Genomic DNA, 243,793 nt, shown 5'->3' on the forward strand with positions numbered 1-243,793 from the left:
TACATTTTCTCTGTCTGTCTTTCTGTCCTTTTCTCTGTGTTTCTGTCATTTTTTTTTTCCTTTCTCTCGGTCTCTCCACTCACTTTGGAGCCCTGTGCCATATTCACAGTCCCCAGGAGAAATATACCATTTGGTGTAGAAATACATATGTATGGCTAAGAAGTCACAATTGGTCCAGCACTCCAGTAGCTTGAGACTTTTAATGCTAATTACCAGATATGTGAGTGATTAACCTTCAGATGATTAGCCTAAGCTACCTTAGGACAGTAACCAGTTGAGAAATGCTGTGCCATAAACACCTAATTGAGCCTGGCCAACAACCTAGAATTAAAACAGGTGATGATAAAATGTTGCTGTTCTAAGCACCTTCATTTGAGAGCAGTTGGTTAAGCAGTGATAGACAACCAGAAAAATATTTTTACATATTTGAATCATACACCTGTAATAATATTATAATTAATATATGCGTACGAAAAAATGTGATTCTATGTTACATTTTGTAACTACCTGTAACCCAGAAAGAGTAGTCAGCATAGGATGGTGGGTAAGAGCTTGCACTCTGAATCCAGATAACCTCTATCATCTTTGCAAAACCATTACAGAATCACTTATGGTTAAGCAAATTACTTATCAGGTCTATGCCTCACATTCTCCTTCAGTGAAATGGAGATGAGGCAATGGCACTACCTACTTAATAGCATTGCTGAGGCTAAAAGAGTTGCTGTAAGTAATTGCTGTATATAGTAATATTCAATTTGCTACAACTATTATTATTATTAAGTGGATGAGTACATTTCCGCAATGAATTTGGACTTAACATAGGCTAATACATTTTTTAAATTTTATGTTTCAAATATAAATGATTAAAATAACAGCACTTTCTATTTCAATAATGTACTAATCGAGCACTGAAGCAAGAGAAAGCTATAAAAGGCATCCAAATAGGAAAAGAATTGAAGGTATCTCTCTTTCCTGATGATATGATTCTATACCTAGAAAATCCTAAAGACTGCCTAAAGCCTGCCAGAACTGAAAAATGACTTCAGTAAGGTTTCAAGATGCAAAATCAATGTACAAAAATCAATACCATTTCTATACACCAATAAGAATTCAGGGTGAGAATCAAATCAAGAACAAAATCACATTTACACCAGTCACACAAACAAAATACACTTAAAAATACATCTAACCAAGGAGACAAAAGATTTCTACAAGAACTACAAAGCACTGCTGAAATAAATCATAGATGACTCAAACAAATGGTAGAACATTTTATGCTCAAGGTTGGAAGAATCAGTATCATTAAAATAACCATCCTAACCAAAGCCATCTATACATTAAATACTATTCCTATTAAAATGCCAATGTCATTATTCACAGAATTAGAAAAAAATATTCAAAAATTTCCATAAAACCAAAAGTTAGTCCAAATAGCTGAAGCATGCCTGAGCAAAGAGAACAAAGCCAGAGGCATCACATTACCCAACTTCAAACTATGTTATAAGGCTGCAGATACCAAAACAGCATGGTTCTGTTACAAAAACAGACACATAAATCAATGAAACAGAATACAGAGCCCAGAAATACAGCAACAGACCTATAGTCATCCATCACTAAGTCAACAAAAATAAGCAAAGGAGAAAAGGACTCCCTATTCAATAAATGATGGTGGGATAGCTTGCTAGCCATAAGAAAAAGAACGAAACTGGACCTCTACTTTTCACCATGCAAAAATTAACCCATGATGGATTAAATGTTTAAATATAAGACCTAAAGCTATAAAAATAATTGAAGAAAATCTAGGAAATACCATTCTAGACATCAGCCTTGGGAAAGAATTTATAACTAACTCCTCAATAGCAATTGCAGCAAAACTCAAAATTCACAAGTGAGATGTAAACTGAAGAGCTTCTGCACAGCAGACTATCAAGAGAATAAACAAACAACCTATTGAATGGAAGAATATATTAGCAAACTACACATCTGTTAAAGGTCTAATATCCAGAATCTATAAGAAACTTGAATAATTCAACAAGCAAAAATCAAGTAACCCCATGAAAAACTGGGCAAAAGATGTGAACAGGTACTTCTCAAAAGACGACATACATACAAGGAACCAACAAACATATGACAAAAATGCTCAACATCACTAATCATCATAGAAATACAAATCAAAATCACAATGAGACCATCTCACACTAGTCATAACAGCTATTATTAAAAAGTAAAAAAAAAAAAAACAAAACCATATGCTGATGAGGATCCAGAGAAAAGGAAATGCTTATACACTGTTGGTGGAATGCAAATTAGTTGAACTACTGTGGAAAGCAGTTTAGAGATTTCTCAAAAAAAAAGGCAAAACAGAAGCACCATTCCACATAATAAACAAATTCACCTATTCTAAATAAAATGGAAATACAAATAGATTAATTTATTAACTCATTATTAACAAAATTAAATGTAAACCATCTGGCTCACTCACTAAAAATCTATACTGTTTTAGTAAAATTGCATTGAATATATAGAAAGGTTAAAGGAAAAAACGAACCTGCTTACTATAGAGCAGAGATCAGAATAGGTTCTATAAAGCCTCAGATGGTAAATATTTTTGGAATTTGCAAACCCTTTGGACTCCTGTGCCTACTCAACTCTTCCATTGTAGTACAAAAGCAGCCATAGTCAATAAGGTAAACTCTGTAAAAGTAAACAAAATCAACAAACTGTTAGCTAGACTAAGTAAGAAAAAGTGAGAACAGACCCACTAAATAAAATCAGAAGTGAAAGAGGAGACATAAAAACTGAGATTACAGAAACACAAATTATTACAGAATATTATGAACAACTATATACCAACAATTTGGAAAACCTAGATGATATTAATAAATTCCTGGACACATACAACCGACCAAAATAGACCCATGAAGAAATAAAAAACCTGAACAAACTAATAACAAGTAACAAGATTGAAGCGGTAAGAAAAAGTCTCCCATAAAAGAAAAGCCCAGTGTCTGATGGCTTCCAATGAAATATTATTTAGAAAAACATAGCTGGGTAATAACTGGAAATGGTAGAGTAGAAAATATAAAAGCTCTATACTTCTATCAAGTATTTAAAATAATTAATTCTCCAAAAAATAAAAGAGGAGAAAACATAACCACCATTCAGTAAGCCCTTATGCTAAAAACCGCACAAAGGCTTCAACTCCTGTCTTTTATATACCTGCGAATATAAAATGTTAATTTATATTGTCAGGGTAAAAGTCAAGAGAACTCTGTTTTAGGGCCTTGTGAATTTCCTTGTGAGTAAATTGGGAAGGAGGCCATCTGGGGAGGTATGTGGCCTTCTATCTTTGCAGCTATCTGTTTAGGAAAAAAATGGGAGCCAATTTTACATGCTTCATTTCCCAAGATTAACTTTTCTCTTTGACATAGTGAGTTTAATGACTCAAGATTTTTACTTTCTTTTCACACTAGCAAACAAAATTCAGGAACACATGAAAAGCTTAAATGCCATAAACAAATGAACTTTATTCCAGGAATGCAAAGTTATGTTAACATCTGAAAAAGCCAACTAATATATCATATCATTAGAATAAAGGAAAAAACTGCATAATCATTTCGATAACTGCAGAAAAACTTACTTAATGAAATTCAATATTCTTCATCATAAGAACACTTAAACTAGAAGTAAAGGGGAACATTCTAAAACTGATCAATAGTATCTATAAAAAAACACACAGCTAACATCACACTAAATTGACTCTTCTCACTTTCACTCAATATTGCAGTAGAACTTTCAGCCAACAAATAGGAAAGAAAATGAAATAAAAGGAATCCACATTAGAAAGAAAGAAGTTAAACTATCTCTATTGGCATATATCATGATCTTATAATAGAAAATTTTTACAAATCCACTAAAAAATATTCGAGTAAACTAATAAAACAAGATTTGGGGATACAAGGTAAATAAACAAACAAACAAAAAATCTACACAATTGCAATGGAAATTTAAACTAAAATAAAGATTACACAGTCACCACTATAATACCATGAAAAAATATAATTCTTAGCAATAAGTTTATCAAAAAATTGTACAACTCTTACTGTGACATTATTACCAGCGGTGGTTACTGCAGCAAGTATTTATGGTTCTGCAGCAACCTGAATTATTGCCTCCTCAGAAGAATGAATTTGACTGAGGGGCATAAGGCAGAAAAAGAGACCAGGACAAGTTTCAGAACAGAAGTGAAAATTTATTAAAAAGTTTTATAGCAGGAAAGAAAGGAAAGTACACTTGGGATAGATACAAGTAGCCATTTTGAAGGTAAAGTGTGGTGTTTGACCTTTGACTTAGGGTTTTATATGTTGGCATACTTTCCGGGTCCTGCTTCCCTTTTCCTTGATTCTTTCCTTAGAATGACCTGCTGGCATGTGTGATGGCCTGCTAGCACTTAGGAGATGAGCATGCACAGTATATTTACTGGAGTCATATGCATGCTCCCCTGAGGCATTCTTCCCTTTTCTGGTGCCCCCGGAATGTCGTACTCCACCATTTGGCCTCTTAATGTGTGTGTGTGAACCCACTGTCCCAACTGCTGAGATCTTATCAGGAAGCTGCTGATTACCACATTTGATTTTTTCTATCTATAAGAAATCTGCCTTTCCCTGGCTGGCTGCAACCAATTATTGTTTTAGACAGTGTGACAACTGCCTGGCCATTAACTGATGGTCACCTGACTTTCCTGGTAGGGTGTGGGAGCCCTCTTCTGCCCTGTTTGTGTCTGACTAGCTAGCCACTGTAACAAAATCTACAAAACACTGTGGAAATAAGAACATCTAAATAAATAGAAAGGCATCTCATTTTCATTTATTGAAAGACCTAAAATTGTGATAATGACCATACTCTACTCCCCAAACTGATATACCAAATCAATGCAATCCGTATCAAAATCCCAGATTGCTTCTTTGTATAAACAGACAAACTGATCCTGAAATTTATGTACATATTCAAGAGACATACTAATAGCCAAAAGAAGCTAGGTATAGTGAAACACACCTGTAATTCCAGCTACTCAAGAAGCTGTGTTGGGAGGATTGCTTGAGCCCAGAAATTTGAATCTAGCCTGGGCAATATAGTAAGACTTCTATCTCTTAAAAAAAAAAAAAAACAAGAAGAAAAAAATTTAAAAAAAAACTGAAACAATTTAAAATAAAAAAAAGCTGGAAAACTTACATTTCCTGCCTTTAAAGACAAATACAAATATATGATAATCAAGAAAGTGTGATACAGGCCTACAGATAGACATGTAGATCAATGGAATGATTTTAGAACACAGAAATATACCCATGCATTTAAAGTTTTTGACAAAAGTTTCAAAACGATTTAATAGGGGAAAGAATAGATTATTCAACAAATATAAGTGGGAAAAATGATTATCTGTATACAAAATAATTAAGTTGGGACCCTGTACCTCAAATCACTTACAAAAGCTAATTCATAGGTGATCAAAAACTTAAATGTAAGCACTAGAACTATAAAACTCTAATAATAAATAACAGGTACTAATTTTTGTAACTTGGAAATGGTTTGTGAGATATAAAATCAAAAATAAAAGCAACCAAATTAAAATTGATTAGCTGGACTTCATTAAAATCAATACTTTTGTGCTTCAATGAACACCATTAAGAAAGTAAAAGGACAGCCCAAAGAATAAAAAAATACAAGGAAATCATATATGTGATAAGGTTCTTATATCAAAAATATATTAAAAACACAAGTCCATAAGAAGACAAATAATTCAATCAAAATTAGGCAAAACATTCTCAACATGATTTCATATCAAGGAAAGGTAAAGCATAATGAGATATCACTTCATTCACACTGGCTATAATCAAACGAAATGTAATCCCAAGTGTTGGCAATGTTGGGAAGAAATTAAAATTCTTATACATTGCTGGTGAGAATGGAAACGGAAGCAACCACTGTGAAAAACAATCTGGAAATTCCTATGGTAATTTAGAAATTGTATGGTAACAGACAATTCCTATGGTAATTTAGAAATTATATGGTAACTGCTACTTTGAATTGTAGCAGTTATACTTTCACTTGATTGATTTATCTGCAGATGTAAGTATGAGAAAGACAGAAAGAAACAGCAATTTGAAAAGAAACATTGCATTGCACCAGGAGGACTATGAAATCAATGTCAAATATTCTCCTGATACAACTCAGTTGTTACTTTAGCTCTGGGAGTTGTGGAAAGTTGCTGCTGTGGCCCACAGAATACAGCCATTGGATGAATATAAAGACAATCCTGGATGAACTTGTTTGGAGAGGCCACAAGATGACTGTGTTGACATCTTCGGCTTCCATTATTATAGACCCTAGTAAATCATCTGCTATTAAATTTGAAGTTTATCCAACATCTCTAATTAAAAATAATTTTGAGGGTCTTGTTGTGAAACTGATCAATAGATGGATATACGATCTTCCAAAAGATGCATTTTGGTCATATTTTTCACAAGCACAAGAACTCTTTTGGGAATCTACAGACTGTGTTAATAATCTCTGTAAAGATGTAGTTTTGAACAAGAATATTACGACAAAACTACAAGAGTCAAAGTTTGATATCGTTCTTGCAGATGCCCTTGGTGCCTGTGGTGAACTGCTAGCTGAGCATGTTAAAGGCATGTTAAATACATGTCCTTTGTTGACAGTCTCCTGGCTACACACGTGAGAAGTATAGTGGAGGACTTCTATTCCCCACTTCCCACATACCTGTTGTTCTGTCTGAATTAAGTGATAAAATGACATTCGTGGAGAGGATTAAAAATCTAATACATGTGCTTTATTTTGACTTTTGGTTTCAAATGTTTGATACAAGAAGTGGGAGAAGTTTTACAGTGAAGTTCTAGGTAAGTCATGTTTCTAATCAATGGTTAATAAGTTCTAACTTTCCTTTTGCCTTTGAAGGTGAGCGTATATAAATATAATGTAAGAGGATAGTGTTGTTTAAATGAAATGATGAATGGCAAATGTAAGATGATCTATCAATCTCACAAATATTATAGAAATGTTGATATTATAGGCTCAGTTAGAACCCTTTGGTCATCACTCCTATAGGACACTACAGGAATTAAAAAAAAAAACTACAAAGTAAAGCACTTATGATTTCTTTAAGCAACTATATACGTATTTTACTATACTTTTTTCATCTTTAAAAAAGGCAATACATATATCAATAAACAACTTGATGAAGGCAGACATTTAGATGAGGAGCTACACATATTTCTAGCATAACTATCAATGCAGCTTTGAGAAAGTTGTTTCTCTTTGTGTACCTCAGTTTTCTTATTTAGGTATTAAAATATTTTTCTCTATAAACAGAAGGATTCCTTCACAGTTGAGAGGTATACTGGCTCTATTTCAGAAACAGAAACCTAAAATTTTAGGTTTCTAGTGTTTGTACATCATTCACTAACAACTTAGAAATTATTTGCTTTGTGAGTTAAAATCTTGTTGAAAGTGAACATTCAAGCTTTTAATCTATACTTTATTAAACTACATCTCTTTATTAGGGAAAATATGGGCCAAGTTAAGGGGGAGCACATATCTCTGTTTCAATAAATTCTGAAAATATACTAGCTATCATTTTTAATGTATGTATTTTAAAGCTAATATTGTTAAAATCTTAACGTGAACTAGAAGCAGTAGTATATTCAAGGATTTCAGCCATACTCTCAGAAAACTCACAGTTCACTTGGTGAACCAAGGATCAAGGGACTGACTTGATAAATTGTGGAAACGAGATTGTGCACTTCGTAGAAAGCTGTTTTTATGAGTATAGTAAGATGAATTCATCCTGGAGCTCAAAGAGCTGTTTAAATGTATATCGGTTACTACTGCAGTTTCAGAGAGGAAACAAATGCATATTTAAGTCCATAGTGGCTTATTTTAATAACTATTTGAGATTGTGAATATACTAATGTTACATTAAATATGTAATTTCCGAAGATGGCCAAATAGGAACTGCTCGGGTCTACAGCTCCCAGCGTGAGCGACGCAGAAGACGGGTGATTTCTGCATTTCCATCTGAGGTACCGGGTTCATCTCACTAGGGAGTGCCAGACAGTGGGCACAGGTCAGTGGGTGCGCGTACCGTGCGTGAGCCAAAGCAGGGCGAGGCATTGCCTCACTTGGGAAGCGCAAGGGGTCAGGGAGTTCCCTTTCCGAGTCAAAGAAAGGGGTGAGGGACGCACCTGGAAAATCGGGTCACTCCCACCCGAATACTGCGCTTTTCCGACCGGCTTAAAAAACGGCGCACCACGAGACTATATCCCGCACATGGCTTGGAGGGTCCTACGCCCACAGAGTCTCGCTGATTGCTAGCACAGCAGTCTGAGATCAAACTGCAAGGCGGCAACGAGGCTGGGGGAGGGGCGCCCGCCATTGCCCAGGCTTGCTTAGGTAAACAAAGCAGCCTGGAAGCTCGAACTGGGTGGAGCCCACCACAGCTCAAGGAGGCCTGCCTGCCTCTGTAGGCTCCACCTCTGGGGGCAGGGCACAGACAAAAAGACAGCAGTAACCTCTGCAGACTTAAATGTCCCTGTCTGACAGCTTTGAAGAGAGCAGTGGTTCTCCCAGCACACAGCTGGAGATCTGAGAATGGGCAGACTGCCTCCTCAAGTGGGTCCCTGGCCCCTGACCCCCAAGCAGCCTAACTGGGAGGCACCCCCCAGCAGGGGCACACTGACACCTCACACAGTAGGGTATTCCAACAGACCTGCAGCTGAGGGTCCTGTCTGTTAGAAGGAAAACTAACAAACAGAAAGGACATCTACACCAAAAACCCATCTGTACATCACCATCATCAAAGACCAAAAGTAGATAAAACCACAAAGATGGGGAAAAAACAGAACAGAAAAACTGGAAACTCTAAAAAGCAGAGCGCCTCTCCTCCTCCAAAGGAACATAGTTCCTCAGCAGCAAAGGAACAAACCTGGATGGAGAATGACTTTGACGAGCTGAAAGAAGAAGGCTTCAGATGATCAAATTACTCTGAGGTATGGGAGGACATTCAAACCAAAGGCAAAGAAGTTGAAAACTTTGAAAAAAATTTAGAAGAATGTATAACTAGAATAACCAACACAGAGAAGTGCTTAAAGGAGCTGATGGAGCTGAAAATCAAGGCTCGAGAACTACGTGAAGAACGCAGAAGCCTCAGGAGCCGATGTGATCAACTGGAAGAAAGGGAAGATGAAATAAATGAAATGAAGCGAGAAGGGAAGTTTAGAGAAAAAAGAATAAAAAGAAATGAGCAAAGCCTCCAAGAAATATGGGACTATGTGAAAAGACCAAATCTACGTCTGATTGGTGTACCTGAAAGTGATGAGGAGAATGGAACCAAGTTGGAAAACACTCTGCAGGGTATTATCCAGGAGAACTTCCCCAATCTAGCAAGGCAGGCCAATGTTCAGATTCAGGAAATACAGAGAACGGCACAAAGATACTCCTCGAGAAGAGCAACTCCAAGACACATAATTGTCAGATTCACCAAAGTTGAAATGAAGGAAAAAATGTTAAGGGCAGACAGAGAGAAGGGTCGGCTTACCCTCAAAGGGAAGCCCATCAGACTAACAGTGGTTCTCTCGGCAGAAACCCTACAAGCCAGGAGAGAGTGGGGGCCAATACTCAACATTCTTAAAGAAAAGAATTTTCAACCCAGAATTTCATATCCAGCCAAACTAAATTTCATAAGTGAAGGAGAAATAAAATACTTTACAGACAAGCAAATGCTGAAACATTTTGTCACCACCAGGCCTGCCCTAAAAGAGCTCCTGAAGGAAACGCTAAACATGGAAAGGAACAACCGGTACCAGCCGCTGCAAAATCATGCCAAAATGTAAAGACCATCGAGACTAGGAAGAAACTGCATCAACTAACGAGCAAAATCACCAGCTAACATCATAATGACAGGATCAAATTCACACATAACAATATTAACTTTAAATGTAAATGGACTAAATGCTCCAATTAAAAGACACAGACTGGCAAATTGGATAAAAAGTCAAGACCCATCAGTGTGTTATATTCAGGAAACCCATCTCACGTGCAGAGACACACATAGGCTCAAAATAAAAGGATGGAGGAAGATCTACCAAGCAAATGGAAAACAAAAAAAGGCAGGGGTTGCAATCCTAGTCTCTGATAAAACAGATTTTAAGCCAACAAAGATCAAAAGAGACAAAGAAGGCCATTACATAATGGTAAAGGGATCAATTCAACAAGAAGAGCTAACTATCCTAAATATATATGCACCCAATACAGGAGCACCCAGATTCATAAAGCAAGTCCTAAGTGACCTACAAAGAGACTTAGACTCCCACACATTAATAATGGGAGACTTTAACACCCCACTGTCAACATTAGACAGATCAATGAGACAGAAAGTCAACAAGGATACCCAGGAATTGAACTCAGCTCTGCACCAAGCAGACCTAATAGACATCTACAAAACTCTCCACCCCAAATCAACAGAATATACATTTTTTTCAGCACCACACCACACCTATTCCAAAATTGACCACATAGTTGGAAGTAAAGCTCTCCTCAGCAAATGTAAAAGAACAGAAATTATAACAAACTATCTCTCAGACCACAGTTCAATCAAACTAGAACTCAGGATTAAGAATCTCACTCAAAACCACTCAACTACATGGAAACTGAACAACCTGCTCCTGAATGACTACTGGGTACATAACAAAATGAAGGCAGAAATAAAGATGTTCTTTGAAACCAATGAGAACAAAGACACAACATACCAGAATCTCTGGGACGCATTCAAAGCAGTGTGTAGAGGGAAATTTATAGCACTAAATGCCCACAAGAGAAAGCAGGAAAGATCCAAAATTGACACCCAAACATCACAATTAAAAGAACTAGAAAAGCAAGAGCAAACACATTCAAAAGCTAGCAGAAGGCAAGAAATAACTAAAATCAGAGCAGAACTGAAGGAAATAGAGACACAAAAAACCCTTCAAAAAATTAATGAATCCAGGAGCTGGTTTTTTGAAAGGATCAACAAAATTGATAGACCGCTAGCAAGACTAATAAAGAAGAAAAGAGAGAAGAATCAAATAGACGCAATAAAAAATGATAAAGGGGATATCACCACCGATCCCACAGAAATACAAACTACCATCAGAGAATACTACAAACACCTCTACGCAAATAAACTAGAAAATCTAGAAGAAATGGATAAATTCCTCGACACATACACTCTCCCAAGACTAAACCAGGAAGAAGTTGAATCTCTGAATAGACCAATAACAGGATCTGAAATTGTGGCAATAATCAAGAGCTTACCAACAAAAAAGAGTCCAGGACCAGATGGATTCACAGCCGAATTCTATCAGAGGTACAAGGAGGAACTGGTACCATTCCTTCTGAAACTATTCCAATCAATAGAAAAAGAGGGAATCCTCCCTAACTCATTTTATGAGGCCAGCATCATTCTGATACCAAAGCCAGGCAGAGACACAACCAAAAAAGAGAATTTTAGACCAATATCCTTGATGAACATTGATGCAAAAATCCTCAATAAAATACTGGCAAACCAAATCCAGCAGCACATCAAAAAGCTTATCCACCATGATCAAGTGGGCTCCATCCCTCGGATGCAAGGCTGGTTCAATATACGCAAATCAATAAATGTAATCCAGCATATAAACAGAGCCAAAGACAAAAACCACATGATTATCTTAATCGATGCAGAAAAAGCCTTTGACAAAATTCAACAACCCTTCATGCTAAAAACTCTCAATAAATTAGGTATTGATGGGACGTATTTCAAAATAATAAGAGCTATCTATGACAAACCCACAGCCAATATCATACTGAATGGGCAAAAACTGGAAGCATTCCCTTTGAAAACTGGCACAAGACAGGGATGCCCTCTCTCACCACTCTTATTCAACATAGTGTTGGAAGTTCTGGCCAGGGCAATTAGGCAGGAGAAGGAAATAAAGGGTATCCAATTAGGAAAAGAGGAAGTCAAATTGTCCCTGTTTGCAGATGACATGATTGTATATCTAGAAAACCCCATTGTCTCAGCCCAAAATCTCCTTAAGCTGATAAGCAACTTTAGCAAAGTCTCAGGATACAAAATCAATGTACCAAAATCACAAGCATTCTTATACACCAACAACAGACAAACAGAGAGCCAAATCATGAGTGAACTCCCATTCACAATTGCTTCAAAGAGAATTAAATACCTAGGAATCCAACTTACAAGGGATATGAAGGACCTCTTCAAGGAGAACTACAAACCACTGCTCAAGGAAATAAAAGAGGATACAAACAAATGGAAGAACATTCCCTGCTCATGGGTAGGAAGAATCGATATCGTGAAAATGGCCATACTGCCCAACGTAATTTACAGATGCAATGCCATCCCCATCAAGCTACCAATGACTTTCTTCACAGAATTGGAAAAAACTACTTTAAAGTTCATATGGAACCAAAAAAGAGCCCGCATCACCAAGTCAATCCTAAGCCAAAAGAACAAAGCTGGAGGCATCACGTTACCTGACTTCAAACTATACTACAAGGCTACAGTAACCAAAACAGCATGGTACTGGTACCAAAACAGAGATATAGATCAATGGAACACAACAGAGCCCTCAGAAATAATGCTGCATATCTACAACTATCTGATCTTTGACAAACCTGAGAAAAACAAGCAATGGGGAAAGGATTCCCTATTTAATAAATGGTGCTGGGAAAACTGGCTAGCCATATGTAGAAAGCTGAAACTGGATCCCTTCCTTACACCTTATACAAAAATCAATTCAAGATGGATTAAAGACTTAAACATTAGACCTAAAACCATAAAAACCCTAGAAGAAAATCTAGGCATTACCATTCAGGACATAGGCATGGGCAAGGACTTCATGTCTAAAACACCAAAAGCAATGGCAACAAAAGCCAAAATTGACAAATGGGATCTAATTAAACTAAAGAGCTTCTGCACAGCAAAGGAAACTACCGTCAGAGTGAACAGGCAACCTACAAAATGGGAGAAAATTTTCGCAACCTACTCAACTGACAAAGGGCTAATATCCAGAATCTACAATGAACTCAAACAAATTTACAAGAAAAAAACAAACAACCCCATCAAAAAGTGGGCAAAGGACATGAACAGACACTTCTCAAAAGAAGACATTTATGCAGCCAAAAAAGACATGAAAAAATGCTCATCATCACTGGCTATCAGAGAAATGCAAATCAAAACCACAATGAGATACCATCTCACACCAGTTAGAATGGCAATCATTAAAAAGTCAGGAAACAACAGGTGCTGGAGAGGATGTGGAGAAATAGGAACACTTTTACACTGTTGGTGGGACTGTAAACTAGTTCAACCATTGTGGAAGTCAGTGTGGCGATTCCTCAGGGATCTAGAACTAGAAATACCATTTGACCCAGCCATCCCATTACTGGGTATATACCCAAAGGACTAAAAATCATGCTGCTATAAAGACACATGCACACGTATGTTTATTGTGACATTATTCACAATAACAAAGACTTGGAACCAACCCAAATGTCCAACAATGATAGACTGGATTAAGAAAATGTGGCACATATACACCATGGAATACTATGCAGCCATAAAAAATGATGAGTTCATGTCCTTTGTAGGGACATGGATGAAATTGGAAATCATCATTCTCAGTAAACTATCGCAAGAACAAAAAACCAAACACTGCATATTCTCACTCATAGGTGGGAATTGAACAATGAGATCACATGGACACAGGAAGGGGAATATCACACTCTGGGGACTGTGGTGGGGTAGGGGCAGGGGGGAGGGATAGCATTGGGAGATATACCTAATGCTAGATGACGAGTTAGTGGGTGCAGTGCACCAGCATGGCACATGTATACATATGTAACTAACCTGCACAATGTGCACGTGCACCCTAAAACTTAAAGTATAATAAAAAAAAGAAAAAGAAAAAATATATGTAATTTCCTCTTAATTATCTGAACCTTTTGCTTTCCTTATATATAAGTAATATGCAATATATAAAATTGTTATGCTTATATATAAAAATATATGTATACATTTATTTTATTAATGTACATTATTTGAGACAATGGGGAAAGCTGAAGTGTGGCTCATTCAAACGTACTGGGATTTTGAATTTCTTCACCCACCCTTACCAAATGTCGATTTTGTGGGGGAACTCCACTGTAAACCAGCCAAAACCCTGCCTAAGGTAAATGTATTCATGTTTGATTTATTTGCTTTGCATTTCAGAAGGAATGGCCAGATATGTTTTCATTCAGAGTGTTTGACTCACAATGAGAGAAATACGGGAGGTCAAAGAAAGTGACCTACCATTAGAAACTCATATGTTGCTATATCATCACAGCTGTGTAAACTTTAGTGTCATTAAATATCAAAGAGGGATACTAAAGAGACTCTGAAAACAGGGTTGATTCAATGAAAGCCTTCATTGTGCAATGTAAAAAAAAAAAATAAGTCATTCCTTCAAGGAATATTTATGAATTGATCAGCACAAACCACGGATAAGTGCTGGATTTTCAGAGAAGAAATGTAGGCACTTTCTGCTCCCTCATGCCTTACGTTGTACTTTGAAAGATAGACTATAAGCAAGTAAAAAGGAAAAGTCTAAAAGTGTTATAAGGTCGCAATGCTAAGGAAACATGTAGAAGAGATCTCAAAGTCATTGATAAAGTGAGTCCTCAATAATGTGCAGGAGTAGATGAAAAGATGAGGGGGAGAGGAAAACACAAAAAGAAAAGCAGGTAGTGAAGTAAAGGCAGTGCCTAAGGTTTCAAATTAGTATGCAGGAAAAAGCTGAGTAAAGTAGCAGATGATGCTAGAGAGGTAAGTTGAAGCAATATAACTATAAGGAGATCTAAGTGTCTATTAAGGGCAAAGGGGAGCTACTGCACAGAGTTCAGAAATGGAGAGATATTATCAGATTCCCTTTCTTTAAAAAGCTCTCAATGTTGTCAATGGATTCCATCGCAAAAAGGCCAGATTGTGAAAAGTGTCGATCATTTAGAAGATTTTGCATGAGTTTATGCAACAGATAATAATGGAAAAGTGGACTAGAATGTTGATAGAGATAATTATGCCTACTTCTATAATAATGGCAATTACCTCCTATTGTGTCGTGTTGGAAATATACTTAACATAGATAAAACACTTAAAATGTCTCTCATACATAGTCAGTGATTCAAATAGTAGTAATATTGTAATGATTTTTTATTTTTGTTATTACTATTAATAGTATCCATTAGTTAACATATGCCAGCCACTCGAGACATAATTTTTCTATTAATAGGAACAGTTTTCCGACACATCAAGGTTCTCCAGCAAAGTCCTAGAGAACAGATCCCCTGTGGATTTGTTTAAATATAGATGTTTGGGCAGTCAGATGAACAAGATGAAATGCTAACGGTGTAAGGGTTAAGGCTTTTCAAGGTACACTATTCCTCAACGACATAAATGTGTGCCACCAGAATATTCGAAGCCAAAGCCAATGTTTACTTGCTTTCACTCTAGCATTTAAAACATTAGTCAGTGAGATCACAGAGGTTTATATCTTAGAGCATAAAAGGGTCAGCCTACCCTTTTAATGTTTTCTGCCTTATACCAAGCCTATAGGACACCTCAGTAAAAATCTCTGGGAAACTTGGGACTCATCATCACAGCTGCCTGACAGAGAAGCACCAAAAAAAAATGAACAGTGCATGTATAATAAGATCCAAATAATGTCTACCACTTGCATCTGAAAACTACACTGAGATTTACAAAAGAATTCTGTCAGGATATAGGATGATCTTCCTTACGAAGAAACAAAAGAACCTCATATATTTTACTTTAATGTTATTCTTTTGAGACATAAGTAGAAAGCAAGCATTCCTCAGTACTTTATTATATAAGCCTTAAGAGATCTTTTTGTCTACCTTCTTATAAGCAGCAACAGAAAACTGAAATCTTACTTGAGTTAAAACTCAATGTTTATGTTGAATGAAAATTGCATAGGCTCTATGTGGTAATTTCCCAAAGGACAAAGGCAGAGGTAAGACCAGTGAAAATTCTATGCACTCTAACCTTATTCTCAAAAAATTTTCCCATTCACATTAGAGGAAAGTGATGGTGCCATTAGAAGGGGGAAGAGAGTAGGTGGAGAAGGAAGACAAGGGCAAGAATGACACATAGTGATAAATACTAATACTAGCTGTTGTTATTCATTTGCAGAAGGTAGGTTCGAATCCAGGTCAATAGTTGTGCATGCAGCCTGTCCTCTACTTCTTTCTTACATAAAATAATTTTTGTCACAAATTTTCTTGCTTTTCCATTATGTATTAGATTCTCAGATAATGATTGCATATTTTTAAAGAATCAGACACTTGGGGAAAAGTATTAAGTATTATAAAAATGCATATAGACATTGGCTTCATAATATACTCATATGAAACTATACAGAGAACACCTAAATCACGATGGTCAGATTCAATATTTGTGGCAGACATTCATAAAATAAACACTGGAGACAATTCAAATATTTTACATTGAGAAATGATTTAAAATGTATACAATGTGTGTACCATGCCATTACAATTGTTTTATCAAAAAATGTTAAATTACACTGCCAGCCATAGTACAGGTATTGTTGAATACTACGCAACAAAATGATGAACAGAAAAATATCACAATTTTTGTGTCGGAAGAAAAGATATATGCAATGAGATAAAAAATTTTTATGTAAACATAATATATGTACATTGAGTTATATAAATAGAATAAAACCATAATGAAAGCACACAGATTTTATAAATGAAATTTATTTTTTCCTAAATTTTCATAATTTCACCAAATTTCTTACATTGATTTTATATTATTCTGATAAAGATGTCACAGAATGAGATCAGTGATGAATCTATTAACAGCCATTTCATTACTTCAATATTGGGTGGATGAAGAAGACTCTAAGCAGTGAGCTTGTGAGACCAAACATTGAACATGTCATATTAAATGTGGCTACAGATAACTTCAATTACACAGAGTACTCAGGTGTCCCATGAATCACCTGGAATAATAATGTAATGACTCCTATTAAAACTGATGTCATAAGGTTAAAATTATGTTGTTGAAAAATACCTGTCAATATATGATCTGCATGGACAAAGTCAGATTTTTACTTTTGTAAACAATAGTTTTAAAAAGAATGTTTACCCCAATGATTAGGATCTGAAAGTATGTTTGCATTGGAAAGGGAACACCATTATTTTACAGATAGAGAAAAAAATGCATTTTTTAAAAAAGGAACAGCAGCAAAATGATAAGCACATAATTTTGACATAATATTCACAAAACTTTTGACTTTACGTTTCTTTCTTAAGATTTTTTTAAAAAAAAAAACTTATAGTTTAGGTTCGGGGTAAAAGTGCAGGCTTCTAATATAGGTGATCTCCTGTCACAGGAGTTTGTTGTGCAGACTATTTCATCACCCAGGTACAAAGCCTAGGACCCAATAGTTATTTTTTCTGATCCTATTCTTCTCCCCAACCCTCCACCCTCAAGTAGACCCCAGTGTCTGTTGTCTCTTTGCATCCATGTGTTCTCATCAGTTAGCTCCCCCTCATAAGTGAGTACATGCAGCATTTGGTTTTCTGTTCCTGTGTTAGTTTGCTAAGGATGATGGTCTCCAGTTCCATCCATGTTCCTGCAAAGGACATGATCTCATTCTTTTTTATGGCTGCATAGCATTCCATGGTGTCTATGTACCACATATTCTTTATCCAGTCTACCATTGATGGGCATTTAGGTTGATTCCATGTCTTTGCTATTGTGAACAGTGCTGCAATGAACATAAATGTACATGTGTCTTTATGGTAGAATGATATATATTCCTTTGGGCATATATCCAGTAATAGGATTGCTGGGTCAAATGGTAGTTCTGCTTTTAGCTTTTTGAGTAATCACCACACCTCTTTCCACAATGGTTGAACTAATTTACACTCCCACCAACAGTGTATAAGTGTTCCCTTTGCTCTGCAACCTCACCAGTATCTGCTATTTTTTGACTAATTATAGCCATTCTAACTAGTGTGAAATAGTATCTCACTGTGGTTTTGATTTGCATTTATTTAATGATCAGTGGTATCTCACTGTGGTTTCAGTTTGCATTTCCCTAATGACCAGTGATATTGACCTTTTTGTTCATATGCTTGTTGGCTGCTTGTATATCTTCCTTTGTAACGTGTCTATAGTGAAGAACCAAGATGGCCAAATAGGAACAGCTCTGGTCTGCAGCTCCCAGCATGATCAATGCAGAAGATGGGTGATTTCTGCATTTTCAACTGAGGTACCTGGTTCATCCTACTGGGACTGGTTGGGCAATGGGTGCAGCCCACAGAAGGCAAGCTGAAGCAGGGCGGGGCATCGCCTCACCCCGGAAGTGCAAGGGGTTGGGGGATTTCCCTTTCCTAGCCAGGGGAAGCCATGACAGACTCTACCAGGAAAATTGGGACACTCCCACCTTTTCCAATGGTCTCAGCAAACAGCACACCAGGAGATTATATCCTGTGCCTGGCTCAGCAGGTCCCATGCCCACAGAGCCTTGCTCACTGCTAGCACAGCAGTCTGAGATAGAACTGCAAGGTGGCCGACTGGCTGTGGGAGGGGCATTCGCCATTGCTGAGGCTTGAGTAGGTAAACAAAGCAGCCAGGAAGCTCGAACTGGGTGGAGGCCACTGCAGCTCAAGGAGGCCTGCCTACCTCCGTAGACTCCACCTCTGGTGGCAGGTCATAGCTGAACAAAAGGCAGCAGAAACTTCTGCAGGAGCTCTTGTAGGGCAGGCCTGGTGGTGACAAAAATCTCTCAGTATTTCCTTTTCTGTAAAGGATTTTATTTCTCCTTCGCTTAGGAAACTTAGTTTGTCTGGATATGAAATTCTGGGTTGAAAATTTTTTTAAGAATGTTGAATATTGGCCCCCACTCTCTTCTGGCTTGTAGGGTTTCTGCAGAGAGATCTACTGTTAGTCTGATTGGCTTCCCTTTGTGGGTAACCCAACGTTTCTCTCTGGCTGCCCTTAACATTTCTTTCATTCACTTCAACCTTGGTGAATCTGACAATTATGTGTCTTGGGGTTGCTCTTCTCCAGGAATATCTTTGTGGCAATCTCTGTATTTCCTGAATTTGAATGTTGGCCTGCCTTGCTAGGTTGGGAAAGTTCTCCTGGATAATATCCTGAAGAGTGTTTCCCAACTTGGTTCCATTCTCTCCATCACTTTCAGGTACACCAATCACACATAGATTTGGTCTTTTCACATAGTCCTATATTTCTTGGATGCTTTGTTCTTTTCTTTTCACTCTTTTTGCTCTAATCTTGTCTTCTTGCTTTATTTCATTGAGTTGATCTTCAATCTCTGATATCCTTTCTTCTGCTTGATTGGTTCAGCTATTGATACTTGCGTATGCTTCATGAAGTTCTCGTGCTGTGTTTTTCAGCTCTATCAGGTCATTTATGCTCTTCTCTAAACTGTTTATTCTAGTTAGCAATTCATCTAACCTTTTTTCAAGGTTCTTAGCTTCCTTGCATTGGGTTAGAACATGCTCCTTTAGCTCAGAGGAGTTTGTTATTACCCACCTTCTGAAGCCTACTTCTGTCAATTCATCAAACTCATTCTCCGTCCCATTTTGTTCCCTTGCTGGTGAGGAGTTGTGATCCTTTGAAGGAGAGGAGGCATTCTGGTTTTTGGATTTTCAGCCTTTTTGCACTTGTTTCTCCCCATCTTTGTGGATTTATCTACCTTTGGCCTTTGAAGTCAGTGACTTTCTGATGGGGTCTCTGAGTGGACATCCTTTTTGTTGATGTTGATACTATTCCTTTCTGTTTGTTAGTTTTCCCTCTAACATTCAGGGCCCTCTGCTGCAGGTCTGCTGGAGTTTGCTGGAGGTCCACTCCAGAACCTGTTTGCCTGGCTATCACTAGCGGAGGCTACAGAACAGCAAAAATTGCTGCCTGTTCCTTCCTCTGGAAGCTTCGTCCCAGAGGAGCACCCACCAGATGCCAGCCAGAGCTCTCCTGTATGAGGTGTCTGTCGGCCTCTACTGGGAGGTGTCTCCCAGTCAGGATACACGGGGGTCAGTGACCCACTTGAGGAGGCAGGCTGTCCCTTATCAGAGCTTGAACGCTGTGCTGGGAGATCCACTGCTGTCTTCAGAGCTGCCAGGTAGGAACATTTAAGTCTGCTGAAGCTGTGCCCACAACCACCCCTTCCCCCAGCTGCTCTGTCCCAGGAGGTGGGGGTTTTATCTATAAGTCCCTGACTGGCGCTGCTGCCTTTTTTTCAGAGATGTTCTGCCCAGAGAGGAGGGAATCTAGAGAGTGAGTCTGGCCACAGTGGCCTTGCTGAGCTGTGGTGGGCTCTTAGTTTTTAACCAAAAAGTTTAAAGGTAAAAAATGATAAATTATTAAAATATTTTTAAAAGCTTATAGAATAAGGGTATAAAGAAAAAATATTTTTGTATGGCTGAAAAATATGTTTGTTTTTAAGCTAAGTGCTATTATAAAAGAGTCAAAAAGTAAAAGAAATTTAAAGTTTATAAATTAAAAGGGTTACAGTAAGCTAAAGTTAATTTTTCATTGAAGAGGGAAAATTGTTTACAAATTTAGTGTAGCCTAAGTGCATGGTGTTTATAAAGTCTACGGTAGTGTATAATAATGTCCTATGCCTTCACATTCATTCACCACTCACTCACTGACTCACCCAGAGCAACTTCTAGCCCTGAAAACTCCATTCATGATAAGAATTTTAACAGGTATACCATTTTTTAATTTTTTAGATTGTATTTGTACAGTAACTTTTCTATGTATAGTTATGTTTAAATACACAAATGCTTCCCACTGTGTTATAGTTCCCTGTAGTATTCAGTATAGTAATATGCTGTACAGGTTGTAAGTTAGGAGCAATAGATTATGCCATTCAGCCTAGGTGTGTAGTAGGCTACACCATGTAGATTTATGTAAGTACACTGTATGATGTTCACACAACAAAATCATGTAACAATGCAGTTCATGTATCCCTGTTGTTAAGCAATGCATGACTGTATATAATATTCTCAAGTACATTAACATTTTCCAAGATAGGCCATTGCTAGGCCGTATCTCTCAATAAAAGTACTGAAATCATACGAAGTGTGTCCTTTGAACATAATGGAATTGTGTTAGAACTCTTGAGTCTGTATGACTGTGTCTTTTAGAGATTTGTTCATTTCATCTAAGTTATTATAATTTGTTGACATACCAGTGCTCCTAATATACAATTATAATTCTTTTATTTCTGTATGATTGGTAATAATGTCTTTACTATTTATATCTGACTTTATTATTAAAATGTGAATCATCTCCTTTATGGGAGTTCAGTCTAGTTAAAAGATTAGTCATTTATCTGACATTTTGAAAAAGTGCAATTTTGGTTTTGCTGATTTGCTTGTTTTTTACACACTATTTTGGTTATCTCAGCAGTGATTAATTGAAATATTCAGTAGAAACCATACTTTAAGTACCATACAACCATTCTGTTTTTCACTTTTGGTACAGAATTACTTGCATTCTCTTGTTTATTGTAGCATTATTCACAATAGCCAAAATATAGAATCAACCTACATGTCCATTGGTGGAAGAATAAAGAAATACACACATTGGAATATGATACAGCTTTAAAAAAGAAGGGAATCGTGTCATTTGTGACGACATAGATGAATCTGGAGGATATTATGTTAAGTGAAATAAGCCAAACACAGAGTGCTGATTACTACGTGATCTCACTTATATGTGGAATCTAAGAAAGCTGAACTAATAGAAGCAGAGAGTAAAATGGTGGTTGATAGAGGCTGGAGTGTGGTAGAAATAAGAAGATATTGATTAAAAGGTACAAAGTTTCAATTACATAGAAGAAATAAGTTCTGGAGGCCTATTTACAGCATGGAGACTACAGTTAATAATAATGTATTGAGTATTTTTAAATTGTTAAAAGTAGATATTGCTGAGTAGATATTAAATGTTCTTTTAAAAAATAGTAAGTATTGAGGTAATGAATATATTAATTAGCTTGATTTAATAATTTCACAATGTATACATATATCAAAGCATCAAATTGTACACTGTAACTATATACAATTTTTATTAGCCAATTATACTTTAATAAAATTGGGGGAAATTAATTAGTTTTTAAAAACAGTAAGTGGAGAGTTAAATTTTACCAGGATCATAGTAAAAAGCAAGTGTCACAGAGTGGTGGAGCAAGAGAACAAGCAGGTGAGGGGTATATGCAAGGCAGTGAGTACAGTGATTGTAAAATTTAAGCTGACTACATCTACACCAAAGAGGTACTGATTAATGTGTTAGGGACAATTAAGAGAGAACTTCTGATTACATTTCACAGGTCTCTGTCTTTCACTCCACCTTGAGTTATATAATAAAAATTACATTAGGACAAATTATAGAATCATAGTTATAAAAAGTAAGAGCAACAAATATTTATTGATTGTGCTCCTAAACTGGAATCCATTCCACAAATACAGTAGAAGCTGATACAGATGTGTCAGAAAACTCTTAAATATAACATGTATCAGAAACTAAATTCAGGTAAAAAGAGAGATTCTCCATATCAACCATGTCTTTAGTCTATGTTTGATTGTGTACCCTGTGTAAAGGTGAAAAACAGACTTTATATCAACCAACATAAGATACATGGAAGTGCCATGGTAGAGTCCACGCAGAATTACAGAAATTGAGCAGTAATACCTTCATGAAGGAAATATTGTTCATTCTTTTCTACCCAAAGCCATTTCTTCTTTTTTATTTCACATATATTTATTTGTTTGCTTTTATTACTCTTTATTTTTATTTAATAAATCTTTATAGAACAACTGCCATAAACAATATTATAGTTTCCTGTGAACTGTGAAGGATATAAAAATGAACCAGTTACTGTTCCCACCCTCATGGAGTTTACAGTCTAGTTGTTGAAATCACATCTATCTGCACATCTGAAATACACAGGTAGATATTCTAAGTACAGAGAGTTTTACAAGTAGTAAGGAGCCATGTGAAAAGAATATGGCCGTTTCTTAAAAATCTAAACATGTACTTACCGTATGACCCAGCATACTCTAGGCCATAAATCTCAGAAAAATAAAACTTATGTCCACACAAAAGCTTACACACAAATCTTCATAGCAGCTTTATTTGTAATAGCCAAAACCTGAGAACAATCCAAATGCCCTTCAGTGGGTATACAGTTAACAAACTGAGATACAGCCCTATCATGTAATACTACTCAGTAATAAAAAAAGAATTAACTACTGACACACGCAACAACTTGGACAGATCTCAAGAAAATTATACTGAGCGAAAAAGCCAACCTGAAAAAGTTACATATTGTATAATATATTTATATACCATTCTTGAAACAATAAAAATTATAAAGATGGAGAGCAGATTAGTGGTTGCCAGGGATTAGAGACTAGACACAGGCCTAGGGAGGGAGCTGGATGGCTGTCGGTAGCGTGATGTAGCCTTGTGAACAAACTATCTGTATCTTGGTAATCACATGAATCTACATATGTAATTAAATTACATAGAACTAATTACACACACACCTACACACACATATATAATTGATTGCATCCTAATAAAGTTAATGGATTGTCTCAATGTCAACTTCTTCATTGTAATATTATACTACACCTAAGCAAGATCTTACTATTGAGGTAAACTGAGTAAAGGGTACACAGAATCTCTGTGAATTATATCTTACAGTTATATCTTAACCGTATCTGAATCAATGATCATCTGAAAATAAAAAAATTAATGGTAAGGAAGTTCAGAAAAAACGTATAGTACATCCACTTGAGGAAGTAAAAAAAGGCTTCAGGGAAGAGGCAACATTTGAACTACACCATAGATCTTGATATAATCCAGCCACTCGGTGGTTAATAAGGTTTATCATTTTTTTAAATTGAAGTCAAAAGTTAGAATGAACCCTCACATTGACAGACCACTTTGATAAATATGTTTCGGAATTATTCCAGTAAAACTTTTTGTAGAATCAGAAATTTTTTTAACTAGCACATTTTGTTGGTCTAATTATCTTGTCATTTCAAAAAAAAAGGTATTCAGCCTATTATAATCAAATACCATATTTTTTAAAACAAGAGTGTAGTTTCATTATAGCAACAGTTATTATTACTATGGTTTCTTGAACACCTACTAATGTTCCAAGAACTGTGCTAAGCACTTTTTAAACATTCACAGTTTTATTTCCACAACAATCATTTGAGCAAATATCATCTTTATCTTATGGGTGAGATTATAGGCTTAGATAAATAGTAACCGGCTTAATTCACTCAGTGTAAAATCTGGGATTACTTTTAAAAATCAATGTGTAAATAATAATAAAGCTATGTTTTCTGCATAATGTAAAAATAAAAGAGTCATTCAACAACATTTATTGAAGGACTGTTATATACAGAGTACTTTACTAGTGCTGTAGGAAGAAAGATCGAAGATATAGAAGAGGAACTGCCTGCCCTCTTGAAAAAAGTAATAAATATTATCGTCACATCTTAACTTTCTCCAACGAAACAGTTAACAAAGAAAGACATGCAGATAAAACCCTTTGGAAATTATTTTTCAAAAGAAGTTACCATTTTAGAAATGTATTACCTATTTCTCTATGTACATAAAGTTTGAACTATCGCTCATATTTTCACTTTGACCCAAACTTCTATTTCTCAAATCCTTTGTAGAAGGAAATATCAAAAGTATTTCTCTTAGGAATAAGATGTCATTGCAAAATTAAGCTTTTAAAATTTCTTCTTAATTTAAATTGCTCCAGGTGCTTTTGCAGAGGGAGTTCCTCAAATCATGCATCATAAATTTTATTTTAGTTTGGAATCAAATCTCCAGAAATTTGAAAAATACGAATAATGATGTAAATCAACATGAATTAATTTTTAAACGCCATTTGCAAAGAAAAACTGTATTCTTTTGGTTTCACAAGACTCTAATTTCAGGTACAGTTCTCATTATTACTTACAGATCTAGACATCCTTCTTGATGTCAGGCTTCCCCATAGCTTCCTACAGCTTGTGGGTGCCACCTAGAGGCCCAACTACAGAATACACTGAAACAAGGGGAATCCATTTTTAACAGAACACTGAGAGTAGTTTTAAAGGTACTTATATCCTTGCTTAAAATTCAAGGTTTTCCTCAATTTTGTTTTTTCCCAGAGCATTTTGCTAAATGAAACAAAAATAGCTTATGCAAAATATTTAGCACTATCAATTCATGTCAGTTTTCATATTTTTGCCAAGTGCCTAAATGTCATCAGTTCATACTCCAGTGTTATTCAGATCAATAAACTTAAATTTTTCGTGGCAATACTGGTTTTCAGGGTAATTATTGTACAATATAGAACTTATATGAGTAGCTATATGCAATGAGGACAGACTTGGTGAAATCTCACCATCAACATGCCGTACGTGATGGTACCAGTCCTAACTTCATTACGGTCTGGATTACTTGAAAGCTGTGTCTCTAACAGCTCAGTAATAATTTACCAAAACTAAAAATCATGAAGGTGGCCAATATCATGCTTTTACTCTCAGTTTTGTTATCCAGGCAGTTAGCCATTCAGTGTCACACTAGATGCAGCAGTGAGGCAGCTTCCAGGATATTTTCTCTATGGTATCTTTCCATCTCAGCGAAGAGGAGTCTAACAGGACCATTAACCATGCATGAACTGTAAACACAGCAGCAGGGGAAGAAAAATATCTACAGTCATCTCAAAATAGAGGTCTGAGCCCCAGTTCAGTTGCATCACTAGACTGTACACTAACACCTGGATCTCATTCCCTTCAAGGATTTGCTGTTTGGGAAAGTCTTAGATGAATAAAACCTTTCCAGTCAATTGTTTGAACTCTTTGTTCCCTCCCATTCCACAACGCAATTATTTTAGTACATAAGCATGCTGATTGTTATTAAATTAATTTTCATCCTAGCCTCAAATTTTAAAAAAATTTACAATAAATTGACTAGTAACATTTTTCCCATCTTCCCCTTCTTTGTGGATTATCATATCATAATGTCAAGCAAATGGGTGATTTATATTTTATTGTTATATGTTGACATCCTCAGTAACAATGTTAAATAAATATTTGCTTTAATTTGCTTAGAACAAGTACATTGCATGAAGTTTGTATAATTATTATAGGTCACAAAAAAACAGAATCTTCTTCACATTTATCATAGTAGTTGTTTGGAAATGAAAATAAAGATATATCTTGGCTTCTCTCTGGATTTCCTTAACTTAGTTCCCATACTTCCTAAATGATGAAGTGATTGGTATTCTGCTGTCTTTGCTTGACCTTTCATAATGAATATGATCATTTCTAATATTCCACTAAGAAAAAGAAAAACACCTAATACTTTTCTGTGCCAATAAAATGTAGGGGATTTTTTTCTTCTTATATTTTCTTTCACTCCTTGCTCTGCACCTTGAAAATGGATATTTGCTGAAATGAGAGGAGCTGAGGAACTGAAGAAAAGGAGGGCTTCAAATTGTATATATGCATTACAAATGTATGTCAACAAGTCAAAATTCTGACGACAAAACTTCTAGAGAACAAATGAATACAGGCTGTAATGTAATATTGTATTATCTATTTCTCTATGTACATAAAGTTTCAACTATTGCTCACAGATGACAGAGTTGATCTGGCAGAAGCAGGATGCTTATGTGTGGAACAGAGCTGGAAAGAAAATACATGCATCAAGCAAACAGTTTATTGAGATCAGTCAAATCTAGCTGTTTTGCAAGTCGTCTTCTCCAATTCTGTATCTCTAAAAATGGCCTCTACACCCAAAAAACAAACAAAAAAATGTTATCTGTTCCATTAGGCTTTTCTCTCTTAGATACCAGTTTTTGAAGTAATCCAGTCCCGCAAGGCCGTAACTCTAGTATAAACACCAGGCTTGTTGGGTTTCGCACATTCATCTCCCCAGCTCACTATTCCAGCAAGGTACCAGATATCTCTAGCATCTGAACTAACCAGTGGTCCTCCAGAGTCACCCTAAAGGAGAAGACAGAAATTAGTAATTCATAATTCAGTTCATTACAGAGGAATTGGCTATTTTTCTAACTTAAGAATGTAATGAAAGGGGTAATTTTCAAAAGTATTCCGTGTGTTCGCATGCATAAGTGATTTTCTCCATCTATGTCAGTTATCCACCTAAAAGAGGACCTCCAATACCTTGAAAACTGATGAGATTGAAACCTTGAAACCTTGAAATACCTTGAAACCTTCAAAACAATGAGATTGAAGGCTCCATCTCTTTGAAGAACTGTACTCTTAACTTATGTGACACATCTGACAAAATAACTCCCTAGTTATTTTGTCTATACTCTTTATTAGTGTAACATAACCCCCCAAAAAAGGGAGTGAAGAGTCTATTACTGATTTTAAAAAAACAAACAAACAAAAAAAAAACAGACATTAGAGTCAGACACCAGGGTTTCTATCTCAAGTTTGGCCTTTCCATGCTGGCTAAGACCTTTAATTTATTTATCTGTAAATGCTCCTAATAATACCTACCTGTGTTGAGTGCTATGAAGATGACGTAAGATAGTGAATGTAAAGTGCTTAGTCTAGCAAAAGGCAGAACTTAGGAAATGCATATATAAAATCACAAATTCTAATTATTTATATCCTGCAAACTCCAGAGTTTTGATTCTTTAGATGGCTTGTAATAATGAGGTACTGGCTGATTATTCCTCAAGATCCTGGCGCTTCTAATTATTGACCACCCATTAAGTATTCATACTCACTCTATGAAGTTCTTAATTGATTAAAATATTATCTCACTAATTCATGTAATTCTTATTTACAAAAAACATAGAACTAGGTTAATTTTTTCTGGGTTATTAAGAAAATTGAAACTCAGAAACATTAAGTAATTTGCCTGAGATCACGTGCTAATCAGTGGCAGACCCCGAATTTGAATCCAGAGCGATCTAATTCAGAAGCCCATGCTTTTTTCCCTACATTATGCTAACTTCCTTCTGAATTTTCTTTTGTCCATTTAAAAAATTAACTAATATAATAGTAAATTTGAAATAATACATTTGTGATTTTAAATCAACTAACCAATAAGCATTTACTGATACCCTCGTATGTAGGAGGAGATATAAAAAGAGTATTATAAACACATGGATATTGTCCTCTAGAAACCTGCAATCTGCTTATAGAAATAAGATATACCATATGAAGCTATTCAAAAATAAATAATTTTGATAATAAAATCCCAAGTCTATATACAGGCAGAGAAAATCAGGATAGAGAAATAGAAGATACAAGAGAAAACAAAGCTTTAATCAGCATAAGAGACAGGAATAAATGAGTCCGAGAATAAATAATTATTTTAAAGAGATAGCAGTATACAAATAGTAAATAATATAAATAATAGTATATAAATAGCAGTAAATAGCATTACAAGCTGAAAAGTAAGGTGATGTCCAGCAAGTATCAAATAGAAAAAAAATATAGAGTCTATTCTACCAGCACTAATTAGCTCACATTTGATTAGTGAATGGTAGAGTTATGTCAGTAGAAGATGGAAATTATGATGGTTTATATATGCTTTTTTATAGGCAAGGGAGCCAGAATAATGGGAGTAGAATTATAAACTTCAGAAGAAAAGGAAAACCCTTTCAACTCAGCTATTACACAGGCAGACACATTTGGGGCACTGTTTTAAGAAAATGCCTGAGTTCCTGTACCCAAAACTCCCTCCCCAGAGAGATGTATCCTAGCTTTATATCAGTTTTAGGTTGCATTTCCTCTTCTGCTCAGGACTACACTTCCCTGTGTATATTGCCTTAGCACCAGCAAACCTGTGTTTCCACATTATTTTTCTTTGCATTTTTAACATGCCCTGAGTAAGCCACCAGACTTTGGGCGTTTTGCCTGCCTACACTGTGCAAGCTATTTTTAAAGGTACCAATTATTATATTTGTTAATTCTTCAGTTATAAAGTTGCATAGCTTTTGAGGGACCATCTGTCTCTATCTCTATTTGTCTCATTAATCCTGTTATTTTTAGTGAATGGTTTAGTGAGAAACAGAACAGGAAGTGTATTCAGGAATGTGCATATCACAACAGAAACTTCTAAAATTGGAAGAAGCCAAACAGGAAGCCGTGGAAGTATTAAGTCACAAAGAAATGAGGGAATAGATTAGGGTGTTAACAGAAATAATAGGGGCATAAGAAATAAACATAAAAGATATGGTAAAGTGGGAAAATAGTCTAGGACTTAACTGAATACATGTGGAGGAAACATAAGAGCAAAAAAAACTCTAATAGTGAACCCTAATAATATGAGTGAGAAACTTAAAAACCCAAGCAACATTTCATGGTGCCTGTTGAGTTTCAAATGGCACATATACAAATTTTCATTTCCTATTAAGAACTTAAAATATATAAATAGAAATCACTTTGAAGTAGGTAGAAATGTAAGACTAAATATGGGCAAGAGTTGAATTCTGGAGACACAGGTTTGGCACTCATTAAGGTGATAGCTGAGTTCAAAGAAAAGATGGCTTCTTTGAGTGAGAATATAGACAGCAGATAAAAATTTTATCTAAGGTCTGAATCTTGAGGATAGCCAGATTGAGAGAGAGAGAAAGATTAATCAAAGGATAGAGCCAGAAATGAGTAGATGGAGGAGGAGGAAAGAAATCAGCAAATTTCAGAATTATGAAATTCAAACAAGGGATATGTTTTAAGAAAGGCAAGGTCACCAAATACCACTGAGATGAGAAACAGTAGGAGATTCAAGGAAAAATTTTTACATATGAGGTTATTAGTGGTTTTTGTGATATTAAAATATAAAGAGAAAGGCAAGTGGGAAAAACTGTGGATGCTAGACATGAACATTTTTTAAATGGAGGCTGGGCAAGATGGCTTACACCTGTAATCCCAGCACCTTGGGAAGCTGAGGCAGGTGGATCTCCTGAGGTCAGGAGCTTGGGACCAGCCTGGAAGCTAGGAACGAATTTTTCACCAACATGGTGAAACCTTGTCTCTACTAAAAATATAAAAATTAGCCTGGTGTGGTGGCGATTGCCTGTAATCTCAGCTACTCAGGAGGCTGAGGCGAGAGAATAGCTTAAACCCAGAAGGTGGAGGTTGCAGTGAGCCGAGATCACACAACTGCACTCCAGCCTGGGTGACAAGCATGAAACTCCATCCCTCCCCCCCAAAAAAATGGGTGCCATGTCTTCCCAGAGATAAGAAAGTAGAATATTGTAATCATAGGGCAAATTTGGCTTCTCTTCTGTAGCTCACAAAGTTTGTAAAGCGTATACCTCTAATATCACCATCAAAATAGTATTTTTGAATGGGGACATTTTCAGATGAAAGTATATAACATCTGGGATTAACTTCAAAATAGATTTGATATTTTGGTAGGGAAAGGGGATGAGGGGATTTTATCAGGGTATGTACGGATAACGTAAGGTTGGCCATGAGTTGTAAATTTTTGAACTAGGTGATGAGTACATGAAAGTTCATTATTTTATCCTCCCTATTTTTGCATACCATTGAAATTTTTATAATAAAAATTATAAAATAAAAGATTAAGAGGACATACATCTGTTTCTCTGAAATTTTTAGGAAGGACATTACTATAGAGACTATATAAACCGAGATAGTTGAATAAAGAAAATAATGGATGATCATAAATGTAAAAGTGCACGATGTTTTCAACAGTTTCAGGAAAGTTGGAGGCAAGTAGGATGATGATGATTAGGACAAAAGAAGGTCTAGCATAATATCTAAACCATCAATGATTCCATGACCATCAAGAAGACAAATAAAATACAGGTTATTCTCATTATTCATGGTAGTCGTGTTCTGTGAAGTCACCACAAATGCTGAATTAATGACTGTTGAGTCCTTGTTCTTAGGAGAAATACAGGGTTGGTTTTCCAGGAGACTCTGGTCACATTTTTGTCAACTGTTCAATACATAAACAGATTTCGTGTGTGTTTCTGTTTAAAGACGTTCTATTTAATATACATTGCTGATTCATTAACATTAAACTCACAGTAAACAACCACTAAAACTTATAACTAAACAAAGCTTACCAAATATACATATTTTCTCCATATGGCATATCACAACCTTCTTGCACTATACTTTGGCACTACACTTGGGGACTATGTTAAACAGCAAAATCGCCAGCAAAGATAATAAAAATGTGAAAAGTGTAGCACTGTGTAGACCAAGAAAAGACACTTGTTTACAGAATGAGAACTGAAACAAAAAGGCACAGTATCACATTTTTCAACCTCAGGTAAGAATATGCTCATTGAGTAATAAGATATTTTGCCACTCTGTGCATGCTTGTGAATGATCACAAAAGTGCCTTGAGTATTGATTTGGGGGTTACAAATAAATTTTAGTGAGTAGGTGAATTTGCAAATATGGAATCTGCAAATAACAAGGATCAAGTATATTTTCAAGTCATCTTTTAAGTTGAATTCATTTCAGGAGATTGAATTACAGAATCAATTTCAATTGTTAGGAAGGAATTTTTAGTAGAGTGTGGTAATGGGACCAATCTACTTTGTTCCGTGTGTTCCTCCAGGAGCAATTAGGAAACACAGAAAAAGAAACACAATGAAGTGAGTCTAAACTTGGGCATTTGCCAGAGTATAAACAAAGGTCAACTGAATAAAAGAATTTAATGTAGCAAACTGAACATTGCTAAAACGACTAACCCAAAGGTAAAAGTTGGGAAAGAACTATAGTGATGCCAACAGGGAATTAAATGAGGTGGAGCAAATGAAGGCAATACAGATACAGTGTTCATGCGAAAGCATGAAAGGAATAACATTAAAAATTGTAAAAAAAATCTTAGAAATTAATGGTACCATTTTATGAATACAGATTAGAAAGCACACAGAGTAACATGGAATTCTGAAGAGAACTATAGGGCTTAGAAAGCACATTAAACAAAAATTCTGTCAAATCACAAAATGAAAATTATGAAAGCATTTAGTGACACACAGAAGGAACCAGTTATTGGCCCCCTCCATGATTTTGTGAGTGATGCACATGAAGACATAGAGGTCAAAATTTTTGTATCCACCAAAGGCACAAAATTGGTGGCAATAGTCAAACACTGGAAAACAAAACCCGGCTTCAAAAATATGTTAACGCTCCAGACCAATATGGGACAGACTTACTTATTCTTTTTTCCCCAGCTAAATATGGCTAAAACAAACAAAAAAATACCTGGGCATTACAAATAAAACAAACATAAAAAGACTCTGAAAATTAGAGAGAATAAGACAGGTGGGCTCAGAAATGCAGGACAAAAGGAATGATACAAGAGTGAGCTCTCTCAATTTTTTTTTTTTTGCTTCATATATCATGGACTTGGAAGAAGCCAGCAACCTGGCAACCTGCCAACAAGTGCAAGTTTTTTAAAAGGCTCCAAGAAAATCCTGCTCTCCCTAGTAAAATAATCAATAAGAGGACAACTTGGGAAAACAGCAAATCCAGGAAGACAATAAATCCCAACTGAAAAGACTTCCACGCTTACCAGGCTGTAACAAGGCCCAATTCCCTACTAGATTGGTGTCAGAATATGCTGAATAGGCACCAGGTGCAGTGGCTCACGCTCGTAATCCCAGCACGTTGGAAGGCTGAAGCAGGTGGATGACCTGAAATCAGGAGTTTCAGACCAGCCTAGCAAACATGGCAAAACGCCGTCTCTACTAAAAATACAAAAATTAGTCAGGTGTCGTAGCACATGCCTTTAATCTCAGCTACTCAGGAGGCTGAGGCAGGAGAATTGCTGGAACCTAGGAGGCAGAGGTTGCAGTGAGCCGAGATGGCACCACTGCACTCCAGCCTGGGCAACAAGCGAGACTCCACCTCAAAAAAAAAAAAAAAAAAAAAAAAAAGAATATGCTGAGTGGGAAGCATGAACTACCACCCAGTAATGAGGAATAACTCTCCCCATCTACTAGAACCATGTCTGAGGAGATGTAGTGGGAAGTCAAGTCTTTCACCACTGCGAAGCAGTAATGAAATCACTACCCCATGATGTCAGTGGAGGCCAAAAGGGGAGCAGTAACAAAGTACCTTCAGCCAGAGTGTTATCAGAGGAGGCCTAACCTCCATGCAGTAGTAATGAGCATTAGTCCCTCACCTGAGCATCAAAGGAAGCTGAGTGGGAAATGAGGCAATTTCTTCATACATCCCCATCCCTCTGCATCACAATGTCTGCTGAGTCATGGTTAAATAGAAAATTTAAATAAGATCTAGAGTTTTAAATAATAATAATTTAATTTTTTCAAATTATTATTTCATTATTTAATAAATACTAAAACAAAATGGCCGACCAGACGCAGACAAGAAGACCTTCTCCCAGTGAGGGACCAGACCATCAAGAAGACTGGCACACTCTGAACAAATTTTCAGAAAGAAGGCATTGAGAGTTGATGGAAGGAGAATGCAGACCCCAGGCTGAAAGGGAAGGAAGCTGGTAACCCTGCACAGGGTTGCCAAGCACCAGAACTTGTTCCTGGCCTGGAGAGGCTCCTGGGGAAGGAGTAAGTTAAATGGTCATGGAGTGGCCAACTCACACCACAGACCTCCAGAATCTTAGCTGCAGGAGACGCCTCATCCCCCATGGACAGTTAAGGTGGCAGGGATAATGGCCTGGAGAGTTGAAAGAGACAGAATTCTAGCCTGTACAGAGTCCACAGGGTTTGGCATGAGAATGGCTACAGCAGAGCATGGCATGGGTGCCCATCCCCCAAATATCATACATCTCTAGGTGGCTTTCGCCTTTGTCGATGGACAGACCTGGACATCACAGGGCTCTCTTGCTTGTGGGATGGGAACAATCTGATCCAAGCACTCGCTTGTCTGCTGGCCTATGCCAAATTCCCTGCCTGGCTACACAAACTTGCAGCACTGCCTCAGCTGCCCAGCCAAGGCATTTTTTGACAGCCACAGCCATTGCTATTTTGGTGGCAGACCCTGCCTAACAGCTGGAGAGCTCCTGAAGGCAGGTCCCTGTCAGTGAGCACCCACCAGCATGCACTCACTGGCAGCCTCTACCTGCTGCTTTGCTGTCATGCCTTTGCCTGCAGCCTCCAGCCACTGACTCACTGGTGTATGCATGCACACTGACCCCATCACCGCCCCACCACCAGCACGCATGCCTGTGCAGGACTTGCCACTACCCCACCACCAGCATGTATGTGAGCACAAGGACCCTCACTGACCCACTGCCACCCCGCCAAAGTGCCTTTGCCAGCACAGTTTTGTTGCCAGTGGACCAGGAACACCTCATTCCTTCCAACCTAGGAGGTACTTAACCTCTAGGGGCTAGAGAAAACAGCCTCACACCTGGTCCCAATTTCCCAAGGTTACAGCCTGGTACAGCATGCAGCCCAGGAGTGCTGAGCTAACCCTTGGAACTCTGAAATCATCCAAAAACGAATGAAATTAACTAAGCACAACTAATACCACAATCAAACCACAAAAGGCATCAAAGAATATAAAAGTAAAAAGCTCCATACAAAGGACAACAACTTCACACACACAAATGAGAAAGAACCAATGCAAGAACTCTGGTAACTCTAAAAGCAAGAGTGTCTTCTTACCTCCAAATGACTGAACTAGCTCCCCAGCAATGGTTCATAACCAGACTGAAATGACAGACATGGAATTCAGAATACGGATGTCAATGAAGATCATCAAGATTCAGGAGAAATTTGAAACACAGTCTAAGGAACTTATGGCATCAATAAAATAACACAAGAGCTGAAAGATGAAATTGCCATTTTAAGAAAGAATCAGGGTCGGGCGCGGTGGCTCACGCCTGTACTCCCAGCACTTTGGGAGGCCGAAGGTGGGTAGATCACGAGATCAGGAGATCGAAACCATCCTGGCTAACACGGTGAAACCCCGTCTCTATTAAAAATACAAAAAAATTAGCTGGGCATGGTGGCGGGCTCCTGTAATCCCAGCTACTCAGGAGGCTGAGGCAGGAGAATGGCATTAACCCGGGAGGCGGAGCTTGCAGTGAGCCGATATCTTGCCACTGCACTCCAGCCTGGGCAACCGAGTGAGACTCTGAGAGAAAAGAAGAGAAGAGAAGAGAGAAAAGAAAAAAGAAAAGAAAAGAAGAGAAACTGATCTCCTAGAGCTGAAAAACTCACTACAAGAATTTCATAATACAATGGGTAGTATTAACAGCAGAACAGATCAAACTGAAAACAATTTTAGAACTTGAAGGCCAGTTCTTCAAATCAACTCAGTCAGATAAAGAAAAAGATATTCTTTAATGAACAAAATCTCCAAGAAATATGGAATTATATAAATATACCAAATCTACAATTCACCGGCATCCCCGAGGAAAGAGAGAGAGCAAGCAACTTGGAAAACTCATTTATGAATATTGTTCCTGAAAATTTCCCCAACCTTGCTGCAGAGGTCAACATACAAATTCAAGAAATTCAGAGAACCCCAGAGATATAATATACAAGACACCCATCCTCCAGACGCCTTGTCGTCAGATTCTCCAAGGTCAACATGAAAGAAAAAATCTTAAAAGCAGTAGAGCGAAGGGACAGGTCACATACAAAGGGGGTGATATCAGGATAACAGCAGAACCTTCAGCAGGAACCTTATAAGCCAAAAGAGATTGGGGACCTATACTCAGCCAGCATTCTTTTTTTTTTTTTTTTTTTTTTTTGAGACAGAGTCTCACCCTTGTCACCCAGGCTGGAGCGCAATGATATGATCTCAGCTCACTGTAACCTCTGCCTCTCAGGTGAAAGCAATTCTCCTGCCTCAGCCTCCCGAATAGCTGGGATTACAGGCACCCATTAGCATGCCCGGCTAATTTTTGTATTTTTAGTAGAGATGGGGTTTCACCACGTTGGCCAGGCTGGTATATTCCGCATTCTTACAGAAAAAAATTCCAATCAAGAATTTCATATCCAGCCAAACTAAGCTTCATAAGCGAAGGAGAAACGGAATCTTTTTCAGACAAGCAAATGTTAAGGGAATTTATTGCCACCAGACTTGCCTTGCAAAAAGTCCTTAAGAGAGTGCTAAACATGGCAACAAAAGACCATTACCTGGCTAGGCATGGTTTCTCACGCCTGTAATCCCAGCACTTTGGAAGGCCGAGGTGGGCAGATCACCTGAGGCCAGGAGTTCAAGACCAGCCTGGCCAACATAGCGAAATCCCATCTCTACTAAAAATACAAAATTAGCCAGGTGTAATGGCATGCATTTGTAATCCCAGGTACTCAGGAGGCTAAGGCAGAAGAATCGCTTGAACCCAGGAGGTAGAGGATGTAGTGAGCTCAGATCGCGCTTTTGCACTCCAGCCTGAGCAACAAGAGCAAAACGCGGTCAAAAAAAAAAAAAAAAAAAATCCTGACACCACAGAAAAGACAATTACATAGTCCACTGACACTATATGCAACTATACAATCAAGCCTATGGAATAACCAGCTAGCAACATGATGGCAGGATCAAATCTTCACATATCAATATTATAACTTGAATATAAACAGGCTTAATGCCCCACATACAAGGGACAGAGTAGCCCATTGGATAAAGAAGCAAGACCCAACTGTATGCTATCATCAGGAGACCCATCTCAAATGCAATGACACTCATAGTCTCAAAGTAAAGGCATAAGGAAAGATCTACCAAGCAAATGAAAAACAAAAAAGAACAGGGGTTGCTACTCTTATTTCAGACAAAACAGACTTTAAAACAACAATAATTAAAAAGGACAAAAAAATGGTGTAACAAAGTGATAAAGTGTTCAATTCAACAAGAAGATTAACTATCTAAATGTATATGCATCCAACACTGGAGCATCCAGACTCAGAAAATAAGTTCTTAGAGCCTACAAAAAAGACTTAGATAAATACGAAATTATAGTGGAGATTTCAACACCCCTCTAAAGGTGTTATAAAGGCAGAAAACTAACAAAGATATTCCAAACCTAAACTCAACACTTGACCAAATGAACCTAAGAGATATCTATAGAACACTCCACCTAACAACAAGAAAATATACATTCTTTTCATCTGCATATGTATGGCACATACTCTAAGATCAACCATGCACTTGGCCATAAAGCAATTCTAAACAAATTTTTAAAAATCATACCAATCACACTCTCAGACCACAGTGCAATAAAAATAGAAATCAATACCAAGATCTCTCAAAATCATACAATTACATGAAAATTAAACAGCCTACTCCTGAATGTCTTTTGAGTAAAGAATGAAATTAAGACAGAAAGCAAGAAATTCTTTGAAATTAATGAAAATAAAGATACAACATGCCGGAATTTCTGGGACACAGGTAAAGCAGTATTAACAGGAAAGTTTATGAGGCAAAATGCCAACATCGAAAAGATACAAATATCTTAAATTAACAATGTAGCATCACACCTCGAGGAACTAGAAAAACAAGAGTAAGTGAACCCCTAAACTAGCACAAGACAAAAAATAACCAAAATTAGAGCTGAACTGAATGAAATAGAGACACAAAAATCCATATAAAAGATCAATGAAACCAAACAACTTGTTCTTTGAAAGAATAAATAAGACTGATACATTGCTAGCAAGACTAACAAAGAAAAAAAAGAAAGAACTTTCAAATAAGCACCATCAGAAATGCCAAAGGGAAGAGAAATATTTTTTACAAAAAATTTCAAAGATGATTGTAAACACCTCTATGCACACAAACTAGAAAATCTAGAAGGAATGGATAAATTCTTGGAAACACAAACTCCCAATATTGAACCAGGAAGAAATTGAATACCTGAGAAGATAAATAATGAGTTCCAAAATTGAACCAGTAATTTTAAAAAAACAGCCAACAAGGAAGGCCCTGGAACAGAGAGATTCACAGCCAAATTCTACCAGATATATAAAGAAGAGCTGGTACCAATTATATTGAAAATACTCCCAAAATTCTAGAAAAAGAGAAGCCTCCCTAACACATTTTATGAAGGCAGTGTTTTTCTGATACCAAAACCTGGAAGAGACACAACAAAAAGAGAAAACTTCAGGACAATATCCTTGATGAACATTGATGCAAAAATCCTCAACAAAATACTTGCAAACCAAATCCAGCAGCACATCAAAAAGCTTATCCACCACAGTAATGTAGTCTTATTTTCTAGGATGCAAGGCTGGTTCAACATATGAAAATAAATAAATATGGCTGGGCACGGTGGCTCATGCCTGTAATCCCAGCACTTTGGGAGGCCGAGATGTGTGGATCACCTGAGGTCAAGTGTTCAAGACCAGCCTGATCAACATGGCAAAACCCCATCTCTACTAAAAATACAAAAATTAGCCAGGCATGGTGGTTGGCACCTGTAATCCCAGCTACTCAGGAGGCTAAGGCAGGAGAATCACTAGAACCTGGGGGACAGAGGTTGCAGTGAGCTGAGATCGCACCACTGCACTCCAGCCTGGGTGACAAAGCGAGACTCTGTCTCAAAAAGAAAAAAAAGAAAAAAACCTTGAACTAACTAGGCATCAGAGGAACATACTTCAAAATAATAAAAGCCTTCTACGACAACCCCATAACCAACATCATAATGAATGGGCAAAAGCTAGAAGCATTCCCCTGTGAACCAGAAAAGACAAGGATGTGCACTCTCACCACTGTTATTCAACATAGTACTGGAAGTTTTGACCAAAGCAATTAGGCAAGAGAAAGACATAAAAGGCATCCAAATAGAAGAGAGGAAGTCAAACTATCTCTCTTCACAAATGATATGATTCTACACCCAGAAAACTCCACAGTCTCTGCCCAAAGGCTCCTAGAACTGATAAACAACTTCAGTAAAGTTTCTGAATACAAAATCAATGTACTAAAATGAGGAGCACTTCTATACAACAATAACATCTTAGCCGAGAGCCAAATCAAGAGTGCAATCTCATTCACAATTGCCACAAGAAGAATAAAATACATAGACATATGGCTAACTAGGAAGGTGAAGGACCTCTACAATGAGAATTAAAAACACTGCTGAAAGAAATCATAGTTGAAGGCCAGGTACAGTGGCTGATGCCCATAATCCCAGCACTTTAGGAGGCAGAGGCAGGAGGATTGCTTGAGCTCAGGAGTTCAAGACCAGCATGAGCAACATGGCAAGACTCCATCTCTACCAAAAATCTGAAAAATTAGCCATGTGTGGTGGTGAATGCCTATAGTCCCCGCTACTCAGGAGACTGAAGTGGGAGGATTGCTTGAGCCCAGGAGTTCAAGGCTGCAGTGAACTATAGTTGTGGCACTGCACTCCAGCCTGGTCAACAGGGTAAGACCTTGTCTCAAGAAAAAAAAGAAAGAAACCATAGTTGACACAAACAAATGGTAAAACAGTTTGTGTTCATGAATAGAAAGAATCAGTATTGTTAAAATGGCCATACTGCTCAAAGAAATTTACAGATTAAATGTTATTCCTATAAAACTACCAATGTCATTTTTCACAGAATTAGTAAAAACTGTTGTAATATTTATATGGAACCAAAAAAGAGCCTTAATAGCCAAAGCAATCCTAAACAAAAAAACAAAGCTGGTGGCATCACACTACCAGACTTCAAACTATACCACGAAGCTATAGTAACCAGAAGATCATGGTGCTAGTACAAAAAAAATAGACACATAGATCAATGGAACCAAATAGAGAAGCCAGAAGTAAAGCTGCATGTCTACAACCATCTCATCTTTGACAAAGCTGACCATAACAAGAAATGGGGAAAGGACTCCCTACTCAATAAATGGTGCTGGGGATAACTGGCTAGCCATATGCAAAAAATTAAAACTGAACCCCTTTCTTTCACCATATACAAAAATCAACTTGAGGTGGTTGAAATACTTAAGTGTAAAACCTAAAACTATAAAAACTCTAGAAGAAAACCTAGGAACTACCATTCTGGACATCAGCCTTAGCAAAGCTTTTATAACAAAGACCCTAAAAGCAATTGCAACTAAAACAAAAATTGACAACTGGGATCTAATTAAACTAAAGAGCTTCTGCACAGCAAAATAAACTATTAACAGAGTAAACAGATGACCTACAGAATAGGAAAAAATATTTGCAAACTATGCATCTGACAAAGGTCTAATATCCAGAATCTTTAAGAAATCTTGAACAAATCAACAAGCAAAAAACAAACAACTCCCTTTTAAAATGGGGGAAAAAAATATAGATACAGTTTGAATATTTGTCCCCTCTCAAATCTCATGTTGAAGTTTAATCTCCATTGCTGGAGGTGAGGCTGGTGGGAGTTGTTTGGGTAACGGATCCCTGACGGCATAGTGCTGTCTTTGCAATAGCGAGTGAACTGTCACGATATCTGGTTGTTTAAAAGTGTGTGGCACCTCCTCCCACTCTCTCTCTCTCGCTCCTGCTTTCACCACATGATGTTCCTGCTCCCCTTTCACCTCCCACCATGATTATAAGCTTCCTGATGGCTCCCTAGGAGCCAAGTTAATGCCAGCATCAGGCTTACTATAAAGTCTGAAAAGCCATGAGCCAATTAAACATCTTTTCTAATAAATTACCCGGCCTCAGATATTTCTTAATAGCAATGCAAGAACAGCCTAACACAGAAAATTGGTAACTATGAGTGTGGCATTGCTATAAAGATATTGGAAAATGTGAAAGCGACTTGGCAACTGGGTAACAGGTAAAGGATGGAAGAATTTTGAAGGCTCAGAAGACAGATATGATCAAGTCTGAAATTTCTTAGAAACTGGTTAAATGGTTGTGACCAAAATGCTGATAGTTACATCGACAGTGAAATCCAGATTGATGAGGTGGAAGGGAATTGCTTTATCTCAGATGAGACTTTGGACTTCAGACTTTTTTTTTTCCCAGAGATGAAGTCTTTCTGTGTCACCCAAGCTGGACTGCAGTGGTGCGATCACAGCTCAACGCAGCCTCAACCTCCCACGCTCAATCAATCTTCCCACCTCAGCCTCCCAAACAGCTGGAACTATAGGCATATGCCACAAAGCCCAGCTAATTTTTTTTTTTTTTTTGTGGAGATGCAGTTTTGCCACGTTACCCAGGCTGGTCTCAAACTCCTGGGCTCAAGAAATCCACCCACCTTGGCCTTCCAAAATGCTGGGATTATAGGTGTGAACCACTGCATCTGGCCAACTTTGAATTTTTTAGTTAAAGCCGGAATGAGTTAAGACTTTCGGGGACTGTTAGGAAGGCATAATTATATTTTGCAATGTGAGAAGACATGAGATTTGGGAGAGGCCAGGAGCAGAATGATATAATTTGGATATTTATCCCTGCCCAAATCTCATGTTGCTTTGTCACCCCCAATGCTGAAGGTAGGACCTGGTGGGAGGTGTTCAGGTCATGGGAGCCAATCACTCACGGCTTGTAGTTATCTTTGCAATAGTGAGTGAGCTCTCGTGAGATCGGATTGTTTAAAAGTGTATGGCACCTCTCCTACCACTCTATCCCTCTTGCTCCTGCTTTCACCATGTGATGTACCTGCTCCCTCCCATTTCACACTTCACCTTCTGCCATGATTGTAAGCTTCCTCCCTAGAAACCGAGCAGATGCCAGCACCATGCTGCCCATAAAGCCTGCAGAATCATAAGCCAATTAAACCTTTTCTCTTTATACATTACCTAATATTGGCTTTTTGTTTACTTGGTTTTGTTAGTTTGTTTGTTTTTGGAGACAGGGTTTTGCTCTGTCACCCACGCTGGAGTGCAGTGGGTGCAGTGCAGCCTCGACCTCCTGGGTTCAAGCAATCCTCCTGCCTCATAATTTCCAAGTAGCTGGGACTACAGGCACACACCACCACATTGGCTAATGTTTGTATTTCTAGCAGAGACAGGATTTCCCCATGTTGCCCAAGCTGGTCTTGAACTTCTGAGCTCTAGTGATCCACCTCCCTTGGCCTCCCAAAGTGCTGAGATTACCTGCATGAGCCACCATGCCCGACCCAGGTATTTTTTTATAGCAGTGTAAGAACAGCCTAATACAGACAGGAACAGACACTTCTCAAATGAAGACACACAAGCAGCCAACAAACATATGGACAAATGCTCAACATCACTAATCAGGGAAATGGGAAATTAAAAACCACAATAAGATACCATCTCAAACCAGTCAGAATGGCTATTACTAAAAAGTCAAAAAAACAACAGATGTTGTTGAGGTTGTGGAGAAAAGAGAATGCTTATACACTGCTCGTGGGAATGTAAATTAGGTCAGCCACTGTGGGAAGCAGCTTGGAGATTTCTCAAAGAAATTAAGACAGAACTACAATTTGACCCAGCAATCCCATTACCGGGTATATTATACACAAAGGAATACAAATTGTTCTGCCATAAAGACACATGTATGCATATGTCCATGGCAGCAATTGTCACAATAGTCATGGAATCAACCTAAAATGTCCATCAACAGTGGACTGGATACAGAAAATGTGGTAAATATACCCCATGGAATGCTATGGAGCCAGAAAGCAAAATGAAACCATGGTTTTTGCAGCAATATGGATGCAGCCACAGGCCATTATACTAAGCAAATGAATGCAGGAACAGAAAACCAAATACCTCATGTTCTCACTTATAAGTGGAAGCTAAATATTGAGTACATATGGACACAAAGAGAGGAACAGTACATACTGGGGCTTACTTGAGGGTTGAGGGTGGGAGGAGGATGAGAACCAAAAACTACCTATTGGTTATTATGCTTACTACCTGCATGATGAAATAATTTGTACACCAAACCCCAGCAACACACAATTTACCCATGTTACAATCCTGCAGATGTAACCTCTGAACCTAAAATAAAAGTTGGAAGAAGCAAAGTAATTAATTAAATAAAATAATATAAATTTAAATGCATGATATAACAACAACAACAAAACAGAATAAATAATAATTAGATGCTCAGCATATATCTGAATATCAGTCATCATACAATGAAATATAAAAATTTTTACTTGAATGAGAAACGGCAATCAACAGATACCAACACTGAGATAACACAAATGTTGAAATTATTTGACAAAGATTTTAAAGCAGCCATCATAAATACATCTCAATGAGCAATTACCATCATGTTTAAAACAAAGGAAAAGAAATAGGAAGTGTCAACAAAGAAATAGTAAATATAAAAAGAAGAAACAAAGAAAAACCCTGGAACTAAAAAATATGATAAGCAAAATTCAAAACTCACTGGATGGGCTTAACATAAGAATAGAGAAGACAGAGCAAAGAATCAGTAAACTTGAAGATACATTGAAATTACCCAATCTCAAAAACAGAGAGAAACTAGGGTGCAAAAAAAATAAACAAAAGCTTAGGAAACTCTGGGACTATAATAAAAGAGTAAACATTGCTGTGGTTAGAGTTCCAGAAGGAAAGAAGAAAGAAGGTGGGACTGAAAGAGTATTTTAAGAAATAATGACCGAAAATTTCTCAAACTTGACAAAGGATATAAATCTACATATTCAAAAAGCTGAGCAAACCTCAAACAGGATAAGCCCAAAGAAATCCATGCCAAGATACATAATCAAACTTCTGAAAACTAAAGACAAACTCTTGAACACAGCAAGAAATGACACCTCATCTATTGGAAAAAAATAATTCTAATAGCAGCAAATTCCTTGCAGAAATCACAGAGGCAATGATTTAAATGCTGAAAGAAAAGAACTGTCAGTGCTAAATTATGCTCCAGTAATGAAGAAGAAATAGACTTTTAGAGACAAAGAAAATCTAAGAGAATTTTTCACCAGCATACCTATACTAAAAGAGTGGCTAAAAGAAGTTCCTAAAACAGAAATGACTGTTTTTAAAAAAGGAATCAGGAAAGAGGAAAGAAGAAATCCATAGGTAAATAGTCTTTCCTTTTCCTCTTATGTTTTCTAAATTACATTTGACAGTTGAAGCAAAACATTGTCTTCTGTCGTTCTCAAAATATAAAGCAAATATTTAATATTTATATTTATTAATATTTAATGTTTATATTTGTTAATGTTTAATATTAAAGAGGGAAAAGCAAAGGGATTTAAGGGGAAGTTTTTTATTCTATACTCCACCAAAACTAGTAAAATTTCAATACACATAGACAGTGATGTTATGTATGTATATATAAATAAATATATATTTATATATACATATATATAACTTAAAGGAACCACTAAAATTTTTCTACAAAAAAAAGCCAAAAATACCAATAGATGATCCAAAATTAAATTCTGTTTAAAAAGCTACTGTTACTCTATTTATATAACATTCTGAAAATTGAAAAATTATAGAGATGGAGAATAAATTAGTGATTGCCAGATGTTAGGGATAGTAGGAGGAGGGAAAAAGGTAGGTCTTTGTGGTGATAGAATAGTTCATCTTAACTGTAGTGGTTACACAAATCCACAGATGTGACAAAATGCCATAGAATTAGACACATACTTTGTACGACTGTCAATTTCCCAGATCTTATATTGAACTATAGTTATGTGAGATGTAATCATTGGAGAAAACTGGGTGAGATGTTGTGACTCCTCTGTACTATCTTTGCAACTTCCTGTAGATATATAATTATTTCAAAGAAAAGTAAACAAAAAATTACACAACATACTAATGGGCAAAACTGTTTACCTGGCATGCATCTGTTTTTCCTTCTAAGGAGCCAGCACATAACATTCTAGGAGTTATGGCGTCATTGTAAGCTTGAGGTTCATTGCAAGTTGTAGTGTCTATGAGAGTCACCTGTGCTTGTCGAAGATGATTTTGACTGTCACCTAAAAGAAAAAAAGTCTTTGTATTTGTAGACATACATATATTTTATAAACTTGAAGAAAATGTTTCATGATTAGGAATAAGATGGTGATACAGGCCAGGCACGGTGACTAACGCCAGTAATCCCAGCACTTTGAGAGGCCGAGATTGGAGGATCGCTTGAGGCCAGGAGTTCAAGACCAGCTTGGCCAACATGGTGAAATCCTGTCTCTACTAAAAATACAAAAATTAGCCGGGGGTGGTGGCATGCACCTGTAATCCCAGCTATTCAGGAGGCTGATGCAGGTAAATCTCTTGAACCCGGGAGGCAGAGGTTGCAGTGAGCCAAGATCGAGCCACTGAACTCCAGCCTGGGGGACAGAAAGAAGCCTCATCTTAAAAAAAAAAAAAAAAAAGTGGGGGATACTGGGTGCGGTGGCTTACACCTGTAATCCCAGCACTTTCGGAGGCCGAGGAGGGCAGATCACCTGAGGCCAAGAGTTTGAGACCCGCCTGGCCAACATGGTGAAACCCTGTCTCTACTAAAAATGGAAAAATTAGGCGGGCGCCTGTAGTCCCAATCACTGGGGAGGCTGAGGCAGGAGAATCGCTTGAACCTGTGAGGCAGAGGTTGCAGTGAGCCAAGATCGCACCATTGCACTTCAGCCTGGAGACTCTGTCTCAAAAAAAAAAAAAAAAAAAAAAGGTAGTGATACAGAATCTTAGACTACATATGTTTAGAACAATAATATTTGGGAAGATAATTTGTTCCTAACTACTTTGAGCAAAAAGTTGGGTGCCTAGGAAAGAACCACAAGTTATCTAAATAATGTCCACTCCATTGTTAAGATTACAAGGAAATTTCAGTAGGGGAGAATGGTGGCTTTATGATTCTCCAATCTTCAGAATTGGGTATATTATTGATTGCTAATCTCTAAACTGGTTAATTGTCTAAAGAAAGTTCATGGCTAGGAGACATATTTGCTTTTTCAGACATCTTAGCAGTACTATGACTGTAGTATATAGTAGTAGCAATTTACTCGATATTAACTTAGGCAGGAAGGAATTTTTGTGCCTTCCAAGTTATTTACTTCACTTTTAGGGCCTGACTTGGTCCAGGTCACATGACCACACAACTAACATATTTTGGCATAATGGCATTTCATTGTTTAAATGCCATAAAATACCAATTTAACTTTTACTTGAGTTCCTCTTCCGATGCTCACCATCATTTTTCAGTGCTCCAAATCCTGTCACAAACATCACATCACCTGGTTGAAACTCATAGGATGCATCAGGGAGACAAACTCTATGTACTGCATTTGTGTAGGGAACAGGGCTAGAAAGCTCTGCAAGAGAAATATCATAGTCATGTGATGGGTGTTTGTATTTCTCATGGACAATTATTCTCCGGAGACCCCGTTTCATTTTCGAAGGTTTTATTGTTACTCCAAAGGAAGCAGTCCATCTGGCAGGGTTCTTATATCTGGGGAGAAAAAAATGAAGAATAAATTTCTTTTTACCATGCTACCAGTCGAATAATTTATATTAAATAATTTAGTCTACAGGTGTAGATTTTTTTTTTCTTTTTATAGTTTGGATGTATAGAACTCTTTCCAATTTGAGAATAAGGCTCAGGGTTCTGACCAGGTGAAAAAGCCACCATTTCCTATAATATACATGCCGCTCCATATGCCAAGTCATCCACTCCAAATGCTAGGGCTTTTTGATTTTTCTGTATATTAATGACTCCAAGAGACCTATGGAAAGTACCCTGTACAGAATAAGAGAAATTAATATATTCTATGTGTCTCATGTACCCCACCCAGAAATATACACATTTCTCTGAAAACCAAAAAGTCCACATAATAATTTAACAAAGTATTATTATTTTATATACTATAGACATTTTGACAATAGATTGAAGGGTCCTCCATTTCTTGCAATATAATTAGTCAATCTATTCATTTATACAACTTGCTACTTCCAAATTCTTCATATCTTCATTACATAATTCTTCGTATTTAATTCTTTTTCTTACCATGTGAAATTTCCCCCTTAGGATCAAACCTACAACCTATCCAGACTCCATCTCTGATTAAGGTACTCAGCAGAGATAGAGCACTCCTGTTTGACAGCAAATTCAAATCCAAAAATGACTTTAAAATTCCTGCTTTCTTTGAGAAACTATTGTGTGTTTATCAAAAGATTATTTATTTACATATACTTTGACTCCATTTCCATTTCCAGACTTTAAAATCTCTTACTAATGTTTACAAATGATCCAGTCGTTTGTGATATACACATTACTTTTAATTTATGCTAAACTCATATCTCCCAAAATTCATGAGGTATTTTCTTGCCAAAACCCAGTGCACTTTGTTCACTCCCAATCATTCTCAAGCTTCAAGACTTACGTTGTAAAACAGTGAGCAGCACTCACAAGCCATGTGGCATTAATTAAGGTTGCTCCACAGCGATGGCTCCCATCCCACTGCAGGCTAGCCTGCCAGGGCCATTCACCCTCTTCTACTTCTGTCCCACCAACGATCCTGAGACTCTGACCTAGAGTTTTACTTCTTCGTGTTCCACAGCCTGCAAAAGAGAGAGGGTGGGTGCATTGGTGGGTGCATTAATTAGCAGTTGTTTTGCACATCAAATTGTGTTACTATGTCCCATATTTCTTCTACTTTGTGCTCCAAAAGTATCAAATGTTTTCTCATGCTCTTACCTTTCTGTAAACTGTAATGTTTTATTTAGCTGACTCCTGTTCATTTTGTAAAATCTGTATCAGTTGTTACCTCTCTAGGATGCTTTCTCTAACTCCCCTGTCTCCAATCTGGATTAGTTATTACTTTCTTGGTGCTTCCAAAATAATAATAGTAACAAATACACTCTGTGTGTGTGCTTATGTGTATAACAAACACACTCTGTATGTGTGCTTATGTGTATGTATACATACTGACATTGTTTATGACAGGGTTCTTCAACCTTGGCACCACTAACATGTTGAACCATTTAATTCTTTGTTGTAGGGGGCTGCCCTGTGCATCACAAGATCTTGGCCTATATACTGTAGATCCACTATAGATGCCAGTAGCCCTCCCCCTATATTCATGACAAAAATGCCACAGTGGGGCATGATAGCTTGGCCAACAATATTTCCCTTGGTTGAGAAGTGTTGTTTAAGAATGATGTGTTCATGAATTAGTCTCATGCACCTAGTCCCATTAAAGTATAAGGTGCTTCAGGTAGAGATATTATATCTTATCCATTTGGAATGCCTGTTGTCTAACACAGTGCTAGCACATGGTAGGTTCCCAATAAATATTGGTGGTGAGAATATATGCTATTTAGGTAATGAGATTATCTTTTGGTTTTGTGTTTAGTTGATTTTAGAAATTAACCAACTATATGAGCTGGTGAGTAGCACATATTTTTCCACCTTTTAAGAGAAATGTAATGTGCAACAACCCCATAACTATTGAATGTATACTGTAAATCATGGTGGCATACTTGGCTATAGGAGAAGAAAAGTGCTAGGCCTAGACTCAGCACTTTTATAATATAGGTGAAGATATTATCTATGTGTCTTCAGTAATTTTATTAAAATATACCCCATAATTTCCTGCACTTTCTGTGACTCTTCCACGACCCAATAATTTCCTGCACTTTCGTATTAATCCATAGGATTAATAACATCAAGAAGATTTTATCTAGGATATAGTGACAATGAGTTTCTGCCTCTAGCTGAAAAACACAATGTATAGATTTGTTTTATCTTATAGATATCTACAAACAGAACATTGATAAGTAAACATTTCTTGCCTCTTCTTTAACAGCTGTACAACTCAATTCCACTACACATCTGCCACAGGCACCCATACATCCACTCCAAAGTTATCTCAATTTTGCTATCCTTTACTAATAAAATGTATCTCCGAGATATGATAAAGCACCATGAACTGTACACAAATTAATCAAACTTTATGTGTTCTGTCCCTATGATATCAACACAAAGTAAACCTAAATGACTTATAGTGTTAGCTTTTTACCTTCAGGTAATGCTATTTTAATAAATATTAAACTTACAATGGTTTAGATAGCTGTCTGTTTCTGTCTTGTTGATTTCTGAAACACACAGAAATGGCAAATAGGGTCAGCACATCAGAATTACACTATGCCTCCGAGTATTTCAAATACTAAAAGGCTGCTTAATTTTATTATAAAACAGTATCTCTAGATTATAAAGAAGGCAACATAGCTTGTCATAGACATAGGATGATCATCACATTGCAGAGAATGTGAACGGTGTGTTAAACTTTAATGTGGGTAAGAGTCACATAGGAAGCATATTTATAATGAAACTCCTGTTTGCCTTCCCAGTAACTCTAATTCGGTAGCTTGTAATGACGCCCAAGAATTTGGATTTTATACCAGTAAATAAGATGCAGAGAGTCCACAGCCCCTCCATGGGAAATACTACTCTAAACCACAGTATTAATTCCCCAAATGTAATAATACCTTTATTAACCATTATTTCAGATTGTATCATTGAGCTCATAAGCCTAGTCCCATTTGTATAACACACCTGAGTAGCATCTCCATAAATCTGTACTCACTCACAGTTAAAAACAATGTTACCCCTTTTGAAGTCAAATTTCAAAAGACAGTCTGCACTCAAATTGTCATTTAGCTCCAGCCAATGACTTCTTAGCTTGCTGACTTCTCACTAGTCAGTCTCAAACCCTATGCAAACACTAACCCAGCTAATAGATACATAAAACTCTAAGCTCAAACTTTCTGACTCAGCAGAGTTCTAAAGACCAAAACTATTCTTTGTACATGGAAGGATGGATGCTCTAAATGCAAAAATATTAGTGTTAATTTTTTTCTTTAGTATTTAATAGTATGAATGAAGTGGAAATCTATATTCTAGAAGGCCTTCTTTCTGACTTTATTTATTCTGGCTACTTGTGGGGAAAATGGCAAAAATAAGGAAGAATTTACAATTTAGTCTCAGTTAATATTAAAAGGACCACCTCTGATCTCTTTGTTTCAAATAACCTGTTCTCTATCTCAAGCTCTTCCTAGGAAAATGTCAAGCTTTGAGTATTGATAGCACTGACAAGGCTGGCTTCATGTGTGACTTATACATCTGCACTGGGTCTCACACTCACAATGGCCTTGTGCTTGGTACAATGCTCTGCTATTGCTCACTTGACATTCTTAATAATTTTATCTTGTAACTTGTGTTTTGAAAATGAAGTTCAATAGGATAATAGATCATAGTGTTGGCAGACAAGATATGTGCAATAAGTGTGTCCATAGTTTCTTTCCACTCCATTGGCATATATCATTCACAATTCCCTATGAAATCAGAATTCTAGTGGACCCACAATCCACAGGGGTTCAGCAAGACTCAAAGCAAGTACAAGGTAAGTGTGCTATCCCTTCCATTAAGTAAGCAGAGGTGGACTGACATGCCTTGGAGGCCATGTTTTCTGTTTGAACCAAAACTTGCTTAGAACCCATAGAAAAGACAATAGCATTCTAATAAACACAAATGAACAACAGATCCTGCCATATCCTTTCTTGCTTCTGTTACTTCTGTGTATTAGCCAACAACTTTTGCTGAAAACTACAACGTAGAAAGAGAAAGATAGGGAAATCCAGATCTCCTTTTCCTTCTAGTCCTTCCTCACTCCTCAATAAGCTGAAGGTAGAGAGTGTTGGTAGAATTTTCTCATATTAACCAGGAAAATAAAAAGAGCCATTAGCCTTTTGTACTATTTCCATTGAGGCAAAAATGAAAAACATGTATGTATAAGCTACGAAATACAGTTGCATAATTTCCATGATTTGAAATACAAGTTAAATGTACTTATATATGCATTTATATCGACATTGCATGATATAAACAATTAAACTCATATTAGTAATCTACAAATTTAATTTTTTTCTCTTAGAATGACAATAATCAGCAAATGAAAACACCATGGAAAGTCGAGAGCGAGACCAGGGAAGAAAGAAAAGTGTTATATCTTTGTACTTTTAACAGCACTTTTTTCTTGCTTTTTGAAAACAGGTCTAGCATTTTCATTTTGTGCTAAGGTGCATAAATTATGTATCTGTCCCTGACTACTGAAGCCTCCTTCCTAAGCAAGCGGGTTGGCTGGCCATCAATTTAGGCATCTACTTAGATCTATCAGATATTATATTAGCAGTTTGTATTCACTCTCTCTACTTGTCCCCTATTCTCTAGTTTCCAGTGCTACCATATCCACTACTGTATCCACTAGCCACATGTGGCCAATGAGCTCTTGCAGTGTGGCTAGTCTAAACTGAAACGTACTATCAGTATAAAATGTACACTAGATTCCAGAGCCTTACTACAAAAAAAAGTGAAATATTTGATGAATAATTTTTACATTGACTATTTGTTTAAATGATAATACTTTGGACATATTGGGTTGAATATACAAATTATTGAGAATTAATTTTACATGTTTATTTTTATTTTTAATGTAACTTCTAGAAAATGTAACATTATACTTGTGCCCACATAGTATTTCTATAGACCTTCATTGTTCTGTAACATATGACCCAGCCCTTAGCCAGATCTTAATTTCCACTGAGGATCTCATATTTCTTATTTTCTAAATGTGAGGACCTATCATCACTTGTTTTGTCCCATGTGGCCCTACAAACAATAACAACAAGAACAACAAAAATCTACCTAAATTTTTCATTTATAGTTGTAAATATACCAAAAATAAGTTTATTATAAATGTTTCACTGGTGAAAAGTTTAAGGGAAGAAAGTATAGCAAGGTATATTAATGACATTTGAAAACAAATGTGTAAATGGCATGAACCTTTCCATATACCACACCCTCAGAACATACAATGAAAGCAACAAGAAAAAGAAGAAAATACAAAGCCATTTTCTTCACTTATAATTGGATTCTATAGCCAAAGTATAAAGTGTAATATAAAGAAAACTGCTAAGGAGTTAATAAAAAGCTTGCATGGGAGGCCTAAGTTTAGGGTAGTTTTAAAAATTAAAATACTTCATTAGGACAAATTTAGTTCCAAAGAAATGTACTGTTGGTGGCAAGACCCCAGAATTAAAGGACATCAAAAAAAATGTTTTAATAAGTGCCAAGATCAAACCTAACATGAAGCTGTTCTATGAAAGAAAAATAAGAGAAATTAACTTACTTTTAATTTTAACTGACTGAGGATCTACTTTAGGGGGTCCTACAGCATCTTGCAGCTTTTCATGTAAAACAAGTTGAACAATTTTATCTACAGTTTCAGGATCCTCAGTAGAGTGAAATCTACAAATCAACAGCATATGAGCCAACACTCCATGCTTCTGTTGACTGTGGGCCAAAAAAGAAGAAAATGAAAGAAAGAAAAGAAAAGAAGAAAGAAAGGCAGCAAGGGAGGGAGGGAGGGAGGGAGGGAAGGAGGAAGTGAAGAAAGGAGGGAGGAAAGAAAGAAAAGAGAAAAAGAAGGAAGGAAGGAAGGAGAAGGGAAAGGAAAAAGGAAGTGAAGAGAAGGGAATGGAGGGGAGGAGGAGAGAGAGGGAGAGAGAGAGAAAGAAAAGAGAAAAGAAAAGAAAGAAGGGTAATATCACAATCTGCTTTTTTCTTTATCACGTACATGAAATGCACACACAAAATACATCCATAAATGTTTCCTTCTATATTGCTACTGTTTACTATGTGAAGAACCACAAATTCAGCCTCTCATATAGTGAGTTAGTCTGTTCATGGTCTCCCTTACCATCAGAAGGTCTAGTTAAGTATATGGCTATTAATATAAAAAGACACCTTGTCAAAAACCATTCAAAATTATCAAATACAATGTGACTTAAATATGAAATCAACTGTGGTTTTGAATTTCAGGTTTTATTCTTGTGACTCAAGTCTACTTACCTCCCCTAAACAATCTTCAGGCTATCCTAAACAACTCCTAATCCTGAAGATATAAGACCACTTTACCAAATTGTACTGACTTCATGTGACTGTATTTTCAACACAGAGCATTAATTAGTCTTAATACTATTTGTATGAATTACTACCTTGGAATCATCCTGCCAGCTACTTTACCCACTCCTTTTCATAGTCACTTCTGAATCTAACTCTTCACTATATATTGCATCAACCACTACTCTCATAAACTGGAAGTGGGAATACAAATTAGAGTTTTATTTTTGGATGGCAGTGTTATCTATTATAAGTTTGAATGTCTGTCTTCTCTGGCACAGCATTTCCACTTCTAGAAATTAAACATTCAAATGCACTCATACATCTGTGCAAGGACATACCTATAAACATGTTAATTGTAACACTATTTTCAAGACATGAAAATAAGTAACAACCCAAGTATCCTAGCTGACAAAGCCAGTGGATTCTTTTCAATATTTATATTACTCAGTCAGGAATATTTGTCAATGCCCACCACACTCTCTTTGAAACCTCTTATCTTTTGCATCAGTGGTGCTTCTGTCATGATTTTTCTATTTTCCTGCTCTTTCCCTATATCTAAGATTCCTATATTCCTTCCATCACCTTAAATATTGTTCCTCAAGTTTTCTTCATCATCCTTTTCATTCCCTTTTATTATTCTTTTTCTGAGAAATTTACACCCATGCTTCCAAATTTTTGAGTTGATCATGAGCAAATTTCTATCTTCTGCTCAGTTCCATTTCCCTCTACTGAGTCACCCTCATTTTTCAGGTTCATATGGTCCCTTAGTATGTAAATTCAACATCTCCAAAATTGACTTCATCTTTCCAATAAACTTGCTCTTCTCACTATTGCAGTAACAGAAGACAGAATAATGAGTAGCAGTAGCAAGATTACTGGAATAAAGAGGTGAGCAAATTGGAAAGTTATTGGGAAAATAGAATTAGTAGAACTTAGTTATTCATAATGTATGAGGGGACCAGGAAAGGAAGGAGTGTTAGATGACTTCCAGGTTTCTCATTTATGTGATTGGATTCTTCCTGAGTTAGGGAATTTTCTGTGGAACTTCCACATGGGGATGTGTATATAGTTATAGAAATCAGAAAAATAGTTCAGACTAGAGATAGAAACTTGTATTTCAATAGCATATGAGACCATGTGGGTGAATGAGGTCCCTTTGAGAAAGTGAAATTTAAAGATAAGAAAAGTAGTTGCAGATCCAAGAAAGGGCACTATCTCAAACACCAGAGAGTACAGAATTTTTAGAAGACAGTGATCAAAGTAATGCCTTAGAGATATCAGCTAAGTAATAGAATGGGAGGAAACTTTTAAAGTTTTGTCATTGGACTAATATTGGAAATAGTTCTTATTCTGTTTTTTAATACAAATAATTTGTATTATGTCAATATCTTATTGAAAATTCTTATAATATTTTCCTTAACATTATGTACTAAACCCATTTATCAATGGTTAGTTGACAGATGAGATCTTCTCAGCTACATATTTTGAGAATGGAGGGACGGAATAGAAGAAGATAAAGAAGATTGACTAATAAGAGGAAGAAGAGCTAAAGACAAACCTGATCTACTATATTGTCTTACATGGGGCACTACTTGCCATTAAACCAAGGATGTGTGTTAGGTCTATCTGTATTTAGTACTATCTGTACTTGGTAAGTTTCCCAGAAAACAATTTTATAACATAGGCACCAATTATACCTCTGTCCCCAGCAATCATCTTGCAAATGCTTACTTTGGGATTTAAGGAATGAATAAGGGACTTTGTAACCCATGACTTACACAGGACAAGTGTCAAATGTTTGTTGGATTGAATTATATCTTTAACACTTGAAAACATATTTATTGCTGAGCAGATTAACAGCTTCAACTTTAAATTCAGAAGTCAGCAATTCAGATTTACATACCTGAACTTGATAACCTGAGACTTGACAAATTCTTCCCTTAACGGAGATTTATGAAATGCATTTTTCACCTGTTTGAAAAATATTCAAAATATATCAGCAAGAACAACTTTCTGAAATTCCACAAATTAATTCAAATCTTTTTAGAAAATTAAAAAACAAAACAGAGCAAAAAACATTGACATTTCGCAGTGAGTGGAACTGAGGAAACTTGAGGAATCTATTGTGGTTTTCTCAGTGATTTCAACTGAACTCTGTCTTAGGAATGATAGGAGTAGGGAACTGCAGTGGGGCCAGAAGTGACATCTGCTGTACTAATGCTCAGAAAGAGATCAAAGAAAATGAACATGCTGTTTCTTCAAAGTTAAGAGTGAGAAATTTTACTCTGAAGTAAGGACTTTTACTGCCCGTAGACAAAGGAAATGAAATAATTCTGCCACATAATACTTGGAGTATAGAAATGAGTGCATGACCATGTCAAATGCTTCCCAAACCTAGTGACAAAGTTGTCAGGTATCCTGGCATAATGTACACGAAGTTCAGCACTCCAAGTGCTCTTAGAAAGGCCCAGGTGAACTGGGATACTTAGCCTAACACACCTATGAGTTTTACTCTACTAAAGTGAAAGAATCTATTTTTGTAGAGACATTAGTTATTATTCTAAATAAGAATTCTAGGCAACTTAATTTTTTAATTAGGAGTTTATGTAAGGAAACACTCAAAGGTGTCTTGTTTCCAGTATGTGGATATTTAGTAAACACTTACTACATGCTGGTGATTAACAGAAGCAATGAGCCTTTTAATTCTTTCTTACATTTTATTAATTCCAAATTTTTTTACCTAATGACACTTCTTGCAATTATGAGACAAAGCTGAATAGCACAAGTCCTCTGAATAGGATGGCAGTATTCACAAGAAAATTTTTATTTAAGGGTTAATTTTTGTCAAGTAACTTCAAAACTATTATTAATTTTGAAGGCATTAAAGAGCCTTATGTATATTCCTTTAGACTTAAATCTGTCTGGATTTTATTTACTTAAATAAAATTTATTTGAATGAATGGCACAAAGAACAAGGGAAATAGTGGCATCTCTTCTTGACCTTTTTAATTCAATTTCATTTCCTTCATTTTGCATATGTATTTAGCCTTAGAGAAGAGCCTGGTCAAATATTTCCCTGATTTGGTGTTTGCAAGTGCAAATGTAACCAGGATTCAACCACTGTCTCAGCAAGGTGGCCAAATCCCCAGGCTTCTGTCTACTGGGCGGTTTCCAGGGTCTCACTTCCATTCTTATTCAGGTTATTGGAACTGGAAGACAATTTGGAAATTATCTAATCTAATACCTTAATTTTCATTTACAGAACTTTGTCCAGAATGATAAACTAATATTCCAAGTGATGTATCATTAGCTAGTAGATACCACTGAAGCTACATGTGCCTCCCAGCTCCTAGTTCAGTGTTCTTTCCATCACATTATACAATGAATTACCTCCCAGGTTGCCAGGAAAAGTTAAATTATTCTTTAATTAATCTGATAATGATAAGAAGTTACCACTTAGGCCCTTGTTCTTTTGGCCCATGCTGCTAATTTTTCCAGTTTCTTAAGTATTTAATTGATCCCTCAAGATGAATGTTGACGCGTTAAGGGTAGAGTTGCTTATCTGTGGATTTACATACCAAAAGCTAGTTGAAGGTTAAATATTTTTAAAAACTGGGTAGAGTTGCATATCTGTGGATTTACTACAGATTTATATACCAAAAGCTGGTTGAAGGTTAGATATTTTTAAAAACTAACAGACTATTTAGGTATGTGCCTAAATAGTTTCAATCTTGGCAATCTTCTGCTCGGGGTCTCTTTTTTAGGAAGTCTGGGATACAACAAATATATTTTAAGCCACACTCACATTTCCAGAATCTCTGGACTCTACTGATCACTAGCTAAGGAAAGGTGAGTAAGAAGGACCTGACTGAATGGCTAAAGTTTCTTTGGTTCAACCCTGCGAGTCATATTGTGCTAAGTGATGTATTGTCCATTTTGTTTTATATTCCTTGGGTTAGGGCCTCTTTTCATTTTGCAAATACACAGGGATCCATTAGTTGAATGGATCTTTTAAAAGCTAGGATGCTAAAAATATGGTAAAAAGTGAAAGCAAATGCACTAGAAGTGGATGACAAGTTGCTTACCATTGATTCAAGTCTCTGGCTCATTTCTGTAAAATTGTTAGAAGCCTCTCTGCCAAACTCAGCATATAGTTTGTCAGTTGTAAATGACAATGTGCTATAGTAATTGTAGGTCTTCTTTTGATCTACAAGGAAAGAAGCAAAACACTATCATAATTTTTATCAGATGTGTGTAAAGCATCATTATATCCCCACTTGGTGGTTGCTGGAAGACTGAAACAGGAAGGAATGCTCTTAGCACAGGCCATCATCATCATCCTGCCCCAGGCCTCATAGTTATCTCAGGATAAAAAACAACAACATTTATCATCATGTGATTTAGAGAATAAAAGCTGTAAGAAATGCCTGGTGTTCCTGGAGTACTGTACAGTAGCTCATTGGAACAGTGGGCTGATTATTCATGTGTTACTCATTCCTAAGTAAGCCACAAGAGACAGCAAGTCATGCCATCTGAGCATACAAACAGGGATGGATTCAGAAGCCTCCCAAGAGTCACTGCATTTTTATATTCCAAACATAGATTTTCTTTTCCCTTCCATCAACTATACATCAATTCTGGCCACAAGAACTCTAATTTGAGAAAATTTATTTTGGCTGAAAAGGAAGATGAGGTTAGGAATTAAAATGCAAGGGATTCAGTAAATGGAAGTTTAGGGAGCTAAAGTTGCCACCTGGCATAACCTTCCAGGAACACTATTTAGTTTCACCTGGGTCCCTTGTCACTGCATGTATGTTTTTCCCACCAACCACAGGGGTTGGCTTGTCTGCTCCTTAGCCACTGTCTCTACATTCTGCATTCAATTTAAGCAACCCACATTTTTGACCTGCTGAAAAGTTAATGTCATATAACTTTTCCTCTACCCTCCAGTGCATAAAGCAAGCACACAGCCCTCAGAAAATTAATGTATTCATTCAACAAATATTAATGCCAACCACTTTTCAGCAAGAGACACTGTGTCAACCATTAGAAATACACTGGTGATCAAGACAGTTGTATATAGTTACTATAGGAAAGCAGACTGTGGCTCATCCAGTCACAGTCTCTCTCCTCCTTTCTCTTCCTCCCTATTCTTTCCCTCTTCACTTAAACCACAGAAGAAAAGGAAACTAACACTGGACACCAGTGTCCCTAGTACATTCACATATCTCATTTAATTTACAATAACTCCATGAAAAGGCAATGTTATCCACATTTAATAGATTACAGTCTTGGAAATGTAAATAACTTGCCCAAGTCCAGCAGGACATAGCCAAGACTAATTTCCAAAGTACCCACTTACTTCACATGCTGCTTCTTAGAGTAGGAAAAAAAGCCACTTATTAAAGCTAGAGGACAAGTCTTTTGTTGTATAAAAGTTATGCAAAAAACTACTGGTGTATTTCAAATAAAACACCCTGGCCATCCAGAGGATTTGATGGGACAGAGAGGGAAACAGCCATCAGACTCTGACAAGGGCTTGGGTGCGGTTGGTGATGAATAAAAGAGATGAATGGCAGGCAGGAGACACTGAAAGTTGAGTCACCAGAGTACAAGAGACCTAAGGGAAGGACTTGGGAGGTTTTACTCTTCCTCCATCCTTCCTCACCTCCCTTTCTCTGAATGGCCAGGGTGACATGAAATTCAGGCAGGTACCTGGAAATATACATAACTTCAAGTAAGATTTTAAATTTATTGAAATACTGGGAAATAACTCATAACTATCTCTGTAAACTACTGTTCTACTACATTTGTATTTTTTAACATCTGCCTCATGGTTAACTATAACTCTCTGTGGAGTTGTATCCATTCTTCTAGAATCCTGCTTCAAATTTTAATGTGAAAGTGAACTGCCTAGGGAGCCTGTTAAAATGCAGATTCTGGTACATGAGGTCTAAAGTTAGACTCAAGATTTTGCATTTCTAACAAGCTAGCAAGTGATGTTGATGCTTCTGGTAGCTAATCACACATTAAATAGCAAGATTCTAGACAGAATGCTAACAGACCCTTCTACACCCTTAAATGTAGTTTTTTGGCTTATTAGATTGAATGATTTAAAATTGCCATTAGTACAGGTCAAAAATAGTCAAATATTGGCAATTTCATATGGTTTAACAAAGTTAACAATTTATTATCTGTGCTCAGTATTTTACTTTACCCTGTAGACTTAAGCATGCCACTGTTAAAACATATTACCAGCTGCCATAAATATATGGTATGAGTAGTTACTAAAATATGTTGGGAATATTAACAGAAAAGTTAAAAATAAGGATAAACATGAGTTTGTTGGTAAATTTCTAGCAGTTTTGTGATTCTATAATCTGCAATGACGTTGCTTATAACAGATTCATCTTCTGACATCCAAATCACACAGGGGCAGAAATGCACCCCCAAAGGCCCCAGACACGAACCATACACAGAATTCTACATTGTCCTTGGCTTTATGAAATGAGAACCAAAATGATATTTTTCCAAATCTGATTACCTTTGTCTGTATCTGTCTATTTCTGTGACGGATTTTTTTGGTTTGGTTTGGTTTGGTTTGGTTATTTTGGCATGTCAGCTTCTAAATATTCGTCTGCCAAAACCACTCGGTTAGTTTACATCCCAAAACAGAAAGCAGGTCACAAATAGAAGGCAGTAACACACATCACAACAATCACTGTTTATTCAGGTGTACTGTGTGGGCAGTAGAAGCTGTGTGTTCAGTATTACTCAGTTGATCATCCAAACAACAGGATTCAGGAACAGGTTACTGAAAAAATTCTTGCCAAGTTTTCACTGTATGCATATGAGTAAGATTTATGAATCTTATAAAACTTGGCTTGGGAAGAGGCAAATGAGAAGTAGAAAGGGACATTTTCTCTCACTGAGGTGATTAGCCCCTAGTGTTACTAGGAATTCCTTGTGAAGTCAGACAAGCCGAAGTATGGCCCAAGAAAATATTGTAGGCATGATTCATTTGATATTATCATTCAGTATTTAATAAATATTTATAAAGCACATAACATGTGCCAAGATTCTGATAAATTCTAGACACACAAAAGTGTGTAAAACAGTCCTAGGAATCCATGGGGACGAATAATGATGCTTACAACAAAGTAGGACTCAATATTCTCAGCAGAACTGTAGAACTATAAAGTTATTCCAGCAATTCATTTTTATTTAAAGTATTCTTCAGTCCCAGCACAGTGGCTTATGCCTGTAATCCCAACACTTTGGGAGGCCAAGGCAGGCAGATCTTTTGAGGTCAGAAGTTCGAGACCAGCCTGACGAACATGGTGAAACCCTGTCTCTGCTAAAAATAGAAAAAATTAGCCGGGTGTGGTGGCGCATGCCTGTAATCTCATCTACTCAGGAGGCTGAGGCACAAAGATCACTTGAACCCAGGAGGCAGGGGTTGCAGTGAGCCGAGATCGAGCCACTGCACTCCAGCCTGGGAACAGACCAAGACTCCGTCTCAAAAAGCAAAAAAAAAGTAAAGTGTGCTACAGAAAAATCTGTTATTAATATGCAGATACTCCAAATTTAAAGACCTGCCTGTATGCAAATTCTACCAAAAAAAAATGTTTGTTTTAAATATTTTTTTAAACTATCCAGAAATGATCCACCTTGCTTTGGAAATTGAGATTACACTTGCGTGGATAGTAGAGGAAGATAACCAGGTTACAGAGTACTCTTTCTCGTTACTGGAAAGCAACTTCAACAAGGTCCCAATTAAATTAGAATCAAGTTATTAGCTTCTATGGTTACGGTGCCTTGAACATCCAAGTATAATCTAGTAACAGAAGAAGATATTAAACTAACAGGTCATGGTTGAGTCAAGTAATTAAAACCCTAGGCAGAGTAGGAGGAAACTTCAGAAGGGCTGTTACATCCCAGAAGAACAGTTCTGAAGTACCCTGGAGACCTTTCTAATAACATAGCAACTAACAGTTCATCTAGCAATGAGGTACCTGATAACCGCAGGGTGAACATCTTTATAATTAGCTTTCTTGGCATACCCTATCCTCTTTAATCACCTACAATATATCCTAAGATGAGATTTTAATAACAGAAATAGGCACTTACTCAACAATACATCACTATGACTATTTTTGTAACTTACTGGTACAGAATAGAGCCTACTTCTTTATGACTCCAGATTGTGTCATTGATTTATTGGGATGTCAGGACTTCAACGAGTTGGATTTTTTTTTTTTTTCTTTTTGAGACCGAGTCTCTCTCTCTTGCCCAGGCTGGAGTGCAGTGGTGTGATCTCGGCTCACTGAAACCTCCGCCTCCTGGGTTCAAGTGATTCTCCTGCCTCAGCCTCCCCAGGAACTGGGACTACAGGTGTACACCATCACACCTGGCTTTTTTTTTTTTTTTTTTTTTTTTTAGTAGACACGGGGTTTCACCATGTTGGCCAGCCTAGTCTCAAACTCCTGACCTCAAGTGATCCACCCGCCTCAGCCTCCCAAAGTGCTGAGATTACAGGCATGAGCCACTGCACCCAGTCAGAATTATTTTAAATCAAGATGCTTGCCCTGTGACCTCAAACAACTCAAGACATTGGTTCTAGCTATCCTGTAGTTTTCCCTTGATTAATACTCACTTATTGCTTATTAAGGAAGATGCAAATAAGCATGCTGTTCCCAGCAGAAAGCATCACTACATCAAAGATAGAAAACAGAATCCTCCTTGACTTATGAGGACTAAATAAGAGACAAAGTAGGTAAAGATCCCTTGTACAGGCTATGCAAATGAATCGTGGTAATGAATGAATAAGCCTGAGGCAAATCAAAACAGCAAGGTATGAGGAAATATTTGGGGTAAATCACATGATGCCAAGGCAGCTTATACTTACTATATCTCACATAATGAACAGTGAGTCCAATGCACACTGCCAGGACAATCAGGGATATGAAGATGACGAGGCCGATAACCCAGGGTTCCCAACAAACTCTTTTCCTAGCCCTCACCACATCTGGCCTAAGGAAGAAAGTAAATAGGTAGATTATGTCAGAGCATGCAACACATCCACTCATTAGACAAAACAGATATTTCGGGGGAATAAAGGACATTCAGCTGGAGGGTCGTGTACTGTCTGGGTTTAGAGCACACCCTGGTTCCAGGCTACTGAGGCCAATCATGACTCTGACTCCTGTTGCTAGGCAAGTAGTTTGACTTTTCTGTGCTTGGGTTTCCTCATCCATAAAAGGAAGATGATAATGATAGTACCTATTTCATATGATTGTTGTGAGGATTAAATGAGGTACCATATATAAAGTGCCTGTAACAATGCCTGACATGTAGAAAGTGCAATATTAAATGTTAGCTATCACTTGTTGAGCCAGCCATGTACTTGATATAGAGTTAGACACTGCAGGAGCTACAAAAATATTTTAAGCCTTTTCTCTAGCACTCTAGAATCTTAAATAGCCTTTGAAATGTGTTACAGCTTGAAGCATACCAGGTTTCAGATAGAGTTGCTAATTCTATTCTTCTAATTTTCTGATCTATTTCCAAACCAAACTTTGAGGATACATGGAAGAAACAACCAGAGGCCCCTTCCTAAAGAACCTGAGGTTTTGAGCTAATATTTACCTTTAAGCTTTAATGATGCTACAGAAGGCTGGGCACCGTGGCTCACGCCTGTAATCCCAGCACTTTGGGAGGCCGAGGCGGGTGGATCATGAGGTCAGGAGATCAAGACCATCCTGGCTAACATGGAGAAACCCCGTCTCTACTAAAAATAGAAAAAAATTAGCCGGGCATGGTGGCAGGCGCCTGTAGTCCCAGCTACTCTGGAGGCTGAGGCAGGAGAATGGCGTGAACCTGGGAGGCGGAGCTTGCAGTGAGCTAAGATCGGGCCACTGCACTCCAGCCTGGGCGACAGAGCGAGACTCCGTCTTAAAAAAAAAAAAAAAAAAAGCTACAGGAAATTCTTTTTGCATGAGATTCCCTCAACTTCTATTTGTTCTGCCTTCAAAAATACATGTTACTGAAAAACATTGATCCACATGATTTTTGTTTGATTGGTAAAGTTGCTGTCCCATTGGGTTATAATATTTGGTAAGCAAACTCTAAAGCCAGAAATGTGAAATAATAAGTCACAGATGACTAAGGAGTTTGAATATGATACTCTTATTTTAGATTTCTTGAGGTATTTACGCCAGTGTGTGCTATGCTTTTTTCTTTTTTCCAGAGTGCTAACTGTCTGCTACATGAGGACTTGAGGAAAACATGGTATTCTCCTGGAGGAGTACTGGGTGTTGAATCAGAATAAGGAGAATTCTAAGTGCAGCCCTTTCATTAACAGATCAGCGACGGAAAAATCATTTAAACTCTGAGCTCAATTTCCCCATGTATCAGTAAGGGGCGGGATAACCATTCCGTCTAAAGCACTTTGGGACCTAAAATTAGATCATGAACGTGTAAACAGCAAAGCATTTCACAATAAATGCCTTTTGTTTACAGAAAACAAGAACGCTCTGTTTCCTGATGATATGGGATCAGGAAGTGATGATATTATCATGTTGGCCCCTGTCACACCATCATTACATCCTGGCTCTGGCTGGACACAAAATAAAGAGCATTGGCATAGAAGTCAATGGTGTTATCATCGCTGTATAATCCTGTCCCTGGGAAAGGGACTGAGATGTAGTGGAAGGCTCCAGGGGCTCTGCTTGTTCTCCTGCCTTGTTCCTGTGATTTTTCCACGGGGCCGTAACCAGGGAAGCTTTTATCTTACTCTCCTCAACCTTTCCCATCTCCAGTTTTCCCTTGAGTAGAATTCCAAACACCTGTTCCTAGAATGGCAATTACTTCAATATAAAAAGTCTTCTTCACAATGAGATTATGTTTTATGTGCAACTGTGCCTAAGAAACCCCCAAAACTGACTCTTCTTCCTTCATCCCTGAATGCTTGCTATTAATCTGTTACAGAAGAAAGGAGATGGGTATAACAGACGTAAGCAAAACTTTGGGGGGAATACAGGGAGAGAAGGGTTTCTCAACTAATATCAAAACATGTCAGATGAACAAAATGAATGTGTGCTTGTAGAAAACATGAAATTATCAAAAGTATATGATTGTTATATAGAATTGTGAAATATTAGACACGTTCTATTTGTTCTACAGTAAGTTTTAATCAAGACAAAAATGTAAGCAATGCAGCCATTCTATTGATGAAGTAGGTTTCATGTATTAACATTAAAAAGGTTAATGATAAGTTTCAATTTTAAAAAGTTATAGAATAATATGCATTTCATGTTTCGGTTTTCATAAATAATGAAACTATATATGTGTGTGCATAACAAAATATATAGAAGACACAACCAATATTTATTAGTAAGAAGCCGAATAACAAATAAGTGAGAAATTTTAATTTTAATTTATGGTTTTGTTTGTTTTATGGTGGATTTTTTAAGAACAACATTATGGCGTTTGAATTAAAAAAAAGAGAGCAAGAGACATAGGACATTCTTAAAATATGAAAAAAAAACTAAGGAAGATTATATATGTATTTTCATGGAATTTACATCACTGCAGTGTCCAAGGTACCACTGTGATTCTTCTTCTGACCCCCACCTTCCCACATTACTCACAACTATTTTAGTGACATGCTCTCCTGGGTGGCTAGAAGCAGACAAAAGGGATAACATGGGACAAAGGAAAAAGAGAATCCAGTCAAAAATACTTTGAATAAACAATTAAGAGATTATATTTCTGAGCCCTGCCACCAACTCATTTATTATATAGTCTTGTATGCAGAGATTCAATTATCTGTCTTAATTTCTCCATATGAAAAACAAGGATAATAAGTCCAGACCCCTCCTAACCTAATGAGCTAGGTAGAGATAAAAATGATAAGGCGGTTTGGTGCTTTGAGCTCCCAAGTGGAAAAATCATTGTACAAATAACGAGGATGATAATTATCATCATCATTATTTTAATTATTAGTAATAGTGGTAATGACCACATTACTAAGATGTTTGTCACTTGAAACATTATTTGTTCTTTTCCCAGTATGTATAGCATTGTTTTTCAAACTGATTCACCCTATTTTTTTAGCTTTTTTGAGATATAATTGATCCTATTTCTTAGTTACTTTTTTATTTTCTCAGTAAGTGATTCAATACTGAATTCCTCCAAATTAGATGTGAAAAATGTATGCTCAAAGAAAGTAGTAAAGTGAATGAATAAATTTATTTTACATATCAACAGATGTTTATATAATTAACCTCCTCCTGAACATACATAAACACTTGTCCAGTCATTATTTTCATCTATCAAAACTTATGTGCACCTATTCATGTAAAATCACCTTCAGATAGACTGATTGAATTCTAACAGCTTTAGTAATATCAAATTTCTTTCTTTATATGATTTTCTTTTCAATCTGGAGACATGTATAATTAGTGACAAGTCAAGTGAATATAACAGTTAAAGTATGCTTATGTTTTTTTAGCCCCAAATTGCCAGAAAATAAGCAATATGTTTAGAGCTGCATTATTATTATCGCTTATTAATGTGTAATTTTTAGAATAGTGCTAAAAAAGAAAAGCAGCAGCAACAGCAAAAAGACAAGGGGAAAATGTACTAGTGCAAATAAAGCTAATGGCAAGCACTGGAAAATGACAAGTCAAGGCTCAGTGTTTCAAAGAAAAATTTACCAGAAGAAGCCTCTTCACAGCAATACCACCAATCAATAGTTGGTCTTTTAAAAAAAGAAAAATTATACTTTAAGTTTTGGGGTACATGGGCAGAATGTGCAGGTGTGTTACATAGGTATACACGTGCCATTGTGGTTTGCTGCACCCATCAACCCGTCATCTACATTAGGTATTTCTCCTAATGCTATCCCTCCCCTAGCCCCCCACCCACTGACAGGCCCCAGTGTATGATGTTCTGCTCCCTGTGTCCATGTATTCTCATTGTTTAACTCCCACTTATGAGTGAAAACATGCAGTATTTGGTTTTCTGTTCCTGTGTTAGTTTGCTGAGAATGATGGTTTCCAGCTTCATCCGTGTCCCTGCAAAGAACATGAACTCATCCTCTTTTATGGCTGCATAGTATTCCATGGTGCATATGTGCCACGTTTTCTTTATCCAGTCTATCATTGAAGAAGAAATGATATACGTATAACAGACATCATTGATGGGCATTTGGGTTGGTTCCAAGTCTTTGCTATTGTGAACAGTGCCGCAATAAACATATGTGTGCATGTGTCTTTATAGTAGCATGATTTATAATCCTTTTGGTATATACCCAGTAATGGGATGTCTGGGTCAAATAGTATTTCTGGTTCTAGATCCTTGAGGCATCACCACACTGTCTTCCACAATGGTTGAACTAATTTACACTCCCACCAACAGTGTAAAAGTGTTCCTATTTCTCCACATCCTCTCCAGCATCTGTTGTTTCCTGACTTTTTAATGATCGCCATTCTAACTGGCATGAGATGGTACTCATTGTGGTTTTGATTTGCATTTCTCTGATGACCAGTGATGATGAGCTTTTTTTCATATGTTTGTTGGCTGCATAAATGTCTTCTTTTGAGTAGTGTCTGTTCATATCCTTTGCCTACTTTTTTATGGGGTTGTTTTCTTCTTGTAAATTTAAGTTCTTTGTAGATTCTGCATATTAGCCCTTTGTCAGATAAACAGATTGCAAAAATTTTCTCCCATTCTCTAGGTTGCCTGTTCACTCTGATGATAGTTTCTTTTGTTGTGCAGAGGCTCTTTAGTTTAATTAGATCCCATTTGTCAATTTTGGCTTTTGTTGCCATTGCTTTTGGTGTTTTAGTCATGAAGTCTTTGCCCATGCCTATGTCCTGAATGGTATTGCCTAGGGTTTCTTCTAGAGTTTTTATGGTTTTAGGTCTTACATTTAAGTTTAATCCATCTTGAGTTAATTTTTGTGTAAGGTGTAAGGAATAGGTCCACTTTCAGTTTTCTGCATATGACTAGCCAATTTTCTCAACGCCATTGATTAAATAGGGAATCCTTTCCTCATTGTTTGTTTTTGTCAGGTTTGTCAAAGATCAGATGGTTGCAGATGTGTGGCATTATTTCTGAGGCCTCTGTTCTGTTCCATTGGTCTATATATTTGTTTTGGCATATGTTATGTATTTGACAGTAGCTTAGCTCATAGGATTGTGCCTGCTTATCCTATCAACAAAAGTATTTGAGATGTGTTTTACTTTGTGAAAAGCCCAAACCAGCAAGCATTGGTGACATCATTAATCCTTCTCACACTTTCTAGAACAAGACTATAAAAATATCCACAGTAGAAATAAAACAGAATATTATATATATGTGCATGGATTATATATTTTCATTGCTGTTTTTTTAAAAAAAGAAGAAATACAGGCAAATTACTCCACATAAAATTACGAATAACATATTTCTGTCCTATCCACTGGAAGATAAAACACATCTATAAGTATCTGATAGCATCAGCCAGGCCCTTGGGCTGAATTACAATGTTTGCATTCCCTACCATAATAATTACGGCTACTTCTCATAGAGAAGTTACAAAACCCAGAGTTTAACTATTTCTATTTAGCCAACCATAAAACTTACGTGACAGTATCTTTCCCTTACCTTTAAAAGGAGGTTGTGAAGATTGCATATGATATCAATAGACTTTGTTAGATAGGTGTACTACATAAATATTAGGGCAACTCAACAGTAAGGAATGTCTCTGACCTCCACTGTGATTATCATCAAGGTTTTATTAAGTTCCCAACTAAATATGGTACAGCACAGGTGACTACAAACTGATATTTAAGTTGACACTTGGCCTGATCTCTAGAAATTTGCAACTACATACAGATAGGTGGGTTGCAAAAAAATTAAAGATATTATTAAGTAATTAGTTATGGGTTTATAGACTTAAACTAAGCTACTGAAGTTTGAATTCTACTAATATATTTGCTTTCTTTTCCTCAAACTCTTTTTAGTTCAAGATAATAAACTGGCATTACCTAAGCAACTTTATACACAACAATATGCCACAGCAAAGTTAACGAGGGATGCCATTGCAGCCAATCATAGGGAATTTTACACACTTCAAAGCGTGGAAGAAAAATAAGAATTAACAAGCAGTGTGCTGATATCACTGCAAGTGTATCAGAAGAAAAATGATTGAGAAACCTGAGCTAGAGACACTCTTGTGGCTGCTAATATATAGCTTGAGACTTTCAGAAACTTTTTAAAATTTTAGCTGTCTTCCTACCAAATCTTCTTGACATTGTCTAGATGACTCCAAGAAAGTTTGCATGATAGAATGGAAGTAGATCTAAACCGGAAAACCAGTAACCTATGTCTTAGTGTTAGTTCAAACAGATGAGAAATCTGAGAGCATACTCCACATCATACGAGTTCCAGCATCCCCTGAGCCCCAACTTGTGTGATATTGAGAGCTCTCCTTTTCTTCACATGTTAAAAAATCAGCGGAAATTTAAATTGATCTAAATGGTCTTCAATTTTCATCCAAGCTAATGTTCCATGCCTCACATAACACAAAAATGTTACATATCCTAATTAAAATTCAGCATTTGTTAAACAATCAGACTTCAGGCAATTTTTCAAATGCCTCATTTTTCTGTTGACTACAATGTCAGATAATTTGAAATAATTTGCAGTCAAACTAAGAGACTACAAGTTATTTGAAACAATCTAAATACCATACCTGAGAAAGCCAGACTTTGAAAATCATACTTTACTACTTGTATTGAGAAGTTGGTTAAGGGGTACAAATGTATAGATAGAAGGAATAAGTTCTACCATTCAGTACAGTAGGGAAATTTTAGTTAACAATATCTTGTTGTGCATTTCAAAATAGCTAGAAGAGAACTGTAATATTTCCAACACAAGATGGTCATAGACATCCCAGTTACCTTGATTTGATCATTACACATTGCATACAAGCATCAAAATATCACAGATACCCCCAAAATATGTATAACTACTATACACCAACTTTTTAAAATCTCTAGACCCTGATTAAAATGTGCCTGAATGTGACAGTTGGGCCACATGCTGACACCCTGTTGTGTCCTCTGGCTTGCTGTTTCCTTAGAAAGCACTCTAAACCATACACCAAGAATTCTTTAGACAGTCTAGAAATTTCTACATGTAATAAAATTCTATCTGAATTAATTCAGCAATGAGGAGAAATTGAAAAATGTATAGACCCTCTCAATGTTTAAATAATTCTTCCAAAATGAAAAGTGAGTTTTCTTGATTAAAGAATTTTCTGCCCCAGTTATCGACCTGAAATATATGTAAGAATTCAGTTTTAATTTTTGGATGGTACATAAAATTAATGAAATTTTTTATTATATACTCACCTTGACAATTACGTTCTAATATATTGGCATTTAATAATAACATAGTGAAATAAGCTCAGGTTCATATTAGAATAAAGTAGGATTTCTGTGCAAATTAATACCATAAAAATTATAAGGAATGCATTATTTTACCCAAAAGAACAAATACTTTTAGTTACCAATGTCCATGCGTTTAATTCATATCTATATACTGATGACTACCAAATCTATAACTGCAGCTCAGCTCACTTGCCTACACTTCAAAACTATATATCCACCAGCCTATGTTCATCACAATGGGCTATACCTCTTACCATTCAAACTTAATACAGCTATACTAGAAACTCCTAGACGCCTATCCCAAATATTTATTCTTTTTTTTCTAATAACAGAAACCTTGATCTTTGGTTAGGCACACAGCCACCAGAAAAATCAAATAGTGCCCCTTGTCCATAAGAGTCAGCATATGAATACTTTCTTTCCAATGGAGTCTCTATTTTGTCGGCTGGAATCCTAATGTGCATTTCATAGTTAGAATACATATGTGCTAGTTGAAGCATGGATTGCCACAGTAGACCAGGATTTGGAAGACACATAATCAAGCTGGTAGGACAGCACAATAGTAGGAGACTAGATTCCTAATTATTTTGTGAACCTCCCTATTAGCTCTTACCTGCCTATCTCCAGAATTGTTTCACATTAAACGGAATAAAATTCCATTTTATGTAATCCCCTGTTACTCTGGGTTTCCTGTCACTCATAGCTAAATCTGATACTATTATAATATGCAAAACAGATTGTTGCAATCAAGGGAAATTGCCACTTTCACATAATGATCTTTGGGAAAAGAGGACATGAAGACATGTATTTACTAATTCTCTTGCAAATTCTGTATATGTGAAAGATGGTAAACTATTTTAACTTAATTTTCTCTAGCAGCATAATTTTGAGATACAATTAATAATTATAATATTAATATATCAGAAGACCAAGGTTCTAGTCAAGAGCCTCTTTGTAACAAGCTCTATGACTTTAAGCAAATGACTTCCATTTTCTTGTTTAGTGGATAAAGACTTGGGCTTAGGCATCAAACAGCTTGGGATTAGTCCTAACTGCCTGTTACTAGTTAGGTGGCTCTAGGAAAGTTACTCACCCTCTCTAAATCTACATTTCCCCACCCACAAATGGAGATAATGATAGGACCTAACTCAGAAGATTCTTCTGAAGATTAAATAAAGTAACACAAGGCAGATGGCACCATGCCAGGCACACAGTAAATACACCACAAAAGTTGGCCATTGTCATTATTTCCTCTTTCATAATGAAAAATTAGCTTTAAGGTGGGTTGAAAAATCCACTCAGATGCCTCACATATGCCTAAGGGAAAAAAAGACAGGAAGGTAGAGGAAGCTTCTAGCCTCTATCCCACTCCACCCACAGCAATTCTGCTCCAAACATCAAGGATCTGCATTAAGCTTCCAGTGCAAAAAGGGATTCAACTAGTAAAGAAAACTTTAAAAAGCGTTCATCTTCGGACCCATCCAATTCAGAGATTTGAGTCAGGCAGCTGCCAGTTATCCTACAGTTTAGTACAAGAATTCAGGACCCTGTTTTTAAAAGGCCAAATATAGCTTTATTGTTGAATCAAATAATGTATCCCCAAATGCCTAATAATGACTTGAATGTACTATATAATTAAAAGATTGGTTTGAAATATTTTTAAAGTGTTCATTTATTATCTTTGGTATTTTCTGAATTAGGAAAGTTGAAACACTAAGATAAAGTAATTTTTTGAAAGCCAAGGTAAGTTATCTGTGTTTCACCAAAGAAGCACTTCTGATCCCAGAATCATGACCTGGCAGAAGCCAGGACTAGAAAGCACAGGGCTGATGTGAGAACAGGTGTGCTCAGATTCCAGCTCTACCAGTCACTTAGCAGAGATTTGGAAGTCTCAGTCTTCCTAATTTTTGGTTTCCCTAGCTGTAAAGTCATGGTAATATTAAAATTATCTGATTCTCAGGGTTGTAAAGTACCAAATGAGAAAACATATGTTGAAATTACATATGTAGCATATTTACATCAAATAATATTTTTATTGTTATGATATGTACCCTCCCTAAATTTTACTAACTGCGACCTGACAAAATTTAATGTAAAGTAACTAATTTTAAATGGGCCATATATTTTCATACAAGCTTAAATGGTAATAGTAATAAAAATAACAATAAGATGTCTTGGGTCATGTAGTCACCGGTGTTAATTTAACTCTTCTGTTTGACTGTATTGACATCAGTATACAGGTGAAGTGGGAGGACAGACTATATCTCTGTCTTGACTGACTCACCCATTCCTGTGGCCACATGCAAATTATCTCATCTTTGAGCATTTTGTTCCCTTCCTTTAGAGAATGCATACAGCAATGCTTCCTATCCGCTGGCCTTAGAGGTCTACTTCAAAGGTCATCCATAACAATGTTTCTTGAAAATGTAAAATTTTCACCTTTTAAGACAGTAAGTCAGTTAAATCAAAGTAGTAAAAGAACCACTTAGGCAGACAAAGGAGACATTGTGAGGGTGGTATAGCATTGTAATTAAGAGCATAGGCTTTGAAGTCAGATAGACCCTGGTTAACCATCAGTTCTGCCTTTTATTATTACCCCTGGGCAAAAAAAAATTACCTGTCTGAGCCTCATTTTTCTCATCTGTAAAATGAGTATGATAATATAACCATAGGTTGATATAAAGTTTAAATGCATATGATGTTTTAAGACAGTAGTTGGCAGATAGTACATGTGAAACTAAAGATAGCAATTATTATTTTGTCCTGCACTGACTCACAGTTCAACTTTAAACAAAGTGCTAAATCCCTCTGTGTCTGCTTTTGCAGTTTCAGAACAGAGATATCATCTGACATCTTCAGATAAAAGGTTGCAAAACAGAATTTAAATATGCCTGTATAGTACTTTGGATCCCCCTAAGATTAGTTCTATCATCTTAGAATTACATTTCTAAAAATTGCCCTACCACACAGGCCATGTGTGTACATGGGAGAAGAAGGTTGGGCTTACAGGTTCTGGCATGACTCAGTGTTTCTGCAGCCCATTTTTCTTTCTCAACCTCTTAAAACCTTCCTTCTCTCTAATCCAGTCATTTTAAACCTATTAAAACCTGAAAATGTGAAAGTATTCTTCACAGTTCTTAGCTATTATCTTCGATGAGAGCAGATCCAAAGGAGCGCACTTGAAGAACTTCTCTGTGCAGTTTCTCTAAACTCTAACCCTGATAGAGCCATAAAACAAGCCAGAGAACCCATTTTACCTCCTACCCTTCCAGAAGACCTGCTTCACGACTGTTCAATCTACCTCTTTCACAAGCACTAAAACCATCAGGCATGCTTATAAATCTCAGTGCTAATACGGAAACACACGACACTGCTATTTTTCATGTTTCTCTGGATTGTTTCTATTTATTTTCTCTTTAAGTTGAAGCAATGACATATTTTTGGAGGAAAGCAAACAACAATGACAGAACAACAAAGATTCTTTTAGCAGACAGCTACTGCAGACCAGTGAATTAGTTCCATGAAATATTGCTCTAAGATAAACATGATTTTCACAATATAGCAAATGTAATCCTTTTTAGAAAACAGAGATGATGTAGTTAAAGTGCTATACTCTGATCACCTTTGAAACAGTGCAGAAAAGATAGATCACTGTTTATTTAGTTTAAATACAAAGTCGGTTGTATAAGGGCAGGCAGTGCATTTTTTTAAATGTTTTTAAAACTTATAAATGAAAGTAAAATTACACCTCCACACTTCTTTCCTCAGCATAAATGTGCATGATTTCATATTAGTCTTTACATCTTCTGGTTTTTTAAATCTATGCACTAACATTTTCTCCATGTGTGGATATGTGTGCGTTTATTTTCTATTTCTCTGTTGCCATCTATTTTCTCTGTAAACTTCTCAAAGATTCTACTTATAGCTTCCTACACATGGTAGACAATATGTTACAGGGAAAAAAGTATATTTTAAAATCAGAAAGATCAGAATTAGATTCTAGATTCGACACTTACTAACCGCCTAGACAATCTGAGCCACAGGTGCTTCATCTTTTAAAAGGAATGAAAGCAATAACCACTTATCAAAACATTACCAAAATTTAATGAAATTGCATTTTATAAAATACACAATATATAGTAGGTGCTCAACAGAGAGTTTTCTTCCACACAGGACTTAGTATGCAATGAGAACTCACTAAAAGTTTTTATATGGATCAGGGCTGATTCTAGTTGAAGGAGAAGTGTGAGCACATGCTAAATACTTATAACACAACCATATAGCAACTCTGGGCCTAAGCCTAAAAGGAGTGTCTCTTCAGTATCCATACTGACTAATGTCACAGGGTAACACTGCTACATTAATTTTATACCAAGGTTTTTCCTGTAAACAAATAGATTTTTATGATCCAAATAAAGTCATCCTCCTTATCAGACACGAACTAAGCAAAAAATGTCTATGTTCTCCCCCCTCAGTTTCCCCTCCTTTCTGAAATTATCCTCTCTTTCTTAATCATCACCATGTTGCATAAATGAGTACTCTTCTCCCTTGAAGGGAAGGGTGACTGGGAAAGAGCACCTCCCATTAAGATGTAATTACACCAATTTAAATAAAACAGAACTACTTTTAACAACTGGCCTATTTCATTTATGGTTTAATTTCTTTCAGGCTTACACGTTTCTTTTTCTTTTTCTATGTCTTTACACCATTAGTGCTTGTCAAACTTTAGGGTAAATAAGAATTACATTGTGTAAATGTTTTAAATATGATTTCCATGTCTCAACCAGAGATTCATTAGAATTTCTGGGATGAGAGCTGGAGATTCCTATTTTTAATAAGCACTGTAATGCAGGGGTCTACGGACCACACTTTTAGAGACAGTGCTTACCCTATTAAGTAAAAATTAAAGTTGTCCATTTTGTCTCATTTGAATATTACTCATTTCACCTTCAGCCATCTCAATATGTGTGGATGTCGATGCCTATAAATTCAGTCTGCTTATTTTCACTTCTTCTCAGTGGTTGCTGATAAATACAGTTAGTATACACCCCTATGACCAATAAGTATATTTAATGGACACATTCTTCTCTTCCCAAATCTGTTCTCTATAAACTTATGCCTGATAGAGTTTTCTTTAACTTTCTGTTGTGTGTTTATAAAATTCATGTGTTGATCTCTTCATGCTCAAAGAATAGTCCAAAATAAGAGTTTGGAGAAAATGGCAGTACAAGAAGAATAATGTTTACCCAGTTTAAATTTTTTCCTACCCTTAAATTCTAAAAAAAAACAAAAAAAAACTGATTCTTATTCAGGTAGAGTCAGGGAGAAGGCTATCCGAAATCTGACTGAAAAGGAAGGAGCATGCTGTTTAATAAAATTCCCCACCTGTTTCTTGTATTCTTTCTGAGTTAAAACCAATGACCTTAAGAAGAAATTGTGTACTTATATCCTAGGATTTCAATTATCCCTCTTCCTCGATAACACTCCTGTTGGCACATTTACGACAGCACATGTGAATAATAAACTTAATCCTTTTTTGCTCTAGTACATGCTCTTAACATTTTATCTCATCTAGACCCACTCAAACATAGATGTGCTTCATCTTTCATACAATCTTCAGATCAGGAAGACGTTTTTGTTTGTTAGATGGTTGGTTTTGGTTTTTGGTTTTTTCCGTGAGAGATTACTTGCATCTATTCTGCAGCAGGATTTTTAAAAATAGTCACATCTTTTGCTTCAAATTAGAGACTACACTCAGAAAAATTCACTCCAGTATTCCCACATTATACCTCCTCTACACATTTATGACCAAATTCCAAATCTCTGACATATACCATAGATAAGGCTTGGAATCTGTTTAGTATGTTAAGTTTATTGGAAGCTTTCTTGAAGCACTGTTTTCTATAGTAAAGTCAATGAGAAAAAGAGAATAGGATACAAAACCATCATTGGTTGTAAAGAAATACTTGCAAAAGGCAGGGAGCCTTGATAAGCCCAACAAAATGTTTAGTATCCGTAGCTTTTAGTTGCTTCATGGATATGTACAGAAGAGTATTAAACTTCTAATAACAAGTATGTAGAACTTTCAACTGATGACAGAACCTGTTTTTCCATGTTAAATGAAGACCACAGATTTCATTCAAAGTTTAACATTTTCAAACTGTTCTCAAAGTAAAAACTAATAAAAAATGATATGCCAATATGAGAATCAGAGAAAATAAATTTTAATCAGGAGATAAAATTATTTTCAAAGACAAAACTAGTACCCCAAAACCTTGTTACTGATTAGTTTCTAACTTTGAAAGAAAACCTCAAAATGATCATGACTTATCTTTGGAGAAGTTGACTATGGCCAGGCATATCAGTGGATTTATTTTTTAAATCAGGCTATAATAATTTAGTCATATTATTTTCTTCAGTTGTTTCTGATTCTTTCAAAACATCTAGAATTTTTAAATTTTTAACTACTTACAGAAATAAACATATTTTTTCTGCATTATTTCAGACTTTTTTTCATGTACACCTTCTAAAATAAAAGTGTTTCTCAATAAGACAAACAAAGCCCAAGCTAAAAATATGTTATATCTTTCTTGAAACATATGGCCAAACTAACTAAAAGACAGCTGTCAAACACCATGTACCTTTACATTGTGTAGAAACCTTCTCAAAGTAAACAGAAAAACACATGGGATACAACAAAAGAGAACAGGAAACACTAATACAGAAAGAATAGAAATCTTTTTCTTGACATAATTTTATGTAAAATCTCAAAAATATGTTTCTATATTTAAAAAAATAATAAACTGTAGATCTACACATTCCTTGGTGTGGCTCATACTGTTTTAAACTAAAAGTTACCTTAAGACTTCTAGAAAGAAAAAGGGAACTCACCGATACATCATTGCCAACCAGCAATGAAGAGTCCTGTGAAGGTCGAGGTCTACATCCAAGTGTGTGAATCCAGCTCTATCAATGACTTTGTGGGCTGAATTGAAGTGAGGAAATAAGTCACTGATGATCTCAACAGAACCAGTCTGACGAGTCTTGGCTGGTGTAGTGGGGACTATATGTGACTAGCAGGACAAGGACAAATTTTACAGGGAGCAAGAGCAAAAAATAAATTTATAATTTATTGTTTTAAGATAATTTCTTTTAAGTATTAGTGTAAACCAGATTTTTTAGAAAAGTCAGATGTATAAATTTGGAAAGAAATTTTAAAACTATCTTGCTTGACCTTCTCTTGTTTCCAGAGAAGAAACTGAGGTTTAATTAAGTTAAATGACTTGGTCAAAAACCAAATAGTTATTAAATTGCCAAGCCAGGACTGACATTCATATTTTTTAAACTAGCCTGACACAATTTGCATTCGATTATGTACATAATAAAAATTTTGCTTTGGTTTTAACTATGTTAGCCATTGAAAATACACTAGAGATTAGAAAAGCATTACTATTTTTAAATTATGTGGCATCATTCTTCCAGAAAAATCAGTTAGTTTGCAAATGTCAACCCATACTTAAGATATTATATTTCTTTCATTATAGTGGAGACAGGCATATCAACTCACACTGAATCACTACTGTCTTATTTCTAGGATGAAAATTACATTTTTTTGAATGTGTGCTCACATACTATGCAAATATCTGTGTATTTGTGTTAGGTATAATCTCTAAATTGCTTTCCCTAATCCTTACAAAACAGAGTAGGTGTTTCTCCTCTGTGCTTTCATGGTATCATAATACTTACCTCATTATACTAGAAATTTTATTAATTGTATCTCAACTCCACAAGGTTGTGAATTCTTAACAGACTGAAACCCTCTTCCTAGCATATTCAGGCTCTCAAAAATATGCATAAAAAGAATGAGTAGAGGGCAGGTTGCAAGGAAAGGAGGAGAAAAAGAGGGGGTATAACCCATCCTAAAAAGCACCTTAAAAAATATTGTTTAATTTCATTACATATCCATTTAGCCAACAGCTCACCTAAACAGATGCAGGAGTTGGAATTTATGCAATGTGTGGGATCAGACGGCCAAGAATTGGAATCATTCACTAGCAGTAACCCAAGAAACCTCTGTGCTGAGGCATACTGTGCTAGGGGCTAGCAACATATATCCTTTTTATTCTGGTCACTAGATCACTTACCCTGATGAATAGCATGGATATTTATTTACTTAAAGTCATTCAATATATAGTATTGGGTTTCTGTATACTCATTTAAAAATTACACTTTAGCCAAAAATAAAGAGGCAATGATAACAGTAAAAACTTCTGGGTTATGAGATTAAGCTGTTCTTATACAGCCTTTAACAAAGTGAAATCTCTGCCAATGAAATGTTAATATGGTTTAATAATACTATGTTCTATTTTATACTCACATTTTATGAAAATATTGATAATACTTTTGTTTTCAAAGGAAAACAGATTCCCTCTCAGTGTAACTTTGGGCCAAGACTTGCCAGACTTATTTTAACAAAATCTCAAGACATTTGTTTCTTTCACAAAATCAAGATTTCAAATTCAAATAAATTCTTTATATAGGCCTATGGACCTGTATACTTAGGGTAATATATAACCTAGAATTGTAGATACAGAAAATGAGAGGGCTGTCATGAATTTTTTTAAAACTCTGTGAGTGTAAGCTACAATTTGTAGAAAATTAAGAGATTATGCATATGTAAATAAAGGACAAGTGAATGTCAGACTAAAGATATTAAAAATATGTCTTCCTTGCTACATTAATGGCCTTTGTTCAGTCTGCTCAATGGGCATTGCAGTGTATATTATCAAATTTTATGATATATCTTACACTTTAGTAGAAATTTGAATGGCAAGGAAAGAAGAAGGAATGAAACATTAGAGTCATAATTTTGTCTTCCAAAAGTTCGAAAAAGCAAAAGTTTGTCTTTCATTCAAATTTTTGTTGCTGTTTTTTCTAAAACCATAAATTTTATTCTGCAATACTTTTGTCCTAAACTACAGTGTGAAGAAAATGTTTTCAAAGAGTTACTCTTCTTTTTGTGTGTTGGTCTGTGTTCCCTGTGCCATTCTGTGCAATGTCAGGAACAGTCAGGAGAAATATATTTGTGGACTTGAGTCTGTTAGGAATCCACAGTAGATATCTTACATTGCATAATAAGTAAAATAGCAATGTGACCACAGACATTTTTATCACCAAAAACTTATTCCACAGTCCTTTTTATACTTAGCAATGTCAAAGCAGTGAGGCATCTTATGGCTTTAAACTAGAAAAGTATAGTTCCCAGGTGGCTAGTCATAGATGATTTTTATCATTATTTGAATATCTCCTAGCTTGAACAAATGTCTTTTATACCTGATAATACATAAATGCCTATTTATAATAATAATCTGATTAATTTATGGAAGCCCTTAAACTTATACTTTAGCTATATTTCCATAATGCTAAGGCAATCCTTTTATTGGTCAGTTTATTGGGATGTACATTACAGACTGGCCAATATTGTTAAACTAGTGAATTAACTAGGTGTCCAGGTAAACACAGCTATTGTCATTTGTGAATCCATTCCCTTCTATCATGTGTTGTTTTGAAGGTACCCATGCACTTTATTTTGTTTACTCTGAGAAAACAAAGAGGATCAATATAATTAATTAGCATTTAGAGACAAGCTGTCACTACTCTGTCACTGATTCTCCTTTTCCTTGTGCTACATTCTTACCCAAAATATTACCTCTCTTCCCTATTCTTCTATAAGATGTTCTACAACTGATATAAGTGTCTTCATAATGCTGGAGATAATTTTTCTGGGCATTGATGTGAGGATCTGTTAAGCTTTTCAATATATAATGGTACATAGAATAAAAACCAGAGATAAGATTTTTAGAATTAACTGACAGTAATAATGTTAAAATAATCCTATTATTGTTCAATTTATTGGAATATACAGTTTAGCCTGGTTAATGCTATTAAACTAATGAATGAAGATAACATTTTGGGGGCCATTTTAAGTCTCTCTCTTTTTTTTTTTTTTCTTTTTTTGCAAGTAGTCTTTGAAAAACACCTCAAAGATTAATCAATTTCATGTTAGGAGATCAACTTTCAGTCATCTGAACCAACTTTTCCTAGCACACGAACCAAATTTATTTACCTATACTCCATTTCTTTACAAATAGACACCGCCCCTAAAATATAAAATATACTGATAAAATAAGGTTCAAATTCAAGAAAAAACTGAAGTGGAATACATTGTACATATTGTATAAGAGACTTGCTCTGACAGAGCTGCAAATTTGGCTTTGAACTTGCCAATAGCAAGAATAACAAGGGAAACTTAGGGAGTTTCACAATTCTCATTATTTAAAAGAAAGAAACAAATCAAGAGAGAATTTTTCCTGCCACTAAGTTGATGGAGAAATTTCTGATATGGAGATGACACTGAGCAACGCGTTGAATAATATCAGCAATATTTTTACCAACAAATAGAAGAGAATTTTATAAACTTTCTTATGATAATTCAAAGAAGCCTGAGAATAAAATTTTGAAGTTAAAGTTGGTGACAGATTTTTAAAGGAGATTTATTTTTGTGGTCAGGTGCATATACTTCCAGTAGTCTAGCTTGATTCAAAGGCAGAATTCAAAGTACTTAGACAAAGGGTACAATGTTTCTTAGATGAACTTTCTTAAATATTACTTCTCTTAGAAGACCTTTTTAGAAACGGAATAGGAGAAAGTATGAGTTTATATTCCTGACAAGGGCCTGAAGAATTTCTATTATATGTTGCTGATGGAAGGAAGATTGACTCACTTTATTATAAGAAAGAAGCAATTGACAGACTCTCTACTTTATCAAAACTGAGAAGCCAGATGAAATTTTACATTTAAATAAAATGTCCCATGAAATTATAATTTTCGATTAGTGCATTTTGATTTCTCCATAGATGTGCTGTGGTTTATAGTGTTATGTTTCATTGTTTGGTTACTCATGTAATGTGTCTCAACAAGAGCATAGATACAAAAGAGTTATATTTTTTATTCTAATCAAGGCTTCCAATCATGATTGTCAAGTCTTATTCTCGTGTCCTTTAATGAATATCCTAGCAAATCTTCTAACTGTCTTTTTTTTTTTTGAGATGTAGTCTCGCTCTGTCCCCCAGGCTGGAGTGCAATGGCTTGATCTCTGCTCACTGCAAGCTCCGCCTCCTGTGTTCACGCCATTCTCCTGCCTCAGCCTCCAGAGTAGCTGGAACTACAGGTGCCCGCCATCACGCCCGGCTAATTTTTTGTATTTTTAGTAGAGACGAGGTTTCACCGTGTTAGCCAGTATGGTCTTGATCTCCTGACCTCGTGATCAGCCCTCCTCGGCCTCCCAAAGTGCAAATCTTCTAACTTTCTACCAGTTTCAGTTATTTGAAGTTTATTTTTGTCCAATTTAAAACTTGGATTGTGAAACTAACATAAATATGATTACCTTTCTTTCCCCTCAACACAAACTGTGAGGCTGATTGCTTGGAGTAGAGAAGTTGGAAGGAGATCTGACTCTGAGACAACCATCCTCACTCCCCGCTGCTGAACTCCTCTAGTTTTGGGGTCAGAGAGAGAAGACAAAGGTGGTAGAGATCTTACATAATCAGTTACATGTCTGCGTGAGAAAGTGTCCTAGGTTTTTCTCTAGTTCAATCCAGTTTTGTCTATTGCTAACAGATGGTGGTGTTGAGAAATCTGTGCTGGTGGTGTGCTTGGTTTTCTGTAGACACTCTTCGTCTTTGCTTTGCCCCCTCACTCACTGAGGAATCCCTCAGAGAAAAGCCTGGACCCTGACAGCAGACCATGCCCCTAACTGCTTCCCCAGCTGGAGTGTCTCCTCACTACCAGCTATTCTGCTCCCTTCCTTACCACCATGCTGTTTTGCATTGAGCCACAGTAACCTCTGAGACCATCTTCTAAATGTTCCAAGGGCCACAAAAGACCAGGATGGGGATAAAGGAGGGAATTTAACCCCTCTGAAGAACAAACTCTGAACCACAGTTCCTTCTAACTCTGTTACCATAAGCTACTCCAGCAATTTCCTCTCCTTCAGAAATGTTAAGACTAGCAGCTGTTTTGGATTCAGGGGTGATTCCTAAACTTCAGGTAGCAAATACACAACTCCGCGGAGACATTCGCCCCCGCTCCGCCATAGTAGCTCCAGAGGGACTGGTGTGTTTAGTAAATTACCATCCAGCCAGCTGAGAAATGAATTGCCAATCTTCCTTCCCACAAACTCGCACACAATCTCTAAACATTCTCTGATGGACTCCCATTAATTGGCTTCAGCAAGAAAAAAATAATAATCCTTCTGTTCCCCTTGAGAAGAGGAGTAACCTTTCCCTGTGAGCACTGTCTGCTGACTTGCACTGTTCTCTCTCCAGTTTTCTCTTTATGCGTATCCAGAGCTAGGTGCTAGTTGCTGGTAGGAGAGCATTTTTTTCGCCTCGTAACATACCCTTTAGTAGGTGGGGACAGTGTCTGGCCTCAATATTTGGCATCTATTAGGAGCTTCTCATAGAAAGGGGGTTACTTAGCTCTTCTTATTTTCAATTATGGGCAACAAAAAAAGTCCCACTCAACATCTTATAATCTTATTTACAAATGTATCTTAAGCTTCCTTTCAGCATAATGTCTCATCATTTTGATTGAGTCATTAAATGTATCTATTATTAATCCAAAATTATTTGACTACTTCTACCTCATCTTCGAATACTAGATCTTACTTCACGCCACGATGGGCCTTCTGTTTACTCTTGAACCCATGAATTCAGTTCTGCCTCCTGGCCTTTATTCTGCTGTTCCCACTTTCTAGAATTCATTTCCTGTTGATTTTCCCAGCATTCACTCTCATTTCATTCATATCTCTGCTCAAATATCATCTCCTCAAAAGAGTGTAAATCTCCCCATCTATAACAGCTTGCCCATTATTATTCCTTATTAGTCTCTATCCCTTTAGCCTGCTTTCTTTTTCTTCAAAGTAGGTATTAATGCTTAATATGTTTATGTATATTTGTTCCTCTTGTTTATTGTCAGTTTACTTCATTCAGATGAAAGTCCCTTAAAACTGAGAACTTCAGCTTGTCCTCCTTGGCTCTATCCCCAGAATCTAGAATTTAGGCTCTCAAAAATACTTGTTTGAACGAATGAATTATTTATTAAGCATTTCTTTGTATGCAATCCTTTTATGTCACAGTGGGAGACTACTGATGTCATTGGATAGCAGGTCCCACACTCACATAAAAATGATAATAGGTGACACTCTATGGAGTGTTTGCCTATGCCATACCTTTTTTCAAGCACTTCACATATATTTATTGATTTAATGCCCACAACATCTTACAAACATTATTGTTATCAGCATTTTAAAAATAAGAGAACTGAGATACAAGGGCTTTTTTAACTTAACCTAAGTCTCATACTAGTAGGTGGCTAAGCTGAGATTTGAACCCAGTCAATCTAGTTCTAGTTCATAGGCTGGACTGTTTACTGCCATATTCTAATATTTCATCTCTAACTTCTAGACTGGTGGTCTTCAAGTCTTAAAGTATTTTTGATAAGTCACTCAACTTAAAACTTAAAAAGCCACCATTTTTTAATCTGTAAGACTAACCAGAGAAAGAATGTATGTAAATTATCTAAATTGTCTGGGAAGAGACATTCACTGTTCAACATCTAATCAGAGATACAAAGTCTTACTTGCACTTGCTTGTTTGCTTTTTTTGGGGGGGTGGGGGTGCAGAGTCTTGCTCTGTCACCCAGGCTGGAGTGCAGTGGCGCAGTACAGTGGCACGATCTCAGCTTACTGTAACCTCCACCTCCTGAGTTCAAGCAATTCTCCTGCCTCAGCCTCCCAAGTAATTGGGATTACTGGTGCATGCCAACACACCCAATTTTTTGTATTTTTAGTAGAGTTGGATTTTCACCATGTTGGCCAGGCTGGTCTCGAACTCCTGACCTCAAGTGATCCACCTGCCTCGGCCTCCCAAAGAGCTAAGATTACAGCATTAAGCCACTGCACTCAGCCTTACTTGCTTTCTTTTTCAAATTCATTTACCTATAGTTTTATGTAACACCTCATTCTTAAAAAGAGAGATGGAAGTGAATCTTTAAAAATATTAATGATTTAATGGATGATAGCAAAAAAAGATATTTTTCTAATACTAGAAGTGTCCAAATTAAATGAAGTTAATTGAACTGCAGAACCTTGGCATAGTTATTTAAATATGACCATATTTGACACATATGTTGCCCTGTTTGGAAGTCATCAAATGATTTTGGTTACAATAAAGAGAAAAGCAGGCTGGGCACGGTGGCTCACACCTGTAATCCCAGCGCTTTGGGAGGCCGAGGTGGGTGGATCACGACGTCAGGAGATCGAGACCATCCTGGCTAACACGGTGAAACCCCGTCTCTACTAAAAATACAAAAAAATTAGCCGGGCGCAGTGGCAGGCACCTGTAGTCCCAGCTACTGGGGAGGCTGAGGCAGGAGAATGGCATGAACCCAGGAGGCGGAGCTTGCAGTGAGCTGAGATAGTGCCACTGCAGTCCGGCCTGGGCGAAAGAGTGAGACTCCATCTCAAAATAAATAAATAAATAAATAAATAAAGAGAAAAGCTAACTTAGATTGTATTCCCTCCTAAGAAGGAAACTTTGTTCTTATTCATCTTTAATTCTTCATACCATCTAGCACAATGCCTAGAACAGCAGAGGCACTACAAAGTAGCTGCAGAATTACCAGAAATGTTACTTTAAAATATGTTGTTCTGCCTGTTTAAAACCAGACCTAAATGAACACCTTTTGGGTTTCCTCTAAGATCACAAACAAAACTATTTTAATCTCTGGAAGCCACAATTTCCTGTTCAACACCTAGCTTACTACAGTCATATGTTTTCCTGCCTATTCGTGACTCTTATTTTGTTTGGGCCTAATAAGGTTATAATGAATTACACAAGAAATAATAAGACCTGCCCTATGTGTGGAATATCTGGAAGTATGAGACACAAATTATTAAAAGTAGAACTCTTGAACAGGCTGTTAGAATGGACATGTTGTTTGCTTATCATCTAAAAAGACTTAAGGGAGAATATCCCATATTAAGAATAACTTTATTTAATGTTTCATGCCTAAAAAGAACAAAAGAAATGGCTGAAGTTGGAAAAGAAAAAAATCCGGACAAAAACAATCCTTTGCTTAAATAACTTGACGTGCAGGAAAAACACATCCATGGGAGGGCATGGAAAAGGTCAGCACAGGCCTTTCTTCATCTGTTTTCCCATTCTCTATTCCTCAGCCCTGATGAACTGTGTGTCCTCTATCCCCACCTTAGAGGACTTCAATAATGGTTGGGTGTGTCTCTTTCTTTTTTTTATTTATTTTTATTTTTTTATTATACTTTAAGTACTAGGGTACATGCACACAACACGCAGGTTTGTTACATATGTATACATGTGCCATGTTGGTGTGCTGCACCCATTAACTCGTCATTTACATTAGGTAGATCTCCTAATGCTATCCCTCCTCCCTACCCCTACCCCATAACAGGCCCTGGTGTGTGATGTTCCCCACCCTGGGTCCATGTGTTCTCATTACTCAATTCCCACCTATCAGTGAGAACATGCGGTGTTTGGTTTTCTGTCCTTGTGATAGTTTGCTCAGAATGATGGTTTCCAGCTTCATCCATGTCCCTACAAAGGACATAAACTCATCCTTTTTTATGGCTGCATAGTATTCCATGCTGTATATGTGCCACATTTTCTTAATCCAGTCTATCATTGATGGACATTTGGGTTGGTTCCAAGTCTTTGCTATTGTGAATAGTGCCACAATAAACATACATGTGCATGTGTCCTTAGAGCAGCATGATTTATATTCCTTTACGTATATGCCCAGTAATGGGATGGCTGGGTCAAATGGTATTTCTAGTTCTAGATCCCTGAGGAATCGCCACATTGTCTTCCACAATGACTGAACTAGTTTACACTCCCACCAATAGTGTAAAAGCATTCCTATTTCTCCACATCCTCTCCAGCACCTGTTGTTTCCTGACTTTTTAATGATCGCCATTCTAACTGGTGTGAGATGGTATCTCATTGTGGTTTTGATTTGCATTTCTCTGATGGCCAGTGATGATGAGCACTTTTTCATGTGTCTGTTGGCTGCATAAATGTCTTCTGTTGAGAATTGTCTGTTCATATCCTTTGCCCATTTTTTGATGGAGTTGTTTGATTTTTTCTTGTAAATTTGTTTAAGTTCTTTGTAGATTCTGGATATTAGCCCTTTGTCAGATGTGTAGATTGCAAAAATTTCCTCCCATTCTGTAGGTTACCTGTTCACTCTGATAGTAGTTTCTTTTGCTGTGCAGAAGCCCTTTAGTTTAATTAGATCCCATTTGTCAATTTTGGCTTTTGTTGCCATTGCTTTTGGTGTTTTAGTCATGAAGTCCTTGCCAATTCCTATGACAAGTGGAACAGAGCAGAGCCCTCAGAAATAATACCACACATCTACAACCATCTGATCTTTGACAAACCTGACAAAAACAAGAAATGGGGAAAGGATTTCCTATTTAATAAATGGTGCTGGGAAAACTGGCTAGCCAAATATAGAAAGCTGAAACTGGATCCCTTCCTTATACTTTATACAAAAATTAATTCAAGATGGATTGAAGACTTAAATGTTAGACCTAAAACCATAAAAACCCTAGAAGAAAACCTAGGCAATACCATTCAGGGTGTGTCTCTTTCTGGATTACTCAATGGGAAATGAGTCTATTTATTTATTTATTTGTTTGTTTGTTTATTTATTTATTTTCAGGCCAGGTTATGAGACTGGCTAATTTTTTTTTGTACTCCTTTTTTAGGGATGCAGTCTTGCTATGTTGCCCAGGCTGATCTCGAATTCCCGGGCTCAAGCGATCCACCTGCCTCAGCCTCCCAAAGTGCTGCAATTATAGCCATGAGCCACCGCGCCAGGCAGGAAATGAGTATCATGTCACATTTATCTTTCAGAACAAATGCCAACATCACTACCACTACCCATTTCTTTTATTGAGAAACAAGAAAGAAAAAAATGAACCCAAACTTTCTGAATACTGAACAGTATCTTTTTTAATGATTAAGTAATCAAAAATAATCAGTTGAATCTAAAAATAAAATAAAATTTGAATCAATTTAATTCTTAAATTTTTTGAAGTATCATTGTGTTTCAGTATAATACACAGTTTGTAGATTAGAAGGGAAAATGATTAATTTATTTCTTCAGGTAGGAAGGCATAGGAGAGGCAGGTAGGGATGTTCCACATGTGATATGACAACAAAGGGCTGGCCCAGGCGTGGTGGCTCACACCTGTAATCTCAGCACTTTGGGAGGCCCAGGCAGGCGAATCACCTGAGGTCAGGAGTTCGAGACCAGCCTTGCCAACATGGTAAAACCCCTGTCTCTATTAATAATACAAAAATTAGCTTGGTGTGGTGGCATGTGCCTGTAATCTCAGCTACTTAGGAGACTGAGGCAGGAGAATAGCTTGAGCCTGGGAGGCAGAGGTTGCAGTGAGCAGAGATCGCACCATTGCACTCCAGCCTGGGTTACAGAGTGAGACTCCATCTCAAAAAAAAAAAAAAAGAAAAAAAGAAAAAATAGAAAAGAAAACAAAAGAAAAAAGAAAACAAAGGACTAAGGGAAGAGAGAAAAGGAAGCAATGACTCCGCCTGGCAGAACACTTCCTTTCTGTGAAGAAAACATAGTTATTTTCTAAACTGCGCTCCCGAGTAATCAAACTCTTCATGCTTGTCCCCTCTAGATACATCACTGTAAGCTCCCATACTGAATGCTGCTTTTGACAGTCCCTTTAGTTCTAAGAAAACATCCTTCGTGGTTGAGCAAGAGTAAGTTTTCATTCAAATATAGAAAATTACCAACACTTACTTTTCCTTCCTATTGTTATACTGCATCTCATTCCTGGAAGACTTCCCTCATCTGCTCAGGAGACTGCTTTGTGCTTTATAGGATGCAGTACTTCATCCAATGTAGCACTTATTTGCCCATTTTATAATTGCCTAAATATTTTTTGTGTTCCTGATGTCTTTAGTCTTCTTAAACACTGAGATTTTATCCTTTTTAACCACAGTATCCCCAAGGACTAGCTAAGTGCCAGAAACATGGTTGATACTCAATAAAGATTTAGTAAATGAATGAGTACCTTGATATTTGTGACTTACAGGTCCAAGATCCTCTTGCAGGGTACTGGGCCAGGCCTGGCCAGGACTGGAAAGTGAGTATTAATCCTAAGATAGGGCATACGAGCTGAGGAGGTCTAAAATGGAAAAAACAAGAGGACTGAATTCAAAGCAAAGTCCTCAAAGAGAATGAAGTTTAAAAGTCAAGGAAATATGGTCAAAGATCAAAAGGGGAGTCTTAAAAGGGAAGAAAACTATAATCTATGACTCTTAAATTGGGGACCTTGTGTTCACAGGGGTATTTGTCAGGGTGCCTCAGAGGACAAGAAGCCAAAAGACCAACATGGACCATCTTCCAACAGTGTCAAGTTTATTCAATGGTGAGTAATTTGAAATATTTTATTTCTATTAAACATTGGTAGATAGAGTAAAAAAAAAAATACAGACTTTAAAACTAAAAATGAGATTTCAAAATAACTATGCTTTTAGTGAGTCACTTTGTTTCATATACACAAGCTCCTAGAGTTTTGTGCTTTTCTCCTGATGTTGGGGTACTGCGGTCCAAATTTTTGAGATGCATATGTAGGATAAGAAACTGAGAAAAACCAAATTTTCAAAAAAATACTTGGGGTATAATTTAAGAGAGATCTTGGGCAATTGACAGGAAAAATATTGGGCTATCCTTAGCTAAACTTTACTGATTTGCTTTAAGGTATATTCTATGGACAAGAGAAAATGTTAAGCAGATCTTAACTTCTTTTTTAACTAAAATCAACTTTTTTTTTCTTATTACAAACAGTGCATAAAACAAGGTTTTCCAGAAGTTGATAATTGTTGAATCTGGGTGATGGATACTTGAGGTTTCATTTTATTACTATCTTCATTTTTGGATTTATTTGAAATTTTCCATACTAAAATGTTAAAGAGACAAAAAACAATGTATGCTTATTTACAGAAGAATATTATATACATGTGAGTGAAAGGAAGAAAATTAAAAAGAAATGTAAGTCATTGTCCAGATACTATCATATGACAATATTAATTTTCTAGAATATCCATAGAGAGAGATTAGATAGAGATTTTTTTAACTGTGTCCAAATCCCCAAATGCATTCCACTCTATTATCCATGAAATGGCAGTACTCTGATTTTAGAAATTGCCTTTAACTCAATGTGTGAGCCTGACTGATCTAAAGATAATCACATTCTTTCCGCCAGCTATCAGTTTAGAAATCAGCAGTTCTAGCCAATGATAAATGAAGAGATAGTGGCTACAGACTTCTAAAAATTTCCTCTTTGGTCTTTGCAGAAAGCAATAACAAGCCATTCTCTCTTTCTTCAGCATATGAATGAGAAAGCAAGTAGTAATATCCAATTGCACCTGGAATCTATCTTACAATTATTTGGGGAACTAGCTGTGAGATAAAGCAGATATTTTGGATTACAGAGCAGAGAGACAGAAAGAACATTGTTTTTTAATAATATTGTTGGGTCACTGAATCAGTCTACCCTGAAACCTATTTTACCTCTGCACTAGAACAATTAGATTAATAAATGTAATTATGATAATTATAAAAATAAATATATTTATTTAATTCATTTTGAATTAGATGTTCTTTTGCTTGCTGCCCAAACTATCCTTCAGCATATAGTTTACCCTTTTTGTGCACTTAATGATGATATATTATAAACATCTTTGTCAAATTCAATTCTACAGCTTCATTTTGAATGTGTAGTATTCCATTGTGTACCTGTACCTTTCCAACATCTCCAACATTTATTGTGCAATCTTGTGCTGTCAAATGACTGAATTTTTTTAGTGCCAAGTCTACTAAGGACACAGTCCCAATATTCATAGTCTTCCTGAAGGCAGAACTTCCCCTCCATTAAATGATCACTATAAATAATATAGAACTATATGTTCAAAATATTTTATTGGCAGGGCATGGTGGCTTATGCCTGTAATCCCAGCACTTTGGGAGGCCTAGGCGGGCGGATCACCCGAGGTTGGGAGTTCGAGACCAGCCTGACCAACATAGAGAAACCTCGTCTCTACTAAAAATACAAAATTAACCGGGCATGGTGGCTCACACCTGTAATCCCAGCTACTCAGGGGGCTGAGGCAGAAGAATCACTTAAATCTGGGAGGCGGAAGTTGCGGTGAGCCGAGATTGCGCCATTGCACTCCAGCCTGGGCAACAAGAACAAAACTCTGTCTCAAAAAAAAAAGAAAAGAAAAAGAAAACACAATCATTTTCTCTAAGTCTGGGATCTGAACACAAGATAACACTTCATTTTTGTGAACCCACGGAAAGTTTTACATAATATTGTCTTCCTTTCCACTCCTAATTCAGGAAAAGTTTACTACAAACTAATACCAGAGCAATTTTGCCAGCTCATGGAGGATGCTCACTGAGTTCCAGGCAAAGGTAGGGCTCAGTGGCAAGAAATGTTTTTATTGTTTTCCTGGCATTCTCAAGTATCACTCGGATGAATCAGAAAGTAACACAATAGCACAAAGAAACTCTGGCTATTAGAGGGAAAGACAGGTTTTTAAAACGACTCATTTAGGGATTTTTAAGCGTAATATGTCACGTTAACCAATTAACCTTTAGCTGAAGTTAACCTTTAGCTGAATTAACCTTTAGCTGAATCTTCTCAAAAAGGATACAGCTGAAATCTTCTCAAAAAGGATACAGTATTACTAGATTAAGATTAGGGTTATCTAAGGAGAATAGGTAACAATTTTCTTTTTTTCTTCTTTCTTTTTTTTTTTTTTTTTTTGTTGTTGTTGTTGAGATGGAGTTTCGCTCTTGTCACCCAGGCTGGAGTGCAATGGCGCAATCTCAGCTTATGGTAACCCCTGCCTCCCAGGTTCAAGTGATTCTCCTGCCTCAGCTGCCCGAATAGATGGGATTACAGGCACCTGCCACCATGCCCAGTAATTTTTTTGTATTTTTAGTAGAGACGGGGTTTCACCATGTTGGTCAGGCTTGTCTCAAACTCCTGACCTCAGGTGATCCACCCCTTCAGCCACCAAAGTTCTGGGATTACAGGTTGAGCCACTACACCCAGCCAGATAATAATTTTCTTTTTTATTTTTTTTTAATTTGAGACGGAGTCTCACTCTGTCATCCAGGCTGGAGTGCAGTGGTGCGATCTTGGCTCACTGCAACCTCCGCCTCCCAGGTTCAAGCGATTCTCCTGCCTCAGCCTCCCAAGTAGCTGGGATTACAGGCATGTCCTTCCACGCCTGGCTAATTTTTTGGATTTTTAGTAAGACGGGGCTTCACAGTGTTAGCCAGGATGGTCTCAATCTCCTGACCTCGTGATCCGTCCGCCTCGGCCTCCCAAAGTGCTGGGATTACAGGCGTGAGCCACCGCACCTGGCCAATAATTTTCTTTTTAACTATAACATTTCTATCTGTTATTAAGCAGCCCAAATATGGGCAGAGAAAATGTGAAAAATGTTAGTAGTTCATATGCATATAGTCACTTAAGTAAATAGCTATATAAAATACCATATTATGACAAAAAGAACCATGATTATGTCATAAATATCACAAGTATCAGTGTTCTACCAAACCTAACTGTATCTGTATTAGTTCCCTGCTTGTTTGCCTCTTCTTAAGGTGAATGCTTTGTCAAAATTGTGAATACTCATATTATTTTGGATTTCATGCATGGGCCAGCCAATTTACGTTCTATTATAATCCTTTGTATTAATGACATAATTCTGCTGAATTGGTAAAAGTCCTAATGCAGATTATTTTATGAATAGAAAATTAAAAGAAAAATTATTGGCATAAAGCAGAACCACAGTGGACGCTCACTACAATCTACTCTTCAATTTTACCTAGCACATACTCAAAGACATGCTTACATTCCAAAAATGCCCCTGCCAGTCACAATCTACATGCCATCAAAAACACCACCACCTCTCCAATGGAAAATCATGTCTACTAGACCTTCTCAGGTAGTGTCTGGAGGTCAGTGCTCAAGTCCAAGCTTTCTGTGAGATGTACAATCTCCTTCAGTGTAATTGAGTCAGGCTTTTAATGCCAAGTTCCAAAATACTGCAATCTTCAGTTAGATGATGAATCTCACTGTTCTGTCTATCAGGGTCCCAAGAAAAAATAGAAAACACAACTAAAAAGAAAAATTTTTATTTCTATGTTTAAGTTTTTATTTAAACCTTGAGCAAACAGCTGAGAACAACACTAATGTACTTTCTGCTCTCGTGAAACTTACATTCTGTGAGAGGAAGGGAGAATTCAAACTAATCATTTAATAGTAAAAATTAATCAAGAATTTAAGCAAGCTACAAAAGCTTATACTTGGAGGCCTGATTTGGTCAGGGAGGGGAAAATTCACTTGTCTAGGTAGAGAGTAGATTTCAAGAAGGAAATTAAGTGTGGACGTAGGGTAATTCTGATTTATAATTCAAGAGCTCGGGGTTTTGTAGTAGCTGAGCTATTGCCCCTCGGCCAGCGGTTACTAAAGGAGGGAGAGTCCCATGAAGCCATTTGGCCTGAAATGAGCAGTGACCTTCAGCTGAGGGACACAGGAACGGAGGCTTAAGATAAGTACCCTTATCCTAGCTCCTAGCCTCCCACCTCCTTCTTTTTTTTTTTTTGGAGATAGAGTCTCGCTCTGTCGCCCAGGCTGGAGTGCAGTGGCGCGATCTCGGCTCACTGCAAGCTCTGCCTCCCGGGTTCACACCATTCTAGTTCCTCAGCCTCCCTAGTAGCTGGGACTACAGGCGCCCACCACCACGCCTGGCTAATTTTTTTTTTTTTTTTTTTGTATTTTTAGTAGAGACGGGGTTTCACCATGTTAGCCAGAATGGTCTCGATCTCCTCACCTCGTGATCCGCCCGCCTTGGCCTCCCAAAGTGCTGGGATTACAGGCTTGAGCCACCGCGCCCGCCCCACCTCCTTCTTATCTACTGCTGTGCCTCCGCATTGGCTGAACCCAACTGGAAGCCAGAGGAGGTAAGAATCCTTTAAGGTTGTTCATGCAGGTCAGCCTCCCAGGATAGCATTGCAGGTAGAGGAAGGTGGAGCGTGGAGAAGGATTCAGAGGGGCAAATAAAGGTGCACCACAGACAGAATTACCTTAATAAAATATCTCATTTAGGGGAAAGAAAGGGGCTTGAGAATAATCACTTATTAGGAGCAGGCAGTATAAAATGTTCTTGACTTGCTCCCTCGGAAAAAGAGGAAATGTCTTTGCTGTTTTGTTTTGTTTTGTTTTGTTTGTTTTGTTTTGTTTTGTTTTGTTTTGTTTTGTTGAGACAAGGTCTCACTCTACTGCCAAGGCTGAAGTGCAGTAGCACAACCTCAGGTCACTGCACCCTCAACCTCCTAGAATCAAGCGATCCTCCAGCCTCAGCCCCCAAGTAGCTAGGACTACAGGTGTGTGCCACTACACCCAGCTAATTTTTGTATTTTTTGTAGGGGTGGGGTTTCCCCATGCTCACCAGTCTGGTCTCAAACCACTGGACTCAAGCTATCCACCCGCTTTGACCTCTCAAAGTGCTAGGATTACAGGCATGAGCCAACACACCCGGCTCAGAAATGTCCTTTAAAAGCCATTCAGCACCTTGAGTTCTTCTCCCTGGAAAGATTTCCCTTGCCTTGTATCTTTCTGGGCTGCTTCTCAGAGGGATATTGGAGAGATTCTTCTTAAGTAGCTCTATTACCTTTGCAAGTCCAAGTCATTCTTTATAGGTGTGGATACTTAGGCCTGAGGAATGCATTACAAGTTGAGTAATCGCTGTTCCTAGGGCTAGGCTTCCCTTTCCTGGAAAATTTAATTAATTTAAAACTTCTGCTTGCTTCAAGTCAATTTGAATTTGAAACTCTATTTGCTAATTACTAAAACAAAAAATCTTATGGAGTCATGCCCATTTAAGCTTCTGGTTTGCTAAAGAAAAAGGCCATCTCTGCATCATTCCTGGCAGCTCTGCCTTTCCCTGAAACTCTATTTAATGGCCTTTGTTTAGACACGGATAAGAAACAGTAGCTGAAGTATTGAATGAGGATGATGGAGGTTTTCCTTCTAAAGTTTGCCCTTTAAGCTGAGTTCCAGGGAAATGTGATTTATAATAGGATATGGTATTCCTTTAGTCCAACTAGACAGGAGCTGCCAGAGATGCTTAAAAAGTGTTGCCAACTCTTTGGCTTCTCCTAGATGTCCACATTTTGTTTGCCAAGATCTCACTATTTCCTAACTGCTACAATGACTTTAAAGTGTGATAAATAACTAAAACAACTGTGTTATCTCCTAACTTCCATGGATTTCAAATCTTCCTCTAGAAATAAAATGCTTTGCTTTACAAATATTATACGCTTGTCCTATTTTTCCATATCTACTTTCTGGTGGGCCTGCTTAGATGGAAATTAGTACCTCTCTTGAAAGACAGAAATTAGTATCTCTTAAATCTTATTAAAATGATCTTAGGCCAGGAGTGGTGGCTCACGCCTGTTAATCCCAGCACTTTGGGAGACTGAGGCGGGCAGATCACCAGAGGTCAGGAGTTAGAGATCAGCCTGGCTAACATGTGAAACCCCATCTCTACTAAATATACAAAATTAGCTGGGCATGGTGGCGCACGCCTGTAATCCCAACTACTCGGGAGGCTGAGGCAGGCAAATCACTTGAACCCAGGAGACGGAGGTTGCAGTGAGCCAGAATCGAGCCACCGCACTCCAGCCTGGGAAACAAAGTGAGATTCGGTCTCAAAAAAAAAAAAAAAAATTCTTAAATTACATTTCTAAAATTCTAAAGAAGTAACACACCTGAACACCCTACTACATTGCTACTATGGTCACAGGGGTTTTGGCCCCAGTATGAGAAATTATTAACTCAATATTTTTTGTATGGCTACCATATATCTCACACTCTCAGAGCTGCTGGAGAATAATTAATTGTACAATCAAGGCCTCTGCTCAATGGAGCTTTTATTTTAGCTGAGTGGATCAATAGTTTGAGAACTGAGAAACAAGAAGTGATGGTTTATAGCTACTCTTCACAGCATGTCAAGGACAGTCACCCTCACAGTCAGAGATTAAAGGATCCTCACTTTCCCCAGTCATGTCAGCTTAGCTGCTTTCATATTTTAGATTCAGTAGCTTATAAATCTCTCAATTTCTAGATTTGTCAGTATTCCTTGGTTGAAATTATGGCAGACTTGCCTGGGTAAGGAGTTCAAATTTTTCTAAAAATTCAGATATTTATAACACAAATAAAATAGTTTTGCTTTTTAGCCTTCTTTCTCCTGGAACGTTATAGTTGTTCCTCCATTATTGGGTCAATTAATTCTCAAAGTGACCTTTGCAGCCTGAAATCAATCGGGATGAGCCCGATGTATCTCAACATTCTCCAACCCTGGGCTAAGTTCCTGGCCCAAGAGTGGCCATCTTCAAGTACTTGGAAATGATCACTGTCCCTTCTCCTACATTATCCCACTTCCTCACACACACACACTCTTACTTACATGTGTTGAAATTTTTAATTCCACCTTGATTTCAGTCCCTAATGTCATATCTACTGGTATTCACTAGGTGCTATCTTCATGCAAGTGAGATTGCAGGCAAACTACTCTGACAGGCCAGTGCTCCCAAGACAGATATTCAGATAAGTATTGTCACAGTGGTACTACTCTGAGGGTAGAGGTTGTGGTAATGGTAATAGAAAGGGTAGGGGAAACTGATTTAAAATATGTTTTAGAGAAAGAATCAAGACAAGAGTTTTGCAACCAACTGAAAGGTAGAAAATATCTTTCCGCATAGGTGTTGCTGTTTTTTTAAACATGTGTTTAGTTTTCTGCTTATCAAGAGTAAGGGAGACCTCTTAATTCAGTTTGAGATACACCAAGTTTGAGAGCTAATTCTATATTTAGCATTAGTGCACACTTTCCTATAGGCAATGAACAAAGTGGAACTGGACCTCAGGAAAAGTGCAAGATACGAGTTTTTAATTATATTCATAGAGTTTAGAGTGGAAGAGGTGAAATTATGATTACATATGAAGAGCATGTGAAAAAAGGTAAGATGCAGATCTAGGATGGAACTTAAATTTCTGTAGTAAACAGGGAAAATAAAAGAATACAGTGGTTTCTATCTTTTGCTGCAAGTAAGAATCACTTGAGGCACTTCTAAAAATTCCAATTCCCAGATTGTACCACATACCAATGAAATTGGTATGTCTAAGGTTGGGAGCCAGGCATCAGTAATTTTTAAAAATCCCCAGATGATTTCAATGTGCAGCAATGAACTAATGAAGAAGACTGTGTATGAGTTGCTGATGTAGTTAAAAAAAAAAAAAACCTAACAAAGTATGGTATGGAAGCCAGAAGAAAAGATTATAAAGGAGGGTTTGGGGCATTATCAAAGGCCTTTAAAATGTGCATTTTCTTTTATTCCACTTCTAAGAATTTAATCTAATGAAATGAAATTTAAAACTTGCCTATAAGAATATTCATTCTAACATTGTTTTGAATAGTCCTACCTAAAATGTCCGAAAATGCAATAGAACATCATCCCCTCATAAAAAATAATATGGATAAATAGATTTATGATTATGGAAAGATCACCATGTGTTGTTAAGAGGAAACTAGATCATAAACCAATTGAGAACAGTCTGATTTATTCATATAATTGTATGATATACAATATATACACATACTATATTTTTAAACATCTAGAAGTATGTACACACAATAAAATGTTAACATTCCATAGAGGTTGAGTGGATGTCTGATTTTGTTCACATTCTTCTTATTCATCTGTATTTTTAAATTATAATAAAGTAACACACATAATTTTTAAAGGGAGAGAATGGTCAAGCGCTGGATTACCTCCCTGTATTATTTTATTGATGTGCTAGATTTTAAACCTTTGAGGGAAAGCAGTGGCCCTCTTTTTTGTTGACCACTGTGTCCCTAACACCTGGCTCAATAGTTGTTACATACTAAGCATTTCGTATCACCATTAGTGAATAAATGAATCAAATTCCTAATGGGCCTCTCTGCTTCCCGTCTTATTCTCATCCAGTACATTATCCCACCTCTTGCTAGCATGTTCATTTTGAAATACCAGTTTCATCATGTCACTGTCTTGCTAAAAATCTTTCAATTACCATTTACCATTTCAGGATAAATCCTGGATTTTTAGCATAATATCTAATATCTTGTCTGCCTATCTCTTCAGCCACATCCCTGGTAATGGTATACTTTGTACTCTGATCTGTTTTCTGTTTTATCAGGATATCCACATAAATGTTCTTCTTTGATTCAGAAAAGCCATTCTCTTTCTTGGTCTGACTGAACTATCCAGCTATCAGCACTTAACTCATCTTTCACCTTCTCTAGGAAGCTGTTCTCTTTTAGTCTAAATTAGGTGTCCTTCCTAATCTGAACTTTCCTTAGCCATAACACATATTATGTTGCATTGTATTATATATTATATTGTATTATATTTTATTAGAGTTTTTAATACTGTTTTATTTTATTTTTATTATTAATTTTTATTATTAATTATTATTAATTATTGTTAATGATTTATTGTTAATTTATTATTAATAATTATTAATGTTTTTTGAGGGAGAAAAATGGGTTTATTCGGGAGTTGACAACCAGAGGAGATGGTGGACTCATGTCACAAAGATCATCTCAAGTTTCTCAGGCTAGCTAGACAGTTTTTATGGGAAGCACAGGAGTTGACTACGTGTGCGGTAGTATGTCTGGTCTTGACGACTGTCTTGAGCAGTGGGCCAATTAGTGGTCTAGCTGGTGTCTGCTTGATTACCACAAGAATACAGATGAACTACACACAGATGAAATACATTCTTCCTGGGGTCAAACGTTCCACAACCTGGATTTCACGCTTAGTTTTTCAAGGCCTGTTCTTGGAGTTCTTGTTCTTTTTTTTTTTTTTTTATACTTTAAGTTCTAGGGTACATTTGCACAACGTGTAGGTTGTTACATATGTATACAAGTGCCATGTTGGTGTGCTGCACCTGTTAATTCGTCGTTTACATTAGGTATCTCTCCTAATGCTATCCCTCCCTGCTTCCCCAACCCCATGACAGGCCCCAATGTGTGATGCTCCCTGCCCTGTGTCCAAGTGTTCTCATTGTTCAATTCCCACCTATGAGTGAGAACATGAGGTGTTTGGTTTTCTCTCCTTGCGATATTTTGCTCAGAATGATGGTTTCCAGCTTCATCCATGTACCTACAAAGGACATGAACTCATCCTTATTTATGGCTGCATAGTATTCCATGGTGTATATGTGCCACATTTTCTTAATCCAGTCTATCACTGATGGACATTTGGGTTGGTTCCAAGTCTTTGCTATTGTGAATAGTGCCATAATAAACAAACTTGTGCATGTGTCCTTATAGCAGCATGATTTATATTCCTTTACGTATATGCCCAGTAATGGGATGGCTGGGTCAAATGGTATTTCTAGTTCTAGATCCCTGAGGAATCACCACACTGTCTTCCACAATGACTGAACTAGTTTACACTTCCACCAATAGTGTAAAAGCGTTCCTATTTCTCCACATCCTCTCCAGCACCTATTGTTTCTTGACTTTTTAATGATCGCCGTTCTAACTGGTGTGAGATGGTATCTCATTGTGGTTTTGATTTCCATTTCTCTGATGGCCAGTGACGATGAGCACTTTTTCATGTGTCTGTTGGCTGCATAAATGTCTTCTTTTGAGAATTGTCTGTTCATATCCTTTGCCCATTTTTTGATGGAGTTGTTTGATTTTTTCTTGTAAATTTGTTTAAGTTCTTTGTAGATTCTGGATATTAGCCCTTTGTCAGATGGGTAGATTGCAAAAATTTTCTCCCATTCTGTAGGTTGCCTGTTCACTCTGATGGTAGTTTCTTTTGCTGTGCAGAAGCCCTTTAGTTTAATTAGATCCCATTTGTCAATTTTGGCTTTTGTTGCCCTTGCTTTGGTGCTTTAATCATGAAGTCATTGCCCATGCCTATGTCCTGAATGGTATTGCCTAGGTTTTCTTCTAGGGTTTTTATGGTTTTAGGTCTAACATTTAAGTCTTTAATCCATCTTGAATTAATTTTTGTATAAAGTGTAAGGAAGGGATCCAGTTTCAGCTTTCTACATATGGCTAGCCAGTTTTCCCAGCACCATTTATTAAATAGGGAATCCTTTCCCCATTTCTTGTTTTTGTCAGGTTTGTCAAAGATCAGATGGTTGTAGATGTGTGGTATTATTTCCGGGGGCTCTATTCTGTTCCATTGGTCTATATCTCTGTTTTGGTACCAGTACCATGCTGTTTTGGTTACTGTAGCCTTGTAGTATAGTTTGAAGTCAGGTAGTATGATGCCTCCAGCTTTGTTCTTTTGGCTTAGGATTGACTTGGCAATGTGGGCTCTTTTTTGGTTCCACATGAACTTTAAAGTAGGTTTTTCCAATTCTGTGAAGAAAGTCATTGGTAGCTTGATGGGGATGGCATTGAATCTATAAATTACCTTGGGCAGTATGGCCATTTTCAAAATATTGATTCTTCCTATCCATGAGCATGGAATTTTCTTCCATTTGTTTGTGTCCTCTTTTATTTTGTTGAACAGTGGTTTGTAGTTCTCCTTGAAGAGGTCCTTCACATCCCTTGTAAGTTGGATTCCTTGGTATTTTATTGTCTTTGAAGCAATTGTGAATGGGAGTTCACTCATGACTTGCCTCTCTGTTTGTCTATTATTGGTGTATAGGAATCCTTGTGATTTTTGCACATTGAATTTGTAACCCGAGAATTTGCTGAAGTTGCTTATCGCTTAAAGATATTTTGGGCTGAGATGATGGGGTTTTCTAAATATATGATCATGTCATCTGCAAACAGGGACAATTTGAATTCCTCTTTTCCTAATTGAATACTCTTTGTTTCTTTCTCTTGCCTGATTGCCCTGGCCAGAACTTCCAGTGATATGTTTAATAGGAGTGGTGAGGGAGGCATCCCTGTCTTGTGCTGATTTTCAAAGGGAATGCTTCCAGTTTTTGCTCATTCAGTATGATAGTGGCTGTGGATTTGTCATAAATAGCTCTTATTATTTTGAGATACTTGTCATCAATACCTAGTTTATTGAGAGTTTTTAGCATGAAGGGCTGTTGAATTTTGTCAAAGGCCTTTTCTGCATCTATTGAGATAATCATGTGGTTTTTGTCTTTGGTTCTGTTTATATGATGGATTACATTTATTGATTTGCTTATGTTGAACCAGCCTTGCATCCCAGGGATGAAGCCAACTTGATCATGGTGGATAAGCTTTTTGATGTGCTGCTGGATTGGGTTTGCCAGTATTTTATTGAGGATTTTTGCATCGATGTTCATCAGGGATATTGGTCTAAAATTCTCTTTTTTTGTTGTGTCTCTGCCAGGCTTTGGTATCAGGATGATGTTGGCCTCATAAAATGAATTAGGGAGGATTCCCTCTTTTTCTATTGATTGGGAAAGTTTCAGAAGGAATAGTACCATCTCCTCTTTGTACCTCTGGTAGAATTTGGCTGTGAATCCATGTGGTCCTGGATTTTTCTTGGTTGGTAAGCTATTAATTATTGCCTCAATTTCAGAGCCTTTTATTGGTGTATTCAGGGATTCAACTTGTTACTGGTTTAGTCTTGGGAGGGCATATGTGTCCAGGAATTTATACATTTCTTCCAGATTTTCTAGTTTATTTGCATAGAGGTGTCTATAGTATTCTCTGATGGTAGTTTGTATTTCTGTGGGATTGGTGGTGATATCCTCTTTCTCATTTTTTATTGCATCTATTTGATTCTTCTCCCTTTTCTTCTTTATTAATCTTACTAGCAGTCTATCAATTTTGTTGATCTTTTCAAAAAACCAGCTCCTGGATTCATTGATTTTTTGAAGGGTTTTTTTGTGTCTCTAGCTCCTTCAGTTCTGCTCTGATCTTAGTTATTTCTTGCCTTCTGCTAACTTTTGAATATGTTTGCTCTTGCTTTTCTAGTTGTTTTAACTGTGATGTTAGGGTGTCAATTTTGGATCTTTCCTGCTTTCTCTTATGGGCATTTAGTGCTATAAATTTCCCTCTACACACTGCTTTAAATGTGTCCCAGAGATTCTGGTATGTTGTGTCTTTGTTCTCACTGGTTTCAAAGAACATCTTTATTTCTGCCTTCATTTCGTTATGTACCCAGTAGTCATTCAGGAGCAGGTTGTTCAGTTTCCATGCAGTTGAGTGGTTTTGAGTGAGTTTCTTAATCCTGAGTTCTAGTTTGATTGAACTGTGGTCTGAGAGACAGTTTGTTATAATTTCTGTTCTTTTACATTTGCTAAGGAGTGCTTTACTTCCAACTATGTGATCAGTTTTGGAATAAGTGGGATGTGGTGCTGAGAAGAATGTATATTCTGTTGATTTGGGGTGGAGAATTCTGTAGATGTCTATTAGGTCTGCTTGGTGCAGAGCTGAGTTCAATTCCTGGATATCCTTGTTAACTTTCTATCTCGATCTGTCTAATGTTGACAGTGGAGTGTTAAAGTCTCCCTTTATTATTGTGTGGGAGTCTAAGTCTCTTTGTAGGTCTCTAAGGACTTGCTTTGTGAATCTGGGTGCTTCTATATTGGGTGCATATATATTTAGGATAGTTAGCTCTTCTTGTTGAATTGATCCCTTTACCAATATGTAATGGCCTTCTTTGTCTCTTTTGATCTTTGTTGGTTTAAAGTCTGTTTTATCAGAGACTAGGATTGCAACCCCTGCTTTTTTGCAACCCCTGTTTTCTATTTGCTTGGTAGATCTTCGTCCATTCCTTTATTTTGAGCCTATGTGTGTCTCTGCATGTGAGATGGGTCTCCTAAATACAGCACACTGTTGGGTCTTGACTCTTTATCCAATTTGCCAGTCTGTGTCTTTTCATTGGAGCATTTAGCCCATTTACATTTAAGGTTAATATTGTTATGTGTGAATTGGATCCTGTCATGATGTTAGCTGGTTATTTTGCTTGTTAGTTGATGCAGTTTCTTCCTAGCCTCAATGGTCTTTACAATTTGGCATGTTTTTGCAGTGACTGGTACCAGTTGTTCCTTTCCATGTTTAGTGCTTCCTGCAGGAGCTCTTGTAAGGCAGGCCTGGTGGTGACAAAATCTGTCAGCATTTGTTTGGCGCATGAGATTGTGCCATTCCACTTACGAAGCTTAGTTTGGCTGGATATGAAATTCTAGGCTGAAAATTCTTTTCTTTAAGAGTGTTGAATATTGGCCTCCACTCTCTTCTGGCTTATAGAGATTCTGCTGAGAGATCCGCTGTTAGTCTGATGGGCTTCCCTTTGTGGGTAACCCAATCTTTCTCTCTGGCTGCCCTTAACATTTTTTCCTTCATTTCTATTTTGGTGAATCTGACAATTATGTGTCTTGGAGTTGCTCTTCTTGAGGAGTATCTTTGTGGCATTCTCTGTATTTCCTGAATTTGAATGTTGGCTTGCCTTGCTAGGTTGGGGAAATTCTCCTGGATAATATCCTGCAGAGTGTTTTCCAACTTGGTTCTATTCTCCCCGTCACTTTCAGGTACACCATTCAGACGTAGATTTGGTCTTTTCACATAGTCCCATATTTCTTGGAGGCTTTGTTCATTTCTTTTTACTCTTTTTTCTCTAAACTTCTCTTCTCGCTGCATTTCATTCATTTGATCTTCAATCACTGATACCCCTTCTTCCAGTTGATCGAATCAGCTACTGAAGCTTGTGCATGCATCACATACTTCTCGTGCCATGGTTTTCAGCTCCATCAGGTCCTTTAAGGACTTCTCTACACTGTTTATTCTAGTTAGCCATTTGTCTAGTCTTTTTTCAAGGTTTTTAGCTTCTTTGCAATGGGTTCAAACATCCTCCTTTAGCTTGGAGAAGTTTGTTATTACCAATTGTCTGAAGCCGTCTTCTTTCAACTCGTCAAAGTCATTGTCCATCCAGTTTTATTCTATTGCTGGTGAGGAGCTGCATTCCTTTGGAGGAGAAGAGGTGCTCTGATTTTTAGAATTTTCAGCTTTTCTGCTCTGGTTTCTCCCCATCTTTGTGGCTTTATCTACCTTTGGTCTTTGATGATGGTGACCTACAGATGGGGTTTTGGTGTGGATGTCCTTTCTGTTTGTTAGTTTTCCTTCTAACAGTCAGGACCCTCAGCTGCAGGTCTGTTGGAATTTGCTGGAGGTCCATTCCAGACCCTGTTTGCCTGGGTATCCCAGCAGAGGCTGCAGAACAGCAAATATTGCAGAATGGCAAATGTTGCTGCCTGATCCTTCCTCTGGAAGCTTCATCTCAGAGGGATACCTGGCTGTATGAGGTGTCAGCCAGCCCATACTGGGAGTTGTCTCCCAGTTAGGCTACTTGGAGGTCGGGGACCCATTTGAGGAGGCAGTCTGTCCATTCTCAGATCTCAAACTCCATGCTGGGAGAAGCACTACTCTCTTCAAAACTGTCATATAGGGACATTTAAGTCTGCAGAAGTTTCTGCTGCCTTTTGTTCAGCTATGCCCTGCCCGCAGAGGTAGAGTATACAGAGGCAGGCAGGCCTCCTTGAGCTGTGGTAGGCTCCACCCAGTTCGAGCTTCCCGGCCACTTTGTTTACCTACTCAAGCTTCAGCAATGGCAGACACCCCTCCCCCAGCCTTGCTGCCACCTTGCAGTTTGATCTCAGACTGCTGTGCTAGCAGTGAGCAAGGGACCCTCCAAGCCAGGTGCAGGATATAATCTCCTGGTGTGCTGTTTGCCAAGGCCATTGGAAAAGCACAGTATTAGGGTGGGAGTGTCCTGATTTTCCAGGTACTGTCTGTCATGGCTTCTCTTTGCTAGGAAAGGGAATTCCCTGACCCCTTGCACTTCCTGGGTGAGGCGATGCCCCGCCCTGTACCCTGGGCTGCACCCACTGTCTGACAAGCCCCAGTGAGATGAACCTGGTACCTCAGTTGAAAATGCAGAAATCACCCGTCTTCTGGGTGCTGCAGACTGGAGCTGTTCCTATTCGGCCATCTTGGAACCTCCTGTATTAATGATTAATTAATGAATTATTAATTATTAATTATTATTTGTCCATGGCGACGTTTCAGAAAATATTGAAAAGAAGTCTGAAGAGAATAGAGTTAGCCAATCTGCCAATATCCCAAAATATTTATTTTGTGCCCACAAATGTATATGTTTCAATGCACATCCTCCTCCCTATGTGCATTTGTATACCCTCTGCCCCCAATGTATTTCCCATAATGAAGGCAGAGTGACTTTTTAAAACTATAGACTAATCATGCCATTCCCCTCTTTAAAGTTATTTTAAAATTCCTTATTGGCTTGAGAAAAAGATCTAATATCCTTATTATAACCTATAAGGCCAGGAAAGATCCGGTTCCTACCTACCTTTCCACACTTACGGCATACCACTTCCACACCACTCCCTCCACACTAGCACACTGAAGTTCCCACCTCTATGCATACCAACATTTTTACTACTACAAAGGGAACTTTCTGTGTGTTCTCCATTATACTGCATTGTCAGTTTTTAATTATACATCTGTAAAAACTTTGCTGTCTTTATCAGTAGCAGGCATTTTGCCCAAAGTGTAATATACTTAAAGACTTAAAACAATCAATCAAATGATAGAAATTTTCACTTTTCATCATTTCGAGAGACTAAAGAAAAAGAACTAAACAAAATGCCTACTTGGATGTAGGCAATAGCTATAAGAATAGGTACAATGATATAAACACTACTTAATAAAAACTCAAAAACATGCACAGAGTTAATATTTGATTTGCTGTGGATATTTAAGAACTGAAGGACACTTATGATTGCACAAAATGTAAAAGCAAATCAACAGAGTTAAACATAGTTAAACTTACTATGCCAAGTACCTTCAGTTAAAAAATACATATTTCAATAAGTCCATTCTACTAATAACTTAAAAATAATATTTTTAAAAGCAGGCTGGGTGTGGCGGCTCATGCCTGTAATCCCAGCACTTTGGGAGGCTGAGGCGGGTGGATCACCTGAGGTCAGGAGTTCGAGACCAGCCTGGCCAACATGGTCTCGAACCCCATCTCTACTAAAAAAAAAACAAAACAAAACATTAGCCAGGCATGGTGGTGTGTGCCTGTAGTCCCAGCTACTTGGGAGCCTAGATAGGAGAATCGCTTGAATCCAGGAGGTAAAGGTTGCAGTGAGCCGAGATCGCACCGTCGCATTCCAGCCTGGATGACAAGAGTGAAACTGCATCTCAAAAAAAAGAAGCAAAAAAACTTTGCCTCTCAGGACTGTTATTTTGCCTGAAGAAAATAATATTTCCTCTAAATCTGAATATTTAGACAATAATAAAAATTAAAAGATAAAATATTATCAAGCTATAAATAAATAACATAAAATCTAAATGAGGCCAGGTGCAGTGGCTCACACCTGTAATCCCAGAACTTTGGGAGGCCAAGGCAGGTGGATCACGAGGTCAAGAGATTGAGACCATCCTGGCCAACATGGTGAAACCCCGTCCCTACTAAAAATACAAAAATTAGTTGGGCATGGTTGTGCATGCCTGTAATCCCAGCTACTCGGGAGGCTGAGGTAAGATAATCACTTGAACCAGGGAGGCGGAGGTTGCAGTGAGCCGAGATTGTGCCATTGCACTCCAGCCTGGGCGACAAGAGTGAAACTCTGTCTCAAAAAAAAAAAAAAAATCTAAATGAACGATTCACCCATCTCTGTTCCATAATCAAGACCAATAAGGTTAAAAGTCAATTGTTTTAATACTGTCTCTCAACTATACCCTCTAAGTTTACCTTTATTTTTTCTCCATCATCATTTAATGAAGGGTTACATCTTCAAACTGTGTTAAAGATACCTGTGATATATGCATGCTTATCTTGACTGTATGATGTATATGTGTATGTTTTGGATGAAAATGGACAGAGCAGGAAAAAATGAAGACTGAGGTAAGTTTGTAAGGAATACATGCAAATACGACGGGGAAATCTAGTTAATTTTTCGTTTGCTTTTTCAGATAATTTTATGTACAAGTATTTGACCATATGACTAAGTACAAAACACACATATTAGTGAAGGAAAGATAGAAGACAGACTTCTAATTTTAAAATGGTGAGCATTTAATATAATCCTTCCTCTTACACTAAATTCATAAAAATTAAGGAAAATTTATTTTTTAAATAAATAAAAATATCTGTGGTGAAAACGACAGAAATAATAATTAGTCTTTGAAAAATATGAGCAGAAAAGAAAGAGGTCACAGCCCATGATTCCTTCAGAAAAGTTCTAACCCAGGAGGTGAGACCAACAAGATAAATGCTCCATGCCTGGAAGGAATGAAATCCAGGAGCAGGAGGGGTACCCAAAAGCCATTGGCAGGATGATTAGTTGGAGCCCCACAAAGGGAGAACCCAGACAGGTCAGCCCCTGAGTATCTCTCTCCTCTCCCTCCTATAAGACAAATAGCAATATCTATCTCCACAAAGGAAAGATGAATACAGTTCTTATTGCAGAGAAATAGGGCAGTGTATTAGAGAACTGGTGACACCAAAAGGAATGAGATGCTCTCATACCAAGAGACCAGTCACCAAATTACCTACCCACTCGTAACTCTCTTCAATAGATTTAGACAGAATGTAGGGAAAAAATATTTCAGGAGGTAATAGCCTAAAATTTTCCAGAACTTTATAAAGACATGAAACTACATAATGGGTCAGTGAAAGCCATGCAAAATTAAAAAGACAGGTACAAGATGGTGAAATCTTAGAATACTAAGTATAAAAAGGAAATTTCTGACACTGCTAGAGAGAAAAGAAAGATTCCTTACAGGAAAATAAGAACAAGATTAACAACAGATTTTTCATCAGCATACTACTTGCAATTAAACACTTGAGCAAAATATTGAGTTGGAAAAAAAGTGTATATATATATATACACACAGTATATATATATATACACGGTATATATATATATACACGGTATATATATATATACACACACGGTATATATATATATATACACACGGTATATATATATATATATATATACACACGGTATATATATATATATACACACACACACACGGTATATATATATATATATACATATGTATATATTTGGACCTATAATTCTAACCCTAGTCAAATTATCAACTAAACAAAGCCACTTTCAGAGATAACAATAACTGAGAATTTGATGGTCTTATTTCCCAGTTCTATATGAGTTTAGTTTAATATTAAATATTTAATTACACTTTAGCCATATTTCAGATACAATATATGGCTAATCTTATTCCTGGGTCTTCTGTCAATGGCCTACTATGTATGAATATAGTCATTATTTTCTCTGTTACTGAAGAGATTCTTTTGAAGCCGCACTCATTAATGCAGCTGCACAGGTTAATATGCTTATTTTAAACCTATGTCCTTTGCGTCTCCTCTACCCTACAAAGAATAATCTCCTAGATTTTAGATTTACTTGAAGCCTGATGTCCCTGGCCTAATGCCCATCTCAGAAACCCATCTTTCCAAACAACACTGCAAGTCTGACAGTCTGACTCTGACTGAGTCACGGCCTCTCCCAATCTGGCTCATTCAAATACTACTTAAACCTTGGGTAGAGCAGATTAAAATTTTTAGTAGCACACAAGATTATATGTTATTTTAGAATTTTAGTCTACAATGTGCCAATAAAAAAATCATAAAGAATAAAAGAGTCATCTTAGCCCACAATTTACTAGCTGTGTGACCTAGGGCATGTTTTACTAAACATGCCTCAACCTATTTTTATTACACAGGGAGAATACCTTTTTCCCCCAGGGTTATTGTGCAAAACAAATGACATTATATATATAAGAGGCCAAACAATGCTGTCAATAAATATGAATGTTCTCTTCTTCCTCCTTCTTAATGACAGGGCAATTTCTGCAGGTAAAGAAAAATGAATTCATTTAATCTTAAAAAATAGTTTGAGAAATAAAAATAAAAATGCATGTTTCCAGTGCATGAATAAAGAAAAGTTAAAAATGAGTTGACTGTATAAGGTGATATTTTAATTTACTTATGTTGCCATCTGTAATGCCTATTTAAAATCAACTTACCTAATATTTCTTAAGTATATAAAATATTTAGACCCTCTCAATGTAATCATATCATACAATTACACAATATATTTGTGTAACTAAAGTATATAACCAGAAAACTTATTTGTTAATTTATAATGAGAAATATTGTCAATCTGGCCAAATAGACCATACTTCTCAGGTTGACCAGCAAACTTTTTCTTAATGGGAAAATTAAATTATCAGAATATTTCTTAGCATAAATTCAGCACCATAGACATTAGTTATGTAATTCCAAGGTACCCGATACATCTTCTTGCACAATAGATATCTACAAGCTAGGTTACTCAAAAACAAGGTAGCCTGATCTCTCACCTCTTCTCCAGCATAGTGTTCATTTCTTACAGCTGGTGTTAGACTTCAAGACTCTACCTCTGGCTGAATTGTTCTTCAAATTTGTTTTGCCTTCAAGCAGGGTTACTGTTTCATTTTATTGCTCTGACAGTCACCTTTAAGATGACTTTGGATGTGGGCTTATTTAACAGGTTAGCCCTCAGAAGTTGTTTTCTTTTAATCAAATGGATTATCTGGTGCAGAATGAACTTTAAATTTTGAAGCAGGAGAAGTTTCCAATGAGAATATGGCATGTGGTTTTCCCGCATTCTGATGTGGTAATTGAGTGGGCCCTTTTACTCTTGTACTCAAGTAGCTTTCCATTATTCTTGAAGACACTCCTGAATATAAGGGAATAGTCCCACCAGAGCCCTGACCTTAATGTAAATTTGATTTATTAGCCAGGCTGAACCTCCACAGAGTTAGAGATAGTTTATCTTAAATCTGAATTCAGGCTACTTGCTACTGAAAATTACTATTTTGTTCTTGGAAGTTGTGTTTATAATTTTTGTTTAACCATTTGCTTCCAGGAGATAGGAGATGAGATTATGCCATGCATACAGTAGCAACTTTTCTTTACCTCATCCTGAAGGCAAGATTGAATGCAAAGTGCATTGGATTTGACGCAGTGGCATATGGACTATAATGTAACATTTCTCTTCCACATAAAGTGTTATTTGAGACTAAATGGGCAAACCACAGTGATGGCTTTGAGTAGTCTGTGGAGCCCAACGCCAATATTGGGGAGGATGTGGGTTTTTCTCCTGATATAAATGGGATTTTCATTCATATGCACTCTGTAAATGTGCGTGTGCATGTGTGTGTGTGTATGTCTGTATGTCTGTCTGTGTCAGCTCATGCTACATGGAGGTCTGCCGGTTGCTATGCAAGGAATCTAAAAGATAGTTGGACTGTGAGTTCTAGGAGTAGCAAGTAACTACTTCCGGTAGCAGTTGTTAGTCAATGGTCATAGATTAGTGTTTCATAGTTCTATGGAGGCCCACAGAAATATTTGGTTTGGCCACAGCACTTTCTTTAAAAAAAAAAATATATATAGAATTAGTTGCCAGTATTGAAAAATAAGAATATTTCCCTTAAAAAATATAAATTGCAGAGTTCTTTTGCAAAATCGTAACTGGAAAAACTAAGCCCTGTTTCCATATATCAACAATCAGTTGGCTTTGAATAGCAGCTTCTTCCTTTAAATGCAGTATGTGGTCGTCAGTTCATTCATACTGGCTGTTTTTTTTTTTTTTTTTTTTTTTTTTGAGACGGATTCTCGCTCTGTCGCCTAGGCTGGAGTGCAGTGGCGTGATCTCAGCTCACTGCAAGCTCCGCCTCCCGGGTCCACGCCATTCTCCTGCCTCAGCCTCCAGAGTAGCTGGGACTACAGGTGCCTGCCACCATGCCCGGCTAATTTTTTTGTATTTTTAGTAGAGACGGGGTTTCACCATGTTAGCCAGGATGGTCTCGATCTCCTGACTTCGTGATCCGCCCATCTCGGCCTCCCAAAACGCTGGGGTTACAGTCGTGAGCCACTGCGCCTGGCCACTGGCTGTTATTTCTTAACATTAAAGCCAAATGGCATGGCCACATTTCTTAAACTATGCAGCCTTCACGCTTCCATTACCAGCCAGACTTCTGTTGACATTTGAGTTTGCAAACCCTATGACTCCCAAGCCTGGCCAAGGTCCTAGCCGGGCCTCAACTGTATTACGAAGAATTACAAGAACAGTTTCCCCTCCTGTGAGCTGGAGAGACAATGCCAGTTGCAATTAGAGGCAGAGTATCAGTCTGATAAACATCAGCAGCAATAAAGGTAGCATCCTGTCAGTCAGCAGGGTGGGAAGGCTGCAAGGAAGGACCCAGCTGCAGCAAGGCTCCTGAACAAAAAGCCAAGCAGTACTCTAGGAAACGCTCCAAACAATGTTGTAGAAAAATACATGCTAACATCTGGTAAGCAAACAGACAGAGTCTTTTTTCATAATTATATACATATAAAAATGAAGCATAACCTCATTATGTAGTGACAGGTGTGGGATATGATGCGGTTTCTCTTCAAATAATCTGATCAATCTTTTATTCTTTAATTCATAGTACCCCCGCCGTTTTTCCGTTTTTCCGTTTTTCTCCTTTAATGCCCAGGCACGCTGCAGTACCAGGCATTATCAGTACCACCTCGCATTCCTTTCCTTATTTAAAAAAAAAAAAAAAGACTAACTTTCTAGCTCATTGCAGACAACCCTTCCCCTTCCTCTCCACTTCCTTTTTTTTTTTTTTTTTTTTTTAGACGGAGTCTCCCTCTGTCCCCTAGGCTGGAGTGCAGTGGTCCAATCTTGGCTCTCTGCAAGCTCCGCCTCCTGGGTTCACGTCATTCTCCTGCCTCTGCCTCCCTAGTAGCTGGGACTACAGGCGCCTGACTAATTTTTTTGTATTTTTAGTAGAGACGAGGTTTCACCGTGTTAGCCAGGATGGTCTCAGTCTCCTGACCTCGTGTTCTGCCCGCCTCGGCCTCCCAAAGTGCTGGGATTACAGGCGTGAGCCACCGCGCCCCGCCTTCCTCTCCACTTTCTTGTACGTGCCCACCCTATCTAAAAAAAATCAAATGCTTAGCCAACCGAGATTAGTTTAAATTGTACGACCCGACCCTGGCCAATAAAAAAAGCGTACGGGGCAGGACTTGCGACAGAAATAAAGGTTCTCCTGCCCCTTTGTTCAGGTGTGCTCTCATGGCAACTGGCCAAGGAGGCACCCCTGTGCGCAGAAGTAAAATTGCTTTGCTAAGAATCCTTTGTTCGAGTGTTCAATTTCCTTAGGATTTTGAACGTTATTCCTAACACAGGCTACTGGGGCTGGTGACATACGTGTTGCACAAGTTCTGAAAGGGTCATCTCATGGTCATTTGTTTACATTTATCTACAACCACTTTCTCACTTGTTTTGCCTCAGCCTTACCCTGCATATGAAGTTTGGCTTAAATTAGAGCAAAAATCAAACAATTTTCCTGTGGAAGTAGTAAATAGGGAAAAAATAAAAATAAAAACAATGGTGCTTTTTGTTTGTATGTTTGTTTGTTTTTGGTTTTTTGGGTTTTTTTGAGACAGCGTCTATCTCTGTTGCCCAGACTGGAGTGCAGTGGCGCAAGTTCGGCTCAGTGCAACCTCCACTTCCCAGGTTCAAGTGATTCTTGTGCCTCAGCCTCCCTAGTAGCTGGGTTACAGGCATGCACCATCATGCCCGGCTAATTTTTGTATTTTCAGTAGAGACTGGGTTTCACCATGTTGCCCAGGCTGATCTCAAACTCCTGGCCTTAAGGGATCTGCCCACCTCAACCTCCAAAGTACTGGGATTACAGGCATGAGCCACTGCGCCTGGCCGATGGTGTGGCTGTTTGATTGTTTTGAGACGGAGTCTCACTCTGTCACCCAGCCTGGAGTGCAGTGGTGCAATCTTGGCTCACTGCAGCCTCCACCTCCTAGGTTCAAGTGATTCTCCTGCCTCAGCCTCCCTGGCAGCTGGAATTACAGGCACCTGCCACCATGCCTGGCTAGCATTTTTGTATTTTTAGTGGAGATGGGGTTTCACCATGTTGGCCAGGCTGGTCTTGAACTCCTGACCTCAGGTGATCCACCCGGCTCAGCCTCCCAAAGTGCTAGGATTACGGGCGTGAGTCACCGCACCTGGTCAATGGTGTGTTTTTTAAAGATTATAAAGTATCCCTGATTGAAATATGGGTTACACCTTTTCATAAAGAGCACATTTTTAACCTTACTTTCTTTTGTGGCCATCCATATGAATATTTTGAAACTCTATTAAATAGAATCATACAGAATGAAATTCTGTATATTACAGAATTGTCAGTATATAAGTTTATGCTACTGTATTTACATTTGAAAGGATATGCTGCACCATAGTTGGAGACTGGGAATTTTGACAGAAGTTGAAATACTATGATTGGATATAATATGGAAGTGGGGTGAGTATCTTTGGTGTGAAAGGAACTTCACTAACACAAGTGGCTGAGCCCCAGCTGTACATCATTATCTACAGAGGTGTGGTGTTTCAGTTTTTCTAGAGAGTCATTTCTGAACCCAAGCTGTGCAATGTCATGGAGACTACAAAGACTGCCATAGAACTAGGGAAGGATATCAAGGTTTCCATGTTGGGTTATTTTGAAAAAGCCCATATATTTATGTGACTGATTTTTAATTCATTTTATAATTATGAAACATGCCTATAAACGATGTCTACCGATTACAAATTTTGCATGCTCAGCCAGACACAGTGACTCATGCCTGTAATCCCAGCACTTTGGGAGGCCGAGGTGGGTGGGTCATCTGAGGTCAGGATCACCTGAAGTCATGTACCGGAGCCAGGCTTGGTAGCATGTGCCTATAATCCCAGCTACTCAGAAGGCTGAGGCAGGAGGATCTGGGCTCACTGCAACCTCCACCTTACTTGAGCTCAGGAGGTAGCGGTTACAGTAAGCCCAGATTGCACCACTGCACTCCAGCCTGAGGGACAGAGAGAGACTTCATCTCAAAAAAAAAAAAAAAAAGTATGTCCTACATAATATGTTGTAAATGAAAGAAAAGCAAGTGAAGTGAATGAGGAGAAACAAGAGTCTTTATAGGTAGATACCGAGACATTAATTAGCTGCGGAGTAGGGCATGTACCTGTTCAACTTTACAATATACTACCAAATTGCAGCAATGTATGAGAGTTCCTGTGTTCCTCCATGGTTATTTCTCTCATTATATCTCAAGTGCCTAGCATAATGCTTAATACATGGTAGAGCATAATGATATTTGACAGATGAATGAATGAACGACAGTCAGGGTTTATTTACCATTGGGACTATCCAAAATACAAGCCCAGCATCAACTCCTACTAGAGGCATATAGGGGCAGACCCAGGATTATGCAAGGGTCTGCTCAGAGAAGCAAAGTAGAGCACACTGCAAGGGAGGAATAGTGACAAGGAAACGATCAAACTCCAGGTGAGAAAAGTGTGACAGGATAGGTGGGACATGGCAGCAAGGCAATCTGAGCATAGGCAATATGCAGAGATCCAGGCCGTGAATTCTTAGCTGGTGAGAACCCTAACTATGAAGGGAAGACCCCAGGTTCTGAAGGCAGGTAACAGCAAGGCAGAGACCTAGTGTTAGAGAAACAATTGGCTTTTATGAAAGGAAAGAGACTTAGAGGTGTAAAGTATTTTAAGGAGGACTGGGGCACTGAGTGGTAACTAAAGAAAATCCCAAAGTTAACATCAGATTGGATCTGTCAGACTTCATCTATGCCTTTAAATTTCAGTCCTAGACCCCCAATCGCTAATGAATGTTGTGAACCCCAAAAATCTAAGACAGGTCTCAGTCAATTTAGTAAGTTTGCCAGTGTTGAGGACTTGCTCCCGTGACACAGTCTCAGGAGGTCCTGATGACATGTGCCCAAGGTGGTCAGAGCAGTTTGGTTTTATACATTTCAGGGAGACATGAGACATCAATCAACATAGGTAAGATGAACATTGTTTCATTCTGGAAAGGCAGGACAACTGGAAGCTTGGAGGGGACTTCCAGGTCATACATAGATAAGAGACAAATGGTTGCATTCTTCTGAGTTTCTAATTAGCCTCTCCAAAGGAGACAATCAGATTTGCAATTATCTCAGTGAGCAAGGGGTGACTTTGAATAGAATGGGAGGCAAGTTTGCCCTAAGCAGTTCCCAGCTTGACTTTTCCCTTTAGTTTAGTAACCTTGGGGGGGCAGGATATTTTTCTTTCACATTTCTCCCCTTTTCTTTTTTAAAATCTTTGGAGAAAACATGTTAAAAGAAAATGAGTCTCTGATCTCAGATTTCCTCTAATTTCTCATGTGTACAATGGGTTATTCCTAGGCAGATAGGTCCTGAGTTATTAGGAAAGCTCATTTTTTAGAAGTTGTGAAGCTTCATATCCTTTAAAGATAAAATAGGGGGAGGAAGGGAGAAAAACAACAATAAGCAAAAGAACAATCCTGGAAAATTGATATAGGCCACATTACTCTGAAATCCTTACATTGGAGGCAGGTAGGAAAGTGGCTTATGTATGTAAATAGGTTGCTGTTATTTTCTTCTGAAATTTGAGTTGTCTAGCTTCAGTTCACAGGGCTTTACGAAAGCACAGCTTAGTTTTCAGTGACTCCAAATTAGGAAAAATGGGGGAAAAAAAGAAGAAAAAAATGAGAACATTATTTTGAAGACTTGTAGCCAAGAAAAATTAGAATTTGGTCCAAACTGTAGAAAATAATAAAAATTGAAAAACATTAGGCAAGACCTAGAATCTAACAACAGGTATAGTATAGGTTTTGAAACACAGTTATTCTCTCTCCAGTTTTTAATTTTTACTTAAGACAAATCATGATAGGATTCATTTGCTTTATGATACTTGGCCAAATTATTTGTATACAGCTCAGCAAGAATAATTATTTTTTTACATAGGCTTTTAAATTGGCTTTGATAAAAGTTTGAACTAACTTTGGGAAGAACTTAGTTTATAGTTTAGCTTTGAAAGAAAGATGATAACAGTCCTTTCCCAAAACAAACCTTACTGCCTGTGGACTAGACCGACAAAAGCCACAAGATTAGAAGTCACAGTAATCTTACTAAATTCAAGATGTTGGCAGGGCTTGGTGGCTCCTGCTTATAATCCCAGCACTTTGGGAGGCTGAAGCGGGCAAATCATATGAGCCCAGGAGTTGGAGTCCAGCCTGGCTAACATGGCGAAACCCCGTCTATACAAAAAATACAAAAATTATCTGGGAACGGCGGCACATGCCTGTAATCCCAGCTACTTGGGAGGCTGAGGCATGAGAATCACTTGAACCCAAGAGGCAGAGGTTGCAGTGAGCTGAGATCATGCCACTGCACTACAGCCTGGGTGACAGAGTGAGACTCAGTCTCAAAAAAAGTAAATAAAGGCAGGGCATGGTGGTTCATGACTGTAATCCCAGCACTTTGGGAGACTGAGGTGGGCGGATCACGAAGTAAGGATATTGAGATCACCCTGGCTAACAAGGTGAAACCCCATCTCTACTAAAACTACAAAAAATTAGCTGCGTGTGGTGGCATGCGCCTGTAGTCCCAGCTACTCCGGACTGAGGCAGGAGGCTCAGGCTGAGGCAGGAGAATCACTTGAACTTGGGAGGTGGAGGTTGCAGTGAGCTGAGATCGTGCCACTGCACTCCAGCCTCGGTGACAGAGCAAGACTGTCTCAAAAAAACACAAATAAATAAATAAATAAAATAAAATGATGTAACTTATTACACCAATATCAATCTCTTATTTATTTAAAGATTACACAGGGAAAGATCATTTTCTTGGGCTGGTTTTATAGTTTTGTAACCCCTATGCCAAATTTTGACACCTTATAGCATTTGACAGGGATAAGTATGAAATTGCTTGATTAATAAATACAAAACAAAAATGTATGCTGGCAATTCTTAAGACATTTCTAATATTACTTTACCAATAATTTTAAAGCTAGATTATTTATTAAAGATTTTACTTAAGTTACATAAACTTGAATAAGCATTTGACTAGTCTTTTCTTTTTTCCAATAAAGTATTTGATTCAAGCATTTTTGTTTTCTTAAGCCAATTAATTAGAGCTCTTTTATCTATTTTGAGTAGTGAAACATTCTGTACATAACATATAAATACATAGACATATTAGGCATGCTGATAAATTACATCTTACAGATTTATAAAAACCTTTTCTTCCCTATCTTAGACTTTCAGATTTTTGATAATCTGTTTCACAACCCTAGGCAGTTGTCAGGTAAACACGCTTAAATTTGCAAATTAAAGGAAACGACTCAGGTGAAATGCAAATAGCAAAATTTACATCACAAGGTACTGAGAGAAAAAGTCTGGTGATGCTAGAGGGAGATTAAAGATAGATGCCAAATCAAACATAAAATTACAGAAATCTATCGTAAGATTGGATAAGGAGACCAGTTTTATTTAGATAGGAACTACCTATCTTTTAACTGGATCCCTGAGCTGTGGGCAGAGCCCACACTGATTCCAGGGTCTCCAGAATGGGAGAATTATAATAAAGTTAGACCACATGATACTTTTTTAAGTTTTTTTAAGTGCACTTAGAAAAATTTTTTTTAAGCAAAGACATTTCTAAGTGTCTAAAACACACTCTTCCTTAAAAACCCAAGAGCAAACTCTGTTGCAATAACTATGTTAGCCAAAAACAAAAACAAAAAACCAGGTAACACAATACAAAAGTGTCAGGCCTCTGAGCCCAAGCTAAGCCATCATATCCCCTGTGACCTGCACATACACATCCAGATGGCTGGTTCCTGCCTTAACTGATGACATTCCACCGCAAAAGAAGTGAAAATGGCCTGTTCCTGCCTTAACTGATGACATTACCTTGTGAAATTCCTTCTCCTGGCTCATCCTAGCTCAAAAGCTCCCCCACTGAGCACTTTGTGACCCCCACCCCTGCCCGCCAGAGAACAACCTCCCTTTTTCCTTTACCTACCCAAATCTTATAAAACGGCCCCACCCCTATCTCCCTTCGTTGACTCTTTTCGGACTCAGCCCGCCTGCACCCAGGTGAAATAAACAGCCTTGTTGCTCACACAAAGCCTGTTTGGTGGTCTCTTCACACGGACGTGAGTGAAAAAAAGTAAGCAGTTTAAGAGCTGAGAGGACCTTGTCTGTTTGCATTCTTGGGGTTCCATAAGGAAAAACAGGTTTCTCCTCCGAAGGGAGTCTGGTGCCTTCTCTGTTTTCTTTAAGGAACCCCAGGCTATTACGAACTATTTTAGGTTCCCCATGCAGCAGAGGGTGCAAGAGAAAGGAGAGAGAGCAGAAACAAACAAGTGAAGAAAACAGAATTCAGTCAACTGAGAAGAAAAATCTTTTGCTCGAAAAAGAGACAAGGTCCTAGGAGAAAAGCAAAACAAAAGCATGAGGGTCTTTTAAATACAAACACACACATATGCACACATACACACACACAACTTGGATGTTAGCTTTTAATTAAGCTGACTAGCCATTGAGCCCCTTTAAAAAATATGTTTTTAAATATCATTACCATATTTCAGCTAGGACAAATTGCTGCTATTTCAGAAGTAATAGCCATTGCTCTTTCAGTTTGGCCTGATTAGCAAAAAGGCCACCTTGCTATGTAAATAAAGCCTATTAGTAGTCAAAATCAAAGCCTTTCCTCCTTTTTTTCCTTTTGCTGGTATATTTCTCTGCTACCACACCACCGTTTTTGTTGTTGTTGTTGTTGTTGTCATCGTCGTTTTTCTGGGAATTTAGCCACTTCAGAGGCCTTGTTCCATAATTTGGAACTTCCTTTGGATTTGATCTAGTTGGATAGAGTTGATCAAACCCAATGAGAAAAAGACTGAAACAACAACAAAAACCAGAAACAAAAAACAACAACAAAACAAAAGTTAAGCAAAACAAACAATTGCACAACTTACATGATTACCAAGCACTCTAATGGTAAGGAGAAATTAAGAACAGGCGGTTGGAAATCTTAACTTTAACCAAGACAAACCCCACTTCATTTTTCATGTGCATCCGTGTGAAGAGACCACCAAACAGGCTTTGTGTGAGCAACATGGCTGTTTATTTCACCCGGGTGCAGGCGGGCTGAGTCTGAAAAGAGAGTCAGCGAAGGGAAATAAGGGTCGGACTGTTTTATAGGATTTGGGTAGATAAAGGAAAATTACAGTAAAAGGGGGGTTGTTCTCTGGCGGGTAGAGTGGGGGGTCACAAGGTGCTCAGTAGGGGAGCTTTTGAGCCAGGATAAGGAATTTCACAAGACAATGTCATCAGTTAAGGCAGAAACAGGCCATTTTCACTTCTTTTGTGGTGGAATGTCATCAGTTAAGACAGGAACCGGCCACCGGGATGTGTATGTGCAAGTCACAGGGGATACGATGGCTTAGCTTGGGCTCAGAGGCCTGACATCATTTACTTGCCTAGGGATGGATTTCAGGCTGAAGGCTGCTCTCTACCATCCTAGAAGTAGGGGGCAGTGGAGGGGATCTCATCTGGCTGGGTGCGGTGGCTCACACCGGTAACCCCAGCATTTTGGGAGGCCAGGGCAGGCAGATCACTTGAGGTTAGTAGTTCAAGACCAGCCTAACCAACATGTTGAAACCCTGTCTCTACTAAAAATAAAAAATTAGCTGGGCATGGTGGTGAACGCCTATAGTCCCAGCTACTCAGGAGGCTGAGGTAGGAGAATCACTTGAACCCAGGAGGCAGAGATTGCAGTGAGCTGAGATCGTGCCACTGCACTCCAGCCTGGGTGACAGAGCAAGACTCTGTCTCAAAACAAACAAACAAACAACAACAAAAACTTATCTTCCCTGTTGGAAGTGAGCTCAAACTCCATAAAGGAGTTATCTGCCTTCCATCATTATGGAAGCAGGGAAAACTTGCCTTCCTTGTGTTGGAAGCAAGTAAAATTCAAAAAAAGGAGTTACGTACCAAAATAAACTGTAGATCTCAACCAAATTTTGGAAGATCAGGGATTCTCTGGAGAGGGTGCTTCCAGACCTCAGCAAATTATCCTATTGGTTTGAGCCATAAAGATAGCTCAAGCTGATACCAAACACCAAAAGGAGATTTGTCAAAGGTCAGGGGCACCTCTACTTAGAATCCCTCTGTGGTTACCAAAACATGAACCCCCAAATTATGAGACAGGTCTCAGTTAATTCAGAAAGCTTATTTTGCCATGGTTGAGGATGTGAGCCCATGACAGCCTCAGGAAGTTCTGATGACACGTCCCAAGGCAGTCAGAGCAGTTTGGATTTATACATTTCAGGGAGACATGAGACATCAATCAACATATGTAAGATGAACATCATTTCGGTCTGGAAAGGCAGGACAACTGGAAGCTTGGAGGGGGCTTCCAGGTCATAAGTAGATAAGAGACAAATGGTTGCATTCTTTTGAGTTTGTGATCAGCCTCTCCAAAGGAGGCAATCAGATATGCGGTTATCTCAGTGAGAAGAGGGGTGACTGAATAGAGTGGGAGGCAGGTTTCCCTAAGAGGTTCCCAACCTTAACTTTTCCCTTTAGCTTAGTGATTTGGGGGACCCAAGATATTTTCCCTTCACAATGTCAATGATTTTCTGGCATAGTTCAGGGAGTAACCCAAAGGGTATTTGAGACAGTTCCCAAACAATTTAGAAGTTTATTTTGCCAAGGTCAAAAACATACCCGTGACACAACCTTAGGAGTCCTGAGAATATGTGCCCAAGGTGGTCAGCTACAGCTTGGTTTTATACATTTTAAGGAGACATAAAACATCAATCAATACATGTAAGATGTATATTGGTTTGGTCTGGAAAGGTGGGACAACTCAAGTTGGTTGGGAGGGCTTGTGGGGAGTGGGATTTCAGGTCATAGGTGGATTCACAGTTGAAGAGTTTATCTAAAGGCGTGGAATCAATAGAAGGGAGTGTCTGGGTTAAGAAAAGCGGTTGTTGTGGAGATCAAGGCTTTTATTATGCAGATAAAGCCTCCAGATGGGAGGCTTCAGAGAGAATACACTGTAAATATTTCTCATCAGACTTAAAAAGGTGCCAAATTCTTAGTTAATTCTCTCCTGGATCAGGAAAAAGACTTGGAAAAGGAAGGGAATTCTTTACAGAATATGGATTTTCCCCACAACAGACACCATTGCAGGGCCATTTCAAAATATGTCAAAGAAATATATCTTGGGGTAAAATATTTCAGTTTTCTTCAGGGCCTGCTGTCTGCTATGTTGGTCTCTTATTGCTACAGTGTCTCCCTTTGTTGTCTTAAGGACTCTGTTTTTTTTTGTTTTTTTTTTTTGAGACAGAGTCTCCCTCTGTCACCCAGGCTGGAGTGCAGTGGCACGATCTTGGCTCACTGCAACCTCCGCCTCCTGGGTTCAAGCAATTCTCTGCCTCAGCCTCCCGAGTAGCTGGGATTACAGGTGCCCACGACCATGCCCGGCTAATTTTTGTATTTTTAGTAGAGATGGGGTTTCACCATCTTGGCCAGGCAGGTCTTGAACTCCTGACCTCGTGATCCACCCACCTCAGCCTCCCAAAGTGCTGAGGCGGGTGCTGGGATTACAGGTGTGAGCCACCGCACCCAGCCAAGGTCTCTGTTTTAATGTTAATGCTGGTCAGTAGTGACTGAATTCCAACAGGACGAGGGTATAATGAGGCATGTCTGACCACTCATTCCCGTCATGGCTTGAACTAGTGTTTCAGGTTAACTTTGGAATACCCTTGGCCAAGATGAGGGTTCCATTCAGTTCACTGGAGGCCTTAGAATTTTATTTTTCATTTACAAGCATTTATAGTGTCAGCCTGTAAATAGAGTTCTTTCTGTTCATAACTCATTTTCCTTGACCACCTCCTCCCTACTGACCATCATTTGTATTTCATTCCTTTCTCTGTCTGGTGTTTCCTGCTCTATTAGTCAGTCATTTACCCCTGGTGCCCATAATTTAATACCAAATAATGGCTTCCCAATTTTAGTTCAGTCTACTTATTGAATGATTCCAAGTTAATCTGTTAGGATTAACTATTATCCTCCTCACATACATACATATATATTTATATACACATATATATATACATAATGTCTCACTCTGTTACCCAAGCTGGAGTGCAATGGCACAATCTTGGCTCACTGCAACCTCCACCTCCCAAATTCAAGTGATTCTCCTGCCTCAGCCTCCCAAGTAGCTGGGATTACAGGCACATGCTACCACACCCAGCTAATTTTTGTATTTTCAGTAGAGACAGGGTTTCACCATGTTGGTCAGGATGGTCTTGAACTCCTGACCTCAGGTGATCTACCCGCCTCAGCCTCCAAAGTGCTGGGATTACAGGTGTGACCCACTGCACCCAGCCTTCCTCACATACTTTATTGTCTCTTGTGTATTTCTATACTATTGCTTATAGTACTCACTTCAGGAAAGACCTTATTCCAACACAATGATAGGAAGGGTAAAACCAATGATTAAGACAATAATTACTGCATCAAGTTTAAGTTCTGAGATACAAAATATCTATAGTAGTAGTTTGACATTCATAATCCCAGCAATGCTTAGGACTGTGTATTCCAAAGAAGCAGCCACACAGTGTAGAGAAGTCTATACACAACATGGCACATTATGATGATGGAACAATGAAAATGATAACATTGTCCTTACTCTTCCATCTTTGTCCAATGTTTCCTATTGTAAAGATATAACAACACTGTTCCTTTGTGATGCCATAGTCTCCCTACACATGGAAGAGATATGGTTAAGTTTTATTCAGTAATTTATTCACTAATTTGATGGTTAAAAATATCAAAGTATGGGCCAGGTGTGATGGCTCATGCCTGCAATCCCAGCACTTTGGGAGACCGAGGTGGGCAGATCACCTGAAGTTGCGAGTTTGAGACCAGCCTGGCCAACACAGTGAAACCCCATCTCTACTAAAAATACAAAACTTAGCTGGGCATGGTGGCACGTGCCTGTAATCTCAGCTATTCTGGAGGCTGAGGCATGAGAATTTCTTGAACCTGGGAGGCAGAGGTTGCAGTGAGCCTAGGTTGAGCCACTGCACTCCAGCCTAGGTGACAGAGCAAGACACTCTCTAAAAAAGAAAAAGAATTTCAAAGTATGTGCAATGAAGAACCATATTTAATAGACACATAAATATTAATTAATTAATTAAGAAATAAATCTACTTATCTCTGAAAATACTGCTGATTGATCTGAGGGACTTGAACTTCAGCTATAATCAGATATATATATTTAATTAATCCATTGTAGAATTGTAAACTGTAAGCTCTTTCATGAATTTCCCATAATCAGTAGTTTCATGGAATATTGACAAATGAAATATTCTCTACCTTCACTCCTTTTCTGGCACTCATAGGGAATGAATAAAATATTAGACACCAATACAATGTAACAAATCTCAAATATTAAGTGCATAGAATGTACAATTAAACTGAGGATTTCTGATAAGCCTAATTCTACAAAATCTGAGTGCCCACTACTATAGCAGTAGGTACTACTTCAAAATTCAGGCCACACAGCCTCTCTTAAGTCTGCAAAATGTGTAACTTGTGTCCTGCCATAAAGTCAACAAGTATCTTTTTATCATGCTAGATCCCCATTCTTTTCACAGTGAATTTTCAACAAGATCATCTATTTAAAGGACAGCAAAGAATCTGACACATAGTAAGCTATTGGTTCATTCATTTATTCATGCAATACTTATTCCTAGAAGTATTTCCTAATTTGGGGAAAAGATTCAATAAGATCATCTATTTAAAGGACAGCAAAGAATCTGACACATAGTAAGCTATTGGTTCATTTATTTATTCATGCAATACCCATTCCTAGAAGTATTTCCTAATGTGGGGCATAACTCTATGGCTTTGTGCCTTAACACAATCTAACTGATGTACATATTCTAAAAACTCACATGCAAGTCTGTGTATATACAGATCCATCTATCCTTTCTATTCACAGAAAGAGAATATTTGTTCTTATTAGTTAGGGCTAGAATGTTTTGTAACTGCATATCTTTATTCCTGGGCCATCTTGGAAATTACTTGACATGGGGAAAAGAAGAAAGATGAAGAGGAAGAGGTAAGAAGGAGGGAGTAGAAGGCAGGAATAGAAAACATTAATCCAATGAAATTTTGAAATGATTATTTCCTGTTTTTACTTTTTATACAGTCTGGAGTTTGTTTGGTATTTATACAGTCTGGAGTTTTGTTTGGTGTTAACTAATTAATACACAATCTCATTCTCTCTGATTTTCTTTTTTATCTTCTCGAATTTTTCCAATTACCATGTATTACTTTAGAGAGTATGCAAAAAATATAGCAGGAAAGCTGAAATAAGAATAAACAAGATAACTTTAAGACTATTAGTTACCACCACCGTTCGCTTGTGCCCTTACATAGACTTGGCATATGATCCTGGAAGTGTCATCTCCTGTAGCAAACTGCTGACCTTGGCAGGTGAAGGATGTTCTGTCACTTCAGGGAAAGGCATTATGAAGGAATAATAACAGGCAAAATTAAATGAAGACAGTGTCAACCAATACGTAGGTGGAGCTAGAAAACCAGCCCAAGAGAGTTTCAATCTACTAAAAAAGGAATGGGATGACTGGGAATAATTAAAATCAATGGCAAGATGTCCTTTCCTCTCAAATTGACTGCAGCAAGAGCCAGGCAAGGGCTAAATAATTCTTTTTAAAAGGAAAGAAATAAGTAACCCGAGCATTACTCATATGAAAACTCTCACACACCTGTCCTCTTGCTATTTATTAATTTTATTCTTACTCAAATCTCAAAATAATTTGATATCTCCTTTTTGCCACTGGAAAGGGATGAGCATTAGTAATTTATACCTATAGATCTAAGCTCTGATGAAGGGCTACATTTTTTAAAATAGTAAAAACAATAATTTATGCCTTGCCTTTTTTCTGAGAAGTAGGACAGCAATATTTTAAATGGAATAATTGCCATATGGTCCTGAAACATTCACATGTATATATACAACCTCTCATTAGACATAACAAATACTGGATGATATGTAGAAACTAATCTTGACCAAAAAACAACAACAAAAAACCCTGATTTATGGCATATGCCTTTACAGAAAATTTACCTAGTGTGGTAAGTATGCAGCTAGAGATGGCCTTAGAAAAAATACTGTAGGTTGGCCAGGCATGGTGGCTCACGCCTGTAATCCCAGCACTTTGGGAGGCTGAGGCAGGTGGATCACAAGGTCAAGAGATGAGACCATCCTGGCCAACATGGTGAAACCCCGTCTCTACTAAAAATACAAAAAAAATTAGCTGGGCTTGGTGGCATGTGCCTATAGTCACAGCTGCTTGGGAGGCTGAGGCAGGAGAATAGCTTGAACCCAGGAGGTAGGAGTTGCAGTGAGCCAAGATCATGCCACTGCACTCCAGCCTGGTGACAGTGCGAGAGTTTGTCAGAAAGAGAGAGAGGAAAGGAAAGAAAGGAAGGAAGGAAGGAAGGAAGGAAGGAAGGGAGAGAGAGAGAGAGAAAGAAAGAAAGAAAGAAAGAAAGAAAGAAAGAAAGAAAGAAAGAAAGAAAGAAAGAAAGAAAGAAAGAAGGGAGGGAGGGAGGGAGGGAGGGAAGGAAGGAAGGAGAAGGAAGGAAGGAAGGAAACTGTAAGTACATACTTTTTTTTTCTTACATGTACTGGTTTATTATAAAGGATATTGCAAAGGATCCAGATGAAGAGAACCATAGGGGAAGGTATGAAGGAAGGGGCCCGGAGCTTCCATGCCCTCCCTGGGTGCACCACCCTCCAGGAAGTGCCACATGTTCAGCTATCCGGAAGCTCACTGAACCCTGTCCTCTTGGGTTTTTATGAAAGCTTCATGACATCAGCATTCCTTCCCTCAGGTTATAGGATGGAACCCTCTCCTGTGAGAGTCTTAAGCATCACAATTAGAAAAGTGGGGAAACATTAGAGTGAAAGTAAGGCAGGAGAAGGTCAGAGGCTTGCTCCTGAGGCCTAACATACCCAACATTATAAAAAAAAAAGAAAATACTGTAACAAGGGATATAGGAGTTATAAGCCAGGAACTGTGGACTAAAACCAGTGTATATCATAACACCACAGGCCACTCCCTGGTTTTCCACCATGGTGCCTTTACTTCAAAAATATATATATTATGCACAATCATTAACAATTAATCAAATCCTTCATATTGTTTGAATGTCTTCCAGGATGAGGCCACTCAGGGTTGCAAGTTTCCTCTCAATCTTGTCAGGTCTCGAAAGCAGGAGTGGCCTCAGTAAATACGCAGCTTCACCCTTTAAGGCATCTGGGATAATTAAGCTAAGAGACAATGTCATCTCTTGCTCTGAGACTCTTTTGAGTTGTTATGTAATACTGAATTTTTCTCAATTAATAACTCATTTATTCATTTATTTACTCTCAGCTACTATTTCTCCTTCTCTCCATTAATACCTAAACCTTTTCACCTTTGGAAGAGAAATTAGAACCACCACAGTGCCGGTCTACGTTGCAAGTAGTAATACAAGTCTAGCAATTAGCTCCTCCTCAGTCCACGCCAATTCAGACCGGGTAAGGTTACATAGGTGCAGAACTAGTGAGCTATTTTTACCACCAGGCAATATAGCTGCATTCACTGATAGCCCAAATTTTTCTAGATAGCATGAAGACACAACCCACTCCCATCATGCCTTTGGGAATTTTGATATAAGGTTTCAAAACACAGTTACAGGTTTTTGCTTAGAAATCATCCCTGCTAATCCAGCAGTTGTAATTGCAGTCCTGGTCCTAGGACGACTGCATCAGCCAGGGGAGAAAAAAATAAATTTCTTTTAGGTGATTTGGGGAAGAAAGAAAAACTTACATTTGTTATACCAGTGTACTCCTCCCTTGGCAAGAATGGCATAGTCATACCAGCATCCTCCCAACTCCCTGTTCCCCAGATCAACCAGAAAAACAAAGAAAAAAAATCTAGCAGAAACACTCTAGTCCTGCTCATGTTGAGTGTGAGCAGACAGGAAGGCATGTGAGCCAGTCCTTCGTGCTTTTATCTCCCCGTTTTACACAATCAATGTTTCAATTGCCTGCTCTACTCCTCTATCAAACTATTACTCTAGGTGGATATCTCTTTGTCCATTGTTGGACTATTGTTATGGGCTGTACAGTGTGTTCCTTGGTCTGAAAAACTGATGGTTAGCCATCTATATCCATGTAATATCTTCTGTTCCGGTTTTTTATGGCACTCAGAGAATTTTCATCTTCTTCTGGGCAAGCAACATCCACTCCATAGCCAGTGTCTATTCCTGTCAAGACCCATTTGTAGCCTCCAGGGCTACCAGCATTTGTCGCACTTGCCAGCTATGTTCAGGGCCTTCCCACCAGAGAATCTGTCCCAAAGCCGTCAGCAGTCTCTGACTTTCTTATTGAGAAACACAACAGTTCTTTCTGGCATTTTGTGCCTGAGAAGGTGCAAAAAAAAACATCTCTACATTCAGCCCATCTCTGCCCTGTTACAATACTCCCATATCCACTCATTTCAAAGGCCCAGGTGGCCACTTCAAGGGAGTACATGGGGATATCTGCTTGTCAATTCCAGTCACTTTCTGAACCTGGAAGGGAGTTCTTCTGATGGGCATTGACTTGTTCTTCTTTAATGCACCCCTCAAATCTCCATAGAACAGTGCTCCTATGTGCATCCATTTAATAGGCCAAATTTCCATGGCCCTCTTGCCTGAGTGTATGGCCAGGCCATGGGTCACACTGCCCACGGGTCAGTAAACACCCAAACTCAGGGGCTTTTACCATTGATCAATTCTTCCATCACTGTTAGAAAAACAGTGTGCAATTCAGCCCACCAAGCAGATCTGTTTTTACCTTCTTTTATCAAAGTAGCTGCCTTCCAAATACAATGGTGTCCATTTACCTTGGAATTACCGGCCACAAACTAAGTAGCTCTTTCTCATCAGTTGAGAGCCATTTATCAGGCACTTCATTTCATCAAGACTTCTCTTAGAACAAATATCTAATTTATTTGTTTTACCAAAATATATTCCAGATTATCTTAGGTTAAATATAAATATAAAAACGAGCACCAGAAACAACTGGAAGAAACCATAATTGAATATTCATCTCATCTCTAGGCGGAGAAAGAATTTCTAAGCATGAAAAGCAAAAGAAGAAACAAAATGAAAAGACAGATAGATGTGACTGTTCTTGGCCTTTCCCTTTTTCCTACATTTGTTTTACTAGCTAGGTAATCCTGGATGAGATACTTGCCTTTTCTGTTCCTTTGTGTCCTCTTCTATACAGCTGAGAAATAAACTCAATCATGATGAGATTATGGAATATCAACTGCATGAACTATTAGGCAGACATTTAAAAACACATTAAAGAAGTATAGAAATAAAAAATCCTTTCTGTGATCTAAATAGATTTAGAAGTTTGTTTTGCCAAGGTTAAGGACATGCCAGGAAGAAATGAACATGGAATAACATAAGCAGTCTGTGGTCTGTGCCTTTCTCCAAGGATGAATTTGCAGGCTTCAATATTTAAAGAGGAAAAGCCAGCTGGAGGGGAAAAAGGGAGAGTATGGTAATCCACAAGCTGCAGAGGAAAATGAACAAGTAGGGGAATTGTCACTTAAGTATTGATCTTGGGCTCAGTAAATAGGCACTTTACATAAAATAAGATGAACATGGAGTAGCAGTCAGTGGAGATGTTTAACTTTTATCTGTAGCTATCTGCTTAGGAACAAAAGGAAAGGCAGTTTCTTGTATGACTCATCTTTCAGCTTAATTTTTTTCTTTTTTGGCATAGTGAATTAAGGTCCCAAGTTTTTCTTTTTCATTCACACTAAAATCAATATTTCCATGGTCTTTCTCAATTCTAATGTTATGTGTTGTTTCAAAATAACTGAGTTTATATATATACAGGAAATTCCTATCTTTTATTTTCATTTTGAGAAATATTTGATCGAAGTGAAATTAATAGAGAAAAAACTTTGTTGATGACTAGTTATCTTACAAGAACATAAGAAAGTAGCTACCAGATTATAATTATTGCTGCAGTTCTTAAAGGGAAAAATGCTTTAATGGTCTCTCCTAAGTTACTGCATTATGGTCTTTATGAGGAAAAACTTCAAGGCATGCCGTGTACACCTAAGGCAACAACCCTCAAAAATCCCTTTGAGTTATGAAGTGCCAAGCCAACTGCATCATGTTGGTGGAATCTTAGAATTTGGCCCCTTGGTGTCATTGTTGTAGGAGTTATTAAGAAATTATTTTAGGCAGATAGAGAGGAAAAGGGGTCCTTGGGAAGTTTTCGTTTTTAAAGCAGCTCTTAGAGCCAGGCCGGCAACCTTTGATATGAAAATGCCATCCTTTAGAAACTGGGTCCATCCAAACATGGCTATTCCCACTGCCATCTTGACCTTGCCCCACACTTCCTGGCAACATGGCCGCCCCCACATATCCCCACGTGTGTAGAACATCATGGTGCCCTGCATTTGCATATTAAAAGGCTAGGGTGGGAGGGCAGGCTTTTTCCTGGGCTACATGAATGACATGCTTTGTCAAACCAATCCCCTGAGCCCTATACAAATCAGACACTGCCTCCTCCAGCCTCTGTATATATACCTGGCTGGTATACCTGCCAGATGGGGTTCCCTCTCTCGGCTTTGGAGCCCCCCTCCCTCTGTCTCTGTACAGGAGAGCCTCTTCCTTCTGCCTTCTCTTTTCTTTCTTGCCTATTAAACTTTCCGCTCCTTAAAACCACTCCACGTGTGTCAGTGTCGTTTTATCTAAACCAGCATGAGGACCAAGAACCTGGTGTTCCTCCACTCATCGGCGCTGTATCATCATCATGACAACGTTCAAACATTTTAACAATGTGCATATTAATGACTGGTCACCTGCATAATTCCCCTAGAAATCTGCCTACTAATCTCACCACTCACAGAAGCAGTTGTGAAACTGTTGATGTGTGTAGTTATTTCTAAAAAGCCCCAAGACAGATATTAATTATAGTATAAGGGTGGGTGGATGCATATAATTTGGGATTTTAAACTCAGAGATACTTATCTAAAAACTCCATGACAACGAAACTTTGTCAGTGATGCTTTCACACATGCAAGGAAGATTCAACTACCTGGAGAATGGAGGGTGTAGTCACCTCAAAAATAAGCTGGGTTATGCTTTGATTGCAAAGGCCTGGGGCAAATGCTAAAAAAAAAATTGTTCCTCTTCGGCTTTCTTTTCTTTGTTTTTAGTATTGTAAATGCTGAGCAGTCTCATTCACAGTAGTCAGAAAATTTGATCTTTGGCATTGAAATTGAAATAGCAGTTTCTCATCTTCAGGAAGCAAAGAATCTCATTTATCCAAGGGAGAGGCAGTCACTTTTCTGTGGACTGGTAAATCCCTTCCAAGTTTACCTGGGAAAGACCTCTTGGAAGTTGTACTTTTGTACTTTTGTAGCTAAAATTGTCAGTTTGAAAATATGATGTGACTTAGAAATCTTTTCCCCTGCTATTACAGTAGTGTCATTGACTCGTTTCTAAGAAACTATCATGAAACTCTTATCTGAGGAGCCATTACTTTTTATTACTAAGTTGGGCAGGTTTTAAAACTAGCGACATGGAGCGACAATGTCTGAAATGTAAGTCAGTCATCTTTATTGTTCCAAATAAGGGTTTAAAGTGTATAACTATTATAATATGTGATCTAACAAAATGGAAGGAGGGAAAGACAGAGAGAGAGAGAGAGAAAAGCTTTGTGGACCAAATTGTGAGCATTAAGCTAGATATAATAGAGCTGCTGATCAGATCTAGCTCTTCATATGAGATTTCCACAGGCATAAATACTAATTGGGATGGAGTCATCTACTAAATAATGAGTTCATGCTAAAGGAGTCATCCAGACCATCCTTCTTACAGACTTTAAAGACTGACAATTTCTAAAGTCCCTCAAATATGTTTTAATATTCATCTCTCGGCCGGGCACGGTGGTTCATGCCTGTAATCCCAGCACTTAGGGAGGCCGAGGCGGGTGGATCACCTGAGGTCAGGAGTTCGAGACCAGCCTGGCCAACATGGTAAAACCCCGTCTCTACTAAAAACACAAAAATTAACCAGGCATGGTGGTGGGTGCCTGTAATTCCAGCTACTTGGGAGGCTGAGGCAGGAGCATCACTTGAATCCTGGAGGCAGAGGTTGCAGTGAGCCGGGATCATGCCATTCCATTCCAGCCTGGGCAACAAGACTGAAACTTGGTCTCAAAAAACAAAACAAAACAAATATTCATCTCTCCTCCTTGCTCTGCAAATTGCAGCTCTCTGAGGTTCTTCTCTACTTTGCAGACTAAATTAGCCACTTCCTTCTCTTTGTCTGCAGAATACCTTATAGATTCCTCTATTGTAATCATAGCTAATACATATAATGCTTATTCTATGCCTCTATGCCAGCCATTGTTCTAGGTTCTTTTTTTTTTTTTTTTTGAGATGGAGCTCGCTCTACTGCCCAGGCTAGAGTGCAGTGGCACAGTCCCGACTCACTGCAACCTCTGCCTCCTGTGTTCAAACTATTCTCCTGCCTTAGCCTCTCGAGGAGCGGGGATTACAGGCATGTGCCACCACCCCCAGCTAGTTTTTGTATTTTTAGTAGAGATGGGGTTTCGCCATGTTGGCCTGACTGGTCTGGAACTCCTGACCTCAGGAGATCCACCCACCTTGGCCTCCTAAAGTGCTGGGATTACAGTCGTGAGCCACTGTGCCCGGCCCCTTCTAGGTTGTTTACGTAGATTAACTCATTTAAACTTCAAGTAATTCAGAGGAAGTTTCTGTTACTATCCTCATTGAGGCACACAGATTTTACATAACTTTTCAAAGGTTACCCATCCAGGCCAGGCACAGTAGCTCACTCCTGTAATCCCAATACTTTGGGAAGCCAAGATGGGAGGATTGCTTGAGCCCAGGAGTTCAAGACCAGCCTGGGCAACATAGTGATACCTACAAAAAATTTAAAAATTAGCCAGGCGTGGTGGTGCACACCTGTGGTCCCAGCTACTTGGAAGGCTGGGGTAGAGGATTACTTTAGCCCAGGAGGTCAAGGCTGCAGTGACCTGTGATTCTGCCACTGCATTCCAGCCTGGACAACAGAGTGAGACATTGTCTCATAAAGAATAAAGTATGGCCGGGCGCTGTGGCTCACACCTGTAATCTCAGCACTTTGGGAGGCTGAGGCAGGCAGATCACGAGGCCAGGAGTTCCAGACCAGCCTGGCCAACATGGTGAAACCCTGTTTCTACTAAAGATACAAAAAATTAGGTGGGTATGGTGGCACGGGGCCAAGTAGCTTCCCAGCTACTTGGGAAGCTGAGGCAGGAGAATCACTTGAACCTGGGAGGTGGAGTTTGCAGTGAGCTGAGATCACGCCATTGCACTCCAGCAATGGAGTCTCAGAAAAAGAAAAAAAAAGAATAAAGTGTGGCCGGGTGTGGTAGTTCATGTAATCCTAGCACTTTGGGAGGCTAAAGCAGGTAGATTGCTTGAGCCCAAGAATTCAAGACTAGCCTGGGCAACGTGGTGAAATCATCTCTCTACAAAAAAATATAAAAAAAAATGTGTCCGCCATGGTGGTGCATGCCTGTAGTCCCAGTTACTCAGGAGGCTGACGCGGGGAGGATCGCTTGAGCCCGGGAAGCACAGACACCGTCAAATTTAGCTGTAGGGGGTTGTATAACAACTTTAATGACACTAATTTTTTTTTTTTTTTTTTTTTTTTTTTTTTTTGATACGGAGTCTCACTCTGTCGCCCAGGCTGGAGGGCAGTGGCGCGATCTCGGCTCACTGCGAGCTCCGCCTCCCGGGTTCACGCCATTCTCCTGCCTCAGCCTCCCGAGTAGCTGGGACTACAGGCGCCTGCCACCACGACCGGCTAATTTTTTGTACTTTTTAGTAGAGACGGGGTTTCACAGTGTTAGCCAGAATGGTCTCGATCTCCTGACCTCGTGATCTGCCCACCTCATCCTCCCAAAGTGCTGGGATTACAAGCGTGAGCCACCTCGCCTGGCTGACAATAATGTTAATAGGTTCTGATAACCCACTACCATCAAACCAGCTGTGTTCATGTTCTTAACCACTATGTGGTTAACTACTATGCTGTTACATTGAATTGTGAACCTTTGCATGTCTAGGTCCTTCTTAGGAACCAACTGTTCACTCCTTGAGGGTAGGAGTTCTAACTTACTCATCTTCATATCTTGAGTATAGTGCAGGAACTTAATAATTTTTGTTGAAATGAGTTACAAATCCTTTAAAGACTAGGATCTTTTTTTTTTAACTTTTACAGTGATACCGTGTACTTTGAATGCTCTGCACACTAGAAATAATAGATAAACAATAGATAAAGGAATGAATTTACCTCCTTATGAATAGGGTAAATCTTACCAAAGGGAAACTTAACAAATGCTGAAAAATATAAAATATAAAAGTGGGGGCTGGGCGCAGTGGCTCACAACTGTAATCCCAGCACTTTGGGAAGCCAAGGCGGGCGGATCACCTAAAGTCAGGAGTTCGAGACCAGCCTGACCACATGGTGAAACCCGGTCTCTACTAAAAATACAAAATTAGCCGGGTGTGGTGGCTCATGCCTGTAATCCCAACTCCTTGGGAGGCTGGGGCAGGAGAATCACTTGAACCCGGGAGGCAGAGGTTGCTGTGAGCCGAGATCGCACCATTGCACTCCAGCCTGGGCAACACGAGAGAAACTCCGTTTCAAAAAAAAAGTGGGAAACTATTAAAGGTTAAAAATGTGAGCAAATCTGACTCCCCTTCAAAAGTTTAACACCTCTTTCTTCTTTACACATTCTCCAATAATTCAGTTCTCTTAAAACAAGATTTCCATCATCTTATACACTGACTAAATTTTTCCTTTTGAGTTCTTAACTACCTATGTCTTAGATCAGAAATTCTGAGCCTTTTTTTTCCTCTTGGCACAGAGACTATTCCTCTAGTAGGACAAGCTGCAGGTGATACATAATTGTCATCCATAGGACTTACTAAAACTTTACCTTTTCCCTCCGTGACATTTTTTCATGTCACTCACTCCTTCCTAATATTCTCTCCTAGGTGAGCATCACTGACTCCCATTCCCAGGCTTAGGAATCACTATCTAATACTCCTTAACTTTTCTTTGTTTCTGGGTTTTATTCTGTGTGGAAGACATAGTTATCCATTTCCACTTTTCCATCTATTTCTTCACTAATGATCCTATATAGGATACACTCTGGTTTCTAACAATTCTTTTTTATATAATCCCCATTCTTTTCTGACATTCCAACAGATAAAATTCAGACTTACAAATATTATTTATTAATAATATAGATTTATTTAATCTACCTAACATAATTTATTCTGCATCATATTTTTGAGTATGACAGTTACTGTATTTGCCATGCTAAGACTTGCTAGCTGCTATAAACAACCATCCCAAAATCACAATGACTTCACAAAACAAAATCACAGTCCAAAGTTGGTGAGACAGCTCTTTTCAGCAATTCTTTTCCAAGTGTTAACCAGAGAAGTTCCACTATTTCAGGATACTTTACTGAGAGACAGGGAGAGATTTGTTAAAGGATATAAAATTACAGCTAGATAGGAGGAATAACTTATAATAATCTATACTACTGTAGGATGACAGGAGTTAACAATAATATATAGTTTCAAATAGCTAGAAGGAAGATATTGAACATTCCCAACACAGAGAAATGATAAACATTTGAGCTGATAGATATGCGAATCTCCCTGATCTGATTATTACACATTATATGTATGGAAACATCACTGTGTGCATGAATATGTACAATAGTCATAAGACAGTAGAGTGAGTACATGAATGATTGTGAAGAACATTTAAAGAGCCAAGTTTGGAAGTGACACCAATGAGTTTCACTCACATTCTATTTCTCAGTCATATGATTGCAATCTAACTCCAAGAGAGGCTTTGAACTATAGCAGTTTCCATCTGCCCAAACAGTAGAAATAAGATTGGTGAGCATCTAGGCTGTCTCTGCCACAGTCCTCCTTTCTGGTCATGCATCATCCCTTTTATTTATCGTCCCACACATGAAACATATTCGCCCCATCACTGACCCAAAACTCTTAATCACTGACTGCATCAGCCCAAAATTTAGGCTCTTCAGTTGATATTCAGTCCTTTCCATCTAGATGTGATGCCCCAGGCTCCAGAGACCTATGAACTAAAAAGACAATAAATACATATCTAATTACAACGGTGGAGAAGGGTTACAATTACCACAATAAACGCTTCCATTTAGAAGGGGAGAAAGAAACACAGCAACTGGTTTGGGGCAATTTTAAAATCCCATTGGGCAGACATTGCCTTGGGGACAGGAGAAATTCTTCATTAGGCACTGTTTATGTCTTCTGGAGAGAGTTCTTTAATGCAATGTCCTCACCCTCTGGAAGGTATCCCCCTGTCTATTATTCTCCTTGACCGCATCTGCAGTGGGAACTGGGGCACATGACCTCTTTGGCAGCTATATGAATGTGAAAGCCTACTGCCTACTGCCTGCCACCTGCTTGAAGGTTTAGGACATGCAGGTTGTGTTAAATTCTGATATCCCACGTGTTTTTTTATTGCAATTTCGTGACTCCATTGGCAAAATCATTTATTCAAAATTTTATATTCTTCTATCTGTTTGTTTCCAATCAAATCCACGTGCCAGTAACTATACCAATAGTTTATTCCTAGAAATGATTGTCTAGTCTGATCTGTGTTGCTTCTTTGCCACTGTGGTTCCTCTTTTTACTTAATGGCAGGTATTTTCAGTCTATTTGGAGCAAACACTGTGTAAGGCATACCCTAATCTGATCTTTGCTGTGAGTCCCTTTATCCAACTATTAGTATCAAGTTGTACTGGACTTCTTTCATTCAAAGCCTTTTGTAAGTCCATTTCTTACTATTTAGGGTTTCAAAGTTAGGACTATTCAACTTGAAAAGCTCTGAATTTCTGTTCTCTCTCTACTTTCATTTCTGTTCATCAATTGGTCAGTCTTCTTCTGGGAACATCTCTTTTTTTACTACACTTTTCCAAATAAGCCAACAGTCCCAACAAACTCTGCCAATATTTGATTTTGCAAACTCTTCCTCTAAAATGACAAGCCCAGTAGGTACATTTTCTGCCTTGTAAGAAGGTAATAAATTTACCAAAAATTTTAACACCATATAACATAGATCTCTGGTATCTCCCTCCTCACTATCCAGCTAACAGCTGTCAATGTCACGTATTTTAAGTTTTTGTTATGACAGCACCTCAATTTTGTTACTAGTTTCTGCATTAATTGGAGTAAAGATCGTTAGCTGCTATAAGAATAAACTCCAAATTGTAAGGGCTTAAGGCAACCAAAATTTGTCTCAGGTTTGTGATAAGGATCAGGTTGCTCTCTGGGGGACTCTACACCAAGTGATGATGCTGAGAATTAAAAGAGAAGTTGTGAAATGTAAGCTTTCTGTGTACTTAGAAAATTAACCCATCTCTGCCACACTGTGATAGGGAAGAAAGAGACCCAGGCATAGAATCGGAGTGACTGTGTATGATTCCTGGCTCTTAGTTCTTACTAAACGTTAATCTTAGCCAAGTAAATTACTGTCTCTTAGTCTTTGCTTACTGATATATAAACAGTATTCGTAAAACCTGTCTTGATAGGGTTATAGAGCTATGCAATTCAGTTTCATATTTTATTAGTCAAGTATATTAATGCAAGTAACAGAAGCCAATTCTAATTTAAGCAGAATTTATTAAAAAGATTTTATATATCTAAGATAATTGTCAAGAAGAATAAAGAAACAAGTTTTGAAAAAGGGAAGATCAACAATGAGCACTATGCACCAGCCAGATCCACAAGTAAAACCATAGATCCAGGGTCATAAGGGGACTGCTCCCACCATGGCTGAACACTGGATGCCACCACATGTACAGCCATCACCTCAGGCACCAGCCACCGTATGCCACCACTAGTTTCATTTCCACTACTGCCCTGGAACAGGTTGTTGCTATCTACACTGCTGTGCTGCCACTATCAGAATAGATTCTCCACCATTGCTACTCTTTTGCATCACCAGCTCCCAGTGAAAGTTCAACTGGGTACAGCTGATCAGGTGAGCCTAAGTCATGTTACTGTGCTGTAGTTGAAAAGAAAGATGGGATATAGAGCACATGGCCTTTGGAGCTTCTATTAAAGATACATATTGCAGAGAATTCCTCAAATATAGGAGGTGGGAAACAGCAACAAAAGACTGAAGTTTACTTTAGGCACTTATTGACCTATGTCTGGCAATTTCTGGGTTTAAGGGATAGAAGTCAGTGAAATAGTTTCTGCCTCTGAAAAGCTGCGTATGGAGGTAAGGTACAGTGATGCGCACGCCTAGTACCAGCTATTTAGGAGTCTGAGGCAAAAAGATCACTTGGGCCCAGGAGTTCAAGTCTAGGCTGGGCAACATAGCAAGACTCTGTATCTAAAAAATAAATAAATTAAATTAAATTAAATTAATAAAAATAAAGCTGTATATTAAAGCATTTTATAAATTAGAAAGATCTCAGAAATTTAAGAAACTATATCTTCTTGGCCTTTTGGCTAAGACCAAGTGTAGACATTAATAATATTGCTATTTTAATAATTTTTTTTTTTTTGGTGGGGGGATGGAGTCTCGCTCTGTTGCCCAGGCTGGAGTGCGGTGGCGCGATCTCGGCTCACTGCAAGCTCCGCCTCCCAGGTTCACGCCATTCTCTTTCCTCAGCCTCCCGAGTAGCTGGGACTACAGGCGCCCGCCATCACGCCCGGCTAATTTTTTTTTGTATTTTTAGTAGAGACAGGGTTTCACCTTATTAGCCAGGATGGTCTCGATCTCCAGACCTCGTGATCCGCCCACCTCAGCCTCCCAAAGTGCTGGGATTACAGGCGTAAGCCACAGCGCTCGGCCTATTTTAATAATTTTTATATCAATAATATAATCCTAAAAGATTCCTGAGATATGTTATTTTTATTCAGATTTATGTCAAGGTGTCCATCTAATTTCAACATTACTTTGCTATTCAAAAATGTAAGAACCTACATATTTTACCTTCTTATAGAGAATAATAAGAGAAATGTCCTTCTCCCTGAGCTAAATCAGTTATTAACACTCAGTGAATTGAGTGATTGATCTTTTGAAAGTGAGTACTATAGATTACTTTTAGTTGCCTTACTTATAAAATTGTGGCAATGACCTAGGGAGTCTGTGACTTAGCCTGATCCAAAGGGATGGATCAAAATCAAAGGTGGAACCAAGTCTCACAAATCCTACTTCTTTTGGGAACAAACGTGAGGAACCGGTGACAATAATCAGCAACCATCAGACAAATTCCAAAAATAAAAATAAAAATAAGCAGGACCTTATAATTCTGACACAATCAAATCCCAAGGGATTTGCTTATTCAACTGTCTTTGAATTACAAAATAATTATTTTGGAACTGCAAAATTATTTTGAAATGTGATATATTTAAAAATTCACGGCCAGGCACAGTGGCTCAAGCTGTAATCCCAGCACTTTGGGAGGCCAGGGCGGGCGGATCATTTGAGGTCAGGAGTTTGAGACCAGCCTGACCAACATGGTGAAACCCCATCTCTACTAAAAATACAAAAAAATTAGCCAGTCGTGGTGCCTCATGCCTGTAGTTCCAGCTACTGGGGAGGCTGAAGCAGGCGAATTGCTTGAACCCAGGAGGAGGAGATTGCAGTGAGCCGACGTGGCACCACTGCACTCCAGCCTGGGCAACAGAGCAAGAATCCGTCTCAAAAACAAAAACAAACAATAAAATAAAATTCACATGAAACAACCGGAAAAAAGAAATATTATGATTAAAATGAAGAGAAAAGCAGCAGGAGCATTCATTTACAGAGTGAATACAAACCATTTTGCTCTAATAACCAGTTTCCTTAGATAATCTTTCTGAATTTATTCCTTTTCAATTTACTTAGTCAAAGAAATAAGTAACCTAACTTTTTTCACTGGTTAGAAGGTGAAAGAAACAGACGACAGCTGAATTACAGTCATCACTGCGTGATTTCATAAGCTGTTACTTTCCCAAGTGGTAAAATCTATCCTTCCTTACCATAAAAAAAAGTACACATTTCTCCCTTTGAACTTTTTGAAGCACTTTATTCAGCAGCAAAAGACATTCTTTAGATCCCCTGAGATACAAATGTGATATTTTTTCCAAGATGAACATGCACTACACCATCAATTAATCAGTGATGTTAAAACACACTGAATACAATTAACTGTTTTACATGCCAGCATAATACCCTCTTAATAGTCACATTAAACATTAAGAGAATACTATTTCAGCCATTTCCTCTAATACGTTGTGCTATATACTCCTTTGCCTTCTTTTTCTTTTGTGATTATTCAAAGGAGGCAAGACAATAAGAGTATGAAGCACAGGGTAAGTACAAGACAATTTTGCAAGGCACTGAACTCCTATAATAATCTTCATTCACGATCATTAATATAGTAGTTTAAAAAAGATAAAATGATAGCTTCAATCTAAATAAGTTCTAAGGATAACACATCAAGATCCATAGATGCAATTTAATCCTCACATTATACATTATACTGATTAACAAGGTAATTGCAAAATAAATTCCATGGTGGAAAAATATCAAAATATCAACAATATGTATCATGTGGAAAGGTGAGGTTTTTGATGATCATAGTACATTCTTTTTTCTTTTGAAATATATTTTCTACATTTATGTATACTAATACTAATAGATATGTCAATTCGAACTTTGTAGCTTATCTCATTATTATAATTTACCTAAACAAAACTAGAATTAAAATATAACTACTGTGGTATTTATCTTCCTCTAAGCTTAGAAAAGATATAATAGCAGGAGATCATCGAAAGTGTGAGAATTCAGTGTGCACAGGCTTAGACGGCGTTGACTTCCATATGCTCCCTTAAAGTTCCCTATTCCTCATATTTCAGATTCTACTACATATAGTTATTTTTAGACTATCAAGTCACAAAATTGAATTAATCACACCCTTCATTTCATTGCACATTTTCAGCGTCTGTGCAATACCCCTTTTTAAATTTTACCTTTCTACTTTTTACTACCTTTTTCCCATGCATCCACCATTCTCACCTCACCCCACCCTTACATATTTAATTTATACCCTACCAGTATATCATTGCTATATTCATTTAGATATATGTGTATCTTTAAAGATGAATTTGGTGTTTCTGGGCGTATGCATGTAATATCCTTGAAAGTTATTCTTTTATAAATCTCATATTGTTTATTCCCCAATTTGTCATGATATTTTAAGAGCCATCCAGATAAATATTAATCTAGAACATTATTTCTGAGTGCTGAATATAACTTTATTATGTGTCTATCCCTTATTTTATTTCCCATTCCTCTGTCAATGGACATCTAGACTTTCTCCATTCTTACTACCACAAACATTGCTGTGAAAAATATTCCTAGGGACATGTGCAAGAGACCTAGAAGTGTAATTGCTACATCATCGAGAAAATATAAAGATAGTTAATTTACCAAGTACTTTCAGGTTGCTCCCTGGAATGGTTGCAACAGCTTGCTTTCCCTTAAGTTGAATGGGAGGTTTCTTATTTCCCAACATCCTCACCACTGCATGATATTCTCAGACTTTCCAATTGTTTTAATTTGCAGTTCTCTGATTACAGAGTAAGGGTAAGTCACTCTTCATTTGCTTGTGAACCATTTGGGATTCCCAGTTTATTTGTGTATTTTCTGTTTCAATAATAGAATGCAAACTTCATAGGTGCTGTTGTTTATTTGCATCTCCATTCCTTTCCTGATTAGTTTTAACATAAATTTGTCTAGTCAATCTTTTAAAAGAAAAGCCACTTTTGGGTTTTTATAGTTCATAGTTATATGTTTAGAATACGTTGAATGAATGATGAATAAGTAAAAAAGGAATGTCATTTGCTGTGTAACAAACAACTGCACAACTCAATGACTTATAACAACAAACTTTTTATCCTCACTCACCAAGTGCCCACCTACCTGTGGGTAGTTGTGTCTCTGAAGAGGCATATTGGGCGTGGCTCCAGCCTGTAATTTGATTGAGGTCTGCAATGAGAGGAAACTATTGTTTAGATTTTTTAAAACTTAGATTTATAGTTTACGTGTTCCAAATTCCTTTTCTTTAAAATATAGGAAAAAAAATGATACCGAATATTTATGACCCAGTAAGCCTAGGAAAACATCTTGCAAGCTGAGTTGTCATGAAAATATCTTGAGTAAGATTATATTTGATTATTCTCTCTGCTTTAGTACAACTTAATATATTTTACTTATATTTTCTGACTTTCATTGTAAAGATGTTAAGCCTCTCCAATATGGCAAATTATTTTACTACAGAGACTGTCTTAACATAACATCTGCCCAAGGTTTATTTAAAAAAAAAAAAGAGCATGTTTCAGAAAATTGCATGAAGTCATCAAACATGTCTTATGTCTTATAGCAGAGTTGCTATTCAGTCAGTATACATGACCATACAAGTTGTTAAAATATTGAAACAATCCTATATACATGGTAAATAGAAGCCACTTTGAGCCCCTGCCCCATGCCTCTGCCCCAGCCCACCAGAGGTGTACTCATAATCCGGACATGAAGGGCACAGCATCCAGGAAGCTGCTCTAGCAGTTTGGCTGGTGTCTGTTCTGATTGGTCAGTGCCCTATGTTGTACTAATTGTTATATATTTTAAATATCACGTCTGAAGATAGGAAATAGCGCATATTCTCATGTACAATTTGTAAATAAACTCATGGGATTTTGTCGGGGGTGGGGGTTGGGCTTTGTTCCTCCAACAAATACGCGCATATACATACGACATGCATGACACCTATGTATACGCTCCAAAATCTCTTGGATAAAGAAAGCAATACAGTGTGTCTCTCTTCCTGAAGCTTTTTATATTAAAGATGCCTCTGGCAGTTTTTTTATCTAAACACGTTACAAAGCTTCACTTGTTCCACACTTTTCACATCTCTTGGTTAACTTCTGGATTGATTCCTTGTCTTACTTGAGCACATCCTCCCAAAGTGTTTTCAAACAGAATTTTTGTCAGCCTTCTGAGGCCTTGTGTACCTTACAATAACTTATTTCAGCCTTACATTGAATTAATTGGATATAGCATCCTAGCTTCAAATTTCTCTTATTTCAACAATTTCTCTGTCCTCTTTCTTTCAAATACACTCAGCCCTATGTATCTTCAGGTTCTGCATTTACAGATTCAAACAACCTGGGACCGAAAATATTCAAGAAAAAACCAAATTAACAATTAAAAAAATACAAATAAAAACCAAAACAGCATAACAACTGTTTACATAGCATTCCTATTGTATTAGGTATCGTATGTAATATAGAGATAATTGAATGTATACAGGAGGATGTATGTAGATTATGAGCAAACAGGCCATTTTATATAAGGGAATTGAGCATTCCTGGATTTTACTATGAAGGCAGTGGGTCCTTGAACCAATCCTTGAAGATACTGAAAAAAGACTGTACTAATATCACTCTTTCGTCCTGCAAAATTCTGTCACTGTATCTTACCTTTTCTCTCAGTTTTTTAGCACTGCTTTGTCCTTCCTGAGTCCTTCTAGAAGAGTTGATTGACCTGATCTTTCAGCTCACTAATTTGTATTTCAAGTGTGTTCACTCTGAAAAGCAGTATCTAAAAAACATCTATAAGGTTTATCTAATACCATACTTACTGAGTTATTTCAGTTATTAGGTTTTTCATACTGAATATCTCCAGTTGGTCCTTCATAACTGATTTTTCTGATTCATGTTTCTAATTTCCTCCTTTGGGTCTCTAAAAATATTTATAGTCCTTTTTAAAAAATTATTACACTTTTGAACATTTTTTTCTATCTGATCCATTCATTTGGCTTCCTCTTTTATTTTTTTTTTTTTAGCTTCCTCTTTTAAAGATATCTGTTTGCCTACCTTCTTTTCATAGTACATACATTCTTCACATTTTGTGATTTTGTTATTTTTTTCCTGTGAATATACAGTCCCTTATGGTCTTGGATAATATTCAGATGATTTAATAACAAGGACAGCATGGACACCAACTAATCCTAACAGAATGCTGAACATATTAGAACAGATAGATGCTCACTGTTAACTACCTGATATAGGCTCAATGACTGTCGTCCTAACTTGAGACTATCAGCTAATCATACTAATTAAGTGTACTATTATACCCTGATTAGTATCCTCAGATTACAAAGTTATTGTACCAAAAATCTCCTCCTAAAGACCCAATTCTGATGTCGATTTGATCTAAACTGGTTGACAACATAATTTCTAAATCTTTTCCCTGCAATGATTAAAGTATAATCCAACAGCTTCTTAAGATTTAAAGATAAGATTTTTAAGATCATAAAAGGTTTAACATAAGAAAGACTGTACTAATATCACTCTTTCGTCCTGCAAAATTCTGTCACTATGTCTTAACTTTTCTCTCAGGTTTTTAGCACTGTTTGTCACTTCCTAAGTCCTTCTAGGTAAGGACTAAGATAAAATAATTCCAAGAAAAGACCTCATGCTAGGAGTAGTCTGTTTACCATCCAGCAAGACTATTCTTTTTATTTCCAAATTAGATAACCTGCTACAATCATGAATTATTTTACATAGTTTATTTATATTAAAGTTTAATAAAACAGTGGTAAAGTTTATCTGGTACTTTAATACTATTCTCTTTTTTTTTTTTCCAAGTCAAAGCTGTTTTATTATCATTCACATTATTTCATAGAAAAAGGAATGTAGCAAACGTCAGAGTCAGGGTTGTACATAAAAAATCCAAGTTTGTAGAGGTCGCGTTATTTACATCTGGGAGCAGGGCTGTCCCAGCATCAGGCACAGCAGTTGCACTTGTCCGACGCCCCTTTGCAGATGCAGCCCTGGGCACACTTGGCACAGCCCACAGGACAGCAGGAGCAGCAGCTTTTCTTGCAGGAGGTGCATTTGCACTCTTTGCACTTGCAGGAGCCGGCGCAGGTGCAGGAGTCACCGGCGGCACAGAAGCAGTTGGGATCCATGGCGAGCTGAAGAGGCGGCTGGAGTCGGGACAGGTTGTACACGGGCTCGCTGGGACTTGGAGGAGGCGTGGTCAATACTGTTGTCTTTTTAAACTTTTGTTCAACATTTCAGTATCAGACTATTTCTTCTTTGGCACTTGCTTTCAATTCGCCTATCTTGCCACTAGATGGAGAGCGATGCCACTAGGTGGAGGGTGATGCCTACCACTAGATGGTACTTAAATTTACCTTCTTGCATTCAACAGCCTAAAAGATAGCTGTTTAAGTTTAATGTGTATATACAGGGTCTTGTCTTAATATGGTGAAAAATTAATGTTCCAGTTTCAAAAGCGAACTTATAACATCTTTTTTCCTCTAGGTCATTGAAACAAGAATTCTCTCTCTCTCTCTCTCTGTCTTTCTCTTTCTATCTTTAAATTGTTTTTACAGACGGGGTCTCCTTCTGTCACTCAGGCTATAGTGCAGTGGCATGATCATAGCTCACTGTAGCCTTGAACTCCTCGGTTCCCACCTCAGCCTCCCCAGTAGCTGGGATTACAGACTTAAGCCATCATGCTGACGAGCCTTCTTTAATACCTATGCTAAAACTCCATGTACTTATTTGGGAAGAAAAGGGAAGATGGTTAGCCCCATGAATAGTGACAATAATAATAATAAAGTTATCACCATTTCAGGATGGTGCTGTACATGCCACCTGCTGGAGAAAAAAGATGTGGGAGGTGTTACACTGACAGCCTGAGGGTTCCCCAGGAATTCATTTAGCCTCATTAATTCAGGGAAGGGTAGTTATTCCACCAGCAAATTCCAGCAAGCGAAATGGCAGCTTTGGACATTTGGGCCTCTCTAGTTTCTTTGAGCTATACAGTGCTTCCTTATAGAATTTATTTCCTTCCATGGATCTTACTGTGAGTAGCCAGATATCTAAATCCTGGGCTCATGCACAAGTAACCCCCAGACCTCATAAAATTATACTGCTGTATATTCGTACACTTACATTTCAAGTCTAGCATTTGCATCTAAATTCATTTGGCTGCATCATAATCAAGTCACATAATCTTGCTTTCATTTTAAGTCTTACAGGCTTCAACTAAGTTTAATTTTGAAAACAAGGCAGGGTGCGATGGCTTACGCCTGTAATCCCGGCACTTTGGGAGGCCAAGGCGGGTGGATCACTTGAGGTCAGTAGTTTGAGACCAGCTTGGCCAACATGGAGAAACCCCGTCTCTACTAAAAACATGAAAAATTAGCCAGGCGCGGTGGCTCACACCTGTAATCCCAGCACTCTGGGAGTCTGAGGGGGGCAGATCACTTGAGGTCAGGAGTTCGAGAATAGCCTGGCCAACATGGTGAAACCCTGTCTCTAATTTAAAGAAAATACAAAAATTAGCCAGGCATGGTGATGCATGCCTGTAATCCCAGCTCCTTGGGAAGCCGAGGCAGGAGAATCGCTTCAACCGGGGAGGCGGATGTTGCAGTGAGCCGAGATCAGGCCACTGCGCTCCAGCCTGGGAGACAGATCGAGACTCCATCTCAAAAAAAAAAAAAAAAAAAAATTGAAAACTGTAAAAGGAACATTTTTTTTTACTATATACTTGAAAGATCAAAAAAGAAGTGTCTATCTACCAATACAGAGCTACAGTAAGAGGTCACTAGACATTAAGTTATTTATTTCACTGGTAATAATTTTACATGGTTGAACGATCATGTTAAGTTTCTCACCATTCGAGATGCGAGATGATTCATAAATACATTGCTGGGAAATACTGGGGAAACAGATCGTCTAAAGACTTAATTGCGGCCGTGCGCGAGGGCTAACCCCTATAATCCCAGCAATTTGGGAGGCCGAGGCCAGAGAATCACCTGAGGTCGGGAGTTTGAGACCAGCCTGGCCAATAGGACAAAAACCCCATCTCTACTAAAAATACAAAAATTAGCCTAGTGTGGTGGCGTATGCCTCAAATCCCAGCTACTCTGGAGGCTGAGGCACGAGAATCTCTTGAACTCGGGAGGCGGAGGTTGCTGGTGAGCAGAGATTGGCCACTGCACTCCAGCCTGGGTGATAGAGTGAGACTCCATCTCAAAAAAAAAAAAAAAATCTAATCGTAATTCACTTGTGGTGAGAATTAAAATCTTCAAACTAACTAGCCAAAGAAATTCATAGTTTTTAAATAATATGTCACTTTCCTTTTCAAAAGCATTGACAAATGTATTAATCATGACTGACAATATGGAACAAGGATTGCTGGAAGGAGTATAAACTGGCATAACTTTTCAAGAGAGCAATTTTGCAATCATTATCAAAAATTTGAAAAGTATTCATATTGTTTAGGGAATTTATTTTATTTATTTATTACAGAGAAAATTACGTAACAACCAAAAAATTTAAAACTCAAGGGATGGTTAAACAAATCCTAATACATAGTTCTATTTCCATTACAATCAACATCGAATAAGCTTTCCGTGCCTTAGAGGTTAGAAGGTAAAAACTACGTTTCCCAGATATCTTCGCAGGGAGGGCTGCGGAAGGGTTTGGGTTCCGCCAATCAGATGCACCGTGTGCAGCGGCAGGGCGGCTGCGGTCCTTTTGGATGCTGCCAAGCCAGGCCGAGACTGCTTTGTTCTGCCAATGGCAGCCTCGGGCTTCTAGCTCTTCCACCTGACACTGCTGCCTTTGGATCGCAGGACTACCCATGCCATTTCTGGAGAATGGAAGTTGTTCCTAAACGCTCACACAGCGCCTGCCCCTACAATTCCAAACAGTTTGTAAGCCATCTAATGGTTTGCAGCCAGTGATAAATTCCTTTCTGCCTATTTATTCTGGAAGAGCAGTCTGCAACTGAACCATATCAAATACAGTATCGATATGGTAGAATATGGCATATCAATTTAAAAATCAAGGTTGTTAACTAGTATTTAATGGCACAGGGGTAAATTCTGTAACTTTTTTATGGACACAATTTATTTTCCACTGATTTATAACTAGATCACTACTCATGCCAAAAACTATTTTCGTAACGGGCCTGTGTAGTCTTTCAGAGCGAACAATTAAACACATGTGAGGAGTTTCGCTTCGTTGTAGGGAAAATTAAAAATGATTTTTAAACAAAATACCAAAAGGATTTCCCTCCTTGACTCGGCCGCGATTCTGTGGCTGTACTACCCAATTTATCTCAAAAGGTTTAATTTTTAGGCTTAATCCGTGTATCAACCAAAGTAGCCTGTGTTAGAAATTCAAGCAAATTTGGCTCAAACTTATTTTACAAAATAGTGGAATTCCTGCACTCCTCTGGTTTCAGTAGTGCAACCAGTTCTTGGGAAAGAGAAGGAAGGTGAGAGGGTGGCTTAGATATTTTTTCCTAACAATTGAGTGATTTTTTGCTTGCTGTCCCCATTTTTCTTTTACAAAAGGGGAAGGGAACACTGCCTCTTACCCCTCTGATGCGAATTAGACCACTTCCCTTAGCAGGTGGAAGCAGCACAGTCAATTTTGGTTTTAAATGATTTTTTTCTGCCTGCATTTCACAAGTCTACTGAGTCATTACATTATCCTTTGAAAACACTTTGTAATCAGAGAACACATCAACATGTTCTGCATATGTTTGGGATAAAGAATATGCAATGTAGAAAAAAGGTAAGGTTAGTCATTCAGAGGAAGGACTATAAAACATTTTCTGAAAATGCCCTTTTTTGTATTTTTTCTTAACATTTTAGAATATAATTTTAGAAAGGAGCATGCTTTGGACAGACTAGAATTTAGAGCTCATTGTGTGACTTACCTTTGTTGTCCTATTAAATCTTCCCAGGATGCCACTACACCCACTTCAGACCCATGAGCCTCAAAGTGTCTAGGAGGCGGTTTGATATGCAGACTAAAGTGAGATTTAAGATCACATAGCTCTTGGTTCAAGTTTGAGTTCCTTTATTACTTTAGTTAACCTAAGTGTCTTTTTTTCTTTCTTATTATGTTGACACTTCAGAGAATAAATTTCATTTTTAAAGATGTTTTATAATGGCATCTTTTAAAATGAGATTATAGGCCAGGCGCAGTGGCTCACGCCTGTAATCCCAGCACTCTGGGAGGTCAAGGTGGGCTGATCACCTGAGTTTAGGAGTTCAAGGCCAACCTGGCCAACATGGTGAAACCCCATCTCTACTAAAAAATATTTTAAAAATTAGCGTGGTGTGGTGGTGCACACCTGTAGTCCCAGGGAGTGCTGAGGCAGGAGAGTCGCTTGAACCTGGGAAGTGAAGGTTGCAGTGAGCCAAGATTATGCCACTGCACTCCAGCCTGGGCAACAGAGCGAGACTCCATCTCAAAAAAATGTATAAATAAATAAATAGGGATTATAATAGCAATTTACTTATAGGGCTATTATAGATTAAATGAGCTAATGCATGCATTTAAATTTTAGCATGGAAGGGTCTAAAGCCCTAAGTGTATGTAAATAGTGAAGAAATTGACCCAAACTGAACTTTTTATCTTCCCTCCGATACTGAGTATTCTGTATTCCTTATCTGTGATTATGATGAGGACACCTTTTAGATCAGCAGTCCCCAGCCTTTTTGGCACCAGGGACCAGTTTAATGGAAAACAATTTTTCCATGGACAAGAGAGACGAATGGTTTCCGGATGAAACTATTCCACCTCAGATCATCAAGCATTAGTTAGATTCTCATCAGGAGCTTACAACGTAGCTCCTTCACATGCACGATTTGCAATGGGGTTCACAATCCTATGAGAATCTAATGCCACCACTAATCCAACAGGAGGTGGTGCTCAGGTGGTAATGCTCACTTGCTTGCCTGCTGGTCACCTCCTACTATGCAACCCAATTCCTAAAGACCATGGACCAGAATATCTGCGTCATGGGGGTTGGGAACCCCTGTTTTAGATGCTTTTTTTTTTTTTTTTTGAGACAGAGTCTCACTCTGTCGTCCAGGCAGGAGTGCAGTGGCACGATCTCAGCTCACTGCAACCTCCACGTCCAAGGTTCAAGGAGTTCCCTGCCTCAGCCTCCCTAGTAGCTGGGATTATAGGCTCCCATCACCATGCCCAGATAATTTTTGTATTTTTAGTAGAGACGTGGTTTCACTGTATTGTTCAGGCTGGTCTTGAACTCCGGACCTCGTGATCCACCTGCCTCGGCCTCCCAAAGTGCTGGGATTACAGGCGTGAGCCACTGCACCTGGCCTTAGATGCTTCTTGAGAACATTTGTTATTTACTTCTCTGAGCTGGGTATAATTTTGATTCTTTTAAATTAAGCCATGAGAAGAAAATGTCAGAATAGCAATAATATTACCTACTACTCAGGGATTTAATAATATTTAGAAAATGTAAACTAAAATGGTTGTTACTAACAGCAATTTCCGCCTCAGAAGACATAATACAAGCAGTCAGAACACTTCTCTCTTTTGAAGCAATCATCTAGTCATATTCCAAGACCTGACCACTTATTGTGGGCAAAACTTTGTGTCTTCTTTCTTCTCTCTAAAAAATAGAGCCACAGTAAAACTACTGCCAATAATGATAACAATGTTATTATATTAATTTATATGTTATGTTATTATTATTGTAGCTACTTTTTTGTACTTACTGCTATAGCCAGATAACACCCATGCTTTACCTGCTAAATCTGCACAGTGACTCTCTGAGGTAGATATTTTGATTCCCATGTACTGTCACAGAGGAGGACACAGAGTACAAAGAGGTTAACTTGATTAATACAATCAACTGAATAGCTCCTAATTGGCAGAGTCTGGATTCGAACAGAGAGCCCCGATTCTGGAGTTCTTAAAGAGATATAGATAAAATCTTGAAGAGTTCAGCTGCCCATCAACCTAATCTAATCACTAAGTGTTTTATTAATTTCAAACAGGTGAATGGAGTCCCTTGAATTGCTTATCACTTGTTTGTTGTTGTCTTTTTTTTTTTTTTAAGATGGAATCTCCATCTGTTACCCAGGCTGGAGTGCAGTGGTGCGATCTCGGCTCACTGCAAACTATGCCTCCTGGGTTCAAGCCATTCTCCTGCCTTACCCTACTGAGTAGCTGGGATTATAGGTGTCTGCCACCATGCCTGACTAATTTTTGTATTTTTAGTAGAGACAGGGTTACACCAGGTTGGCCAGGCTGGTCTCGAACTCCTGACCTCAGATAATCCATTCTCCTTGGCTTCCCAAAGTGCTGGGATTACACGCGTGAGCCACTGAACCCGGCCATTGTTGTTGTCTTTTTTTTTTTTTTTTTTTTTGAGATGGAGTTTCTCTCTTGTTGCCCAGGCTGGAGTGCAGTGGTGCCATCTTCGCTCACTGCAACCTCCACCTCCTGGGTTCAAGCGATTCTCCTGTCTCACCTGGGACTACAGGCACGCACCACCATGTCTGGCTAATTTTGTATTTTTTAGTAAAGATGGGGTTTCTCCATGTTGGTCAGGCTGGTCTCAAACTCCCAACTTCAGGTGATCCGCCTGCCTCAGCCTCCCAAAGTGCTGGGATTGCAGGTGTGAGCCACCGTGTTCGGCCCTGTTGTTGTCTCTTGAGGCAAGGTCTCACCTCTGTCACGCAGGCTGGAGTGCAGTGGCACGATCACAGCTCACTCCATCCTCCCACCTCAGCCTTCCAAGTAGCTGGGACTACAGTCATGCAACACCACACCTGGCTAATTTTTTAAATTTTTGTGGAGACAGAGTCATGCAGTGTTGCCTAGGCTGGTCACAAATTCCAATCAATCCTCTTGCATCGTCCTTCCAAAGTGCTGGCATAATAGGCATGAGCCACAGCTCTCCCAGACACTTGTTAAAATGGCAGATTGCCAGGCCCCACGAAGAGCCTCAAATCTGATATCTGGGATTAAGACTAGAAATCTGCACTTTTGACAAATTTTCCTTGTGAATCATATACACTGTATAGTTTGAGAACTTCTGATCAAAAGGATGAATTTCAAACTCCCTATTTGTACATTAAAAACAATGCCTTGGGCAGTGCCTGCTTTGTAATAGATGTTCAACAAATACATGTGGGAAAAAACCCAAGGAGCCAGGAAGAGAAGAAATCAAGGATGACTAATCAGGCTACTTAATTTTTGGATAAAATTAAGTCTTAAGATGAAGGAAAGGAGGATAGACTAGATCCTCTACAGACATTTTGCACATATTAATTTCAAACTTCAGTCAGCTTTCTGCCATATTTTTCTTTCTCCAAAAGGCTAGGAAGCCCTTGAAAAACAAATACAATGATTAACTAAGTGTACATTTAACCACTCAATTTCTAAATGCCTTTCATTCTTTTCTTCTTTTTATTACAACTTTCTCTGCTTGCACTGGCATGCAAACTGGTTATGCTGGTCAAATGAGTCAATTCAGAGGAAAGCGTTAATTTAGATGAGAGCGTGTTTGTGTTGAAATCTTCCAGAGGCACACATAGTCACACGTGCACAAAAAATGTGGCTTCATATCTGTGTTCCAGTCAGTCTAAACAATTTTTTAAATATTCCTGGAAATTTGTCCTGGAAGCTGCTTTAGAAAGTTTGGCACAATTAAGTCCAGACTTACCCAAGTAAGAAGTTCCCTTTCGATTTTTCAACCACTTCCTTTCCCTTATCCCCACCACTGGTTAAAAAGAAAAAAGAAAAAACAGTGATATACTTCTACCACATTCCACTATTTAGAATAATAGAAAATTAGAGCTAAAACTACTAAGAGCCATGCTTAAAATTTTTATAGCATTTAATGCTTGTAAAGGTAGTTTCATTTCACATGCACAGCTCATTTGATCTTCACAATAACTCTGTGGTTGACATTTCATAGATGAAGAAATCGAAGCCATGTGACGTGCCCAAAGTCAAGGAAAGTTCAAGTTCCATATCGTTTTTCTTTTTTTCCTCTCTTTCCTTTTTTTTTCTTTTTTAATTCTTTTTAGACAGGGTCTCATTCTGTTGCCTAGGCTGAAGTGCAATGATATGATCCTGGCTTATATCAGCCTCCACCTCCTGGACTCAGGGAATCCTCCCGTTTCAGTCTCCCAAGTAGCTGGGACTACAGGCATGTGGCACCATGCCCAGACAATTTTGTGGGGGGTGTTTTTTGTAGAGATGGGGTGCAGAGGTCTGTCCTGCAGACCCTGACCCAACGACAGATGAATAACGTGCACTGACACAGATATTCTGCTTTGCCAGTCTGGCTGAGCATCCAGGCCACTTACAGACACCAAGAAGAGTGCTGTAAATAGTTGGAACCTCCAGCCTAGACAGCCAGCAAGACTCACATTCATTCAGTAAAGATTAATTGACAAAGGCTTGAGTCAACACCACTAGAGGGTAATTGACATTGCAGACCTCCCGAGTAGAAAGCAATTAAGCACCCTAAGATTAGTCTTAGGACCACATGAGTAAACAAGCTAGTTAGATAAACTCTCCCACATTCCTTTGTATCTACTTTAACCTATTTAACTAAAGGTAAAGGGACTAGGCTGCCTTCAGCTAGATCTATTACTGAAGTTATGCAAACTCTCAGGCCTTCCAAGAGGGTTTGTGGCTATGATAACTAAAATTTTTCCCACCAGCCTGACTGAACCCCCACAATGGGGTTTCCCCATTTTGCCCAGGCTGGTCTCAGAACACCTGGGCTCAAGTGATCCACCCCACTGAGCCTCCCAAAGTGCTGGGATTACAGGCATGAGCCACTGCACCTGGCCATGAGTCCAATTTCTTACTGGACAAAGGAGAAAATATAGGAAGAGAGAGAATAATTTATATAGAGTTGATTGAATGCTGGTCACTGGTAGAATCCAGAGCTGTTGATATCTTCTGTTTATTCTTTTTTTTCTTCTCTTTACTAAATACTTCTTTGATAATTTTGATGTGACAGGCATTCTGCTGGGGCTCCATAGTAACTTAAAATGTATCCATAATTATAATTGTTGTAATGGAGACAAGTACAAATGCAGTGGGAATGTAACTAATAAATGCAGGTTACTCACTCAATGCTTGCAGAGCCCAATTAACAAAATTGAGGTCTGGTATAAACAAAGTGATTTATTTCCCAAGCTAGTTTAGGGGAAGAAGCACAGGAGTCTTGACTTTAAATATACTATTTTGTTTCTGGAGCAAAAGCAGGCACTTATTTTCTTTTTCCTTTTTTTTTTTTCATTTTCTTTTTCTTTTTATTTTTTCATTTTACTTTAAGTTCTGGGATACATGTACAGAACGTGCAGGTTTGCTACATAGGTATATGTGTGCCATGGTGGTTTGCTGCACCTACGGACCCATCCTCTAAGTTCCTTCCCCTCATCCCCAACTTCCCAACAGGCCATGGTGTGTGTTGTTCCCCTCCCTGTGTCCATGTGTTTTCATTCTTCAACTCCTACTTATGAGTGAGAACCTAAAGCAGGCACTTTTAAAAGGCAGGAGAGGAAGTGAGCAAGGTGAGGGGTCTGCATGTTAGCTTGGTCCCTTACCTACCAGGAGGTCAAGCTGGTGACTTCTGGCATTTTTGTGGGCAGGACTATGATAAAAACTCCCTAGCTGGGAGAGAGTAGCGGACATGTTTTTCAGTTGTTATCTCTTGAGGTAACCCTCTGGTGGATGAGAGTTCCATAGCAGGCATGCTTTGGTCTATAAATCGACTGTTAACTCTCAAAGAGAGTTCCGTCTTAGAGTGCATAGATGAACTTACCCTGTAGGGAGTGTCTGGTGAAGGGGATGGTAAAAGGCTATATTGTCATTACTAAAAGACTAAGTAGAAAGTGAAGAACAGGGGTGTATCTGTCCATTTTCACACTGCTATAAAGAACTACCTGAGACTGGGTAACTTATTTAAAAAAAAGGTTTAACTGATTCACAGTTCTGCATGGCTGGGGAAGACTGAGGAAACTTACAATCATGGTGGAAGGTGAAAGAGAAGTAAGCACCTTCTTCACAAGGTAGCAGGAGAGAGAGCATGAAGGGGGAACTGCCACACACTTTTAAACCATCAGATCTGGTGAGAACTCAGTCACTATCATGAGAACAGAATGGGGGAAACTGCCCCTATGATCCAATCACCTCCCACCAGGTCCCTCCCTTGACATGCGGGGATTACAATTCAAGATGAGCGTTGGGTTGGGATGCAAAGCCAAACCACATCATTCCACCCCAGCCCCGCCCAAAGCTCATATCCTTCTCACATTTCAAAACACAATCATGCCTTTCCAACAGTACCCCAAAGTCTTAACTCGTTCTAGCATTAACCCAAAAGTCCAGGTCCAAAATCTCAACTGAGACAAGGCAAGTCTGTTCTGCTTATGAGCCTGTAAAATCAAAAGCAAGTTAATAATTTCCAACGTATGATGGGGTTACAGGTATTGGGTAAATGGTCCCATTTCAAATGGGAAAAATTGGCCAAAACAAAGGGGCTACAGGCCCCAATGCAAATCAGAAACTCAATAGGGCAGTCATTAAACGTTAGAGCTCTAAAATAATCTCTTTTGACTCCATGCCTCACGTCCAGGGCATGCTGATGCAAGGGGTGGGCTCCCAAGACCTTAGGCAGCTCTGCCCTTGTGGCTCTGGGCAGGGTACAGCCACTGCAGCTGCTTTCATTGGGTGGCATTAAGTCCTGACATTGAGTGCCTGCAGTTTTTCTAGGCACACAGTGCAAGCTGTCAGTGAATCTTCCATCTGGGAATCTGGAGGACAGTAGTCCTCTTCTCACAGCTGCATGAGGTGGTGCCCCAGTGGAGACTCTGTGTGGGGGCTCCACCCCACAGTTCTCCTCTGCATTGCCCTAGTATGAGCTCTGCATGAGGGCTCTGCCCCTGCAGCTGACTTCTCCCTGGACATCCAGGCATTTCCATACATCCTCTGAAATCTAGTTGGAGGTTCCCAAAGCTCAACTCTTGTCTTCTGCACACCTGCAGGCTTAACACCATGTGGAAGCCATCAAGGCTTGGGGATTGCACCCTCTGAAGCAATGGACTAAGCTGTACCTTGTCCTCCATTGGCCATGGCTGGCACTGGAGCAGCTGGGACACAGGGCACCGTGTCCTAAAGCTGTACAAAGCAGGGGTGCCCTGGGCCTGGCCCACGAAACCATTTTTTCCTCCTTGGCCTCTGAGTCTGTGATGGGAGGGCCTGCTATGAAGAACTTTGAAACACCCTGGAGAGGTTTTCCCCATTGTCTTGGCTATTAACATTTGGTTTCTCTTTACTTTTGCAGATTTCTGCAGCTGACTTGAATTTCTCCCCAAAAAACAGGTTTTCCTTTTCCACCACATGGTCAGGCTGCAACTTTTCCAAACCTTTACACTCTACTTCTCTTTTAAACCTAAGTTCCAATTTCAGATCATCTCTTTGTGAATGCATATGACTGCAGGCTTTTAGAAAAAGCCAGATCCCACTTTGAATGCTTTGCTTCTTAGAAATTTATAGGCTGAGCATGCTGGCTCATGCCAGTAATCCCAGCACTTTTGGAAGCTGAGGCAGGCAGATCACGAGGTCAGGAGATTGAGACCATCCTGGCCAACATGGTGAAACCCCGTCTCTACTAAAAAAATGCAAAAAAGTAGCTGGGTGTGGTGGTGGGTGCCTGTAGTCTCAGCTACTTGGGAGGCTGAGGCAGGAGAATGGTGTGAACCTGGGAGGCGGAGCTTGCAGTGAGCCGAGATCATGCCACTGCACTCCAGCCTGGGTGACAGAGCGAGACTCTGTCTCAAAAAAAAAGGAAATTTATTCTTCCAGATAACCTAAATCATCTCTCTCAAGTTCAAAGTTCCACAGATCTCCAGGGCAGGGGCAAAATGCTGCCAGTCTCTGGAGTAAAGCATATCAAGAGTGACCTTTACTCCAGTTCCCAATAAGTTCCTTATCTCCGTCTGAGACCATCTCAGCCTGAACTTCATTGTCCATATCAATATCAGCATTTTGGTCAAAATCACTCGGCAAGACTCTAAGAAGTTCCAAACTTGTTCCCATGTCTTTCTGTCTTCTTCTGAGCACACCAGACTGTTCCAACCTCTGCCCATTATCCAGTTCCAAAGTCACTTCCGCATTTTCAAGTATCTTTATAGCAGTGCCTCAAACTCCAGTACCAATTCTCTGTATTAGTCCATTGTTAAACTGCTATAAAGAACTACTCGAGACTGGCTCATTTATTTAAAAAAGGTTTAATTGCTTCACAGTTCCACATGACTGAGGAGGCCTCAGGAAACTTATAATCATGGTAAAGGGCAAAGGAGAGGCAAGCACCTTCTCACAAGGTGACAGGAGAGAATGAAGGGGGAACTGCCACACACCTTTAAACTGTCAGATCTTTTGAGAACTCACTTCTCACTTTTGAGAACTCAGATCTTTTGAGAACACCATAAGGGAAACTGCCCCCATGATCCTATTGCCCCATGACCAGGTCCCTTCCTTGACACATGGGGAAGGATTACAATTTCAGATGACATTTGGGTGGGGACACAGAGCCAAACCATATCAAGGGGAAAAGGAAAAAGAGAAGAGAAAATAATAATAGTTATTCATTCCCTTTTTCTTAAGAAAAATGGGGATACTCGGTTACAGGAACAAAACAGAGACAACTAATTCTGTTAGGGAGAGGTTGTCAAGGAAAAATTTCTTGGTGAGATGCAGAATTAGCTGAAACCTGTAAGAAAAAAATCATGTTTTTCAGGCAGTGAGTACCCAGAGAACAGTCTAGAAAGGAGCATATAACTAACTCATGGATTTATTCCCATTGTATGTCTCTATAGTGTTGTATACTATTCCTGTTGTAACACTTGCCACCAAGAGATGTAAATTAGCCATTGTCTGTACCTTAGCTCCCTTTCCCCTTCACCCTCACTTCCCCACTGTACTGCAAGTGCTGGAGATGTGAGGTGAGGAGAAGGCTAATTCCCAGATCCCTAGCATGAGTAGGTTAGTGGACAGTGTGGGTAGTGGTGGATCAAGGGGGTACTGTTGAGCTTTTTAAAATTGAGATAATCATGAGACATCTAAGAAAAGATGTCAAGGAAACAACTGACATCAGGTGAGAAGTCTGACTGAAGTAATCATTCTTGTATAGATGATGATTAAGTCACAAGAGTTGTTGAGCTTGCCAAAGGAAAGCTCTTTACCTTTCAGCTGCCTCAAAACAATCTTGTTTACAATGAGAGACAGTTAAATCCAAGCACACATTACAGTATAATCTACAGAGAAAGGTAGCTGCATTTAGATTGTGGTTTTCTCAAAAAGGAGAGTTGAGATATTTATCCTAATGTTCATTATCTACGAATAGAGTCAGGGCAAAGTTCTCTATTTTGATCTATGAGCTATAGAGCAATTGAACATTTTTCACCCAGTATTATACTACGCTTATTATTTTGCATATTTTGGTATTTCATTTTTCCTTCATGTCCATCTTTTTGTTTGCAAATAACAAAAAGAAATTCGAGTTATATTAGAGGAAAAGGAAAACTACTGTGAGGGTAAATGTATCTGTCCAAATCGAAGGGTAGAATGCAACCAGGTCTCAAGAACTGCTGCTGAAATCTAGAATGCTTTAAGACAAATGAGATGTGTTTCCCCATTTCTGGCTTCCCTTTGCATATTTTTATGCTTCTATACTGGAAGATAAATCTTATTTACTACTAAGTCCACATAATGGTCAAAAAGTGACTGCCTGTAACTTCAAATTTTCATGAGTTATAGTTTCAGCCACACAAACAGGATGATTTCCAGTCTCATTCCCTTTCCAAATTCTGGGAGAAGTGACTTTGAACCTATTCCCATCCCTATTTACTCTCATCAGCTGTGGCCAGGATATCCTATAAAATCATACATATATAGCTATGAGTGCTGTGTATCTGACGGGCAGTTAAGCATAATGGTGTGCTGAAGCTTGCCTGTAATGACTTATAAGAGCCAGTTGTTAAATTTTTAAAATTTTTGTAGACTGGTTGTTAAACATAGGGATTATTAAAAAATAAATTATACGAAGTTAATAATATTAAGTATAGTTAAGTAAACTATATTAAATACAAAAGTAATAAATATTCAAAATTCACCACTTCCTGATTCTTTCAATTATAACTTAATATTATTTGTTCTTGAGGTTATTTACATTTACAATTATTGTATCTGTATGGTGAAAATACTATAAAATTTTGTTACTTCTCATTTCTTCCTGTGTTCAATGATGAGATGTCACATAGGTAGTTTGAAATTGGTCATGGTAGGAGTAATTACACCACATAAATTGATAAACATTACAAATAAGTTTTGTTTTGTTTTGTTTTTCTGGAGAGCTGGTTGTTAAACATTTACCAGTTCACTACTGGTAAAAGGAGTCATTGTCAGAAAACACCTTTTACCCCACTACAATATCTACTACTTCTACTATACTAGAAGATAACTTCCTTCAAAGTAACAATAACACATTTGCTTGCAATGTAATTGTTTCTTCCACAGTATTTGGCATTCTAATTAAGTTATAAGAAAGCTGATACATGGCTTGGCTACCATGATTAGAATTTAATTATTCATGACACTTCTAAAAAGCCCTGTTATCAGAACGTTTATGTCCCCTGCCTCCAAAATCCGTTTGTTGAAATTCTAAACCCCAAGGTGTTGGTATTAAGAGGTTGGGCCTTTGGATGGTGATTGGATCGTGACAGAAGAGCCCTCATAAATGGGATTAGTGCCCTTATAAAAGCGGCCCCAATGAGCTTGTTTTCCCCTTCCAAAATATGAAGACACAATCTATAATACTTTGTTATAGCAGCCCCCCAGAAATAAAACATACCCACATACAAATGTTGTTTTTGTTTCTTTTTCCTGTTTCAAACAGTATCTTACTCTGTTAGCCAGGCTGGAATGCAATGGTGCAATCATTGCTCACTGCAACCTCAAACTCCTGGGCTCAACCACACCCAAGCAACTTTTTGTAGAGACAGGGCCTCATGTTTACATTCTACAAGCATTTTTTTTTTCCAGAGATAGGATCTGACTCTGTCTTCCAGGCTGACATGCAGTGGCAGTGTCATACCTCACTGCAGCATTGAGCAACCTGGCTCAAGCAATCCTCCCACCTCAGCCTCCCAAGTAATTGGAACTACAGGCATGAGCCAACCACACAATCACACTCAGCTAAGTTTTTAAATTTTTGTCGAGACAGGGCCTCACTATGCTGCCCAGGCTGGACTCTGACTCACGTGAGCACAGTGATGACTCTGAGTTCTGTCTCTTGTTCACAGGGAATTTCCTTATGGGAAAACTGCGAGGGAAGCATGTAGCTTTTTAATTTTTGTAGCTATCTTATTTAGGAATAGAATGGGAGGCAGGTGTGCCCATTGCAGTTCCCAGCTTGACTTCCCTTTGGCTTAGTGATTTTTGGGTCCTGAGATTTATTTTCCTTTGACAAGAGTAAAGTGAGTTTTCTCAGGTTGATAATAATGATGATCAATTGCTGAAGTACTTAGCACTAACATGCATACACACAACAGGTTAGTGATAAGTACTTCACATATGACTTGATGAAGAAAAAACTATTGGATTAGCTATCCTAGTTAAAGAAAACAAAATGAGGTTCAAAGAAGTAAATAATTTGCTCTGGGTAGCAGAGCGAGGATTCAAGCCACATCCCTAACTCTGGAGCCAGGGCTCTTCACCTCTATGTTACGCTTCTCCACGTTCACATAGCTTCTAAGCAGTAAATGTTTGCTAAAATGCTAATCTTAAATCTTATTTATGCCCAAGCCCATACTCCTAAGCAATGAGAAAATGTATAACAGATTATATTTTCAAGTGTGTTTTGACCCAGTCCAATGTTTTCAGATCTGAATTGATTCTTCAGAGTTTCTTTTCTTCTTAGCAACAGGTCCTGAGGACTACAGTTTACTTGCCTCTTCTCTTTGGAGTAGTCATCCTGGAAATCACCTCTGAGAAGTCTTAGAATCACTGTCCCACCAGCTCTAATCTTCTTTTCTCATCCTGAAGTTATGCTAAACACATTATTTATTAAATGGTGGTGGTGGTGGTGATCATCTTTTTTTTTCCTTTGGTGCCTGTTTTGGTAATCTCTGTGGTATAAGGAGACAAACGTCACATACACAAGATATTGCAAAAGTTGTAGAAATCTAAATGTTCTTTCTACTTTGCAGTTTTCAACCTTCTTTCTTAGGTTATATCTTGAGGCCTCACTAGATTCTTTATCATCAAAGTGGTATCACAAAAACTTTGTCCAAGAAGAGGGTCAGAGGGAAATTGGGTGGAAATGTGCTTCTGAATGTCTACAGAGACATTAAGTGAGAGTACATAGGATTTGGACCCCACTTCCTGTTTGGAATTTTGGAAGCAGAGTGCCTAGAGCCAATGTGAAGGCCACAGTAGAGTTAAAATGGTTAAGTAGCATGTTTAAGCAGGGGGAGCCTAGGAGATTGTCTCTTGGTTTCCCAAGATGTGAAGAGAACTAGAAATGCCCATGTAACTCTGGAGGTGTGTGCAAGTTAACCATGGACTGAGTGAGTTTTTCTCCAAGGAGTCACCACTGCAAAGGCCAGTGCTAGGGTCAAATGGAGTATGCACATAAGTGAGTCTTGAAAAATCCACAGTACCAGCAAGAGCTGAAGTGAAGAATCTGGTCAGCCTGAGGAGATGGTGGGTTGTGATCCTTATAAGAAATTGCCATACATTGGCTGGGCCAAAAGAACAGAGCATGAGTTACAGTAGTCTCATACACTTCAAAACAGAAACAGAAACTGAAGCCTAACTACCAAGAGAAATAAGATGCACTCTTATTATGCCTTCAAGTTCCAGGAGAGAAGGAGAATATTTGGGTCAGTCACTCTTCTTAGCTTGGGTAATGTTCTCTGATTGTCTGCTTTGTATGAATCAGGATCCTATCAGAAAACAGCATGAATGCCAATTAGGGGGAGTTTAATAAAGGGACTTTTTACAAAAGTGCGGGCAGAGTGTTAAGAAACTATACAAGATAGTGCCTTACTACCCCAATTAGTCAGCTTGGGCTTCCATAACAAAATACCACAGACTGGATGGCTTAAACAACAGAAGTTAATTTTCTTACAGTTTTAGAGACTGGACAGTCCAAGATCAAGGTTCGTTCTAACAGGGTACAATATCCGGTGAGGGCTCCCTTCCTGGCTTACAGACAGGTGCTTTGTCCTCACATGGCCTTTCCTTGGTGCCTGAATGAGAAGAGAAAGCAAGCTCTCTGGTGTCTCTTTTAATAAGTACATTAACCCAACTGGATCAGGACCACACCCTTATGAACTCATTTAAGTTTAATAACCTCCTTAAAGTCTTATTTTCGAATATAGTCATATTGGGGAATAGGGCTTCAACATATGAATTTGGGGGTGGATGGAGTTCATTCCATAGCACTACCCTGGGCCTGGATGGGCAAGTGGAAGGCAGAGTTACCAGAGCCCAGATAGAATAGATGTATAGATAGGGTTGAAAAGGAATTGAGGTCATGGGTAGAGAGACAGAGCTAACCTATGTTAACCCTACATAGAGAGATCCATGAAAATAAATAGTTCAAAACCCTTACTTTCTTCCTATCTTCAAATGCCTGAACTCAACCAAAACTGAGAGAAGATAAACGATTATTGTGCAGTCCCTATGAATGAGATTCTTAAGGAATAGAGCAAGGTGGAAAATTGATCAGGGTGGCCAGAGATATCCAGCACACCCTGTACCAAGATGCCACCAAGAAGCCGGCGTGATGGCTCACAACTGTAATCCCACCACCTTGGGAGGCCGAGGTAGGCGGATCACTTGAGGCCAGGAGTTTGAGACCAGCCTGGTCAACATAGTGAAACCCCATCTCTACTAAAACAACAAAAAATTAGCCAGGCATGGTGCCGCACACCTGTAATCTCAGCTACTTGGGAGGATGAGGCAGAAGAATGCTTGAACCCAGGAGGAGGAGGTTGCAGTGAGCCAATATCGCGCCACTGCACTCCAGCCTAGACAACAGAGCGAGACCCTGTCTCAACAACAACAAAAAGACTAAATGTTTACTCAGAAGAAACTTAGTTCCTAATAAAGTAAAGATAACAAGTCAGGCACTGTGGCTCATGCCTGTAATTCCAGCACTTTGGGAGGCTGAGGTGGGCAGATCACTTGAGGTCAGGAGTTCGAGACCAGCCTGGCCAACATGGCAAAAACCTGTCTATACTAAAAATACAAAAATTAGCCAGGCATGGTGGTGCTTGCCTATAGTCCTAGCTACTCGGGAGGCTGAGGAAGGAGAATCGCTTGAACCCAGGAAACAGAGGTTGCAGTGAGCCAAGATCGCACCACTGCACTCCAGCCTGGGCCACATAGGGCATACTCTGTCTCAAAAGAAAAAAAATAACAATAATCCCTTATAAGACTGTGATAAGAATTAAGTGAGGTAAAATATAGGCAGCACACAGAGCAGATTGGGCACACTCAGTACTCAGAAAATGTCAGCTACCGATATTACTCAAAAGTAAGCAGAACAACTTCAGAATTCCAGAATTCTATAAATATCTCAGGAATAATTAACCATGTTTTCCAAAAAAGGGCTTTGTAAAATGTTATCTTTTTTTGGAAGTACTTATATTTTGATAGTCTATTTCCTGTTATGAAACTCAATAAACCAATATAATTGCTATTAAAGGATTCAAGGCTGCATTCTGTGGTACATGTAAAAGCTAAATGAAAATTTAACATTGACATCCTAGTGTGGAAGAAAAGGCTTAGGTACCTGGTCTTAAATCTGAAGATTAATACCTTTCCAAATTTAAGAATACCCAGTGATATTTAAATATTCCTTTTATTTATTTTTCAATTAAAAATATAATTGCTGTTATTGTAATTAAATCACAAGCTGTTTCAGAATGTTAAATAAGATAATATATGTCAAAAAGAAGTTATAAGTAAATGTATTGGTAAAATATTAGTTATTTTAAAACTACAACATATGCTAAATTTCACAGGCAGGAACTTGGCACAACACAAATGACTCTGCTGCATTACACTGTTAAAGAAAACCACAGTTGAATAGTAGCTAGAGCAGAAAAAACAAATTTTATTTAGTAAATATTGCAATGTAGGAAAATAAACCTCAGTATGGAATTGGGCTCAATTCTGAATACAGCATGAACAAGGGGAGATTTATAGCAAATGAACAGGGTTGGGGGTCAGTGGATTGAAAATTACTAAGAGGAAACATTAGGGGTGTCATTGTCCATTTTGTGCTGCTGTAACAGAATACCTGAGACTGGGTTATTTATTTATTTATTTATTTATTTATTTATTTATTTATTTATTTATTTTGAGACAGAGTCTTGCTCTGTATGCCCAGGCTGGAGTGCAATGGCGCAATCTCGGCTCACTGAAATCTCCGCTCCCAGGTTCAAGCGATTCTCCCGTCTCAGCCTCCTGAGTAGCTGGGATTACAGGCATGCACCACCACGCTTGGCTGATTTTGTATTTTTAGTAGAGACGGGGCTTCTCCATGTTGATAAGGCTGGTCTTGAACTCCTGATCTCAAGTGATCCACCCACCTTGGCCTCCCAAAGTGCTGGGATTACAGGTGTGAGCCACCATGCCTGGCCCAAGAGACTGGGTAATTTATAATGAACAGAAATTTATTGGTTCATAGTTCAGAAAGCTGAGAAGTTCAATGTCAAGGTGCTGACATCTGGTAAGAGCCTTCTTGCAGCATCATTCCATGGTGGAAGGCAAAAAGGCCAACAGAGGGTTGAAGTCTCCTTTTTATAATATCAGTCCCATTTATGAGGGTGGAGCCTTTATTGCCTAATCACCTCTTAAGGGTCTCACTTCTTAATACTGTTACAATGGCAATTAAATTTCAACATGATTTTGGAGGGGACAAACATCCAAATCATAGCAAGGGGTAAGAGGAGATTCTTGCTAAACTGATTTGATAGTATTCTTTCTAAAGGCAGGTTAGGGTGATCAGATATCATCTGGGGGAAGGTAGAGAATAATGAATTTGATCAGATTTTGAAGGTGACCAGATACCAAAAGCAAGGGACTCTTACTAAAGTGACTTAGCAGGAGTCTAGCTAAAACTGAACAAATAAAGACATGGAAGCCTAAGGTCAAGGTCTAGTTGACAAAAGGTATCAGAGGAGCCTGACTAAGTTTGGTCAAGGAGAGAGTCTTTGTATTCATCCACGTAACCACCACAACAATCAAGATATAGAGCATTTCCATCTCCCTAGAAGGTTTCTCATGCTCCTTTGCCATTAAACTTCCCCAACATTCTTGCACCTGGGAACCACAAATGTGATTTATTTCTTAATGACTAGTGTCATCTCAACCGTATTGTGTCCAGCATCTTTCACTCAGCATATATGTGAGATTCATCCATGTTGTCATGTGTAGTTTTTGTTTTATTGCTGAGCAGTATTTTGACCGATAAATATGACACAATTTGTTTTTGTTAGGAGGGGAAATATTGGGCCCTATGATAAGTACTTGTTTAGATTCATAATAAATAATTACTACTGTTTTCCAAAGTGGTTGTACTATTTTATATTCCTACTAGCAAAGTATAAATGCTCTAATTGCTTCAGATCCTTGCCAACATTTGCTATTTTCATTTTTTATTATGTATGTATTTATTTATTGACACAGGGTCTTACTCTGTCACCCAGGATGGAGTGCAGTGGTGTAATCAGGGCTCACTGCAGCCCTCTCCTCCCCAGGCTCAAGAGTTCTTCCCACTTCAGCCTCTCAAATAGCTGGGACTACAGGCATGTGCTACCATGCCCTGCTAATTTTTAAAATTTTTTGTAGAGATGTCTCACTATGTTGCCCAGGCTGGTCTCAAACTCCAAGCCCAAACAATCTTCCCGCCTCAGCCTCCCAAAGTGCTAGGATTACAGGTGTGAGCCACCATGCCTGTGTGACACTTGCTATTCCCAATCTTATTAATTTTAGCCATTCCAGTGGGATTGAAGTGATATTTCATGATGACAATGATGTGATAATTGCTTGTTCAACACATCTTCTATGATGAAGTCTTTTGTCTATTTTTTCAAATTGGGATATTTGTCTTTTTATTGAGTAGCAAGTCCTCTCTCTGTATATATCCTATGAGTCTTTTGTTGGACAAATGTTTTGTAACAATTTTCTCCTAGTCTGTAATGTACCTTATTCACTTACTTATTCATTTAGCATCTTTTAAAGACCATAACATTTTAATTTTTTGAGCTGCAATTGTATTAATTTTTAAAAATGTTAGGACTCATGATTATTTTATCTGAGAAATCTTTTCCTACTCCAAGGTGGTAAAAATTTTCTCCCATGTTTTCTTCTAGAAGTTTTAAAACAACTTTTATATTTAGACCTATCATCCATTTTGAATTAATTTTTGTGTATTATGTAAGGTAGGGGTCATGGTCATTTATTTCCATATGTATATCTAATTGCCTCAACGCTATTTGTCGAAAAGGCTATCCTTCTACACATTTCAATTATGTTGGTACCTTTGTCAAATTCAATTGACCATAATATTTGTGGCTCTACTTTTGGACACTGTGTTCTGATCTGTTGATGTATTTGTCTTACTTTACATAAATACCACACTGTCTTGATACCATAAGTTTGTAGTAAGTCCTGAAATCAGGTAATGCTAGTCCTCCAAAATTGTTGTTGTTTTCCAAAATTGTTTTCGATATCCTATATCCATTACATTTCCTTGTAAATTTCAATTTACAAGAAACTCAATATTGTGAATTTCTGTTAAAAAGCACTGAGGTTTTGATTGGGATTGTTTCAAATCTATAGATGAAATTAGGTAGAATTGACATCAATATTGCCCAATGCTCTTGACACTTTTTATTGCTAAATTCCACTCATCTCAATTCACAATTCGTTATCATCAGTACAAAAGGAACTGCCTTCAGAAGCATTATATTTCTTTTTACTACATATTGAAATAATTTTTTGGTAATTATTGAGGTTTTTTAAAAAAAATTTTATTGCATTAAGAACCTTGAACATGAAATCTACCCTCAACAAAATGTTAAGTGCAAAATACAGTATCATTAACAGTAGGCACAATATTGTACAGCAGCTCTCTATAACTTATTTGTCTTGCAGAAATAAAACTTTATACCTGTTGAACAGCAACTCCCCATTTCCCTTTCCCCCTAGTCCCTGGCAACAACCATCTTACTGTTTCCGTGAGTGTGAATATTTTAGATACTTCATAGAAGTGGAATCATGCAGTACAGTATTTGTCCTTCTCCGACTGATTTATTTCACTTAGCAGAACATCCTCCAGGGTCATTCATGTTGTTACATGCGGCAAGATTTCCTTTCTTTTTTTATTTTTTTTTTTCTATTTGAGACACAGTCTCTCCTCTGCGGCCTAGGCTGGAGTGCAGTGGTGCGATCTCGGGTCACTACAACCTCTGCCTCCCAGGCTCAACCGATTCTCCTGTCAGCCTCCTGAGTAGCTGGGATTACAGGTGCGAGCTACCATGCCAGGCTAACTTTTGTATTTTTAGTAGAGATGGGGTTTCGCCATGTATGCCAAGCTGATCTCGAACTCCTGGCCTCTAGTGATCGGCTTGCCTTGGCCTCCCAAAGTGCCGAGATTACAGGCATAAGCCACTGTGACTGGCCGATTTTCTTCTTTTTTAAGACTGAATAGTATTCAATTGAATGTACAAACCATATGTTTTTTAACCCATTCATCTTTCAACAGATGTATAAATTGTTTCAAAAGATACCAGGTTTTGGCAAGGATATGGAGAAATTGGAATACTTATACACCATAGCAGGAATGTAAAACGGTGCAGCGACTATAAAAAAAAAAAAAAAAGAGTATGGAAGTTCCTCAAATATAGAACTACCATATGATCCAGCAATTCTATTTCTGTGTATATATCCAAAACAATTGAAATCAGGCTCTCAAAAGAGATATCTGTACTCCCATGTTCATTGTTATATTTTTACAATAATATTGTGATGATCCCTGAGGTCTGAAGAGGATTTTTGGCTGTAAGTTTTTAGTTCAGCATCTTCACCCAGAAAATTATTTCCACCCATAGCTAGGCCAAAAATCTGAGTCACTCAATACTACATTTTCTGGTTAAGTTCACCAACAATAATTGTTAGAACAATCCATCTTTCCTGAACTACAGAAACAATAAAAATAACAATAGCTCCAGCTTATTGATCACTTAACTGCCTTTAAAAAAATCATTTGAAACATTATAGCAATCCTTTGGAAATTATTTCTAAATTCCCATTTATTAAGACACTAAAGATTAGAAGTTAATTTCTCTAAGGTCTCATGCTATTGAGAGACAGAGCTGGAATTTGTACCCACGTCATTATGACTGCAAAGCTTACTCTCTTAATCACTACACAATAGCTTCAGACCAATGTTCAACATACCTAGAGTTCATCCTTTATAACCTCAACAACTTTTCCTATTTACTAACATGACTGAATTAAAAACCGCATTTTTTTACAGCTGTGCTCTTAGTTTAACATAAACTTACTTCATTTTATTTTTTGAGACAGGGTCCAGCTCTGTTGCCCAGGCTGGAGTGCAGAGGCGTAATCATGTCTCACTGTAGCCTCAACCTCGCCGGCTCAAGCAATCCTCCCACTTTGGCCCCCAGAGAAGTTGGGACTACAGGTGTGCACCACCATGCCCAGCTATTTTTTATTTTATTTTCTATAGAGATGTGGTTTCGCCAGGTTGCCCAAGCTGGTCTTAAAACTCCTGAGCCCAAGTGATCCACCTGCCTTGGCCTCCCAAAGGGCTGGAATTACAGGCATGTGCCACTGCAGCTGGCCCCATAAACTTATTTTAATAACAAAGATGCAAATATGGAATTCTATTTACATTAAAAATTACTCCTTAGTTCTAGTAGGACAAATGTAGAATCAGGGAAAATGGCATTTTGATATCTTCTAAATTACTTGGCTGTTTTCTTATGCTCTTCTTTACAAAAAATTATTAAAGGAAACTCAAATATGCAAAAAAGTAGAGAAGAGAGTATAATATTTACTAATGTATGTGTAAATCAAAAGGTATCTGAGGCAGGTCTCAATCAATTTAGAAAGTTTATTTTGCCAAGGTTAAGAAAGAGCCCATGACAGCCTCAAGCTGTCCTGATGACATGTGCCCAAGGTGGTCGTGCACAGCTTCATTTTATACATTTTAGGGATACATGAGATATCAATCATTAGCTTGACTTCTTCCTTTGGCTTAGTGATTTTGGGGAGATTTTCCTTTCACATATGTATCGCCCAGCTTCAACAATTGTTAACTCATGGGTAGACTTGTTTAATCTATTCTCCCACCCATTTCCCTACACCTGCCACCAGTTTGATAAATCCCAGATGCCATATAATTTCATTTGCAAATATTTATTACTATTATTATTATTATTTTGAGACAGAGTCTAGCTCTGTTGTCCTGGCTGGGGTGAAAGTGGCACAATCTCAGCTCACTGCAACCTCCGCCTCCCGGGTTCAAGCAATTCTGCCTTAGCCTCCCGAGTAGCTGGGACTACAGGCGCACGCCATCACGCCTGGCTAATTTTTGTATTTTTAGCAGAGACGGGGTTTCACCATATTGGTCAGGCTGGTCTCAAACTCCTGACCTCAGGTGATCCGCCCGCCTGGGCCTCCCGAAGTGCTGGGATTACAGGTATGAGCCACCGCATCTGGCCTGCAAATATTTTCATATGAATCATGAAATTATAAGAAATTCTTTAAAAAACAAAACTTATTAAAACTAAAAATACAAATAGCAATTCCTCAGGATCATCAGATATTATTTAATGTGTGTGTGTGTGTTTGTGGCGTGTGCGTGTTCGTATATTCAAATTAGTGTTCAATTAAGGTCCTAGAAATGGGGCCACTCCTGGTGGCTTCACACCTGTAATCCCACACTTTGGGAGGCCGAGGTGGGAGGATTGCTGGAGCCCAGGAGTTAGACACTAGCCTGGGCAAGATGGCTAGGTGTTAGCCATCTTGTGGAGATGGTATATCGCCACAAAAAATGCAAAAAATTTGTCGGATGTGGTGGAGCATGCCTGTAGTTCCAGCTACCTGGGAGGTTAAGGTGGGAGGATCACTTGAGCCCAAGGTTGCAGTGAGCCATGATCACACCACTGCACTCCAGCCTGTGTCACAGTGAGACCACGTCTCAAAAAAAAAAGAGGTACCACATTCTAGACTTCTAGACTACTTGTCTTTCCCTGAATATGCAATTAGTTTGCCAGTTTGTCTTCATATCACGAAGTTACTTAGTTACCTTTTTTCAGATTTTTATTTCCCTTATAACTCAGTTATAGTTCAAGGAAGCAAAACTAGATTGTTTCCGTTGGACAATGAATCTTAAGCAAGTTTCTCTTGCAGATTTTACCACACTATGTAGTTATGTATCTACTGGTCATTTATTCTGTAGTTTCGATTCCTCGATGGTCTGCTTAAATCAATTTTGTGCCCCAGGGCCTTGATAACATGTTTAAATTAGTTATTAATTACAAAGACCTATTATGATACAATTCTTTCCCCAATTAAAAACAAAACTAGGCCGGGCGTGGTAGCTCACGCCTGTAATCCCAGCACTTCATCCTGGCCAACATGGTGAAACCCCGTCTCTACTAAAAATAAAAAAATTAACTGGGCGTGGTGGCGGGCGCCTGTAGTCCCAGCTACTCAGGAGGCAGAGCCCGGAGAATCGCTTGAACCTGGGAGGCGGAGGTTGCGGTGAGCCGAGATCGCACTGCTGCGCTCCAGCCTAGCGACAGAGCGAGACTCCGTCTCAAAACAAACAAAAACTAGCAGGCTTTTGTGACTACAAACAAGCTGGTTGCATGCTGCACGGCCTTTGGGTAAGAGTGGAACTCCAGCTAAGAAAGTACATCTGGTAAACATAAGGGATTCACCCAGACTTGTCCTAAATAAGACTCCGACTACCCGAACTGAATCAGGAGTCCTTTAGAGCGACTCTAGCTAAGAAGGCCTGTTAGGCCCTGCACTAAGAGTTTCAGGTGGGAAAATTGCGCCATCCAGTTATAGGCCGTACGGCGGGAACTCCATGAACAACCTGGGTAACCTAATCTCTGAATAAGACTCCTTCCAGGTACCAGTGGGCTGAGGGCGGCAGGGCGACGCGCTGACGTCACGTCACGTTCCTTTGCACGTCCCGCCTCCCCGCCCCTCTCCGCACTGTGACGTTCCCAGAGAGGAACGAAGCGTAAACAGCGCAGGGCATTTCGGGAGCGGGATTGTTTCGCGCAGGAAGCAGGCTCCATTTTAGCGCCGCCCGCCGTCGCCATCTGTTTCCCTTCCCTCCCCCATACCTCGCCCGAGTCTGAGCCCTAACGAGAAGGCTGGGCCTAGGCCGCTGGATGCTGGAGTGAAAGGAAGGGAGAAAGGGAAAAAGCGGGAAGAGTCGAGAAGGCTGAGTGTTAAGAGGCCGAGTGCGACGCGCGTATCCGGGCAGACGGACTGACGGACGGGCCCGTGCTTCTGCCGCGGCTGCGGCGCCCGCGCGAGTCGCGTCTAAGCGGCGGCGGCGGTGGCAGCGGCGGAAACCGAAGGGGAGCAATGGCGGCCGACAGTCGGGAGGAGAAAGGTTAGTGCGGAGAAAGATGACGGGCGGAGGCGAGGCTGGGGCCCGGGAGTCGGGTGATGTAGCAGTGGTCGTCGTTGGGGGTGGGGGGTGGGGGTTGGGGAGGTTAGCTGGCCTCGCGAGGAGCCGGTGGCCCCCACCGAGACACTTGGACTCTGGCGAGACCAGGCCTGCCCTTTCGTCCTCGGTCTCCATATGGCCTAGCACTTCATCTCAGTAGGGTTTTTCTTTGATCCGGATTTCACGCTTGACTTTCTGTTTAGCTGTCTTGTGCTGAGAGGGGGCCTTTCTGAGTTGCAAGCTCCTAGATTTATTTCCTGGTAGGATCATGCGGATGTAATGCGTATTTTCAGGACAACCATTTCTGTTAGGCTAAAATTTGAAAACCCCTAAAGCCGCGATCAACACTGGTAGTGTGGTAAGTGAGCATGTTTAGGAAGTGGCACTGGCAGGTTATTAATCTTGAGAAATATCTGCAAATGACTTCTGGCTGTTCCTGTTAAATAGGCAAAGTGAATTACCCGTTTTGTTCCTCGAATACTTATTTTGGAAAAACATAGTACTTGGAAAAACGAATACTTAGTTTGGAAAGATAACTGTGTGACTTAGGCTGGCAAAGAAATCCTGGGTGCTATTATGCTAGAAAAACCGTGTGTAGCTCCCAGAGGGTACAGTCAGAAACAAATGGATGCAAGTTACAGAGAGTTGGAGGGATAAATTTCAGTGAAATGTAGAGAGAACTGACGTTGCTGTAATAGAAAGATAGTAATACTAAGTTCCCAAGCCCTAGAGATATTAATGTAGGTCCTAGATCAGTATCTGTCTGGAGAGTGGTCTAGATTAAATGCTGCTTTAAGATCTTTTTCAACCCTAAGATTAACATAATAGTCTTGGAAAGATTATAGTTAAAAATATGACACGGTCGCTGCTCTGTGTCTCACACATCTCTTCTGTGTGCCTAATTGATTTGGGGGGTTTTTGTCGGGGGTTGTTAAGGGGGCTCTAGAGTCAAGTTACATTAGGCGTGTGATCCTTTTTTCTTAATTTTTCTGGTTTCTGCATCAGGAGAGTCTTCATGCTTCAGTGAACTGCCCTAGGTTAGGGACGAGCTTGGAAAGTGGAGTGGGTGGGAATACTTTTAAGATACTGCCCTTATCCTAAAGTAGTTCTTTGATTAGGTTATAGCAGTTTAATGTTCCATCCTTAAACTAAATGCTAAAAAATCTCCCTGGGCTTTTTTTTTTTTTTTTTTTTTTTGAGAAATCCAGAAGTAATGGGAACATAGGATTGCATGGTGTTAGTGAGTAAAGGAAACTGCTTTTAATTAGTTAACTCAGTTATTAAAATACATGATCTTAATTAATAAGTATTCAGCAAACATCTGATTGTCTTTGTAATTTATTAACTGTGGATATGGGAGTCTGTAGTGGTTGTGGTGGTTGAAATGAACCAAACACAAAAATGAGTAAAATTCAGTACTTCTCAAGAATTCGTTGTCTAAGATGAAAATATTTACAAGTCATTAATAGAGTAGACGCAGTAATGCACATTGAGGAAAAGTAGATGATTTTAAAAGTTTTGCTTTAGAAATGATTTAGTGATGATAATGCAGTCCAAATACATAAACTGTGTAGCTATTATTGGGAAGTAGTGATGTCACCTGTTGTCTATACATAGGATACATTTCCTCACTTTTGAAAAGGTTCTTTGCCTCACATTTGATTAGTTTTTTTAATTTTCATAACAACTTTATTTAAAAACGATATAAGTGCTTTATCTTTATAGTTTAGAACAAAGATTGTTTCTGGACTACACGGAGAACTAGCACTTACCTACTGGAATTGTTTATTTCGTTTTGGGAGAGTTCTAGGTAACCTACAGGTTGTATCATTTACTTGATGATCATCATCACACACTTAGCTTTATAGTTAGAATCAATACTTAGGTCTTCCTCTCTTAAGGAAAAGTGGGACTCTTAAGCGCTTTATTGTCTTACATGAAACAGGAAATTATAAGGATAAACCCTCTAAAAATCTCAGTCATGTCACAAACGTTAAGTTCTTTCTCAAATGATTCCATAAATGGTTTAAGATCTTGATAGCAAGTGAGTCTATAAGTTGCAGAAACTGGCAATTATATTAATCACAACAGTAAAGACTTGTTCATAGAGTTCTTGATGGGGTTTTGCACTTATCTGGGTAATAAAGACATGAATTTCTATAATCTATAACAATGCCTCAATAATACTCATACCTAGAAGCTGCAGCCCATATAACTGGACAGATTGCTAGCTCCCTGTGATTCCTGTGGTGATAATTTGCCCAAGAAACTGGATTTGAAAGGTGTTGCAATGTTGGTGTTAACTAATATTAAATGCCATTTTTCTATATAAGGAGGAAATATGCATCTTTTCTATTATTGCAGACACCTTGTATAAATTGTATTAATCTTTTACTAAGTTCTCTACAAAGAACAGTTACAAAAGTTTAATCTATCCAAAATGTGTATGAGTAATGTGTAATGAGTTACTGCGTTAAAAATAACGTGTTTTCTAGATTACCAGACTAGAAGCTCCCTGAGTGCCCGGAGTACATCTGTCTTGTTCACTGGGTTCTTTGTATACAGTAATTGTGTTTCAGTACCTTGAATATTTACCAGGTTGGACTTCATTGACTGACTGGTTATATGACATGTGCAGTATGATAACGAAAGCTAGGAGTTTCTCAGTTTAAGTTATACAACAGTTCTCCCCTGACCCCCAACCTCTACCAGCCTTATTCCTGGTAAATACGTTCTAAGACCCACAGTGGATACCTGAAACAATGGATATTACTATATCCTATATATACTATGTTTTTTTCTATATGTATATACCTATGATGAAGTTTAATTTATAAGTCAGGGACTGTAAGAGATCAACCACAACAATAATAAAGTAGAACAGTCGTTACAGTATGCCATCATCACTACTCTTGTGCTTTGGGGCTATTATTAAGTAAAATAAGAGTTACTTTGAACACTGACACTGCCATATGTGGACAGTTGATCTACTACCCGAGACAGTTACTAAATGACTAATGGCAGGTAACATATGCAATGCAAATATTTGTTGACCAAAGGGATGATTCACTTCCCAGGCAGGACAGAGTGGGACAGTGCGTAATTTCATCACACTACTTAGCGCACAATTTAAAACTTATGAATTATTTCTGGAATTCTCCATTTTTATATCTTTGGACAGTGATTGACTCAGTTGACTGGGGGTAACAAACCCTCAAAAGCAAAACCTTGGATAAGTGAGGGACTACTGTATATATACACACAGTTGTTTTCAGACGGCTTCTGTCGCCTAGGCTGGAGTGCAGTGGAGCAGTCACGGCTCACTGCAGCCTCAACCTCCCAAGGGCTCAAGTGATCCTCCCATCTCAGCCTCCCTAGTAGCTGGGACTACAGGTGTGTGCCACAATGCCCAGCTAATTTTTTATTTTTAGTAGAGACGAGGTCTTCCTCTGTTGCCCAGGATTGTCTTGAACTCCCGGGCTTAAGCAGTCTGCCCGCCTTAGCCTCCCAAAGTGCAGGAATTACAGGTGTGAGCCACCGTGCCCAGCCGTTATACAGACGGTTACATGCAGGTGTGTATATAAATATATATATATGCACACACACACACACAGTCACGTGCACACACACAGTCGTGTCATTTAACAATGAAGATGGGCATTGTTAGGCGGTTTTGTTGTGTTGACATAGTGTGTTTACACAAACTTAGGTGGTATAACCTACTACATATCTAGGCTGTATGGTATATTCTATTGTCCCTAGGCAACAGATCTGTTGGGCGTGCTACTGTAGGCAGTAGTAACACAATGGGAAATATTTGTGTATCTGAACATCAAAATGATGACTGTGCCACAGCATTTGTATATACTATGTGTATATACTATGGCCCTCACTATAGTAATTTCTTAGGATAAAATTGCCTGTCTTGGTTCACTTTAGTTTGGGCTCTGTAAAGCATAGAGTACATAATTGATACTCCAATATATTTATTTTACCTATAGTATAAGTAAGGTAGAAAATTTAAAATGCTATCTTTGCACTTAAATTGTATGTTTTTATAAGACAGTGGTTTTGGATGGGAAATCCAAGTTTTTAAACTTCATTTGGAGGAATGACAATTTTCAATGACAAAAACTGAGAAACTGGTCTAAATGTACAATGTACATTACAAGACAATAGAAGGGGGGAGGTTCTAGTAATCTTGCTCCATTGCCAAGTCCCACTAAAATTATATTAAATGAATTAAAATATAATTTATTTTGGTACCTTGTGTTAGAAAACAAAATGTGTAGTATATTTAATATTTAACTTTCCTTAAATACTAAATCTTAGTCTGATGCTAGAACCTCACGTTAATAAATAGCACTGTCTTCTGACCCAGAATCTTCTGCAGTAAAAAATGACTGTCCCAGATAAAGGTTAATTTTCTCCCCTGATATCCCTAGAGTTAAAGTTTGTGACCTTCCTGGCCAAGAATGTAAAGATTATGGTAAATTTTAAGTTCCCATGTTTACCTAAAACAAAAATCCCCCAGCCAGGCAACAAACAGCTAGCTTTGTTATTTCTAACATCTTGTCAGTTTTTGAACAGGCCTTAAAAATAATGATTTTTGTTGTTGTTGTTGGCAGGGAGACAGGGTCTTACTCTGCTGCCCAGGCTGAAGTGCAGTTGCGATCAGGGCTCACTGCAGCCGCGACCTCCCAGACTCTAGTGATTCTCCCACTTCAGCTTCCTAAGTAGCTGAGACTACAGGTGTGGTGCACACCACTAATTTTTGTATTTTTTGTAGAGATGGGGTTTCATCATGTTGCCCAAGCAGATTTCAAGCTCCTGAGCTCAGGCTATATGCCTGCTTTGGCCTCCCGAAATGCTGGGATTACAAGTGTGAACCACCATGCCCGACCTGTTACTCTTTTTATATCCTTGTTTACTTCCTGTATCCTGGGAATCTGTACCTTTACCTCAAAACTCATTTTGCTATTAGTTTGTGTATAATATTAATAGAAAACATTCACACGTGATTATACTTTCACGGAGGAATCTAGCAGCCAACTGTGGAATCTAGTAGCCAGCTGTTTCATTTTTAATTGAGGCAGCACTGAAGAGTCATGCAATTCCAAATAAAAATCTGGGTTTCAGAGTCCTCTTGAAAATGTGGAAGATCTGACAACACAGTGCTTGCAACTGTCAAGGAAGTTAATCTTCTGGAGTTGAGTAGGATTGTCCCCTTTAGCTTTCCTCCTCTTTCCCAAAGTATTATATACGGTATACTAAAACTAGTTTGATGTTCCTGTGCCTTAGTGTATTAAACTGAGCCTTGGGTTTTTTTCAAGTTTAAGATCAGTGTTATGCAGGGGTTGCAGATGTGTGTGCATGCCAGAATCTGGCAGATAAAGATAAAGTACTTGCTTAATACGTTAGGTATCATGAGTTTTTTTGTTTGTTTGTTTGTTTGTTTTTTTAAGAGCCAGCATGCTCTTTGTTCAGGTAGTAATACTGAATGATTCACCAGATACAAACTGGTTCACCAGATACAAACCCAGATTGTCTCATGCAAAACTTTGACATATGTTACCTTCTCTGTGTCTTAACAGAAGACTAGACTGCTCCAGCTGGTTGTTTTCAGGTGAGAATCTGGGCCCCTAATAATCAAATAGTATTTTTTTAAGTGGGTTTTCATATTAAATCCTTAGAATTTTTTAAAACAGCATTCAAGAGCTGAGTTTATCCTATAGACTGCTAGTGTAAAACTTTTAGATAGATTTGAATTTTAGCTCTAAATGTAAATACTGCTTAATGTAGGATTGTTTCATTAAGCTTATTTCTTGAACTGGCACATTATAAAAAAATCCATCTTTTTGTGACATCCTAATTTTGGAACAAAATTTTATAGATTTTAACCTGAGGTCAGGAGTTCGAGACCAGCGTGGCCAACATGGCAAAACCACTTCTCTACTAAAAATATAAAAATTTAGCTCGACATGGTGGCAGGTGCCTGTAATCCCAGCTACTTGGGAGGCTGAGGCAGGGAGAATTGCTTGAACCTCAGAGGCGGAGGTTGCAGTGAGTTGAGATCATGTCACTGCACTCCAGCCTCGGCAACAGTGAGACTGTCCCAAAAAAAAAAATTTTTTTTTTCTTTTTAAAGATTTTAAGTGATTTTTTAAGGCCAGGCACGGTGGCTCATGCCTATAATCCCAAGACTTTGGGAGGCCAAGGCAGGTGGATCACCTGAGGTCAGGAGTTCGAGAACAGCCTGGACAACATGGTGAAACCCTGTCTCTACTAAAAATAACAAAAATTAGCTGGGCATGGTGTGGCGGGTGCCTGTAATCCTAGCTACTCGGGAGGCTGAGGCAGGAGAATCACTTGAACCTGGGAAGTGGAGGTTGCAGTGATCCCAGATTGTGCCACTGCACTCCAGCCTGGGTGACAGAGAGAGACTCTGTCTCCAAAAAAACAAACAAATTTAAAAAAAGTGATTTTTAATGTCTATAGTTCTCTATATAGACATCTAAAAAAGGCTTTCAAAGTGAAGTGCTTTATGTCATAGAAATTAGGATTTTTGTAGTGCATGAATTGTATGCTTATAGGCCTTTTCTTAACCTGGCATTTCTAATCTTTGTTTACTGTTATTATTCTTGGGTTGGGATACTACTGTCAAACTATTATGAAGTAATTGAAAGTATACATATCTCTATTTATATAGAATATCAATAATGTTAAATTTCAGGACAAAGGAAATGGTTAAAAATGTTTGTTCAGTTAGGTTAAAGTCTACCTAGAACTAGTGGGTATTACTTTATATCTAAAAGAGATAATTATTTCTTTTCAAAAAGGATATGTCAGTGATGATTATAGTCTTTAACAGCAGTAGCTTGTGAGAGTATTAAAATGTTTCTTCTTTTATAATTCATTCTACGTTAAAAACAATGAATTAAAATGTATGCAAAGTGTACTTTTTCAAGTCAGTGAAGAATATGGCCAGAAGAAGCAGTTTACATTAGCTTTATAACTTAATACTATAAGCTTTAACATTGACCTATTTAAATGAATTTTTGTTATTAAAAATGCACCTCACGTATATAATTAAAATATTTACCCTTAAATAAAACTATAGTAATTTTGGAAACATCTGTCATGTGTTATGTATGACACTTCTGTCAACAGTGATTGGAGTATGTGTCCCCTCTCTTTGAACCTAGGTAAGCTTTTGTGATGAATAAATACTGTGATAGTGTTGCTGGATTTCTACCTGTTCCTGTCTCTGTTGGGACACGAGAGTCCTAAACTACCACGTAAAAGATGTGCCTACTCGGTGGTTGCCATAGTAACGAGTAATCACACACAGAGAAATGTTGGAGAAGCTCCAGCTTTGAATCTTCCCAGCCTAGACATCAGCGAGACTTGTCAATGAACAAGCCTTCAGATGATTTCAGCCCCAGCCCCAGCCCCATTTGGCTGCAGCCACATGGGAGACCCCGGTTGAGCCCTGGAACCGTGAGCCATAATGAAAGGTGTTACCGTTTTAAGTCAAGTTTTAGGGTGATCATCTTATACAGTAGTAGATAATCAGAACATGTATGTTATATACCATACCTGTTTTGTTGAAGAAGGAATTTTGTTTTGTGTTCTGGACCAGATTTTATATATATCACATAGCCCAGTCATTAGCAAGAGGGTTGGGGCAGGCAGATTTTATTAAAGTCCAATAGTTATAAGGAAGGAGAGTTTTCTTACAGGTTGAAAAACTCATAGAAGATTGAAATGTCCTGCTTTTCCTTTCCCCAAAACTGACCTTTTTTAAGTGCCTCTTATCAGAGGTGAAGAATCTTGAACTCAGAAAGACTGGGAATTTCCTGATACCTAAATGCAAGCTATAACCTGCATTTCCTTAACCTCCAAGACTTTTCCCCTTGTATATTATATTCCAGTGTATATATAAGGAGTTTCAGTGATGGAGAAAAGTACTTAAAATTTGGTCATTTGTATTATATCAGGGGTTGGCAAAACTCTTTGTAAAGGGCCAAATAGGCTTTGTGGGCTGTAAGTGTTCTCTGACATATTCTTTGCTTTTTTTTTTTTCTTGTTAATAAGTGCCTTAAAAACGTAAAAACCATTCTTGCAGGCCATTCTAAATAGGCAATGGGCCACATTTATCCTGTAGATTTTAGTTTGCCAGTTTGTGGTAAAACCACACAGTTTATTGATGTTATGGACTATAATACGGATAAAAGTGTGTACATCATTTAAGTGAGGGTGTTATAGTTGATTTTGAATATTTCAGTAGATTTTAAATGTTGTAATGTTAAAGATATAGAGCTTTCTGGTGCACTAATTTGAAATTTATGTTCTAGTATATATGCCCTTTTAATATTTTGCATTTGTGTTCTTTATACTTTGGTTAAAGTTGCTTTTATTGTTCCCCATCTGATTTAACTGTCGATTTGTAAAGCCGGAACTTCATACTAATATCCATTTGTTACTAGACAAGTCTATTTGGTCAACTCGAACATTTGAGCTTCTATTTCTTTATCTGCAAAGTAATGAATGATTAAGCATGCCCTATTTTATATGATTTGTATATATGATATATTTTAAAAATGATAAAATTTTAAAAGCGACAAAGTATTTTTAAAAAGTAGTAAGCATTGGTTAATATTTGTTGTCTTGAAAAAGGTTGTAGGTGCTTTCTAAAACTGCAACCAATGTCTGAATTTGAATTAGTTAAAACTTTAAAACAGTAATACCCCTTTTTATAGGAAAACCAGGCTTTAAGTGTCTTTGAAACTTAAATTTATTTAAATTAACACTCTGCAAAATTATTTCATTCTGTATTAAATTTAGCATGTCTAAAGTATATAATATAAATGTTCAGGGTTCGGGGATGATATTTCTGAATAAGATCTAGTGATTTTATGAAAAGATTTGTATAGCATTATTTGCCTATTTCATTGTGATAGTCTTAAATTTTTTCTTTTTGTCTTCTACAAATGTATTTGATTCTGTGAAGACCTGTTGGATCTACTTTTTTACTGATTAGTGAGCTTTGACCCAGTACTTACTAAACATCTGTAAAACATGGATTTACTTCTATCAAACTATTTTTTTATTTATAATTTAGAGTCCAAAAATGGTGTTTGCCACCATTCAGATCTTGAAGGAATTTTTTCTTAGCAAAACATGAATCTAGATGATGAGAGAAGCTTTTTTGTTTGGCATATCTTGATTTTAAATAAGATTTTTTAAAAGTAAACAAAAATAAAAACCCATATAGCCTGTTTTCATTTTAGAAAAATGATAGAAAGTACATATCAGCATTGGTACCACCCAAAATGATCAATTTTGCTATTCCAGACATAGTAATTTTCAGATATCTTTAGACTGTGTCTGTTTCCAAATGTAAAGGAAAATGTTATCTTTTCCATTTCCTATGTAACCCTATCGTTTGTATTAACTATTCTCTTCAGTCACTGATTTCTTTCCCACTTGGGGAAAATTTGAATCCCATTTAACCTGTTTATAGCCCCCAGGTTAATTAATAGACCTTTCTGTAATTCAAGTGGGCTTTGTTTTTTTCCTGAAGCCACAAATATAATTGTTCTATCTCATCAGTTTTCATGGCTTTATACTTCCTCTTTGGCACACCTCAAATTTGGAAAGATGTTTTTGATATCGGAATAGTTAATGTTTAAACATTTACTATTAGCATTAGTACATTTTAAAATTTAAAATGTTATTTGTGTGTATTTCTAAGGTTTATCTTGTTGGACAAGGTAGAAGTGGGGACAAAACTGAGTTTTATGCTTTCATGTTCATTGAATAAAGTCATAGTTCCCTTCTCTGAACAAGTTTTATGCTTTTACAGTCCACACCAGCAGGCTCTAAATTTTTTTTTTATTATATAGCACATTGATAATTTTTTCATTTAACTTGCAGTTTGACATAATTTCAGATAAGCTTAATAGCTACAAGTGCAGTGTGAAGAATTTTCTTTTACTCTCCAACCACATTCTGCAGATGTTAGCATTTTGTCACATTTGTCTCATTCTGTGTGTCTGTGTGTGTGGGGGTGTACGTGCATGTGTGCACACTTTTTTCCTGAACCATTTGTAAGTTGTAGACATAATATATTTTTGTCCCTAAATACTTAAATATGTGTTATAAGGACTTTGACTTAACCACAGTACAGTCAAAATTAGAAAAATAACATTGCTACTTACTCTGATTTACAAACTTTATTCAGATTTCACCAGTTTTTCCAATTATGTCCAATATTGTGGGCTGTGTTCAGTTATCATGCCTCTCTAGGTCTGCTTTGATATGAAATAGTTCTTACTCTTTGTTTCATGACAGTGACATATTTGGATGCCCTTTAATTTGGGTTTGTCTGATTTTTTTTCCTCATGTAGGTTCAGCTTTTCCATTTTGCATAGAACATTACAAAAGCATTGTTCTATTCTCAGAGCATTGTTACAGGAGGTCCATGATGTTGATTTGTCTCATTACTGGTGATGTTAACTTTGATTATCTGGTTAATTTGGCCTGTGAAACATTTCTCCACTGTAAAGTTGTTTTCCCTTTGTAATTGTGGAGAGTGCACATTTTTGGTAAATGTGTATTTATAAGTTGTACATACGTATTTCTATACTAATTTATTGTACACATTTTAAAGCCCTCAGAAATATTAGAAATTAAAGAATGAGGTAAAAATAGAGACATTCTTGCATTTTCTTTTTATGCTTCAGTATATCTTTTCATGCCTTCTGAGATGTATACTCCTGGCTTTGTAGACCAGATAGCCCAGACTTCTGTTTGTGCGTGTGTGTGTGTATTTTGAGACACTCACTCTTATCGCCCAGGCTGGAATGCAGTGGCACGATCTTGGCTTACTGCAACCTCTGCTTCCCAGGTTCAAGTGATTCTTGTGCCTCAGCCTTCTGAGTAGCTGGGGTTAAAGGCCTGTGCCACCATGCCCTGCTAATTTTTGTATTTTTAGCAGAGCAGGGTTTTGCTATGTTGGCCAGGCTGGTCTCAAACTCCTGGCGTCACGTGATTGGCCTGCCTCAGCCTCCCAAAGTGCTGGGATTGCAGGCATGAGCCACCACGACTGGCCAATTCTTTACCCTGTATTAGTTTTATAGAAATTAATCTTGTGTCTTGATTCTGAAATAAAAGTAAAGCTTTATATGTAAAAGTAAAAGCTCCTAGGCACTTGTGGCCTCACACTTAGTAAGTACTCAAAAATACATGTTTAATGATAGTGATTTTTCCCTATTAATTTTTAATTTTATTTGCAGATGGAGAACTTAATGTTCTGGATGATATTTTAACTGAAGTACCAGAACAAGATGATGAACTGTATAATCCAGAGAGTGAACAAGATAAAAATGAGAAAAAGGGTATGTAAGAGTTCTATTATTTTTGTTGAAATAACAGTATAAATAGAGGAGATTCAATTTCTTAAAAAAAATGACTGTGCTTTTTTGTGCTTGTTCCTTGAGGCAGTTAACACTAAATGTACATAATAAACTGGTATCCATATGAATAGGGATAATCTGTTTTTTTCTAATATATGAAACTTCTCAAATATATGGTTTTATTCCCATAGTTGAAAGCTATGTTTTCTTTTAGATTAACTCTGGAGAAGAAATCTTTCAGAAGACTTTTAAAGAAATGAGGCCTTTCCCCCCTTCCTGATGTATATATTATTGTCAATCTTTGGTGAAATAAATGGAGTACTACAAATACTTCTTTTTTTTTTTTTTACATTGTATTTTAAAGGATCAAAAAGAAAAAGTGATCGAATGGAATCTGCTGATACCAAACGACAAAAGCCTTCTGTCCATTCAAGACAACTGGTTTCTAAGCCACTGAGCTCATCTGTTAGCAATAACAAAAGAATAGTTAGTACAAAAGGAAAGTCAGTCACAGAGTATAAAAATGAGGAATATCAAAGATCTGAAAGAAACAAGCGTCTAGATGCTGATCGGAAAATTCGTCTATCAAGTAGTGCCTCCAGAGAACCTTATAAGAATCAACCTGAAAAAACCTGTGTCCGGAAAAGGGATCCTGAAAGGAGGGCCAAATCTCCTACGCCAGATGGTTCTGAGGTAGTAAATATTATTGCAGATATAAAACAGAAAGCCATTCTTTTTGAGGCTTTAGAACTGTTTATTCACCCTGATCTTGTCTTTTATATGACTGCTGATTCCCTTTTTCTTTAAACATCAGAGAATTGGGCTTGAAGTGGATAGACGTGCAAGCAGATCCAGCCAGTCTTCTAAGGAAGAAGTGAACTCTGAAGAATATGGCTCTGACCATGAGACTGGCAGCAGTGGTTCTTCTGATGAGCAAGGCAACAACACTGAGAATGAGGAGGAAGGAGTGGAAGAAGATGTGGAGGAAGATGAAGAAGTAGAAGAAGATGCAGAAGAAGATGAAGAGGTGGATGAAGATGGAGAGGAGGAGGAGGAAGAGGAGGAGGAGGAAGAGGAGGAGGAGGAGGAGGAAGAAGAAGAATATGAACAGGATGAGAGAGACCAGAAAGAGGAGGGAAATGATTATGACACTCGAAGTGAGGCCAGTGACTCTGGTTCTGAATCTGTTTCCTTCACAGATGGGTCTGTCAGATCTGGTTCAGGCACAGATGGATCAGGTACTACTTTTTATATGTAAAAGTTTGTCTTAAAAAAAGCTTGATAGGTTTCAGTCTTGAAAATGTTTAAGTTATAAAATTGTTGAGAAGATGGGGGATATTAATAGGATTGTCTTGTGATCCTTTATATGCTTTTGAATGTTATTATAAATACATTTGAATAATCATGGATAAGATTTACATATTTTAGGAAAGGCATTTCCTAGCTACAGATTGGTTGTGTTGTAAATGAACACAAGTCCATTTGATTCTGTATAAGGAAATGTATTTCAGATTTCTGTAAATTCTTAGGTTTTCATACCAGTCAGCAGTTTATTTAAACACTGATGTACTTGAAGTAAATTCATAGGAAACCTGTCCACTGGGTATTACAGTATTTCCTTGGTAAAATACCCCTAGATTTCCATCGTTATGGCTTCAGAATCAAAACAGATTATTTCTTTTTTATCTCTGGGAGCACAGACTTTTCTTCTAATTTTGTGTCTGTCAGTTGACTGGCTGAGACAGGGTCGACAAGAGGGCTGGGGTGTTAAGGTATAAGATGGAGATGAAGACTATAAATAAAATTCTTGTGGAAAAATCAGGTAAGAGCCATCTTCAGTCATTTCTTCAATGCTATATATATCCTGCCTCTCTATACCTATGAGACAAAAATGTATGACTATTACGTAGTTGGAGGCACTAGGCTTAGGGGAACTTTTCTTGGGGGAGGGTACAGCAAGGAGAGGTCAGGGTACTTACAGAGCACTGTATGATGATTATAATCTCATGACTGTCTTATGTAAAGGTGCTACCAGATTGCTACATAAGCAAAATGTACTAAACATAAGAAAATTCCTATTTTTTTGAAATACATTTACAGTTTATTATAGAATTTGATCATTTATAATAGTACATAGTTTTTTATATATAGTATATATAGTATAGAAAAGTACTTCACTTGCCATCACTAGAAGATAACTGGCCATCTGCTCTACCTATACTATATACAGATAGTATATATCTATACTATATATATTATATTATATATTTATACTATATGGATAGTATATATCTGTACTACATACAGTATAGGTAGAGCAGATGGCCAGTTATTTTCTAGTGATTGGCAACTGAAGTGCTTTCAACCTTTTGTTCACTAGAATTCTAGGTTTGGGAGTTAAGATAGGCTTTTCAAGGGAGGTAGAGTTAAACGGAATAGATGAGTAGTTGGATTTGTTGTAAAAACATATGAAATCTTTATGCTTCCATCATGCCTTTTACAAACTGATAGGATATATTTTTTATAATTTAAGATAAGAAATATTTCATTAGCAGTATGTGTTGAATGTTCATTTATTGTGGATAATGTGTGAAACCACTCCCGTGGGTAGGGAACGTTTTGTTGTAGGAATCTTCTTTTTGGTATCTCTGTTATTTCTTAGACTTTAATGTTTGTATTGTTTACATTAAACAAAGGGAACTTACTTAAATGGGTAGGACCAGAAATTGCATTTGTAACAGGCTCCTAGATGATACCATAGTAAGGTAACTTGATTGATACACTTTGTTTTTGTGGAGAAGACATTTCAAATTAAATGGTAACTGTAGTTTTAGAATAAATCTTGATATCAAAACTCTGTTACTAGACTAGGTTTATTCTAAAAGAGATAACTGAAAGTTTTATTTTCCTTATTAAAGGAAAATCCCTTATGTGGAACATGCTTTAGGTACTATATTAATATGCAGGAAATTTTTTTTTTTATACAATAGTTTATGAAAGAGTAACGGGGTGATTTTGGAACTTCTTGATTAAGAGACGTCAGTTTTTAAATAAAAGTGATCACAGTTGAGTTTCTCTGTCATGAATTTTCTAGATGCCAGTTCATTTTACCTTATTCTCAGAATTTTTGGTAACTTTATAAAAGCAACAGGCTGATTGATAACAGTTTATTTATTAGATGATTTTCATTGTTCTTTTGACCTGAGAGTAATAGTTGGGGGAGAGGGCCATAAACTTAAGAGCATTGGGAGTAATTCATACAAAAATGATGAAAATTCCTTGGAGATTTCTCATGCTAATGCTAGGTTTAGCATTATATAAAAACAATTGAGTAGGATCTTTTGCTTCTGTTATTTTCCCTGCATTATCTCAGATCTTTTTAGTAACTTTTTAATTATTGTTTTTGTCTTTATATAAAGAGGGTCTTGCTGTGTTGCCCAGGCTGGTCTCGAACTCCTGAGGTCAAGTGATCCGCCTGTCTTGACCTCCCAAAGTGCTGGGATTACAGGCACGAGCAACAGCACCAGGCCCTTTTTAGTACTTTGGACCATGAAATAATTCTTTTTTAACAGCAACAAGAGATAAATTACACTCAGTCAGATGCATTCATAATGCTTAGACTACTGAAAGAAATATCCATGGGGGAAAAATTAGAAGAAACATGTCAGAACTTTTGAAAGAAATAATGAAAAAAGCCCCCAAAACTAGTTAAACCTGTTACCACCTTTCAAAAATAGTTATAAAACATCCTTTCTACTTGCTCAAGCCAGAGGACTTGCCTTTGAGTCTAGGTTCTGCCATCCAGGAACTGTGGGACCCTAGTCTAGTTGCCTAACTGCCTGTCTAATCCAAGGTTTCTTCATCTGTAATGAGAATATCTTGTGAACTTGTTATGAGAATTAAAGGAGATAAGTAGTTAAAGCTTTTTAAATAGCTGTCATTATATAGTAGGTTATTGTATGCATGATCACTGATTATTCTTTTTTAGCTTTCCATTGTTTATATAAAAATAAGTATATGCATTTTTTTCTTCGTATTCCCTTATCTCTAAGCTGAAAAGTAAAAGGAGCTTATCATGGTAAAACTAAGATAAAAATAAACAGATAGGAGAGCTGAATTCCATTTCAAGTCCTCATGTATATGCTTACAAAGTTCCAAATTAAGCTTGGGACTGGTTCTTACATGGCAGGTAATCCAAACCTTTTCTATTTACTGAAGATTTTCAGCTCTCTTACAGAAATACACAGGCTACCATTAAAATTGTAGGGATAAATTTTAAATTGAATTTGAAAATAAGAGCAGTAATCCAGGGAGGAAATGGCTAAGGAGAATGAAATAGAAGACACAAAAACAAGCAATGGCAACCAGAAGGGAATCACTAATTATGGTATATATATTTTTCCAGTTGTAAAGCTTTGGGTTCAGGGGTTCATCAGATCTCTTAAGATAGAATCAGAATTGTAATTGTGATGAAGAATGGTAGTGGAGTTTAAAAAAATAAGGACTTAAGACAGTGTTACCTGGTGCGTAGAAAGGACACAGTTTTGAAAGAAATTGTTTTTGCTTTGCAAATTTCCCCCCCGCTTGGAAAACTGTATTCAAGGCCACCTATATATGGCAATTAAGGCCCTGACTTTGTAGTTATTTTGTGTGTTTTTATTTGATTGAAACTGATGAGAGAAACAAGATGCCCTTACTTTTTAAACAGTATTTTTAAAATAAAACATTCTGAGGAAATTGAGGGATCAGGAGAGAGGAGCACAGACTAATACAAGGGCTATGCAAAAACTAGACATGTAATGATACATTCTTGTTTGATTACTTCTCTTCGTTTCTGTATTGTGATTTAAAAAAAAACTCTTGTTCTTTTTAGATGAGAAAAAGAAGGAAAGGAAGAGAGCTAGAGGCATATCTCCAATTGTTTTTGATAGAAGTGGAAGCTCTGCATCAGAGTCATATGCAGGTATTCTCATTTTGTGATCGTATCTGACTTGATTCTAATGTAATCTGCTTTAGAAAGCGTGTGGAGGCTGTAGTTTAGTGTGAACTTGTTGATGTCCATTAGTACTGATTTTTGGCATGTTCAGTGTAATAATTCTAGAGAAAACTAAGCTTTTTCTTATTATTTTAATCCTGTTCTGTTACTGCTTAAGTGGAATTTTTACTTTTTTTTTCTTGGAAGATGATGATTCAGTGACTAGTTTTCTGAGTGGGAAACTGTTCAAATATACATACTTTTAAAAAAATCCAAACAACCCAAAAAGCAAAACACTCGTACACATTGAGAAGTTTTTTTTGTGTGTGTGGGTGCGCCAGGAAGAATAATTTGTCTTGAATGAGAATTTTATGTGACAAGACTGTAGAAATTTTGTCTTATCTCTATTAAAGCTCAATCTGAACAAATGTACTTTGGCTAAATACAGGTTCAGAAAAGAAGCATGAGAAATTATCATCTTCCGTTCGTGCTGTCCGAAAAGGTATCATTTAAATTTGAAATTGTTTTCATTGCATGCTGCATAGTCATTATTTTGCCTTATTGGTTCTCCATTAATAGCTGCTTTTAATGTAGTAATGTTCCGATATATTACATGAAGCAAAAAATAATATCTTACATAGAATGCTCTGTGTGTGCTTCTTACTGCATATATTTTAGAATAATACCAAACATTTCAGGATATTTTGGGATGGGTGTGTGTGTGTGTATGTGTTATATATAGATGTGTGTGTATATATATGTATGTATATAATGGTCTGTTATTCTTGAATCTGAGTAAGAAAATCTATAAAACTTAGTAACCATTTTCATACTTAAATATGGATTTGATATATCGGAACATCACTAGGTTAGGTTTACTTTCTTGCAATATGCTGATTGTCTTTTCTTAGCTTTGCTTTATTACATGTGGCTTAGCCTTCCAGGTTGAATGGGTGATTGTTGCGTTTTAAAAGTTTAGCTGGGTTGTGGAGGGCTAATTTCAGTTAGTACAGTTTTGACCCCTTTGTGTGATAATGGCCTGTGGTTAATCGATTTGGGTTTCTTTTTTTTTTTCAGATCAAACCAGTAAACTCAAATATGTGCTTCAAGATGCAAGATTTTTCCTCATAAAGAGTAACAACCATGAGAATGTGTCTCTTGCCAAAGCTAAGGTATTAGCATCAGTTCTGTTGAAACTATCCTAATATCACAATTTTTAAATGGGAAAATAGACTTGTATTATATCAAGTAGCATAGGTATTATGATTTTCATTACGGCTTTAAAGATCTACATTCCAATGGCCACTTAGGATCTGGTTGTAGTCAGTCAGCCTACTTGTAATTTGAGTTTTCTTTTTTTTTTTTAAGATGATTTTAGGGGTCAGAATATTAAATGTTGAAGGCTATACAGTTTAACTTTTTGCTGTAAAAGATCCTGTTTCTGTTGATTTTTGTTTCTGTACTTCCTCAGTGGCTCATTTATTGTGCTAACACTTCTAAAAGTACCTGTAGTTAACCAATTTTTGTTTTATGTTGATGCTTGATTTACACTTTGAGGTTCTTTTGAAATCATTCTTTTATGGAGAGTTTTATTTTTTAGAATTAAGATCATTGGGATTTAGAAGAAAAAGAATTAGCTTAAAGATCCACTCCAGACTTTGCAAAAAAGATATGCATAGTTGCTGTAGGATGTTGTAAGATAATAATTTTCTTTTTATGTTTGGCTACAAAAATACATTTTTGTGTTACACTAGCTGTTACAATGTTTTGCTATTCTTGGTTTAAACTGAGTAACTGTACAGTTTCAACTGATTTTCAGAAACTTTAAAGTTAGACATTTCTCTAATGATATTTCTGTCAATATTCTATATTTCTAACTTAAGGACTACCCCTAAAACTTTACAAACAGAAGGAAACAGTACACCAAATAGCCTTATTCTATTCTCTAGCTTAAGTGGATTTAGGCAGAAGTACACTTGGCCCTCGGTATCCACAGGGTTCCTCATCTTTCGATTTAACTAACTGGATTGAAATATTAGGGGAAAAAGGAATGAGAAATAATAAAACAGAAAATACAAACTTAAACACAGTATAACAACTATTCACATAGCATTTACATTGTATTGGGTATAAGTATTCTAGAGGTGATTTAAAGTATATGGGAGTATATGCATGGATTATACGCAAATACTGTGCCATTTTATATAAGGGACTTGAGCATCCTCAGATTTTGGTATCTGCATGGGTCCTGGAACCAGTCCCCAGTGGAGACTGAGGAACAACTGTAAGCACTTAGTTTGAATGAGATGTCATTTGTATGAGCAGATGGTGTGAGCTGAATGATAGCATCTGTCTTATTATTCCATTTCTTTTATCTGTTATGAATGAAGAATTGGTTAAAATGCTTTAGAAATTAACAAATATCTTCCAGCTGTAGGTAAAACATAGGCCTCTTCAGTCAAACTATTGATACATAAAAATTTGAACTTAAAAACTGCTTTAAAAAACGAACTTAAATAGAAAAATGCTAGATTCTTGACTAATAGAGTAATTTTAAATTATTTGATTAGGCACAGTTTTGCAAGAAGACTAACTTCTAAGTTGCGATTCACCTTCAAACAGGATGTATTTACCACAGTAAATGGTTGTAATATTAAAATAATTGTAGTGATTGGTTTTACTATATAGAATTCTAGTCCCTTAGATTTGAACCTCATGTCCATCTATTTACTAGTTGCTTTAATGGTTTTGTAAAATTGGTAATTGTCTTCATTTTTTCCCTTAGGTTTTTATAAATTATTACTACGTTATTCTGACAGCTGATAAATAAAACCTTTCTTCATTATAGCTTACTTAAATTGAAAGCACACCAAAATATGTAGTTTTTTTTTTTTTTTTCCAAACATAACTGGAAACACAAAAGAGTTGTAGTTAATTTCACTTTGTGGTCTTTATGTTATTTATATAGGGTGTATGGTCCACGCTCCCTGTAAATGAGAAGAAATTAAATCTTGCATTTAGATCTGCAAGGAGTGTTATCTTAATATTTTCTGTCAGAGAGAGTGGAAAATTTCAAGGTAAGAATAAAAATAATTTGGACATATAAAAACATTAATTATATTAGCATCTACATATTATATTATGATATGATTCTCTTAGGGTTTGCAAGACTTTCTTCAGAATCACATCACGGAGGATCTCCTATACACTGGGTGCTTCCAGCAGGAATGAGTGCTAAAATGCTGGGAGGTGTCTTTAAAATTGACTGGATTTGCAGGTAAATTATACACTTCAGTATAGATAACTGAAGTTTTGAATACGCTACCAGTTTAGAATAATGTGTTAAAGTAAAAAAGTCACTGTATACTTATCTTACCTTGTTCAGTAACTACCTTTATCTAATGTGGGACACAACAAAGGCGTATTTAGTCTAAAGTTACATGTATTTGATTTGTTTTGTATATTAGTAATAAAGCAGTAAATGAATTGGACAATTGCTTGAAATGTTGTCTGGCGTATCTGTATAATTTTAGTGATTTAGCATGTCACTTAAGTTATTGAGGAATGGGAAATAAGTACTCTGACTTGGCTAACAATTTCTGAGGTAACTAGTTTAGTCGTGGACAGTATTTTTTAAGGAGGTTAGCAAATGATGTTTAGTTGCCATTGTGATCTTTTGAAACTGAGTTAAGATTTAACTGTATTTATTAGAAAAATAATCAGGCTTATTTTGAACACTGAGTTGTCACTATTTTTAGGTGCTTACTGCATACTGAAGTATTGTACACAAGAAGCTCATTATTTAAGTGATCTTTACGTGGCATACACAAATGTATTACCTGTAAAATTAATTTTAGTTAAAAAGTGTCTGAAAGGAGATGGTTACTTTGTGAGTTTTAAGTTGTTTTTGGGTATTATTGATGAGCCCGAAGGGGTCGTGTGAAAAAGAAGAAAAATGCTATGCATATGATGGAAATCAGCCTAAGCCAAGAAGAGCATGGAAACAAACTATGGTGTTGCGGGGTTGGGGGGGCAGTGGGAGGGCATATGGATGTGTGAGTGGGATAGGGAGCTACCTTTTTTTATGAAGGAGATGGTTAGGAAAAGAGAAGAACAGAGGGCAAAGATGGATAAGAATGAATGAATGTGAGTCAGCCTAAATGTTTATTGTAGGATAGTGAGGAGCTGTGAAGATAGAGGGAGTGATATATTACAAATAGCATACAGTCACTTACTGTGTAGTGACATATCCATCAAGAAAGAATCTTGTCCCATAAGACTGTAGGACTCGTAAGAGGTACCTATAATACCATATTTTACTATACCTTTTCTATGTTTAGATACACAAGTATTTTCCATTGTGTTACATTTACCTACACTATTCAATACAGTAACATGCTGTGCAGATTCGTAGGCTAGGAGAAACAGGTCATACCATATATCCTAGGTATGTAGTAGGCTATACCATTTAGGTTTGTGTAAGTACATTCTGTGATGTTCACACAATGAAATCACCTGATGAGTGTATCCCTGTCATTAAGTGACACATAACTGTATTAGGTTGATAATAGCGTAGCAAAAAGCTATGTGCAGAAAAAATACTCATCCCATTATTACTTTCTGTGGGGAAGAGTTGGAAATCATCTAAATTCTTTGAAATAGAAAATTAGTTAAATTATAGTTTGTCTCTTAAATATATGTGGAAGTAATTGTGCACATATCAACAGGGAAAGGTATAACAAATGAAAAAATACATAATTATGGTATTGGAATGCAGTGTTAGGTGGTGAGACTGTTAGTGCTATCTCCCACTTCCTCTCTATTGCCCCCAGGGGTTTTAAAATATAAACTTAGTTTTTTTGAAATCAAAATTATAATTAAGTTATAATTAAAGTTGAAAATCTGGTGACAATTTGTAGGAAAGGGAGTGATTATTTTTATTTTGTGTGTGTATGTGACTGCTCTGTAAAGGCCAGAGGAAACGTTGTAATGTTGTAACATACTTGCAGGTGTTGCTTTCTTGGGAACAGGAGAGAAAATAATTGCCCATTTTTATGTGGGTTGCAGCAGATTTTGTTTCAAATGTTATTTGTTCTGTTAACCTTCATTTTTACATTACTGATAAGGAAATTTATTTCTTAATTTTAAGATGAATTTAATTTTTCATGGATTATTCATTCTTCATATTCCTCTTCATTGACTTATTGACTATTCTACTAATTTGTTTGAAATGTATCAAGCAACCGAAGAGGTAGACAGACTCAATTTGTCTATCCTAACGTGAGGTGTAAAATTGTGGGCAGTAAAGTGCTTTTATTATTTTAAAGTAAGTTTATGGGTTTACCTAGAAATAGTATTTTTACATAATAAAACTATAGTTTTAATGTTTTAATACTCAAGTTCTATTCAAGTGTAATTTTACAATACTTTACAGTTCTGGAGGGCTTGTGATATTTCTAACATTGATATTTCCTTAGATAAGTCACTTGAACTCTCTTGAGTTTAAATTCTCTCTGTATAGTGAGAATCACATTTGAGTCTCAGAAAATTTAAATTTAATAAATACAAATGCTCAGGACTTTGCTATCAACAGTAACTGCTGTTAATATTTTTTTTCAGATACAATAATTATTAGATTTCTATTTAAGGACCCTTTGGATATAATAATAACTAGACTTAAGCTTTTTTAGGTGTGATCCCTGGATCACTTACATCAGTAGCATCTGACTGTTAAAATGCAGAATCTTGAGACCCACCTCAAACCTGTTAAATTCTTGATGGTTCAGGTAGTTGGTAGTCACGTGGAAGATTGGGACCAGATAAGTGTCATGTTTTAGCTGATAAAGAGAGGGAGGCATAAAAAGCGACTTATTAAGGTTGCCACCTGTAATTAGCTCAAAATAAGGCATAATCTATGAAATATTATTCATCCAGAGTTACATTTACTGACTAGATGTTATATTCCTTTCATGTCCATTCCAAATAACCCATTTCTGTTTTCATTTAGAGTCTCTCCATTTTTCTTTTCTTTTCTTTTGGGATGGAGTTTCGCTCTTGTTGCCCAGGCTAGAGTGCAATGGCGCAATCTCGGCTCGCCACAACTTCCGCCTCCCGGGTTCAAGCGATTCTTCTGCCTCAGCCTCCCTAGTAGCTGGGATTACAGGCATGTGCCACCACACCCGGCTAATTTTTTAGTTTTAGTAGAGACGGGGTTTCTCCGTGTTGGTTAGGCTGGTCTCGAACTCCCGACCTCAGGTGATCCGCCCGCCTCAGCCTCCCAAAGTGCTGGGATTACTACAGGCATGAGCCACTGCGCCCGGCCTCCATTTTTCTTTCTAACTTTAATCAACAAACCACTCTCCAGCATATAAGAGCCTCTGCATGGCTGGGCGCAGTGGTTCATGCCTGTAATCCCAGCACTTTGGGAGGCTGAGGTGGGTGGATCACTTGAGGCCAGGAGTTCGAGACTAGCATGGCCAAATGGTGAAACCCCGTCTCTACTAAAAATGCAAAAATTAGCCAGATGTGGTGGCACATGCCTGTAGTCCCAGCTGCTTGGGAGGCTGAGGCATGAGAATCCCTTGAACTCAGGAGGCGGAGGTTGCAGCAAGCCAAGATCATGCAGCTGCACTCCAGTCTGGGTAACAGAGTGAGACCGTGTCTCAAAACAAAAAACTGTGCACAGTTTTACATTCTTTTGTTAAATTTGCCCTATTTGCAGAACCACTTAGGTCAGAGAGTCCCTTACATGTTCTCAAAGAACTCACAGTAAAGATAAGTTGTATCTGTATGCTTCATAACATAGCTGCTCAGAAGGTAACTGTTAGGTTGCTTGTTCTGTGATTGTGATCTGAGAAGAAAGGATAAAATAAGGATGCTACATGGATCACAGACCCTGCAATTTCTCTTAATTTATTCTGAGCCCTGTTTTGCCTCAGGCTTCACAGTTTTCTGTGATGTTCTGGCTGAGATAAACTGTGTTGAAACAGTGAACAGATGTCTCTTGAATCTAGTTGGAACCAGTGCCACCAAAGAATCTCAACCCCAAATGATACATTTAGCTTGGCCTATGCTTTTACTTCTACTTGGATCATGGGTATTTAATTGCTGATATTTAAATAACAGTGATAATCCCATTAATTTATAACCTTATATTTTGGTGGCTGTAGGTTTTCATTTATTCCTTTCCTATAACTGTTTTAAACTGGCAATTAGAAAAATTTAAATTATTGAACAGAATACAAAGAAAACTAGATCTCTGCCTCTGGATATTCAAGCTTTGATGTGGACTTGTTCTAGTCTTTCTACTTCTGAGAGCCTGAAAAGGGGGAAAAAAAAATTCAGTATTTTTGACTCACTCTTGATGGGTGAAGTAAGGTGTATATTAGAAAAAGAAACCAAGCTTTTAAGTGATACTTAGTGGATATTTTCATTACTCACTGACCACTCTTCCATGTATATATATATCACCACCATCACAGAATATACCACCTTGTTAATTTAACTCTAAAATACTTCTATTTCCCTGGAAAATGTCAAAGTTTTTCCTGAGGTTTAAAAGAAGTTATATAAGATGTGAGCATTCAGGCCAGGTGTAGTGGCTCACACCTGTAATCCTAGCATTTTGGGAGGCTGAGGTGAGAGGATTGTTTGAGCCCATTTATTCACAACCAGCCAAGGCAAAATAGATCCAATCTCTAAAAAATTAAATTTAAAAAAAGGTCTGAGCAGGCAATATTCACTTTCAAGAAAATTCATGTAAGGTTATGTGGCATGTTCACTGGGCAAAGTTACTTATGTTTTCCCTTCTCCATTATGCCTGTGTTCTAGCCCTTCTCTTTGTTTCAAATGTATCCCTGCCTTAGTTCTCTACATAAGGCTTTACCTGGGTTTTCTTTCAAGCTTAACTCATGTACCACTTCTTTCATGAAGCATTTTGTGATTATTTTTCTTTCTTTCAAAATAGATACAACCACTCCTATTAAAAACAAAAAAAAATTTTCTGTATTGTGCATATAGTACCCATTGTCTTTGAAAATTGTGTGTGCTTATTTTTCTTCGATGGCTATGGAAGAAAGGTTAGGGATGCAAACTCTTATCTTTCTCGTCTTTGTATGTCCTTTGGCTGAAAAGTTTCATTTGTATTGTAAGTACAGTGAATAGTTCTTTAAAGTGTTTATTTATTTTGGCATTATTTGTTTTATGCACAGGCAGATAAAACCTTATCAAATACTGTTAATTTATAATTCTTGGCAGCTAACAACTGTTGATTATGTGTCATCTTTGTATTCATGTGACATTGTGCTAGGTTGACAACTATAAAAATAGAGGATATCTTTTTAAGTTTGGTGAGACCATTTTGTCTCATGGCTCAGAGATCTTAAAACCAGGTTTTTAGTATTTAAATTATATAGATACTGCCCTTGAGTTTCAGTAAAGGGCATAATTAATATAAATATATGCATTTATAAATAAATTATCTATTGCACAACTCAAGCCATTCTATGCGTAGTGAAGAGTATTGCCATATTGAATGAGGAAGTACACTTGAACAGGGAAAGCACCCTCCAAATGAGAATAAGGGACACTTCTATTTTCATTTGGTTTTAACAGCTGGGTTAAGGTCCAGCTTCTTTTTGGTCAGTTTTAAGTTTTTTGAGTTCATAGAAGAAAGGGATATGCTAAATATTTTCTGTGTCATTTCATTTGCAAACTGCGTAAAACAACTATAAAGCAGATGGTGATATTCTTGTTTATCAAAGGAATAGATTCAGGCTCAGAGAAGAGAGCAGGCTGGGGTTTAAGCCCCCAAGTTATCTTGGTTCTCAAGCCCTTGCTCTTAAGCTCTTTTTAGAAAACTGGAGAATATGGAAAAAGTCTCTGAAGAGGCTTTCTATAGGGAATTAACCACTGTAAGTGATTTTTAAAATTCAGTCACATTTAAGTCACAGTTAATATAGGAATTCACTACTAAAAGTAGTATAAGGTCCTTAAAGGATTCTGCAGAAGAATGTAATTGATATTACTTTGTATTTAGGCGTGAATTACCCTTCACTAAGTCGGCTCATCTCACCAATCCTTGGAATGAACATAAACCAGTAAAGATCGGACGTGATGGACAGGTTTGTGGCCTTAATTGATTCTTTAAAAAAAAAACACATTTAGTCAACCCTTTTAGAGATCTTTATCGATGTATTTGTTTTAACCCTTTCTGATGAAAGAGACCACGTGAGAATTTGAAAAAATAGTCTTATCTGAAGTTTATAATAACTGCGATTGAGACTAATAAGACATCCATTAATGTTGAAATATAGGCAGCTTTATATGGTACTTTCATTTGATACAATTGAAGGAAATATTTCTAAAGAGAATTTGCCAGATTAAAATTTTTTTTTTACTATATTACTGTTTAACAGATTCTTCAGTTTCTGTAATACATTTTAGAATTGCCATTTAGTATATGTGCTAAAGTTTTCTGAATAGAAGGCAGCTTTCTGAAAAGATTAAATATATGTACTCAGGTTTTCAAAGTCTACAAATGGAACTGAAAGTGTGGAGTAACTGAAAATTAACCAAGACCTTTCTTTGACCCTTGTAATTCTCACATGTAATTCTGAACCAGAAGTTTTGTTTTATTTTATTTTTTAATTTTAATTTTTTTGGAGACCAGGTTATGAAAGTGGCTAATTTTTGTATTTTCGGTCGAGACAGGGTTTCACCATTTTGCGAGGCTGGTCTCAAACTCCTGGCCTCAAGCGATCCGCCTGCCTGGGGCTCCCAAAGTGCTGGAATTACAGGCATGAGCCACTATGCCTGGCCATGCAAAAGTAATATGACATTTTATTGCTCATGAGTAAAAATGTTTTCACTTTTTCAATTACAAATAGCTGAAAATGATTTAATTTTAAAGAGCCCATGGATTGGTCTGCCTTTGCGGTAAATCTAATGTATTTCAGTACACTTAGTAGATCATAATTATCAAAGTTGTTGGTACACACACTAACATGAATTTTTTTTTCCATTGTATTAAATGACCTTGTCCTGATATTTTTCTATTTTGCACAAAGAAATAGTCCCTTTTCAGAGGGTGGTTGTCACAGAATTTTAAGCAACTGCATTTGTGTATTTAACTTCAGAGATTCTACACTTTTAGTTTTTACCCTTTATATAAATACACAAAACACTTTTGAAATGTTTTATAAATCTGGAAGTCTTATTGGAATCCCATATGATCATCAGCCTTGGGAAGAAAGCTTCCAAGTCAGTTTTTGTTCTGGTACATCAGGAAAATGCAAGTCTGTTGAAAGGGTCTGTTTTTGTTTTATAAATTGCTACTTTCCTATTCTAGGAAATTGAACTTGAATGTGGAACCCAGCTTTGTCTTCTGTTTCCCCCCGATGAAAGTATTGACTTGTATCAGGTCATTCATAAAATGCGTCACAAGAGAAGAATGCATTCTCAGCCCAGATCACGAGGACGTCCATCCCGTCGAGAACCAGTCCGGGATGTGGGAAGGTTAGAAACGTTCTTTGGACTGATAATAGGCACATGTATCAGAATAACATGATGGAGGAATATGATTCGTCAAAAGTTTGTCCTGCGGTAAAGAAGAAAGAGAAAATCCTCAAATCAAGCTGCATGGACTAGTTTGTGGCTTCATTGAGGATTTCACATGGTCACCTTGGTCTCAGTCATTTTTCAAGAGGAAAATGGGGATCTTTCCTTATGCAGAAAAAAGTATAACCAGTGATAACCAGTTTAGATTAGATAATACTCTGATAATACAATGTATACAATTGAAATGAGGTAGGCATTTGTTGCTAAGAACAGGCTAGAAAGGAGGAAGAGGAGGAAGTCTTTATTTGCAAAAATTGTTAATACTTTTTAAAAAGCCTTTTCTTTCAGGTATGTCTCTGGATAAGCCTTATCAGATATGGGACTTTTATAAAGGATCACTAATATTTTTTCAGAAGATGACGCCTCATTTAGAGGATAAAATATTTTAAGTTATTTTGATATTCAAGAGGAGCATTATTGGGACTGTTTCAGATTTTATCACCGTGATGTGTTAACCCTATTGCCAAATATTCTCTAACATGTACCCAGTGAATTCACACATCTTGCTGAGCTTCTGAAAACAATAGGTTCTTTCCAAAGGGGATCAAGTGGCCCTGGGAGACCCGGCAACAAACCAAAAAGAAGGGCTGTTGCTGTGTCTGTTTACAACTTTTCCAGATGCTGGCAGTACCTGTGGACTTAAAAATGGTTTTTAGAGGATCGCCATGGTTATTGATCACTACTTTATGAACTAAACAGCATTTTCCAGAAAAAGGGGGTTTAACTTGTTACAGAATTGGAGAAGTCTTTGCAAAGGACTGATTTAAGCCCTTCTACCCAACACCTTCCCCTGTGTAGATTTGCATACAGCTAAATCTAAAATATTCTGCTAAAGACTATTGGATGTATGGTTGATGGGATGAAACCTTTGGTTAAATTTCCTTTTGGTGGAGACATCCTGTGGTAGGTACAGATAATCCAACAAGAGTCCCCATTTCTTTGAGCTTAAAAAGGACACTGTCGAGTAGGTAGGAGGAAACCTGGCAGAGCCCCTTATTTTTGGCCTAAAAGGACTGAGCACCAAGATGTCTTTTGAAGTTTTAAGCTAAGAGGTTTCCAGTGCAATACAATAAATACAAGTGAAGTTTTTACCTCAGTTTTGCAATGGACTGCAAACTATACTTATTACACCACTACACCTTCTCTCAAGCCTGCCAGGGCCTCCATTTATGTATGTGGCTTACAGCTTAAAGTCAGTAGTTGGACTACTGTATGAACTGTTACTATCATGTTTTATACCGGTCGTAAATGCACTCCCCAAACTACAGGAAAGCGGTATGTTTATTTTTTAAACCAGCTTTTAATTTTCTTAGTATTATTTATTGTAGATGCAATTGTTTTTATTCTGTTGGGGGGCTTGGGATTATTGCACTTAACTTTGCAGTTTGAACTGTGTTGAAAAAGTTAATGAAAGCAATTGGTATTCAGACAAATAGCTGAAAACTAGTGAATGCTAGGTTGTTATCAAGTTTTTATTGACATTAAGGGTAAAAAGATATATTTATTTTCTAAATATTTTGGACTTTTTTTTTGTTTAACTCTTTATTAGCTGCTAAGTAAATTGAAGTGTATTTAATGATGTGTTAAGTTAACCCGATTTATGGAAGACAGTAAAGAACAGCCCTCTGTAGTCAGTAAAGTTTCACCTTCTAAAGAATATATTTTGAATTAGTTTTATGAACTCTGTTAAAATTCTGACCCATTACTTGCCAATTTATAAAAGCCTGTTTTATTACAAGGCATTGTCTCTGGAAAAAAAAATTCCCTTAATTCTTAAATGTCATTAAATGTAGAAAGAAAAAGTAAATGTTATTAAGGATTATTAAGAAATAGTTTTTTAACTATTAAGATTTTTAAAACTTTCCTGTAAAGTTGCTTTTAATAAGTATCAAATTTTCTGTATGATCATGTAAAATTCATAATTTTGTGCAAAGCAGAGGAAAAATAAATTCTTAATTTTGTTTAGACTTAACCTAAAATGACATTTATAAGTTTTAAATATGCAGATTTTAGAATTACATATTGTACAATGATGATAGGTTTTTCTAATTTTTATTTTTCATCTGAATGGAGACTTTATTTGGGAAAGTGTTTTAATTGTTAAAACTGGTATTTAGTTTGAGAATGACTTTGTTTACTTTTGTTTAGACTACTAAAATGTGACTTACATGTTTTGATTGGACTAGTCTGCAATTTTCTCATCATAGCATGAGATGGCAGAGAATATCTACTTCCAGCAGTACATTTAAGGTTTGGTTTATAGGAATTAATTTGAGAATCAAAATGTAGGAATTTTAAAATAATTTGCTCACTAAAAAAATTAAGATGTTAAATAATGGGTTATTCTTTGTACTTATCTCTGTCAGAAACTCTTGCTTTACTCTTTGTTCTCCCAGCAGTTTTTGGTTTAATTTCTAATGTGTCTAATTTGTGTAGGCGTCGACCAGAAGATTATGATATTCATAACAGCAGAAAGAAACCAAGGATTGACTATCCCCCTGAGTTTCACCAGAGACCAGGTTAATATTTTATAATCCTGCAGATACTTGATTTCAAATTATTGGAAAAAAATAAAAAAATTAAAAACAATCCTCACAATCCTGCAGTTTTAAAAGTGAAAAAAATTCAGGACCTGACTACTTAAATTTTGAGAAATTTTAGTAGTTCTCATTAGTGTAATTCTTCCCTTAACTTTGTTAAGGTTGTCTAGTCTATTCCAGTGTAACTCATCATACCCTATGAATTACCTGAAATTGCTAATTTTGCAAAAATGGAAACTTATCTGCACATGTGTTTAAGATTAAAAGTAGTTATGAAAAGCAATAACCTTATATTCTGTCAGGCTTTTTGTTCCCTATGGTAGTTAGTGTTTCATGTGATATATATACATACAATGCTATTTTTTTAAATAAAAATCTTTATGTCTTTGAAGAGGAATGGGAAATACTCGGTATGTAATCTAAATGTAGCTTTTCAATTAATCTATCCCTTACTGAAATTTAAGAGAGCAAACTATATTCAAGAAGGGATATCATGTATTTGAAGAGAGTCAGTGATACACTTGTGAAACTTAGGCAGTTAGGAGATTGATGTTAGTGATCATTATAGCACTATTATGTAACAAGTGGCTTGATTAGCCTCATTCTTCCAAAATAGGTTGTCCTGTTGTAGAAAGTGAAAATAGTTTTTCCCCAGTAACATGACCACTCAAATGTTTTTACATTTTAATTTGTTGGGTCCTTATTAAAAGAAGCAGGGGAAAGAATATTTTTCTAACCACCATCGATTTTTCATTTTCAGTGTGTACATCTTCATTTTTGTAACTTTTGCAATTTTTTCCCCTCCCCCTTAAGTTTACATTTTAAAAAGCTTATCTGTGGTTTTCTTGGTAAGACCTACATATACCCAAGGTGGAAAGTAAACATTTGTTTTAAGGAAGTCCTGTCATAGTGTGCTCAAGATAGTTCCTCTGCCCTTACCTTCCCTGTGAAGCAGAATGAAGAAATTTTCTGATTAGCAAGATTTGGAGTGTGAACGTAGAAGATACCTATCTGAAAGCTTCTCTAGCAGTTTACAATTCTATGATATCATTAGTTATTTCCTAGATTATCATGTAATCTGAGAAGAAAATTTGAAAATGGGATAATACAGTAGTAGCATCACTTAAAGTACATATTTCATGGAAAGAATTGAAACGAGTGGTAAGGAAGGTTTAATTATAATGCCATAAAAGAAAAATATAAATTTGATTTACTAAAATGCTTGATGTTTGAACAGGGTATTTAAAGGATCCACGATACCAGGAAGTGGACAGGTAAGTCGGGTTCAGTCTTGCCTAGTTTTGAATTACATTCTTGGAACTAGTTTATGAATTACCTGAATTTAGTTTCACAAATCTTATTCCCAACAGACGATTTTCAGGAGTTCGCCGAGATGTGTTTTTAAATGGGGTAAGCATTTCATTTTATCTATTTAAATGTGGATAAAATCAGGCTGTGATTTATTTTGCAGTTCTGTGATAATTTTTAATTATATTGACATTATCATCTTTTATTTTAGTCCTACAATGATTATGTGAGGGAATTTCATAACATGGGACCACCACCACCTTGGCAAGGAATGGTTTGTATTATTCTATTTTTATAAGTTACGTAACTTAATTTGCAGTTCTAGTATTTCAGGTGCTTACTCAGAATATGATTGTTACAGTTACTCATTAAAGAGACTTAAACTGGCCAGGCGCCGTGGCTCACACCTGCAGTCCTAGCACTTTGGGAGGCTGAGGCGGCTAGATCACCTGAGGTGAAGAGTTCGAGACCAGCCTGGCCAACACGGTGAAACCTTGTCTCTACTAAAAATACAAAAAACATTAGCTGGGTGTGGTGGTGCGCACCTGTACTCCCAGCTACTTGGGGAGGCTGAGGCAGGAGAATTGCTTCAACCCAGGAGGCAGAGGTTGCAGTGAGCCGAGATTGTGCCACTGCACTCCAGCCTGGGCAACAGAGGGAGACTCCATCTCAAAAAGACTTAAAATACAGATTTTTGATGATAAATAATTGTATGCTGTCTTTCAAACTAAAGACTAAAAGCTCATTTGTGTTAATAGTACAGGCTTGAGAACTGTAATAGTGTATTATGGTAGTAATTAGTGCAAAGTCCGCTTGGGTTCAGATATATTTCTTTTTCTTCCCAACTCTGTGACCTTGGGTTAATTTCTTAATACAACTCTTAGTTTTCCTCATCTGTAAAATTCCATGGGCATTCATTGATTCTTTGTCTTATCAAATATAATATTTAGTACTTAACTCTGTGCAAGGCACTGTGCTTGTTCTGATTATGTCATGGTGAATGAAATTGACATCATGACTGTCCTGGTATAGCTTAAAATTTAATGTAGTAGTGTCATTTTCATTGTCAAGATAAATTTACAAAGTACATGTTAAGTTTAGCATAGTGCTTGATCTAATACTCACTAAATTTTCTGTGTAAAATAAGATTAATTAAACCCTGATTATTCCTGCTTTTTAATTATTTAAGAAAACTGAATTGTCTTAGAGTATATTTTAAGATATTGAAGATAGCTGAAGCATTAATTTTCAAGAAATAAAAACCTGGAAGTTGAAGTAGCTTCTACTGTTTTCTTACATTTTAATTTATCTCTTTTTTTAAATGCAATATGTTATATGGCCTCTTCATCTGACTTTTGTTTCACTTTTAAGGTATACAGTTTTATACTATTATATGCAGATGATTATGAGACTTTTCCCCTTTAGATTCTAGGAAATTTTAAAAATTTAATAATACATGATCTTGATAGTAACTATGAAAGTAATCTTTAATTTACCCTTTATTCATTTTTTAATGGCATTTAAAAGTTAATTTGCTCCTGGACTTTTTTTTTGAGAGACAGTGTCTCATTCGGTCTCCCAGGCTGGAATGCAGTGGTGTGATGATAGCTCTCTGCAGTCTTGAACTCCTGGGCGCAAGTGGTCCTGCTGCCTCAGCTTCCTGAGTAGGTGGGACTACAGGCACATGCCACTGTGCCTGGCTAATTTTTTTATAGAGACAGGGTCTCACTCTGTTACCCAAGCTGGTCTCCAACTCCTGGCTTAAGGGATTCTTTTCCCTCAGCCTCCCAAAGCATTGGGATATGGGTGTGAGCCACCACACCAGGCCTGTTGATGTTTCTAAGAACAGATACATACAAAGTGGTTAACCAGTTTACCAACTGCAGAACTAGGATGCCGGATGCCGTATGCCTGCCTCACCACTTTAACAGTAGTGTGACTATAAGCAGGTTATTTAACTCCTTGTTGCTTCAGTTTTCCCGTTTGTAAACTGGGAACAATAGTATCTATCTCATAAGGTTGCTTAGAACAATGCCTGGCTCACAGTAAGCACCATGTAAGTGTTTGCTATTTCCATTGGTATTTATATGATAGGAGTAGAAAAGCATAAACATGTTAAATCTTAGAAGATGTGTAATTTTCGACAAACAAAAAGCATATTTTGAAACACCTTAATGCCATCAAAGTAAATGTCTAGTACAGATTCACTTGTTTGGGATTGGTGTTTTGGATGAAGGGTTCTAAGAATGGCTTGTTTACAAGGGTGTTGGTAGATTCTTAATGTAAATGGTTTTCCTTTTTTAGCCCCCTTACCCAGGAATGGAACAACCTCCACACCATCCTTACTATCAGCACCATGCTCCACCTCCTCAAGCTCATCCCCCTTACTCAGGACATCATCCAGTACCACATGAAGCAAGATACAGAGATAAACGAGTAGTAAGTGCACAAGGAGGCAAAGATGTGAGGGAACTACTTAGAATTCTGTAGGTAACTTAAATATGGGGAGACCAGAGTATGATGATTGACGGACCATTGCATATTCTTACTGCAGACTGTTTTGGAATAATTCTCAGTTTGTTTTTATTAAAAATGCCTGATTATGCCCCTTTGGATTATATAGATAGAATATATTTCTTTTAATGATCAGATCACAAACTGCTTAAGGCAAACGCCTACAAATAGAACTCCTTTTAGGTAGTACCTAGGCTATGTTCTTTCCATATTGAGATCTTAATTATGCTATGTAATTAATGTTGTTAATAGGTATTTCTGAACTTTTTGTGTATTCTTACTCAATTTTTCTAGGATAGATGGTGTATATTAAGTTAGCTGATAAGCTGTAATCTCATTTAGTCATTTGTTTTTATTTCTACCAAATGTCAAAGCTAGTAACTAATAAATTGTTTTACCTCTGGTTATTGTGATGTTAGCAAAGAATAACCAGATGTTATGATATGTAGCAGACATGTCCTTTATTCATTGATTCTGTTAAATATTTGATAAGATTGATGTGAAAGCTTTTTTTGATGGCTTCAAAACAGGACCAATGAAAAAAAGACTCTAGTTTTAGTTTGAGTTTTCTGGGTTTTTAACTAGTGGGGCTGAGTTTATTAAATGTCCCCCCCCCCCCATAGTACTTTTATTTTAAAAAGCAGAATTGTCTTCTGGCAAGTGTTGGAAGCATAATTCATATGCATATAAGTTTGATAGCCTTAGAAAGGTAGTTTTGTTGTTAAACTAAGTAGGATATGCAAGTTAGAATTTTTTTCCACTCACTACTTAGGTTGATGAGTCTGTATGGGGCCAAATAAACATCTTTTTATTTTCCCACTTAAGATGAAGAGTGGGCCTATTTGTGAGAATCAGAGCAGCTTTCTAGCCTATCTTTGAGACTTTTTTTTGTGTGTTGTCAGTAATTTCCTTATAAAGATAGTAATTTTCTCTAAATCAAATCTTATCGTGACTTTTAACATTCTGTAAAATAATTTGAGAGTACCAGTTAACTAATTCACAAACTTTAAATTAGTAGTTTATTTTCAGTTACGCACACAAGAAAGAAATATACAGTCTATCTATAATGAAATCTTAGTTGACTAGATGGGTTGTGGTGTCTTAAAAATGCCTATAACTGATCACATGGCTTTTAAAATAGGAAGTCTGAGATTTTTTTGTTTTCCTCAACTATATCCTTTTTAACAAGTTCTATTTTATGGATCTTTATGTAGTGATTTTTTGGTTAGTATACATATTCTCTGCTTATATAATCACATATATAAAAGGTAATGTGGGACTGTGTTTTCAAATCTTATTTTCAGCTAAGTTTTGAGAGAAGACCAAAATCAGTAAGGTAAGCTGAGAACTAAGAGTAGAAAGTTTAAACTAGAGCAGGGGCCAAGTTTAGGAGCAGCCACAACTTTTCTTGCACATCAACTTAGTTGTAACAATTTAGTTTGAAAGAAAATATGGAACATAATACTCTCAGTTTGTAAAACTGAAATTGGTAGAATTGGAGGAAAAATGTAGAGCTAGCCTGTGCCAGAAAAACATTGATGACATTTAGCATAATTGGCAGTATATATGGATAATAGTTGAAGGTCATCACTAGTTAATATCTTTGGCCTAAATCTTACTGAAGGGACCAGATGGAAAAGTCATTAAAGTTAAGTGGAAAACTGCATAAAGAGATTTGAATAATCTGTTGTAGATGTCTAATGAGGCATCATCCTTTTTCTAAACCATGTCAGCATATTACCTTCTGTGAATTAATTTATTATTGCATTTCTTTGGATTGTTCTCTCCGCCGATTATAATACAGAGACTTTTTTTATATTTTAAAATTGTTTATATAATTTTTTTTTTTTCAAATCAGGGATCCATTTAACACTATTTGCCTTTTTGACATACCTAACACATTTCTTTCCTTTTCTAGCATGATTATGATATGAGGGTGGATGATTTCCTTCGTCGCACACAAGCTGTTGTCAGTGGCCGGAGAAGTAGACCCCGTGAAAGAGATCGGGAACGAGAGCGAGACCGCCCTAGAGATAACAGACGAGACAGAGAGCGAGATAGAGGACGTGATAGAGAAAGAGAAAGAGAGCGATTATGTGATCGAGACAGAGACCGAGGGGAGAGAGGTCGATATAGAAGATAATGGGCTTTTGGAAGCACTGATTGTTTAAAGATACAAAAAATCTTGTATTTTTTTTTTTTGTGTGTGTTTACAAGTAGTAAATTTATTTTCAGCTGTCTGCCTATGAAGTTCATTGTGTAGAAGGATTTATTATGACCCCCTTTGTTCCAAGCATGCAGTATCATAAGAACTGGAAAAACTCAAATCCACCAAAAATCCACAGCTGACAGTTGAATTGACACTTTTATTGGGGCAGAATGGAACAGTCCAAGAATGTAGATACTGATTCTTTCTCCATAAATGTTCTTATAGTGTGTTCATCCTAGAGTTATTTTTTTGTTTGTTTTTTTCCTTTTTGGATCTTGATTGATAACTGCCATGATATTTTGCTTTGATGTGTTTCTACATGTAGTTGCACACGGTTCAGTAAAAATAATGCTGCTATCGAGTATGCAAATATTGAAGTATGATGGTTTGACTGTATGGCAGTGTTGTAGCAGCCTCTTGTTTTTTTCCCCATTGCCTCTTTTTTTAAAAAACTTATAAAGTCACTTTTTATTTTTCCTCAGTCTTCAATGACGAGAGCAATATTAAGAAGACATTGGTATCTAATTTTTAATCTTTTTAAATGAAAAATTCCTATGTTCAGTAGCGTGGTTGATGCTATTGTTTAGCCTTCCCCTCCAAATTGTATACATTGGCTTGGAATGTTCACAACTTGCGTGCGTGGCAGCGGAAGACGATTCCCATATTCTACATTGCTACTGTTTTGTATAAAATAAATTGGTAAAGATTGACGGTTATCTTTTGTATCTTTTTCTTATCCAACTGCAGGTTTGTTTTATTATGCAATAATGGACATAAAAGCATGCTTTTTGTTCAGGAATTTTAGGAACCCCATTTGCTTTTTTTGAGGCACACTTTAGCAGAAATGATTGACCTAGGCCTGTTGCATTAAAAGCTTACTTCTATTTCTAACATAAGATACACAGAGTTATGTTAATAATTTGGTTAAGTATTTATACACCTGATAACATTTTTGAGTCTACTCTGATCACAGATCGTTTATTTAGGTTTTCTATTTGTTGTTTTAGTCTTCTGTAAGTGAACGACTTTGTACATGGTTTCTACTTTACTTCATAAATGGACTTTTAACCCTCTTGTATCAGTTCTGTATTTTAAGTTAACTGTCCAGTTCTCCCAGTGGTAACCAGCTATAACATAGAAATAGAGCCAGTCAAGAAAACAGTTTATGAAATAATTTTTTTGAATTTTTTCTTGAGTTACACCTGGAGTTTTGGCCTTTGGAATTTGGCCTTTATAAACATTAGGAATATTTGAATGTTTGATTTTTTTATAGTATCAACAGTTGTACTGTGTACCAGATCACATAGTACAGTTTTACATTTAATCTATATTGGCCTGAAAAGAAGAACACAGGCACTTTACTCTTAAAGGATATAATAAACTATAGTTGTGCTGCATTCATATTCATACCAGCATGTAGTATCTTTCCCTGCATTCACAGTAGTTTTATTTACAATGACAAAACTAAAGCCTGAGGATTTGTTTTAAATCTGCATTGTGGTAGAGAGGAAAAAATACTTTTAAGGAAACCTGGGTTCTAGTTTTGTCATTGTCTTTAATTAAACCGGTTAGTGATACATGGTAAGTCACTTCATTGGCATTTTGTTTGTATTCATCAGTAAGCTAGACAAGATGATAGCTACAGTTTAAGAATTTCTGTAACCATTACACAAAACTGGTAGGTAATATTAAAGGTATTTTCCTGAAATAATAGTAATAAATACTGAGCACTTTGTATGCAATAGAGACTTTGTGCTTTTATATACAGACTCATTTAAATGGGCTCAGAGAGGCTAGTAAACTTGCCCAAGATTAGAAAGGTAGTAATTGATGGGCCAAGATTTTACCCATGTTTTTATTTGGTGTTTCTAAACCACCTCATCGCTTTTGAAAAAATAGTATATAAATTAATAAATATTTTGGAGATGGAGTCTGTCGCCCAGGCGGAGGGCAGTGGCATGATCTTGGCTCACTGCAACTTCCGGCCTCCCAGGTTCAAGCAGTTCTCCTGCCTCAGCCTCCCAAATGGCTGGGACTACAGGCACCCACCACCACACCCCGCTAATTTTTGTAATTTTAGTAGAGATGGGGTTCCAACATGTTGGCCAGGCTGGTCTCAAACTTGACCTCAAGTGACCCCACCTGCCTCAGCCTCCTAAAGTGTTGGGATTACAGGCGTGAGCCACTGCACCTGGCCTGAGATTAACATTAACATTAACATTTCCTTCAGGCTTAAGCAGAGGATTTTTCTAAAGTGCCATCCAATTAGATGTTAAGTTATGCTTTGTATGTTGAGCTTAGTATTGAGTCGATCTATTTTAAAAAGCCAACATTAAGTTTTTACCAAGTATCGCACTATTCTAAACAATTTTGTTGGCTCACATAATCACTGTTTTCTCCTTTCCTAATTTTTAAAATAAACTTACAGGAACATTGTATAAAAAATGCAAGTTTTTTTCTGTACAGAAGAGTCAGTATATAAAAATCAGAATGTTTTATTTAATGTTCGTACACATTTATGACAGCTTTTGTCACTGTGAGAAGACATGGTTTCTTTCGTGTACTCCACAGTGCTGTGATTCTAACAATCTACATTAGTATGATGTGTTCAGATGAAAAACCGAAAATTCAGGCATTCCGAGTTTAGAAATCCAGTCAGGGATTTTATTGGCTGGAGTAATAGTTCAAAGGAGTGAAAACTCAAGCATGTAATTTTTGGATTTGATTTCCTCCATAATGGCTTTTTTTCAAGCATGGTCTAATTTTTCAGAAAATGGCCATTATCTCCAAGCTTCCATTGTCCATGTAGTTTCAGTGTCAGGAGAGAGACTATTTTCCTCCCAGTGTCCATGTCAGTTCCCCAAAAGGACTGAATAGCCATGTTGGTTTTGGAGCCAGTCGTAATCCAATCTGTATTTCCAAGGAAATGGGGTTCTTTGACTCCCAGCATTGGGAAGCAAGAGAGGCACATGCTATGGTCACCTCTGTGAGGATTACATCAGGAAGGACAGTTTCCAAAAGACATGGACAGAGGAAATTTAGCAGATGTCCATTAAATCAGGATCTCATACAAGTTATAACACCTGAATGTTTGACTTTTCAGAGTATTTTGCCATCACAGGTGTGGCATCTTGCCCTTGGATATATCTACATTCTGCTGTAGAATGCTGTGGTCTTTCTGAGGGTCACATACATCCTGTCTTGTCATAATGTTAACCATTAAGAGTCCTCAGGGGCATGGAATTGAAAGGAAGAAGGAACTGTTGCCAGCACTTAACTGACCAAGCTAGAGTTCCCTGACCCAACGTAAGGGTGACTGTGACACACATGGATAATTTTATCTTGATGTTTAAGATTTTGTTATTTGGGTAGGAAACATTCCAAATGCAGTTTGAAACACATATTAAAATTGAGGCACACAGGAAAGAACTGGCTCAAGTTTAGTCCCCAAGGTCCTTATAGTAGGAATAGGAATCCTTAGAGTATAAGCAATCCATGCATAGTATTCTGTTATCTATCATGTAGATCATTTAATCTCTGATTTTTTGGGGTGGGGATTCTCTTGTTTCTAAACCTTACACTTTTTCTTTCAGTTTCTTCTGTGTCTTAAATATAAATTATTGACTATTGTCTTAAATACTAATAAATAAATGTATCTTAAATACTACTGACTATGTCTTAAACACAGACTATTGACTATTAAATATTTTCATTTGTAACCTTCATACTGGAGATTTGAAAGACAGTCAAAAATAATAGCTCTGAAAAGCTAAGGAATATATAATATAAAAAAATGTAAGACTGGGTGCAGTGGCTCACACCTGTAATCCCAACACTTTGGGAGGCCAAGATGGGTGGATCACCTGAGGTCAGGCATTCAAGACCATCCTCGCCAACATAGTGACACCCCTCCTCTACTAAAAACACAAAAATTAGTGGGGCATGGTGGCACATGCCTGTAATCCCAGGTACTCATGAGGCTGAGGCAGGAGAATCGCCTGAACCCGGGAGGCAGATGTTGCAGTGAGCCAAGATTGTGCCATTGCTTTCCAGCCTGGGCGACAAAGCAAGAGTCCGTCTCAAAAAAAAAAAGTTAAGGCAACAAAAATATAAATTGTTGGGAAGAGGGTAAAAATCTAGAATAATTCTATACGATCTGTGTTGTTACCAGCTTAAAATAGTGTATTACAACTGTAACGTTTTATGTAAGCCCATGGTAACCACAAACCAAAAAATTACAACAGATAAACAACAATGATAAAGGACAAAGCTTATTAGCACTACAGAAAATTACCATATCACAAAGGTAAACAACAAGAGAGGAAGAAATGAACAAAGAATCTACAAAACAACTAGAAAATTTTAAAATGGCAAAATAGGTCCTTACCTATCAATAATAACCTTGATTTTAAATGAATTACATTATCCAATAAAGAGTGGTTGAATGGATTAAAAAACAATGTAACTATGAGCTGCCTAAAAGAGACCCACTTCAGCTTCCAGAACACACAAAAGTTGGAAGTATAAGAATAGGAAAATCCATACAAATAGTAACCAAAAAAGAGCAGGGATGGCGTAATATACATTAGATAAAAGAAACTTCAAGGTAAAAGCTGTTACAAAAACAAAGATGGTCATTAATGATAAAGCGGCCAATTCATCAAGATGACATAAGAATTATATATGCACCCAACAACAAAGCACCTAAATACAGTATTGGCTGGGCGCGATAGCTCACACCTGTAATCCCAACACTTTGGGAGGCTGAGGTGGGCAGATCACCTGAGGTGAGGAGTTTGAGACCAGCCTGACCAACATGGCAAAACCCCATCTTTACTAAAAACACAAAAATTAGCTGGGTGTGGTGGTGGGCAACTGCAGCTCCAACTACTCGGGAGGCTGAGACAGGAGAATCTCTTAAACCTGGGAGGCGGAGGTTGCAGTGAACTGAAATCACACCATTGCACTCCAGCTGGGGCAACAGAGTGAGACTCCATCTCAAAAAAAAAAAAATACGTGAAGGAAAAAAAAATAGATAGCAATACAATAATAGTTGGTGATCTTAGTACCCCGCCTTAAACACTGAATAGCTCAACTAAACAGAAAATTAAGCAAATACTGGGTTTGACCAAATGGACCTAACAGACATATAGAACTTTCCATCCAAGAGCAGCAGAATATACATTTCTTTTCTAGTGCACATACCACATTATGCCTCAAAAAGCTAGAAAAAGAACTAAAGCCAAAGTTAGCAAAAGGAGGAAAATAATACAAATCAGTAAAATAGAGAACAAAAACACAGAAAAAAGCAAAAAAGTAATCTTTGAAAAAATAAGATCAGCAAAATACTAGCTAGACTATGACAAAAAGAGGAAAGACCCAAATAAATAAAACCAAACATGAAAATGGAGACATTACACCAGATGCCTCACAAGTAAAGTATTATAAGGCCTATTATAAATATATGCGACAAATTGGATAATCTAGAAAAAAATAGATAAATTCCTGGAAAAATATAACCTACCAAGATTGAGTCAGGAAGAAGTAGAAAACTTGAACCAATCCAACAAATCAGTTGAAGAAGTCATTAAAAACCTTCCAACCAAGAATAGCACAGGACCAGAAGGTTTCATGGCCAAATTGTACCAAACGTTCATAAAAGAATCTATCAATACTTCTTAAGCTAGGTCAAAAAATAGAAATAGAGGAGATACTTCCAAACATTTCATGGCATCAGAATCACTTTCATATCGAAGGCAGACAAAGACACTCTAAGAAAAGATAGCTATAGGGCAATATTTCTAATGAACATTGATACACTAATCTTTAATAAAATATTAGCAAACAACTAAACAACACATCAAAAAGAACGTACATCATGACAAGTGAGATTTAACCCTGGCATGCAAGCCTGGTTTATCATATACAAATCAATGTGACATGTGAATTATGAGAATGTTAAAAACCACATGTTCCTTTCAAATGATGCAGGAAAAGAAGTTAACAAAGTTCTGCATCTTTCCCAATAAAGACTTTCAAGTATAGAAGTAAAGTTTCTCAAAATAGTAAAAGTCATTTATAAAAAACACACACAGATAATATTACATCAGTGGGGAGCGACTGAAAGTTTTTCCAGTAAGATCTGGTATAAGGGGAGGATTCTCACTCTAATCACTTCTATTCAACATTGTACTTGAAAGATTAGCAAGAGCAATTAAATAAGTAAAAGAAATAAAAGGCATCTAAATCAGAGGTAAAACTATCCCTATTTGCAGATGATATGATCCTATATGTTGAAAACCCTTAAAGATGCTTAAAAAACACTGTTGGAGTAAATCAGAAAAGTTGCAGGATACCAAATCAACATAGAAACAAAAGTAACATTTCTATAGACAAATAATCACCTAACTAAAAAAGGAATCAAGAAAACAATCCCATTTATAATAGCACACACAAAAACAGAAGAACACATTTAACCAAGAAGGTAAAAGATTTGTACAAGGAAAACTATGAAATACAGATCAAAGAAATTGAAGACACAAATAAATGGAATGATATCTCTTATTTATTGATGGGATTAATATTTTTTAAATGTCCATGCCACACAGTGCAATACATGGATTCAACACTATCTGTACCGAAAGTTTAATGGCATTTTTTACAGAAATAGAAACAAAAATTCTAAAATTTGTATGGAACCACACATACACACACAGACAGACACACACACACAAACTGAAGAGCTAAAGAAATACTGAGAAAGATAAAGTTGGGGGCATCATACTTCCTGATTTAAAGTTATGTTACGAAGGTATAATAAACAGAATTACACTGGTAAAAAACAGAAACATGGACTAATGGAAGAGAATAGAGAGCAAAGAAATAAATGCAAACATACATGGTCACCTAAATTTTGACCAAGGCACCAAGTGGACGCAAAGGGGAAAGTATTGTCTCCAATAAATGGTGCTGGGAAAACTGTATTTCCACCTGCAAAAGAATGAAAATGAACTCTTATCTCACACTATACATGTGAGATACACAACAAAAATCAGCTCAAAATGAATAAAACACCTAAATGTAAGACCTGAAGTCATAAAACTCCTAGAAGAAAACATAAGGGAAAATCTCTTCAACATTGGCCTTGGCAGTGATTTTCTGGATATCATACTAATAGTTCAGATTACAAAAGCAAAATATGTAAGTGGGATTACATCAAATTTAAATGCTTCTTCACAGCAAAGGAAACAATCAACAAAATAAAAACACAGCCTACAGACTGGGAAAAATATTTGCAAATTACATATCTGATAAGGGGTTAATACCCCAAATTTATAAAGAACTCTTACAACTCAATACCAAAAAAAATTAATAACCCTATTAAAAAATGGGCAAAGGACCTGACCAGAAATTTCTCTAAAGAAAACAAAAATAGCCAATAGGCATATTAAAAATTGCTCAACATCACTAATCATCAGAGAAATACAAATGAAACCACTATGAGATATCATCTCACATCCGTAAGAATAGCTGTTATCAAAAAGACAAGAGACAAAAAATGCTGGTGAGCGTGTGGAGAAAATAGTGAACCCTAGTTCACTATTGGTAAGAGTGCAGAATGGTGCAATCATTATGAAAAACTGTATGGAGTTTCCTAAAGAAATTAAAAATAGAACTACCATATGACCCAGGAATCTCTCTTATGGGTATAAAACAAAAAATGAAAATCACCACTTTGTAAAGATAGCTGCACTCCCATGTTCACTGCAACAGTAATCACAATAGCAAAGATATGGAAACAACTTGTGTCCATTGACTGATGAGTGGATTAAAAAATGTGAGATGTGTGTGTGTGTGTGTGTGTGTGTGTGTGTGTAATATTATTCAGCCTTAAAAAGATGGAAATGTTAACACTTGCCACCACACAGATGGACAGAGAGGACTTCATGCTAAGATAAATAAGCCAGAGATAGAAACAAAAATATTGCATGATTTCCCTTACACGTGGAATATGTGTTTTTAAAAAGATCTCAGATACACAGAGAACAAAACAGTGGTTGCCACCAGCAGGGGTGGTGGGCAGTGAGAGGAAATGGGAAGATGTAGGTCAAAGCATACAAATTAGCAAATATGTAGAATGAGCAAGTTTAGAGATTTAATGTACAAGATGAGGACTGTGGTTAATGAAATTGTATGAGGGACTTTTATTAAGTAGATTTTAGCAGCTCTTGTCACACCAATAAGCAACAATATGAGATACTGTATAACAATCTATAACATCAAAAACAAAGAATAAAAGGACAAGCTTCCTGACATCTATTCAAATCTTGCTTTCTCCAACTTGGTAACAATAGCTAATATTGCTGATGATTGCCATTATACTGCTATTACCTTTCTCTGTGCCTTCCTTCTCCTCCTCCTCTTTTATCCTCCTTGCCAACATTATCACTTTCCCTTTATATGCATGAAGAAATCTTTCAAGAATAGGAGTTAATTTGTTAGAAATTCTACCAAACCTACCTCAGCTATTTTACCTTGTGAAAGTTACCATATACAGCCTAAACAATTTGCAGTCAAAATGGACATTGAGTCTTAACACTTGAATAAGATCTCGCTTTTATATTGCTGCCAATAAGAACACAGACAAAAATAATATCTTAGATCATATAGTACATAAAGAATGCTTCCTTTCTGCTTATATCTTAAAAGTATGATATTAAGTTAGAATACGTTGACTTGTGTTCCTTCATAAGGAATATCATCCTATATACTGACAGAACTGACACAAGTGGTAGAAATTATTTGGTCTTTATTATACATGCACGGTACATTTTTCTATGCTTCTCTATCAAGCAGCTATGATATAGCAAGACACATGTTCCCAAAATGAGCTTTACTGAGGTGTACTATTAGTCTGGGCATAAGGCAGAAAACACTTCCTCTCATAAGGTAAACCACCATTGTATCCTCTAATATGTAAAAGTTTGGGATCTTAAGTAAGAATAGGTTTAAAAAAGAAATACTGGAATAAAAGAAATTTTAAAAAAAGAAATAGTGGAATAAAACTGGAATAAAAGAAAATAAATCCTGCCAGAGCCACCGCGGACAGCGACATGTTCAAGGTAATTCGGAGGTCCGTGAGGCCAACCAGCCTACACTTGTTCACCTTCAAAGTCTATGCAGCACCAAAAAAGGACTCACCTCCCCAAAATCCCATGAAGGCTGATGAGCTTTCACTGTACTCAGTTCCCGAGGATCAATCGAAGTGTGTGGAAGAGTCAAGGAGCCAGCTTGAAGTAGGCATCTCACAGTTCCGACGCTATTGTGAGCCACATAGAAATTTGTGTCAGGAAACGTACTCCCAAACTAAGCCTAAGATGCAAAGTTTGGTTCAGTGGGGGTTAGACAGCTATGAGTATCTCTAAAATGCACCTCCTGGATTTTTTCCAAGACTTGGTGTTATTGGTTTTGCTGGCCTTAATGGACTCTTTTTGGCTAGAGGTTCAAAAATAAAGAAGCTAGTGTGTCCACCTGGTTTCATGGGATTAGCTGCCTCCATCTGTTATCCACAACAAGCCATCGTGTTTGCCAAGGTCAGTGGGGAGAGATTATATGACTGGGGTTTACACGGATATATAGTGATAGAAGATTTGTGGAAGGAGAACTTTTAAAAGCCAGGAAATATGAAGAATTCACCTGGAACTAAGTAGAAAACTCCCTGCTCTACCTATTTTAATCAGTTAGAGGTAAACACTGGAAACTCCATACAATAAATCACTATTTCTACAGAAAAATGGAGGATAAGTCAGTATTGAATGTATTAAAATGGCTTTCTTCTTCAGGAAAAAATACGTATATAATTAAAACCCAAGTTAAAAAAAGAAAAAAAGTAAATGTTAGTTCTGTCTGCAAATATAGTTGAAGTCATATACTTATATTTTTGAGGAATGGTGTTTCTTTTAAGCTAAAATACAGGTGAAAAGTCTCAACCTTTCCAATACAATTTTAGCATTTCCACTTGCTCATCTGATCCATACATTGACTTTTAAAGCAATCCACAGGATATCTGTTCTCTAGGACTTTGGTTGAGAATACAATGTTAATCTATTAGAAGACCAGTTTCTATAAAATGAGGAATAATATCTAAAGTGTCTGACACAAATTAGTTAATAGTATTAGTAATATAAACAAAACAGCAATAATGGCAAGATTCAATATTACTCTGGATCACTATGTACCAGAGATATTTCAAGTGTTTTATCTATGTTAACTATTTTTTCCACACACAGAACACAATATGAGGTTGGCCTATTATTGTATGAGTAGGCATAGTCATCTCTATAAACCTTTTTTTTTTTTTATTAAGACAGGGTCTCCATCTGTTGCCCAGGCTAGGATACAGTGGCATGATTACAGCTCACTGCAGCCTTGATCTCGTGGGCTGAAGTGATTCTCCTGCCACAGCCTCCTGTGTAGCTAGGACGACAGGCATGTGCCACCATACCCAGCTAACTTTTAAACATTTTTTCTCTAGAAACAAGGGCTCACTTTTTTGCCCATGATGGTCTCGAACTCCTGGGCTCAAGCCCGCCTCCTGCCTCCACCTCCCAAAGTGCTGGAATTATAGATGTAAGCCATTGCGTCTTGCCTCTATGAACATTCTAATCTAGTTTTCTGTCACCTGTTGCCTGAACTCTTGTAAGAACATTCTTACAAAATTTCCCTTTAGAGTGATTCCCCTTTCTATAGTCTTGCCCCTCTATAGTCAACCCAGTGACTAAACCTTGAGATTTTTTTTAAAAAGGAAATCTGATAATATCCCTTTTTTGTTTAACTCTTTTCACTGTCTTCCCCATCCCCTTAACATATGTTCAAACTCCTATAATTATCTGGCTCTATACTACCTCACCAGCATCATCTGCTTCATTACTCAGCCTCTTCCTGCAGAACTAAACTTAAGGTCTTTGGGAACTGTCCTTACTTCTCTATCTGCTTTTCTTTATGTTTCTTCCTCTCCCTCTCATCCCTTCACCTGTCCCTCCACCTTGTTTAGGGCTCACCTTAATTGTTAATGATGCGGAGATACTGTCTGTAATCTCCTCTAAATGCTTTGTTAGCACTGTGGTCTTTCCTTAAGATGACACTTTTCACCCAATTTTTATTACTTGCTTATATTTTATCTTTCACAACAGAAGATAAGATGTATAGGGGGCAGAAGCTATGTCTACTTCATTTCTTTGCAAATCTGGCACTTCTGGTATATTTTAGTCACTATATTCTTTAAATGAATAATTGATTCTTATGTGTTGAATAATAACACCTTCAGTTAACTGACTGTACTCTCAAAGTCTCCCAGGTATCTCAGGTTATTCTGTAATGGTAATGAAATTAACATACTTGTGATGGTACAGAAAAGAAATATATCAGTTTCTAATTGGCAGGTCACTTTCCTCACTTGCCATATCTGTCTCACCATGAGACAAACACTCTGAACGAAGAATACAGTCATTCCCCCTGAAAATGCAAAACAAAAAGAATAAAACAACTAGGAATAAGTTTACCTTAGGCAGGGGTTTGACAGGTTTGCAGTAGAGTCTTACAACAAATTCAAAATTAGGTAAGAGTGGGCGAGGAAATTCCAAATACCAGTAGTTTCGAATGAGCCACATTTCAGCTTTTCCCATTATCTCAGATAATTGTAGTGCATTTTCCTGAAGGGGGGGGAAGGCAAAAGAAATAAAATTGTCATGTGAATATGCCAGGTAATTTTCTAAAATTATTTGAAATAATGTAGCCAAAATTGTTTATGTCTTGCTAAAACAAAAATAAATGTGCATATTTATACATAATTTATATATTTTATAGATGTTGTTCATACATACGTAAGTAAAGTGGGTAGACTCTAATGTCACATTGTTATATACACAATCATGAATGATTATTAAAACGAGTCACTGTAGAATTAAACATAGATTTGTTTTCTCTCTAAAATACAAAAGTAACCATTAGAAATTTAAAAACTCTTTGAAATCCACCATCACTTAATTCTACCATAGCCATAGCCATGTTTTTCGAGAGCACTCAGTCTAGTTTCTACAATTTAGAAGCAATTTATTTCCTTAATCTTTGATCCTCCAAATGAATTGTAAGGTTTTGGGGTTTCTAGTAGCTACTACTGTATTTGATTCATAATAGGTGACTAATAATTTTAGTTTATTAATAATATTGATATTGAAAGTAACAGCTGGAAAATTTTTACAAATTATTAAAATAGTGATTTGTGCTCAGCCTTATTTAGATTCATATTTTCTTTAATGGAAAGATATAGTTTTAAAAATATAAACTAATAATTACATGTTCACTCTTCAACAAGATTTTAGGCCTTAAAATATATGACTTGTAAGCAGTTGTTGAAGGAATGTGGAAGTCTGAGAGACCTCAAATTATATAGCTTTTTGCATCTGGGACAGACACTATTCACTCAAATATGAAGAAATCCTCATAGTAATAGTAATATGGAAAAATGTTTTAATTTTTTAAATTAGGAAACTAAGCTACATAAGGGAAACAATGTCCTAATGCTACATAAATAGTTGTAGAAATGTATATGTAATCTACATGTCTACTCTCATCAAGACATTTATTGAAATTTCTAATGACTATTTTAAGGACAAAATAAAAGCATTGTAAGATGGATATATAATTGCTTAGAGAAATCCTCAGTGGTTCAGTTTGCAGGATTATGACTTACTGGAGCATCCTGTAAAACTGATGGCCCCAGAGTTCTAACTTACTAATGTCAGGCTTTCCATAGTATTTGTGAGATTGATTGATCATCTTATATTTTCACTTCATCATTTCATTTACAAAAAACACACTCCTCTGATTTTATACTCATGCAAACTCACCTCTAAAGGCACAGGGAAAGTTAGGACTCAATAACCACCAATTAAAAACATGACTTACCTAGAACTTCACTGTAAAACTGGTCTCACTTCTTCATATCAAATGTTTGGAACCAAAAGTCAAAATAAAGCACATATATAATATTTCTTACTGTCTCCATGAATGTCATCGAGCCACTTAATTCTGACAGAACAACAGCTCCATAGGAAGGTGGAAATAGAAATCCTCCACTGTATTTCTCAAATGTGTAGCCAGGAGAGAAGTGGAGACTGTACACAAAGGATATTTTTAATAGCTCAGCCAGCAGCTCTCCAAAGGGACCAATGGCATTTGCATGAACGATATCAGACCTTGATTCTTGTAGGTTTGTCATAAGTTTCTTGTTCAAAACTACATCTTTAAAGAACTTCTCAGCATAACCAGAATATTCCCAAAGAATATTCTTGCATTAGTGAAAAATATGTTCAAAATATATGTTTTGGAAGATCATGTATCCATTTAGTAATCTGTTGTGTGAAAAAAAACCTGCAAAATCATCTTTAATTACAGATGTAGAATAAACCTCAAATTTAGTAACAGATGTTATGTTGGGATCAACAAGAATGGAAGCTGACAATGTTAGAACAGTCACCTCATGACTTCTCTGCATAAGTTTATCCAGGATTGTCTTTATGTTCATCCAATGACTATATTCCGTGGGCCACAGCAGCACATTTCCACAACTCCCAGAGCTAGAGTAATAGCTCAGCTGTATCAACAGAAGGACTGAAGTCCATTTCATAGCCATCTTGATAAAACACAATGCCTTTTTTAAAATTGTTGTTCCCTCTGCCATTCTTATGTTTTGTTTTTATGCAAGGATAAATCAATCCGGAAGTTAAAATATAACTCTCACACCTCGAAGTAAATACATTATATAAGTAGTCTGAACATGTCAATGGCAAATAGAAAAACAAAAGGTAGATGACCCTGTGTTTACATAAATGTATTTAATGTCTCTTTTATGTTTTCAAGTGCTTTCATCTAGCTAAGATCAATGATCTTGCATGAACAAGTCGTCGCATTTATGTAATATATTTTAGTATACTGCCAAAAGTAGTGGCAATAGAGAGGCTCTTTTGTCTTCAGTCTCCTTGACACAGAACTAGAGATAAAATAATTATATGGATGAATCAGCATTTTTTAGAGTTATTTTTATAAAAACACTTTAGTCATGACTTTTTGACGTATAATTCACATACTATGCAATTCACCAATCTAATGTGTATATATTAGTCTGTTCCCATGCTGCTAGTAAAGACATATCCAAGACTGGGTAGTTTACAAAGGAAAGAGGTTTAATTGACTCACAGTTCCACATGGCTGGGGAGGCCTCACAACCATGGTGACAGGCAAGACGGAGAGCTTGTGCAGGGGAACTCCCATTTATAAAATCATCAGATCTCATGTGACTTATTCACTACCACAAGAACAGTATGGAGGAAACGACCCACATGATTCAGTTATCTCCACCTGGCCCCACCCTTGAAATATGAGGATTATTACAATTCAAGGTGAGATTTGGGTGGGGACATAGTCAAACCATATCAGTGTACAATTGAATGTCTCATTGTATATTAACAGACTTGTAAAATCAGAAAATAATTTTAGAACAGGTTCATCTCCCAAAAAGAAGTACTTTACCATTAGCTGTCAACCCCCACCCTATGCAATTTCTGCATATCCAGAGTTCTAGGCAACCACACACTAATGTACTATCTCTCTATGGGTTTTCCTTTTCTCGATATTTCATACTAATGAAATCATACAATACGTGGTCTTTTGTGGTTGGCTTTCACTTTTCATAATATTTTAAAGACTCATTCATGTTAAAGTATCAAGATTTCATTCATGTTTATTTCCAAATAATGTTATGTACTATGGATATACCACATTTTGTTTATTATTCATCAGTTAATAGACATTTGAGTTTTTTCCAGTTTTTGGCTATCATGAATAATGTTATTTATTAATGTTCATGTACAAGTTTTGTGTAGACATGTTTTCATTTCTCTTGGGTATATACCTAGAGATGGAATTGCTGAGTTACATATTAGCTTTATGTTTAACTTTCGAAGAATTACTAGACTGTTTTCCAAAGTGGCCATACCATTTTCCAGTCTCATTAGCAATGTATGAGGATTCCAATTCCTCCACATCCTTGACAACACGTGTTATTAATTGTCAACACAAACAACATTTGTTTACTAGGCTCTTTCCCTATTGAACTGTTTTGGCGCTCTTGTCAAATATCAGTTGACCATTAACATATGGTATATTTCAGGATTCTAAAATCTATTCCATCAATCTATACATCTATCTGTATGCCTATGCCACATTTTCTTTATTACTGTAGATTTGCAGTTGGCTTCAAAATCAGGAAGTACAAGTCCCCCAACTTTGTTCTTTTTAAGAGTGTTTTGCTATTTTTAGGTCCCTTAAATATCTAATATAAATTTTAGGATCATCTTGTCAATTTACGCTATGAAGTCAGCTGTGGTTTTTATAAGGATTGCATTGAATTTATATATCATTTGGGGCAGTATTGTCATTAATAAAATATTAAGTGTTGCAGTTCAGGAAACAAGATGTTTTTCCAATTAGATGTGTCACAAACAAATGGAAAAACATTCTATGCTCATGGATAGGAAAAAATAATATTGTTAAAATGGTCGTATTGCCCAAAGCAATTTACAGATTCAATGCTATTCCTATCAAAGCACCAATGACATTTTTTACAGAATTAGAAAAAAAATTCTAATATTCATTTGGAACCAAAAAAAGCCCAAATAGAAATAAAGCTGCACACCTAAAACTATCTAAGTTTTGGCAACACTGACAAAAACAGTGCTGGGATAACTGGCTAGTTGTATGTAGAAGATTAAAACTGGACACCTACCTTTCACCATATACAAAAATTGACTCAAGATGGATTAAAGACTTAAGTGTAAAACCTAAAATTAAAACTCTTGAAGAAAACCTAGGAAATACCATTATGGACGTAGGCCCTGGGAAAGACTTCAAGACAAAGACTCCAAAAGCAATTGCAACAAAAACAAAAATTGACAATGGGACCAAATTAAACCAAACAGCTTCTGCACAGCAAAAGAAACTATCAGCAGAGTAAACAGACAACCAACAGAATGGAAGAAAATATTTGCAAACTAAGCATCTGACAAAGGTTTAGTATCCAGAATCTATAAGGACCTTAAACAAATTAACAAAAAACAACTCGCTTACAAAATGGGCAAAGGACATGAACACACACTTCTCAAAAGAAGAAATATATGTGGCCAAGAAGCACATAAAAATGCTCAGTATCACTAATCATTATGAAAATGCAAATCAAAACCATAATAAGAGACCATCTCACACCAGTCAGAATGGCTATTATAAAAAGTCAAAAAATAAGAGATGCTGGGGAGATTGCAGAGAAAAGGGAGCGCTTATACACTGTGGTGGGAATGTAAATCATTTCAGCCACTGTGGAAAGCATTCTGAAGATTTCTCAAAGAACTGAAAATAGAACTACCATTCAACCCAGCAATCTCACTGGGCACATACCCAAAGAAATATAATTAGTAAACTGTAAAGACACATGCACATGTATGTTCATCGCAGCACTATTCACAACAGCAAAGACGTAGAATCAACCTAGATGCCCATCAGTGGTGTACTGGATAAAGAAAATGCAGTAAATATACACTATGGAATACTATGCAGCCATAAAAAAGAATGAGATCACATCCTTTGCAGCAGCATGGATGGAGCTAAAGGCCATTATCCTAAGCAAATTAACGCAGAAGCAAAAATCAAATACTGCATGTTCTCACTTATAAGTGGGAACTAAATATTGAATACACATGGGCACAAAGAAGGGAACAATAGACACTGCGGCCTATTTGAGGGTGGAAGGCGGGAGGAGGGTGAGGATCAAAAACCGATCTATTGGGTACTATGCCCATTATCCGAGTGACAAAATTATCTGTACACCAAACCACCGCAACACACAGTTTACCCATGTAACAAACCTGAGCATGTAAAGCTTGAACCTAAAATAAAAGTTGAAAAGAAAAAAAGAGTTTAGGGGTGCTCCTCCTATGGAGTAGCCATTCTTTATTCCCTTACTTTCATAATACATTTGTTTTCACTTACTCTATGCACTCGCCCCAAATTCTTTCTTGCGTGAGAGCCAAGAACTTTCTCTTGGGGTCTGGGTTAGGACCCCTTTCTGGCAAACCATGAAGATACCATACTGAGGAGACCCCCCAACTCAAAGGAAATAGACTGCAGCACTGATTGGCCGACTTTGAATAAATGGGGTGCATTTACCCAGGTAGAGGATGCGACTGGGTTAGAGGCCCAACTTAGGGTTGTTAGAGTTTCTCCTAAGACAGAAAGGGTTAAAGACCCCGCTTAATAAAAGGCAAGGATGTTTGACCGAACTTGGGTTTGAGGCCCAAGTTAGGAAGGTTAGAGTCCTTCCTAAGATTTAGAGATTTAGAGGCCTCTCTCTCGGTAAAGTCCCTCTTGGCTAAGAACAGGTTTGGCACTATGGTATGTTAACCACTATTCTGTTTGGATTAATCTGTATTGTACTCTTTGCTGATTGCTATGGGTGACAGGATTAGGCATGTGCAGGATCAAACGACATGGGGAGGTTTTTCTCCCTAAAAGTGGAAAATTCAGAGCTGATGGGACTGCTGGAAAAGATCTCTTCCCTACTGACAAGAGGCTGCCTGAACTTTCGATTCAGTGACACTGCTCTGGGTGGGTCTTTGGCCTCCCTGAGTGCCTCACCTTCCCCACCCTGCCATAGCCAATGTTTTTCTCCCTTTCTTTTTTTTATTTTTTCTGTTACTCTGGGCAACAGTCTGCCACTTCATCTTGCCCAGAGACCACATGTTGAAAATGTCCTTGGGAGCTTGACTTTGTAGCCACATGGCGATACTTTCTCTTCGTCTCCGCCTTCCAGGGAACAGTAATTTTGGGGTTCATGTCACAGTTAGCCCTAAAAACTATCTTGTGCAATTAAAAGCCATTGCAAGCTCAAAATTGGTTGGTATAGGCTCCTTCTGGGAAGGACAATGGAAACCATCCAATGCTGTAGTCAGCACCTAAGGCTTTGTCTTTTCATAGCGGTGGCCTGGGTTCAGGGTTCAATTCCTGGCTTAGGGAATGAGTACTTTCTGGGTTGCTATCTGTGTGACCTTTACTATTCATTAATTCTCTTTCCCTCCATGACCCATCTTGAATTTTTTTTCTCTGAGCACCTGGGAGGTTACTTTTGGTAAAATTTAAAAGCCAGAAATATTGGTGATTTGGCATGGCTAACATCTGGTAATCAGAGATTTAAAAGGACTAAAAGTCAGCTTATTCCAGTTCTAATAGCCTGGGACTCCTTGGGAAAAATGGAGGAGGAATCAAAGACCCTCTTTTGGAGATAATCTGTTTTTTCCTCATGAAACCCCAGGAATTAGAAGTGGATAGATTCCTTTCAAAATTTAAGGCTTTGTTCTCTTTACATTGCGTTATTTGACAGTTTTGACTTTTGAGGGTATCAGAAATTACTTCACATTATGAGAGAGCTTTGGTGTTTTATAACTAGGTAGGAAATACCCTTTTGGGAAAAGGAAATAGCTGTTATCTGAGAATACATGGCTTTTTGCACGTTTAAATCAGAGAAGCATGCTCTTGGCCACCTAGAAGACATGGAAATGTCATCGCCCCACACTGAGAGATAAGACTCTTATGGGAGATGGACTGATTCCCTCTTTTGGGGATCCAGGTTTTAGTATAAAAATAGGACCCTTAATTTTGGGGGATCTGTTTGTCTTCCAGCTGTGCCTGCTTATTAGGTCCTAGAAACTGCATTCTTTAAAGAGAAACTTACAAACTGGCAAATGATAAATCTTACAATTACTAGATCTTTTTTGTCTGTCTGTATACTTCTATGTGTTGTGTGTGTGATATTTATTATTTCTAAGTAGGGAAAGAGAAAACAATTTTCTTATTACTATATAGACAGTTGTGCTAGAAATATGTTTGCAAGTCAATATATGCATCTATGTTCATTTAGAGATAAAACTAAAATATAATTAAATGAATCTGTAATTTCCGAAAGAAATCCTAGGTGCTTCAATTTTCAGAGTTATGATTTCTTAGAGTGTCTTGTATGAGTGATGGCCACAGGGTTCTAACTGACCCTATAATGTAAGCCCCTTCAGAGTATTTATCAGATTGATAGATCATTTTATATTTTCATTTCCTTATTTACCTATAAAAGAAAACTGTCTTTGATTTTTGGCCGGGCGCAGTGGCTCACGCCTGTAATCCCAGCACTTTGGGAGGCAAAGGTCAGTGGATCACAACGTCAGGAGATCGAGACCATCCTGGCTAACACAGTGAAACCCCATCTCTACTAAAAATACAAAAAAAATTAGCCGGGCGTGGTGGCGGGCGCCTGTAGTCCCAGCTACTTGGGAGGTTGAGGCAGGAGAATGGCGTGAACCTGGGAGGCGGAGCTTGCAGTGAGCTGAGATCGCGCCACTTTACTCCAGCCTGGGCGACAGAGCGAGACTCTGTCTCAAAAAAAAAAGAAAAAAGAAAACTTTCTTTGATTTTATATTCATATAAGCTCACCTTCAAATGCACAAAGAAAGTTGAATGTTTATGCTACTATATAAAAACAGCATACCTAATACTTCTCTGTAAAACTGATCTCATTTCTTTTCATAAAACGTTTGGAACCAAAAGTCAAAATAAAGCACATATATCATATTTTTACCTTCTCCATAAATTTCATTCTACCACTTAATTCAGATATAACAACAGATATATAGGAAGGAAGGAATCAAAGTCCTCACCTATATTTTTTCAATGTATAGCCAAGAGAGAAGCAGAGACTATACACAAAGGACATTTCAAGTATCTCAGACAGCAACTCACCACAGGGACCACTGGCATCTCCAAGAAGGACATTGTCTTAGTCCATTTGCACTGCTATAACAAATACCTGAGAGTGGATAATTTATAAAGAACCGAAATTTGCTTCACACAGTACTGGAGGCTGGAAAGTTCGAGATCAAGGGGCTAGTAGATTCATTGTCTGGTGAGGGTCTCTCTGGTCTCTGCTTAAGGTATAAAAACATAAAGGCAAAAAGGGGCAAACTGTCACTGTCAAGTTCTGTTATAAGGGCACCTAGTCCCATTCACAAGGGAGAAACCCTCATGGCCTAATCTCCTCTTAAAAGGTCTACCTCAATACTGTCACATTGGCAACATTTGAATTTTGAAATGGAAATTCAACATTTTGAATTTTGAAGGGAACACATTTAAACCATAGTAATGTCAAACTTTGATTTTTGTAGTTTTGTCATAAGTTTGTTGTTCAGAACTACATCTCTATAGAACTTTTCAAAGTAATCAGAATTTCCGCCCCAGAACATTTTTGCAGTAATGGAAAATATGCTCAATATGTGTCTTTTGGCAAATTATACACCCATTTCCTGACTCATTTTGTAAAAAAAAAAAAAAATTCCAGTTCAACTCTAGTATAAGATGTAGAAAAAATTTCAAATTTAATAATAGTTTATCGAGATCAAGGGTAATGAAATACGAAGGTGTCAGAACCTCATGAACTATCCTCATGAACTATCCAGACAAGTTCATTCAGTAGTGTCTTTAAATTGCTCCACTGATTATATTTCTTTGGCCACAACAGCATTTTTCCATAACTTTCAAACCTAAAGTAATAATTCAACCCACTTCTTCATTGTGTTGTTTTCTTCTTGAATGTTAAGCTTTCTTTACATTTTCTTGATAAAAGTAACTTATCAGATATATGGTTTGTAAATATATTCTCCAATTTTGTGGCTCGTCATTTCACTTTCTTGATGGTATTCTTTGATGCACATAAGTTTTAATTTTTATGAAGTCCAATTTGTTCATTTTAATTTGATTGTTTCTCCTTTTGGTGTCATATCTAAGAAACCATTGCCAAATTAAATGTTACAAATATTTATCTTTTTTTATATTTAAAGTTTTATAGTTATAGCTCTTATATGTAGGTTTTTATTTATTTTCAATTAATTATTGTATATGGTTTGAAGAAAGGGATCCAATTTCATTCTTTTGATGGGGCAAATCTGTTTTCCCACCAACTTTTTTAAAGAGGCCGTACTTTCTTTATTGTATAGTTCTGACATTCTTGTCAAAAATTAATTGACCATAATATATGGCTGTACAGTTGATCCTTGAACAATGTGGGGCTTAAGGGCACTGATCTCCCAGGAAGTCAATAATTTGCATATAACTTTGACTCCCTAAAACATAACTAATAGCCTGATGTTGACCAGAAGCCTTTCCAATAACATAAAAATTTGGTTAAAATATATTTTTTATGTTATATGTTATTACTGTATTCTTATAATAAACTAGAGAAAAATGTTATTAAGAAAATTATTGATATGTCTTGACTGTGTTCCCACTCAAATCTCATCTTGAATTGTAGCTCCCATAATCCCCACATGTTGTGGGAGGGACCCAGCAGGAGGTAATTGAATCATGGGGGTGGGTTTTTCCTGTGCTGTTCTTGTGATGGTAAGTCTCACAAGATCTGATGCTTTTATAAAGGGCAGTTCCCCTGCACATACTGTCTTGTCTGCTGCCATGGAAGATGTGCTTTTGCTTCTCCTTCATCTTCCACCATGATGGTGAGGCCTCCCCAACCATGTGGATCTGTGAGTCCATTAAAACACTTTTTCTTTATAAATGACCCAGTCTTGGTATGTCTTTATTAGCAGCATGAGAATGGACTAATACAGTAAATTGGTACCAGAAATAGGATGGGATCCCCCACACAGAGTCCCCACTGGGGCACTGCCTAGTGGTGCTGTGAAAGCAGCAGGGAAGGGGGCTGTACCCCACAAAGCCACAGCAGCAGACTTGCCCAAGACCATAGGAACCCACCTCTCGCATCAGCATGACCTGGATGTGAGACATGGAGTCAAAGAAGATCGTCTTGGAGCTTTAAGATTTGACTGCCCCACTGGATTTCAGACTTGCATGGGGCCTATAGCCCCTTCATTTTGGCCATTTTTTCCCATTTAGAATGGGTGTATTTACCCAATGCCTGTACCCCCATTGTATCTAGGAAGTAACTAACTTGCTTTTGATTTTATGGGCTAATAAATGGAAGGGACTTGCCTTGTCTCAGATTAGACTTTGGACTTGGACTTTTGAGTTAATGCTGGAATTAGTTAAGACTTTGGGGGACTGTTGGGAAGGCATGATTGGTTTTGAAATGTGAGGATATGAGATTTGGGAGGGGCCAGGGGCAGAAAGATATGGTTTGGCTGTGTCCCCATCCAAATCTCATCTTGAATTACAGCATCCATAATCCCCATGTGTTGTGGAAGGGATTCAGTGGGAGGTAACTGAATCATGGAGGTGGGTTTTTCCTGTGTTGCTCTCATGATAGTGAATAGGTCTCATGAGATTTGATGGTTTTATAAAGGGCAGTTCCCCTGCACATGCTGTTTTGCCTGCTGCCATGTAAAACATGCCTTTGCTTCTCCTTCACCTTTCACCATGATTGTGAGGCTTCCCCAGCCATGTGGAACTGTGAGTCCATTAAGCCTCCTTTTCTTTATAATTACACAGTCTTGGATATGTCTTTATTAGCAGTATGACAACAGACTAACACAATTATAAAAATGAAAAAATATTTACTATTTATTAAGTGGAAGTAAATCATAATAAAGATCTTTATTATCATTTTTGTGTTGAGTTGGCTGAGGATGATGAGGAGGAAGGGGTTAGTCTTGATGTCTCAGGGGTAGTAGATGTGAAAGGAAAACTGTGTGTAAGTGGACCTGCACAGTTCAAACCCATATTCTTCCAATAATTCTTCTGGATTTAAAAATCAGTTCTGTTGATGCCTGTACCACACTTTCTTGATTACTACAGATTTGCAAACTATTATTATTTGGATTGTCTGTTTCTCCATTTCTGTATGGTTTTTCCTCCTGTATTTTGAACTCTGTTAATAGATGCATATATACTTATTATTGTTATGTGTTCCTGATGGATTTATACTGTAACAATTATAAAATGTCCTTCTTCACCTCTACTAACATTTTTGGTTAGAAGTCTACCTGCCTGAAATAAGTATAGCCACCTCAGCTTTATTATGTTTGCTGTTTCCTTGTATATCTCCTTCCATCCTTTTATATTAACCTATTTGTATATGTGAATTTCTAGTGTGTCCTATTATGTAGCATATGGTTGGATTTAAAGAAAATATGGTCTGTAATATATGCCTTTTGACTAGATTTTTTAAATCCATTTACATGTGGTGTTTTTATTATGATTAAATTTACGTTTGCTGTTTACTGTTGTCGTATATATACACACATTTAATTTTTTCTCCTTTTTAAATATATATTTCTTTGCACTAAGTGAACATGTTCCATTTTACTATTTTTCATCGTTATTTCCTTAGTGATTGCTCTAGGGCTTACCAGATATATATGGTAAATTATCAGAATCAACTTCAGATTTATACTGACTTAAATCTCTGTCCTCTGTAGAGACATTATTCACATATAGTCCCAGTCTCTTCCCATTTTTGTGATATTAGTATTACTTTTATGGGTAAATAGTAGGTATATATATTTATGGGGTATATGAGATATTTTGATACAGGCATACAATGTATAATTATCACATTAAATTAAATGGGATATCTATCCCCTTAAGCATTTATCATTTCTTTGTGTTACATGTGGTATTATTGTTATAGATATTGCGTTTATGTATGTTACCAACACAACATTACATTGTTTTTATGACACTATATAATTGTATGTCTTTTTAGAAATGGAAACAATTTGGAGAGCAAGTTTATATTTTTATCTTTGATTATACTAATCATATTATTTACCATTATTGGTTCTCTTTAGTGAAAGGTGAAAGATTTATACAATCTGAAGATAAGTCAGAATATTATTGGTTCTCATTATTCATTCCTGTGGATTCAGGTTGCTATTTGTTGCCATTTCTTACTCTAACAAAGCTTTGTTCCCAATCATCTCTTTTGTGCTGTTATTGACAGACATGTATATTTATAGGTGATATGCCCAACGATATAACTGTATGTATACATGCTCTATATACTTCCTTCTGAAATTTGTTCAAAGAAAAAAGGAGAAGAAATGTAGATTTATACTATCTTTTATAATTGTATAATGACCTTTATTGGTGCTCCTTGCTTTATTGTGTGGATTAGGCTTGCTTAATTGGTTTCAATCTGAAGAGCTTCTTTTAGTGTTTCTTGTAAGACAGGTTTGCTAGCAACAAGTTGTCTGTTTTTGTTGGCTTGGGAATGTATTTTTTTTTTATTTTTTATTTCCTTCAGTTTTGGAAAATAGTTTTGTGGTAGATAAAGTTCTAGGTTGAATTTTTTCTTTCATTAGTTTGAATATGACATGCTAGTGCCTTATGGGTTCTATAGTTTCTGATGATAAGTCAGCTATTCATGATTTTGGAGTGCCCTTGAATGTCATGAGCTGTTTCTCTCTTGTTTCTTTGCCATTTTCTGTCTTTACCCTCAGTCTTTCTCTATGATGTTTCTGTGATTGGATCTCTGTGTTTATCTTGCTTGAAATTTGTTGTATTTCTGGCCTTTGTAAATTAATGTCTCATCATATTTGAAGAGTCTTTAGGCACTATTTTTGTAAGTTTTTTTCTGTTCCCTTCTCTTCTTTTTCTTCCTTTTCTATTACTTTCACTTTGTGTATGTTGATGTGCTTAAGATTGTTGCAAAATTCTGTAAGACTGTCTTCGTTTTTCTTTATTTTCTATCTTCTGTTCTTTGGGTTACACAATGTCTACTGACCTACCTTCAAGTTGGCTGGCTTTGTCTTCTGCTATCTCATATCTATTGTTGAGTTCCTGTAAATTTTTTTTAATTCCAGTTTTTGCAGTTTTCAACTCCAATATTTCCATTTGCTTCTTTTTAAAAAATATAATTACTATCACTTTCCATATATCTTCTATTGGATACTGCATTGTTACTATACCTGCTTTTCCTCTTTAGTATTACTTCTTTTAGGTCTCTGAACGTATTTGTAATGATTATTTTGAAGTTTTTGCCTATTAAATCCAACACCTTGTCTCTTAAACAGGCAGGTTCTGTTGCCTGCTTTTGCCTCATGTGGGAATCATACTCTCCTGATTTCTTTTCAGCATGTCATTTAAATTTGTGTTAAAAACTCTACATGTTTGATAATAGATTGTAGCAACTGTAGATATTAGATATCCTCTTTCTGTGTATTTTAATCTGTGGCTGATGACTAGATGGACTATTTTAGCGAAGCCTCTTTCCTTTGCAGTGTTAAGCTTGATATTGCTATGCAAGGGTGCAGCCTTGGTATGCTCACATGTCCTGTAATAATGGTGGTTGCAGGAGGACATTCTTTGACTGCCTCTTTTACTGCTGAACCCTGCTGTTAGCCTTCACAAGTTGCTGATTGAGTGCTCTATTACTTTTGATAATGGCCTGAGAGTATAAATTGTTCCACAGTCTGATCCAATAAAATTCAGTGATTCTTTTGCAGTGATAGTTTTTGAGGTCAGTATTTGATCATTGCTCAGACCCCAGGAAGATTTTTTTCAATCTGTATCTTTGGTTTCCTCTAATAAATTAGTTTGCCTGTGGTTTAGCATTTATGTGTTCTGAAGCTAACAGCTTCCTCTTAATTATTTACCAGAAAGCCTCCGTGTTTTCAGAGCACTCTTAGGATTACAATTTTCACACTGTTTCAAATAAAGTAAGTTCCTTTGGGAAAACATTTGTGGCTCTGTGTTTATGGCCTGACTCTCCCCTGTGCAGAGTGTCTTGACCTTGACTATAGGACTGGGGACACGGACAGTGGTGCACTTCTACTTTGGCCTTTATTCTCAGTTTTCCTCTCCTCTCATGGAATCTCCAACTGGGATAGTGACTATTTGGTACTCAGTGTTCATGAATAGAACGTCTGTGTTATGACAGTGGCTGGATGGAATATGGGAGATCCTTCTTAGCCACACTTGCCTGGAATTTAGCCTCTGTAACACATACTTGGGTATGTGCATGAAAAATTCAGGGCAACGTTGCCTCCCAACAAGATACCATAGTCCTCAACTGGGAGCTTCAAAAGTGGGAGCCCTGTGGTATTTTTTATACCTCTCTGGAATGATGGAGTTTCTGTTACCATGAATTAGGAGGTGGACAAATGAGCATGTTGTGGTTTAATTTCACCAAGAAATAGTGGAGTTTCTTCAGCACATATTTCTTTATTTGTTGTATGTCCTTAGGACAATTCTTAGAGACCGCAAATTATTTAAAAAAAAAAAAAATCACTAGTTACTCCTGTTTTACTTGGGAGCTGGTCCATGGGACTTCCCATGCCATGATACCATTTGGAAAGTGACTGGTACAAGATTTTCTTGTAAAATATCTCTACCGTCTGCATATATTGTAGCAAAAAGCAATCAGGGAGCTAAAAGTACATTTTCACGTATCATAAAATGATAATTAAGCATATGTGAAAATTAAGGAAAAAACCCCACTTTGTTAAAGGTATATTGCTGTATGGTTTTTTGTTTGTTTCTGTTTTGATTTTCTAATAGCAAGTAGAATGATTTTAACACATAATGCCAGGTTACCAGGCTGGGGGATGGTTGAATGGGAAGTAACTGTCTAATGTGTCTATTCTTTTAGGGGGATGAAAATTCTTTGATTCTAGATTGTAGTGACAGTTGCACAACACTGTGTATGTATTAAGTGCTACTGAATTATTCACTTTAAAAGGGTTATTAATAATACTATTTATAACAAATAAAATGAAATTTTATTGTATGTGATTTTACCTCAATTATTAAAAAAAACACGTGGTTGGTCAGATTTGGCCCAAAGGCCTCAATTTACCAGCCCTCGGTTTATACCATAAAGTTAATTCCTACTTTTGAAGTAGCATATGCTCGTATTTTTATCATTTGTATTTGAAACATATTATATTTAAAAAATATATTAGGTAATGAAAGTAAGAACTAGAATCATTGTGGAAATTTTTCTCTTCACTTAATAATAATTAAAATAAATGCAAATTTAAGTTGCTATGTACAAGTTTAGTGCTTTACCAAGTTAATGCATTCATCCTTTCATCACCCCCATGAGGTAGGTAATGATGAGGGTCCCACACTGCCAGTTACAAACAGCACATTCTACAAGGATATCAATTTTACAGTACGATTTCAGTGCAAAAGTTAAAGAAGCCCAGAAATAGGGCTCACTCTAATATGTATTATACAAGTATTGTTCTGGATATAAGCAGAACTCTTAGGACTATTTCACAGAAATTGCAAGCCAGAATACCAGACTTCTAACTGTCAGCAACTCTTAACCTCCAGCTTTTAAGAGGTATTTTAGGGGAAATGTTTAAGAAACTCCTGCAATTTTTAAGGTGAGTTATAAAAGATCATAGAGATGACAAAACCATAAGTAACTTTTCCACACTGCTTGTAGTCAGACAAGTAAAGCCAAATGACTCCCAATTAAAAGTATTCTCCAGAAAACTTACATAGAATAAACACAGGTGATTTGGTAAAAGTATAACAAGATAGAATTAAAACTGAATTTAGAACTAGCTGTGATGCCTCCTTTCAGGAATCTATATTAGTAATTAGTAACATAAATTAAGCATCTGAGTACATTATTGTCTAACATTATCTCTCCCTGACTATTATATAGTAGCTCTATTTCGTTTCTTTCTTACACACACACATACAAACATTTACATAATATGCCTAATAGAGGCCATCTATTTCAGATTACACATCTCCTTCCAAAGAAATTGAGTGATTAAGTCATTTTAAAAATAGCCAAGCTCTATTAATTCCTGGTAATATAAAATTTATCTTCTAAGTTATTTGTATCAATCCTTTCTATAGCGTTTGCTGTGGTCTTACTCTTTTGTGATGGAGAAAATTCTTTCTTCAAAGGAAATGGAAGATGTGGTCCTCAGCTCTGCAGAAAAATGGTGTTGGTGGTGTTTTCTGTGGGATCAGTGATTAGAAACATGAAAGAAGAACAGGTCAGAGTGATTGCATCAGCACTTTCCCAGATCCCACAAAATGTTAGATGAAGTTCCTTAATTGAGGACAGCTACTGAATGAGTCTATTAAAGTGTCTGATTGTAGAAATCACCTCTGTAAAAGGTAGACTGTTGGATAACTCTAATTTATCTCAGAAAGCACTTAAAAACATATATATGGTTTATATATACATATATATATATTTGGCACATGCTAAGATAACTGTTTTTCATCGATAACTTTGGCATTAACATTGTGATTAGAAATAAAAATCTTTACAGGTATAGGATATTATACAGTTGATATTATACTTGTGTTACAGGTAGGGACAGAGAAATCACCAAATTCTGCCCTTCTATTTCCTCCTTTTCCTCGCAGCATTCCTGAGGACACTGGAAATGCTACAGATGTTATTAGAAAACAGTTAAATTTAATGAGCCCCTGTACTAGCAAAATAACCCTAAGCTTGCATTTAAAAGCCTCTGAATTACATCACAGTTTAAGCTTGCCATGTTATCCCTGCCTCTTTTACATCACCAAAATGTTGGAACAGAGCTATTCAGTGTGCTGTTCAGGGAGTATGCAGAGAAAAAAAGTTCAGGGCTCACTAACTTTGAGTCTAGGTACCAACCAACCCAGGCAGACTTAGAGAAAGAAAAAACCAGCCTGAATTGGTGAACCTGAGCTTGCCAATGTTTCAAGCAGGAAGAAGTAAGAGAAAGGGTGAAGATGGAATCCTGCCCTTAAGGTGAACCCTGTGTATTATAAAATGTGACCTCACAAAGATTCTGCTTCCAATAAACGCCTTCTCCTAATGGAGGAAGAAGGGAATATAAGAAGCAGTAAAGTGGAAGCAAGCATACCATAGGAAGAGGTTCAGATGCCCTCAACTTCAAAAAATATATTAGTAATGTATTTTCTAGTGTATAGAGTACTCCTCTGGTCTTTAGGTATTTGTGAGCTACTTTTTAAATTTTCTGTCTGCTATTGCCTTCTAATTACCTATACTAATTTTTGCTGAAAATTTGAATTAACTCTAACACTCATATACCAAGTAAAAGTTTAAAAAATTGTCTATGGTACTTCAGTTTATAAGGATCTTGGGAATTCCAAAATCAGTACCTTATTTTGGGCCTGGGCATGGAAATGACTTGGCTATATGAAATCATATTAATCACTGACGTTAATGCTTTGTAGTACATCATCAAAGTGTTAACTGTCAGTTCAACAAAATTAAGCATCATCACAATTTTGAATTTTTTTTAACAGTTATTACAAAAGTAGTAACTTTTGAATTAAGATTGGTCTTTTGATTAAACATTTGAAGGATTTTCAAACTCAGCAATCATGATGATACTCGAAATTTATATTCTAAATTACCACTTCAGATTTTTCTTGGAAGCCGTGTTTAACACTTTGTCATCTAAAAGAAGTTACACTTTTTAAAAATCAGATTTATTTTATTTCTCACAAGCAGATGATTTCATAGACATGCTTTTCTGTAAGTTAAAATATTTAAAACTTTAATAAAATAATGTATAGAACAAATAATATAAGTCAATGCCCTCCAGCACAACTCAAAAAAATTAAGAGGTTATATTAAGTTGGAAAATGAGAGCTAATATAAAAAATAGGTACATAAAACAAAAACAAGTAAAGCTCATTAGAAATTTGCTACAATTCTTTGCATTACAATTATAATGATGTTTAACTCTTTCTTAAATATTTAAATTTGTCATTGATAATCTCATTTGTTTAAGACACTATATGTGAAACATCAAGGTTCATTTCATACCTTAATTGAATATAAAAGTAAGTACGAGAAATGTGAGTATTCCTATTTACATCAATGTTTTAACAGTTCTCATTACTCACCCTGTCTTGTCCTCATTTCCTTGTCTGTCATATGAAAGGCGTTTAACTATGCGATCTCTTAATCTCTTTAGAATTCCCGCATGCTATAAGGTATTGTCAATAAGGTATTTTTGGAAGGAAACCAAATACCTTAGGATCCAATACTCAGTGGCATAGGTGGATCCCACAGAATGAATGTCTTCATAAGACATGAAAAAAGAAAATACAGAAAACATGAGTAACAGCCAGAGTGATAATAGTTAAACAGGAAATAATTTATTAAACACTTATTAATAAAAAATTTAAAAATAAAATTAACTTCTTCATATTTATTTTCTAGTTTTAGAGAGGAAAAGATATACTTTAAGGGGTTGTTGTTGTTGTTTCCTGAGATAAGGTCTTGCTCTGTAGCCCAGGCTGAAGCATAGTAGTACAATCATAGATCACTGTAGTGAGCCTCCTTTCTCAGCCTCCCCAGTGGCTGGGACTACAGGTGCACACCACCATGCCTGGCTAATTTTTTTGTAGTAACAGGGTCTCACTATGTTGCCCAGGCTGGTCTTGAACTCCAGGCCTCAAGCGATCTTCTAGGCTCAGACTCCCAAACACTGGGATTCCAGAAATCAGCCACTGTGCTCAGCCTGGGATGGCACTTTTTAACCCAGAGTCACATTCTTTATGGCCGGAATCAAAGTACCTTATTTCAAACGCAGTTACATATCACAGAGGATTTTTTGATAACTTCCTGGATTGTCACACTGTCCTTTGTTCTGCAGTCTTACACCTATCTCCCCTACTGCCTCTGAAAAATAACAACACCTCTTTTATTATGAGAGACTGCATTTTCTATGAGAAAATACTTGACAACTTTATTATGAAATGATAATATATTTCATGATAAAGTGTGGCCTGTCCTTCCTCTGATTCCAGCATGCCCACTCAACTCCCTGTTGCCCTGCCCTACATATCACTTTCAGTGTGACATCAATGTTTCTTTAAGATAATGCATTTTTCTTTTGCTTCCCTCTCCCTTTCTCACACTTGCTCTTTATTTATTGTGAATGTTTTCCTTCATTTTCTCCTTCTGGCAATCTCACACTCATTTTTCAAGTCTCAAGTCTCACGTCACACAGTACCTTTTTCACGTAGCCTTCACTTACCTCCCCAGTGGGCTTAGGTGCTTCTTCCTCTGAGATCTGAAAGCAATCTCAGTGGAGTTTCATGCATGCAATAACTTGTTCATAGAAAACACTTTACCTTTCATTGCCTTATATTGTGCGTTTCTCATCTTATTTCTCAGACGTACAATTAGTAATCTTGCTAAAAATCGCGCAATCCTAGATCATCCCCAAACCAAAGCCTTTATAACTTATGGTGGAACAATAGCATCTATGAGATGATCTACCGTGGAGTCCCTCCATGGGCATTCCTTTGTTTGCGGACCAACATGATAACATTGCTCACATGAAGGCCAAGGGAGCAGCTGTTATATTGGACTTGAGCACAAAGTCAAGTACAGATTTGCTCGATATATAGAAGACAGTCATATATAACCCTTCATGAGTATAACTTTTTTTTACTCTGTGGGGAAAAGAAAGAGAGATCAGACTGTTAATGTGTCTATGTAGAAAGAAGTAGACATAAGAAACTCCATTTTGTTCTCTACTAAGAGAAATTCTTCTGCCTTGAGATGCTGTTAATCTGTAACCCTAGCCCCAACCCTGTGCTTGCAGAGATATGTGCTGTGTCGACCCAAGGTTTAATGGATTTAGGGCTGTGCAGGATGTGCTTTGTTAAAAAAGTGCTTGAAGGCAGTATGCTTGGTAAAAGTCATCGCCATTCTCTAATCTCAAGTACCCAGGGACACAATACACTGTGGAAGGCCGCAGGGACCTCTGCCTAGGAAAGCCAGGTATTGTCCAAGGTTTCTCGCCATGTGATAGCCTGAGATATGGCCTCGTGGGAAGGGAAAGACCTGACCGTCCCCCAGCCTGACGCCCGTAAAGGGTCTGTGCTGAGGAGGATTAGTAAAAGATGAAGGCCTCTTTGCAGTTGAGATAAGAGGAAGGCTCCTGCTTGTCCCTGGGAATGGAATGTCTCGGTGTAAAACCCGATTGTATGTTCTATTTACTGAGATAGGAGAAAACAGCCTTAGGGCTGGAGGTGAGACATGCCAGTGGCAATACTGCTCTTTAATGCACCGAGATGTTTGTGTACATGCACATCAAAGCACAGCACCTTTCCTTAAACTTATTTATGACACAGAGATCTTTGCTCACATGTTTTCCTGCTGACCCTCTCCCCACTATTACCCTATTGACCTGCCACATCCTCCTCTCCGAAATGGTAGAAATAGTGATCAATAAATACTCAGGGAACTCAGACCCGTGCCGGCATGGGTCCTCCGTATGCTGAGCGCTGGTCCCCTGGGCCCACTTTTCTTTCTCTATACTTTGTCTCTGTGTCTTATTTCTTTTCTCAATCTCTTGTCCCACCTGAGGAGAAACACCCACAGGTGTGCAGGGGCTGGCCCCCTTCAATTTACATATTTTACAGGAAGGCCAATGTGGCAGTAGTATGGCTGAAAATGAATACAGTAGTAAGTACAAATTTGCTTATTTTTTGTCAGTTAGTTTTTTTCCAGTGGTTTTAGTGAAAAAATTTGTAGGAGGTTTAAGGATAGTGGACAAATTTTGAAATAGCCTCAAGCAGAATGAGAGGAATTACTGAAGTTTGTCACTAACTGATTATAAGAAAGCGTTGAGAACAAAGTTGAAGTAGGGAACCATGAATATTATAATTACTAAACTGCAGAGTTATCATTTTCTTTCAGCATGAAAACTTTTCAAATGTTTTAAAGTCTTCTAAAGTGTTTTAGGTTCCAGTAAAGGAACACAACATAATCAATCACTAATTCCCATTACATTTGATGCATCCTGAATTTCCTATGTGAATATTTTGATCCCTTCAATGATAAATAATAAACAACCAGGGATCTCAAATTTACCCAATTAAAACTATTGAAAAAAGAGGATACTGCGTATAAATGTAGGCATATTCTTAGCTCTTTTGGTTGTGGTTTTTTGTCTTATTTGGAAGAATTATAAAATCAAGAAGTATTTTACTTGGAAGAGATAAGTTGGAATTTTCCTGGTTAAAAGGCAAAATTTCTGAAACCAAAAATATTTTGTTTCCAAATTATTCAGTATATACATTAATTTCAGTTATAATATTACTATTATTATTTTTAATCTTATTGTTATATATATATATTTTCCTTCTGTTTCATAATGACATACATAAAAATACAACATTTTGTTTGAGGGTGTATTGGCAATAATAATACACTGAACATGAAATGTTTTTAAAGCTGTGTTACTTTAATTTTAGCACAACTGATGTTCATCCTACTGAGTACCGTGAGAAGCATGTTTTCTTTCTGTTTTTGAGAAACAAATATATCTTTCACTTAGTGGTTGAATGTAAAAGTACATCTCTCTAGCATAGATGTCTTTCTACACTTGTTGCTTTTTAATAAACCTAATGCTAGTGTACAAAAATGAAAATAATTTTTTTTTTGAGGCAAGGTCTCTCTCTGTTGCCCGGGCTGGAGTGCAATGGTGCAATCTCACTCACTGCAACCTCTGCCTCCTAGGCTTAAGTGATCTTCCCACCTCGGCCTCCTGAGTAGCTCAGACTACAGGCACATGCCATATGCCACAATAAGTTTTAGTATTTTTTAATTTTGTAGAGACAGGGTTTTGCCATGTTGCTCAGGCCGGTCTCCAACTACTGAACACAAGTAATCCACCCACTCTGGCCTTCCAAAATGCCGGGATTACAGGCCTGAACCACCATGACCAGCTGATAATTTCTCTACTAGCTGATACATATTGAATATTTATAATATGAAAGATATTGTATTAGTTTTTTAATGTATTAAGTAATTTCTTCATTTCCCCATTAAATTATAAAAATATAACAGGATTAGTACCCACTCTCAAAAACCCAGTTCTCCCACTCTGTTTTTCAAATAAGAGGAAATGATCTCCATTGATACTGCTGTAGTGCCATTCTATAGCATTTTGTGGTTCAATGTTTGCAAGCCATATCCCCATATACATCTGTTTTCCTTATCTGTTAGTTTATAATCAATTTTTTTTTTTTGAGACAGAGTCTTGCTCTGTTGCCCAGGCTGGAGTGCAGTGGCACAATCTCGGCTCACTGCAACCTCCGCCTCCTGGGTTCGCGCCATTCTCCTGCCTCAGCCTCCTGAGTAGCTGGGACTACAGGCGCCTGCCAGCACGCCCGACTAATTTCTTTTTGTATTTTTAGTAGATATGGGGTTTCACCATGTTAGCCAGGATGGTCTCAATCTCCTGACCTCGTGATCTGCCCGCCTCGGCCTCCCAAAGTGCTGGGATTGCAGGCGTGAGCCACCACGCCCGGCCTCATAATCATTTCAATAGTAGAAAGAGATGCAACTGTAATGCCTCAAAGTAAAATGTTGAGCACTTTCCAGATGCTAAAATAAGAATACTAACAAGAAAAACAATAATTACAATACCAAACATTAAGTAAGAGTCTACTATATAATAGAAGTCTACTACATAATAAGAATAATTTTAAGTATTTTATGAATCAATACATTATTGCTCACAATAATCAAATAAGAAAGATACTTTTCCTATGTGTTACACTGAATAAAAAACTGAGGAACAGAGAGAATAAAAAAAACAGATAAGAAAACCCACCTTCTCATATTTAAACCTAATTCACTGTTATAAGGTCAACATCAAATCCTGGTCAGTACTAACTCCTGATTAGCCCTATCTGGATGTGGCCCTGCACCTCATCACAGACTTGCCTTCTACCTCTGGATTTTGATATTGTTTTGAACCTCGTATAGTCTTGAAGAAAGTCAAACCTGGAAGTTATACTTCCAGACATCTAGACTACAGTGGTATTACTGTGAGGATAGACAGATATATCCATAGAAGAGAGGTTGGAGACCAGAAACTGACACACACATCTAGTCACCTAATTTTATGACAACTACACAACTACAATTTACTGGGGAAACAATTTTGCTTTTCAACAAGTGATTCTGAATTAATAGGATATCCTGTTGATATGGTTTGGCTCTGAGTCCCCAATCAAATCTCATCTTGAACTGTAATTCCTGCTTGTCCAGAGAGGGATCTGGTGGGAGGTGATTGGATCATGGGGGCAGTTTTTCCATGCTGTTCTTATGATACTCAGTGAGTTCTCACAAGATCTGATGGTTTTAAAGTGTTTGGCAGTTCACCCCCTCTCCCTTTCTCTCTCTTGCTGCCTTGTGAAGAAGGTGCTTGCTTCTTCTTCACCTTCCACCGGGATTGTAAGTTTCCTGAGGCTTCCTCAGCCACGAGTAACTGTGAGTCAATTAAACCTTTTTTGTTTATAAGTTACCCAGTCTCCAGCAGTTCTTTATAGCAATGTGAAAACAGACTAATACACCTGTAATCCAAAAAGTGACTGAGGCAGATCTCAGTGGATTCAGAGATCTATCTTACCAAGGTGGAGGACATGCCTGGGAAAAAGAAATACGAGTTACAGTAGGATCTGTGGCCTGAGTTTTTTCAAACAGGGTTTTGGGAACTTCAATATTTAAAGGGAAAAGAGCAAGCAGGAGGGGAAGGAAAAAAAAAGGAGGTAGGGTAGGCAATGAGTCAAGGGGTTACATTCTTGTGAAGCTCTGATTAATGCTCGATGAATATACATTTTACATTTGGAAGGAAGACTGTGGGGGGAAGATCAATTAGGCATTTGACTTGTACTCAGTAAATCTACATTTTATATAAGAGATAAAGTAAGCATATGAAATTACAGCTGTCTGTTTGGGAACAAAAGGCAAGTAGGGTTTTTTTGTTTGTTTGTTTGTTTGTCTTTTTGCTTTTTGTGATTTTTGCATGACTCAGTGGACATCCAGGCATTTCCATACATCCTCTGGAATCTAGGCAGAGGTTCCCAAACCTCAGTCCTTATATTCTGTGCACCCACAGGCCCAACACCACATGGAAGCTGCCAAGGCTTGGGGCTTGCACCCTCTGAAGCAATGGCCCAAGCTGTATTTTGGCACCTTTAAGACATGGCTGGAGCTGGTGCAGCTGGGATGCAGGGCACCAAGTCCTGAGGCTGCACAGAGCAGCAGGGCCCTGAGCCTGGCCCAAGAAACGTTTTTTGCCCTGCTACGCCTCGGGCCTGTGATGGGAGGGGCTGCTGTGAAGATCTCTGACATGCCCTGGATATATTTTCCTCATTGTTTTGGCTATTAACATTTTGTTCCTCATTACTTATGCAAATTTCTGTGGCCAGCTTGAATTTCTCCCTAGAAAATGGGTTTGTCTTTTCTACCTCAGGGTAAAGCTCCAAATTTTCCAAACTTTGATGCTCTACTTCCCTTGTATTAATAAACATAAGTTCCAATTTCAAATTATCTCTTTGTGAATGCATACAACTATACACTTTCAGGAAAATTCAGTTCACCTATTGAATGCCTGCTGCTTAGAAATTTCTTTGGCCAGATACCCTAAATTATCTCTCTCAAGTTCAAAGTTCCACAGATCTCTAGGGCAAAGGCTGCCTGTCTCTTTGTTAAAGCATAGCATGAGTGTGATCTTTACTCCTGTTCCCAATAGTTTCCTCATCTTTAACAGAGACTACCTCAGTGTGGACTTCATTGTTCATATCACTATCAGTATTTTGGTGAAAACCACTCAACAAGTCTCTAGGAAGTTCCAAACTCATATCTTCCTGTCTTCTTCTGAGCCCTCCAAACTGTTCCAAACTCTGCCCATTACCCAGTTCCAAAGTTGCTTCCACATTTAAGTATCTTTACAGCAGCGCCCCACTCCTGGTGTCACTTCTCTGTATTATTTCATTTCCACAATGTTATAAAGAAATACCCACGATTGGATAATTTATAAAGGAAAGAGGTTTAATTGACTCACAGTTCCACATGGCTGGGGAGACCTCAGAAAACTTACAATCATGGTGGAAGGCAAAGGAGAAACAAGTACCTTCTTCACAAAGTGGCAGAAAAAGAGCAGAGGAAACTGACACTTAGAAAACCATCAGATCTCATGAGAACTCACTTACTATCATGAAAACACCATGGGGAGAACACTGACCCCATGATCCAATCACCTGCCACCAGGTTCCTCCCTCAACACCTGGGGATTACAATTTGAGATGACATTTGTGTGGGGACACAAAGCCAAGCCATATCAACAATGAGCATGAGGATAAGAATGTAGGAGAATAACTTCATGGCCTTGTAGTAGGAGAACATTTCTTAAACAGGACATAAAAAGCACTCACCATCAAGGAAAGTGTGACAATTGGCCTTCATTAAAATTAAGAACTTCTGTTTATAAAATGACACTGTTAAGAGAATGAAAAAGAAAGCCACAGTCTGGAAATATATATTTGCAATATATACACTGGATGAGGATATCATGTCCAGAATATATAAATTGGAATCATAGAATTCCATGTTAGGGATAGAAGCAATGTCATAGTGAATCTAGCTCTGGTTTAGCCCAATCTTTTGAGCCATAAGGAAAAATGCTGGTGGATAATATAGCTGAAAATAGAACATAAGCCACAGCGTTCAAAACACTGGGCTATTTTATTATATTTGCAACAAGGTCTAATAAGGATCATTCAAAGACTTAAGTAGCTTAAAAAAACTTACTTTGAACTATTTTCTGACTTATAAAAAAGTTGCAAAAATAGTAAAAGGAGTTTCCTTATATTTTTCACCCCACTTCTTCTAACACAAACATTTCATATAACCATAGAATAGTTATTGGGAACAGCAAATTAACATTAGTAGAATATTAGTAATTAAAACATAGGACTTATGTGAAATATTAAAAATCTGACACTTGGATATGCAAGGGTGTACTAATAATTTCTTTCACTATTTTCAACATAGGCCAAAACCCACTGATCTCATCCTTTGAGGATTAGAATTCTTTAAAGTTTTAAAAGAAAGACACTTATTCTTTACATCCTAGAGTTTACTTTTACTAAAACTAACCTGATGCCTGTCATCCCAGCACTTTGGGAGGCCAAGGTGGGTGGATCACTTGAGGTCAGGAGTTCAAGACCAGCCTGGCCAACATGGTGAAGCTCCATCTCCATTAAAAATACAAAAATTAGCCAGATGTGGTGGGGTGTGCCTGTAGTCCAGCTACTTGGGAGGCTGAGGCAGAAGAATCACTGGAACCCGGGAGGTGGAGGTTGCAGTGAGCCAAGATCATGCCCCTGCACTCCAGCCTGGGCGACATAGAGACACTCTGTCTCAAACAACAACAACAGCAACAACAATACAAAGCAAAACCAACCAAACAAACAAAAAACAAAACTAGAGAAATAGTGTATGGCGGCCCAGCACAGTGGCTCACGCCTGTAATCCCAGCACTTTGGGAGCCCGCGGCTGGTAGATCACGAGGTCAGGAGATCGAGACCATCCTGGCTAACACAGTGAAACCCTGTCTCTACTAAAAATACAAAAAAATTTAGCCGGGTGTGGTGGCGGGCGCACGTAGTCCCAGCTACTCGGGAGGCTGAGGCAGGAGAATGGCGTGAACCCAGGAGGAGGAGCTTACAGTGAGCCGAGATCTTGAACACCAATGTTCGGTTTTGCAGTAGTTATGTTATTCATAGGAACAACTGGGGAGGTTGTAGCCTCTAGCTGCATGACTTCTGAGTCATAATTTCTAATCTTGTATCTCATTTGTTAGCTTTATGAAGGCAGTCTGGTCCCCCCAGCAAGAAGGCAATTTGTTTAGGGAAGCGCTGTTATCACCTTTGCTCCAAAG

The 243,793-nt window shown here is 37.5% G+C and overlaps 3 protein-coding genes and 3 pseudogenes across 7 annotated transcripts; 4 read left to right on the plus strand and 2 right to left on the minus strand.

The window, feature by feature from the left end:
* Positions 1 to 6,193: 6,193 nt before the first annotated feature.
* Positions 6,194 to 236,486, plus strand: LOC100983151 (UDP-glucuronosyltransferase 2B15-like; annotated as a pseudogene).
* TMPRSS11E (transmembrane serine protease 11E) lies at positions 26,214 to 76,342 on the minus strand. Of its 2 annotated transcripts, XM_057302091.2 has the most exons (10): positions 76,282 to 76,342; positions 61,857 to 61,981; positions 57,034 to 57,155; positions 54,852 to 54,919; positions 52,173 to 52,336; positions 49,042 to 49,080; positions 47,367 to 47,544; positions 46,176 to 46,435; positions 44,830 to 44,972; positions 26,214 to 27,189 (listed from the first exon to the last, which is right to left on the minus strand). In XM_057302091.2, exons 1-10 carry the CDS (start codon positions 76,290 to 76,292, stop codon positions 27,028 to 27,030), a joined length of 1,272 nt encoding a protein of 423 aa, XP_057158074.1. In that variant the 5' UTR covers positions 76,293 to 76,342; the 3' UTR covers positions 26,214 to 27,027. The 2 variants fall into 2 exon arrangements, with proteins under 2 accessions (XP_057158074.1, XP_034814604.1); XM_034958713.4 differs by lacking the exon at positions 76,282 to 76,342 and having other exon boundaries at positions 26,215 to 27,189; positions 61,857 to 63,291.
* LOC112439773 (U2 spliceosomal RNA) lies at positions 136,224 to 136,381 on the plus strand (annotated as a pseudogene).
* Positions 142,495 to 142,800, minus strand: LOC100983490 (metallothionein-2-like). Its single transcript, XM_034958714.2, has one exon. The coding sequence runs from the start codon at positions 142,753 to 142,755 to the stop codon at positions 142,570 to 142,572; it is 186 nt and encodes a 61-aa protein (XP_034814605.1). The 5' UTR covers positions 142,756 to 142,800; the 3' UTR covers positions 142,495 to 142,569.
* Positions 168,938 to 205,702, plus strand: YTHDC1 (YTH N6-methyladenosine RNA binding protein C1). Of its 4 annotated transcripts, none has more exons than XM_008962807.4 (17): positions 168,938 to 169,346; positions 180,704 to 180,805; positions 181,188 to 181,516; positions 181,638 to 182,061; positions 185,697 to 185,786; positions 186,247 to 186,300; positions 186,876 to 186,970; positions 188,767 to 188,875; positions 188,958 to 189,075; positions 194,836 to 194,920; positions 196,147 to 196,313; positions 198,852 to 198,934; positions 200,193 to 200,229; positions 200,302 to 200,365; positions 200,475 to 200,537; positions 202,568 to 202,702; positions 204,696 to 205,702. In XM_008962807.4, the coding sequence occupies exons 1-17, from the start codon at positions 169,319 to 169,321 to the stop codon at positions 204,918 to 204,920; spliced, it is 2,208 nt and encodes a 735-aa protein (XP_008961055.1). In that variant the 5' UTR covers positions 168,938 to 169,318; the 3' UTR covers positions 204,921 to 205,702. The 4 variants fall into 4 exon arrangements, with proteins under 4 accessions (XP_008961055.1, XP_003810491.1, XP_008961056.1 ...); XM_003810443.5 differs by having other exon boundaries at positions 168,945 to 169,346; positions 200,326 to 200,365; XM_008962808.4 differs by lacking the exon at positions 186,247 to 186,300 and having other exon boundaries at positions 168,973 to 169,346.
* LOC100983838 (MICOS complex subunit MIC26-like) lies at positions 213,731 to 214,887 on the plus strand (annotated as a pseudogene).
* Positions 236,487 to 243,793: the final 7,307 nt, after the last annotated feature.

This window comes from Pan paniscus, chromosome 3 (genome assembly GCF_029289425.2).
Source record: "Pan paniscus chromosome 3, NHGRI_mPanPan1-v2.0_pri, whole genome shotgun sequence".
Classification (NCBI taxonomy): domain Eukaryota; kingdom Metazoa; phylum Chordata; class Mammalia; order Primates; family Hominidae; genus Pan; species Pan paniscus.

Coding starts and splice junctions, on each gene's coding strand:
- YTHDC1 (XM_008962807.4), top strand. CDS start 169,319: ATGGCGGCCGACAGTCGGGAGGAGAAAG. Junction 185,787..186,246: donor TGCATCAGAGTCATATGCAG/GTATTCTCATTT, acceptor GGCTAAATACAG/GTTCAGAAAAGAAGCATGAG. Junction 196,314..198,851: donor CCAGTCCGGGATGTGGGAAG/GTTAGAAACGTT, acceptor TAATTTGTGTAG/GCGTCGACCAGAAGATTATG.
- TMPRSS11E (XM_034958713.4), bottom strand. CDS start 62,073: ATGTCCTTTATTCCCCCGAAATATCTGTTTTGTCTAATGAGTGGATGT. Junction 49,081..52,172: donor TCAGTCAGTTAAAATTAAAA/GTAAGTTAATTT, acceptor TGTGTGTTTCAG/AAATCAACAAGACAGAAACA. Junction 27,190..44,829: donor GAAAAACAGATGCATGCCAG/GTAAACAGTTTT, acceptor CTTCTCCTTTAG/GGTGACTCTGGAGGACCACT.
- LOC100983490 (XM_034958714.2), bottom strand. CDS start 142,755: ATGGATCCCAACTGCTTCTGTGCCGCCGGTGACTCCTGCACCTGCGCC.